Here is a 226,080-nt window from a genome sequence, read left to right as displayed (position 1 = left end):
AAGTTACATTTGATATGAAAAATATCTGCATTTTACTTTATATATATCAATCATATATAATGACATGATTTTACCCTCCTTCTTTGCTCCCCTAGAGACAGGAGTCATCTCAACTAAAGAATCCATCAGCACGTCCCTGACTCAACAAGTATTTGATATTGTCTGTAGCGGGACAGAGTTTTCTCTATGTGAGGAAAGGATCACTGAAAACGACCATGAAAAATAAACTTAATGACAGGTTCAGTCCAACGAAATATCATAAAACCCACAATGTACTGAAGATGATCCTTAAACACACAGAATCAGTAACACAACTCGGCTCTGTAAGGAACATTTGAAGAATCCACACTGAAACAGACCTTAAGGGTTAACCCATAAGGAGGTTTAATCTGTGATATTATTCATGAAACCAGAGGCGTCCAGTACATCATGTCATCTTGCTAATATAAGCATATAATCACTGCCTGGCTGATCATCCAGTCATTAAACTTTCTCATTTTCCAAACCCATGTGAATGTCCCGGCCTAGTGCTGCAAGAACAGTTGGTTTCTCTCACGCTGTAGTGCTCTGATATAAAGCAGACTTTTCATGAGATAATAACAACTGGAGTCTACATATATGCAAAGTGAATGTTTGTATTTCTACATGATATTTATCCTACAGTAGTTTATGTACTATGTTGTTTTGAAAAAAAGTAATTTAGTCATTCAATGCAGGTCTGGGAATTCAAACAGCAGGCCATGAATTATGTGACGCACGCGCACACACACCTGACACAACTGTTTCAAAATAAAGACCTAAATCATGAAAAAAGCAATAGATAGAGCTCCATAATATTATCTTGGGCTGAATTCATTCAGTCCATCAGACCCAAAACAATTAATTGCAATAGAGTCGTCTGATAGGCCTTGACATTTAAAATTTAATTGACATCTGACACACTTTGATTTTCTTGCCTTAGGTGCGTCACAGAGCAAAGAGGACTGAGATAACTGAGAAAAAAACGATGTAATGATTTTCATGGAGAAAAAAAGAAGATAATAACAGACAGCGGCCTATTACGCAGATGTGTCGTTCCTTGTGACATTTCTGTGATGAATGCCAAACAACTGTGGTCTCATCCTCCTCTTCAGGGGAAACCTCGTTACCAAATCGCCTGGTGATGCTATGCAGACCATGTAGAAAGAGTCATTAATGCTTTGGAAACACTGTGAAATGATTTAACTGGCCACAGGCTCTGGAAGCTGCATCCTCCAAACCACCAGGAAAAATCGAATTAGCTCACAAAATGCCTCTGGGTGTGCACGTGACCGGGCATTCGCATCCGAGCCCACATGTGACAAGGCTGGCTATAAACAAATTTGCATGATAATATCTCATTGACCAGTTTCGACAACTACTGCGACACTTGTGCTAAGATTTTACTCTTAAGGGTGGGGGTGGGGGTGAGGTGGGGGTGAGGTTTGGGAGCGATGGCTCCTGCCATCGCTCCCAAACTGATTGGCGGGTCTTTTCTTGCACAGATCATTTCAATATTTCGATATCAATGTTTGATGAAGTGTTGCTTCTTTTTATAACCACCTGAACAGGATCGCGAGTGCAGCCACACTGTGGAAGAAGGATTATGATAATGATTGTTACTGCGATTGTTGTTGTGGTCTTGGAGGCAGCTGATCATGGATTACTATTACAACTAGATTGCTTAGATATAAGGAGGTAGTTTTTCCTCTCTCATGTTGAGGGATGAGGGCAGAGGATGTTGCACCATGGGGAAACTTGTGATTTGTGACTATAGGCTTCGCCATTAAAATTTTATTGAGCGATTGATTAGTTGATTGATTATCCCAAATATGTAGGAATATGGTATTAATCTCATCCCGATATTTCTGATTGGACCTTTGAATTGTTTTCAAACTGTTATTAAAATGCTGCAGAGTAATGTTTTGAAGGATGTGAGTTATATTTGTGGCCATTTTACACAAAGAAATTGGAAATGTACCCTTTACCGGATGGCTGCATCAGGTCAACACACACTTAAGGTGCAACGTGCATATCTGGGGAGCGACGGGGCCCAGACTACAGAGTTATGGAGCCGACAGTGCATGTAAATGACACATGATCACTGTCCAGTAGATTACACAAGTTCTTTGAGCCAAACATAATATATTAAAAAAGAAATAATTACAAATATTGAGCCTTATTGCATTTCATAATACAGATTATGGTTTGAATACATCAGTTTTGATCCTGCCCACTTCCTCGTGAGCACTGCAGCACTTTGTGTGTATCCTACTTAAATTGCTGCACTGAATACATTCTGAGTTATGTGCACATGGTCATTTTCTCGGTTGAACATTCATTTTCACCGTCATTAGAAAGTATGAGCCAGTTTGACCACTGACTGCATTGAAATGTATTGATGAATATTTGCCTGTTTATCCACTTTTAAACTTGACTTGTTTTTAACCTCTCACGCTTTGTTGAGATATTAATGAGGTGAATATTTTCAGTCTCGTTCCTGTTGGAGCCCCCGCCTGCACGAAGATGTGACCCACCACCTGTTTTCCCCTTACTTAATCCCATTAGATGCTTGACGGTACAATGGCGCACTTGTGGATTATTATAAAGTGGATTATAAACCATTTCACTTTATTCAGCAGGAGGTGGGGATGAGCTAACACATGGTGTTAGCTCATCGACATCCTGACCTTACATGTGTACGACCTGTCTGCTCTAAAGAGGAAAAAGTGTCTATATTTTGTGTGTATTAGGAAACAAGTAAATATTAGACTTTGTATTGAAGATACATTTCAGTATATTGAGCATTTCATCAATTCCAATTGAAAGAAATGTGCCTCTCTATTGTCCTTTGTTTACATTTTATGGAAATCAGTGACCTCCATTTTTTAAGTCAACTTCTCTCGGGCAGTGTACTGTATATGCTCATACAAGTCAGTCAGGGGGTATGTGCCTTGAATCATCAAGAGAATATTCAAGTAAGACTTTACTATTACAAGAACCTGAAAACAACAGTCAAAGCTGATTAAAATCATATTTTTTCCAGTGGTAAGCCTGGAACAAGTTGTATTCATCTCAAAATGCCATCTGGGATCTTTCTCTCCTTATCGTCTGAAATGAAGAGTAGCAGAGACCTAGGCACTGGTCTGTAGCTATATAACACCAATTTTCCACGCTCAGATTTCAAGAGTTTAAAGTTTGAGGGGCTGACTTGAAAAGTCAAAGGCAGCAATATAAACATCTGTCTTATTCTATATCTTCTCCAGAGATTTCCAAAGCTGTAATCTTGGCAACGTACTCGAAGGCTTTTGAATCCTCGAGTTTCATCCATTACTGAAGCTTTTCTGTACCGCCATTCTTCACAGTCCAGCTAGATGAGCCACACATATCTCTGCCACCCTTTATAACTGTGTTTAAATAGACTATCACCTCCACCGAGGAGATTGTCTTCATCAGCATTTTGCTTGTTTGTCATTGAGCAGGATTACATAAAAACTACTTAACTGATTTCCATGAAAACTTGATGAAAGAATGTTGTCGGGGTCAGGATAGATCTAGAAAGAAATTCTTATTTATGTGGGTCAATTTTTATTCGGTTTCATAAATGAAAATGACTATCCAAAAATAAAAGCTACACACACAAACAGACACGTACACACACAAGAAGAAAAATAATTACATATCCAAACAATGCAGTGCAAGAAAAAATAATTGTATTAATAAAGATATGTTTTTCTAAAATGTATTCAAATCCATTCAATAAACATAACTATATGTATATATGCATATAAAATCATTCTGTATCTGGAATCTGGCTTTGATGGCTTTGATGACATTTATGCATGAACAGAGGTTGCGCGCTGACTTGACGGACGTCGTCATATGACTTCCTGCGCAGCTCAAAGCGGGACTCTGATTCAGACAGACACAATCGTAAAGTTGATTTCCAGTCGCTGATAGTCGATCCTCCAACATGACCTCTCGGGTGGACGCGGATCTCCCCCCGGACCTCGCGTGTCTCGATGTGAGTTCCCCGCTGATCTCTTAATGCACTTTGATTTGCTAACTTGCTAACGGCTACTAGCTACGAGCTACCAGCCAAATGGGCACGTTTACATCCACAATACTGAGCCTTTGTGATGCTAATGTTGTAGCTTCAACCCATCTGTGATCAGTGTTGCCGACGATACAACGTTAGCTAACGCGGTTCCATGTGATATTGATCATATCACGTGGTATCGTATTGGAAACTCCATCCAATCAGGTTATCGAAGGGTATCGAACAGACAGTGTTCGTTGTCCTGAACGATCTGAACTCCTGTGTTAAAGTGCTAAAGACGATCAGGGTAAACATATCATGTACTAATACTTCCAAGTTCTAATAAATGTTTCTACTACTGCATGATATGATACTGCATCGGGACAAAACCGAGTGAGATGTTGTGAAACAAGTCATGTACACACACGCCCACATGAGAGGAGATTGAGAGAGGAGCAACTTGTGGTTTCCTCACACTCACTGGTGTGAGGAAACCACACCAGTGAGTATCATGGGAAATCATCAAAAGTACCTCGGTCAAACGTTGTCACACTAAAATCAAATCCAAAACATAGATCTGTGCACAATTTTACAGATTTGTTTAAGCATCAACATATCCACACATTGTCTACACACACGCACAAATCTCATTCCACATTTACACGTGCAGATTCTTGTAAGCCTTTACAAATCTCAGTTTGCATTTCTTTTAACACATTTGATTATGCAAACACAGATTGAGTTACAGTTACAACTCTACTCACACACACACAGATAACACTGCTGCAGTATTGGCCCGATAAATATGTGGTTTTAAAAATGTAACCACTCTGTTCAGATTGTCTACATGATCTTAGGTTTACTGAAAAAGTATTAGTCACAGTTTGTGTTGTTAAATGTCTTGCTTCTAACCTCAGATGTGAGATTTATCATTTCAAGGCTGACATGAAATTGTGTGTTTTTTCTTGTCTCCTCCAGAATGTCGACAAACTGCTTCGGTGTCCCATATGCTTGGATTTCCTCCACATTTCAATGATGACTAAATGCTCTCACAACTGTAAGTGACAAGTCTTGCAACCTTAAATTCAAAGTCATGAATGTGTGAAGGAAGACCAACATATGATCTGTATCAACAAGCAAAATACAGTAAACAAATAAAAAGAATGCAGTCCCTTCAAAGTGATATATAGACATCTACAAGCTTCTGATAGTTTCCACTCATTTCCGAGAAGTCTTTTGTTTTGTTGCAGTGACAGATTTCAGCTCATCAAAAGTTTTTCAATAGGAAGTAGGTCACGTCTCCCTGCTGGTCATTGTATAACAGTCCATCTTGTTTATTGTGACGATCCCTTTGTGCTACTGGGTGTGTGCTTTGGATTGTTCGCCTCAAACCTGCTCTAGTTCTCTGCCAATAATCTTGATTGTACAAGTGGCAGTTTTAAAATTCACTTCAAAGCTGTAAGAGTATGTGTGTGTGTGTGCGCTTCTTGTGCAAGCATATGTTTATTATCTGTATGTTAGCTTTGGCATCATTAGCACTTTGAGCAAGAGACTGAGACAGACCCTCTGGCTACAAGTTCCTACTTTTCTCTCCGGTATAATAACTTTTGAATTCCCTGAAACCAGTAAACCTTATGTGAATCTGTCTTTGTTCGAATCTGTTTCTGTCTTAGTTTGCTTGCGTTTTAATCTCTCAATGTTTGCTCTGTCTTTGTGTTCCATTTTACAGTTTGCTCGTTGTGCATCAGAAAATACCTTTGCTTCAAGCCGCAGTGTCCGGTTTGTTATAAAGTAAGTATGGACTCGACTTGAATAGTTTTGTTCATGACTGGCATTTGCATACTTATTAGGATCATAACCTCCAATAGGGTTTCACATCATCTGCTAATTAACTGTATTTATCTCATTAAACGTGCACATTTTTTCTTTCACAGCAAGCGACAGAACAAGATTTACGCAACAACCGCATATTGGACGAACTGGTCGTAAATTTTCAGGCTGCAAGGTAACTGCTGTCATGATTGTTGGATACGTGTCAGACTTTCTCTGCAGATTGACCTGAGTGCAGACTGGAGGAGCAGTGGAACTGTCAGATCAGGAAATAAGACACAATCCATGTAAAAGCCCTTTAGATGCACTGCCTGAGCACCGGTCCACCGTTCAATGTCCTGTTTCTAAGAACTGAAGAGAGAAACGATGCTGCAGGGATATTTAAATGATCCCACTCTTATTGACGAGATTACACCGATGTCCGCGAGGGAACCAATTTCCGATTCCTTCCATTTACCAGCTTTGATGGAACACTTGTAATTGCCCTGCAGTAATCTGCCTCCGATTCTCTGTAAATTAAATAGGGATCTTTGGTTTTCGTCAGCCGAGGTCACTCAAGGTTCTTGCTCATATGTGAGCGTGGAGGAGACTTATGGCTGAGAGTTTTTCATTACTGCAGCATGTAGATAGCAGTTTCCGGAACTGGACAACATTTTATTTCTCGAGCTTTAAATTGAAGTTTTGTTTTTCCCTCACTGTTATTATTGCAACAAAGGAAAAACATTTCCTCAAATTGATTCTCCTGTCTTGAGCAGCTCTTGCCACATGTGTTGGACGCCTCACGCTTGCAGTCACTGGTCTTAATCATCCTGATAAATGTGTTTTGCCTTTCAAGCGATGATTGTTGTTTTAACGAAGTTTACATCGTCAGGCTGCTGTAGGTCACCCCAGCTCTCTGGATTATTTATCCCTGTTGTTTTAGGGGGAAGATATAAGATGAGATGAGAGAAACAGATTTTGTTCTTGGTGTTGTCCTTTCATTAGATTTCTCATCTTGTGCAGCAAAATCTGAAAGAGAAAAACTTTATAAATCCAGTTGCGAGCTGGCACCGTAACCTTCAGTTGGGCTTTTCTCACATTTATCTCAAAAGCTCGGCCTCAAGTTAAAAATCTTGTCATTTAAATGTCTATATTCAGTTTTAAATGAAAGTTTACAATCAGAATTGGCTTGAAGTCCCTCTCCAGTAGCTTATTACTCTGCCAGAACTCTCCTTTGTTCCTCAGAACTACATATTCAAAAAGTTTGTCATTAACAATATCCCCTCATGGGCTTAAAATAGCTGAAATCTACCCCTTACTTCCTCTTTTAGTGACTGGGATAAATGAACATGCTATAAAACAAGGGAGGCAGGTTCCTTTTCACAGTTTATTTTACCAAATGATTAAACTTCAACAAATTATTTCATAATACAAGTTAATCGGCAGAATGATTTATGCTCATTTGTGTCCGAAATTCTAAGTGTTTAAGGTTAAAAATTGACAAATTGCCCCATGTGATGTGACCTGATGTTAGTATTTAAAGATGTGAGAAGGTGTTCAGCCCAGCGGCACAGTCAGTACGTGACGTTCTCTGAGAATACAATTATCAACATTAATAGATAGAAATACACGCATGTGCCATACAAATTCTCCCAGGCTGCTTGGACCCAGACTATTGCCTCATGCGCTCATGATTAAATATTGCCTTGTTATTTCAGGAATAGATAATACTCAGTTAAACACAGGTTTATGAATCATATTTACGTTGCCTTTGGCCATTTTTAAGGAAAGATGAAAAACATCCTGCCTAATCGGCTAATTTTCTCTTCATCAGTAATTATTGTGCCTAAAAACTACCACGTCTTGGCTAACGGTTGTAATCGGCTTTTTTATGTTTCATCCTTCCATCAATCAACTCAAAGCTATCACTCTGAAAGGTCTATAAACTATGAGCCTTCAGATTATCATCACTGCTGTAAATGGGCAGTCTCTCTGTCCTCTGCCTTTTAATTTCCTGTTGTCCAAGCATAGAGTTTTTGAACAATAGGATTCATAAAGTGTTGTTATCTTGCAATAGACTTGAATTCAAACCAAAGTGTTTTTCTCTTGTAGACAAAGCAAGTGTATGCAGATTGATGGGGGTTTAATTTAGAGTGCGGCTTGGGCTGCAATTTCTTGTCCGAGCCTGATTGTGACCAGTTTTCTCTCTGCACCAGACCTGCAGCATTACATTACGTGTCGTGTATTAATCAGATAGTCCAGGCAATGCGACCGAAGTTGTGTCTGAACCTGGTCTGACCATTTGGGCACCGACACATCTGGGTCTGGTATCCACACTCTAATCCAAACTCAACACATAAACTCATTTGTTCATTACCTCGTGTATTACCTCCTTAAAAAGTGAACGTTAATGTGTTTCTGAAAGTCAGTCGATATTATTCCTAATTTGTCGAGCCTCATTTAATGATCAGCACAAGCAATCATGTATTTTTCCTTCTTAACTGTGAGTAAGACCCGGTGCATTATTTATGAATGGCCCGAGTCTGCTACCTGCTGCTGAATAATGAATTGTGGAATCGTCTCAGGTTGAACTTTGTGTTTAGGTCAGATCCTTTTCCCCCTGAAAATGTGTTCGCGCCCAAGCACAGCTGGAATTTTCCTTTTTTTAAAGGAGCTGCACAATATGTTTTATAGTACATGGTCAATTCTGGAGTAAGCTATAAATTGTAAAATGTTTGTATTGAGATTTCAATTAACTGCTCAGACTTAATGGACCGCATAGATAATGATCACCATTATTTACACAAGTGTGCCTTTTGTGTTAATTACTGGAGAGGCACTAAAACTTAAATTACATTGGGGATCACAAGAGTCCTGAAAGGTTGAGGTCTTGTCCCAGATGGCACGGTTGTGTTGGCAGAAGCCGTTCCAAATAATGAGGTGTTGTTACTTCTGGGGGATCCAGGTTGAGTAAGAGGACCATGAACTATTAGATATACTGTGTACATTTACGAAAGGAACAATATTAGATCAATATATGAAACCAGCAGCTTTATTTATTGTTTTTAAGATAACGGTGTTAAATAATGGAGTGACCAGTAATAGTCATACCTGGCTGTGTGTGGTGTTAGGTGCTAGGTAGGGCTCATTTGTCCAAGATCACTGGGGAGGAGGCGGAATATCTACATGACATTTGTGCAAAGTGGTTCTGACAACTGTGTGTGTGTGCGGGTGCATGTAAATGCTTGTGTAGCTGCTTTTGCTGTAATGGGGACAGTACGCAACAATAAGTTTTAAATATGGAAAAAAAGAACTCAGCACACCTCATTTGTTCCCTTTTATGACCCTGCCCTTTCCAAGATTGTAGCCAGAGTGTCGGCTTTTTCTCGCTCAGCAGAAACCAGAGATAACTGAGCAGGTGCATTTTAAAGCCAAAGAGCTCACTTTCCTGTCAACACTCTTTACTGGCACATGCTGCTCTCTCTCTTTTTAATGGGCTCAACATGGATACGTCTGTTAGGCTTCATGTGTATATATAATAACAGATTTGAGTCACTGATCAGAGTTTTTCTAGACGGATCACCATTTGAACAGGCTACTTTAAAATATGTTCCATTCTTTAAAAAAAGTGCATAGCTGTGTGCGTGTCTAAATCATATGCTGCACACATTTTCATTCACGTGCACTTTGCCTTTCTTCTTTTTTTCCAGGCAACAGTTGTCAAATCCAAGTCTTGACTCTCCTCCAATCACGCCAAAGACCCCGGCTTCAGCTGTCAAAGGCACGACAGCCAGGGAGAGGGGCCAGAAGTCCAGCAGTGGCACTCTTAGTCGATTTCTCCTAAAGTTGCCCAAAACATTGGCCGCAACAGAAGCCCAAGGAGATGCTTCCACCTCTCTGTGTGTCGAGCGGGGGAGGAGGAAGACCACCGGCCCATACACCAACCTACGTTCCGCTACTGCTCCAGATCCAGTGTCTGTGAAGGAAGAGCCGATGGACGTGGAGGAGGCGTCTGTCCACGTTCTGGTGTCGGTCAAACAGGAGGACACATTCTCGCACAGTGTCAGCACCGGGGTTGAGACGCCACATTCCTCGTCACCGTCAAACGATGCAAAGCCCGTAATTAAAGGTGAGGCTTTTCCTTCTGTATGTTAAGAACGTCGCCTCAACCCACATGACACATTCCATTTAAAATAATTGTTAACTTGCCCACAACATTAAGCTCGTTAAGGACTTTAATCTAAAAAAAAAAGCCGATGTGTTATCTTGTTTGGAAATATAACGGAATTCTAGTGTGTTGGTACATACAAGGTTTGAAATAATTAGCTTTTTAAACAAGTCTGAAGTGTGTGGAGCTTTAAAACTTAAAAGAGTAATAAGTGTCAATATTAGTAGTATTTAACATTTATATCCAAATTGGTACCAAAGAAAAAGAAAGACAATTGTGTTAATTTTGGATAACACAATTGTCTTTCTTTTTGATACGATTCAACTGATCAACATGATCAGTTGAATCGTATAATTTGAATAACGAAGGGACGGCCTTATTTTGTTATAATAGTAGTTTTCCCACTTTCTTGCTTTATCAAAATAACTCTGAGCCAAGGGAGTTTGGATACAACATACATTTTTAACCTACATCACCAGAAACCTGACTTGATCTTTTTTAATTAGCTGCCAACTATGTCCTCTTGTGTGTCCATTTGCAGTGGATTGCCCTGTTTGTTCGGTCGGCGTGTCCCAGCAGTTTATCAACAAGCATCTGGACACGTGCCTCAGCAGTGGAGAGAAGAAGGAAAGCTTGAGGAGGTAACAAACCATGTTGTTTGAAAATATTGGGCGATCAGGACGCCTCCATGATGGTATTTACATGGTGGTTAAGTATCTAAACATCTTAATTACCCCAAGCGTTTGTAGTCTATGTACACATCTTATTAATGTACGTCAAAGTGCCGCCCATATAGATGCACTGCGTGAGTGTGTGAGTGTGAATGGCTGAATGGCAATTACCTGTACTGTAAAGTGCTTTGAGTGGTCATCAAGGCTAGAAAAGCTCTATATAAATACAGACCATTTACCTTTCACTGCAGATCTTCACATTATCATCAGTTGATTTCATGGCTTTAATTTTTCTGCCATCTGTCCTTTCCCTTCTTTTCTCAGTAGAGTGTATTTATTTTTTGAACAAGGTGCATGGAGGACGACCGCTGAGGCTCAAAAATACCTGTTATTATACATTTGCAGTTATTACTAGATCGGTGCTCTTACCATCTGCCAGGCTACTTAACCAGCTTAAGTGGGGTCTCTGACATTATTTGCGGGACTGATTGCTGTGAGTGGCCTTTGAAACTTTGCACTTCAAGGTTAACTTTGACTCATGCATGAATTATGAGGTTTGTTTATGAATGGCTGTATTTGGGTTGCAGTGCAAAACACAATCTGGCTTAGACCTCAATGTCCCGATGATGTATTACAGAGGTTTTAATACTCTTTATGCTGCCAGGCTGCACACAGATAATTCCACTGGCACTTAACGCTAATAACTCACACTCATTTCTTATATTGAAGACAAATTACACAATTCATCTGGAAAACACATTTGCTGATATAACCACTACGTGATGTATTTAAGAGAGATGGCATTTACGTCCTTATTTTCTGCTTATGATGGTCAAGATGTCAGACCAAGAATGTACGCTCGGAAGTGTATTACTGCTCACCACATAAATGCCTCCATCAGACATCACCAAGTTATATGAAGTGATTACTGGAATAATCTTGCAGCTCTCCCGGCAATGTGAGGCGTCCAATGACCAAGCTGGTCTACAACCTCCTCTCCATGCACGAGCTGAAGAGGAGGCTGAAGGAGACATACCTCTCCGTGAAGGGTTCTCGAGACCAGCTGATCAAACGACACAAGGACTTCGTCCACATATACAACGCTGAGTGTGATTCCCTGAGCCCCAAATCAGGTGAGGACAAGTGGTCACCATGAGGGTGATACTGTAATTAACAAGATCATTTTATTAGTTTGTAGTTATGAGTTGGTGGGATGACCGATGGAACTCTCTACAATTATGTAGTAAAAACTGTGGAAAAGTGTTAACGTATCCATTCTAATTTATGAATACCCTGTTTTTACAATACAGGGATCTGGGTTTTGCAAATCCTTCTGAAAACGTCTTTACCTCAAAGCCAGTGCTCAGCAAAGAAGTCGTATTAATATATATACACCAACAGCTGTGAACACAAAGCCAAAGATGATTTTAGATAACCACCAATAATCATATGGCTGAATAACAGCTCTACCCGATTCTGCTGCTGTTTTATTTGCACTTTAATATTAAATTTACCGACACTTAAATCAGATCTGCAGTGAACACTCTTTAATTCGATTTAACCGACATATGGGGCGCTGCATCTTTTGTTTTTATAGTGATAGCGCCCACCACTGGGAAACACTATCTCTCTCGAATATGGTGAAATGACAATACATTTCATACCAGTAAACACCCAGCAAGGAAATTAATTTGAGATCAGATCATTTCTCAGAGATCTCATTCGAACACATTTCATCTTCCAGTTTCTCCCCCTTATTGGCATCTCCATGACTGCTTCAGTTTGACATCATGGGTCAAAAAGCTTTGTGTTTTTGATCGTTCAAATTATATTACAGGCGATATTTGCGATCTCTAGAATAATAAGGAGTTTTCTGTCAACAGCTGAAGATATTGCCAAAGAAGTGGAGGACAACGAGAAGATGAGGATCCAACTGAAGGGAAAAACCAAACCTGTGTGTACTAACTGCTTCATAGGGATATCTTGACCCTGAAGTGTATCATTATTTTTCTTTTTAAATGTTTTCTGTGGAGCTTATTTTCTTACCACTCATTGTTCTGCAGAACAATTTATTGATATTTGTTGATTTTGTGCCATAAAAGTTTGCAGCTAGGTAGAATTCCATAGACTTTCTAAATTTGTGTGAGGCCATAAGGTGATATTCACCATCTGGTCCTATATTCTAAAAAGATCATTTTATTACCTTTTGAGGACATGCTGTTCACAGTATTAAATGAGTCCCAAATTGCTGGTTTAATCCAAGTTTGTATGGAGAAACTGCACAGTAACTATACAGTATTGTCAAGTTCTTTTTCATTGATGGTAAAATGTACATCTTTTTGTCCATTATCCTGCAGGTCATGGTTTTCACAAAGAATCACACTGAGAAGGACATTGATGATATGCATTCAACTTACAGTAAGTGATTGTTTTTTTTGTTTTCGGCCGTCTTCACTGTCAGTGAGTTGACATTTTACGAGTCTGATTTACTAAGTAGGCAGCAAAATATGCATGAAACAAATGTCAGCTCATGAAACTGCTTTGCATAATCTGACATGTTCTGTTTAGGGATGCATTTAAAGGCACCCTCCTGTCCAGGTTATGTCCATTGTGGGAATACTGTGTGCTGCATGCTGTAGAAAAAAGGAGAACAAAATGTATGAGTTGCATGAAACCCCATCGATCAAAAGGAAAAACTAAATATTGTTTCCTCAGAGAGATGAACCGTTTCTCTCAAAACTAACGATTTATTTTTTAACACAGACAGATTTTGTGTTCAGTGAAATGGTTCGTAATGTTGCTTTCTCCTCTTTTTCATTGAAGGTAGAAAAGAAACTCATTTCGGGGAAAAATGAATAAACGTTGGTGTGACATTTCATTCTGCTAAGGTAGAAACTCGCTTGTGTAAGAGTTGAGAGCTTTTTAAAATGAAAAAAAAACAAACAGGTTAAAGCCTCTCAGTTCTTCTCCTCCTCCTCCTGATGATAGAGGAGACCATGTTTCCCAATGTCTGCTTTAAAATGCTGTAGAAAAGTTCCTCAGTTAAGCCATTAAATGGCCAAAGAAAAAAAAGCTACAGATCCATTCCCGATCCATGCTTGAACCACAAAGGTTTTAAAAGTCGGATGTCAGAATAGATGTCTCAAAATCCAAAGATTAGAAATACTTTGGGCTTCTTAACGACACCCTGTGGTCGTAATTTTCAAAATTAAACCGGGGTCTTTCAGGCCAATCAATGGCTTCTAATTCTGTTGGAAATTCCAGTTGTAGAGACCTGATTCTTGCAGGACAAGTAATTCATCACAGAAACTGCATGATGTTTTTTTCAACATTGAGTAACACGGCAGAGAAAAAAAGGACGCTCAGGAAACAGAATAGTCAATATTCTTATACATATGCATCTCTACCAACATCATTTGAATTATTGCATATTCACCAAACCATAATCTCACTCAGAAGCTGTTCATCTGGAGCCAGACTCTTAAACCTGCCACAAGTTATTAACACGGACAGAGACACACAAGGCTGCTGCATCTTCAGTGAGACGTTTAGCAGCAAGGAGTTGTTTTCATAAATAAATCTAATGAGAAAACAACAAGACTTAACTATTAAGACTTACAAGGGAAAGTTTGCTAATAAAGGGTCTACAGCTTTTTTGAAATTTGCATTTGATCATAGAGAAGTACAGCTGCTCAGGAATCTAGACCTGGTCTTGTGTTTTCATCCTCGAGTTGCAGTGGCTGAGTAAGAGCAGCAGCATTAAGGGAAAAACATCCGGAGGCATGTAGACATGGTCAAACAAGATGGAAACCCTGTTGGAAGCCACGCTGCATAGCTCACTCTAATTCAGTCAGGAACCCCTGTTTTACGTAACCATTTATTACACAAATGGCAATACGATTATGCTTTGCACGAATGGCTACATTTGTTCGAGATGAATACCATTTACCACCACCATGTTTGGACTCAGTGCCAAAAGGTGGAGGCCGGGGTGACGGAGGTGACGATTGCCGGCAGCAGGGCGTGAGTGGCAGTGTAGCGGCAGGGACCGCTTTGTTGAGAGAATGGGCTGTGATTGGTGGGTGACTGACGAGCACCCATAAACCTAGCTGACAGCTTACGGCAGCCGAGCACATGACTCCGTGTCCTGCACGAACCAACGCGATGCTTCATAAGTGGCTGGAAAATGCTTGTGAGTCACAGGAGGAGGCGTTCTATGAATAGCCACACCGCAGTGATAACCTCTTGATTTATCGGAGGAGGATGTGGATGACTCACTCCGCCGGTATGGGGGAATGGCGAAGGAGCAGACAGGAGGGTGAAAGCGACAAACACCTCCAGTCTCTTCTGAATGTGACAGCCTGTGCTGTTGGTGTCCTTTGATGGGTAGTTGGGCAGAAAACACGCCAGTAGCCCAGCGCCACTGCAAAGAAAAACCCTGGAAATCGTTCAAGCTCAGACAAGTGTGATCTGTCTCCTGTGTGTTCCCATTGAACACTGGGATGATGGGACTGGAGTGATGAGCACGTCCTCTCACCTGCTAATAGCCACTTTTCGAGTTTATCCCCTTGTGCAGCTGGGGCGCTAATTCAGCTCAACTCATTCAGTTCTAGTGAGTAACTCGTCTTAACGTTTGAGGATCATTCATTTGTATATTTTGTAAGTGTCTCAGCCTCTCACAGTCAACAGATATCACCTGGCGTCCCACGTCTCACTGGGGGGTTTCATCTCGGTCGGTCATGTTCGATGTTACGAACTCTCTCTTCTCACTCGCTTGCCTAATAAGCGGGTTCACCTGGACGTCATGTTTCCATCACTGCCGATCAGAGTGAATAACAACCTGTCCACTGCGAAGTCATTTGACCCGTGTGTTAATGCTGATCGTATTTATTCCCATTGCAGACAAGTTGCAGTTTGTGTATATTGGTTTTTTGATCAGTGGAAAAGGGGCTTTAGCGTTTGAGTCAGCCAGTGTCAGTTTTACGGTACATAATGTTGATATTACTAAATTTCTTTTTGAATGAAAAATGATTGATAAAATTATTAAAATGTTCCACTTTAGAATTTTAGAATTAGAAAAAAAAACTGACCTAAAGCTAATTACAAAGTGCTGCATGCTGTAGAAAAAAGGAGAACAAAATGTATGAGTTGCATGAAACCCCATCGATCAAATGGAAAAACTAAATATTGTCTCCTCAGAGAGATGAACCGTTTCTCTCAAAACTGATCGTATTTATTCCCATTGCAGACAAGTTGCAGTTTGTGTATATTGTTTTTTTGATCATGGAAAAGGGGCTTTAGAATTTGAGTCAGCCAGTGTCAGTTTTACGGTACATAATGTTGATATTACTAAATTTCTTTTTGAATGAAAAATGATTGATAAAATTATTAAAATGTTCCACTTTAGAATTTTAGAATTAGAAAAAAAAACTAACCTAAAGCTAATTACAAAGCTTTAACCCAGATATCAGACTAGTGCACATTTACAAAACCCCACTGTGAGGTGTCAATCGTAATATTAACAGTAAATCATACTGTAGAACTAATTAAAAATAGCAATTTAAATTAAAAAAAGGTTTATTTTCTCAGTTCTGTCTCCATCTTCGTCTGAAGGAACATCATAGAGTGGCTGATGCTCTGTATTCCTGTGTAATGGAATTAAAGCCTTTGTTTTTTATACATTTCTTCTACCCCACATCCATTCATAATGTCTTTTCAATGAGTGTTTGGCTTCCACCACAGACATGAACTGATTTTTTTCTGCCTCTGATCTCATCTTGGAGCTTGCGTCTGTGGTATTTCACTTCAAATACTGAGGCTCATGAATAAAACCTTGTATTTCTCCATAATCTCTTCAATCTTTTAGGTGAGAACATGTCATGTCTGAGTTAAGATATTAATGAGATTCAGGAGATGTATTAGATACTGTTGACTCTCAATGAAAAATGAGTGCATTGCACTATAAATATTAATACACGATACAAACATTGGCCTTGCAGTTATTGATTTAGTATTTCATTAAGCTGATTTAAAGTTGGCACATACCTCATACTGTAAGTAATACTCTTATGGAATCCAGGCCTCTTCAAACTCTTCTTTAACTGTTCCGCTATATGTTCTGTCTCCTCCACAGGGAAGCAGCACAGCACCGACTTTTCCCGCCTCATTGCCCAGGTTCGGGGTCACCTAGAAACCATGAGGCCGACTCACATCAAACAGGAAGTCATTGCGGATGCAGAGGATGAGGAAAACACACTCTCTCCAGGTACCTCAGCACTCGTTATCTTCCTCAGGAATAAAATATACTGTAGCCGCAGGAGATCTAGGTCTCTCCAGTGCCCGAAAGTAAAAGTGGCCTGCTCCCATGTTGCCGCCAGCTGTGGCAGGTTCACCTTGTGTCTGTACGGAACAACACATCCCGTTCTTAAACTATGACAAATGCAGTGCTGTGTGACCAATGGGTTCTTTCACTAAATGCACATGAAGCCATGCAATTGAGCTCCACTGAGCTGTTGTGACTCGCTGCAGGGTGTGTGTGTGTGTGTGGGGGGGTCTTGTTCAAGTTTGAGTCAGTAATATTTCTTTAAATCTTACACCGTTTGACAGGCAATTTCCCCTCACTGACTGATGTGTCTCACACTATTATACACATTGTTGCATCCTCCAGATCAAGATGCCGGATCAAGGAGCAGCTTAGTGGTGAAGGCAGAAGACGGAGACGGTGTCGAGGAGTCATCAGCAGGAGGGATTGAGTCGCCACCCAGCCCCACTGACAGTGATGTGTCCGTCAGCAGGTGAGTTGTAGAACACAGACACACACACACGCACACACACACACACACACCTATAGAGAATCAGGCAAGACTATTTCCATTCAGTTCAGATGACTTGTGATACAATGGAATCATTTTGCATTGATTACATTGTCCTTATAGGGTTATATATTGTGCATTTTAATAACCTATGATATTTAATTAGCATTTTCTTAAACCTCATGTTTAAATGCAAACACATTAGAAAAAAGAAGGCAAACTAATGTTGCTTTATGGTAAATACTGAGTCACAACACATGCTGAACCTGCACTTTGATCAAATATCATTATATGCAAGAGGTTCCACACAAATCCTGACGAATGTTAGCATCCATCATGTATCTGATAACCAGCAGATCCAGGTAGGAGTTACTGTTACTCCGATGCAGTGCAGTTACAACTCATCAAATCCTTTTGTAGATGAGAGCCAGTGCTCTTTAGTCATTGATGACTGCATGGCTTCACTTTGAGAGATGAAAAAGTCTAACATCATACCACCTGTATGTTGAGCTCTTTTTTAAAAAAAGCAGATTCACCAAGATTTACAACTTATAAAAGGACGATTTGATATTTTTAAGCCATTAGTTTGAAATCCTGCAGACGGGCAAAGCCAGGATCTCCTGCTCTTATACAGCTTTTGCAGCGAAAGTCTCTCATCTGGGCCCCAGAAACTAGAGGTGCTCTTTGAGTGCACCATTATTTTTGATGGGCTCTTGTCTGTGCTGTCAACAGAGCACTACAGAAATCACACGGCCTAGTTTGAAAATGTAGAATCAAGCCCTGCAGCTTTCATGTAGCCTGAGAGACTGTCCTCACTTGTCCTTAAATAAACTGAGAGTCGGTGAAGACACATTAGCTTTCTGCACTACTTCTAAGTCCAACTTAATTATGAATGTAAATGCCCTCGGACACAGTGAAACTATGGCAATGAAACTGATCTTGATCTTGATTGTGGCAACTGGATGTTACAGCAGCAGATGAAATTTCTACTACATCAGGATTTTTATTTGATCTGCACTAAATTGAACACACGCTAGAAAATGCTATAATGAAAAAAACGCTCTATCATGCAATGTTAATGAAAAGTAAAAAAAACTGAACATGCCCCCTAATCCACATTTGCATAAAATGTAATGGTTTCTTCAATGATGCATAGCACGTCCCCAATCGAAACGTCCAGGAAATCTTGCTTAAAAACAAATAAACACACATTTTTGATTCTAACGACTTCGAGCCGCACAGACACAAACGCTCATGATTGAGGTTGCTAGGTGACAGTAGCCTGTCAACCGGAGTAGGGAGGTGAGGGTAACAGAAGAATTCCGGCCATAAAGTGGCCTGCAGAACATCTCACTCGTCAGGCAACAACAGAATAGCAATTTTGTTATATAGTCTGGAAGCCTTTTATTTTGAACTCCAGCACAGCATGAATGCACGTGGGAAGTGAGAGCAGCTGTACAGTACATGCACCAGTTCAGCACAGCAAACTGTTCTGTGATGAACTGTTTGGAGTTTGGTGGTCAAAGGCCGAGGTCACAGGGGCCTCATAAAACTGGCCTCTTGCACATGATGTTTCAAGACAGCCTCTATGGAATTTCTTCAAATTTTCCCCAGTTGGAACTTGGGCTCAAGATGAACTGATCAGATGTCAGGGTTAGGGTTTTCTTAGTAAATATTATAGGCTTAGACAACAAAGATGGTCTGTAAAATGTGTGATGCAGTAAGAACAACAGTGAATGTGACCTTTCAAGTTTGTTTTTTTTAAAACTAGTGCAATAAGTTTGCTTGTTGAAACAGCAAATACTTACTATCAGTTCATCTCTGTGAATGACATCCTCTCCCTTTGTCTCTTTCCCTTTCCCCCCCCACAGTTCTATTTCTGACATCTTTGGCCCGGAGCCTGTCACAAACCATGAGTAAGTAATTCTTCTTTCACCATTGAGAAAAGGGATGTGGTTTTTGTTGTCTTCCAGTCTCTTTTATTAACTGCTATCCAGATCACAGGGAGCGCCTCATTATCCTACCACTAAAAAGCATCTGGGTCACTTGAAGCCCAAACGTTATATTTCAGGGAAAAAAGGGCTCATGGGTCATTATATGTGTTGACATCTTAAATATAAGAATGTTGTTGAATCAGTTCTTTTTTTACAACTGGGTATTGTTACACGTCTACTGCAGTATATCCTCTAAGGGTGTTGTTTACTGGCTGCTCCTCATCTTCAGCGACCAGCCACAGTCAACAAGTGGCACACTGCCAAAGCTTCTCAGGGCAAAACTATAATTTTGGAAATTTTTGTTTAACACTGTCATAAAGTTTAAATGGACTGTATAAGACTAATAATACTAATTATTTGCTTAATAGGCTGCACTGAACACAAGTAATTAACCGAGCTGAAAGTCATGTAATGAACAGTTTGGGGGATTCACTCGTACAGTCTGTGAGCTCCGAACTGGAAAACAAAAAGAAAGAATCGGCTTTGGACTTTGCTCTCGTTGTCCAGGGAAAAGTAAGGCTCTGCTTTGTGTCTGCAGTTAGAATCTGCTCCACAACTTAATCCCGCGAATGTCTATAGATGAGGATGAGCATGTCTGAGGTGCATTTCTAGAGCCTTTTTTTTTATTCCCCATCGATAAGTATCCTATTATAAAAAAATACTGTTTTAGCTCAAACTCATGTTCTTATAAGGTGACAGGAACATTTTTCATAAGTTTGTTATCTTGGTAATAATCCATTTTACTGTAAATGGTGGAGTTTCCTGTTTTTTCCTCAAGCAACTTCCAGATATCCACCTGTTTTCAGAGGCAGCAGGAAGTCAATGCAAACAAACTGTCACACGCAGCTTTTCAACCTGTACGCTTCTGAGGGAGAATTGCTCTGACTTCAGTTAGGTTTATTCCCTGTTGTTACAGCAGTTGTTTAAACCTACAATATGTAACTTCGGCTGCTAGGGATCTCAATCTCGGGTCTTTATTAGCTGCAAACAGAAATAAATGGTTATGACTCCTGATCCATTATATGTGAACAATTTAAATAGCAGAAGGAAAAAACAGTTACCAGTGTGTGACTCCTTTGTCATACGTTGTGTGCCCAAGAGGTGATAGCAGAGATGAGCAAAGCCACAGGTCAAGCGGATATGAAGAAATTCAAAAGCAACCAAATGACATGCTCTGTTGCCTCGAATAGAATTGGGAATTTCTCTGAGTTTGAACATTGTTGGAAATAATTTGGATAATGTTAGTACACAAGTCAACAAAATATACAACATAGGATTAGTAATTTTTTTGACATTTTCATGTATATACATCTAAATATATCTAAACAGCTGAGGAGAAAATAAAACAACAAAAGTGCAAATATGCAGATATGTCACGGAGAGGAGTTTAAAAGTCTTATGGCCTGGGGGATGAAACTGTCTCTGAGCCTGGTGGTGCAGGCCCGGATGCTGCGGTACTGTCGCCCAGATGGCAGCGGGCAAAAATGTTTATGGGTATTGGGAATTGTTACATTTTATGTCTCGATCAAGTTCTGATTGAGCCATTTAAGTAATTTACTTGCTTGTTTGAACAGTGCTGATAACAGGTCAGTGTGTTTTGGGGCGATTCATGAGATATTCCAGCCCTGTGCTATTGGCGGCCCCTCCAGGGTCAGGGTGAACTCCACCTCTCACCCAATGCCAGCTGGGATTTGCTCCAGCCCCCCCGTGATCCATAAAGACTGTGATCATGGATGGATGGATAGATGACCTATTACTGCCTTTGGTTATTATTATAGTAACCCAATACCCACACATAAAGCTTTACTGTCACGCTCTTCATAAAACAACAGCAGCACATATTCCTTAATTTGATTCCATTGTGTGTTTATTGTGGCGGATCTAATGAATCCTAACCCACAGCAGTTTACTCTATATAGTCATTGCAAACCAGAAGGTGGACTTCAGAGTACCTCATCCATTCAATTGGTGGGAGTGTGTCCTGAACAAGTGTTTGTCTGGCAAAGGCTTTATCTCCATCCTCCAGTGCTTTTGTCAGAGATGGCCATTTAAGTGATGATTGATTTGGTCCAGTTCCACACTTTGTGCAGAGGCCAACTCGGCGCTTAGCAGTCGTCCACCGTACCTCGTCATCTCCCCATCCTTCTACGACCCACATGAGGGCTCCTGACCCAAATTCCAGTGCTGGAATTTTGTTTTTCAACACATGGAGTCAAGATAAAGAGTCATGGCTCTTTGTCACTGGCTGCAGGGTGATATACATCTATGGTACGGAAAAATCTGAAGACAGCCCTACATGGAAGATGTAAGTGGTTCCACATGAAAGACCCCATGGTTTTAAGGCTCCCCTTTGGTTTCTCAGCCATTTTATCTGAACATGTCTGATGAAGGAGACTATGGTGTCCACCAGTTTGTGTCAGAGGTGCTTCAGTAACGAGGCTGTAACTTAACCCTGCATGCTGAGCTGTGGAAGTCCGCAGGGAGCGCATGGGAGCAAAGGATATTGGTGGGGACATAGATAATCTACAAGGGAAAACAGCTTATTAAGAGACATGGAGCTGTCAGTCCACATGTGTTCCTCTGACAGAAGTAAGGCTGTCTTCACAGTAAAACATTTTTTTTGTTTTTTTATTGGATTTAAAATAAGAAAATAGAGTTCAATTGCTTGTTAGGGTTAGGGAATTGAATTAAGTCCACAATCAGTAAATGTCAGTAAATGTAACGCTTTAACATACGTTAGTGTTTTAACGACTGTATTTTAAATCTTTGAGAAACATGTATTTGACTTGCACTTTTACTTTTTAGTTTGTCCCATGTCCCATCCACTAACACAGAAGAGGCAGGATTAATGAACTAAACTAAAGCCAGCCACCAGGTGGCAATCCAGGGGCTTTGGCTTCTCTTTTGGGGAACTATCATGGCGTCCATCTATATATAAAGGCTATGGTAGTTTCCAGAATGTGACTGTAGGATGATGGGATTGGATTTCTTAGTACTTGACATGTTCTTGTTGCTGCAGATTTGACTGAGACAGAAAAACCACAGAATTGACAAGTAAAATTGATGGTCACGCTTTCCAGACATCTGTGGCTCCCTCTGCTCTTCCACTCACACTTGTCTTGTTGGAATTAACTCTATTGGAATTGTCAATCGATGAAAATGGATCCGGGTTGTAGTGTTTACGTTCCACACGAGATCCCAATTGTGATGTGTTGATTGGTCCTGGTGAGTGAGGATAAGAGTACTCAGCATTTACCCAGTTAACTGAAAGTTGACTGTGCTTTTACAAAGAAGACTTAACTTAATGTTGTTGTAAGAAGTCTGTCTTATCAGCCACAGTCCAAACTTTGAAAACATTGTGTCTGTCATTCATCTGGATGGACAGGCACGACTTTAAGAGCTTTGTACTTGCATAATATTTCCTTTCTCCTTCTAACTCGACACATTTTATACCAAAGTGATTATTTTTCTGCCGTGAGTAATAGCTTAGTCCACTGTAATTTATTTAAAAGGTTGTCAAGAAGCTTTTCTTCAGATTAGTGTCAAAATGATATTTCTACCACTTCTAAAGACTTGATAATCAGGTGTGAATGTCTTCGGGCTATACACCCTCCCTTTCCCTTGAGTTAATTCCAGTCTCCAGGACGTTGTATCTCCTTGGCAGTAGTCAAAGTCAAAGGGCTTTTTGTGTTAACTAACTGTATGAACCTGTGGTTTGATGTAGGCAACTGTAGGCAGATGGTTAAAGGAAGCATTTTGACCGAAAATCACAGAGGAATAGAACTTTAAGATTTTCCCATCCTCAAAAATGTAGGGTCTCTCACGACATGCACACTGGTCTGTTGGTGTGTGGAACACGAGTAGAGAGAATGTTAAAGAAGACTCTGTTTTCATTTTCGGTGCAATAATACACATCATTTATGGCTTTGAGACATTCATCTGAGGCTCAGCGCTGATGCTCATTTCAACACTGATGCTCATTGGGTAATTTACTGCTGCAAGCTTTTGGTTGCGACATGTTTTGTGCAGGAGCCAAACACCTGGTGTACAGATTTGATTAGTACACAGCAGAGCAGCGAAAGAGGCTCGGCTCAAAATATGCTGTGTTGCACCTGCTAAAATGAGTTTTGTTTGAGAATATTGTATGTAAATATAAAAGCAAAGGTTCTCCACCGCTGCTTTACAGGCATTTACTTAAACCATATTGTTCACAACCTCATTGTTATACAAACTGTTTTATATTTCTGTCCATTATTTACAGGCCGCTAACTATATGAATATATGTTAATATTCTTTCACAGAGCTGCAGAGTGCACTTCACTCCAAAAGCGAAAGTCCAGCGCCACAGGAGACGATGCAGCTTCGTCGCCCATTCTGGGAAAACGGCGGCGGAAGAAGTGAGGAGGGATGAAGGAAGAAGTGGAGGAGAAACCTATCTAATCGTTATCACTACAAATATACCTTTGACTGACTGAATAATATCGCTAAATCTTTTTTTGTGGATTCCTCGTATGCATTTCTTTGTTTGGTGAATTGCACTTTTCACTTGTATTATGGGATGAATAAATGCAGTATTTTAATACATTCGCAGTCCAGTCATATGTGATGAGATGTGGCTCCTCAGGTGTGTGAGGTTCAGTTTATTCCATGATTTTCCACACTGGTAAGTGTGGTAAAGTTTTTTATTTCCATGTTTTAATATTGAGCAGCACCGACCTCAGTAAAGGCTCAACAGTCCCCTAATGAAACCACATTTAAATCGGCTGGATCTTAATTTTTATTTGGATCTATACCATAAATATTGGTTCCCTAAACTTGACCTATTTATGTTTCTCCTGGCTCCAGCCCTCTGTCCGGAACCAACCAAAAACATTTCTTGGCCTCTGTCCCATCCTTCCAACATGTTTCATGAAAATCCATTGGCATAAACATAACTTCCCTGGCGGATGTGAAAATAGAACATAATTTCAATTTGTATTCAATGTCCAGGTAAAAAAAATTGGGTTGAATCAGTTGGTTGTATCGTAACATGTTTAACACTCTGGAGTCTATAATCATATCAGCGTGATCAAATCACGGTTTTCATATTTGATTTTTAAAAAGTAATCTGGCGTTGTGTGCACGTTTGAGATATTGTAGGACCTTTATTAAATCTGACAGTTACCGACTAGCTCAATGCATTCTTTTTTATTTTTAACTGTTTAACTGTAGATGTTTTTGATATGTTTTTAGATCCAGTGTGTTAATAGATTGTCGAAGTAAAAAACAAAAACGAATTGTCTGATTATATAGACAATGGTACATAAAGGCAAACGCATTTAAAAAACGGCAACAATAGCCCATAGGACTCATAAGGGTCTCCTCATTTCCATTGGAAAAATGCAAATTAAACTGAAATAATCTTGTAGGGACATTCAGTATTTTCTAAGTAACATAATATGTTTATTTTCCAACAAAAGCTGCCCATGTCGTCATGAATGGATGAACACATGTAAACTGAAGGACTCTTCCCCCCCCCCCCTCCTGAAATCACTGGATGTCTGTCTGTTTGCTGACCTATCACCTCCATCTTCAAGGAATTCCCTTCATGTTTGGGTTATAGTGGGCCCACACAGATTAGGTGCTCTGACACATTGGATTCCTCTTGTCATTCGCAATTTCACAGCGTGCAACAAATCTGTAGCTTTCAAGTTGATTTGTTTTCATTGAAAAAAACGTAACCGGGGTCAGTTTAATTAAATCAACCCCGGGCATGTGGAAAAAAGCCCAGGTCATCACAAGTGAGAGTGTAAACACTTCAGGAGGGGAGGTGGTGTTTACGTGTGCTGAGCGGCGAGCAGCAAAGGCTTCTGGGAGCCGACCCTGACTGAAAACAGAGCTGGGCTGGAGACAGAGACGCTGCTTGTCTCTCCTCAGACAAAGCAGGGACACGCTGCACATTATACCACACACCTCTGGGCCACCCGCCTCGTCCCTGCCTTCCTCCGACCAGGAGGCTGTTTGTTTCTGGCTCAATTTCGCTCTTGCTTGAAACCACAGGAGAGGACTGAGTGGCTCCTGATCCCTGCCTCAATTAGGGAGACGGTGAAGCCGGCAGTGATATCACTGATTCCATATACACACTGTCTCCGGCACAGATCCGCACAGACGTTGCCCTTTGCAGTAGGAACCACACTCACCTTATTTGTCTGTGTCCCAGTCGCAATGAAGAGGGTATTTGTTGTCTGACAAAAAGTGAAACTGATTTAACCTTCCTAAATCTCTGCTCATTGTATAATGTCCCCGTTTCCATGTCCCCCCTCTACATTCACTCAGATTACAAATGTCCAGCTGAAATGTAGGACTTACCCAGAGGCAGGGTTGACAGGCTGCCCACAGGACGAGGGGAATTCCCGAATGCATTCAAGTCAGGTTTACCTCAGGGTTAACAGATTCCCATTTGCTTATGGACTTAAAAAAGGATTAGAGGACAACACCACAACCCTGATGAGGGACAAATGATTTTTGGTCTGATTGATTTTCTGTGTGGTTTAGTACTTTGTAACTATAAAAAACACAATAGAAGGATCAAATATATCTATATAGATATAGATAGCTACATAAAATAGTATAAATAAGGAAAATTACCAATAGGTCGATGATCACCAGTTACCAACAGACTATCTCAAAAAACTCTTAAAAGTCTCTCAAAAGATAACTTACAAAATAAGCTGTCATGTAGGAATGCAGGAGTCGACAAAACGAATCGTAAATCAATGGTGACTAAGAAATTAATTCAATCCATATTAACCCATTTGATTGCTTATCAGACTTGTATGTGCACTGGAAATTATGAAATGTTCTATATTTATTTTAACTTTATTCCAGCAATACTGATAAAACGTGTAATGTAAACGTATCCTTTTGACAGGATTGTTTGACTTCATAACAATGGATATATAACATAACAATGGATAATTAATATTTGAACACATTAAGCAAGAATTTACAGAAAATGGACCGACAGTTAGAAGCATGTTATTAAAGTTTATAGCTCTTGATTGAAATATTAATGGGCCTCACAACATTATGAGACCGTAAATGAAAACCATTCTACTCAAACATGGGGCCCTGAGTAGTGATAAAGAAAAACTTTCATCAAGAAATCCTGATGAATCAGAGGGGCTCCCTGTTTCGAGCACGATGCCTACGGGTGCAGAGTACAGGGATTCATGATTCACAAATTACAAAACAAGAATGTTGAAAGACTCCTTGTTGAACTTGTAATCAACAGTGTGTCTAAAAAATACTCAACATAAGGTCCAGTTACTGTGTGTTTCCACTCCCAATCATACCTTGTAGTTCTTCATCAGTTGACTTAACCCTAACTGAATCCATCTCCTTGGCGTGGCCCTGGTTTACTGAAGGCTCTTCTTATACTTACATGACACCTTTTAAGAAGTACTTGTATCTCTACAGTGAAACTCAATAGAAGGCCCAACCGTCCCCTTAAATGTATTCAACCTGCACCAAATCTGATGTATTTTTCACGGTTCCTTTCTTGCCAAATTTTTTGGGGAAATCATTCAGTGGTTTTCCTCCTGCTGACAGACCAACAAACAAACAGATGGACAGGGAGGAAAACCTAACCCCCCCCTGGTTGAGATAATAAGAAGCTATTCGGAACAAATGTCCTGCTGAGTGATAAAGAAAATCAACACGGAAAATGCATGATGTAGTATTTGTGTGTAGCAGTATATTTTGTTAAGATAGCCATGTCACAATTATTCAACCCCTATATAATATTGTTGTTTTTAAAGCTGTCTGACAGTTTTTTTTGTCCTAAAGTTGAGTTGAAACGTTATTAAGCCTTTGGGAACTCTATACTGATCCTTCATTTGCTTCAGCTGTGATGCATATATAAACCCCACCCATGAAGTGTCCCATCATGGGAAAGACAAAGGAGCTTACACAAAAGCTGAGAGAGGAGATTATTTCATCACACCTGAAAGGCCTTGGGTAGAAGAAGAATTCCCCAAAAAATGATATTCCAAGAGACACAATTGGGAACATTATAAGGAAGTTTACAACTGGTGGAGCAGCTTCAAACATGCCTGGCCGTGGAAGAAAGCCCAGCATTTCATCAAGGACCCTCAGCAACTTAGTCAGAACAACTCAGATAAACCCCTGTGTGACTGCAAGACACCTGCAGGATGACCTGATGAAGGCCGGTACAAGCGCTTCAGTGGCAACTATAAGACATGCACTGAATAATAAAGGACTTAATGGCCGGCTCCAAGATGCACTCAGCTCTTGACCACAGGCAACATCAAAAGTCGACTAGAATATGCCAGGAGGAATTTGGATAAGCCTACAGAGTTTTGGGTGACAGTTCTATGGACTGATGAAACCAAACTGGAACTGTTTGGACGTATGGACCAGCGGTATGTCTGGCGTGTGAAAGGACAGGCTTATGACCAGAAGAATACCATCCCCATAGTCCAGCATGGAGGTCGGTCAAAGATGATGTTGGGCTGTTTTTCTGCGGCAGGAACTAGTAATCTTGATCGTGTACATGGCATCATGGATTCACAGAAATACCAAGCCATTTTAAAGAGGAATGTGATTCCTTCTGTTGACAAATTGAACCTTGGTGATCATTGGACTTTCCAGCAAGACAATGATCCAAAGCAAAATCTCCAAGTCCACCAAAGCTTGGTTGAGAAAAAGATCCTGGAACGTCCTGGAGTTGCATTCACAGTCACCAGATTCAAATTTGATTGAAAATCTTTGGTGGGATTTAAAGAAGGCAGTTGCAGCATGGAAGCCATCAAACATCACTGATCTAGAGGCTTTTGCACGTGAAAAATGGGCAAAAATTCCAATCGAGAGGTGTAAGAAGCTTGTCCGCACTTACCGAAAACATTTTTTAGAAGTTATAAAAGCTAGAGGATGCGCCACAAAGTACTGAAGCTGGGGGGTTGAATAATACTGCACATGCACATGTGTTGAAAGAGTTACATTTTTCATTTGAACTTCAAAGTTAAGTCAACTTCTGTTGTCAAAATAACTAAAATATGCATCAATAAATATCTTTTGTTGTTTGATGAGGTTTTTTTGTCATTTATTGTCATTATCTGTCATCCACATCACTATAATGTCTATTGAGGTGAGGGGGTTGAATATTTCTGATTGCGACTGTATAATGGACTCAAAGACACAATGTGAGACAAAGATGAAGCAAAGAGAGACGGGCCGAACTCCGTAATTAGCGGAATTCCCTGTGACAGAATGGGTCCATAACAAACTCCAATAGCCTTGTGGTTGGAGAGAGTGAATTGATCTGTTTACATTCCTGCTTTCTTGGACATTTCATTATTGTCTTTTCGTCATCTTATTTTGGAAGAGTTCTGTTGACTTTGGCCGTTATCGAGTAATCTGACTGCTCCCAGTACATTTGAGGAGTTGTCAGCTGACAGATTACTTTACGGTATATTTATACCATTCTCTTGATATGTAGACCACTCTCAATATATCTGCTTTACGTATCACCATTAGTTACTGTCAATGACAAAATGAATAATGAAAGCTCCTTTTGGAGGATCTTTTGCCTTTTATCTTTTAAAATGTGAACAGTTTGATGGATGAAAATCCTCTTCAGTCCTCCTTTACTTGTCCAGAACAATGGCAGCTTCAAGTTTAGAATTTAACACAAGTTTGGAGACATAAAACAACAGAGTGACAGACTGAGGTCTACTAATTCACTGTGACTGTGTTTATCTGTACCATCAAGTAGGTTATTTTTTCATCTCTCTGTCTGTTAGTTAGCTGGATTACACAAATGTAAGTGATCAGATTACCATGAAACTTGAAGGAAGGATGTGGAATGGGTCAGGAAATGTCAAGGGGCGGATCTGAGAACTTTTTCTTTTCAATTCCTTTAACATTGTGAGATCGGGCATTTTTCTGCATTTTCATTAAATTCTTATAGAATAATCAATGGATGCTGATTAATAAATAGGCATATTTAGGGAACGACGACCTTTGAGTGTGTGTGATTTGGTGCGGACCCAAATGAAAATCTGCATCTGCTGAATTTAAATGTGGTTTTATTATGGGGTGGTTTGGATTTGGCAGAGATATGTCCTCTCTGAGTGCCATTCAAGTTTATAATGATTCTAAAAGAATTCTATTAAGAATGAATTTGTGTGCCAAAGCTTGATAAGGATTCTGCTCTTCGATTGATTTGATTCATCACTGAATTCTGAGGAATGTCAAACTTTAAAAGACTTCAAAACTGTGTGTGGATTTTAGTTGCGGCCTCTTGGAGAACCTGTTCATGTGTTTCCAAGTATCCTTATGATCTAACACTTCTTATGGATGAGAGTAAATTGTCTTGATTAGGCAACCTCACTGGAGATGCTGCATTTATGTCCATAATCTCACCAGCTGAATTTTTATCTTCACAGATGTCTTAGTGCATCACACAGCTTGAATCTATCTATACATTTCATTACCAGGTCAGATGGAAGCGAGCGATAACTGCCCCCCCATAGGTGAAGTGGAGAATATCAGAGGATTACAGGATTAAATATGGGATTTATACCAGATGTTGAATACATACACTGAGTCCAAGATAGGATAAACTCAGTCTGTTGTTAAAGGTTAAATATTAAATCTTAAATGTAAATTAAGGTTGTTCTACAGTCCCCATTTGCACATTATGACTTGATGTCTTTCTGACTTTACGTGGCTCAAACATATTATGACATGTATGCCTCATAATGTCTTTTTGAACAGATAATTAAAAAAAAGTCAGTTGCATGTTAACAGATTTGTAGCAGTTTTGCCAATAAAACAATTGTTGTATCACCAGATTTATTGAGTCTTTGCAGAGAAAATTTGCATAAGTAAGAGGATCCTTCAGACTTCTGTGTGATTATGCAGTTTCACTGCAGATAATAAATAATCCATTAATGACATAAGTCTGAGTTTAGCCTACACAGGGATTGTCTCTGTGGTTTTCATTTAGTATTTGCCGTGATGACATTTTGAACAAAGCTTCTTCATATTCAGTACAGGAATAAAGCACTGAAGGAATTTGTGTTCCCATATTACATCACCAAACAATATTAATGCTGTATAAATGGACACCATCAAAGTTTTTTTGCCCTCTTCACTACAAGATTTTATACAATCTTGTACATGTGCTTGTGTATTTTTCGAGGCAATGAAATCCTGCGTCTGCTGTCCAGTTTTGTGATTCTTGAGTCAGAATTTAATTGCCCCTCTGGAAGAGGTATCTTCGCTGAATTGAACCGTGGAAACATGTTGTTCTTAATAGTTTCTTTGAATTGGAGTGACGTGAGTGACTCATTCAGCAGCAGGTTGTGTAATGACTTGAGAGACTGTGTGTTTTTGTTTTGAAAAGTGAACACAAACATCTGACAGCAAAATACTGAAATTCCATCTGCACCAGTTCTGCTGTGCGGTTGCTGACTTGGTGCTTTGACCTCCCTGTGGAGACAAGAGAGCAAAAAGACGTTTCAGCGATCAATAGATTATAAACACAGATCCCCTCCCATTGGTCCAATCACATCTGGAGCATTGACGCAGTATGGTAGAATCCCACATTCATACACCACAGTTATTTATAACTTTAACCACCAATGCAATTTGAAAAGATCTCCAGCTACTAATATTTCTTACTTTGAATGTTTTTGTGCGGGTCGTTCCCCAGCTGCTCTCAGTCACTGCTGTAATATCAGGGAGGGGGAAGGAGAAGTAACTCCTGCTAAAATGTCTTACAAGAGGTTAATTCGAGGCGAAACACTCTATCATCTGGGGATTTTTTTTTTTCAAAATGCAATCGTCTTTCCCCACGTATGATTATGATTCATTTTGAAATGAGCTCTCATCAGAGCCTCTGGATACTCGGACATGAAAGTCTCGTTCCTGGTATCACGGGCAATGTGAAGTGTGTCAGATTTACATGAAGTGCAATCTAAGTTGTTCATTAACTAGATGTTGATGTTCTGTGAAAGCCATGTATCCCCTTATACCCATTTTGATTATCTGAGATTGCAGCCTGAATACAGATTTTACTAACGGTGTACTAGTTCAGTATGCATGAGTACTTATACGTGCAGGCTCTGGGAAGTTATGGAAAGAGGTTTAACTGAACTCTATCATTAAAGTGTGCATGTCCTGCTCCAGTAGGCATGCTTGATTTCTTTTCACCTAGATCTATGAATTATTCAGATAAATCAGGGAAAATGTTGAAAACTCTTCTAAATGTTAAAGAAAGTGTAAAAACCATCGTAGATCAGCCCCAGATGATCCGGATCCACCTTCCTCCCTGAACCGTACCACATGCATTCCTTTGGGTGCCTGCACAGAGCTGAACACGTGTCAGCTTGCACCTCATGGAGCTGTAATCCTGACGGATTGCTGGGAAGACAGCTTTAGCACCATACAAACTTGTCACCGTATGATTTACACTGAAACACAAGTGAGTGACATCCAGGGGGGGGGGTTAACTCTGTCAGTTGATGGTATAGAGTCACACGTCTTTGTGTGTGCTGGTGAATGATGGATGAGTATCCATGACAACACACTGGAGCCTGGATCTTTGTTTCGATGAAAGCGCAGAGATGTGTCCTGCAGTTACTATAATGGAGCATATGTTTATAGGTTATTAGGACATATGGAAATGAACTGACATCCGGATTACCACCCGGTAATAATAATAGAACAGGTTTTAATATTAAAATCTCATATTAAGTGAATTTGACCAATAGATTATTGACATGAGATCTGCTCTTTTTCAAATTCTCTATCTCATTAAATGAAACAACTGTTTAATTATTTAAGATAACCTCCATTCTGTTTTCATATTTTCAGTGTAAATTTATTTTCATAATGGAATCAAAGGTCTAAGCACGCTCTGGTCATCTGAGTCGGTTCTGGAGGTTAGTGTGAATATAACTTCTCACACACGTACACGCAGCCATAGAAGGCAGTGAAGTGAGTCGCTGGCACCTCCCGTGTTAAATTCTTGTAGCGTTATCTCACCGAGAGAGAACAAATCCACCGCGGAGGTTAACTGGAGGGAGGACTGTGTTTTCCAAAACATGCCAAGCCTGGGATCTACTCAAATTGATATGAATGAACAAACATCATTTAATTTACTCATATGGCTTCATAAAGCAAAACAATCTATCGTGTGCATATGTAAATATTTGTTGGCATAGTGCACAGACTCCTTGGCGGGGCTCTGTAAGTCTACACTAAAGTACACTGGTGATATAGCTGGATGCTTATATCGACTTACTCCCATGATGAGTCAGGGAGCAACAAACCCATTAGGAAAGATCTGGAAACCACTCATTTCTGTAGAAAATGTTATATCAATCCCATCCTACCTAAGTGGTGAACCGACCGACAGCGTCGTCCCTGGATGGCTGAAGACACTCCTGTATGTTTATGAACATCCACATCCATTAGAGAGCATTTCCCCCCAGAACCATATGTGCTCTTTAAAATGACACTTTTTCTCTCAATTTGACAAAACGTCACAGAAAAATCAACGCAGGTCAGAGGCGTATAAATCTGCTGAGGTGCTATGGCGAGAGCCTCGATTGAATAGTTAATAGATATATAGAACCCTGACTGTTCCAGCCATGTTCGTCTCCACGGACGCCGTTAAGTGGCTTAACCTTCATCAGCTTTATCTCTGATGTTCCCTGTGCTCCCTATGGAACACGTCACATCGTTGCAAATCACATCAGGCTGCTGTAACATCTGCCTGGATCGCCTCTCAGCTGCTCCACGGCAACTGGAATGAATTTCAAAAGACTGTCGAATTAGACAAATCCATTTCGACCCTCAGCCTCCCAGGTCTTTTCCTGGCAAGCGTGCATCTGTTTCTCAGCACTCACGTGGCCGCCAGCACTTCTCTCCTGTTGTATTTTTTTCCAGGTGTTATTTGTATGTCATCGCTTTTCCCTCCTGCTGTTACGTCACCACAGTTTGTCTCTTCGCTGGCTGTCCGAAGCCATCCTCAAAGTATTCGTCCCGGGATTATGCAAAGGTTAAGTAGAAATAGAGGTTAAAATAAAAATAAATATTGGGAATAGGAGCAGGAAATTGAAAAGGCCCGACCCAAACGTCCATGCCCTCTAGTGTTGAAGCCTCCATTCTTGGGTGAAGGTCATGAGATAATTGTTGTCCCATCCGTTTCACATTTGCGGTCATGCTTTCACCCAAAAGGGATTATATCCGTTTTATATGCTTCTGAAGTGAATTCAAAAGCATCCTTCTATAGGATTAACACTTAATATCTGCTATGGTTGTTACTGCAAATGTATCAGTGACAGGGCATCAGCCGGTTTAATATTGATATATAATTACGTAACACTCTCTGACGTAGGAGAATCCTTGAGATATTTTTCTAGTAACAGTGTTATTGGCAGTTTCTTCCCAGATCACGTTTCAAGTATTTTAGTATTCCACCTCTAAAGGACAGCTTCACCGTCAAAGAGTCTATTTATCTCTCGATGACCTTCTCTAGGTGACAGCCTCATCATTTGTCAGGCGTCCTGGATTCTGATCTTCATGATAACGTTGATATTTGGATTTATACTGTACATTAAGGTTAGAAACCATTTTAAACCTGTGTTGTTATCAATCATCATTGTGGCACTAAACCGACGACATTTACTGTTTGAAACATCGAGCAGCAGCGGTGACTCCTCTTTGAAGTGTATTTGTGCAATCATTTTATCATCTGAAGAGAAATAAATCTCAAATTAGAAAAACTTTGTCTGTGGCGTAGAACATGAAATCTCTTCAAAGGCGTTTCTCCTCTGGGATTTGTGACACTTTTGTTAAAGGTCAGGTGAAACTACTTCAAGGAGCGTTGGATCTCTGCTGGATGTCTTTTATGAGGTTCTCTCTCAGACCATGTCCTCTGAGTACTTCTTGTGTTTCTCACATACTCCAGCAGCGTAATCCTTGTCCAATACATTATTTGTGGGGGATGAAGACCAAAGGTGAGACGCGCTATGCTTTACAATGTGTACAGGCCTATAGCGCCAAGCCTTTCACAGCCGTCCTTCCAGAGGGCTAAAGCTCTCTTTTCATCTGCTGACACACTTAAAACCCTTGTATTAGCCGCTCCAGTCTGATGGCTGAGGCTCAGCAGGTTGAGGAGTGATCTCCACACTGCTGCGGAGGGACAATGTCGGACTAATGAAGCACTTAAACTCCACAGAGCAGTGAAGGTAGCCAATTTCAATAGGATTTCTATCAATGGGGATTTTATTTAATCACCAAAAATAATAAAATAAATGAAAATGTTCGACCAGCGTGACTAAGACTGTTTTTTGAGCTTGCTGTGGATTTGTCTGATTGAATCATATCTAAGTGTTTCTTCGTTCCAGCTGACATTTTGGGACTGAGTTGATTTTATTAGTAACTCGTGTCCGGCCATTTCCCCGAATATCCTTCTGCCTGCCACTGATGCGCCGCTGAATGGTGTCCATCAGCTCGTGAAATGGATTCAGAATGACATTTTTTTTTAATAGAGCTGGGATCACATCACATCAGCGCTGCATTTAATACGATAAGAAGATTGTGTGAGTAATCATTTGAACAGCTTGTAAATTAAACACTTCCTTGGAGACGGGACATTGTTCACGTTGTCAGGTGTTTTATCTGCTAGAGGCTTTGTCACGAGGGGCCAGATTCACACGCCTGTTAGGACACTGCAACTGTCCATGGTAACCTTGTGTGTTATCTACTGTGCTTCATCATATTTTAGAACCTAGATAGACACCTTTAGAGGGTATACAAGATTGTATACGTTGATATGACACCCAACAACAAGATATAGAAGAGTTGCAGTTTCCTGAGCAGAGAATGACTCCAGACTTCCTCCGCGTGCGATCCCACTGCCTCTCTGGTCTTTGTATAGGCGACCAGTAGAGTGCAGGTAAGCCCCCTGTGAAACCATTGGCCCTCCTCACATTTCAAAAGTGAGATCCAGCTCAGTTCGGCAATGTGACAATCTTTCAGGGCTCACAAAACCGTAAACACATTGTTTGCAGAACCTAATTCAATTGTGTTTCTGATTGTGTATTAAAGGGCATCTTCCACTGGGCCTATCTACAATAAGGCTGATAACCTTTGTCCGGAATCACTCTCTCATCGATATATACTGAGTTTGGCATTTTGTAGTGCAGTCAGAATGTTTAGTGTTTTTTAAAGTTTTTTATACCCTTTATAGCGCACTCATTGTTTCCCACAATGCATCTGAAAAGTAGAGTAAAACGATGGTTACTAACCATGGCAATATGTACCATCATGCATTGCGCTCGCGGCAGAGAGAAGCGAGTGCAGCAGAAACAGCCAGACGTGTCGTATAAATGTCAATGTGAGCACAAGATGTGGGAAACAAGTTTATTTTACATTAAAGATTGTCATTCAATATGTTTCTAACATTACAGTTTAAATACTAAGGGCAAAAATAAATATTGTATTTCAACAGGGCAAAAATAAATATCTAAAATTTGCAGTGGGAATTTGGAATCGGCCGACGTAGTGTCCGAAAACTTTTCTTCTCGTTTTCTTTTCTCATTGAGCTCACTACATAGTTCGTTATATCGTAAAGTAGGAAACAGCGTTAAAGGGAAAGTTCACCCAAAAATACAATTTAACCCATAATCTACTCACCATTATGCCAATAGAGGGGTGGGTGAAGTGTTGAGTCCACAAAACAGTTTTCAGGGGTAAACAGCAATAGCTGCAGTTACTGCAGCAGTAACAGGTGGTTGGAGGTGTGGGTGAAAAACCATTGTGTTAGTCTGAGATGCTGGTGCAGGTCGGACAGCTGGTGGCTAGACAACATTTATGTATGAAAATACCCTCTGATGCCTGCAGTGACAGATGTTTCAGGGTGAATGATGTAATTTAAACCTATAAACTCCCACTTATGCCTCCTGCTGCTCCCATAAACTGACTGAGACATTCTTTATATATTGCATGTACATTTATTTACCTTCACCTCATTAATTTCTCCGCTGCTTCAGCCTCAGCTTTACCATGGCAGTGTAGACGTTGTGATTGGTCATGAGGTGCACTTTCATTGCCTTCTGCTGCTCAGTGGACATCATTTGGTTTTGAACTTATTAAAATATATGAAAGACATCATCATTATCCAAGATCGAAATATAAATGTCACACTGAGGAACTTTCCATGTACTTTCAGAACCTGCATCAAGTTCACATTTATAGAAGTGCATGAAGTAAGAGTTTAGTGTAATTGAAGGCTTTTAAATACCTATATTTGCGCCTTTCAAAACAGCTGTCACAAAGAGCTTCATTAAGAGAACATATAAAAAACATCTTCAAAACATCTAAGACAAGAGGCAAATTGATACAAAATCAAAGACAGCAGATGATTAACACGATTTAAAAGTAATATGAGGAGAAAAAGAATATAAGTATGTTTTCTAGTATGTAAACCCACATAGGCTACCTAAAACACACTGAGCAAAATTGACTGAAGAGAATGTAAAACATCACATAAATATAATGTTCTCACCTAATTTCTGGGAAACATGGAAATAGTGGCTGTAACCTTTCAGTGAAGGTGGATTGTCGTGCTGTGGGATTTCTGGATAGACTAAAACACGAGAGCAATTTGTTCTCTGATTTCCTGCTCTGTGATGTGACTCTATCCCTGTCTGTTCCAAAGAGTCTCAGAGAGACCCGGTTTAAACAGAGAAGAGCTTCCGGGCACATACCACACCATTTCCATACAAAGCAGAAAACAAGTAGCTGAAATAAACACCACCATGAATAATTATTGGAGGGTAATGGTTTTGTGAAGCCAGAAAATCCAATCTGATCTCCTGGAGTCAAAGTCTTGCAATCTATTCTTCATAACTCTATTTGTGTTATTGTTTATGCAGCACTCTGTTTGTTCAACACTGTGCTCCAGCCTCAGACCTCAGGGCCCATCCTGTCACTCATTCTCCCTGCAGTAAATTTCACCCTTTGACACCAAGATATGTTCTCCATAACCATCTCCATCTGCCATCTGCAAAGCCAATAACATCAGTTTTTATTCACAGCGGCTACAATTCAATCTATCCATTCGTGCGTGTTAAAGCCAAAGAACGGAGCTCTGAGTCCTGGTGTTTGACAAATGCAGTAAGTTGCCTTCGTCTTGTTTGGTTCATGTGATATTTTGGAAAAATAAGGTTAGTTTCTAAGAAATTGAGGTTAAATATAATTCTCTATTTGGAGCCGCACCTTCGAAAAAACAATGTTTTTGAATCCCTGCTATCTGCTCTCCAGCTTCTAAACCTCACTGGAACTAATTAGAAACCCACATTACACTTGTCTGGAAGTATTTGTATTCCCATGTGGCGACTCTGAACCAGGTCTGCGAGTCAAATCTATACACAAACCAGTTTAGACAATCAGACAAGCGGACTGCACACATGCCCGCCCTGCCTCACACAGATCTTTGTTGAGTTTGTTCTGCGTTGGCTGTGGGGAAGTCTTATTTAGTATTTACTCCTTTTGTACACATATTACTCACCAGTTATTTTCCCTAAGGGAGAACATGATTTCCTCATGGACATGTGAGTCAGTTATTTGTTTACATGCTTATAGGGAGATACCAACCCTCTCTTACATAATCTAACTGGCTCACCACCGCTGAGACACAGTAATTGAGAAGCTTAGAAGTGAGCTCCCTGTCATCCATCACAGCAGGCTCCACTGGAAGTCGTGACCTTACCATCTCCAGCAAAATTAATAACAAGTTATGGCTTAAAGGTTCTTTTCATCCATATGAGGAGGCAATATATCTCTCTTTTTTTTTACTCTTGTCCTAAAGAGAACAACGTGCAGCGACTGCCTGAGTTATTTGGGCCATTGTTTGAAATGTTAGTGTTTTCCTTTTAATATTGTGTATGCATTGCAACATACAAAATGATTAAAGTACAGAATTTTGCACACAGCTTGATGTCAGGTTGTATTTTGTGATTTTGCAAATGGATGAAGAACATTTTTTATTAACTTTTCAATTTACTTAGTAGTATTGTGTGACTACTACATCCTTTGTGTGTTACATGAAATAAAATGCAAATAAATGCAAAACAATGATGAAATAATCCAAAGTCTTTGTCAAGAAATGTGTTACTTGCTGTGAGAAATTTAACAAAATACCGGAATAACAAACCGGCTCTTAAGGGATCAATACGTTCCACTTGTTATCTCAGCATCAGTCCTCTGTGTCTCTGTCATTATGGGGAATTTCTAAACTGTATCAAAAGCTGTTTATGTCAAATCATGACAAGTTCTGTGAGTTTAATACTCTCTATTGTTGTCTATCAATTCAGTTCTATCAACTGCACCATCATATGTATTTTCTGTCTTGTCAGGAGGCTTCATTTTTCCACATATAATTCATTTCACAGGCATTGATACAGTTTTCCTGGAATTAATGTTCACTATATTGAATCATGTATAATCCTATTTGATGTATAGTATAGTTCATCATTTTAGCAGTGACTTAATGTTGCTTTTATTCCACTTAACTGATTCAAGATGTTTATGACGAAGAAATCTACCTCCACAAGGCATCTGCACTAATAGTTAGTTGAAAAATACATGTGGATAGTGTCTGAGATCACAGTTCTGCATGAACCCAGACCAAAAAATACATAAAATGATGTCCCAGGTTGTGCCCATGTGACCACCTAATGATTATAAGTACAGCGGGTCACACTTTGACAAATGTTATCGATAGGAATCGCTCATGAACATTAATTTCCATCTGCGGCAATAATTTCAATCAGTCGAGTGCTGGATGTTTACTGTAGTTTTGTCTGTAGCCAATTTGTAACGATACTCATTCGATAAGACAGGAAGTTATCCAACAAATTAAATCAAGTCCAGCTACTGTGCTGTGTTTCATGGAGCTGGAAGGTACAAAACACGTCTTTCAGTCAGTCTGAAAAACCCAAGCTGAGCCGTTTGAAAGCTTGAAATAACAGAAACCTTAAGGAATACGGACACTGCATTGATGTAAACTGGTGCTGCACTTACATGTCCACTCACTGGTCTGTGACAAGCAGAAATATTTGGCACCACTTGACACTGCTTTGCACAACAAGTAAATCGTTCCTGGGTCACGAAACAGGATAAATTACAGCTTTCCTCCAGTAATGGAAGTAAAATAAGCTTTTAGAATTGCTATAATTCCCACAGATGCCTGACAGAAAGAGCGTATTTAATTTTGAATATCCATTCAATCCTTTAAATCATCTTTAATCAACATTTGTTGATCACTTACTTATACTTGATCTCTGTACTTCTGGAAAGACTGTTGGGACAAACTTACTGAACAAATTTGATATTCAATCGTAGAAATAACCTCACAAATGTGTTAAATTAGTCCAAAAAACCTAATTTAATCCATGTGGGCCGTTATAGTAACATGTATGTTGTTGCGGCAAACATTACTTATGCTGTAGATGTTACTTAAACCTGAACACATCTGTTATTAATACTTTTCTTTCGAACTTCTGGAACAATGTTAACTGGATTTCATTTGGCTTTTAATATGCTGTACAATGACATAAAATGTTTAATCTAATCAAATATTCAAGAGACTTTTACACGATTATCATTTAAATAATGTGTCTGCCGGTATCATCATATGTGGACATTGGTCTAATGTGTTGTTATATTGCTATTCAGTGCAAAATGGCCCCAGATCGCTGAAGTAGTGCAGAATGAAGAGCCTGGTAATTATATTTCTCAAGTAATGACATAATAGAAGATAAAGATGGTGGCGGCCTTTTCCTGTCAGTCATTTCAACTAAGCAAAGATTTTGCCGCTCCAATGTAAATGAATGTTACTGCAACAAGTGAGTGAGACCTTCAATCAGATTGTATTGTTATGCAATGACTCTAACAGCCAGAGACCTGGGAGATTAGTCTGCTCTCAGAGGTGGTTATGTTGTCGAGCGTACACTGTCAATATCTTTATCGACCCTTTAACAAATACCATTAAGCGTTATGGCATGATGAGTCACCTCAAGATATCCCATCACTGGTATTCGTGTTGTAATCTGCTTGATCCCCTTTGATGCTTCGCATTTTCTCATTAGCAATAGAAGATAATTAGGGGGAATGACGTGGACCTCATCACAGGCACAATGGACCCTCGGCTATAAATGGAAACCTTGACGCTGACACGGAGCGAACGTAATCCTCAGTCTTCCTCTTAATGGGGTGATCGAGGACTGACTAATAAGCTAAGTTTCACTTGCTAAGCGGATTATGTTTTGTTTCAACTAAATGGGATTTGTAACCGCTGATTCCACACTCTTTGGTGTTGGACAGGATCAGGAGCCAGAAGTTCACTGTATGATTGTCACCCGCTGTCGAACAATAACTTCATTATTTTCAGATGACTGCTGGAGCATAAAGCCACAAAGCTGGGTGAGTAGTGGGTGCAGTAATAAAATCCATGCCGGACAGTTACATAAGCATCAATGTCAATCTAATTCCCCTTATTTCCTCCTAAATCTAAAGTCAGCATAGACTGGATTTGTGGAGTTTTACGAGAGCATTTGTGAATATGGTTCATTTTACTGGGACTTATGTTTGAATTGCGTAATAATGTACAGTACATGTGCATGAACTGGACTATAACCCCTCCAGTCTTATCTGGCATGTATAAACAGTCTTGTGATTGCTCCTCCTTGATACACAACGACCGTTGTTGGATATTCATTTTAAAAATAATACCGGGGAAGTTATAATAATGGACAACCCCATTGTATCTACATATACACACTGTATGCACACAAACGTTTATATTTAAGTCTTCATGAATCAGAAAAATGTGATTAAGTGAAAAAGGTCTGTCATATGGAAACCACTGATTATTTTCTCTAGAGCTTCAGTCTTCTCTGTGATGCACATCAGCAGGGGCCAATACAGGAGACTACAGTTTGATGTCCGGCCCCTAGGTCCCTCCTGCCCGGGGCCCCTTAAGTCCCTTGAAACAACCCTGTATCTTAGTTTCTTTGAACTTGAACTCTTTTAACTTATAACTAGTTTGATTGAGGGCCCAAATGGAAAACTGGCAAAATTGCCAACTCAGTGACGAACATTTTGAAGTATATTTACTTGCAAAACAAACAATCTAAGTGGATGTTGACCAAACTCTAGAGCTGAAAGTCACAAACAATGTCACTTACCAGGTCATCAAAAACACAACTTCGGTTGAGTGCTAATGTTATTGTGTCTGTTGAATGTGTTATAATTAAAAGATGGTTATGTTAGTGTTGTGTTTATGGCTTATGACGCTGCCCACTAGTGGCCGAAAGGTTCAGCGAGCGACGCAGCTGAAATAGTAAAAATATCAAATCATTCGTAGTCAGAAGGAAAAATGTCTTCTGTGATATTTTTTTCTCTATCCGACATGGACATCTGAGCTGCTTAATATTTTTGTGCTGTGATGTTGTTGGAGGAGTCTGGTGTAAATTGTTATTCAGGATAGCAATGAGCCCGGATGTCTCAGATTTAACATTGTTGGAGACAGCAGCACAAACCCATAACTTAGAAGCGTTAAAATGCACAAGCACATTCTCCAGACATGAACATGACGCGTTTACTAATGGGGGCTTTCCAGGTGTTTTTTTTGGAATTCACCGTGACTTAGTGGCTGCTGGCACAATTAATTTGACATGAGTTATATTTAAGATAAGAGCCACGGGCAGAGCCGGTGATGCAGTTTTTCGGGTGTATGTAATAGTACCATAAACTCAGAACCTACAGCAGAGCTCACCTCCCACAGCATACACACACACACACATACACACGCACAAGCACACGCACACACACACACACACACACACACACACACACACACACACACACACAAACACAGGCATGCACACGCCCAGTGGATAACACACAGTCCAATGGCCAGCAGCTAACTGCTGTATTTAGAGGTAATGGTCCGAGAGACGGGGGCCAACAGCACTTCTAAGAGCCGTGATTATCCTGCCTCACGTACAGCTCTGTGACCAGCCTGCTTGTCTGGATAAAATGTAACATCCAATAACCGAGTATCTTCTATCATTAGAAGGCAGTGATAACTTTAAAAGCAACATTGACCTCAAGAGGTGCTCGCACAAGACGTCTTATTCAGATTTCAGGTATATGTCAGTGGTCAGTTTCAAAGGCTTTTTAATGGAGAAAACACTGACACTGTCATAACACTGTGTTCTTATTCTGAAAAGGTAATTGTTGTTTCGATCAGTTCAATTTAATAAAAATGGTTGTAAAATTATCAATAGAGTGGAGGTAAAGTTTATTTGAAATAGTCCCTTTGACAGAGCAAGTCAGAAAGTACTTCACAGGAGATGTTTGAAGTTTATAATGTATTAAATGGAATGATCTTACAATTGGATCCAAACAGTCAAAGTATCTTAAGTTATATTATATTCTCCTCTATCTATTTCAACTTGTTATTCAGTAAGAATGATTCCACACAGTCAGTGCTTGCTCTGTGCATGTTAACTGCCTCAGCACACAGTTTACACATGTGCTGCACATGCTGGGTTGGTTTTATCCCCACAGTGCACTGCAGTGTGAGCAGGGAAACCATATGTAAGGCACTGGTGGAGGGGCAGGTGGACGGGTAATGTCAGAGTGTGTGAGAGGCGTGAGTCGTCTCATCCTGCTCCGTGATCCATACGAGAGTCACATTGAGGCTCCGATGTATCGTCAATATGTCCACAGCTTTGCCACTGTTGTCCTTGGCAGCGGAAATGTCTCCCCAATTTTAATAATTCAAATTAATAGCTGTCTATATATCGCTCCACCATTATTTTCTCTGTTTACGCCCATCATGCCCACAAAATATTACCGGTTTGAAGGTCTCAGTGTTAAAACCAGATGACGGCTTATCACGATGGCTTATCGTGACATTTGTTGTGTTAAATTGATATTTCACCAAATACTTGGAAGAAGTGTAAAGTCTAAAATCAGTGATTAGTGTGAGGCTTGATTATCAGTTAATGTCACCCCCAACATTTTATGTTTGGTGTTAAATTGGATTAAAACAAGAATTAGTGCCGACAGTTGCAATTTCAGTCTACATACATTTTCTTCCAGACTCATATGAGGTCACCTTTAATCTTCTAATCAGGTCATCCTTGAGTCCAAGTGAATAGCACAAGTACATTTTCCTAAGATGTTGTGTTCACAAAGCCGTATTCATGCTTTGTAAGTTCACAGCGACCTTGACCTTTGACATTTTATCACCAAAATATTTTTCCTTAATGCCTGAGTTTAACCAAACATTTGCAACAAATCTGAAGAAAGTCCCTGTAGGCGTTCTTGAGTAATTGTGTTCATAAGAATGTACGTAGGTATTGACAGACAACCTGAAAACATGTTGCGTCAGACACTGGCTGCTGGCAGCATTGATGAATATAAAGTAACGCCTGCAGAATGCAAAGAAACAAAAAGAAGGAGAACAAAACGTGTAAATTGGTCAGCAGTGGACTTGTCACATTAATCTCTGAGCGCACTTTTCCTTTTTGCTTGGAGTCCAGAAGCGTCATATAGATAGATTGAATTGATTAAAAATCTCCTCGTGGTGACAGTTTTACATTTCTACCTGCTAAAAATTGAATCATTTTGTACACACATAAACACCAATGCCCTGAAGAAGAAACAACCAGACACTTCATCCTCAGTCCTGAGCAAAACTTGTGATTGTTTGATGGTAACAACATAGAAAGGGGTCAGGGAAGATAATAGATTTTATTCGTAGCGATGACAGCTCTGATTTATCACACCAATAAAAGTAACAGGAAGAGGAATATGGTTTACTGGACATAAAGTATAATAAGCCCAGTGTCAAACTCTGGCATTGTCAATGTGGAAATCCCAATAATGTTTTTTCTTACATCCCCATAAACTACAGAGCTCTATATATGAAAATTAAATCACAATAAACATGTCTCTCATTGCTATGTTCCTTCAGGTGGCCAATTTTCACCTTTTTGTGACATGAGTCATCTCGAGCCATCCATGAACTATTCTTTTTTTTCCATATTTATTTGTCACTGAACTGACTCGAACAATGTATGTTCTGTCCCACCAACATGAAACGGGCTTTCTGCTTCTGTTTGGGTATTGTTCAGTTGTTTGCTTTCAGGATCCACTGCCACTTCCTCTGAATGTCGGCAAGCAGCTTTTCCAGATGCACCACAGGAGGCCTCATCCTGTTTTTGTTTTGGAATCAGAAGTCTCAGATCCTGGCTTTAAAAAAAAAAAAAAAGAAAAAGAAGCCAAAGTTGAAACTCAGGAAGCTCCTGTAATGAAGCCGGGCATTTCCTCAGAAATGAGGCCCACGTGAAGCCAGCAATGCAATATTGTATAACTCGTTTACAAGTTACAACTCTATGCTTGACTGAGATATGTCTCGGGCTGGTGTGATGTATGACTTGGGTTCACTCGTTTACTCACTTAAATCTCTAAAGCTAAACAGCGGCCACTTGGGTAACAGGTCACAATCAAATAATAACTTGATAATAAATGGTTAATTTTCCAGTCAAAACTAACGTCAGTTATGCGGTATCCCCTTTGTAGAATTTGATGACATCAGCTAGCACTGACCATCATAAGCCACTCGTCATAAAAGTGAAACAATGTATACAGCAGATTCCAATATGCTTGTGTAATATCAGTTGATAGAATTACACAAATACTGAGCTGAAGTCGGACGCAACAAGATCGTTTGACGCCCTTTTTTTTCCAACATGTGTAGAGGTAGCTGTTGGAAAACCGTAGAACTATGAATCCTGGGATAAGTTGGGTCGGGAAGGAACCCCCATGTGTTGGCTGCATATGAAGGAGCCTCCAGAAATGGGAATGTCTTCTTGCACCGCAGTGACGCAATCCTTCTTCAAATGCATCCTCTGAAGGACGAAGCCGCAGCTTGTGTCCCCCTCTCCACCTCTCCTCTTCGCTTGTTCAAATTTCCCTAATTTAGCCTCTCTATTATGTTTTAAAGTTAAGTCACCAGCTTTACTTTTTAATATTTCTGGGGGCTCCACTTATGAAAAAAAAAATTGGCCGGGGTTTGGCTCGTTTTGTCAGAATAAATGTAGATCTCCGGCAAAGGCGATGTTCTGTCCCTTTCCATCAGATCACAGCACACACATGCAAGGTTACATAGGTGTTGCGAACGTGTGAAACGTTTGGCTTTAATCTCAGAGAACACCAGCGCTGCCTCCTCTGCGAAGCCACTCGCTCTTTCAGTGTCATTAGCATGCAGAGCAGATCATGTGCCCGGTGAGGCGGGAGCGACAGCATCCCTCTGCCTCCCACGGCATTGATCGACTTTTTTCATGCACCTCATGACACAACTTCACTCGGAGGAAAACGGTAAGCTGAGAACTTCATGTACTGCGCGATTATATAAGCAGCAGGGGCCAAAGGTATTAGCGTGCAGATCCTTTCTATCTTACTTCATCAGAGGCTTGGGCCTGAACCTTGTCTCTAATTAGATCTGTCAACTCAAAGCCCAATATCTGTGGGAACAGCACAGAGAACTGCTGAGCCACTGGAACCAGTCGGCTCCTGGTGGGTAACATATGATAGAAGGTCTCTGCGGATGGAGAAGTGAGGGCCACTTTGATTGGTCCTCGTAAAGCTGGATGTGATCCCTAGCAAAGCTAATCTATTGGTTTTGAGGGCAAGTGCTTTGCCAGTTTCCAGTGTCTACAACCATCAGTTGACTCACCATATGTGTTTTCCACAGTAGGTGTCCCAGTTCAAGTCAGCTGTGTGGGGGAAAAAATAAATACAGTTAATTACAGGAATTAGAAAAAATTGTTGAATTGGAAATAAAAGCAACACTTAGATTGAAATTAGATAGATTACACTGAAACATTTTGGACAACTTAAAAAATTACTTTATGTTGAAGTTTACCTTTGTTTTAAAACAATTGATAACTTAAATGCGAAAAAAAAACTTTCATTAGTTTGTAACCAATTAAGGTTTAATCTTAAATTAGACCAATAATTTACTTTAATCGGGGTCAACAGTCAACCATGCTGTAATTATGCAAATGAGTCAGGAAGTGCAACTCAGTCATGATGTTTGAACTCCTTGAGGTATTATCTGAAGTACATAATATAATTCGAATGTATCTAGTCTCATAAGTAAGATAGGTGGGACGCCCCGTTGCTCATGTTGCAGGTTGGTTTTTGACCTGCTGCCCTTTACCCCCCCGTCCTCCCCTGTCTCTCCTGCTTGTCAAATCTTACAAGGATATATGTGTGTTTGTAGTTTACAGCCAGAGACAGACAGGAGATGTGAATACTGAGCACAAGAATGACTTTTAACAAAGGTCTGCTGCAGGACTCGATTATACATCGTTGTATATACTATAGATATAATGAAATGATGTGACCACTTAGCACTGTTGTCAATTCAACAGCCACTGAGATTCATTTTAAATGACATGTGTGCTGGATTTATCTTCTCCCTCTTTTCTCTGAACTGGACTTCACCTGAGACAAACCCACTTTCTCCAGCAACGACATCAATATCGGCAAATCCAACAGCATCATTTTTTTTTTTTCCGTCTGTGATCTATTTCACTTTCACTCTATTTCCATGACGGTTCATGCTCACCGCAGGCAGCCTGGACTTCTGTCAGCCTTGTCATCCTCATTTTCTCTCTTCCACGCTCGTCTCCACTTGAGCATTCAAGTCGTCTCAGCTTGACTGCTCTCAACTGTTTACCTTTTCTCTTCACTTCCAGTACAGCGTGTACCAAACTGCAGTTACATCCATTAGGAACGCCCGTGTCGATTACTCTGCACTATTCCTTTGCTAAATCTCCCCTGGTTAAATACTGAGCCACTGTTGAATGCACTGTCCTAGCAGAGCTCTGACCACTATGCCTGTGTTGTAAATCAAGAACTGCAGCTTTCAAAGAGGCAGAATGTAAAAGTGCGTGTGTAAGAGGACCCGCACACCAAGAAGAACCTGCACTTCTTCCACAGATAAAAAGGTTTAGCCTCATTAACAGATGCGTAAGATCTGGTGTTGCGTTCAGGTGCCACCCGCCCATCATGCATCTGCACTGCATGTGTGTGACTTTTTGGCAGCTCCATGTGACATCAAATTGATGAAGCTGTTTTCTTAATTTGCACGTGTTTTTCTATATTTGCATGTGTATTCTTTCATTGCCGTGCATGGAGCTCTCTCAGCCACCGTAGGGATTGAATGAAAGAGAGATGGTGGAACCTGGTTTGTTTACACACTGCTGCTGCGTTTTTTGCCCAGATCATTATAGTGAGTGTGTATTCAGGAGGAACTGACGACAACCTGAGCGTGACTACCTGGGAATAGATATGAACCTGATGCTGCTGCTGGACTTGATGAGAAATGTCCTGATGCTGCACTAAACGCCTTAGCTCCAAAGATGGGACAAACTTTACCAACTTGTTATCACATATTTAGTCTAGAAATGCAGACTTCAGATGATCCAGCGGCTGAAATGGGACACACTTTATTTCTAGCAATAACTCTAACCAAAACCCAGATTTAGCTTTTCTTACTGTCTCTGCACGCTACTCTATGCAATTTGAGTGATGGGCAAACTTCAGAAGAAGCTTTACTGTCTCATCATAGTTCAAATATAGACGTCACCATTTGAGGCCATACAAGACTATGGCTGCAAGACAATTACCTCTGTTAATGAGGTTGTGTGTTCACCCCTGTCCAGTTGTTTGCTTGTTGTTTGTTTGTTTGTAAGCAATAGACGGATCAGAGACGATTCCATTTCATTTTGGTGTGGAGACAAGTTCTTTTTTCATTTTATTTAACATTGTGCAATAACATCAACATTTTCCCAATTTTCCGAGGGAATAATTCACGTATCTTGATAAAGAAACCCGGCACATTAAGGGAACTGATTTCTACGTGTGCATGACATTTGGTGCAGCTTGATTGAATTTCAGTGGACGGTTGGGCCTTGGCGAAGGTATGCACTCTGCTGAGTGTAATAAAGAAATAATCAGTCACAATTGAGTGCTCAAGATACACGACACAAATCTGCACATTACAGATCTGTCCAATAAAATAAAAGCAAGTCATGATGACAATCAGGTTGAGGTCAGAATCAGTGCAGAGCTGAGCCGCTTCTTTCAGAATTGAAGCAGCAACTCCTCACATCATCATCATCAGGCTTCCATTGATCTGTGGCAGCTACAGAGAAAGCTGATTGCCCCGATGCAGCTTCAGAAACACAACTATGCCACACACCTCCTTAAAATCCAGTGGTGACCATCACAATTGTTATTTCCTGTTTATTGTTGTTTTCAGACCCATCCACTTTCATTACTCTCATGGGCCTCATCTCATGAGTCTCACCTAAAATGGGCTCAGTGAGGACATTAAAGGAAGTTGCATCACTGGATTTATTGTACCATTATTTTGGTCTTTTTAATTTCCAGTCGCTGCTAAATCATCAGCAGTCTTCATGTTGCTGCTTTGGCATTCCAGTGGATCTACAGTTTTCCAAGCTCCAAACCACAAGAAGGGGGGGATGGCTCCCTGGCTCAGATAGGACCAGAGGCCTTCTCCCGACGGGTTTTTGCGATTGAGTGTTGCTGGAAATTTGAAGAGCTTCACAGTAGCTGACAAATTCCACTTGTCAGTACTCCCAACTACTCCAGCTCGCCCTGAATCTCCCAACATGAGTGTGTTTAGTCTTGAAGTTCTTACGAATGGTCAGAGTGTAGAAAGGGTTTGGTTTCACATATTTATGGTGTGCATTATTTCTGTGCTGCAGGGCTTGGAAACAGAATTTAAGCAGCCGACCTGACAGGCAGTTGTTTTTCACGGAGGTTAATAATCCACCCTCTATTGTGTTTTTGTCCCACTGCTCCGTGCTGGGAGCCCTTTAATCTGTCCACTTCCATCCCTTCCCTGAGAGGTTCTCAATTACGCTGTCCGCTTTCATGTATCACACTTTGCATGTTGTTAACAAACGTGTGTCATCAATTAAGCAGTAACACACATAGCTGCCAGTCGAGTCGCTGGGTTCCTTTGCAGCGTTGGCGCTTGGCAACACGAATGGGACGAGGGAAGAAATGTGTTTTCACAGGAATCACTGGAATGTAGCAGATGGACATCAACATGGGCATGGCACCCAGCTGGCAATAAAATGTCAGCCTCATATGGTTGTTGTTTTTTTCCCCCATCTGCAGGAGGTCGACAAATCATCATCATCAGGTACTATTACAATAATTTGATAAGCCTCATTTCAGTATAATATGCTGTACATGTTAATTTTCTATAGGAACAAAACCTCTGCTCTTGTGTCTCTCCTACGGAAATCTTGTGGCTCAGATCCTTCATGTGCCAACAAACACGTCCTCTTTTGTAATCACTCGATCAGCTTCAGTGGGCGTTGCCTTGATAACATCACACAGCATCGACTTTTAAATCCTGGTTTAGAAAAGAGCCGTTTCCTCTTATTTATCTGACCCGCAAATGGACTGACTATTTGTTGCTCCCCTGGAGTTGTAAAAGTGTCCATCCAGCTGAAGAGGAACTGTTTTATGTGTGTTTTTCAAGAAGTAAAGCCTTTATTTATATTAATAAATAAAGGCTTTATACTAATTTATTCTCTTCTTGTTTTCTGGTGGTTATGAACCTTTTTAACCCCAAGTTCAAAACCAGCTGAGGTTAGAGTCCCTCCACAGCATGTGTGAGCCTCCAGAAGAAAAGAAAAAAAATCTCATTTTCTCCACAGATTTTGACACCATGTGCTATTTGTCACAGGCTCCGCTATCATCTCCACCTGGCATCTCTGTGAACAGATTTGAATTTCCACAGCAATGTCAGAGTGCGACAACTGAGATCTTCTCTCACGACACTGACAGCTCCTCTAAATGAGACCCGTGATTCAGAGCGGATCTGGGGGATAAGGTTGAGAGGAGGGGTCGAGGCTCTGAGGCAGGAACACTTGAAGCTGATGCATGGCTCGAGTCGTCACCTAGTGGTTGGGAATGGTAATACTGTTTGCTGTTGCTCCTGAACTGGGGACAGGCGCAACCTACAACAGGCACTTGTGAGCTGTGGCGCTGGTCAGTCCGATTCTTACCCGAGAAGGTGATGAGGATGGGGGATTCAACCTCTGCGGATCTTTATTTTTATTTTCCTATTTTAACTTTAGAGTTTAAGATTGCATTTTGAAGTCAAACATACATTTTTTCTCGACTAAAATCCTGCAAATTATTTGGATTTACTCGGACCGTGATTTTGGAGATTTACCTTTGATGTGATGTGATCTCCTCGAGTAATTTAGACCCCAGCTTTGATGTGTTTTGGTTTTCTGAACCTTAAGTGCACTTTATTTTGGCTCCAACATTTGATCAAACGCTTCATGCAGTTTAGATAATTGGAAACATTTGCTCGTTTGATATGAGGACTCGTGGGTCTTTTCTTTCTGGAAAGCAGTGATGGCTAAGGTTCAACTAAACATCGCTTCCTTTCCTCTTTTTTATCACCTGAGAAACTTGTTGTGAGCCTCATCACATCTCTCTCTCCGTCTTTCCACCTGCCCAAGGAAGACTTCTACTTCCAAGACCCTGGCTCCAGGTGCCCGTCCAGCCCTGACGCACAGAGGACCACGCTGCGGCAATGGAAAGAATCTCGAACCAAAGTGACTTGTGGCCATTTAACGAGACGTGGACGAACTCGAGTCTCCCTAACGGCACCTCCGGGTTGAATCAGACGAATCCTCTGAAGCGCAATGAGGAGGTGGCGAAGGTGGAGGTGACCGTGCTCGCCCTGGTGCTGTTCATGGCGCTGGCGGGGAACCTGTGCGTCCTGCTGGCTATCCACACCACCAAGCACAGCCAGTCGCGCATGTACTACTTCATGAAGCACCTGAGCATCGCCGATCTAGTTGTGGCGATATTCCAAGTTCTGCCTCAACTTATCTGGGACATCACGTTTCGCTTCTACGGCCCGGACGCCTTGTGCAGATTGGTGAAATATGTACAGGTTGTCGGGATGTTCGCGTCCACGTACATGTTGGTGTTGATGTCTGTAGACAGGTGCCTGGCAATTTGCCAGCCTCTCCGTTCCCTGCACCGGAGGAAAGACCGCTTCTATGTCATCTCCTCCTGGATCCTGAGCCTGCTGTTCAGCGTCCCGCAGATGTTCATCTTCTCTCTGCGAGAGGTCGGCTCGGCCGGATCGGGAGTCTACGACTGCTGGGGGGATTTCGTGAAGCCGTGGGGAGCCAAGGCGTACATCACATGGATCAGCCTGACCATATACATCATCCCCGTGGCCATACTGAGCCTTTGCTACGGTTTGATAAGCTTCAAAATCTGGCAAAACTTCAGACTGAAAACCAGACGGGAGCAGTGCATAAGCCTGACGCCCAAATCCTCCAAAGGCAACACGCTGGCCCGAGTGAGCAGCGTGAAGCTCATCTCCAAGGCGAAGATAACCACGGTGAAAATGACTTTTGTAATCGTCCTGGCTTATATCGTCTGCTGGACCCCCTTCTTCTCTGTCCAGATGTGGTCTGCGTGGGACCCAGAGGCGCCTCGCGAGGGTAGGAACACAGTTTCATAAAGTGCGCACCAACGCGTAAAGGCTGGTGTGCTATTATCATAAGTCATATTTTGGACACTGGGTTATTCATCATCGTGTCCTTTGTTTTAGAATTGCAAACACATACTTTACGCCCAGTTTCACTGATAACATTGAGGGGTTGAAACGTTTGGAAAATGTATGTTTCATTCTTCTCCGTGTGCGCATTGGTTCTCTTTACGCACAAGGATGCGGACGCCTATCCACCAATCAGAGAAAACTGAGGTTATGAAAACAAGCTGAGCTGTGTTTATTGTGTCCTCCTAATTCACCTGGGGCAGGAGTTTCGCAGACGAGTCAGACATTTTTAATAAAGGCACAAAGGGTTCAATAAACCCCCGTGCGATGCGAAGGATACAGATTACACTGCAGGTATATGTATTTTCTGATATTCATAAATTTCAAATAAATACCCAACAACATTCATAAACATGAGTGACGTCTTCCTACACTAATTATCAAGTGTATTGATCAAATCTTTCGGTGCTTTTGTTGTTTACATAGATAAACATACGTAGCTGGGAGACATTATTGATATTATGTTTTTCATATACGTCAAATTTCTCATATACCTGCTCTATACGCTAAGAAAAACACATAATTTATTTAAAGTGCCTAAACTGCATTCATGATCCTATGTTCCGGACTTCCAAATACCCTCTGACCTTCCCTACGCTGCAGACACCGACTGATGGCTAATGATTATACAAATTAGTGTGCGCCACGGCACAGCGCTCGCCAAGCGGCTCCTACTTGGGCCTGTGGGGCACGTTGGAGTGTGTCGTTGACATTTAACCACAATAGGCCACGAAGCGGTCATCTATTTGTCCTCCCTATATTTATCGACCTGCGCTGCCATGGCCACACCCATTTAACGTGAGGAGACGTATGTACCAATTTGAATTCCCTGTGTGTTTGCACAGTTCACCTTGTGATTAGGACATATGTTTAATGTGAGAGATAAGATATAATTGACCTGTTTGTTGGGAGCCCTCACTGGAAAAGGTAATTCTGATAAGAGCTATTCATTTGAGGCAGAATAATGTGTCTGCCTCTCTTCTTGAATAAAACACTAACAGCGGTAGATGGTAGTTCATCAGACGGTAAAGTAAATACGTTGATTTTAAAAACTCTTTCAAATAAAGCCCGGATGCTAAAACAAGAAAATCAGGACTTTCTCTTTGAAAAGAGAATTAACAGACTTTTGTTCTTTTCTTCTGCCTCAGAGGGTTTTTGCCAAAGTTACCAGCTGACAGCATGTGCATAGTTCTCGGGTGCATTCTTCTCACCAGTCATTTCCACTTTGGAGGAAAAAGTACAATACACCGAGAGGTAATCCTTTAAGAATCAGCAGTCGACTCTGATGCTGCAACGTTCAATCTTCAAAGTCAGTGTAGTCAGAAAATAGCAGCAGAGGTTTTTCATTCTGTGAATGGGAAAGACGGTGATGAAACCAATTTGTGCTGCAGGGCCTGGATCGGTGCAGATGTCTGATGGCTTCCCTCCACGTGAACATGCTGCACTCAGAGAGGCCATGATTGGCAATGACACATGATGTGTTTGTGTCCAAAAGATAGTGTCCCCTGTGTATGTGCAGATAAAGTCACCATTATGAGACATTCTCCACCAAATCAGCCCAGACAACTTGAAACCGGAAGCTCTTGCTAAACGTTGCATTTTTTAATATCAATGAACCATAAACGCATGATCTTAGATTCTGTGACTGTAGTTGTTTGGATTTTTTCTGTCATTCTTCGTGTTTTTAGGGCTTGACTGAGATCAGATTGTGCCTTTAAAGCAGTTTGTACTGCAGTTACAGATGAGCAATCAATCAGGACCATATAGCTCAGTAAAACTAATTATTAATGTTTATTGCCCCTATACCTACAGACTTATACTTCCTGACTTCACTCTGAAATATATCCATAATATATTTCTTGAGACGAGACTTAAATAGCCCCAAACGTCTTAAGTGTCAGAGTACTAGAGTAATGAACATTGATTTCTCTCTCTACATTTTTTTCAATGGTGCAGAAAGTCGATTCTTTTCAGCCTGTGTCTGAGGGATTGGCCCCATCAGGGATATTCCTGCCAGGGTCTTCTTCGAGATGGAACCATTAGAATCGTATTCGCCACCATTTTCAGCATCAATCTAGCTACTTCAATTCGTGGCTGTCTCTAAAAGACCCCTCCAAGAAATGGCAGTGTATAAATGCACTAGTTTATTCTCTGATTCATTGCAGACACCTCCACTTTCTCCACTGGCTTATTACTTATGTTAAGTACAAATGTCACAAATGACCCAGCTCCTGAAACAGTCAGATGAATATTCAGGTTCATAGTTTGACACACTGCGAGATGTGCTTATTCCCTTTCTATTGAGCATTGATTGATTAAATTGCCAAAACTCAACAAACCATAATTTGAATCTACTGTGAAAGAGTCCAGACCTTTCAAAGACTGGAAGTTCACCCGCCCTTTAATCGTATCAATACGACTTTTGAAAACATTAGAGGCAGGTAGCTAAATAATCCATTCTTTAAGCTTTGTGAAGGCAAACGGTGAACAAACAGACAGATTTCATTATGTAAAGGACAAAAACACTCGAAGGTTAAACTCAAACAAATCTCCCAGAGATCTGTAAAAACAAACCTGTTCCCCTGCGGAGCCTGCGTGGGGCCCTCGGACACTGACGCACACTCAGCTCCATACAATTGATTTGCATTATGTCCTTGACGGAAACAAAGACCAGTGTTTAATCGCAAAGTGTTATTTCTCTAAAGGTCATTTTCTATGTGTCTTTAAAAGCCACAAGACAAACAAACTTGGAACATAAGGGAACGTCTTGTCAAAGTAGTTTAATTTACTTATATCACCGAAAGTCAAAGAATGTATTTGATTGCCGCCAATGCTTGTTCAGCTTGATGGCGACACGGATCAGCCTTTGGTGTTGTCATTAATGAATTTCTACAGTCTTTTTGCCTGACTTGTATGTTTCCACTCTGAGAGGAAGACAGATGCACCACCCGGAGGAGGATTAAATTCTGCCTCTCCATTCGCTGTGTGATTGATCGTTCCCTTTTGAAAGACATTGTGAGCGAATTCCGTAAAGAGACGCTTCACGATAGTTCCCCCCTGCTATTCAAATTGGGTCCAGGCCGAACCCTCATCCACCTTGATAAGAATGCTTGATAACCACCGGTTGGTCTTCTGCAGTGAGGTGTTTGATTCTCTCCATGTCAGTCGAACCTATTTACAGCTGGTTGATATGTGGCCGAAGCTTTGTGTCATTCACTCATTGTTTTAACCTGTACATGTCATGGGCGTTCTCTTGCTCAGATGTGAATATCGGGTCAGTATTTAACAAACCCTTCAATCAGGTCCAATTGCTCATCTGAAGCATTTCGATGTAGAACTCAAAAGCAGATTATCAAACCAATGAAACTGCCATTGAAGGGTAATTGAATGATTTACACTCAGTTAAGTTAATGTCTTTCTCCCATAAATCAAATCCTTCGTAGCCGGTGAAGAGTTCTTATTAATCATGTGTGTGACTTTAACGCCCTTCCAGAAATCATTTACGATGACAAATCTCCGTTAGACTTCAGGGAGCATCATTAGAGGCGTCCTGCGAACAGCAGCAGCACAGACAGACTCAGAGTGGCATTCAAAATCAGTAAGCAGAGGTTAAATACCAAAGTGGGCAGAGGTTAAATACAGGATATGAACCAATTGCACAAATCCATTACTCATTTGCCAAATTTCAGCTGGATGGAGGCGTTGACATGGCGTAAATGTCATCCAACGTGCCACTGATAGTAACACAGTGTGGGAGGAAGAATTCTGCTGGTCCTTTTCTTGTTTCAGAAGATCATTGGTTAATTGCTTGTTTCAACAGTTCACAATTTCTCCTTCCTCAAAGATCTCTAAAATGCATTGCAATCGGCTTTGAAAATTCCCAGTCAGATGAATATGGAAATTAGCATTTTATGAGATGAAAATGGGAGATTATCGTAGTTGCTAAAATGCATTTATGTTCCCTAAAAAAATGTGAGAGAAAAATGTGAATCTATTCAATATTTTGAGAAAATAATCTGATGGACTGACCGCTACCATACCTACAACCACTCAACTAAAAAGTATTGATTGAAATCAGGATGAATAAACCATCACAAGTACAACAAAATGTTTGTGAACGAAATTCATGACTTACTTTCATACATGTTGTCACTGTACTTGTTAAGAATGGAAGTAGATACACATTTACCCAGTAATATCATTATTTGTTGCATACTGTGTATAAAGATGGAGGACATGACTGCTGCCCGAAAGTGAAGCACAGGCGTCTCGATTGCCACCTGGTGGCTGGCGGCAGTATAGGTCATAAATTCTATTCGAATATCTTTTCAAAGATAGTTTCTGTCATTAGGTAGTTCTCGCTGCTGTGGCTTCATCCCCTGATCGTTTCTGTGCAGGCTCCAAATGCGCAAAATGGCAGTGTTCGTATCCAGGACATCCTGGTTTCCATTCTGGATAGTGGGAGGACGCAGAGCTGCATCGTCCATCTTTAATGCTTGCTGTCACATACTAGTAACTCTCCTCTCTCTCTGCAGCATTGCCCTTCATCATCTCCATGCTGCTCGCCAGCCTCAACAGCTGCTGTAACCCCTGGATCTACATGTGCTTCGCCGGACACCTGTTCCAGGATCTTCGGCAGAACTTTCTGTGCTGCTCCACTCGCTACCTCAAGTCATCCCAGTGCCGCTGCGAGCCCGACTTTGACTCCAGTCACAAGAGCAACTCCTCAACGTTTGTCATTAAGAGCACCAGTAGTCAGAGGAGCCTCACACAGACTTCTAGCACATAAGCATGGACCCTCCAGCCCCCACCCCCCACCCCCATCAAGCTGCCCTCCTGGCCTTTAACCACATGCTGTCGCCATTAAAAAAGAATCCAGCGGTTTGACTCCTGCAGATACCTCTTTCCCTGAAGGTGGCTGTTCAAAGCCCCGAAGGGGAGTGACAACAGTGCTCTTAAAATATTGTATTTACATTAATATACAGGACAAAGTAAAAATATAATTGTGAAATAAGGAAATGTTGGCAAAATCTACAAACTCTAAATAAGGGGCAATATTTTGTAAATAAAAGCTTTCAAGATGATCATGGATCAAGCTGAGCAATCCACTGAATCTGTAGTTTTTTGTTTATAAGTTTCTTTTTATAGATGTACAGTATATATTTACACATTTACTGGGCAGAGTGTGAAACAAAGAAAGAAAAAAGAAGATGAATTGCTAGTTGAAGCCCTGTCAGCCTAAAGCAACTACACCATTGATTCAATTGATATCAATAGCAAAGCTTACGGATTCTGTTTGTCTGTGTTATAATGAAATCGGTCACCTATATTAAATATTGTGTACAGTGTTGTTCACTTTGTTACATTTGCGTTGGGTTGCATGTGTAAGCATTTACTTCTGTTTGATGTGAGTTGTTTTAGCTGTCGCTGGTAACGATTTCTAAAAAGTTAAAAATAAAATCAATAAAGAATGAAGGCATCATTATTTGCACCGACCTGATGCAGAAGTCCTTCTGCCTCCGAGACAGACTGAACAAATCCTTGGCAATGTTCCTGGAAAGTTTCTAGAGGGATGTTTGTCTGAATTTAGGACGTCACCGAGTTCCTGGAGGGTTTTTTTGGCAGCACATTGAAACTTTGAACATGCCGTTCGGCCTCAGTCCCAAAACACACTACTGGGTCAAGATCTGGAGATTGTGCAGTCCACAGAGGTGACCTGCATGTTTCAGGAAGAAGTCTCAGGTCACAGCTGCTGCAAGACATGACGTATCCTCCTATCGACCATTGAACCATGAATTCACTCTATAGCGTTTCTCATGCCTGTTTTATAATTCGTTGTAAATGCAAAATGTTTCAAGAATATGACGAGGATGTGATCCACTTAGCACATCAGTAATCATTTACAACAATGAAAAGTGTCTGATTAAAACAAAAGCTGAACAATAAAATGCTGAACAATATGCTGTAATACAATTTTTTCATTGTGAAGTTCATAATGTTGTTCTACTTATTTCAACTGTCCTCTCCTAGAATAGATTTTAATACAGTAGGGTAGATAGTGCAGAATTATTCAATTGCATTATGTTGCAAAGATCTACATCTTATGACTTTGTGGATTACAAGATAGAGTAATGTAACTAGTTAATAATTGTTAAACACTATTTTAGTCTACTTTTATTTCTTTTTAGGATACATTTATTTATTTATAGCTGTAACACTGTGCTTCTTTCATTATGAGATGTCATATTGCAAGAAATTCTGTCACATAAATATTTGTAATCTAAGATTTTTTTAAATCAACGTAATTACCAAAATAACTGGTGGATTATTTGTTTGTTTGGACATCATATCTGTAATTGTACAAATTTAATTGATCATTTTGCAGGAGGGGAAAATTTTAAATAAATGTACAAACCTTTAGATCTGTGTGATTTTGTTCACACCAAATACTTTAATTATATAAATTTCACGTCTCTCTGTAGAAGTTTAAAAAGAAGGAATAAGAAATAACACAACCAGTAAATTGCTGTTGAACTTAACAGCTTATTTTTCAGGATTTAAACTAATTATTCCCATTTGAATGCTTTTCACCTTCCAAATATATCATATATATATATATATATATATATATATATATATATATATATGGTGCTGAAGGTTTGAGAAATGTACATGTAAAGAATTCTTTTTTTTAAATAAAATATGTGCTCTAAGAGCCAGATCTGGTGATCATTGTCCTTGTTCTGCTGAAATGAAATTGGCTGCAGTGCTTGTCCACATTAGCTGGCAAATGACAAATGAGTCACTCTTGTTCACATATTACAACCATCAGAGTGAAGCTGAATATCAATAATGCATCTCCCACTCAACAGAGAAGCACGTGAGAGACATACAAACACCACCTCTAGAACAGAGGTGTCAAACACGCGGGCCGCAGCTCTAATCCAGCCCATAGGACCACCGTGCAAAGTTTAAAAGAGATGTGATTAAAGATTAATTTTTCTAATAAAAAGCACTGTTGTTCCTGATTTGTCCACTGGGTGTCGCTTTGCCCTATTAGGAGCAGCAGGTGGAGTGCTAAAAAACATATAAAGTGAGACAGTCAAATGAGAGCTGATGTCTATGTGGACCTCGTGAGGAAATTAAATTTGATTTGATCTAAGTACCTTTCGTAGCTCAAGGAAAATAATACTCAACATAACTATGAGACTCATCGTGACGAACAATGCGACAACTTGGACGTGCGTGAAGCAGTTTGGAATGAAGTGTCACCAGTTTGTGCCCAGACAAGCGACAGGACTTTACCAACAAAATAAACTCTGTGGCTGACAAGGATCGCGGATCTTGCTGGAGAACTGGACGGCCACATTAACGACAAAGTTATGTCATGTGTGTCATTTTCAGGAGTAACAACTTAGACAAACACGGACATTGCTCAAATAGCCAGACACTTTTTTTGTGGTGTTGATGCTCAGGACTGTCATTGAGAAGTTGGTGCCAATGACAGACAGATACCACAAGAGTGAAACACAAATGATGGCAGACTGACTGAAAGTGGAAAAACATGCAGACATTTATGTTTAATATTGTTTTCTCAAGACATATTGTCGCACTTGTTAACGCTAAGATGTGACATGAAGTTGACCACTTCATGTAAAATGCTTCTTCAGAGACTGTCACTGATAAATTCTCTGGAAATAAACATGCAAATCGTTTGAAATTGTTCCTAATTCTGCTTGTTTGTTTTGCTCTGTGCTCTTTTAAAGGGAAACATTTTGTGGTGTTGTTATCTACAGGTTGTGATGTAATGGTTTTATTGCTCTAGCCCACTTTGGCGTATTAACTAAAATGGGTTTGACACCGCTGCTCTAATCGGTCCCAGTTCACAGGCCAGTGCCTCCAGGACGACCGCAGTAATATGTCGGTGAACATAAATAATATCTGTTGCAAGCTGCTTGAAAAGATTTGAGATGACAAACATATAATCGAACACTGAGGCCGTGGTGCAATATACTTATCATCAGGTCTAAGGGTCTAAGTTTCAGCCAATGCATATTTTTTACTTTATACACTGTAAGTGTACAATAGCAACAAAATGTATATACTCTACTTTCAAATGATCATATAAACAAACTGAAATATACATACATGTAGATTTAATACCACATCCATCACACTTTGATTAAAATGTCCCAGCTAGTTACTGTTGATTTGTCACAAATTAAGAGGGAAATATATCTGAACATATATATATATATATTTTAATACACGGAGAAATCAGACAATATTGAATAAGATTCAAGATTCAAGATTCAAAGACATTCAGAAAACATTTCTCCTCCTTTCATTCTGTTAGCGTTTTTAAAATAAGGTTAAGTGTACAGACATGAAAGTGTCAAATTCAACTCAGTCAATATAAAGTCAAACACGGTGGACACAGCAACACACAGCCTCCTTATAACTTTCAATATAGCCAAATGTGTCATGCATACAGGCAGCATCGTCCAGAGGAGCAGCAGAATCAGGGAGTTAATTACATTTGTTGTGAATGAAGTGGACTTAACAGGAGCTTTTTGTCATGTGAATAAGTGAGAGAGGACAGATCCTCCTGCAAAGGCCGACGGCCCTCTCCTCCCACAGTGAGGAGCACAGAGCCCTCCAGGTCTGCCAGAGCTGTCACAGAACCACGCTGCCTGCTGCAGCTGTCACAAGGCATCTGGTGGCAAAAGGCACAGCGGGCATGTCAGGACTCCGAGCCGAGGGCTAGGAGATGGGAGGGTGGAGAGCAGCGAGTTGATGTGCCTGCAGGAGGAGTATCAGGGAGTAAGCAAGACGACAGGATTTATCTCCTGGTGTATAAAAAGATACCGGACTGCATCCGATCGTACTGTAAACACCCCTGCGTAGAGTTCTTTAGACTTCTTTGCGCAGCACCACGCGCACACTGCTGAAGACCTTGCCCAGGGCCTCGAAGAAGGGGTCGCAGAAGGTCTGGATGCAGAGGGAGTAGATGCGGCTGATGCACTGGGACTCGATCAGGCAGCTCTTGATGCAGGGAACCACCGCCCAGATGTGGCAGAAGGAGATGCAGGCGAACAGGAAGCCCCAGAGCAGAGCCACGGGGATGCCGAAGATGGCGGACAAGATGCGGTAGCACCAGTATTTGGACACGGTGAAGGTTGTGTAGCTGAGCTTCCACACTCCGTCCAGGCTGTGTGTTCCATCGGGCTCTGCAATCACATCCTCAAACTCCACCTTTTAGGAAATTTAAAAGAGGCTTTCATTAGTGCACATCCTTTAAGTTTAAACACCTCCCTACACGAGACCTGGGTGGGCTCCACATGTCAAATGTGTCAAGTGTGTTTGTGCAGAGAATCATATGTATATGTTGTATTCTATGGATTTAAATCTATGGGCCCAAATCATTCTGACATGTTTTCACGTAAAATGCACAAGAGCAACTGCATAGTGGTACAATTTGTCTTCAGGTGTCAGTAATCTTGACAGGCAGACACCCTGCACACCTAAAACTGTAATTTCTTCCTGTCCAGATCCACTGGAGTAGGAACAACTCGCTGTGGGGTTCCTGTCGAGATACAGCAGCCTGAGATCATCCTCTGAATAAATGGCAGGACGTGTTTTTGTATGTTGTATATTTTTCTCTGTGAGGTCTGGGAGGATTTGTGGAGTTGAAAAAGAAAAGTTGGCGTTCAGTAGAAATACAGTAAGTTTTAAAGGATCGCTCATCTAATTAATGGGACTTGTTTAATCGATATTACCAACCTTTGTTCTGGGGGGTTGGCAAAGAAAAATAGATTGTGTAAATACCCCCAGATCCTTCATTGCTTACTGTGAACAAACCTTACAGATTAAATTTGATATATTAGCGTCTTAATGACTGAAAACCAATTCAGTAAATCATTCCAAATTCAGCTGTAAAAACTGAACATGTCCTCAACTCACGATTTCCTCTCACCTTAACTTTCATTCAAACACAATCTAATCTAAATGTTTATTCAGCCTTGTCTTTACAGAGACTGGTTTGTGATGGTATCATAGCAACAATCACAGCACAAACAGCTAAATAAACCACGGTGTCACCGAGTGTCAGTGTCATACCGTTCTACCTCTTTCCCAAAATAACCCTTAAGTCCTGCAAAGGCAACCGGAATAGCTCTCGGTCTATTTCAGGGCTTTACATTACAATATAATAACCTGCTCTCCTGTCTTTGTGTCTATGAACCGTTTATTGCATTTTCTCCACACATGCCACAGCAGGGGTCACGTTGTTAGTCCTCTCTAGGACAGGGTGGCGTCTGCATGCTGCACAAACCTTCACTACATCCTCATTGATCTGCTTGGGGTCTCTGTTGATGAGGTCGATCTCCTTGGTGTGGCTGTCCTTCACGATCTTCTCCTCGGTGGCGTTGTACTGGTACTGATCCGCCATGGTCGGGCTGCAGGTCCTGGACGGGCCGATGAGAGAGAGAGAGAGCGAGAGAGAGTGAGAGTGAACCTTCCTGGATCAAACTGCTCGCAGCCACCGTCTGAACTCCTGTATCACCAGCGGGACGCTCCCACTCACATACCAGTGGACAGCAGCTGCAGACGTCCTGGTAAAAACGGAGGCCTGAGCACCACCCAGCACGCACACAAAAAAATAGCATATACACTCACACGCCACAATGTAGTGCACACAGACAGGGAAGGCATGCCTTAAAGGACCCAGGCCTGTGTCACATTTCACAAGGGGCTGTGGGAAGAACTGGGCAGAGTTTGCACAGTGGCACGAACTTCCACCACAGGGAGCAGGACAGTCGAGCACCATCACACCCTTCTGCTCCGGCTCTTGTCCAAACACAGTGTTTTGTGATGATAATTCAAATGAGTTCACACTTGTTTGATTCTTCAAATCTAATTTGATGTGATGTTTCACTACAGTGTTTCAGCTAAATTGTATGAATTGTTCTTTTCCCTAGACTGGGCCGTTTATATACTTAAATACTATTTACATCAGGAGCGGGTTTTCTTTACGGAAGCCATCCTGCTTTTTTTACAGTAGCCCAAGCTGGACAAACTAAACACCTTTTGAGTTTTTATGAAAACTGAGGGTTACCACAGGTTCTGTGTGATGTTTGGAAGAGGAGGGTGAGGTGAGGAGTTTTCAGTTGCAACATCAACTTCACCACTAGATGTCACTAAATCCCACACACTGAACCTTTAATTTGGAGGCATAATGTAAGTCCTGAGCCTCCTCATAAACAGTGATTCTGATAGTAACGATGCATAAAATAGCAGGCCCCCCAAAAATAAAACTCTAATTGCAGTCTTCCCTGAGCTGTGCAGTTGTTTCTATCAGTCACAGCTTTTTATATCAGTGGGTTTCATGAACAAAAAATAGTTCTGCCAAAAACGTGGAGGGGGACGAGGTCCTGATGAAGGGCTCCTGCTGCAGGGCACCCAACTCTCTGCTGCTGTTTGTCCCGGTCAGAAGAGCACAGGAAGCCGGGTTTCAGAGCAGGGTCTGAAATTCCTTTCCCCAGATCCCTGGTGGCAGAGACAGACGCCGTGAGGGAGGGGCTGCAATGGGATCAGGGCACATGTGACCAGGAGCCAACTCAATTAGAGGAGTATTCTCGGCGAGGCGGGCCGGAGAGAGTGAAGGCCGGTTAGGCATGAAGGCAGAGGGACAGAAATAGCTCAGCAAAGAGTCATGGTGGACATACCTCGGCCCCCATGGGTGTCAATTCAAGCTGAGGGTGCAGCGGCTCTTATCGTCTGTTTAATGTAGACAGACGTACAGCACAGGGATCTCACCGCTATTTTTAGAGTCATGCAGTCGTTTTCAGTGGGTTAGTTTACAAGGTGGTGGTGGTGGTGGTGGTGAGGGGGGGTGTTGGCAATAAACAGTGCTGGTTGTTTTTAGTGACACAATTGCAAAATGCTGCTAATCATCTATTGTGTAATGTAATTTAACCTGAGCATGAAAAAGTATCAATTAAAAACACTTTCTAGATTCACCCATTCATCCATGTGCAGCAGCTTCTCTATCAAACATTCCTCACACACTGCCAGCAAAGCAAATGTGGGTTTTTGTTTAAGGACACTTGGTCATGCGGAATGGAGGACCTGGGAATTGAACTAATGGTTATTTTCCAGTTCGTGGTTGACCTGCTCCCTGAATATATCATCAAGTGTTATTCTCTCAGATTTGAAAAGACCATTTTAAAAAAGACGTTGCACATTTGTTTTCACAGGCTGAAACCTGTAAAATTGGTGGCATATACCTTTAAATCTCTCCCTTATTAAAGGCCTTATTCAACACAGGGCAAATTGTTTTGGTTTCATTTTCCACCATAACTCAGAGACAAAAATAGTTGAAATGAAACTACTCCCAAACAACATTGGTGTGTATTTGTGACTCACAGACTTGTAACTTTAACCGGTTTTGCAGTTTCATTTGAAGTGTGCAATAGGTCACCTAAAAATATGTTTGCATATAATTTCAAAATAATAGCAATCCTGCAATCCGTCGAGTGATGTTGATCCTTGCCTGCTAACTGCTCATTACGGTCCACGTTATCAATTGTACACAGTGAAAATTGTATGTAAATGGAATGATAGTTGTCAAGCAAAGCTTATTTCCTGTTGCCAGTAGGTGGCACTATCACTATTATTACCTACAGACTAATATATCTGTTAAAGTAAGGGCTCTGATGTAGCATGAGCAATTTTGTGTCAATTGGACAATGTCACAACAACTTATTTTTTACACTGATCTGTAGGTGGCGTTATGACCCTGAACTAATATTAATATATGGATGTGTTCAGGTCAGGATTGTGGTTATAGGTCAGTAGTTCGGAGCCGGTTGGATAACACAGAGTGGATTTACAAAGTGTTTCCTGTTTGATGGCAAATCAGGAAATATTAACGCATAGAGCTATTCAAGTTTGAACTCTAATCATGTGACAGAAGTTTGGTGGTGATAGGACAATGCGCATTGGAGTTATGACAACATCGTGTTCTTTGGCAAAGGATGATCCTTTTAATTGTTCGGTAAGCTGGCCCTAATAATAATCTTTACAATTTCAATAGGGTCTCATTGTCTCCCACTCTGTTCGGTTATTTTGACAACTGACAAATATTAAAAACTAATCATAAACCAATTATGATGCAGATCTTAATGGACCTTTAAGGAACTTGTACGCTGTCTGTATTGCTAAGGAAGTGGTTGACGGTCAGTATGCTGCCACACAGTCTTGACCCAGTGCATATTGCTGATGAGGATCTGTACACAGGTCATGATCACTGAGAACAGGGGGCTCTAATATGTGGCAGCGAAGTTTAATCATACATTTTTATGTACTATATTGTGCTTTACGATTATGTCCACTTGAGGTCAGTGTCGGGCCACACACTTACCAGTCCATCCAGTTTCGCATTGAGGAGAAAAACAAGAAAGATGAAGAACCAGCACCAGAAAACAGACACCATTTTATTTGTGAGCTGCCTTTACCCTCATCATTGTGAGTCCCCTTAATAAAAGTGAATACATGAAGGTAACCACAGATTTCTTCTTCAGCTCAGCCCCGACATAATTGTTGTTTAATAAAATGATGTGTTGCACCTCAGCCTGTGGCCTGTTATGATTTATGTGTGTTTTATGTTGGTTAAATCATCTTGACAGGTCACATGAGTTACTTTGTGTTGACTCAGACTTTCAGGATCCCTTTTGGGACTCCGAGGCCTTGGGTCTCTGTGTGGAATCCACATCTTTAGATTGTACATCCTCATCCATGAAGTCCTTCTGGTCTGTTATCCTTGGATCTTTTGGATCCTCGATTTTCAGGCTGTGTCTCTGCTCGTTCGACTGCTGTCGCTGGAAACATGGAGGAGGGTGCGGGATGTGGCAGGAGGATGGTGTACCACTCCAACCTCTGCCGGCTACTCATTGACACCCAGGTGGAACATAGTTGGCTGCTGACTGCCTGGCCTCTGCTTGAGGAATGCCTTTATTGGCTTTTACAGGCCCGTCTCCACTGGCACCCTGCAAGGAAAGTCTCATTTAGACTGACTTGTATGTGAGAAATGTCAGAGGGTAATTATACTAATAGCATAAAATCAGTGAGCATTCATAAAGTGATTCTAAGAATATGTATTAATTTGTAGGTTAGACTTATGGCTGTAATAGGAAAGAATATAGACATGTTATTAAGTATCGATGTAATAAAGGGTTAATAGCTTATTTACATTTATCCCCTGACCAAATCTGGCCATTAAATACTCCACAGACTCCAATAACTAATGAACCCTGAGATGTCGTTCTTATTTTGAAAAGAACCTCAGTAATCACTTAGCAGATGAAAGGTATTTCACTGTTTGTTGTACAATCCGTAGAACCCCTCCTGTCAGAGATATTCAAACAAACAGGGATAAGAAAAATCCTTCGGTGTATAGCGCTCTCTGCTGGCCATGGATTGACTATATTGTTTAGTTCTTTCTAATAAACCCTCATCATTTATCCCTGATGGGTAAATTAGCTAGAGTTTCCATTCACAAAGGCCCAAATAGTTCATTATGTTCAATCGCAACCTGTCTTCCCAGTTCCAGCAGAAATACTGCTGTTGAAGTGGTGTGGTGACAGGGTCTGATTGGCTGCTGGTTAGTGATGTTTGTTTGAGGAGTGTGTGTGCGTATGTGTGTGGAAACCATGGCAATGAAGAGCCCCACAGATTGTCTTGTGATTGTGTCTGTGGTCGATGATCCCCAGGTCGTTGATCCACAGCTTAAGATAAGCTAATTTACCCACATCTGGGAAATGTTTGTAAAACAATCATTTCAATTGAAAGTTACATCGAATGATGACACACTGTTCATTAAAGTTGAGCGAAACAAAAGGAAAAGGGGCAGACAGGTAACACAGAATTATTAAGCTAACACAAAAAGGATTTGATTAGATGCTGTCAGGGAATGTTGTCTGATGGGGTTTATTAAACCAACAGAACACAAATACAGGAGATCTATTACAGCAACAGCTGATCTACTGAAAACTGCTTGTAGTGTTGATTTGATAAATCTCTTGGTTCTTTTTACAGTGGTTTACATTAGCACATTACATCTTCTAGTTGGCTGCATAGAGCCTGAGCAGATTTGAAAGGATGCTGAGCTCTTACAGTCAAACCTGTTCATCCAGACCTATCTGAAATAATAGGCTCAAGCCTGTTATATGAATTCACGTTGAAACTTCTATAGAGACCTCTGGTGGTTGTGAAAATGTTTTTGAAGCAGATGTTATGTTGAGCTGAATGTTTCATAATTTTGTTCCACTATTCTTTACCTTTACACATACTGTATCTACATCTATCATGTTTTAAACCTTGTTCGTTTTTTTAGAATCAGAAATCAAAATCAGAAATACTGAATTCTATTTTTGAAATAAACAAACAAACAGGGTTTACAACATGATAGATCTGGATACAGTATGTGTTCATGAACCAGATTAATGAATGGTATACCACGGAACGTGCTTAGAGGATGTAATGCATAGATCTTATACATATATATATGTATATTATTGTGTGTAATTTGGTGGAGCTTGATTGGACTGGCCTTGGTGGAGGTACAGTATGTGTTCTACTGAGTGCCTTATGAGTTAGAAAAAATAACTAAATAAATAATGAATGCCTTTTGACTTGTGTTATATATGTTGTCATATTGTTCTCTCAATATTAGAAACAATGATGTAATGAATGGTTGATTAAAAGGTGAATTAATTGGAACATAATTGATTTTATTTTATGGGAGTGCCATTCTAGTTTGTTCATGAAATCAAAGCCAATGTTTTCATTATTTAATCGCTATGCATTTGTGAAGGCGTGCATTAAAGACAGAAACAGACTTACTTAACATTAGTATCAGGACATAGGTTCACACTGTTTGTGTTTGTACAGCATTTATATCCCCCTAATGCAGAAACCCCACACCAAGCATTTAACAGACACTATCACAGTTATGTAAGCGTGGTGTAGAATAACCCAATTAGTGACAGCAAAATGGTGTTTGCCGTCACTTGCAGTGACCACACTATTCCATCTTTCCCCCTTTTTGTGAAAGACTAATACAAATAGCAGGGACCATAAAATAGCACTTTGTCGCCACTTTTAGAGCTTTATCAATGCCCAGTAATGATTTCCATTGGAAATTCACTATCTCCGCCTCACAGTGACCATGTCGCTATCACAGCTGCCCATAATCACAGGGAGCCTTTTTCTACCTGGGCCACTAATGCATATGATAATGAGCCTCTATCTGAACCTATAGACCTTACATAATCAGTCTGCGTCTTGAAAGGAGGCGTGAGGCAGAATTGGTAGAGTCCAATCAGAATCCGAAGCTTAAGCATACATCCAGGCGAAGGGGTCCTTGTTGCTATGTGAGTCACAGGCTCACTCAATTTCCATGACGACAGGGACGGATGACATTCAGCGTCTAGCAGCGTATCTGTCTCACGCAGGAACTCGGAGGTATTGTCTCCACCGATTCATGAGAGCTCCTCACTCTGCAGAGCGCCGACGTGTCAGTGCTCTGCAGAGTGATACGTGGGAGTCACACTGTGCTGCTGTTTGTCAAGTTATTCCTCAGATGTAGACAACACTGCTGGGCAACACTGACATCAAATACAATGTACAACAGTGTCAGGCATCGGTGTAACACTGGGAAAAAGAGCACATTGTTAGTGGCATGAAATAAATGACACAGTAGAGCCAAAATATGTTATTCAAATACAATAAAGTGGAATGACCCGCAGTGGAGCACTACACCTCTGCCAACAGTCCCCTTGAGTTTTATTTAAGCTGCCCCAAATTTTCCCTCGATCTATTGATACATTTTTCTTTAAATCTCACAACGTAAAAGTAGGTAAAAAGAAAAAAGGACAAATTCCTGGATCAGCCCTGTGATCTGGATCCACACCAAAATAGTAATGGGTTCTTCCCTTAACATATAATCGGTCTGTCCACCAAATTTCGTGGAAACCTGTCGAATGGTTTTTGTGTAACCTTGCTCAGAAACACACTGACCAACCAGGGGAGAGGTAATGACCTTTAAGGCAGTTGGGGGCACTGTTTCTTGGTTGAGGCCACTTCCCGAAAGCAGAAGAAGACGAGAGCCAAAAAGCGCAGCGCCCAGACTAAACTGAGGTTTCCACAAAGTGTGTCATTTATTACTCACTCACACATCAGCCATAATGAACACAGCCTGACGGCTTCTATCCTATCAAGGCCAAACGTAACCCAAAGCATTACACTGGCAAAAGTAAGAGTGCTGCCCAATTGGGCAACAAGTCAATCAAAAACACTTTCTGATAACGCTGCACCCTTCGTCCACACAACATATCCCTAATGGACATTTACCAACTTCAATTGTTACACTTTTTGTTATTATAGTAAAACTCCATATTTACACATTTACAAACATATAAAACATTTTAACAAACAGCACAAAACCAGGCCAATGGTGACGTATGGTTAAATTACATAGAGGGGAACAATATCACATTTATTTAGATATTTCGAGGCCACATGGAGCCGTAGCTCCGTGACCTGTAATGAAAAAGCCTTCATGAATTAAACTGAGAAAGGCACTGGACATTTAACATTTATTTTAAGTGTGGGATCGTATCTTTTTCAGTATAATACTGACATGTACACGTGTACATTAAAGTATTACTTCCTCCTGTACATTTGATTGTTGGTTGGTTTGTGTGGATGAAGGCAGGATTTCAGCGGTCTGATCCAGTTTGTTGTTTCACTTAAACAGTGCAAGACATGGTGTTTTTCAAAATTTGTATTGATTTCTCAGAGAATAATTAATGGATCTTGACAACCTCACCCTTGTGACCTTGAAGAGGGACACTACCAGCAAAGTACAGTTCATATCTAGGGGTTCGGCCAAGGGAGAGGAATTGGGACAGAGCTCGGTCAGATGGTTCCTTTTGGCCATAATAGCCGCCATAGCATCTTTAAGCAATTTCATTGAATAAGGGATGGGTGACCAAATCCATACACGTCATTGTTGTCAGCCGAATAACATCCTTAATTTCAGCTGATAATTTAAACTGTTGCACAGAAAAATTACTATTGATTTTGTCGGCCATCACTTACAATGTGATTGCTTTCAAGAAGAGACCTCTTTGTAGCTTGTTGGGACAGATGCAGCAATAACAGGAACTAATGATCCTTTCAATTTAAATATGGGCCTGTCAGTATTGTATAGAGACTGTTGTCCATCGTTCAGGTTGGTTAATGTTCAGGCACGTTCCTCAGGTATTTGTCCAGGAATCTTTATCCCCTGGTTAATGGTGTTTCTGGGGCTGGAGTTGGCACAGCTGGACTGGGCCTCAGCTGTGCTGCTGGTTCTCTGGATGAACTGGAGGAAGTTCTCCTGCAGGGAGCCCTCGTGGCTGGACGCCCCAAAGTCCACAGGCTGGGTCAGGCAGCAGCGTCGAAACTTCACCAGCTCCTCTCTGATCTGTCTGTTCAACAGGCCGTAGAAGAACGGATTCACTGCAAAGGAGGAGTAGGCGAGCCAGGTGACCGCCTCCTCCAAGTCTCCGGGGCTCTGCATGGAGTCAGTCAGAGACATTTGCAGGTGAAAGATGAAGTACGGTAGCCAACAAACCAAGAACTGGCCCACGATGAACACCAGAGTAATAGCAGCCTTGCCACCGCTGAAGGCCCTCTCTGGAGACAGTCTCTGGGGCAGAGTGCGGCTGGTGGTAATCATGGTGGTCTGGCTGTTGATGGAGTCTGAGCGATCCTTAGCTGGGTTCACGTTTGCCCATGTTGGCACAGCGGGGACTTGCTGCAGGGCTGCGGAACGAGCGACCTTGTACACGGCACAGTAAACTGCGAAGATAACCACCGCTGGGACCAGGAAACAAATCACACTGAAGAGCACAGCAAACGCTCTCCTCAGACGACTGTGGCTCGCGTGCAGAGAGCAGTGAGCTGCAGCGATGGAGCTATGATGTCCATAAGCTGGCCAACCGAACAGCGTGAACAGAGCCAAGAGGGCCGACTTAGCCCAGATTAGGAGCATGACACCAACAGCAAGGTTGATTGTCATCTTGACTTCATAACGCATCGGGTGGATGATGTAGAAGTAACGCTCCACACTAATGGCTGTGATGGTGAGGATGGACAGACAGATGAGGAAAACATTGAGGAAGATGTAAACCTGACACTCCAGAACGGTGAAGACCACGGTGCCGAAGAACGGCGAGCTGGATATGATCCCCAGAGGCATGAGGAGGATGGCACACAGCAGGTCCACCGCACAGAGATGACACACAAACGCAAACCTCTTCAGGTGAGGTGCACGAGCAATGGCCACCATCACGCCGGTGTTGGCCAACAAGGCGATGAGGTTAAGGGTTACCATGCAGAACAGCCCGAACAGGTCCTTTATCTGGGACTGGGAGCTTGTGACGACGTTCACATCGGCAGGCACTGTGGCCTCCCATTGGTCTGTGGTGAGATTTGGGATTGATTGATCTGACGGAGAGGCTATCATGAAACCAGTCTTGTCGGCCATTATTCATGCACAACTTCCTCCATTTGTGTCTGAGATGTCTTCATGTCCTGTATCTCTCTGTAAAGTCTGTAAATGGAAGAAAAAAAAACGACCATTTTAAATCCGGACCTTTATAAAAACTAATAATAATAATAATAATAATAATAAACAATCACTATACTTATCCATAGAGAAATATATGACAAGTCTGTCTGTATGTATATAAATTGTAAAATGTATATATGTTTTTTTTTGTGTAAATATACTTGTGGTTAAATTAGAAAGTACCCAATTATCAGTGATAATAGTATGATTTGGGTCAGGGTCTCTCAGACTGCTTTCTGTCTTAGGTCCGACTGTTACTGAATATTTGATGTTTTGTTCATGTGTTTGACTCTTTGAGAATCAAAGAAAAATGGGAGAATAAAGGGATACATTTATAAAAAACCCACTAACACAAGTAAATGTGCAAAAGAGTGAGGTCTTTTTAGACAAATGTACAAAGATGAATCGTGATATCATGAAAAGATTATTTAAGCAGTTTCTAGATGAAGATTGATACTGCTTTCTTTATTATCTGTTTCAGGGGGAAAAAATACAAGTTAAAGGATTAAAGTTCTGCTCCAGAATGTCGACTAAAGAAAAAGGCAGAAAATCTGTTGCATTTTACAACAAAGTTGCACTGATAATAAACGTGACAAAACATACCAGTGCCTTAATTTCTCATTGTTTGGTAATTAAATGGTAAATAATAGCAATTACACTCTTTTTAGATTTACAATGCCAATGATAAATAAAAACAGATACAGCATAGACAACAACAATAAAGCTTATTAAACCTAAAAGCAACTTACCCATATCCTCATTTTGTTTGTTGCAATTCAGACCAAACAGGTGAATCAGACGTCTGACATGACGAAGCTTGGATTGCAATTCAACATGTTGTTTCTATCGAACCCAAACCAAAGGCAGTCCAGCTTTATAGTATTTTATCTAGTTTTTGTATCCAGAAAAGTGAAATAGTCAGTGTTTCAGGTTAAAATAAAATCCAGGTCATCAAAAGAAGTTTGATCCTTCGGTGCAGAAGCTGCAAAGGTCCAGACTCATCCGCCATTCACATGTCGAATGGAAGGAGTGCTGATATCTGAGTCCATGGTGATTTCAGAGATGCTGCTTCTTCTCTCATCAGCCGTCCACCAGAAACACTCTCATCCCTGTCCTGTGCTGTGTATGGCACTGACTGTCACACATTGTATTGTTTGTGACTGTATGTGTGTGTGTGTGTGTGTGTGTTATTCCTTCAAACAGACACACACTCCACTGTCCTCCATTCAGAGCCCAGTCTTCCCTGGGTCCTAATTCCCCCATCTTAAAGGGGAAATTCACCATTTTCCCGTTTGCTGTGTCTGTGCTCAAGAATGATTATTTACTGAAAACAGAGGGAACTGGAGAATGATTTTCTCCATGGGAAATAAATATCACAAAAATAAAAAGCTACAACAATACAGACAAATCATTGTTGTTGTCATAAAAGTCCTACATTTAGAATCCTAACTATAAAAGTAAAAGTACAGAAATGTATTTCCATTAAAATATAGTTTAAGTTTCAAAGATGTAAGTGGTTTGGGCAGAGAAATTACCCTCTCGTTACATTATATAGTTATTATATCAGAACATATTTATGTCTACTGTCCAAAATAAGGTCAGTTTACTCACAGTCAGTCGATTTGTGGTGAGTTTTATATAACATGCATCCTACTTCATAAACTGATTTGATTGCCTGTATGTGAAATCATAATCCGAAATAAAAAGCGAGCCCAGAGGTAGGTCTTTACCTGACTACATCTAACCACTGAGTATTGTATTAGTAAACTAGTCAGTGGAGGAATAAATGGTTCGATGAGTCATCCACCTTGAAAAGTCTTCATCAGAATAAATATAATTAGTTTGTTTATCTATCGTGACATTTTATTGCAGTTTCCTTGAGCTAATTACTGTTTCAATCTATAATATGGACTGACACTATGCGGCTTTCCCAAAATCTAATAATTTAAGATCGTTTTAAATCAAATTTGAAACTAAAGACAAGTCAAATGAATAACATTCCATATGTGGATTGAGTTGTCAAAGGGAAAGACATTTTTTTGCAAATGACTAGCTGAATGAATACTTAACTTGACTAACTTAAACCCAGGTATTGACCTGTCCTATCTTCTAAAAAAAGACTCTCTCTTGTTTCCATGTCGGTAATATAACACGATAAACTAGACACTGAAAACAGGATCATTTTTTTATTATATATTTGCAATTTGCTTCACGGGTTATAGATATACGATTCTCAGTATCAAGCAATCAAGCTATAATTACATTTCTTTTTTATCCACTGTAATCCAGCAGGATATTATATATAAATTTATAAAAACATAGTGATACACAACTGATAAGTTTTCCAGCTCTCAATTAAGAAAGAAAAGATGACAACAAGCTGCAGGGTCACTTTAGTTTATTAACTAATCATTGGTTCAAGTCATTTCTAAGGCAATTACATTCATAAAGGAGTTGCTCACTAGTGACACCACATGGTGACATGTGGTACAACCATCATGTACCTGGAAGACCTATTATGCAAGTTATACTATATAACATTTCAGAAACACTTTCAGTGATCAGTGTTAACATATTCTTAGATTGCCAGCAGTGCAATTAAGTTATCCACAAACATTATTCCAGCTGTAAACATTTCAGTGCATAGGATACCATATATAAATTATATATATATAATATTATATATTTATTATATATCTATTCTATAAAATAATAATATAATTTTAAACTTTTAGTGTTAGGGCAACAGCGTGTGGCAAATTCCTTCAAAATAACCAAGATATTGTCTTTGAGAACCAGGTTTATATTTAAATTTCCACTCTGATTAAATAATACAAAATGTAAGAGTTAAGCTACTCAAAGAACTCAAGTGAGATGCACAGATAAAACATCAGGTGCTTAATGAGATACAAAAGCAAAACAGCATTTAGAGAACTTTTAGATGTTTACAATAATGGTAAACAGACATCCTCTCTGTCATGGTAAAAGATGAAGTAAATGCAGTTTGTCAGAATGTGAAGCGTTACAGTTTATGATCAAGCCTGTCAACCTGTAAGTGTGTCAGTTTTACAGTGTGCAAAATATAAGGCACAGGAAGTAGTTGAGAAATACCCTCATGACTATTGACTACTGATGAATAGTAAAGACAATAACCATATTAGATCAGGAGACAGCACAGCCAAGTTTTTTCAGCAGGCCCCTTGTATGTAAAGGTTGAAGAGTAATTCTCTTTCGAAGGACCTGCCTCTTTCCTCCGGTTGTAGGTTGTTGGTACTACATCTTCAGCTCCAGCAGATACCGAAGGCGACACTGACTCTCTTTGTAGATGAGATACTCGCTGTTGCTGAAGTGGCTTCCTGAGAACTGGGGCTGAGGTATGGGCTTACCCTGAGGAACAGAAACCTTCTTGCCCTCCAGGGTGATGAAGACGTCCTCGGAGGGATCTTCAAAATAACACAGGAGAAAAAACAAAACTTGAGCAAACAAACCAATGCAGCGGGATCATCATCATGTAAAACAGCACATCTCCAATGCTCCCTTTTTCCAACACTGTGGGAAACTCGGCACAAGATTAGCAACAGTTGAATTTTCTTGAAATAACATGATCTCGTATATGTACTGCATGTTTCATGAGTTACTGTTATGCAAATTAAAACCACAACTCTGCGCGGAGAGCACCATTTTATAGGCTCGCAGATTCAGTGGCTTCTCCTTAATCACTTCTTTAAAAACTATTTCTATAGACTTGCTTTCATGTGAGGTTGTGTTGTTATTATGTTTATACCTTTTACCTTTTATGATACCTTTTACTTATTTTTATTACTGCTTTTACGTGTTCCAAGTTTTTATATACATTTCTTGCTTTGCTGTCAAAGCAAGAAATGTATATAAAAACTCTGTTTTAAAAAGTGCTATATAAATAAAGTTTATTGTTATTATAATTATTATTATATTATATTAATAAGTATTCAACAATATAGTAATTTAATGCAATGGTATGGGATCTGTATCAGGAAGAGGAAAATAGTATCGGAGCATATCTGCACAAACGAAATGCGACTCTCTCAGTTCACCTTGGCAGTGACCTTGAGAGGGAGATCGAATTCACAGAGTAAATAATACACAGGAAGTGTTGTACCTGGCTCCACTGATCCTCGAGCCACCACACTATCATAACCTGCAGGAGCCTTCTTCAGTGAACAGTCGTCTTTGGTGATGGTGTACTCTTTGCCGAGGGCTACCTCGCTCAGAAACATCACACCAGTGTTTTTAGAGGTGCGCACTGAGGACATAAAGCAGAAGATGACAATTTCAAACACCCCAGTATTAGTATGAAAGAAATGTACTTCTTTAATCTCCAGCCTCACCGTAACCTGCAGACTTGCAGTTTTCAGATGCAAAATAGATGCCACGACCAACGCGGCCTCCTGAATGAGGCATGATCCTCAGACCGCTCTTCAGGATCGCTGCCACCACCGCAATGTTTGTACCGTGCCACAGCAGGCGGCGGTTCTCTAGGCTATCATTTTCACTGAAGTGCTCTCCCTGTCATGTGAAACACATGTTTGCCATTACAGGACGATTACAGTCTTTTGACTTAGATGAAACTAGTTCGACTGCTGTTCTTACCTCCATCTGTCGATCAACTTCCCAAACGTCGATAATTTTTGGTGGTGCACCATAAGTACCTGCAGTCGCTTTCAGGTAAGTTTCTATGATCTTTAAAAGCAAACAAAAAAAAGTGAATTGTGGTGAACTAGAGGACAATGAATGGAAATGAACAAAACTCACTCATGACAGAACTAGAGCTTTCAATTGAAGTTTTAGGTTCCTTTTAAATGAACCTTAGTATGTGACGCAGTACCTTGAAAGTTTCCGTATCCTTCTCCATTAACTCGAGCTTGCATTTAAGAGAAGTGTAGTCTTGGTTGAGAGGGTGAGGAACTGTCTCTATCATCTCATCCTGAGCCTTCTCTGTCTCTGACTTCAGAGTCTGGGCAAGCTCGATGTCCGCCAGCACCTGGTTGTAAAAAGAGAGCGACTTCAGCACCGACAAAACATCACTCAGAAATTGTTTGTTTTTTTCAGCTTGAGAGCAGGACATTTCACTTCAGTCGAAATCCCCTAAGCACAAGCAGGGTTTATTTGAGTGCAAGCGCAGGGTTTTAAGTGAGAGCTTTACAAAGTCTGAACATGAAATCAAGGCACCCTGCTCTCACTGTGAAAGACCACTTTGGTTCCAACATGTAATCTGAAAGAAAAAGATCTAACCATGAGCATCTCTTTCTTCTGCTCCACTACGTCTTTGGTTGAGATGGTTGGTGGTCTGTTCCGGCCGAAGTTGTGTGGGATCGTGGTGAAGAACTTGGAGGAAAGTTCTTCCAGGCGGGCTGCGGGCGTCCTTTTTTTGCTCATGGCCGCCTCGATCTCCTCCAACACACCAAAGCCCTTTGCGATCTGCACCTTACTGAGCTTTCCAAGAGGCATTTTCTTGATGTCTGTAAAACAAACACACACACACACACACACTTATCAACCAGAACAGTCATTGTAGGTTATCTTTGAAAATTGATCTCATTTGGTGTGTTATTTTGCATTTTAATGTGTTTCTTCAAAAAGGTTAGAAAACACGTAACTCGAATGAAGAGTGAAGCGTGTATCTCCACCAAGGTCCAACAATCCACTTAAAGTCAATCAAGCTGCACCAAATTAAACAAACTCATAAATATCTGTCCCCTAACTATGCCTGATTTTTTTATTAAGATCCATGAATTATTCCCTTAGAAATCTCTGAAAATGTGAAATAAACACACTATCTCATAATGTTAAAGAAAGTGGAGGAAGAAGGTCCTCGACCCGTCCCTTTGTCCGTACACGGGCCATGTGCTATCCTTCAAATGTTTGTTGAAATCAGTTTTTGCATTATCCTGCTGGAAATGAATGGAAGGCTGCACTCATAGATATCAGTCATCTAAAAATGCCTGATTGTTTTTCTCAGAATCTCTGTATTATTCACTAACACAAACTATCTCGCAATGTTAAAAGGAGGTGAAAAGAAAATTTCTGGTTCTGCCAGTGATCTGAATCCCCAGCAAAATTCTTCCCTGACTCATAATGCCTCCTTCCACCAAGTATCATGGAAATCTATTTGGTAGTTTGTGATTAATCCTGCAGACAATCAAACCTATGGACAGGGGTGAAAACATAACCTCCAACAACTGGGTTAGCAAAGTCCAACCCACTGATCCGAAGTGTTTAAAATGCTGAGATAAAGAGACGCGTTGTGTAAATGGCGACTTCACCCTTTGACACCGTGGATCAATCATTCACTGCTTCACTCGGTATGCTCAGAGTATCTTCCTTTTCTGAGCGGCACTGAAAGTGACGACAGCCTCTTAAAAGGAACGTTACCCGACAAGTATACAGAACACACACAGTCTCGATGAGCCTGTTTGTATGGAGGGCAGGTTGAGAGAAACACACCCACCTAGGTTCATGCACTCCATGGCCTCCTTGAACATGTCATTACTGAAGATGAGCTGGATTAGGTCTTTTGTTGCTGTGTCAAGTGTGCAGGGGAGAACGTTTTTAGCGACTCTGACCGAGTTTCCATCCACGCTGTCCACCTGCAGTAGCAAAAACAACACACCCAGCGAGATGAAGACAACTTACCAGACCTGCAAAGCTTTAAAATATCTGTTTAATGTCCAAAGATTCACCCACCATCACCTCCGCGTCCTGCTCTCCATCCACCTCAATCAGAGTGTACTTCCCAGGGTGAGACACAAAATTCGTGTGATCGCTCCAGTTGTTCTTCGTCTTGTCCTTGAACTTTTTCTCAAAGTCTTTGATGGCGGTCTCAGGCTTGTCAAACGTGTTCAGTTTGGATTGTCCCCCCTCCCCCTGAATTTAGATTTGGACAGATGAGGCAATCAGAAGCAACTCATTCAGACATTAATAATGAAGCCCCACAGATATAAAGATTTTTGTGGAGGTTAATGACAATGCCGATATTGGGGAGAAAAGGATTTCGGATACTGATGTATCAGCCAATATATATTTATATATATATATATATATATATATATATATATATATATATATATATATATATAAATTGTAATAATAAAACCGATGATTGCATGCCACCTTAAAAGCCAAATAGATAAAGTAAATCAGGAAGGGACTTACCACTCGACCCCATCTGTTCCACGTATGGTATTTTTTGTTTGCTTTAATAACTTGAATGACATAAAACTTGTTATTGTTATGTCCAACGTTGGTCTGGTTCAGCATGCAGTCGTAGTCCTCGTGCACCTGGAGAGAAGAACAGAGCTCAGCAAGTTTGAATGGGGAGAATCAGTCATTAACCTAAGAGTGAGTGAATCCTTTGATATCAATATGCATCTTGACTTGCCTCTGCAGACCCGGACACTGAGCAGTGCTCGTCCACCCTGCGGCTACTCTTCACCTGTGGCCCTGCAGCCAGCAGGGCCTCTTTGGCTGAGGTGAAGGCATCTTTGGGCTTTGGACTCTCTGGCTCCTTCTTGAGCTTCTTGCCTCTCCCCCTGGCAGCAGCAGCAGCAGCCGGAGCAGCTCGTTTCTTCGGTGCCATGCTCCCTGATGACAGACACACTGGTCATGTTGGCCTGTGCACTGGGCCTGGACAAGCTCAGACATGCCCTCAGTTTGCCTGCAGCGCCCCCACCCGCACCTCTCCTTCCATCTCTAACACTGGAGCGAACCCTGCGTGCGTCTCCTAACTGAGTATTTACAGTTGATTAAAGAGTGACAGCAGCTCATCACTGTGCAACGTTCGTAGTTTTTAATGAGGTTTGGTAAAAGTCAACGTGTCCTGAAGCTTCCGCCTTCTCCTGATTCATCCCAGAGAGGAAATGAATGTAAATAAGCAGCTGGAAACTCACCTTTATGGCATCAAGTGCTGTGTAAAATTGCGTGTCCGTGTGTGTGAGTGATAAAGACACACACAGCGACTCCTCCTCGCAGCAGAAACACAGAGTCCAGCTGATGGGCTTGTCGGGAAGTTTACAGTCAGTTTACAGTGAGAGGAAGAGGAGGAGCTCAGCTCAGTCCTCTGCTCCTCCTCCTCCTCCTCCTCTTACCGTCTGTACAGCTGCACGGCAACAGCGCCTCCTGCGGTCCTACCTGTGGAGGTGCCGCTCCCCCTCCCTGTGTGTGTGTGTGTGTGTGCGTGTACACATTGCAGATTTGTCTTGCAGCTGTATGTCACTAACCCAGGTAACCAAAGTAACGCTTGCTGGACCTAGATTTTGCCCAAAGACATTCATGTATTTTCTCATCGTTTCTTTAACCTTCACAAACAACTTGATATTCCTGGTCTATCTATCTAACTATCACATCTACAACTTGTTGCAGTTAATGCTGGATCTTTTAAAATCCTAACATTTGATGAGCGCCTCTGGGGGAAGATCTGATTTAATAAGACTTCCTTGATGCGCGGTACTTCCAGCTCAGCTCAGGGCAGCATTCATGTTGCAGCGTGCAATATTAGATCAAAGAATGTGGACACAAGATGGCAGTGTTAAATCACAGACACTCTGTGGGTCGACATCATCTGCCTCATGCACTCTAGGGGCTGCTTGGTGTATTCCTCGAGCAGCCTCCGTGGATTTGATCCCAAATCAGCAGATGATGATATTTGTGCTGGTGATTTCCGTGTGGAGGCTGTTTGGTCTTGGCAGATGGAGCGGACTGAAGCTGATAAACCTTCAACAGCTGATGAAATATTGAACCGCACAGATTTTAAACCCAAACTGAATTCAAATTTGAATAATTTAATGTGATGGTATATTTTCAATTAAAAATTAATTCGACAATCCGGATTCAAAATATTTCCGCTGCTACCTTGAATTTACGATGCTTTCTTTTAGGCCTCAGGAGGTTGATGGGTCGATGTTGGAAGACATGGTTACTTAGAGCCACGTGTGGAACAGGACACTGGACCTTACAATAACCACCTTGAATGGCAGCTCTGTCACAGCTGCATGACAGAAGGAGAGCAAGGTACCAAACTGCTTGTCTCCATTGGCTGAAAAGTAAAGGTGGCTGAGAGAGCTCAACGCACTGCAAACTAAGAAAACATGCAAAAAGTAACAACACATGCAAATATAGAAACGCACTGCTAAAAGTCACATGTTAAATCGTCTGCGAAGTTTTTGCATTTGCATGTGTTTGCGCCATCAAGTTGTTTTCTGAATTGGCGGTGTGTTGAGTTCTCTTTCAGCCACCGTACAAAAGCTCTGGATATAACGTGTGTCATTAATGTGCAGCAGCAGGCAAAGGTGAAAAAAGTAGTTTTGCATATATCGTCTGCTGGAATATTCATATCATGATCATGTGGACAGAGGTAGTCGGACCCATCAGCTCATTATAGTATTAATAGAAAACACATTTTATTTACATAAATTACAAGAAAGCACAAACTCGTTCACCAAAATCTACATTAAAAACGTCTCGTATATATTACATTTAACAGATTTACTATAATTCACCTCATTGTTGCAAGTAGAATTGGTCCATAAGAAGAAGGGCTACACGCGACTTAATTGGCATCTCATTGAAAAATCGCTACGAGTCAAAGAACAGAATGAAATAATCGGGACATTGTACTCACAGCACTCTGAGGACAACTAAGTCAGGACAGTCGTCTGTGTGACCTCTTTAATATCTGAGACCCCTGATTCAGGACTAGTGATTAAATAACTCTGTTTACAATGCTTGGCACAGGACGTCCGTCTGTCTTCACAAGGACGACGTCGTGGAGTCCACCACCTCACGTCCGTTACACACTGTGGGGACAACATTGGAGGCTGATGCTGCAAAACACACATAGAAGGTTGTGTTCTTTTAGACTAACAGCACAGAGAATTGAATATATATCACTCGAATACCTTTCCCTCCGAGCTGCTGCACTCAGCTGCTGGCCCAGAGGACCACGTGCTCACAGATGAATTAGCAGTATGATAATCAAGGAATAAATTATGTAAAATAAAGGGGGGAAATCGGAAGCTTTGCAGTTAAGTGTGCATGTGGGAAACATCACATTTTCAATTAATTATCCAGACGCTATCGTGGCTGCGCGTTGTCCTTAAATAACACGTCTTCCTCCCTAATTTATAGAAATAACAGGGTCATTATTTCCTGTTGTGGAGAAATGAATGATCATGATTCTGAAAAAGAAGAGGAAATACAACAGCCAGTGTTAGTGGCTGACCGTGGGGGGGGGGGGGGGGGGGGGGGGGGGGGCTCGTCTACTGATACATCAGGTAGGATAATGTATATCATATTTCATGTGACTTGATGTTTTTTTCTGATTTGAGTTTTGTGTGGTACCTTGAGAGAAACTGGAGCCTGGGCCAGTGGTGACGCTGAAGCGGGTGGTGGCCACCCTGAGGGTGCTGACATTCTTCTGCGGCTGGAACAGGATGATGTGGACCTTGGGAGCGAAGAGGCAGCCCAGCACCACCGAGCCGCTCAGACTGACAGAGATGCACATGGTGGTGGTCTGCACCTGGAGGAGGAGGAGAGAGGTGATGAAGTCACTTTCAAGAAAGGTTGGTCTGAACATAGACTGGATCATAGACTGTCTATGAAGATGGACAACATCACAGCTGCCCAGAAGTGAGGCCTCAATCGCCCCCTGGTGGCTGGCTGCACTAGGTAATAACTCCACCGTGTTAGCGGATGGGAGACGGCCCAAACCAGAAAGTCAAATCTTTTATTCTCAAAGATGGTTTCTGTCATTTCAGGTAGCTCTTATCATACTAATGTATGATCACATGTTCATTTGGGGATTTTTTTTAATTTGGTTTTGATTATTTGATGCCTTGAAAAATGGGGTCAAATATCATGATTGAGTTTGAGACTTGCAATTGGTTGAGGGCCTGTATCGGTGGGACGTCTCTACCGCGGCTTCGTCTTCTGAAAGCATCAGACTCCAAATGACAGCGTTTCCATCCAGGATATTCCGATTTCTGGAGTCTAGAGGTCCTGCTAGCGTATTAGTACATCATTATATAAGACTGATACGTTATACTGAGTGATACTTAGTTGGGATACCTAACATGTAATAAAAAGTACCCTCACGTTTTTATATTGGCAGAAATGCTGAATTCTTACATCCCAGCAAAAAGCAATAGTTGTAATTTCACTTCAGTGCCAGTGTTAAATGATGTTGATACTTTAAGTGACATTATTGGTGTTAAAAATGATTTTTTTAATGTGCAACCATGGAGCTGATATGGCTCAGAGGGAAATTAAAAAAAAAGACGTCTACTGAGGAATCGCCTTATAAGCACTGACACGTTGCTGAGGTTCAGAATATTGTTCCAGAATATTCACTCTAATTAGAAGCACAGGGGCTCATGAGTCAGACAAGGAATGAGGACAATAAAGACGTCCTCTCAGATTCTGAATCACAACCAGGTGCAACAGAGGGGGAAGGAGGATGATATAGAACGGCGGCTGCTGAAGGGAGGTGTTAAGCGATCTGTTTATTTGCTTGTCAATCAAGCTCTCAGCCCTCCATTCCTCCTCCCCTCACCCGGCCCACATCTTGCTAGGTGTCATCCGTCTGCTCCATCATTTCCAGCCCTCTCACAGCCTTCTTTCTTTTTCTTTTTTTTTCCCGGGATAACAGGATACAGCTCGGCCTCGTCTGGTGTGTGGCAAGTGCGTTTCATTTTCACAAGGCACAGCAGGTCATCAACCCGAATGCTAATGCTAGTATTAAAAATGACGTGGGGACCAAATATCGCATAGCACGGAACCTGTTCTCCAGCAGAGATAAGGAGGTAATAGCAGATTAGCAGCAGCCATTATCCTCCCAATTTGATTAACTAAATAAGATTTAATCACCTTACACAAATGTTTTCTCATTGTCTTATTCTCTCATGGTATATTATTTACAATTATTGCAATAATCACATGATAAAAAATTATATTAAGATAGGGACTAATTGAGAAGATATCTCTGAATAATGTATATATGTGTATATATCACATAATCTATAGGATATTGTTTAAGGCACCATGTGTGAATTTCTGTCTATTGAGGTGTATGTTACTTTGCAGTGTATAAAGGATTCGACTCATGCCACCTCTGAAATGCAGTTCATACACATTAATGCCTATCACGTCCTGTTGGAGATATAAAATCACAAAATTTACAATTTTTCTTTGCTGTATTCCCTGAGTTACATATTTATATACTAAGTGTCAGGGTAGCTCACAGAGACAAAGAGACATTTTATTCATAATAATTTACATATTTATATACTAAGTGTCAGGGTAGCTCACAGAGACAAAGAGACATTTTATTCATAATAATTTGAGCAATATCAAAGAAGAAAAACCATCTGAACTGATTTAATTCAAGTCAAAGAGGCTTCACTGGTCCATTTTAAGACAGATATCCTTTTCTCAACAATAATCTTCAGTGACTTCATGGAGGTGCTGTGACTTTTGGCTGCACTCGCTGTTTAATCAGTTGTGTTTGCTGCTGAGATGGGATGACCGGCTCTGGCATATGTGGCAAACGCTCTCCCCCCGGGACGTGGAGGACATCCTCAATATTTCCTACCATAATCAAATGTGTTACCCACGGCTCAGTAGATAGTGTTTAATTTGCCTTAACGTTTCATGACGGACGACAAGACTTCAAATCTGGGTATTTCATTCAGCCCAACCCAAACGCTCACATTGTGTATCGTGTGTTTTTACACTTTTATTACGTAAGCACTTATCTTAACTAACCTAATTTATTATTTTCACCAATATATCTTTAAATTGTATTGGGAGAAACGAAAGTACTAAGAAAATCATCTCAGCTCCGCTCAATTATTTTGGGAGGAGAATAAAAAAACCAGGACATTGGATAAAAATCCATGCCTCTTCTCAGCGGTAGGAACTTCCATTTGTTTAGAATTTCCCCAACTTGAACTTGAACTGACCAGATTAGGCTGCTGTGTTTTTAACCCTACCTCTGGAGATTACATCAGGCTGTGACAACAAAAGGGGTACAAGACCGGGAGAAGACAAGTGACATGTTCCTGAGAATTAGAGCCAACGTGAGTGCTTAAGTACATATTTATCGGTCAAAGGGGGAGTTTTGTGTCTATCTGATGAACCCATTCTGGCTGTGAATTTCCCGCGCACCCTAGCGGGCCTGGATTGAGGGTTCCTCTGAGCCTCGCTGCAGTCCCAGGACAGAGGGCGCAGCTGGGAAACAGCCTCCCAGGCTTTCACAGTCCATTCCACACAGCTACACTCTGGGACACACAGGGACACACAGGGACGTGCGGTTCTCTTTCAGCGCTCGTGGTCTTCGCCTGTCTCCTCCATGTTTCTGCAGGAGCCAATGTGTCAGGGGATTCCTCTGTCTGCCTCTCCCTTCTGCCTCCGGCTCTCACCGCACACTGCCCGGACCCCAGAGGGGACAAACCCCCACGACTCAGGCCACGCTGAGTTTCTATCAATGCAGTGTGTGTTCTTGTGACTACAGATGACCATAGACATCCAATCAGAATGCAGCGTCATGTCTGTGTGTCTGTCTGAACAGATACAGCGGAGACGCTCCAGTAAAGATTTATTCCTTGTATGTACTCGAGGTGAAGTGGGGTGAGTGAATCACTGTCCACCGTGGATTTTCACTTTTAAATAGAGCCATTGTTTAAGATGGTGGAGATTCTGAGGTTGGAATAATATTATTAGTGAAAGTATTTTTCTTCACATATTATTTTGGAGGAATAGTGACAGAACTAAGGGATTAATACTGTGACGTCACAGCAACAGGAAGGTCCATGGTTCAATTCCCAGCTCTGCCTCGGTCTTTCTGTCTGGAGTTTGCATGTTGTCCCCATGTGGGTTTTCTGCAGGTTCTCTGGCTCAGTCCAAAGACATGAGGATTGGGGTGAGGTTAGTCTGAGTCTTGAAATTGTGCGTAGGTGTGAAAGTGAGCGTGATTGGTTTGTCTATGTGTGTTGGTTCTTTGGTTCGCTGGCTCCCACCTCTCGGGGACCCAGAGCGGGAAGACGACGGAGGGATTAAATCGATGTGAGGAAACTGCTCTGTCCTTTATACATTGTGTTTTGGTTTGTAGAAAACCTAGATTTGGATTAACCCACTGCTGTAGTTCTACCACTACAGGAAGTGGGAACCCACTTACGCTTTAGTTAGCTTTACACTGGCTTCACCATCCAAATTTTTATAATCGACACTTTACAGGTGAAATAAGTCGAAGTTGCACGGCACATGATAAGTACAGGTTCACTGATTGTGAAGAATTTAAGCTACTCCGTTATAACGAAAACATATGTTCCTAAGAGCCAAAGGGAAGACAGACACGGCTGACAGCTGAATCAATACCAGCTGACATTAGTTCATGATTTCATGCATATAAAATCCAAATCCACCGTACTCTGCTCAGACTACAGGAAACAAAAGCCATCTTCAAATCAGAAAAGAACGCGGTAACATTTCATCGACAGGCGAAACAAGGACAACCTTCCTTTAGGGACTGCATGCACAGGGCCATGACTTATAACCTCACTCAACTCACCCTGTAGTCGCTGGCAGTAACGTAGAAAATGGGCTGGAAGGCCAACCAGATGATGCAGGTGGTGTACATGGTGAACCCGATGAACTTGGCCTCGTTGAAGTTCTCGGGGCATTTGCGGGTCTTGAAGGCGTAGACCGTGCACAGGATGATGAGGATGCAGTTGTAGGTGAGGGACATGAGCATACTGGAGTCCTTGCTGTTACACTTGAGGGTGACCACGTCTCTCCTCTCCGGGCTCACTTCCTTCCTCACCCCCGGGGCCTCCAGCAACAGCCAGACCATCACCACAATCAGCTGGCAGGAGATCAGGGCACCACAGATGGCCACCTGGGAGGCCGGGCTGATGAATCGAGGACGCTGCGCTCCGTCCTTCACCCCGCTGAAGATCCGAGCGATGCGATTGGTCTTGGTCAAGAGGGCGGAGTAGCACACGGCGAAGGAGGTGCCCAAGCCCAGCCGGCGCAGCGTGCACACTGCTGTGGAGGGTTTGGCAATGTAGATGAAGGTCATGGTATAACACATCAGGACTCCCAGCAGCAGAATGTAGGAGAGCTCTCGTCCACTGGCCTTCACCACGGGCGTCTCATTGTGTTTGAGGAAGAGGCCGATGACGAAGAGCGTGCACATCATTCCTAGACAGGAAATGGTGACGGGTCCAATGGCCCAGGCATCTTCCCAGTGGATGTACTCCTCGGGCAGATTATAGCAGCCTGTCAGGTTGGCCAGCGGCCACTGTCCAAAGCTACAGTCGGCACAAGTGAACTCATCCTGCAAGTACTGGTATGGCTGACAGGGGATGCAGATCCAGCAGCACACATCTCCAGGCTGCATGCTCTTCACCTCGTTCTTCCTGCAGGGGTCACTACACTGGGAGGTGGGGGCAACCTGGTCGGCCCACGGAATCAGACTGGTGTTCAGGGTCAGGCTCTGGGCCCAGTAGCCGACCTTCTCGTAGACGTAGCGACCACCCTCTTTGTGATAGTGGAAGATGTTGTAACGGCCGAGGCTGTCCCCGAAGCCATCAAAGAGGACCAGGTTCTCTGTGTCGGGGGGTCGAAACGGTGCTGAAGGGGAAGAGGAGAAAGAGAGAGTGTTAGAAAATATAGTGTTGAAATTTCAAGCACAACAATGGTGTAAAAACCTAAAGTGAAAGCACAAAGACTGTGGACTTTACACCATGAACACATATCCCACAGAGCAGGTCTTTTTCTGGTTGGACAGTCTCACATTGAATTTATCTCTTTATTTATTTACGTCTCTCTGCTGACATTTCATTTGTCTCTCAGGCGACACTTAACAGTGACTGTGACAAGTCACTGCAGAAAATTGTCAATACAGCACAATGGCTCATTTTACTTTGATGAAAAGTTGAAGAGTTGAACACTGACGGGAATTACAGACAGACAGGATTTAATATAAAGTTAAATTCCCACACAAAAGACAAGGTTAAACTAAAGCACCAATTAAAAATGTTAAAAGTCATCTAAATGCAGCTAATAGTACTTTCATTACTCATATATCTCATGGTTATTTAATTTCAAAACAATAGAAATTTCCATATTAGTATTTCCCACAGTTCAGGGTGACATTATCAGACATGCTTGTATTATGATACACAGTCTATAAAGATAAAGACATATTGAATTTACTATGACACAGCAGAGAAAACAATATAAAATTATTAAATGAATCTATAGTCAAAATAGTTAGTTTAATTTTCTTATCAGTTGACAAAAAAATTATTTAACTCATCATTTCAGCTGTATTAATATTATCTCCAGGTTATGGAAAGCCATTTCTTGTTGGCTCTATGATGTGAGGATGTATCGATGCAAATGTTGTTGCACAAAACGAGCTCCAGCAGGAAACCTTCTTTGTGGAGCCTCTCACAGAGCAGAGTGGATGTGTTAATGTACTATCTGCAGTGTTCAAACAGAAACACCCTGTCTCTCTATTAATAAACATGAATGAGCCTCAGAGTGTGAGGGGGCAGAGACGGATTCATATCTGCAAATTGAATCATTACAGAGTTTATCTCGAGCTGCAGTGTATAAACACTTGTCACCACAATAATTTAACTCTAGAAAAAATTGGAAACGACGATAAAGTGATGTAAATGTTTTGGCAGCATTCAGCCCTCGCAGAGTGAAGAAGGGATATTTATATGGAGGAGGGAATAATGACAAAAAGAGCAACTAGACATCCTGAAAAAAAAATTCGAAACTTTTCAGCAGCCGTGCACATTATCAGGATTTTACTCACCTTCAAACTTGACCTTGAGAATGTAGTCCCTGTAAAACTTTCTGCCATTGCCAGGTTTGAGAGCTTCACACACCTTGGTGGAGTTGGGGCATAGAGCCTGCCTCATGTTATGTAAGGCAGTGGCCATTGCGTAGATGGCATTCACCACAAACATGATCTTGGATTCTGGCTGAAACGGAATCTCGCGGAGTGAGTGCTTCCCACAGCCCAGATCATGGAGGCTGCACTGGAACTGGTTTTCCCAGAACTCTCTGAACCAGGGATTCCGGGTGTTGTTGTACGGGTGCAGGCCAGTGAAGTAGTGGTTGAACTGGGGGATTGGATACGAGGCCAGCTCAATGGTGAAGGCCCCATCGGCCACCGCCTCACTCCCCCTCACCACGCTCTCCTGCGCGCCCCAGCCGTCACTCGCCACCCAGGTGAAGGACACGTTCATGCGGTTGGCCGCCACCAGCAGCTCGCGGGCGTCCTCGCTGCGCGTGAACAGGATGACCACCTTGGCGTTTGACTTCTGCTGCAGGGAGCGGATGACGTTCTCGTAACTCCAGCGGCTCATGGAGCGGCTGACCTTGGCCGAAGTGGCGATGCAGATCTGGTGGGCCCGAGCCTCCTGCTGGAAGGCGTCGATTCCAGTCTCACCGTAGTCCCCTTCTGATGCCACTGTAGATACGTAGGTCCAGTTGAAGTATCGCAGGATCTCCGCCATGGCCTTGGCCTGGTAGAAGTCCGGGGGAACGGTGCGGGCGAAGAAGTCGTAGCGGGACTTGTCACTGAGCTTGGCGCTGGTGGAGGCGTAGCTGATCTGAGGGATTTGGAAGAGTCGCAGCAGGTTGGCCACCTGGAACGGGAACGACATCAGAATACTTGTGTTTGTTATTGGAATCAGTCTGAATAAAATAACAGTAAACATTCATCAAGGGCAACACTGTATTTACACGAAGATGATGATTATTAGTAGAAATCCTGGTAATGAGCTCCTTACGGTTCACACAGAAACATACACCTGGCTACTGTGGGAATTGTTTTAACTGCCCATCATTAAATAAATGAATTATAATTTGCTTCCCTACATGTTTATTCCCCTGCAGATGCAATTAGTCTCATCCCATTATCATTCCTTCACTGATCCCTGCTGGCTCTTTAACAACATCACTCTCCAGCGAACTGAGCGCTGAGATCCTGCATTTTGCAAATGTGCAACTCCGTCGTCTTTTCTCATCTGTCAACGAAACCCCCCAAAAAGATGTGCAGCAGACGACTGAGTTGCTACAGGTGTCAGACTCCACGGTGAGAGACTTCACTGAACCCCGAAAAATGAGCAGCTTTTCATGAAGTTCTGGCTCAGCTTTGCAGAGGAGAGGGAAGTGGATAGAGACAGAGAGGTGGAGGACAGGGATCGGGGGAGTGAAAGGAAGAATGAGAACAAAAGATTCTCAAAACTTTGCATTTTCTGTTCGGTAGGTTTTGTCGGTGACACTGCGTGCAGCGTGTAGAAGCAGCAACTGACTCGCTTTTGCTTCAGGCACTTCTGTGGAAGCCTAAGGGGAGCCGCTCGGATCAGTCAAAAGAATGCCAACATAAATCCGGTTGACTTTAATGCCAGCTCTCAAACCGGCACACTGATGGCACAGCATCTAGAATGACAATGAGTCATTCCTTAGAAAGTCAGAGAGAAAAAATTCATATTCAAATGCATCCACTCCGAGTCCTGAATTTCCTATATTGTCATATTGTGACTAATCTGTTGCAGATTGGAAATAGTTCAGAACAATGCACTCTATCCAAAACTGTAGAGACATATGAGACAATTACATCTCAATCCTTTGTCAAATGACCTAAAACAAAGTCCCGCTGTTATCACCAAGGATTGGTTGGAAATATGCCGATGCTGTTGTTGCAGAGGACTGCCTGTCTAAAAATGTCTAACAGCCTCAAACCTTTCCAAGATAATATTATCAGGACGTTCGATGATTTAAACAACCAGAAATCCTGTCAATGGACCTGGCAGTTTTGGGATTCAGCATAGATTTGAAATACCGACATAAAAACAAAATTCAATAATTTTGTAATACATCAACAGTTTGGCAGAGGCTCTTTATTTTTTTCTGTGTATACAAGTTCTATACACGTACGTTTTCTTTGAGTGCACCGTCTTCCTCCCACAGTGCAAATTCATGCAGATAGGGGTGGACGGATGGACGGATGGATGGATGGATGGATGGATGGATGGATTGATGGATGGATTGATGAATGGATCACACAAATGGAATTACTAAAAGACAAGATGTAGGCGTAATTGCTACACTTTAAACTTCGCTTTAAAATAAAGCTATCCCATTGTATTGAATGGATAACAACTACAATGTATCTACATGAGCCAAATATTAAATATAGAGTAAATGGCCTGTATGGGGAAATTTAAAGGTTTCTTTACTGCAGCCATTTGAATACAGCTGATGTTTAGATCGGTCACTAAATTTACAGTCGACATATACAAACCCTAAACATCAGTCAAGATGAGGAAACACTTGATAGTTAATGATTAGAGTATCCTCACTGATAGACGAGTCACTACACTGAGACATTACTGTAAATCTAGTGCGATGTGCCTCGGTGGATTTTAATAATGGGATCCTTCTCATTTTTGCAGGATCAGAGGGATGCATATTAAATGAACTGATGTCAGTCGTCTCCGCACCGCTAGATTTATTGGAATTAATGAGACTGAGAACGTCTCCCACACAGAAAAAGTAGATGCAGCCTTCAATCAAGATCGACCGGACTCAACCGGGCGATGACACATGGAGGCTGGGTTGAACTCATTTAACGGTTCAACCTTACAGCTATTTCTGACTCATGAGCAGGATGGCAACTGAAAAAACTGGGATGGGAATCTGGATTGCTGGAACACATGGGTGAGCATTGCATATCGGTTCGGAGGTTGGTCTCTCCTGAGAGAGTCAGGTCAGCTGGAGAGGTCCTGCTCATGCACACAGGCTAAACCATCACATTTCTACATGGACTCGTCCCTCTCCTTAAGCCGCCCTGACAGCCCCCCTCAACATGTGGTGGAGCAGCTGGCAGCAGTGGGCTTGTTCTCGTAGGAAGGAGGATGATCTAAAGTGGCATGTGACACAAAAAACAACACTAACTGATGAATCTTTTTCACATCGCTGAGTTCTCATCGCGTAATTCCCTTACATGGATACTTTGCATAACAAAATATGAACGGTTTCTTTGATATCTGTGGACAGTTCTTCTCTTTCAACCCCCATGTAACAAAACAGTCAGCCGAATTTCCAGTCCAAAAGAAGACCTCAGCTGAATATGTTGCTGAACCAGTAATTCCCACCATATATGAAAAATAATCACATTATGACTACAGAAACTATGTAGGAGAATGCATGAGAATATTATCCAAAGTTGACTGACACTAAATGCATCATAAATGCTGTTTTAAATTTGTGAAAGGGTGAAAGGAGGGAAATCCCTGACAGTGTGGTAATAAATTCATAAGTGTTATCATTATATAACTAATATTATTATATAATAGCAAATTGGCAGAGTGCTACGCGAAAGTATCTCCAGTAAACATGTCTGATTAGAGCCATAAATAACTTTACATATTACATCAAAGACATTCAACCCTGATATGAAAATCAAAATCTGTGCAATAAACACAGATTCTGACACACTTGAGGAGGATCAGTGAGACAGATGTTGATTCCTCGATCATGATTTTTAAATTTAGTTAGTTGGAAGTTTATATCTACTTAAATAAAAAAAATGTTGTCATCTCAAGGATAGTGAAATTGGGACCCTGGTCTTATTAGACTAATAAGGCACTGAACACATGGAGGTGCATTGACACTAACAAATAAAAAACCTAGATGAACATTCCATCTTTCCTGCTCCATTGCAACAGGGCATTGAAAAGCAGGCAGTTTCAACAACAATTTCGTGAAGACATCTTTAAATTCTATGATCTGATCAGACTGCATTTACAGAAACCTTTGGACAAGCTCCCCTGTCACTACCCTTCTGCCAAAAGCTTCATAGTTTTAGGTTTGGTTGAAGACTAAAATGTCTAAATGTGGGTGGGTGATGGTGGTGGAAGTTTATTCTTAAACTTTACAACTCTCTGTAACAGGATGTGTTGATGTCATATTTTTCTACATGGGTACAAAAGTGAACAAAACAGCATCGACTACGTGGTTGCTCCATTCTGCTGAAAGTTGGCTCACAGAAGTGAATGAGTAGTTTCTCTGCAGGGCATCTGAAGAGCTCTGTGTCAGTTTGGTAATCCACTTACGTGTGGCTTATGGGAGGCTGTTGAGCACAGAACCAGACACGTCTCTGACTCAAAGGGCTCTTTGGAAATCATTATATAGATGTTCATATGGCTTATATGAAAAACCAGGTAATTGTTTCTTCCCAAGCCTGTGACTGACACACTGGGAGTGCAGGGAAGCACTAGTGGATTACTAGAGGGAGCAAGTGGACCATCTGGAGTCTGAGGGCAAGACAAGGACCCACCATGTTCTTTTCTTTTTGATCACTTCGGTTCATCCACAATGTATTTTTCACTTTGATAGACTCATTATCTGGAGTGCTGTCATGCACATTTAACCACAATGCTCTCTGCTACTGGCTCCACCAATATTGATTGATTCCCAGCCGTGACCGGTTCAAAGAGCGCAGGCGTATTCCAGATTAGATCGCACACGACATGAAGAGAAGACAAACGGAGCCTGAAGAATGAGCCACAACAAGAAAAGCAATTTTTCTCTTTATCGTGTGTTTAAGGGAGCCGCATGAAAGTGTTTTATCTGGAAGACATCATCATTTCAACGAATCCAATATCTATCCATACAATGCAGTATGTCAAACCTACATGTGCAGCATTGTCTCCACTGTTGTGTAGTAAATCAATGTGGTTGTGTGAGACAAACAAAATAACTTCCATTAGGTCATTCAATTATGAATGGAAAATGTGATATTTTTCAACACAAAAGATTCTATGATTATTTAATAAACTGTTCAAAACAGTTAATTAATTCAGTGAGATAAAATTCAATTTCTGTTACACCACACTGATGTACTTCTGAGAAATCATTTTAATAGTCAAAGTATTTGAAAGAAGTTTTTGATTTTAATGTTTACTTAAGTAAAATGGTGTTTTCTTTCTTTTCCGTTTTAGATCGTATTACTTACAGTGTATGTGTGATTGTAAAGGATTCTGAAACTGTAACAAACAGCAGGAGTTTACACGGAGACATGAAAACAATAAAAGAGAATCTGATGATGTTTTGAAAGAGCTAACTTTGAACCTGTATTAAATATGTCACATTATGTTCTGATTACCTGGGGTTTTAGCCGCACTCCATGGATTACAGTGTCACACTTTCAGTCGCAGTGATCATCCTGCATCTTATTTAATTAAGATAATTAATGAGTGGCCCAGTGAGGCTTTACACAGAAGATTAGAATGGTTCAGCTGAAATACACTGTTTCCACACAGATACCCCTGAGGCACCAGAAGACACCACAGGCTAGAATGTCTCACATCGAGCTGATTTATTAATGATACAGTCCACAAAGAGATGACCAACCTTTTGCTTTAGTCTGTAGAAAAATGCTGCTTTAACAACAGACGCTTTAAGTCCCGATTTTACCAGTTGATGACGTTTGTGTCTTAAAACAGAATCCTTTGATGCTCCGAGGTTGCGGCGAATTTCATGGATGTATTTTGATTCGCCCAACGTATCGTTGGATGGAGGAGACGCGGTGAGAAGAAAGACATGAGGAGAGAAGTGAGGAATGGGAAAAGTGGCACAGTGGGGGCAGTAGTCAAGTGACAGAGCTGTGGGAGACCCAGAGAGAAGAAACAGTGAGAGCGCCCTGGTCCAGGAAATATCAGGCCTACTTTGTAGAGATGTCATGATTTTTTTTTTCGACATGAAAAGCCCATCTGCTCCTCCCAGAGGACTGTCTCAGTGTGCCTGTACAGCGACAACACTGTATTCCCACAGCAGCAGTCCTTAGCTCCTCTCCCACATAGACAGCCCACTGCAGTGCCCGGCAACCCACATGCAAACACACTCATGAGGAGTGAACCTGCATTATAGCACAGATAGGACTACGCACTGGATCGTTATTAGTTTACTTCTAAGGATTTAGTTGCCCGGCAACAGCTTTAACGGGTTGGAGATGAGAAATGTTAAACCTAGAGCAAGGACGCTTTCTGATCAGGTCCCCCCCCTTCCCCCCCCCCGCTGGATAATATGAACCTCTTTCATGCGGCAGTAGTTTGTTCAAATCCCACAGAGTCGTGCAACAAAAAAAAACAAGTGATGGCTGAGCTCCCCACTGGTTTTCAATGTCAAATCAGCTTTGACGTGGACGTGCTTCCAACTCGTTCCATTTCCCTTCTCTGTGAATCCAGAGCATTAACATGTCTGTACGGTTTGTGCTCTGTCATACAGACATCACAGACCTGCTCAGTCCATCCCAGCCTGACAGCCACGTCTCCGAATCCAATACCCACGACCGACCGAATTGGGGTTCAGCTGACTTCTGCCATCCTGTCGCTCATGTCTGATGTCAGGAAACATTGACTTCACCCAGTGGACATGATCAGTATTGCAGCTGCACAAATACCGAGTTCTGCCAAAGCCACTGAATAATCCAATCACATGTGAATTATTTACGATTTCAGGAGCACGTTCTTTACTTTTACCCATGAATTATGCATTTTCATTGCATGGTTTTACTGATACGTTTCATCATTATTGTTCGTTCTGGCATGAATTCTGTCATATGTGTGTGTGTGTGTGTGTGTGTGTGTATCCATGTTAAGTCCCTTGTATGACTCATGCATGCTCCAGAGGTTGGCACCGTCTACCTGCAGATGAAGACAATTCTATAAATAGGGGTATTTGTGGATGAACAAAAAAACGAGATGCTCGAGCTCGCCAGAGGCTCATAAATTTCCCTCATTATTCCTCTCACACAGTTGGGTCTGCAAATATCAGGATGTTTAAATTCCACCCTGCATCCCAGTGAGTGTCTTCTTCCTCCTATCTCATTAATCTGTAAAGAAATTACCACATCTCAGTCAGAGTGCTCAAATATTCCAATTAAATCACGAAGGTGCCGTTTCGCGATGAGAGCTCCCATCACATCCAAACATCCCGGACGAAGTCAGATTCCTGAGATTTTTAATTTCTTTACGCTGCCTCTGAAATGTTATGTGGCTTATTTCCCGTTGTTTGCATAAATGTCTTCTATCTGTGTCTCGTGCATCAGAGTCATTCTTTAGCGAACCTTTGAGTTTTTGACATTCCAGAGGTGTCGTTCCTCTAATGCACCACAGTGAGGCTGATGTTTAGCCTGGGGGATGACGCTCTCTTACCACTGACTCATATTAAGCAGCACAGTCTCCTGTTGTGGTAACAAAAGTCCCGTCCATGTATTAGTCAGAAAGCAGCCTGGGGCGAGAAGTTCCTGGACTGTAATCGTACAATATAATACATCCCTGATTAACCCAAGCCTAAAGGGCTCTGAAGAGTCACATGACTAATGTTGCAGCTAAACGCAGAGTTAACTCCATGCAGTGGATGCAGGTTGAGAAGATCTTTTATGATTGAATCATTTTTGATTTCAGGAAGGGAAAGTGTTCCTGAACATTCTGTAGGCAATGGTCATTACTCATTCCCCTGCACGGACAGAGCACAGGGGGAAAAGTTCATGGCCGAACATTTGAATCACATAAATATTCCGACAAGTAGATTCGTCGAAACTGTCCAGATGGCATCACAGACTTCCCACTGACTGTTTAAGATGCAGGCGTAGATTATCAAGTGGTTTCGATGCCACACGATGTGACTCACTCCCATCTCTCACTCCCCTCTCTCACTCCCCTCTCTCACTCCCATCTCTCACTCTCTCACTCTCTCTCTCTCCCTCTCAGCGATCATATCTGCCCATCACTGTCTCTGGGTCTCTGCGAAACATGATCCCTCTTCATCCTCGGCCGCTGCCAAACCACCAGACAGCCCTGCTGCAACCACAGATGGAGATAACAGGACGCAGCCCGCGACAGCGTCATGAAACTTCGCCTCCACACTTGGCTCAGTCTGCGCCCGAACGCCAGCACGGCTACAGGCCTGCAGCAAGATCCCCCCCCCCCCCCCCCCCCCATATCCACGATTGTCACACAGCAACACCTGCCGCACGGCAACAGGCTTTCTTCATGGTGACAGGTTTACACGGCACTCAGCGTTCTCACCACCTGTCTGTTCGCCATGTTCCACCATATCGCCATGGTGATCAGGGGCCCTTTAAACTAATATAGTCGGTTGTCCAGTAGGTGCCGTGCCTTTGGGGTGAAATACACACAAGTGACTTAACTGTCTGCCAAGCTGGTTCCCTCATAGGTCTGAGGGGCGATAGATTAAAGCTCCAAAGGACAGAGACGCTGTGTGGACAAGTTTAATCAACAGAGCAACAACCAGCGGCCGCACATACATGCCACATGTCCAAAATACATATCTCTGACCTCGGCCCCTAAAAGAACAGGACGGTAGCCTGTGTAAAAAGGTGCACCCCTCGTTTTAAAAAAGGTATCTGTGTGTTTGTGTGTGTGTGTGTGTGTGTGTGTGTGTGTGTAGTCATCTGGCACACACCTCACAAGTGAACTGCATTACAATACAGAGTGTTCTTCATGGTGAGAGAGGGAACTGGGTCCTGTGGTGCACTCCTACCAATGGGGAAGATTCAGCGAGGAGCTGGGCCAGACCTCCGACCTCAGGCTCGTAATAGTACTTCCATAAATTACCACAAGACAAGGGCACTCCCCAAGGAGCCCCAGATGCAGGGTTCCACTAAGATTACAGCTCGTTTATCAAATGCCTTATTTCCAAACTGTCCTTTTCACCAGGAATCCCTTTTTATTGGTGCATCTGAATCCTCCTCATGCATCATTTCCCAGGGTCTCTCTGCCCGGATAATGTATCACTGCCCTGCGCTGTATGTTCGGCTTTGTGTTTTGTCAGCAGGGGGGACTGCGGCTATAAAATAAATAGAGATGTTCGGAGAGTTCAGTACGGTCGGGGAATATTAAACCTATACATTTTATTATACATGGTAAAATATTAAACCTAGCAGCATCTACCTAGATTAAGATTTGGAAGAAGATTTTCACATGGACACCTGAGAAAACATCTGTATGAAAGCTGATGCTGGTTTCGACTGGTTGATGGGTTGGCTACTTCCTGGATTGATCCATTACTTTATGTAGAAAGAGGGACAAGTGAAAACAATGTTGGACTCACCACACCTAATGATTTTCCTGTTCTCTGCGACTGCTGCCTGGCTTTTGATTAAGTCTGGTTTATTGACAATATTTTACAGCATCTATGTTGTGGATTTTTATAAACTTCATCTGTCTGTTTATATTACTAGTTTATGTTTGCATCCCCCTTAAATTATCTTTTTTTTTCTTTCAATTTCATTCTATAATAATTCATTGTCAACATTTGTATTCATTTTATCATATTCTTGGCTCAATCATTTCGATATGCTATATGTTTGGTCTAACAATTTGTTTGAAATCCTTTAATAAGCTGCAAATGTGAGTTTGAAATGTGTATTTAATTCGTTCTTCAGGCTAATAAGGCTAACGGGCAGAATGCACCCAGGTCGATCAATCACTTGCTTGAAGAGTAGGTACGACTCAGTCAACCGAGATTTTCTTTGCATGACTTCAGCTCTAGTTAGTTTATTGTTTGCATATCAGTGGTGACATACTGCTGACCACTACAAGTCCTGACCACAAAGAACAGAAGGATGCACGCTCCATGCAGCGGGGCTGTTTGAAGCAGCATCTACGCGTTATCAATTGTCTGAAGCCAATCATTGATTTCTGGATGGGCAGAGGGACATCCCCTTTCTTCAGATGAGCAGATAACTGGAACACGAGTCTGCGCCTGCGTCTCCAGTGAGGTGAACCATGCTCTCCATCCGAGGCAGCAGACGCAGTCCTCCAGCGGACTGGGGTCAGTTTGAATGAATGCTTTTAGTCACGTGCATTTGTGGATATTTACAAATCCTTGTCCACATGGCACACCGTCTCCTCTCACAACCATGTGAAGTAACACGGATGAGGCAGCCGTATAACAGCGGAAGATTTGAAGAACCAATTAGCAGAGCTTTCATCACATCAGATTTACTGAGCCGAAGGGAGCGCGGCTGCTGAGAGTAATCATGCCGCCACTAGTCATCCTGTCAGCCCCGTCCCGAGCACAACATCTGTAGCATGTCTGCCTCTGACAGGACCGCTGCCGAAGTGTGAATTACCGGGACAGAGAAAGAGATCTTCTAAATTAGATCAGCCGAGCATATGGACACACAGGTAAACAGATCCTCCGTGCGGAACCAATACTCATTAAGTCCCTGTGTTAACATCTTGCAAAGGGTAATTGTGCATGGTACTTAAGTCTAAATGGACGGGCATTTGACCATCCATCACGTTTGCTCTCATTCTCGTACTCGCTCTCGGAGCCAGCAGGAGCAGCTGATCGTTAGATACACCTTTTTATAATTGCACTTGTCTGAAGATGTTAATGTGGCGTCTGGCCGACTCATTTCACGGCACGAAACCGAGATGATCTCCACCAGGAAACAGGAAATGAATTATTGTGTTATAAGTAATGTGGCGAGCCCACTCATGCGGTGGACGTCTTTTCATAAGCTCTCACCTGAATGGAGACATCGCTGTAGGAGCCTCCTATCACCCCAGAGATGGCCAGAGGGACGTCGTCGTGGATGGCGTAGGAGCCGTCGGGGCACGTGTACTCACTGTCGTCCACTTTGGTGAGGGAGGCCCGGACGAACTCCAGCGACTGCTCCAGAGCGTAGGTGTCCTTTGAGCAAGTGTCCAGTATGTGAGCTCCCAGTCTGATCCCGGGCAGGATGCGCTCATCCTTGTTGATTTCATCCAGTGCCAGCAGCATGGCCTCCAGTCTCTGGATCCCTCTCTGAGCGTTTATCTTCCCACAGTCCTCTGCCCCCTCACCCTTCTGGTGCACGGGGAACAGGCCGCCAATCATCAAGTCTCCATCCAGTGTGATCTCCCTCTTAAAGTCAGCGTTGTAACCCACCACAGGCAAACCTTGGGGAGCCTGGGCAAAGAGTGACACGCACAAGCACAGCAGGCTGAGGCGGGACAGCTGGAGTGGACGGGGCACAGGGCGCACCCCCGACAGCGGGGATCTCCCCAATGACATATCCCTGAGCACAATAAGGTCGATGTCCTGCCTGTGGTTTCTGGTCGGCGTCCGGTCAGCTTTGGATGGTGGCTGCAGGAGAAGAAGAGGGAGGCGCAGTAGCACCAGATCTCAAAGCACCAGTGTTTTTATTCTGACAGAGGCCATTTACAGGATCAATGCCATCCTCGCCGTCCTTCTCTTCTTCAGAGAGTTTGTAGATTACAGCCTGCAGATCAAACAGAGAGAAATTCAGTCACAGCCTTTGAGCTGAAGCACAATGATCCCACTGTCTCAAAAACATTGTCTCTGCCAGGGACTGAATCGTCCCCAAAAATAATATTTGACATCATCTGCATAAGTGATCAGTTAGTGGTGGTTGATGAGGCTCGTGATGAGAGCATTAGCAGCCACCACACGTGGAATGATCAACAAGATGAATCCACCTCGACAACTCATTTCCTTTTGTTTTACACAAATTATAGGACAATTACCATTTGTCCTGTTGTTGTTATGCAGACAGAACATTAGAGGAAAAATATATTCTGGAGGAGTTCTATTGATGAAGCGTTGACTGAGGCTTGTAGACAGAGTTCACTGAGGACAACACAGGCGTCCTCCGAATTGTTTTCCTATGTTCTCATGCATCACATAGTCAATCCGTCATTGCGAGGCGCTTCATTGAGAGTGTGGGTGGTATTTTCTCCTCTCGTTTCACTGTGTATCACCTCATGCTCCTTCTCTATTAAGGCGGATGACAACTCTTTTATAATCACATGCGCACAAGCTCCTGAACACTGAACGTCTACAGAGACAAAACTAAATCATATATCATATATCCACATTTAGTCAAGTCACATTTACTACTCACACAACTCAGGGCACAGCACAAATACACACACAATTAAAAGGAATTTAACACAAATTAATGTTGTTGCCAGAAGACTGAATTAGTGTGATGTTATCAAGAACTATATTAACACATTCATTTATTCTGCAGTTTAATTAAGCTTAATTTTCAATACAAGGGAAGAAAGCAACTCCAAAATAATGTGAGCGGTTATATTTCCCAGTGTAAGATATAGGTTAGTAAGTCGATTGGGATTTTGACTCAGAGAAGAATTTGAGTTTCCAGTGTTGTTGGATTCAGTTTTGATTGAAGCTCCGTCCTCAGTTCTGATTTGTTTAACTTGGAAAGAGCCAGGTTATCTTTTTTACAGTCTTGTGCTAAGCTAGGCTAAGCTTTACTAACCATATGCTGGTTGTTTCTTTCAATGCAATCACATCAAAACGTTCTCAGATCCTTTCACCTGTCGCACATCCTACAGTGTTGATAATTTCAAATGGGCCAAACTTCAGTGTTTATCAAAAACTCACATGAAACATAAAAAAGTCAGAGACAATTCTAAAGTGGCTCATGCACAATTCTCTTAGTGCACTCGAGTGAACCAGCCAGAGCACAAACTCAAACCTCATAGAAGATCTGGGAAGAAACCTGAAGACGTCAGGTGACAGATGCTTCCCGTCCAATCGGAGGATCTGTCTGGAGGAACAGGATAAACTGCCCACATCCAGCTGAGCAAAGGTTGTAACTGCTGCCAGAGCAGTTTCTACAAAGTACAGTAACGGCTCTGAATACTTTTGGAAATAACAGCTTCAGTATGTGATTAAAAAATCAGTCTGCTACAATAATAATAATAATAATAATAATAATAATAATAATAAACTGATTCATATTGCACTTTTAGCAATGCTCAAATACAAAATGTACATTTAAAAAATGTATAATGCCAATCCATTAAAAAAATACATAATAAATATACATTTAAATTCAATTCAATTGAAAAAACACAATTTCTAAATAGATCATAGTACTGTAATCTATTGTAAAAAAAATATATTCGCACATTTCTATTGTATAATGATTTCCTCCGACCACATTAGAGATTCTTTGCCAGAAAAAGTTAATTATCTATCAGGATAATGGATAACAATGTCTTCTCCAGTTATAAAAATTTGTTGCAAATCAATACGCTGCTGACCACATCCTGATTTAATGTGACGCTTGGACATGAGGAGTTAAAGCTGAGCTGGTTCACGTCTGGATTGGAAAACAGAGGAGACGCAGGGTTTTCGTTCAGTCCTGGTGACAGTCCTCACAAATCCCAGAGGCTTAATTAAGCGGCGCTGTGGGTGGAAGAAGTTTATGAGAGTATGATGTTGAGCCAGTATGATCCGTCTCATCAACCAGTCAAATAGGACGACAAGCAGCAATTAACTGTATTGATGAGAGATTATTAAAACTGAGCGGATGTTAATCCTCATTTTTCTTCCTTGCTCCTTGAAAAACACTGAGTTTCCTCTTAAAACACAAAACACTCTCAGCAGGAGTCACAGTGCAGACCCCATTCTTTGGGATTTTCTTCTCTTGTCTTCCTCTCTCTCCATCCTCTCGGTCTCTCCCTCTTGTTTCCATGGAAACTTGCCAGTAGATGGAGAGGGCGCAAAGGAAGTGGAAGACAGACCAGAACAAGTGGGCCAGTCTGACCATGCATGCACGGTGCTAGGTCCTATGGGAGAACTGGGTAACATGCGCTGTGAACCGTCCAAACTGATCCGACTTCAGTCAGATCGTTTCCTCGCTTGGCTCTTCAATGACACCACAACCCAAAACTAAACAATAAATGAGTGACACAACCAATTATTTCAGATCATTATTATGCTTAGATGTTGCTCTAATATATCTTTGTTTCTTTGGTTGTTAAAGAGTTAGAGATGCTCCAGGTGAAAACACTGTGAAATAAGATGGGACATGTGGCATTAGATTTGATGAACTCCTTTTTCTTCCAGATCAAATCAGTGTGTGTATCTCTGACTTTCCATTTTCTCCCTCAGCCGCTTGTCAACAAGTGTTAATCCGCTGCAGCAGTCTGTGCATATGGGCCAAGTCACCACCACACCTCTCATACAAAGGCAACCGCAGACAATATAAAGAATACAGCTGTGTACAACATGAAGGTTTTAGTGTTTGGGGAGTGTGCTCTGGCCGTAGTGCAGTTAAACATTGCCCTCATAAATACACAAATGGCGAAGGGAGCTGCAAGTGTGTGATGTAAACTGATTATATGTGTTTATTTTGAATAGGATTCTGCAAGGGGGGGGGGGGGAGACAACACTGGTAAAGCACTTAGGCACAACCGCCTCAAGAGAGAAGAATGGTGACAAAAGGATTTCCGGCTGACACATTGTAAGTCTCCTCCTGCGGTCCCACAGGGGGCCTCCATCTCACCAGTGGGCCCTCCACCATCAACCGCCCCCCCGTCTTTGTTCTCTACACTGCCATATCCAGCCCATGAAAACAGACTTTCAAACAAGCGGTCGAAGCCACGAGCAGTGAGGCTGGTCTTTTCCGCACGTGAACATTTGATGACGAGCGAGCGCTCATATAACAAAAAAAAAAAAGAGTAGTTAATTGGTTGCTAACATTTGGTAATGTTGTGAGTATTTGGTTGTGTTGCAAGTATTTGATTGAGCTGTGAATATTTGGTTGTATTGTGAGTATTAAATTGTGTTTTGAGTATTTGATAGTCTTTTGAGTATGTCGTTGTGTTGTTAGTATTTAACTGTGTTGTGAGTATTTGGTAGTGGTGTGAGTCCCATAGCAAACATGGCGCTCTGTCCTCTGCTGCGATGTCCTGCTCATGAAGAACATGAAAGTGAACTGAGCAAAACAAATCCACCGGCTGTCAGATAACTTGTGTGCCCACGGCATTGTGTCCATGCCCCCCCCCCCCACTACACACACACTCACGCACCTTGTCATGTGTAAAGCACCGTCGAAAACACAGTGTAAACTTTTCCATGACTAACACAACTTTTCTAAGTGAAGCTATCGAAGCAAGCTGGCAGTGGAGCGCTGAGTAAGCAAGAGAAAGTTGTCCAATCTGTGATAGTATATATACTGCTGAGCAGGCACAGTGACTTAGGCCAGAGGGCCAATCACAGCCCATCACAGCCGAGCTCTGTGATGGGCTTGTTTGGTGTAAAGGACTTTATCTTAATTCAGTGGAGGCTGCCTGGAGTCAGCAAAGGCATTAGTACTAACCCGAGTTCGAAATGAAGTAAAACCAGCTGCTGTACTTTCAGCGGCTGTTTAACGAAGGTTTACACAAAGACTGTAACGGGGGAAATGTTTCACGCCTGAAATCGATTGTGATTTGCAACTCGTGCACGACGTGAGAGTGTCACAATTCTAAAACACTGTGTGTGTATAAACGACAGATGCCGAGAGCAATGTTTACTCTTTAGATGTGAAATCCCACCCAGGATTCTGTCTACACGTTCACTTCAAAGAAAAAACATGCCTCTCATTTTCCCTCTCTCCTCCTCTACAGCCATCTCTGTTTCCCTCTTCACCAGATGGCCTTCTTAATTCAAGAGTGTAAAGCCTGCCAGCCTCTCGCACACTTCAAACCAGACTGTGTGAAGGAATGGGAGGAGTAGCGCTGAAAAGATACCGATGCGTGAGGGCAGAAGTAAAAGGGAAAAAAAAGCGGTGTGCCGTGTGGGCAGCACAGACGGGGGATAAGGGTCGGGTTTGACAAAGATCTGTCCGGGCTGATTTTTTTTATGACACTCATTTGTCTCAGGAGTGGAGTGCAGCATTAATATGGTGATTTCCCCCCAGGCGATATAGCGAGTGTTGAAGGAGTGGTGGTCATTTGCAGCCCTGAGCCTGGAGGAGCAGGTTGGAGATCCCAGTGGAATGACTGAGAGCCTGGTTAAGAGGAAGCAAAGGTAATGGGAGTCAGGCCTCCCCTAAAATCACATTTCCAGCTGACAATGAGAATGTGGCTGGGTGGGTGGGGGGGGGGGCTGAAGATGGTCCGCTAATGGGTTGAAAAGGGTGTAGAGTGCACACACACACACACACACACACACACACACACTTCCAGGCGCAAACAATGCATGGAGCTCCAATCCGGGGACAAATGACACTCTGTAATTTAATATTTGATATTTGATTGAATTGCTTGACACTTGGCAATATTCCTAATTGACAACAAATTGAAAGATCAAAGTCATCGACCGCATTTATTTAAAAAGCTTTTATTAACACATTAAGGAGGCGCACTATTGCACTTGTTATCTCATTACCCCTGAACATGCACAGGGTCGATTCCACAAACAACGTCATGTAAATACTCATTAGACCAATATACATTAATATCAATCATCAGTGAAATTATCTTGCGAGTATTTCCCTCTTTACTTCTGTTTGAGCGACGTTTTCTCAGAAGGTGACCGGCTAGTTTAGAAATGCAGGCTTTCATAAATTAGATCTATATATTTGTTAAATCTTTATGTGGAGCTGGTTGAAGCTCAGAAATACAGATAAACAGATAAACAGATTCAGAGGAGGTATGTCTGAGGCGGAGAAAGACTATATATAGTTGAGAGTAAGAAATTACATAAGATGGCTCAAGCATTATCTTCTATAGTCTTAAAAGTGATTGATTATTTTCATTACACAAAACAGAGAAAGCAGATCTCAGAAGCTAGACACTTTTGTCTTTTTTGTTTACAAACATATATAGAGTAAATGCGCTTCTCTGGGCAGTGTACAGATAAAAGTTCAGCGAGCGGCAGGGGTTCACCCTGGACCGGCTGCCAGCATATCACAGGGCAAACATAGAGAGAAAACCATTCACCCCCCCATTCTGCATGTGTTTGGACTGTGGGTGGAAACCAGTGTATCCAGAGAAAACCGACCGGGACACGAGGAGAACATGCAATCTCCACAAAGAAGGGTCCCGGTTCGACGGGGACTCAAAACAAGAAGCTTCTAGCTGGGAGGCGACTGCATCCACTGCATCACCATACCGCCCTGATAAGAAACACATGACCTAATAAGATATTTACGGGAAATCCTCATTGGACGGTCTCTGAGCTCTATCGGAATTCAGTCCAATTAATCCAGGAAGATGGACTTGATCAATGACAACCCTGGACTTACACCGGGGAAACAATCAAATGTCTCCCCAAAACACAGCCGCTGACCTTTTTCTGATAAGGTCATTCATACAATCAGCAATTAGAGAGCGAGGAGGTCCTTGAAGTTTGAATTTCCAGGCAGTTTCTGAGGAGCAGCTCCTGCAATTAGGACGACATCAGTCAACTCCGAGGCTCGCTGCAGTGCTCCGACTATTTTCAATCACACAAGGGTGCTTCATTTAGGAGGGGAGGAAGAGGGACGCTCATATCCTCCTGATAATCAATCAGTCAACCTCATTACAGCATATATGCTTATCGGCCTATGTTTTACAAACAGCTTGCTCCATCTTCCCGACTCTGCTTCAGCTCCCCCTCCTCCACCTCCTCCTCTCTCTCCACCTGGAAAGCAGGGAATCCCTCGCATGAGTTAAACAGTCCCTTCTCCTCCCAGGAGCCCCATCGTGCCTTCCTCATCAAACATTCATCCATCCTCTCTTTGTCTCTCAGAGATCATTACTGCCAGGCCCTCCATTGGCTCGAAGGACGCGATGGACGTATGGTGCTTTTGTGTCTCATTGTAGAGCTGCATTATTCATCGTCACAGAATTTTACTGCTGGATGAGAGTGGCCTGCAACACCACGTTTTTTGTGTAGGTCATTAAAAGAGCGCTTTCCGGACGAATGACTGATATTAATGAGGGTATTTAAGTTGAACTCATTACCTCCGACCCTGTCCGGTTGTTTATACATTGGTTGGTTTGTAAGCAGTTTTCTTCACAATACTTGGGGTAAGGATGTGTTGTGGGTCAGGCAAGAATCCATGATCCAGATCCAGATCAGTGACAGATCCAGGAATTATTTTAAAAGATTTTTTTTTGTTTTTCAGTGATTTCTCAGGGAATACTTCATAGATCTAGAGGGGGAAATCTGACACATTTAGGAAACTGATATTTAAGAGTGTATGAACTTTAGTCAAGCTTTAAGGGGATTGATTGGCCTGGCTGGAAGAAAACGTTTGAGTGCAATTCTACTTTTAAATGCAGTGAAAAAAGAGTTAAAATTGTGTTAATAACGTCATTTACATAACTTAATATTGCAGTGCAATCAGGATTTTTTCATACAGCTGCTCCAGCCTCTCTATTTTACATTTTACCTCTGCATTTTGAAAGTTTCACTCAAAGTCTCAACAATTCATGCATCATGCTAATTATTCAAATCAACCGGTTTAAAGTTTTTCATTATTTCACTTGCTTTCAAGAATGGAATGATCTGCTTTATGTGTCAAACATCATAATCAGGTGAATTGTCAATAATAATTTGATACTTACAATTACACACTATGAGTCAAACTGATCTGTGGGAAATACAGTGCAAATACTTCACAGCTCTGATCATAAATCAGCAGAATGTTAATAAAGATGAGGACCCTCAGGTTCAGGTTTATTGCAGTGATTGGGTCAGGACATCTATGAGGGGTCACGAGATGAATCTAGTGGGTTACCAGATGATTGCCAAGACAGGAATTCATATAAAAATACCGATACACCAAATGAGGTTTCAATGCTTCTAGGTTATAAAAGTGGTTTTACTCTTTTCAAATTCTAGTCGACGCATGTCACAGTGCGTTAATGTGTGGAAACTGAATCTACAATTCATTAATATTGGGTCTCAAAACGTTCACAATCTAACTGTAGAACGATATAAATCCTGTAATCCAGTAGTTCCCAAACCATATGGGCCGGGACCCCTTGGTGGGTCGTGGGACACGGAGGAGGAATTAAGGATCAGGGAATGAATTGATCAAATACAAATAAATAAAGCATACTAAGCCAAACTCTCCAAATCCCTTTAATATCACTAGAGTCAGAACTTTCTTTAGGAAAAGCCGAAAGAAGAAGAAGAAGAAGAAGAAGAAGAAGAAGAAGAAGAAGAAGAAGAAGAAGAAGAAGAAGAAAGGATCAACAACAGTTCATCATCGCTCATCTCTCACATGTTACACAGGAATGAGCCATTTGCAGTCTGCCGGCAGTTAATTCCACTCTGAGAGTCATACACACATCATGCATTGATATGAAGTTTGCTTTCAGTGGAGTGAGAGTTTAGAAGTCCAGTGTTGATCAGAATGGGGGGCTGACTTTGCAGACTCACTGAATGTGTATATTTGAGCTCAGATCCAGTTTCCACACAGTAGAACTACTGCACCGCCTTGAAACACGGTGAGACAGTTTCTATACATTCTGACTTTGCCCCTGAAATTAAAGCCAGGAACCAGTTTCAAATCACTTATTATCTTCCATGCCTTTGACCTGTATACAAGAAACACACAATACTGAACACTGGCTCCAATCGGCTTACAGAATACAAATCAGCACATAAACACCTGCATCTGCATTAGTGCAGAGGGACATTAAATATTTCATTTAACAGATGTTATAGGCATCAGGTGTACGGTATAGATCTGACTATAGAAGACAGTGACATCCAACTCATGTACCTGTGTGTGTGTGTGTGTGTGCGTGTGTGTGTGTGTGTGTGTGTGTGTGTGTGTGTGTGTGTGTGTGTGTGTGTGTGTGTGTGTGTGTGTGTGTGTGTGTGTGTGTGTGTGTGCGTGCGTGCGTGTGCGTGTGTGTGTGTGAGGAAGACTAAGCTATTAAACTGTCCTTTTTGATGGGACTTCAGGGATTCATCATACAGCAATTTAATCGCTGGTATCTGGCAGCTGATACAGCCGGAGCATATTGTAAGAGGCCTGAGTGATGATGGAGCTCAAGCAGATGTCTCTTGACTTTAAGTTTAGTCATGCTCTGTAAAGTTTAATGATTTACTCGAAAGACAATTATTGGCCCTATTGGTTACTTAGGACGACTGCACAGGGGATGGTCTGTATTCAATACTTAATGACTTAAAACTACAGTTTTACACCCATTCATACACATACATACACAGTGCATTGTTTGCAACACTCTCTCCAGCACACATTGCTCGCACACTGCCAGCTCAGCCAGGAGGGGCAATTTGGTTGCCCAAGGAAACTTCGGCACACGGAATGGATGTTTAAACCACCGACCAACTGGTTACAGGACCAGCCTCTCTATCCGGGTTGATCTTTTCTGACCGTGTGTATGTTTGTTTAAGCAAGATTACACAACAGCTACTGGTCCACAGATCCAGGATTTTTTTTTTCATTGTGAGATTTTATTTAGATTATTGGGACATATTCCCTGATTTCCCAGGGAACGTCAGGAACATTTCAGGAAGCGATGAGTGAGTGAAATTAGGTGCAGCCTGACTGAATCTAAAGAGACTGTTGGGCCTTGTCGGAGGTATACGCACTCTACTAGTTCATCACTGTAGCAGCTCTATGAAAACTGATACCATTAAGCACAAGTTGCCTGTTCTATAAAGATCCCCGGCTTGAGCTTTTACAGGCGGTTGAGGGGGAGATTTTGCAGTTTCAGTCCCTCTTTGCAGATAATTAGTTATTTCTGCTTTGTTCCCAAACTCGAACTTGCTGCTGCGTAGCATCACACTCTCTGTAATTAACAGCGTTCCTTGTGTCCTCGTGTAACACTGTGTGTGTGTCCCCCTCAAATTAAAAGTAACCGGTGAGGATTTCTACATGCCGTACTGTGCAGTGCAGGAACCACAGCCTTACCTTCTGCTTCCATACTTTTTATCACTGGATTCTGACGGTGGCAATGGAGTATATGTTCTTTTCTTCAGTCGGCCATTGCCTGAATAATTTACAGAAATCAACATCTTCAGCTGTGAATGCTGATCTCACACGTCGTTCTGCATCCGCTACTGGAGGAGGCGTTCATTCTATTATATAAGAAATCCAAACATACTAGTGATCAATAAAACAGAAGTATTAATAATAAAATGTATATGTGTATTTAGCTCGTGAATCTCTGTGTCGACTGGAGGGGTTGCACTTGGAGCAGTGGTCTCCAGCCTTTGCGAAGCCCAAGATAATAATTCCAAACTTAAGCCGAAATCTACCATCACATTACATTTTATTTAGCTGACGCTTCTATCCAAAACGACTTAGAATAGGTGCATTCAACCAAGAGGGAACAAACCCAACAAGAATCAAAAAAGTAAAATGTCTTCATAAAAGCAAAACTACAAAGGGCTATAAGTGCCATTTAAGTCCTATTTAATTGTTAGTTAAAACTTTTATTCAAGGTATAGTCGGAAGAGTTGTGTTTTTAGTTTGCAGCGGAAGATGTGTAGACCACAATAATAACCCCCTTTATAAACAAGGGAATGGAATCCATCAACAGAAACGCTCTGGTTGGCGACCACTGACTTCGAGGGATTTCGATTGTTTTTATGTGCTGAACATGCAGCACAGATGCCCCTTGGACCAGAGGAAGCATCCACAGAACATTTTTTGCTTCCCTTAATGACTTTGTCCAATATTGGCGAAGCAGGCTCTAAATATTTTGCACCTCGGGGTGTTCATTCATATTCCTCCTGTGTTTAAAAATATATGTTGAACTCCTGATGATCTGATAATGGGAAAATAATACAGATTCCGCCACACCGAAGAGCCCATCTCACTGTTCTCACGCTGATTTACACCAGTGTGATGTTATTCTACACTATTATATATCTATTTAGATATAGTGGCAGGGATCAGAGATTTTCATGAGGTAGGCGAATAAAACTCTGAAGGAAAATGCCTTCTATGGAAAGAGAAACCACTTGCAAAAATGGACCGTGCATGTGCGTAACACATCTGCTCTCCAACACCCTGTGGCAGACAAACTAATTCTCGACTCTTTGAAATTTTAATCGACTTTTCTCTGCAGCGCTTCGCAATTTTTTCTCTTGCGCAAAGTGATTTTCCCAAACGAGGGATATAGGAGACACGGCGGTTGGGATGGTAGCCCGCTCAGCCGCGCCTGTTCAGTAGTTTTCTGCAGGCTCGCACATGTGGAAGCAAGTAGACATGGCTATAACCAGAGATATAGAGGTAAATACTAAGCAGGCAAAATGGGATCCCTTTGTGGTGAACAGATTCCGATATAAGGAAAAGAGGAATACATATTTGGCACAATTACGCACAAACTGGTTTGGGGTGTAAACAAAGAATTAGTCAACAAATCAAAAATAAAAAATAAGGTGAGGTCAGCTCAACAGATTCAACCATGCACAGACTGCTTCAGCTTCTCGCTAAGTTCACACCCAGGACCCTCAAGGCACAAATCAGTCGAGTCCAAAAAACAACAACACCACAGGATCCCTTACCTGTGCGGGGTGCGTTGGTTTCCAGCGCTGCCGTGCGATGAGGGGAAAGTATAAAGCCAGCGCAGCAGCAGCAGCAGCAGCATCCTTCGCACCAGTGTCGGTGGTGTATTTATTTAAGCCTTAAGCGCAGAGCGGCGCGCGGAGTGCACCGGGGCTGGATGAATGGAGGAGGCGAGTGTCGCTGATGCCTGAAGTTTGAACCATGCGTGCAGCGTGCGGGAGAGGAGCCGCGCGCCCGGAGCTGTCCGTGGTGCTGCGTAAAATAAATAAAAAAACACGAGCACGCGACTAGCCGCTGGGTGCTGGAGGTTTTCAAAAAGTCACAAAACCCCCCCAAAAACATGCAACGGGACGCCCTCTTCAATGTCCTATGGTGGAAAAGGACGATTTACTTTCTAGAGCACCAAGAGAAGACACTAGACGTTTTTACGACCAATTAATTAAGAAATGCCAGAATCTAGAAATGATTAGTAGGAAAAATGGGATTAGACACAATTCAAGATCTACCTGTTACTCGAGGTTTTGCTGAATCCTCATTGTTGCGACAGTATTCTCAAACCCACCAGCTGATTACAGCGCTGGCTGCGGATAGGCGCACCGACCAGGGAGAGCCGGAACTCTCCGAAGGTTTAGACACCTGGACAGAGGTGCAGCTGCTCCGCGCAAGTGGAGTCCAAGAGACACTGTCTGTACCAAATGAACATCGTGTAATTCAGCGCATATATAAGGGGGGAAGACCGTGTGGTGTCCGGTTGGAGGCTGTTGGGCTGGTTGCGGACATCAGAAGAGTCGCCCCCCTGTTTGCTGAAGCGGTTTGGGGGGGATGTTTAAGTAAGGAACCTTTGGAGACTGCTCTTCTGCAGGGGACGGTGGAAATGCTTTATTTGGGAGCCGCGGAACAAGTCGTGACACGGGGCGCGGGGAAGAGAGGTCAGTCCCAGATGGCACAGTGATGCGCACAGAGGGACGTGCGCTCCGAGAGGGACGCGACCCCTTCCTCTCTCTCTCTTTCCCCACCCCCCCTGCAAAAGCAGACACCCAACGGTCGGCATCTAATTTTGTATGGTGAGACCCCCCCCCCCCCCCCCCCCATCACTCTCTCCACGTGCAATGTAATGAGATTAATAATTAACGTCATGGGAAGGCAATAATCTCCCGCGCCCTCATAGCTGCATGTCACCCCCGTGGGTCTCACAATTCATTAAATCAGCGGCTGACCCAGTGTGTCATCGCAGTCTCTTCAAGACTGATCTCGTTTTTTTTTGTGCCTCTGGACAAAGGTCGGCGTGCCAAGATTAAAAGTGAACGTGCGACAGACATGTGGTGAGGGCATCTGTCCCTGCAGACTGATGACACCTCTGTGGGTAGTGTGGCTACTGATCTCATGAAGCCTAATCACAAAACAAACCGTCACCAGCGGCCCTTTCGGTGGAATATTCAAGAAGATTTACACGTAATGGGAAGTTTGTCATTTATCTTATGTCCCAATGTTCTGTGGCAGGCTCTTGTAGGTGGACATGATGGAGCTTCGTTTCTCTGTTGCATGTATGAAGAGACAAATCAATGTGCAGATAGGGAACAAACTGATGGAATAACCGACGTCCTAATAAGGCCACTAAGCGTCATGGTCCTTTGCAAAGATTCTACAAGTCTATTACTTTTTAGACGACGATCCCCAGTCTTTCAAAAATACATCGCCTCATTTGGAGCGAGAAGTACGTCAACAAATGATCCAAATTCTCCCCTAGAAAGAGATAGCCTCGAGCATTTCTCATAATTCACATCATTTCCTTAACCAATGCAGTGATCCCCTGTGTCCCGTGCGTTCCTTTCCTTTAATTCGTCACCCATTCACAGGATGCACGCTGCCATCATGGATCATGTTTTTTCATGCACATTGGAAGACTCCACAATTGCCAGAAAATGGTTTTGGTTCGGAGGAAGATACTGATGTTGTAGTAAGTAACATTACGTTAGTAAATATTCATTGTGGGAGACATGAATGCATTTTTGTATTAATACAATTAGTTTCTTATGGTCTGGTGTTGTTTTTTCATTGTTTTTGATATAATTCATCATTATGATTACAGTGTTCGGTGGGCAGCTCACCTGTGTGTGTGGGAGAGAGAGGGGGGGGGGGAGTGAGTCACCACATTTTGATTGATCTTTGTTTATCTATTTTTTCAACAGAAACATATTTTTTACCAAGTTCTGGATACCAGCAAATATTTGTGTTGGCTTGTTCAACAAACTAACTCATCCTGTAACCAACTCATCCCCCCAGCTGCTTTTCAGTTAATTCCCTGAAGTCTCCTCATTGGTGTTCACACATAAACACATTCTAATGAGAGAAGCTAACACTCATCATTGTGTCAACCTGCAGGAGCAAGAAGGATATCTTCTCTGGCTGACTGACGGTGTATTAACCAGTAAAATGACTGGGCCTTCGGTGGTGTCGGATTTGGAACAGAAACGTTATAGGTCATGGTGCTCATTATGGAACGCTGGCTAAAGAACACTTGTGTCCATCAAAATTCATTCATCTGTTGAAGCCTGTTCTTCCTCTTCTCCAAACACAGCAGGTTATGTAAATTGTGACAAAAATGCCAAACCGCTCAATCAAACGCTGGTCGGATCAACGCAACTCGTGATGAGTTGACATCATTTAGAAACAACAACATTTTCCTATTATATTTTAGGAGTGTGTGTGCTTGCCACACTTCAACCAAGCGTTTCACATGTACCAGGGGAAATGGCTCCTATAAGAAAATCTTAAAAAACAATAAGAAAATAGATTTTCTTTTTTGTCAGCATGTGAATTCCACGGCAGCACCTTTTCCAAATAGGCAGTGGCACAGGCAGTGTTAACAATGTGGAACCGTGCAAGTGGTTCAAATGTAAGAGATGGCCTAATGAGTTATTAGGCGCTTACTTCCTCATTAATATCTCCAGTACAAGAACGTTTCCCACTGCCACCCACACGTTCTTTCATGCTGCTGTTTCTGTACGGAGGCAGACAAACAAAAATGGATAAGAATGGTTCTGAGACTATGAGAGCAATGAAGCAGCTTTGTGTTTTAAGGTTGAAGAGACATGCTTGTGGAAAACATTGATGCACATCTGATTTGAAGTTTTTATTACAGACAGAAAGACACAACCATGGCCATGTGCTGTGCATTACTTCTAATGTCACACAGCACCAACTTTTTCAGTCAACAAACATATCACCGCTAGTCTCTGGAAGTGAGTGAATATTGGCTACGAACAGAACTGTGAGGTGGTTTCAACCGACCAACAACAGAAGGGAAAATTACCTTAAAAAAAGGAAAGCCATCATCAAAGCTCAGGGTGACAATAAAATGTTCTGTACAGTATTAAAGGGGAAAACACTTTTTAAATTTAATATAAACCCCGGTCGTGGAGTCTTCCGGAGGATTCGTTGGTTTTACTTTACTGGTGTTGGACAAAAGTTTTACTCCAGAATTCTCCCCGTGTTATTGACAGTTTCCAAACTTCCCACAAAAATAGAAGGATAAGAAAATCACACAACGAAATAGGTCCTTCAAGATTTCTACAGCATTAGCTCCTGCACATTTTCAACTAAGTCAATACAATTTATCAAGACAACGAAGTCAGGAAATGCATAAAAACACTGACATGAACTTCCTCAGCACGTGACCTTGACAGTTAGGGAAAATATCCATGTCACACACGCTGCATGGCGATCCAATGTATTTACTTTAATGTGTTAAAATATTGAAATTAAATATAGAATTAAACTAAAGCTGGCCCTCATATGCTGCACACCGTGTGCAGAGACAAGTAGTTTGACTCAAGGTATCGGCTGTTCAATTCTGACAAGATCAAAAGATTAGAAAAACAAACTGATTACAGTTGAACAAAACGTACAAGCTTCAAACAGACAATTAGAAGGCGTAGAAAGATGGCGTGTTGGTCATGGCATGAACAGCTTGAGCTCCACCAACAAGATTAAATGACAGATAAACTAGCCACAGGAACATCGGGGGAACTTCTCTGGCTTGCCAGTGTTACATGGCCTCCACCCTTATCGCTTCAGCATCCTCCCTACTGCTCTCCTTCCCCCAAGGGCTCCTTCTTTTCAGCCACCAGTTCAACTGCTTCTCGAGCTCCGTCTCCACTCTCAGGGAGCTCCCTCTCCTCCCCGTCTTCCTTCTCCTCCCTCTCTACTCCATCCTCCTCCTCTTCCTCCTGCTGCTGCGGCTGCTGCGGCTGCTGCTGCTGCTGCTGCTGCTCCTCCAGATCCATGTCGAGCTCTTCAAAGGACGAGCCGCTGCCTACAGACTCGTTCGAGTCTCTGTCGATGTGGTCCCTGTGCTTAATGTCTTCATTTGCATCCATTACGTCCCTCAGAGGCAAGGATGAGGCCAGGGAGGCGGCCGTGGAGGCAGCCAAGGATGTCTCTCTGCTGTCCCAGGGTACGCCGCCACTCACTGAGCTCACGTCACTGTGGGAATCCGCTCCTGGAGCAAAACAGGAAAAAGACACAGGTAAAATGAGCTCTATGACTAAAAATAAAAATATATCATGGGAGCTTGGTTTTCAATAAGATCATTTGTTGGGTGGGGAGTGTAGAGAAATCATGATTGGATTCATTAAAGAGATGGTATACAATGGTAAATGCAAACCCCTTTATGTTCATAGATCACTGCCTTGGACTTACTAGAAGAGAAACTATATCAAATTCAAGCCACGTTTGGACAAACTGAGATAGGTGCAGTGTTTCCACTTATGGATACTTGTGAAGCAGCCAGAGACCACAAGAAACATCTGAAGAGAAATTCAAGGAGAAACATGATATTTATTTTACACTGTGGAGAGATCTATCACCAAGTGTTTTCTGTGTGAAGGAATCCAAGGTAACTGGAGCCTACAGCCATGCTGGCAGCTCTGGGCTGGAGCCTACTTATGCCCAGCTCTGCTTTGAGATAAATGCTATCATCAGCATACTCACGATGAAGATACTAACAGGCTGATCTTAAATTCATCATCTTAATTAGCGTGCTAACATTTGACCTGGGCTGATGGGAATGTCATTAGTTTTGTAAGATATAAAGTATAAAACAGAGAATTGTGACATTTTGACCTGTGGGTTTTAGCGATCAGCAAACATATTATTATCATCCTCTGGGGACATCAACAGATTGATTTGCCTGACAAATTAAAAGATATTTGTCTTAAAACAGTATATGTGCAACCCATGTGGATATGATCATGAGGATCCATCATCTGGGAACCATGAATGTCTTGGACAAAATTCTGTACCAATCCATCGAGAAGGTATTTGATTAATTCTCAGGAAAGTGAAGAACTCTGGTGATGCTCGAGGAAAAGCCAGGGGATCAAACAGGTCATTAGGATTCGTCCTTTGACTGTCAATACAACCAAATGGTGGAGCCATTGACCGGCATTGCTCTCCCTTAAGTCACATAAACAAACAACATTAGGTAACATTTACATTATGCTCTGTCTCAAAGCTCATGAATGGTGGATGTGCAGATATGTGCGCATCAGTTACAGCCTTTCTTTCCTCGTTCAAAAATGAGAAACAAGATGTCGGTCCTATAAATCTTCTGTGTCACTTAAAACTCACTGGATCTGTTTTGAAAAATTTTGAATTAATACTTTATAAGAATGACCCTACACCACTTCCTTCAGCTTGAACCAAGTTATTAAAGCTTGTGTGCTACGGCTGAGCCAGATTAGAAAAGATTAAAGATCTTTTAAATGAAGTCACAGACGACGGATCAACATGTTGGTCACATCACTAGCACCTAATTATTTCCTGTATTGTGGCTCGGTGCAGCGTGACTATATTTTGAGGGGAGGGGAACGTTCACATAATACATATCTGAAATCATCACCAGAAACATCCATTAGCTTAATTGCTGGCGATCCCCACACCCACATCATCAGCTTGCTAATGCTTTCAGGCTGAACCTGATTCTAATTGGCCTTTGATCTGTGATTCTCTGTGACCCAGCAGCCTTTCATTATTCCCGGCTACTGATATTCTTAGGTGTTCGTTCGTGCTTCAGCCGTGCAGAAGATAACGTTGTAATCTGCACACATCTGATTAGGCACAGTAATTGCAGGGAAAGCCAAAAGTATGAAACATTTACAGGAAGGTGGAAATATGTTCAATAGTATCGCTCTTCAATGAAAAAATATCAATAATTACTGCAGTATCACTCTCATCACTAGCAGTATAACAAAAGTCCATCAAATATCATTGTAATATTTAATAATGCATTCTGTAAGCACAGTGAGGGAGTCGACCAATCGTTGATCTGCCTCAGATGTGGTAAATGTTTTGCTGTTTATCAAGTGTCATTCTCTAAACCACAACCTCCTCCTAAAAGGAAAAATAATGTGACATTTAGCATGGTAATTAATAATATAGACTGATATGATCATTTTATCTCGATATAAATTGTGGCCATATTGTCCAGAACTATTCAACAATCAAACAGACGGTTCACAAAATCAAAAGCAATGTGTGGCAAGTGGGTCGAAAGGTCTAAATCCACTTGAGTAGAAGAACAAAGAAAAGTAATCGTTTTAATTAAAGTGGAAAAAAAAGACGCACATCACACCTCCCACCTACGCAACTGAATTCTCAGAGAGCTTTTCACAGTTGAACTCAGAGGAGAATTAAGAGGAGGAAGAAAATAAGTTTTGTTTTTCAAAAGTGTATTTTAAAGCAGTGATCAGGTTGAAATAAATGATTCTGACAGAAACCAACACTCTTTAATTCTATAAAACTAAGTTAGTCCAAGTTAATACTGTTCTCATGTTAAACACTGAAGCTTTTCATTTTTTAGTATGGACATAAAAACATCTTATTTTGCTTAAAAAAACGAACGGCCTTGATAAAAAATATGTCTTCCACAAATAAAATCTGACTTGACTCGACTTGACTACCCCACAGGACACTGACACATTATTGTCCAATCCATTTTCCTGCTGCTTTCACACTCACAATAAATCTCATCCACACATCAAAGTGTGTTTGCACTAAATGTGTCATCCGGGACCCAAATACAATAAACACAGAGTCTCTGAGCTCAATACTAAGGTCAGGGTTTCTTTTCATTCATTCCAGGCTCAGGACAACTCAGCAATCTAATTATCACATCCAGCAGATATAATCCTGTTTGCTGCGTAGAATGTAATACATGGAAAGTCCATTAAGGTTATTTATATGATGTGTTTTCGGGCCTGTTGATTAGCAAACAGGTCCAAACAGAGCTGCTGGGAACAGTCCAGTGTGAATGTGTAAATGTACATAGATGAAGATTATCATTTATATTTCATTTGCATGTTGCGGGAAAAGGACCTTTCCACAGGGATTTATCTTATAAAACTGGGATTTTTGCAGGAAATAATGGGTCTATTTAGGGTAATTGGGTGGACAGCACCCCGGAGGATCAGCCTCAACACACTGGACAACTTTTAAACCCTCTCCAACTGCAATCCAGTCCTGAAATTGGTACCCTGGTTGAAGGCAGCTGTGTCTTTAAAAGTCCTTTAGATAACATTTGCCTAAATTAGCTGCTAAATTGGGCCCATTGGGATTATTAGCAGAGAATCAAGGTCTTGCTTTTCAAACTATTTAAAACAGAGAAGTGTTGTTTTTTTTTTTATAAAGAAGGTAATTAAACAGACAGGGCTGATGCACTGAGAGTTTGGAGAATCAGAGTGTGAGTGGATGGTGACAAAAGTGTGACAGGAAATGCATAGAACCAAAGCAATGTGAATGTATTTGAAAGAAAATGGGATATACAACCATCAGTTACTGTTAAATATACATTTTTAAGAATAATCCACATTGAGATTAAAAGGAAGCCCTAATGCTGCAGCTGACTGCTCAAGTAGAACAAGATGACTTAAATCATTTTAGGTGAATTAAAAGGAGCTCATGTCAAAACTCAATCAATCAAAAATAAAGTGCAAAAAGCGATAGAATTAGGGGATCTATGTTTGTTTCGTTGAGCATGAATGAGCCCTTAAGTGGACTTTTAAGTAAAGTACTTTATGATCCATGGCTTACTTGCTTCAACTGTTTATATAGCCCTTTTGTACTTAACATTTATTGAGGAACTTATTGAACTTTTCTACATGAGCCAAGTGTAAAACCTTCAATGTCTCATCTTAGTCACTTATGTTAGGACTTGAACTATTAAACATTGAAACAAAGCCAATTCTGCGAATGACTGACTGACCTTCTACTATTCTGTCACACTTTTATTAATCTTTGTTATATAACGCTGTGTAATTATACAGAGAAAAACAGAACAGTTGTGTAAAAGAAACATTACATTTGCTTATAAATGACCATGTTTTTTTAGGGTTGTCCTAAACCTTAGCTGACTCCAACCAGTCCCTGTGGCTTACAGTGATGAAGTGAGGACTTATCATTGGTATAAAAATGGCCTGCTTTATACTGAGGCTGGTTTGTGTCCTCAAAGGATTAACGAGCTTTTCCCAGCACATACAGTGGCTGCTGTGATCACCAGATTATCATAAAAGTGTTTTCAGTTTGTTTGAGTGTTTACCGCCTCGCTTGGCTGTGGTGGTGGAAGCGCTTCAGTTGTTGTGAATCGTGACTTAAAGATTTCATTGCCGGTGATTATAATTTCCGTGTTGGCCTCTCATGCTACTGGATTATCTGTTAATGTGGAACGTTCCGACCAAGACCAAAGGGATCTTAGATCGTCTGTGCATCAAGTTTGTGATCAGGTTTCATACAGAGACCGAGTGTAAAGATAGATTACATCACAGCTCTCCAAAGGTGAAGCCAATTCATCTTGACGGCAGTTAGGCAAATATGTAAGAGAGCATAGAAATAACAGAAGGATAAACCAACTTTAGGTCCCTCATGAGAAGCTGCCTTATTAATTATCACCAATCCAACATGGTGGAGACAGTACCTCCCCAATATCATGTCCAGAATTTCCCCCTCTCCCAAAGTACTTCTGAACTAATTAAGTCCTCAACCCTGTTGCCACTGGCCCTCCGCCTCCCATAGTCCCATTGAGGATGTTTTGAACTTTGTCTAAAATATCAGATCTGCTGTTCCACCTTGTGCACATATGATTCCTCTGTCCTCTCTCCTTGTTCTGCTGACCTCGGTAAATTTCAGCCTCTGTCCCTCACACATGTCTCACATACCTACGTATCCACTGGATATTATTGCTACCTACCGAAGGAAGTGTTTCGGTACGTAGCCTATCTAGGGGCTTAAGTGGCATTTCTAAGTTGCCATTTTATCAAAATTCATGGAAAAAAGTTGTTTACTCTCAGCTCTTGTCCTTCTTGGTGATCGCACTTCTCCATTTTTCAAAATGTCTGCCATAGACCACTATTTCAGATCCATTTTTAATATATACATCAAGATTGCTGTCATTTCTTTTTAAGATGAAGGACATGATTCGCATGACAATTTAAATTAAATTAAGTTGCGTACACTAGTCTGAAACAGATGATCTCGGCTGACAGATCATACATTATGAGGTTTTCCAGATTCTATCAAATCTGGAAAACCTCATCCCCTCCTCCCAAAGCACAATATCTCCTGTCGTTGTTATGCAGATGACTCCCAGCTATACCTTCCGTATCACCATGGGCATAATTCTAACAACTGACTTTGGTCTCTCTTTGACTGGGTCCAGGATAAGGAAATATTGGATATAATTTAACAGTCTTCAGATTAATGATAGCAACACCAATGTGGTCCTGTTTCAGTGATTCATTTAGGGCCCTGGCGTCTTGCCTCCATCCATCCGTCCAAAAATCTTGGCGTAATTTTGGACCCAGCATTGAAATATGATAAACATTTTACCACGGCTGTGAAATGTTGTTGGCTAAACTCAGACCCTTCCTCTCGTTTTAACGATCTGAAGATGTCTCAAATGCCTTAATTTCCTCATGGCTGGATGCCTGACATTTTGGGCATTAGCCAGTCCTCCCTGTCTCATTAGCAGCCAGTACAGCTGCTGCTGGACTGCTAACTGGCACTTCATTGTACCTCACTTTGGTCAACTCTGTTTTTTTTAAACTGCTTTATAAATAAACTCTACTTGACAAGTGGAAGGCAATCTCCCGGTGCTGCGGAGTGATTTCCACAGACATTTTTCTACTGTCAGACAAAACTTAGCTCCACTGATTGATCCATTGCTAATTAAGAGAGCTTGGCTTAAGACCATAGACACTTGTGGTTTTATAGAGTCTACTCCCTGCTAGTTGTTCCTGAGCACTGAAATCCATGTAAAAGATTAGCAATTATTCAAAAACAGTGATATACCTGCAATGACTAAGCAGCACGGCATACAAACATTTTTCCTTATCGTCTTATTGCTGTGCATATGTTAAACATTGTACACTTAAACAAGTTATATTCCTTCAGCTGAAACTAAATCTTATTCAGCAAAAAAGCATTGAACAAAACTTTGCAAACAACCTTGATAACTTTACACTAATAATTATGTCAAAGCCGAATAAACAGATGTCTGAACTCTGATGAAAGCAACACATGACAAAAAGAAATGCTTTCACTCTTGAAACTTCATTTGATTTTGAACCAATAAAGTTTCTTCTCAGCTCTTGTGAACAATAAAGTGACTCTGGGTGTAAAGTGTTTCAAATGCAGCATAAGCAGAATAAATGGCTCCTAAGACTTAAGTGCAGTGTTTTTGTAGCCAGTCGTCTGCCTTGTTGAGCGAAAGCAGTCTTCAGTATAATTTACTGAGGACACAAAACAACTATTTCATTTAATGTGATGGACTAAAATTCAATTTACACAATTATATAATAACATTTTGGATATTGCATTAAAGAATGAATTTTGGAAATACACTAATCTTATTACCTCTGCCAATGATGTTAGGTTTTCACTTTATCAGTTAGTGAGCAGGATGACACCAAAACTACTGGATGGATTACAATGAAACTTGGTGAAAGGATGCGCTATGCTTCAAGAAAGTAACCTATTGAACTTTGGTGTGGATCCAAATTAATGTTTGGATCCAGGAATTTTGTCTCACTTTCTCTTCAGAGTGACAGAGTTTGTCGCAGAAATCCTTAAATCTAAGGTGGCAGGGATGCACATGCACGAATGCTGCTCTCTCACACACACAACAGATTCCGAGTGACAGTTACACAGAATAAATAGTAAAAGACAAGTTCTCGTGTGAGAGAGAGAACTGCATTGCATGCCACTTGTGGTTATGCTACTCACAACTAAAGCTGAAACTATGGATGATAGTGGGAGCAAATGCTGCTATATAAAAACTAAACAATGTGGCAATAGAGCAAAACACCAAGCTAGAGATCTCGATGTTATTACATACAAATACAATACATTATTTTTTTGGTTCATTTTGAAACTATGGCCACCCACCACAGTGTAGAGGATTAATGGAAACGCTATTTTGACATGGCAAGATAGGGCATTAGCCCTGGTGAGGATATTCACTCTCAGACTGCCTGTCTAGTTGTCGAAATAAAGTGGAGACCTCAGGTAGCTCACTGTGCCAGGCTGCTGTTATAACACATAACATCCTTTAAAAGTGTATTCATACAGAACGCAAAGCGGATTTTCACACTGCATCTTTCACGCTTATTTGACTTATTTCAATTTGTTCCCTTCCGATGTACTGATCCACCTAAGATACAAGCGTTCTGCCAATGAATGCAACAAACCTTGTCTGTGTAAGTCTGTGTTTGTCTGTTTGTGTGGCAGCTCCTCTTTTTTTGTCTCCTTTGTCCTCTTGTGTCTTTATATTTATGAAGCAGATTCGTCAAACCTTGGGATCCCAACGAAACATTTTACTTCTCAGATGTAATTTTATGCCAGTATGCATTCCTCTAGGCAAATTGGCATTTAATTACATCTGTACATTGACTTCATAAACAGTCACCCTCTAAAATTCCCTTTGCATTCTGTCTGAACACGCAGTAAAACTACACCCTTACATTTGTATTATTTCGGTGTAAATAATTAATAAGAGAGATATAACATTATAATTATTAAGCATAGTGACTGGTCGATGTGTCTTTGAACATTGGAGACGACCAGACTAGCTCCTTTACCCTGCATCCAGTCTTCATGATAAGCTCAGCTAATTAGCTCTGTCTCTCTGTTGCGGCTCCAAAGACACAGGGATGTGTGCTGTACCGATCTCATCTCAACATCGAACCACTGATAACACAAGGTTTAAGGGACACATTTGCTTGAAATTCAACCTATGGATATTTTTAGAAGGTATTGAGTCAGAAATTGTGTTATTATTTGATTTTTTGGGAGGGCAGTGATGGTCTTTTAAAGAAAACAATGAAATCAACAAAGGATTTGGAGACATTTGTTAGAAGACATGGATGTGTGTGTGCGTGAGACAGAGAGAGAGAGAGAGAGAGAGAGAGAGAGAGAGAGAGAGAGAGAGAGAGAGAGAGAGAGAGAGAGAGAGAGAGTAAATGACAAGAAGATTTTAACTTCTTGTAATTATAAAACATGTACGATCAGATTAATTTTATCTGAATTACTCAATGTTTTTTGCAGTACTTAACTTCTGTGTTACTTACTTTCTCATTCGTTAGAAAGAAGAGCAATAATCTAAACTTTGTCTCGGTCTGCTGATGCTGACAATCTAATTTAAAGTTGCAAATAGCCTTGACTCTCAGTTCAGCAGAAAGCCAGAGGCTCTACATCAGACAATCGTGCCGCGTCTCTCTGGAGAATGGCCTCTACCTGTCATAGGTGGCACCACTCTGCTTGGATGGTGACTGCAATCTAAACATGCCAAAAGCTGTTAACAAGTACAGCTCAAGTCAGATCTCCTTCCTGATACGTCCTCCACATCTAAGCTGGGTTTACAAGAGATGCCATGTGATCTAAGCGCGAGGAAGACAGCATCTGATGTAAATCAACCCACCTGCACCCACTCTGTCCCAGCAACCCAGAGCCATTTACTTTCGCTGGTGATTTGTACAATGACAAAGTCAATATTGCCATGGGCCCCAACCTACAGGTGCAGCAAAGAGTAATTGCAGCAGGACGGCATTGCGCTTGAAGACACATACTTGCAGTGACAGAACAATTACAGAGTCTCGTATATCGTGTGTCCTCAGTGAACAGGGGTAGGAGGGGAGTCAGTGCGGCGGCTGACAAAATAAAACCTGCCACATATTTCCACTGACACAAGCTGGAGATTCAGCAAAGCCGAAAAACTGTCTCTATCACAATTAGATGACTAAATGAAATAGCACAAAAAACATATCTTAAATCTGTTCTATTTAAGCTTCAGTGTTCAGTGAAAAAATTATATTTATTTTTATCATCATCGTTCTTCATCTGAGTTTTATGGCAGATTATCCTATTTTTTTCTTCTTTATGGGCTCAACAGTAACAAAAGTGTTGGGTTGGATTGAACAAAACATTACCTGTTATGTCAGTTCCTCTGTCCTCGTCGGAGTCCTCTTCTTTCACATCTGTTTTGACTTCCTCCTTCATCTCTGGAACAAAGAAGTCTGTCTGGCGGGAGAGTGGAACCATGTAGTTGATGACATCTGACCCACAGATCTCGATAACTGGGAAGGCACACAGCTTCCTGTCCTGTGACAGAAAAGACAAAGGAAGAGAGAAAGGAAAGTTAAATATACAGGATAAAATAGTGAATCTTGCAACTGTTGTTCTGTGTGTGCTTCAGAGTATAGTTCACACAAAACCCTGAAAAGCTTTACATCTATCCAACCATTAGGCAACTTTTTCTTTGCAGTGTTAATCGCAGCTGACATTGGGTGAAAGGGGCTCACCTGGACACGGCCAACATACAGAGACAAACTATCGGTATCTCACATACAAACCTTAGGAAAATTAAGAGTCAGTTACAGTAACCTACTCAATCTGCATGTCCTAGTAACTAGAAGAAACCTGTGCTTCCACAGGGAGAATATGCAAACTCCACACAGAAAGACCCCAGCCAAACTGGGATTCAAACCAATAACCTGCAATGATTTTGTTCATTCAGTTATTGGAAGCCGACAGAAGCTTCTGGACCAGAACATATAGACATTGACCTTTTTTTTCTCATGCTTAGAACTGCAGCTAATGCTTGAAATGAAAATAAGGATAACTTGGATACACAGCGATGCTCTTAGATGGGCAGACTGCCTCAGACGAGCAGAAAATATCAGAGATATGTAGCCTTAAAATGTCTCCACTTTGCTGACATAACACTATGTCTCTGACATATTAATATGATTACCCATGTCAGTCCATTAAAGCTGCATTACCATGGACATCTATGTGTCTACATCTGCACTCTCCAGTGGTTTGTGTAGAAAGTGAAGAGTTTATAAATATTATACCATATTTTCTCTAAAGACGACATTAGCAATGCATAATTTTGCTTCATGCTTTCATACAGTTCTCAAGGGATTGCAGGGAAGTGAGCTCTCCAGTGGGGTCATCAAAGTACAGCTGCAGGAGGCCTGGGTGAGCTGCATGGGCCACTTTCATGAATGATTGGCTGCAGAGTGATAGATTAATGTTTTAGTGTAGGACACAATGATGGATATTTGAGTAAAATAGCTTTACAGTATAGTTTTAACTAAAATCAGTGCCAAAGCCCATTTCAATCAAACAACTCCTAAGACACTAATAGAGTTATATGAAATGTTTTTTTTTTGTTCTGCTTTCCTTTGTTGGCTATGATATCAGATGGATCACACACTTTATACAACACAGTATAATTGTAATCTTAATGCTAACACTGGCCGGCTCCTCGCTGTGTGAACATTCTCAGATTTCATATATCTCCAGTCCCTTAATTGTTGTCATGATGGCTGCACGACAAAAAGGCTATTTGCAGGAGCAATAAACATGTTGGATGGTCCGGCGGCAGTCACCAGACTCATTTTCCTGTGGGTCAGTGTGATCTGGGCTGACTGATTGGTTTTAATCTAATCCTCTTCAAAATAAGATGGTAGGAGGTGGCATGAATCACCTGGCTGCTACACACAGGGGTTCCAGCCCCGGGGCTACCTATTCAAATGAGCACCCATCTCTTTGAACCTGCTCCAATAATGAGCAAGGAAATCGAGACAAAGGCAGTTCACTATACCATAGTGAATTACACACACACGCAAGCATTCACACACACATCCCTGAGGGATACTGTCACCGCTCGGAGAAAGAAAAGCGCATGTGAGAAATGTGCGAGTGCGCACACAGTGCATGTGTGCATTTATGAAAGTTTCATCTGCCTTGTTAAAACACACAATGAGCCACAGAGGTGGAGCTCACAGTGAAATCTCCCTCATATTATCGCTGGTGGAAATGAAAACCTGAATGTTGCACAGAACTCCAGGACAGCATGAGGCCTCGCTCTATTATATATGTCGATTTTTTGCTTTGGGCACAGGAAATGACACTGGGCATTTTTCTACCGACTCAAACTGTGTTGTTGAAGCCTGAGGTAATTGGAGCTAGTTTGACATCGCTGCAGAGTGAGAAGCCGAGCTGGTTATCCCAGGGACAACATTTTGGGTGACTGTTTTATGCATCAGTCTGGTGCATGCTGTCAGAGATTCCAATCACATTATTCTCCAGTGATAAAAAATTTATTTAGTCTAGACTTGATACACATTAAATAAACTTGCAAAAAATGTAACGGCCTGAGGTAAGAAGAAATATTTAAGCCACATTGTTGATTACATGCTTATTAAACAGTTGTGCAGTTGTTATTTTTTGGTCGTACAGGTGTCTTATTGTTTATGGTATATTGACTGATGCATCAGGCAATTTTCCTATGAATAGTGGGAGTCGATATCACTTTCAATAAACCTTTCCCACTTGACACCCTTGTTAGGGACATATCTGTGCCATACACTTGAGAACGTCTCCACCTCCTCCCTCTATCCAGAAATTAAGTATGAATTCTGCCATCTTGCACATTTATTCAGATTTAAGTAACAATACAGCAGTAGAAATAAAACTACATTAACAAATGAAAAAGACCACCTTTGAGAAAACTCTTTCTTTTAACGTGTACTTTGACTTTTTAGTTTGGTCCATCCACTAACTTAGAGGAGGTGGGGTTCATGACCTATGCTGCAGCCAGCCACCAGGTAGCGATCAGAGACTGTAATAACAGTGAGAATGTATAAAACTAACAATTAGAAATACTCATAAACTGTGTAAAGATGGATGACAAGACAGCTCCATCAAAGTGAAGGCAGATCTTTAAGCATAATCCCATAATATGGGATCTCCACTGTCTTGTGATTCATGGAAGGAGCTGTAAACGTATTCCAAAGTGTCAAGTGGAGTTAAAAACAGTTTTGCACCTTCTAACCAGACTCTAAACTGAAACATGTATTAAATTGCTTCTCTCCACAGGTAGTTTCCTAATTCTTAATCTGACATTATATTCTTAATTTCAGTTCCACTCTCTTCTAAAACCAGACAATTTGGCTTTGATGTATTTTAAAGAACTCTGTGAGTCCACTTGTGAATATCAGGTTATTCCTTATCACTCCCTCTGTTGTTAACAGGAATTGCTTCAAACGAGATGCTGCATCCTTTTCCCCACCAAGGGCTTTAATATAAGAAAATGTATAGATTTCATGTGGAGGTACCTAGCATAGAATTATTATTTGAAAAAACTGTCGCAAAATAACAAATCAATTTATTATAATTCACCTCAGAGGAAAGGTGTACTTATGGTGGCACACTGAACATTAGAGGTGGCTATTTCCTTTATCTGGGGCCGCCAGTTATTTATGTGTTGAATAATTTATTTTAATAGACTGTTTCATTGACCAGTTTCCATATTTCCTCCCACCAGAGATATGAATAAAGAAATAGCAAAAAGATGAACTCTCCTGTCGTAATCAATACTCAATCCTGTCCTGAGTGTATTCATTGTATGACGAGCAAGATGTTCCATTTGCTCCCAGTCCCATTTACCGGTCTGTACCTCCTCAACTGCTCTCTGATTGGGTGCCATCAATTTCCCTACAGCCTATCACAGGATCAACATGCATCAACCTAACCTGCGTCCGTGTCTGGGAGCTGCTGGGAATGACCCGTGCTCTCCCGCAGGGTTTCAAGTTTCATACAATTTCATTCAAAGCACTTATTCTCTCTAAAGACCGATTCATCTTCCCGACCAAGGAACCAATAGCTGTTCCCATCACCACTAAACTGACAGATTCCACAGACCCTCACCTCGTCCTAACCTTTACACCAGTTCTACAAAATAGGTCACCATTAGTCCTAGCCTTTCTTTCTCCGTTATGCAACCTCACTCTTAATAATGAAGGACCTTGCAGCGCGGAACTTTTGTCCACTAAAAATTGTACATTCAGATTGTTGGAGAATAAGTGGTTGATGGTTCCTTTGCAAAATAACACTCATTTTAAATACTTTAGCAAATCTCATTGTGATTATTTTGAAGAGGATATTCCCACACCTGAGGTCCTGCACTCAGAGGACTGATGACTCAATACTGTAATAGCTTACAGGTTCTCAAGGAAGAGGGAGTGGTTTGTTACAGCACGACAGAGACAGGAAGTGAGAAATACCTGCTTAGCCCAAAATGCACACAAAAACAGTGCAGTTTCACCTGGTCCCTTTCAGCTTGCTGCTCCGCGGCCGCAGCTAGCCCCCACATGCAGATTGCAAGGGTCCGCACATGCTGCTTGCAGCCCTAGTTATTCTTATTTTTCCTGGTTGCATTTGGTCATTTGTGAGAATGTAGCCTTCCTCAAAGAACAAATCTGCTTTACCGGAACATTTGATTTAACAAGTCAATGAAATACCCTAAATATTCTCAGGTACTTCATTTGCTAATTAGCCATAAATTCAAATTCAAGGTTTCAGATTTGAAGCCCTACAGCCTTTCTTCAGATTAAAAAACTGAAATGACAAATATATTTTACAGAGCTGCACAAAGAAAACGCTGTGAATGTAGCCAGCTGTGACACTTTTAACTCAGATGGCAGAGGTTCAACCATCAGCTTCTGCTTAAGTGCCCTTGACCTAGACAATGCATCTCTTCTGTCCCCAAGGAGCTACTCTGCAAATGACCTTTTACCTCCTTTAGATAGGAAGATAGACACAAGCAGTAATTTCCTACTAATCAATAAAAGCATCACATCGCTCAAATATTATTGCTCTCAGAACTACCTCTTGGGAAAAGTATAACAATCAAGGTTCATAATCTTTATTTGTCTTCCCAGCAGGAGAGAGTCGAAGCCAGAAAGGCCTTTGATCGAACCAACTAAATAAAACCAGTCTTATATACTTTACTGAGAAAAGAAAAGCAATTCAAAGCCAAAAGCCAAAAAAGAAAACCAGCAGACAATCTTCTGCTCTCTTATCGTGTCCAATACCTTATAGGATTTTACTATCAATAATGAAATTAGGTAAGTGTCAAGTTCATTTGGTTTGATGTAAACAGAAGATGGTGTACATCAGGATTGATTAGGACAATTAGGACAAATAAAGCATGCCCTGTGAATGTCTGTTCGTGTGTTTGTGTGCTTGTGTGTGTAGGGATAGTTGAGGGATACAAAATCAGACAGATATAGGGGAGGAATCTCATGGGGCTTTATAGTGTCTTTTACCACTCTAGCAGCTGCACTGTGAGCATCCCTCATCCAATAGAAATACCAATAAGAGGAAAGTAAATATAGATAACAACACCCCTGGAGCTTGATTTACTCACTTAACTAACTCGAAAGTATAAACATAGGCACAGAGCAACTGGGTCATGACTACAGCAGAAGAGAGCGATGCTGACACTGTACATATTCTTACAGCCTTTCAAAAAAACAAGAGGTCTGATTGTCTTGAAAGACAAGACATCGTTCTTTTCATGTCTCATCTTTCGGTTCATTGTTGGTGCGTTGAGACAGGCGACGTTGGGGAATCTCATTCACAAGAGGACAACAGTTTCAAAGTAGAGGAGTAAAACCACACTAAATATCAAAGGATCTGATTTGAGATCGCCTCAGACACAGGGGACATTATAACTCTGTATTGGCATGGATAAAACGTTGCATTGTGTAAAATAAGGGTTGGGTGTGCTACTGGTAATGTACTCTGTATCCTTTATCCTTTTTACCATTTTCATTCCTTAGGTTTTCTTTATTAACTGTACCCATGCGATTACCTTCTATTTGAAAAAAATAGACTAAACTAAATTGTTCAGCAACCATACATGCAGTAAAAAATTGCACATAAATAATATTTAACTAAATATCTAACCAACGTCTTTAATGAAAACAAGTTAAAGATTGATTGCAATTCAAATAAATCAGCATTTTCTAGAGCTGCAAAAAATGTGAGTGGGGAAAGGCTGGTGATCAGTTCTTTCAACTAGAAACTCACTGTACTCCCTCTGTATTCATTACCCTTTCCACCAGCACATAAATCTCAGCTGGAAGCAGCAGGTCCTGTGGAGTTCTCCAGGAGATGTTGGAGAGTATTCTAATAAATTCAGAATATTGCTCACTTAAATAAGTAGGCAGACTAAGGAAAACTGTAATGCTTCTCCTTGCTTCTACATCTTTGTTATCACAGATTCATCGGTAACCTGAGCAACATATCTACCAAAAAAGGAAATTCCTGTAACACCTGCAAGAGAAAAGGAAAATTGCAATGCTACCAAGAAAACTGAACCACAGACAAATACAATGTAGAAAACATCAGTCACCAAATGGGATGATTTTCATTTGAATTAGACACAATGTTTACAATTATAATATAATATGATTAATCCAATTTCCATAGATTTATTTGGTAAAAACTTGGTGATAGCACCTTATTTAAAAAAACGGATACGGTCACATGTATCCTAACTTGGATTAGTTACATCATACGTAGTGTACTTGTTATAACTCAGATTTCATAAAAAAAGCAGGTAAAAAGCATTTACCAAACAAGTCAGAATAACCCTACAGGTCAGATAACACGTGCCCTTAAAGTTTTGGGGGAGCTGGTTTCTTGAAAACATATGAAAATAGTTTTGCAAAAGAACTCATGGAGTAGAGGATGTAAAGGCAGCTTGAGGGAGTGCGCACACACCTCAACCTAAACATCACAGGATGATATCACCTCAAACACTTTCATAGGGAGGATTTCTCCTCTTAACCTTCCATCATTTAAAGAAACTACGTATCCTCTGACCGAAAAAAGCTGTTGTCCTGCCAGCAGAGAGAATCAGTGACAGCACATCTCCCCTCCCCCTCAGGGAAGAGACATGAGATATGGCTGGGGAGCAGTGGTGAATAATGAAAGGCAGACACAACAATCATTCAGTCGCACATTTGCAGTGACAGCCTACAGCAAGCCTGGACCCTACAGCAAGATGAAGAAAGACCCAGGCCCGCCGCAGTCGATGTAAGCCACTTCATCACAATGGGTTATGTACAGATCCATATACACAAGAAAATACGGACACACACATGTATTTATAGGTGGATGATGTCTCACCCTAGTCCCAAGGCAGACAAAAGGAAAATTAATACAAAAGCTGGCCGACTCATGGTGAAAATTGGTGACAGTCCCCTGAGTTCTCTCTACCTCCCCTGGTCTATTTACTCCCATAGCACTATTACAGCCACACAGTCCATCCTCTGACACCCACCATAACAGCTTCTTCCCCTTCCTATCTGTGGAGACAGACAAAAAATTCAACTTCACACCTCAGCAGAGGTGTCCAATTCAGACTGTCCCTCACTGCCAAACACTTCCCCAGAACACAGTGTTTTTCAATAGGCTATTTTCTGCATCGGTCTCAGCAAGCCCGGGCCTCCTCACCCCATTCTTGCTTGGATGCCCTGGTGGAAGTGTTCGAACTTGGCTGCGGGAGGAGGCAGAGGATATCCGAGGACTGAAAATGGAGCCAGATACGCGGAAGGCAGGACAATGGGTTTGTTGCAGCCTCTCCATGCACCCGTACAATCAATAAGCACACACACTTGATGAGCTACATGTATAGTGACTCTGTCAGCAGCTGTTGTGGTCTCCAGAGGTCCTCCACAATTGATCTGGTTATCTGGCAAGAGGTGAGAGGAAATAATAGCAGCTAGTCTCCCAACTGTGGATTATAAACTCCCTCCACTTCCTTTACCATCTTCATCACCTGCTAATTAACTTGCAAGAAGATAAAAAAACAATAGATCAGGCAAATTGATACTGAAACTTTGATATTATGTTGCACAATATATGGGGCTGAGCAAGTAAGACCAACAACATTAATGTATACTCAAATACAATTTTTGCACCAGAAATCAGGTTAAGGTTGGAAATGAAAAACTAGTAATCAGATTTGTACTCTACTCCTGACCACATTTCAGCCATGCTATGGCACTGAGGCTCTACTTTCAGCAATGAGGGTCTAACCTCTGTTGGTTCCCCACTTTGATTCACATTGAATCAATTACCATGAAATGTTATACAGACGTTTGTGTTTCTCTAAGAATGAATCCTATTGACTTGGTGAGCAACTGGCTCCTTTAGCATCACCATGAGTTTGGTATTCTAGTCTTTTAGGATGATGGATAGCCTTGAACATTTAAACATTTTAATAGTTATTAAAATAATTATTTCTTGAAACTATACCGAGATGTGAAATCTGTCCGTTTTAAAGATTCTGTGAGTAATGAACTTTCACCACATTGTCAACACTTCCCTTGACATGAAAACTGTTTTCTCGAATATTTTAAAAGGTCTGTATATAAAAAGCAGTTTTCTTGACTAGCAACACTTTTTCCATTACTGGCTGTGTTAACAACATTTCTCTTAATCCTTCACTGAATTTAAAAAACTTAAATTATCCTTTTCACGATGCTTATGAAATCATGTTACTGTAGAGTAACAACAATTACCAGTTTATGTGAGTGCATGGAAACCTAAGTAGAGCTCACCCAAAATTTATATTTAGCCTTTAAACTGCAGAAACGTTTATGTTCTTAAAGTAAACACTCACTAACAAATGAAACAGTAACTCACAGTAGCTGTGAGATAATCCTCTGCAAACTGATTCAACAGAAAGCACACAAGGACATTAAAGAGAGCATTGGATTGGTTTGCAGTCAATTAGTCCTGGCTATTAAAGCCTCAAAATTCAGGGAACCACTGCATGACAAGCAGGATATGGAAATACAAGAATATAAATGGTGATTAATTTTAAACAGGCAGACAGATTCCCACATCTAATTGAGATTATAATCTGAGAGTCTAATGTTAGGGATATTCACATCTCTATTCTAATGAGATACAATTATGAGCAGGGGATGTGGACATTGGCAGTGTGATGGAGAGAGACATAGACTATCTATTACTTTCTCCTGCAGGCCTCCCGTGTTCAGAGCACCTTCAATATGCCAAATAATAAGTCTCTGCACACCGCCTCACTTTCTTTGCACTAGTAAACCCGGAGGCATTAATCAGGGCTGACATTATGGGCAAATCATTTCTGACAAAAGATGTTCCCATTCCATCTTCCCTGACCGCCACCTATTACCATACCTGGACTTTGTGTATAAACTGATAGCAAGTGCTGATCTGAAACCTATAAAAAAAAAAATCTCATACTCATATAATGTATTTTAACAGCTGAATGCTACTAATCCTGTATATAAGCAGTTATTGCTATTACTATTGCAAGGCCTATAGCTAGTACTGTAATTTGAAGTAGTAGCGCCCCCCTCAAAACTGGAGTCTTCCATGCTGTACACATCACTGTTTTACTTTCCAGTGTGAAATATTGCCAAGTTACCGACAGTTTAGCTAGCTCTATCTAACGCTACACTACCAGAAATCACTTCTTGTTCAAAGCTCTAAAAACAACTAAGCACTTGCAATCCAACGCAATTGCTGTTTTATAAGAAAATTGCAGGTGTATCTAAGTGACACTTAACTAATCTAAAGACGTGGTATCTGATCGGTTAATAGATTTGTGTACTCGCCAATGCCTAACCGAACATATTTTGCAGTATTAGAGGCACTTCCGATGCTGTGTCCATATCAGATCATCTCTGTTTCTGACCTGTCAACTGAATGGGCCTTAATTCTATGGGAGTGGAATTTTGGTAGGTTTCAGAGGTGAAATGCAGCTCCGACCAAAACAAAAACAACCACGGCATAATTGATATGCACACTCATTCAATTGTTATATCAGCCTCTTCCACAATTAAAAACAATGGAAGGCAGTGACAGAAAAAATATTGTGTCCAACAATTGAAAAAAGCGTAGAAGTTCTATGAGTTCTATGTTTTATGAGTTCTACGAATTTGCAAGAATTGGCTCGGGGAAAAAATGACAAATCATGTTAAAACAAATAACTGTTTCTTAAAGAAAAAAACTCCACAGAACTGAAAAGAAGTAATGAGTGGTGACAAACCTTCATCCCACACATATACATTCATTATCAATGAGCAGATACAGACTTGTGTTAATCAGGCTTCGCTTCATCTATTATCCTCACCAAGTCCCTGTCAGTTTGACCTCCTCAGAGCTCGAGAAATCAGCCAACCTCTATAAATAAACCAAGGGTACCTTTCCTTGGGATTCACACAGGAAGAGGGAAAACACCAGCCTATGACACAGATGTGGCCTCAGTGCGCACACCAAATTAAATGCAACTGACAGGAATACTCTAGAAAAGCCTTAAAAACTCCTTAAACCCAATTTTTTAAAGAAATGAAATACAAAAACTGCTTGTTTCAATATGTTATTGATGCCAGATTCAGTTTCACAATTACATAGAATAGCATGAAATGTTTTGTATCTTTGGTAACCCCGGCTCCTTGACCATAAACAATTGTGGGTTTCATTTTGTTTTCCTGATCCCTGCCCTTCATACCCTTGTGTAGGCACGTGGATGATTGACAAGCCCTAAGAACAGAACACTAAGATCTCAAAATCCTCTCCATGTCTGAGAACTCATCATGGCATTTCAACTCAACTAAACAGTCTATAGAGCTGAATTAAGAAACTGAAAAGAGAACCGAAGCTAATACATTTCACAAGTGCTGCCAAGTTATGTGGATCATCAAACGGATCAACACAGCCTTGGAAATGTACAAAGAGAGTCAAGACAGAGGAGCCTCACGATAAGTCTGATTCACAGTTAGTGCTTGAAAACAAGATTCTTGTCCCGTAACCCTAAAATGACCAAAAAATAAATCTCCAGTGTGAAGATCAGAGTTGGGGAACTGGACAGAATATTTAAATCCCTCGCCACCATATCTACCAAATAAGAAGCTCATGTTAAAGCAACACTTTGCAACTTTTTTGCCTTAAAGGCTGTAATAGGGAGAATGTTGCTGCTCTCATTCCCATTCCTCAACCTGAAAGCCTGTTCTCGCACCATAACTCCGGTGAGTACGTGCTATCTCCTCTGAGAATAGTTTAACTGACCGACAGTCGCAGCTTAGATTTCCAGAATCAGGCCCAGTAAGTTCAAGGATAATGTCAAACTGTTAATCAACTAAAAAGACTTTTAAGTCATTAAACAGCGTTTATCTCTGAATACTCGGTGAAGAAAGTGGGACTATGCAGTGAGAGATTGATAGAGTTTGTATTTTTTCGACATGAAAACCTCTAAATCCCTCAGACAAAGAGCCCTAGAGCATTAATCACCATGTGTTGCTGCAGAGGGCGCTGTTGCTCAGTAAAATCTTGCTTAATGTTGGACTCACATAAGTGTGTTGTGATAACGCTCGACAGTGTGTGTGCCCGACGCTGGGTGCTGGTGCGATCAATCACAACAAACAAATTGAAATGCTAGGACAATGCCATTATAGCCACAGTATCCACCATATATATATATATATATATATATAAAAAGGCTAGATGTCTCATCCGCGTTTCCGGTCAACAGAGTCGAATGTCCGCACATGGCGGCCATCTTGCCACAGGCAGCTCGCCCACCCATAACATTGTTTTGGTGATGGTACATGTACTTTTTAAATAAAAATAAAATCTTGTACCTATATACAACATTATTCTATTGTAACAAACTGAACCATTTAAAAATCGGTTGAGATTTTAGCAAGCTATGGTTATTTAAAAAGTATGTACCACTACAACACAATGTTATGGGTGGGCGAGCTGCCTGTGGCAAGATGGCCGGCATGTGCGGACGTTCCCCTCTGTTGGGCGAGACATCTAGACTTTATATATATCTATGGTATCCACAACCAGATCAACACACACCAGGTTCACCAGCTGCCTCTCTAAACTCTTTCTCATTAACGTTAATGGATTCACTTACGCTTGAATATTTGTTAAAAAACTGGTGCCTACACTACGGCACGCAGCGCTAACAAAGCAACGCAAAGACAATGCAGTTCGGCAATGCATGATGTCACCCCATTCAAAGTGAATGAGCAGTGTTTCCTTGAAGGCTCCACTGCATACAAATATATTGTCAACAAAATGACTATTGTGAGTAATGCATGTCTCCGGGTTATATTAATAACCTAAATCTGATCCAAAGGAGACAAACGTTGGGTTGGAACACAAAGCTGAAAACTGAAAGCCATGCCTCAAAATTATGATGATAATTTCAAGCTGCTCACACCACAATCTCAATTCAGACTATGAGCTAATGTGACACCCATCATAATACATAGTCTTCAAAGCAATAGACCCAGTGGCTAATAGCAGTTTAATTGTGTTGGAGTCTTTTAATTAACCCCCTTAAACTGCACATACAGCAAAAAAGAGCGCTGATGTAGAAAGCAGAATAAATTCCACTTCCACAATCAATGCAAGATGAACACAGACACAAGAACAGGAAACTGGAATTGTTCATCCGACTAATGGCATGGGTTTAAGAGGTACCAAAGACAACAATTTGTTTTAGCTTCACGCCCTCATCCCCAAAGACCAGTGGGGGAAAAAACCACAGGGATGGACGATCCGGTGTCAGCTACAAAACAGAAGCTGTTGGGTCCGGGCTAAAGTCGCTACGGTCCTGCTGCTGTCCACGCAGCAAGAGCCATGTTTAAAACCACAGGCCACCCTCCATTAAAGCTCTGTCAGCATGGCACGACGGCAGCCTAATGGTTACAATTAACAACCCCTTCTGCTGACAGAGCTCCTGTCTGAATGTCCCCACTGTGCTCCTCTCAGCCTGATCACGCTCTAATGACTGTGTTTTATGGTTACAGCAAAAAACGAAGCCCGGACTCAAAGACAAAGCAGGACTGAAGAATACAGGATGCACACTTTTATAAGAGGACAAAAGGGGAAAAGGGAAAGAGAAAGTGAGACGCAAGTTAAAGTGAGTGGATAAACAAGGGGTCTGATATGATTTGCACGTTTACGTTATTTGAAAACTCTGAGAGGAAACACTTCAGCCAATTCAGTTTTATGGGTTTGATAAACTCAAGCAATATCTTAAACCAAGACTGCAGGATGAAGGTACTTCTAACAACAACTTGAACAAAAGCCAGGTTTTATTATGTTTGCCGAGCTTTGAGGAAGTAAATCCCAGAGAACAGGGACACCCATGAGAGCTGAGAATAAGGGCAGTAAACACTGGCTTTATGTTGTTTGTTTCATTTCTTCTTCAGGCAGGTTTTTAGAGGTTATTTTAAAATCTTCTGAAAATACAACACTGTTCCTTTGTAATACGTTTTCATTTTAATATGTTGCCATCGAGAACGATGAAGAAAAATGTTTGGCTTTTGATCCTACAGCTTTAGTGATTAAGTTATTCTGAATAACACTACTATGGATATTGGCAATCAGAAGCAGACAGACCATCTGGAGGAGTGGGAGTTTTCCTGGTGGGCCGGTCGGCCAGTGGGCTGCTGATGAGTCGAGCAACACCGATATAAATGAGGGGAAAGAAAATGTATCCTTTTGTTTGACTCTACTTAGGTTTTACCGGCTGGCTCCATACAGATGTGAGTCTGGCACTGATTAAACACACATCTCTGGAATGCAACCTCTTTCTTCTGCCAACTTCAGTGGATGCATTTTGCATCTAGAAACATCCAGCTGACAAGGAAAGACTGGTGTGATCAGCGTACAGATGGGTTCGGACTGCTTAGTACTATACTAATGTTAATGATTTCATATTTTGCCATTTATACACCATTACCAAAAATGTTACAGTAAAAGCTTGTTCTCTTTTCAAAGGATAGGGATTTGTATCTGTTTATGCATATAAATATTGAACCAAAATAGCAGGAGCAGCTTGCAGGATTGCTTTTCGTCTTCACCTCTCTGATGTTTGAAAGCGGGGAAGTTCATATTGATGGGAGTAATACCCGATGATATCACACTTCTAAATTGCAAAGTGAACCTGTTCATTAATTTTCTCTATTCAAATGGAAAGACTATTTTCTTTCTGCACACCTTTTTCGAAAGAGTTTGTGAATACAAAAGCTGAGTTGACAACACGCCGACGTCAGATGCACCGGACCTAACTACCCATTAATTAGCTTCACTTTATCTGCAGCTGTCAGGGAGTTTAGATAATTACATTACTTGAAATGTCTGAATCATCATGTTTTTCATATATATTTGTATCATCATCATGTTTAATATATAAAAGAATAAAAAATATTTTTCATATGTACACTCATAATCATTAATGAAAAGCAGACTGTATACAAACAAAGACATCGTTTTGATATTTAAACAGTGACATCTGAAATTTATCTCAGGTGCCTCACATTTCTCTTGATCAGCTTTGAAATGGAATGTCATCTGGCACTGTCATCCCTGCACACAAAGCAATCTCCGTCCAGACTGGTCTCATTTGTGGTTCCCCAATGGTAGAGTGAGCTACCAAATGCTATCGGAGCAGCGCAGGGGCGTCCGTCTCTGTCTTTTACAGTCTCTTAAGACATATCTCCTCCTAGAGCACCTCCGGTAACATCCTGCAACATGTTACCAGTGCCTTAATCATTAATATTAAAGCTATTCTTTTGTCATTACTCTACTTTACTTAAACTCTTTCCTTGAAATGACATTTCACTCTGCTCCATGGGATACATAAGTCAGAGCCGGTCCTTCCTTCTACAGCCCATTCAATTCAGCCACACCTCACTGAGTCTGAATTACTATTCAAATAACTAACAAAATATCATCAGAAAAGGCCTGTGTTAAAGCAGAACCCCTCTGTTAGCCTGTATATTTCATTGCTTTCCACCATTATTTCTGTCCGTCAATCCAAAGTGTCTCTAAAATTACTGTCACCACTGTCCACCTCTGATACCTACTATTATGGGCTGTGTTTGAAGGTAAAATGTAAACCTCTAATACTATCTGTCACTCTTAAACTTCCCTGAGTTTAGGTCCTGTAAATACCATCCAGACACTAAATCCAATTGGCACTTTGGTATTACAATAAATTATTCTCCTCCCTGATCTCCAAAATAGTGTTGACAACTTCCTCAGGATCCGTTTCTGAGGAAAAGTACAAACATTCCTACCGGCATCTTGTTACTGCAGCTTTTCTACAACATTGACCAAACTACTGGACCTGCCACGGGCACACAAATTGTCTGTTGCCTCTTTAAAATAGGTTAAAATGATATAATTGATGATGCTGCATCATATATTCAATAACAAAAGTAGTTAGCTTTTCCTGTCCAAAAACTGTTTGCTATCACTTACTACTAGCCTGGAGACACAGTGACACTGACAAGATGGCTATTTGTCCATTAAGTGCAGTGCTGTTGCATTTGATATGGCTGACATTTTCAGTTCGGACCTTTACCTTGCAGGTCTTTCCGTGTTTCACTTTCCCAACCTGTCAACAAATCACTAATTGGACTGTGGAATCCCCCAAGAAAGCTAGACAGGTCTATGTCAGCAGCAAAAGTTGCTTTCAGTCAAGACCAAACACCAGAGCCACATGAGTCAGCTCAGGTAAAAACTACAGGGACTGTCAGACCCCATGAATTTCATATTCATTATTTAGCCTTCAAGTTTTAAGATGCTGCTCAAAACAAGACTGAATTAATAAATGCATTTCTACCTGGCAGAGTTATTGATCTGCAAAGTGCATGAAGGTCGGACTTGGGCCTTTCATAGGAAGCAAGGCCAAAGAACATTCGTTAGTTTTACTCCGTCGCATCAGAATGACAGATGGGACTACAGATAAACCTGAGGATGCGAAGGACAACTCGGAGATTGTCAGGTATAGTTTTTATGATATTCTACCAGAGCTGACAACAACATAGTTGATGGAAATTTCAACACGAAGAGCTTCATACAATGAAACACTTGTGACAGACTTCAGCCGGACAGCCCTTCTTAAAAAAAACACAGTGATGTGACAAATACTGAAGTTCTCGCTATCTCAGCGCAACGACAACGCCACACAGTATTGATTGAATGGTATGGCTCGGAAGCACACATTGACATAATGCAAAAGTGGACATGCACAACACAAGACAACCTTCTTCTAAAGTATGTCTGCCTGCAGATGTCAAAACTTCTAGTGTATATTACCAGTAGAAAGAAATACTTTAAAATATTTGCAGCACTACATATTGTCTCTGGTGTAGTCGCAGGTCAGAAAACGGAGGGCGGTAAAAGGGGGAGAAAGTTAAAGAGCAGCAAATAATTGGGAACTTCTCAAATCCTCTCAATTCAGACACACTTCAGAGACAGTCAGTTTATCCAAGCTGCTGAGGTACAAAGATCTCTGCTCTTAAACTACAGCATTTTCCTCACAAGCCTGAGCCCAGTCGGCTCACTGCGCCCGAGACAGGTGGGCACTCCATCCTGTCAATTCTCTGCCAACTCCCAGTTTCGTGGTTTAGTCGGTCGTGTTTTACCTCTGCTCCGGGCAGCTGACTATACTGAGCTTGTTGCCAGGGCAACTGCCTCAGCCACAGATCCCTTCTCTCAGTTTTCCATGGAGACCGGATACTTTGATAATCTGAGGGATTGCAGAAGACGTGGGGGGAGTGTGGAGTGCCTGCCAAATGTCTTTTGAAGCACAGGAGTTCTTTCAAAAGAGCTAAATGAGAAAATAGGAAGAAATGCCACCAGTGATAGACTGTGTGTTATGGAGACGTCTGTTGTTTATTTGTAAGTTGTCTCATTTGTATTTTTCTTTCTGTAAACAAATTTGTGCTTTTATTGATTTATCAGGAGCCTGCAATATTATGCATTAACGCCAACAGTCTTGTAGAGCGTCAGACAGGATATAATAGAATTGAAGCGAAATGAAAATTAAGACAATATACAACAAATGGAAGTAGTTTTCAAGCTTTCTCGTTGCTACCTACAGTCATGGGCAGTGACAGCTTGTCCGAGTATTATATCAAATTCATAAATAAAGTATTTTCAAAGAGGAATCACATTTTTAACAAAATGACCCAAAGTCTGACCATCTCTCAAACTGAAGATTAAGATTAAGATTAAGATGCATGTATTACTCCCAAACACATGCACAGACATGCACAGGCACACTCATGCAGGTAGGGAAATTTAACCTCTGCTTTTGACCCATCTGGTGCAGGACACACAGAGCAGTGAGCGACCATGTTCGGCGCCCGGGGGAGCAGATGTTGGGGGAGTAAGGTGCCTTGCTCAGGGGCACTAGACAGGGTAGGGAGAATCCTCTTAGATTTTTGGGCAGATCAATCCAGGTTGTTGTCTCTTCGTGGAGTCGAACCAGAGACGACCCAGAGACCTTTTCTGCCCATAGTCCAAGTTTCTGCTACTAGACCACCGCCTGTCCAGCATAGAGCATAGAAGTTGGAACGTGTCCAACTTCTATGCTAATGGTCCTTTTTGAATTTTGGACCATCAACATTAAAATAATCGTGTACACTGTAGGAATGACCCTTCTCCACATAGGGACCTGTTACTAACCTTAACCTTTCTTGTTTAAATAAGGAAGTTATTTCTTTCTCAAGTTTCCTTTTTCCTGCTAAAATGCAAAAGAAGGACAGATTACAGAAGGTTGACCCCTAGTGGTCCTTATCTATTGAGATTTTCTCAGGTGGAGAAGAGTAACTTTCTACATCTGTCGGATATTCAAAGACTTTAGTGAAGAGAAGATCCCTGGATGTTTGGTATTTAAAAAAAAAAAAGTGAATTTGGAATAGATTTCGTTTCAGGTTATCTACACACACAAGAATATGAGTCTTGGTTTTCATCATCAATCTTTCAAAAAGGGTTTGCCCCTAAATCAGCTTCATCGTATTTACAGGATTTGTGACTGAGATGAAAATTATGTTTAAGATGCCAGTGAGCTGATGAAACAGTTTAAGGATGATTCACAAGCCTGGTGGGCTGTCGCCGGAAAATGAGAAGATAAAAAAAAAAGAAAACAAAAGGAAAGCCCTGTACAAAAAAGAATTATGGGAAATTTATTGGCTTACTGGCAGACTCTCTTATGAAATGAAATCAAACCTCCTAGCTCCCTTCCAAAATTGGGTGTAACATTTCTATTACTAAACGAGCGCCACATGGACAGGGAGGTCGGCACAGCGTCGGCAATAATGTGGATTTTGTGGTGTAGACCAGGCTGAGCCACAAAACAAAGCCTTTGATTTACTGGTCGACCCATGTTCCAATCTTCAGCTACAGTCACAAGCTCTTGGTAGTGTCCAAAAGAACGAGATTGTGAATACAAGAGGCCAAAATTAGTTTCCCTCACTGGGTGGCTGGGCTCAGCCTTAGTGATATACAGGGTCATGAGTTCAGACGTCCGTAGGGAGCTGGGAGTAGAAAGCTGCTCTTTCACGGCCAAAGGTGACAGTTGAAGTGATTTGGGCATCGACTCAAGACATCTCCTGGGCACCTTCGAGTGGAGGTTTACCAGGTATGCTGAATTGGTGGGAGACCCCAGGGTAGACCCAGAACTCGCTGGAGGGACTGCATATCCCATCTGGCCTAGGGAAACCTTGGGAAAGTGTGGAATTCTCTACTTGGCTGGCAACCTCCACGACCGGAATTCGCCTTTGAACGTTTTATTCTATACTATAGAATTATTCGCATTTTTACGTGGATGCTAAATCAGCATGTGGCTTATATTTTTATAAGCCACTTGAGGGTATTGTATGAGTGTTCATTTGAATCTCTACCTTGCACTGGAACCACTAAAGTAAACAGAAAACATACAGTTGTTCATGAGCACAGACACAGAGAATGAGAATTTATTCAAATGAATCAGGAACAGAAGAAAATGGGAATTTGTCCCCTACCCTCAGAGAAACAATTTATCTTCATTTCCAGGCGCTATTTAAAAAAGTTCCCCCGACATGAAAATGAACAATAAGCTGCCAACGAGTCTCAGGGGACACTGGAACCATATGAAAGTATTGCTCATAGCTGAGGCTGCGCTGGTGACAGTGGGGAGATGAATGAAGGCTCAGTAGATTGTTCTGCACTCAACAGTGGCAGAGTGATGGCGTAATGTCACATTATTAATGTACAGCAAACAGGGAGCATCCTGGATTGCCGATCATCGCCTGATTAAAAGTGTCAGATGAGGTGATGGGAGATACAATGCAAATGCCTGTGCGCACAAACACACACAGAGAGAGGGAACATGTCTGAAACAGATTTGACTTCCCACTCAATGTGTTATGGTTCCAAGAAAAACACTATTTATAGCACTTTCTCTCCAATTAGAGATGTGCAAATGCAAAGCAACCCACCCACACACACATACACAAATACAGTAAATTCACGTGTCTGATAATATCTGTATCTAGATCATTAAATAAGGATGCATACAAGGAAAATTGGCAGACATATTGAATATTATATACTTAGAATACAGTGTTTGATTGCTGACCATGTTTAATCAACATGACAACATGGAAGTGGAGGAACAGTTAAATGAACAGCTACTCAAGTCTGTTTTACTTCACATAGAGAGTAAGAGAGATTTACATTTTCAACTCTTGTTTCCTGTAATTATTCCTCCTTTCACATTTAATGATACCTTCCCAGTCTAAGAAAGTCCGTCTGCTTTTTGTGTAAAAGTGCACGGTGAAGTTCAGCTTGTCAAGCTACTATGAGGCTTTGTTATTCTGAATTATCCAAAACCAGGCAGTGCGTTCCCGATTCTAACTTTGTGGAACAAAATAACGTTACACTTTTAAGTTTGAAACTGGAGCCGACTCAAATTGAATGGAGCTTCAAATCAAGTTTGGCAGAACTTTAAACCTCAGATGCCTCTAACATGCTGTCAACAAACATGCCGACAAAACCATGTTGGCATGGAAATGCACACGCAACTTATAGTGATCAGAAATTGCTTCGATTGGACAGACTATATCTAGAGGATCTGTGAACTGGTCTCACAGTGCAGTAACGCAGTGTCACAATCTGAACAATTTGTTCCCAACTGGGAAAACTTGAAAAATGTCTGTGAACTAGTCTGAAATAACAACTTGGAAAGTTGGCAATTATTTTGTGCGCGAGTTGCCGACTTCTTCACCTAAAACCAAATTGACATAATTTTACAATTGGCTCAACATAGTAGTTTTGAATTTGAACTTTTCCCTTGTTTCACGTGGGAAAGTGAGAAAGTGTAAACCTATCCCTTAGTCATAACTATTACTTACCAATTTAACCAGAGCAACATATATCAGGACTGTATGTTATCCACTTCATTCCAGATCTACTTTCTCTGGCTCATCTGCAGTACAGCTCACTGACGTCCTGCTGCAAAGTGTGTCTGCTCCGTCGGGCTTGATCTCAGTAGGTGATCTACATGCCATAAGCCACATCTATAAAAAGCTCTAAATATACACACCGGAGAGTGGAGAGGAGCAGTGGTCTAGTGGTCTGCATGGCAATAGTCGCGCTTCCCTCTTATGCCTGCGTTGTACACTCTTCATTGCACTCGGGTGCATCCCATCACCTCCTGCCATCCTGCTCAGCAAACCGCTCAGTGCCATGAAGATGTTTATGGTATTTCACACCCGGCCCTGCTCTGCCTCCTTCCTCTGAGCGACAGCTTCCCGAATGGCATTAATAAATTGAGCCGCCCTGTTAGCTGTCTTCACTTCAGTTCACCGAGGAACAAGCACTCAGTCTGCATTTATGAAGGACCTCAGTTCAGGAGGGTAGGTTCGTCTTCAGCATGTTATCAGCTATAAAGTAGCAACTGTGTGGTGCAAACACTTACACTACATTCATTTCTCATTTAATTACTATAGAAAAATACCATATTGTCAGATTTGTAGGACACTAGTCTTTTTCTATCAGTTGTTAACAATGGTAGGATGTGGGTTGTATTACAACTGCATGGTGTAAGTTGCGAACATGATCCTCTGTAGTATTTCTTTTAGAGAAGCTGCAGTTTATTTTCATCTGCATCATCTGTGTTCCACTAAGCCTTAAATGCTGCATCTGGCCCCGAGCTACCGGAAGCTCGTTGAAGTTCACTCAGTCTTTATCTCACAGCATCTTTTCCATCTTCCAAGTGCCTAAAGGCCGACTGCGGACATTCTTGAGTGTTCGTTAGTGTCCGCTTGCTCATCTTGCTTTGTAAAGTGGTGGACCAAATGTGAAGACATCAATTCTAACCATTTGTCTCTCAGGGGGGTATAGCATGGGTGTTTGGTTCAGTATCACAATTGCCCTTTCAAATCTTCTCTGAGAAACATTAACCTTTCATACAGCTCCTAATGTTGCACAGCCCCTGTGGACAAACACGAAGTGGGCATGAGGACACATACAATGGTTGCGAGGGAGGATCTATCAGGAAAGTGAAGGGTAGTGGGTGTGGAGAGGAATGTGCCTTAGACTGCTGATCCATAACCTGTGGCATATTGAATGTTAAAATACCACATCTGCCCCTCAGATGAAAAGCCCTTCCCTCTCCCACTCTCTTCCCACGGCTAAATGATTTAACATCGTGCCAGGGCCAAGTCCCTCTAAATGGAACAGACAAGTGTGGATCTTTTTTCTGGAACAAATCTTTACATATTAATTGGATGCTATTCCTGAGGTAATGCCTGGTGTGCTGCTTCCTTGGTATATTTTGAGGCACCAATTGAGTCGCATTAGCTGTAAAACCAAACGGTTTTAAAGCTATAGTCAGAATGGAGAAAATAAAATAACCTAAATTTTGGTCATTTTGTGCAACCAGAAAACATGTTTTTGAGCGCCATAATATTAAACAGTATGGAGATAGAAAAAATACCAGATAAGAAACAGTACAGCATGTGCTTTTAATGAGCGAGTTTGCTATATTATCTGAATACTAGTTACAGTAGCAGACAATATGTGTCAGATTTAATGTCGTGCAGTGGTAAGCCCTGTCTCCTCACAGCAAGAAGGTTCTTGGTTCAATGAGCAGTTGTTTGTGGTCTGTCAACCCTTAAAATGTGATGCTTGTCTATTTAAGGAGTTATAGTACAGGTGCTTTATTTCTTTTTAGATGCACCAAACAAGTATCGTAACACTTGACCAGGTTTGCTTCATTGTCACCAACCGTTGTCACTAAATTCCGTTTCAGTTGTGTAGTTTTGTTTCCATTGTGTGGCTTTCGTAGTTGGGTTTGTGGCTTTCGCAGTCAGGTTTTCTGTTAATGCACTTTGTGTGAGTGACGTCTCAGCCACCGTACTTACCTGCAGGTGTGAATGTGAGTGTGAACAGTTGTTTGTCTCTACATGTCAGCCCGGTAATAGACCTGTCGAGGGTGTGCCCCACATCCCGCTGTATGTCAGCTGGGACTGGCCTCAGTCCCCCAATCCTCAAAGAATAAACAGCATCACTGATGGATGAAGGAAAATAATCCTTTGTTTGTTTTCCAGGCTGCAGGACTATGGTACAATATGGAGTGACAAGCCTTTACTGTAAAAGACTGAAGAAGGACACAACACTACAATTTGTGGCCTAAAAAAACACTGACTTGAATGAACACTCCTGAAAATGTCCACAAAAACCAGCTGTGAACAGTGTCAACAATTGATATTTACTCGAGCTGCTGTACAATGTGTTTGATAATTTAATGCTAATTTTGTGTCATTCAACATATGTACAATTAAAACGGCATCACTCAAAATGTAATAATGAAATTAGTTTGAGCTCTGCCCGATTTGATTACTTGATTTATCATTGAATGGGTAAAACGAGAGTTGGCAAACATTTATTTAATTCTGGTGTCACAATACTACCGAGCACTTTGAATCCTGTAGCCCATTTTCCAAGACATTCCATCACTAATGCTTCGGTCACATTAAATTATTTTCCACTTTGATGTCATTTGGCTGACGCTTTTGTCCAAAGCGACTTACAATTAGTACACTCAACATTAATGAGGGGTCACAACAACTGCAAAACTCCAAATCAAAAGACAGGAAGCCATACAGTGTGAACAGCACAGTGATTAATTTGAATGTCATGTAGTGTGTTGAGATAAGACAAAATTGTCCAAATCTTAAAGGACTGTGTCCACTGAGCAATGTCTGGAATGTTCAGGCGAAAACAGGGAAAGCAAGTGACCATTTCCACATCCACCTTTAGTTGTAAAGTCTGCACAGAAAAACACAGAGCTACATGCTAACACAGTGCTACTCACCAGAATATAGTCCTTTTCAGACATGACCTGCAGGTAAAATCTGGGAAATTTTGCTACAGAGTTTACACAGTCTGCTTTTCACACAACGCTTCAGGGGTTCTCTGCTAGACGCGTTCACAACAGCAACAAATCACCCGCATTTTTCAGACAAGAGGGGAGGGGGGTACTATTAAGTCTGCTGTGTAGATCATGTGATTTTGTTTACAGTACAACAACACCATCCTCAGCACTTATCATCACAAACTCTCTTGACATCTTCGTTGGTGTCTTCTACTACTGTGTCACCGCTTTTTCATCAGGAGATGTTTCTTTGGACTAGGAGGCAAGGTGGATAAGGTCTTTAGAAACTGCGGAGCTTTTCACTCGAAAACATTTGCGTTTAAACATGCACCTCCTCGGGAGAAAATACAGGGGATCTGCGAAATCCAGTGCTTGTTTGAAAGCAGCTTCTTGGTAATATGCTTGTCTAAGAAACACAATGGCTGTTTTTAAACAACCTTTTTGAATTAAAGGTGTGGGAAGATGGGAAAAGTATCATACAGTTTTATGGAGCCTCTAAAATCCCTCATGGCCAAGGCCCGTTCCCCAGCTGGTGGACACACTGCTGACCACAGCACGCTTTGATAGTGTAGCTGCAGCAGTGAAAGGTAAATGATGAGCCACAGCAGGAACAAAAGCCCCTCTTCGCCGCCGGTTGTGAAGCATTACGATTTTACTCAGCTTCAGACCTGACGCACACAGGCAAGAAGATATCAGTTCTATTGACACTTACTTAAAATTTCCTGTAGCTGTTTTTCAGTCGTGTTGAGCCGGCTATATGAAACAGAACCAGGGTTCTTACTTTAAACAGACCACTCTTACTCTGCACACATTTTCGACTGTATGCCATTTACCGCCTGTCTGAATAAAGATCCTTGAAGAGTGAAAACATGCATAAACCATGATGGAAGCTGCTGCTGTGTCTGAATGGCAGATCTATTGGCTGTGCAGGTATGGAAGCTGTCAGTGTGATGCCACTGTGGCAGTGGATCTCAGGCATGCTAATGTGGCATTTGGGATCAGAAGTGAATGTGACAGGACATAATGGGACTGGACAGCAGACACGCAGAGCCCTTATTATCACTCTGATAACCAGCTCATCCTTTCTCTCCCTCATTTCATACAAGGTGAATTTGAATTCAGCCACAGAACAGAGTTCAATCAATACACACACGCCAATCTTACTCAACGAAGGAATCAGCCTCAGATACAGAACTGATCGATGGAGGAAAAACAGCCTGAAATTGTACAGCTGCGGGTTTAGACTTTTCAAAAGGTACCCAGTGGTGTTTTTGCAGAGCAGTGTTTTTATAAGAGGTTTCCTGTGTTTTTATTGTCTTTCTAGTGTGTGCACAAAGACCAAAAAGGATACAAGCCAAGTTTGCAACAGATGTGGTGAGGTATATTCTGTATGTATCGCAATGGGGCAGTTGGTGGTAACTTATGCAATGTGAGAAGCAAAGAAGCACTAGTTTGAGAAGGTTTAATATGCTTTTTTAGTATTTCCCTTTTTCTAGAAGGTTATAGTTATAACTTTTTCATACATGTAAAAGTTCTACCTAAAGTCAGCAGTAAATGGAGTTCTTCTCGCCAACAGGAAAAACTGCTCCCGAAGCTCTTGAAACACAAATAGTCCATCTGATTTATGTTTTACTGACCTGTCCAGGGTGTAACCCGCCTCTCAGCTAATTTCAGCTGCCATGACCCTCTAAGAATAAAAGGTTTAGATAATGGATGGATGCGTTTTACCACTATTTTGATTTTCTTGCAAGGAAAGAGATTGTTGATTTAATTGCATTTCAGTGAAGACCAGGTGCAAATTAATGCATTTTGGTCTTTTTTTCTGACTTAACCCAAGCCGTTCAATCATTTCTGAGAATATAAAGACTAGTCAGCCACAGGGGATAAATTTGTGCCCAATCTTTTCTGTTGCTTCTATTGATCATGGTGCGGTTTGTGAGCGCGCAGCCTCTTCCCTTCCTCTCCATTCCTGCTCGGCCTATTGGCACATTAATCCCAATCTGCAATAGCTGCCGTAGCGCAGATTACATTAGCTGTTGACCAATCGAATTAGGCGCCAACACGTTCATCCGCCTCCACAATCAGTGGCACTTTCCAATGGACACAACTACTACATGCTTACAATCAATTTGCTTCCCTAATTTAATCGAGTAGCTCAGGCAGCTGTGTGTCCCGTTTTATTTATTTCACTCCTCGTGACATGAATAACACGAGCTGTGCAACCAAACACATAAGAACACATGACGGCAAACACACACACCAACATCTAAGCATGCATGCATGCACACACATAAACCCCTATTCCAACATTCATATCCACTCATGTCCTCATGGACATGCCTTGCTACATCCAGATAAACAAATTTGCCTCCTGCCTCTCCCAGGAGCTCGCTGCCTTCTTATTAGGAGTTAGTTAAGCTGTAGAGCAGCGAGCAGAGAGCAGGCAGGAGATGATGCTGAAGCTGTCTCTTAATCAACACCATTCCTCTCCCAAGCATGACTTTAGCAGCTTCACAAAGAGGTGAGACGCGAGAAGAGCTCCACAGTCGGACTCTCAGTTATTGCTAAAAATAAAAATAAAAAAGTTAACTGAATAGCAAGAATTTTTTTTAATGAGCGCCTGATGTCATTGATGAATTAACAGAACCACAGTGCAACTGAAATATTTAGTTTGAGCATCAGTAAATGAATAGATAGATGTACTTTATTGATTGGAAATTGGGAAATTATTGGAGAATGCTAAAGGATTGTTACTTCCATGACATGTTTTTACATAAAACATGGTCTGAGGAATGGTTGTTGTGGGAGTAATTTTGTTAGTACAATAAACAATGAAAGCAGTTTGAGCTAAACCTAGTATTCTGAAATATATATGAATTTACTGTTGTATTCAACATGAACACAGATATATTCTAATACGCTTTCATAAAAAATGTAAATAATGACCTCTATGACGACTGTTGACATTATCATGTAAAGTGAAACATGGGACCACATGTACCTACAGGATTCATCCCACAGGGAAAATAATGGAACAGAATCAATATTTGCACCCGTGAAGCGCATCTCCAAGCTCCGCACAACAAACCTCTGCTTTTTCATCTCTAATGAGGGAAGGCACACCAGGCATCTTTAACAACTAGATTGTTCCCACTGCAGCTGCAGGCTGTTGCTAGTTAAAATTGTGACTTACTCTAAGTGTGCAGAGCACACAGGAATGAAAACATTACACTGCAGTACATTCATGCACACATAGAGCTAGTTTAACATAGTAAAAGTGCAAGAAAGAAGAAGATGGATTTTGACGTGACACCATTATGCATCATTAACAATTTTGACCATGGTTCATGTCATATGAGGGAAAACAAAACTATTGTCTCTCAATTCATTTCCTCTCAACATTATCGATTCAAATGAGATTTTGTCACTTTTCATTCTGAACAAAAAAAACATTATGAAGATACATTAACTATCAACAACATTTGTGTGTATATATATATGTACATTGTGCTGGAATATTGAGCCCGCTGAGTAATAGCTGCAGAACCAATGATGTTTAAAATGAGAGGAAGCGCATAAAGTATGGGAGCAGTAGCACACATACCGACTCCTGATGGGTAATTTTGCTGGCAAGTTCAGCTGAAAACAGGCTTTCCATGCAGGCAAACATGGAAATGAGGCAGATGTGGTTAACATAAGCCCGTCCTTTCACAGTCGCAGTAAATTAAATATATTTTGCAAATAGTTTCTTGAGAAGTTGGAGGTGTGTATGCATCACTTCATCAGGAAAACCCCCAAACTGAAAGATTTTTTTTGTTTTGTCCATGTATCGTTCACCAACATGCAGGGAGTGGGGATTATGACCTTCACTGCCATCAGGTGGCGTTCCAGAGGCTTTGGCTTCACATCAGAGAACAGTAATGCCGTCCATCTTTATGAACACAAAGATGACATAATGGTGCATCTAGTGTCGGGTTTACAGCTCACTCTGACTTAATGAGGATGTGAGTTCCTGCTCGACGATAATTGTTAAGTAAAAATAAATCCCCCCCCTTTGGGATCTAATTGCAAACAGGAAGGAACACACGGGCAGCAGAGCCGATCAGACAAACAAACACATATAGAGGGAGTATAACAGAGTCCTAAGTAAACATCTGCTAATTAAAAGGTAGCGTATTGAACAAACTGCACTCTGAAGCATTCACTTCTCATCACTTAGTTCATTAAATGCTGAAATTACCAATGCACAATGGATTGCCTGCACTAGAACCATCATTCAAGAATCAATGTGATTAAGGTAGATGTATTTCTCAGGTCAAGTTATGTTGCAGCAGGGCCATGGGTTTAGAAAACTATCTTTCATCATCTATCATAGATGGGACACAATCCAAAGACACAAATTGGGTCACAGAGTTCAACACACCTATATAAATCAAGGCAAAAATCCAAAATCCTGGTACCGCAACAGTTGACATGTGTTCCGTTCACGTTTACAATACATGCAACTAGGTGTATTCACTATATATTGTAAAGATCTTTAGTTTTACAGATTTGGAAACATTCAATTTTCAGTTTATTTTCTTATCTCTCTTAATAATCTATTTCCTCAAGGACCTCTGTTAATCCTATTAAAGGCATTATGACATTTTCTTTCTCATGGAGAACAACAGAGTGGACCACAGGTTAGGAAGTAAAATGGATTGAGAAGTCACCTGGGACAAAAGAGCAGGAGTACACAGTGTGAGAAAAAGGTATTTGACAAGTACTTTCACACGAGAGAACACCAAATCTGATGAGGACGTTTCCCCGTTGAAGATTCTATATCTTTCCAAAGATGTCAGGGCAGCAAGTGGGCAGTGATGTTGACCCCCGTGTCTGCCATTCTATCATTGACCCCTTTTCATCCAGCAAAAAGTATTATATAACAGCACCCATTAGAGATTTAGTCTCTATTTCATCATCTGCAATTTGATTGAGGTAAAGCACAGACAGAATCTAAAATAAAGGAGACGAGAATCAAAGCATCATCGCAGAGCAAGTAGCATTTACAGAGCATCCTGCAGTACTAGCAGAATATTTCCACTTTCGCAACATAAACACAGCGTGCCCTGTTTCCCACCATAACATTGCTGCTTTCCTATGCTGTTTGTTTCGGAAGTGCCTAAAGGCCAGTACATGTCTGTTTGGCTACTTAACATATGCCCTGCATCCACTGGATAACAAAGTCACAAACACACAGAAAAATAGGTCTGCGGCATAACAACAGACGTCAAACCGGAATTGCCACTGCATGGCCGTATGTCGAGTTACATCCAAGTCTGTCCGTAACTCATAACTGTACTGAAGAAATATAATGAAAGGTATTAAGTGTATTTAGTCATTACCAATGCAGGATTTCTTGAGTTTTGGCCAAATATTCACTGTTTAGTCCAAATTAACCTTTGTACCAAATCTGAAGAAATTCCCTCATGGTGTTGTTGAGAGAGAGACAGACGGATGGACAACCTGAAAACATAACCCTCCGGCTACAGCTGTCGCCGGCGTGGATATATAATCAAGTGACAGAGAAGCTAAACTTGTAATGCATTTTAGGAAATGTCAACAGCTGATCTCTTTTGACACCTCTGCTCCTGTGTCTCAGCAGCCAGAGGGCTGGGGATTAGCTGCCGTATGTTCCACCCAGAGAGGTCTCTCTCAGTAATCTGGCATCTATTTAATATTTGCTCACCTGCAGTGGTGAGGCAAGTGTACGGCCTTTCCACTGCCAAACAGCCAGAGAGGCAGAATGACTCTGTCTGAGAAGAGACTCGATTCATGTGGTCCATAGGAAAATACGCTTTGTACCTGGAGGTCAGGAATACGTGTGAGATGGAGATCAAGGTTTGACCATCAGCTGGGGGCAAATACAAAGACCTTTGATTGAAGTGAAAAACTACTTGACTGACTAGAGAGTTTTTAATTTAGTAAAGTCAGATTTCAGACACAGTAAAGACAGAATATCTATGATCTTTTAAAATATCTACTCTTGCAATTTATCTTGCTGGTTTTGTAAAAGTCCCCTCAACAATAATCTGATGCCACAGACAGCAAATACTTAACAATGTGCATATGTCAGTTTTGGATTTTGCTTGCAAGGGACATGAGTTACTGAACTGTCAAGGCTCTTTAGTAGTTTAGACACACAGTATGTTGCTGCTGGGTCAATGTGTTACATTATGACTAATGGTCCAAAAATAATTTGTACTGCCTATAGTTTTACTCTATACTCTGCCAGTGCAAATAAACGTTTGAACTGAAGGATGTATTTGGCATCCGATGCCATTGATTTCTGGCAGAAATCAGATAACAGTTTAGAAAATAAAAAAGTAGATCTTGGATTCTTATTGTGGCCATTATTAAATACCACATTTTTTCTTTACATAAGTGAGCTCCTAATGAAGAGGCTCTCATGCCAAAATTTGCATAATTAACAGATAAATAATAGAATAGATTTTGTGTCTATTGGAGAAACAAAAAGACAATTGTGGTTCATTTAAACATGAGAACCGGCCTCTTCAGAGTCAGCTGGAGTTAGTAACAGTGATGTTCATTTTATGTTGCTCTTTACTTGTCTCCTCACTCTGCTTTGTTCCCATATTTAAGCTGAGTATTGCACGGTGCACCGTCTGTGATGATAATGATGATGCAAAGATGTGCCCGATCTTGCACAGTCTGCTTCTTTACAAAAGACAGAATTAGACTGAGCCCAAAGTTCCTACAGAGAATTGCTTCTTAAAGGCCATGAACTTTAGTTTAAAGGCCAAGATGTCCTTGCGGCCTTCGCTGGATGTAATAAGATGAAATCAAGTCAATAAGCCGCACTGAGCTATCTGATGAGCAGGCTACTTGACACACAAACAGGATTTTGTGAGAACATTTTGAGGGCATTTTCTCCTTCTTTAGGTATTTTTCTCATCTTATTGGGTCCTCAGGACTTTCTAGTATTAGGCAGAGGCTGTGTGCACAGATCACCCACATAAAATGTCTTTCACCCTAAAAAATAATTCACCATCTGTTTTAAGAGGAGAGATGTTATTGATAAAGTAAATAACTATAACAAAGTGCCTATCTGTGTTTCATAGTCTATCTTATTGGGATAGAGGTAAACAGGATCTACAGGGCAGGTCTTGCGAGGATAATTGAATTTAAATACACACTGCAAAGGACAGTTTTTAGAACGTGGAGGCATTACACAATGTTAACTTAAATAGTTTCTATTTCTTCTCTTCAATACATTGAGCATAAATAAACTTCTGAGTCTCCTGGACCTTCTTGTAGCAGTTCACTAGATTCTCAATCACAAAGAGGATTCCAAGAGAAAATTACTCTGTGGGTGCAAATTATATTTTTTTGTTTGCTTTTACCTCATCATCTCTTTATTTGATGATGGGATCATAGATCATAAAGAGACACATTTTCTGCTATTTGAATATGAATATCATGTTTAATAAAAATGTATAAAATTAAAGTGAATAGAAAAATAGATGGGGAAATTCAGTGGGCTTGAATATGGCTTGACTCAAAATAGTATTATTAGGTATAGCAATTAGGTGTGTTAAGTCAAAGGTCAGCGACAGTGGTGGGTTATTAAATTTGAGAAAAGGGTATGTTTAAGCCCAACAGAACTAATGCGAGAATCGTTGTTTCCAGGGCAACGTTCGGTGGTACACGATGCAGAATTGGACTCTACGCCCTCAGAGAAACATGCTGAGGTTTTTTACTCTGCAGTAAACAAGACCAATGGTGAGTTTTAAGTCTTTCGAGAGACAACAGCTGAGTTGAATGTTCAAATCCTTGTAAAAGTCTTGCATGAAAAGAAAAAACCTTTCATAAGTAAACATACATGAGTATTATGAGCAATTCTGTCGGATAAAGAGAGCAAAAGTTACTTTTAAGGTATCATTAAATTTTCAAAATAAAATGTAGTGTCACATTGAAATATAGTAGAAAAGTACGTCACATTTTTACTTACTTGAGTTCCCAGTTACTTTCTACTTTTGAAGAACGGCAACGTTTCCACTGGAAAATGGACACAAGAAATTTGAACTTTGAACCAATGGAGTAAAGAGAGAAACTCAGACAGTCTCCTCATCAGCAGCATGAAGAGTCTTTCACTGTCACTGTACATTTAATCCTTCAGATGAATTCAAAGAAATGGCCGATACATTTTCAAACACACAGGAGTGACTGAAGATTGTTTGTGGCTCCACGGGGGGGGAAGGATTTACCAATTCAGTTAGTCTGATACAGAGAGCAAATTTGTCAAGGTCAGTGACTCACATCCACATGTTACAATGGCGGTGACACCTGGTCATGAATCAAAACATGTGGGTAGAAATGTTGACAAGAGGCCAATCATTAGGAGAAGCCGCAGCAGCCTCTTCCTCACACACACAGCCGATAACAAGCCGAGGTTGACGACCTTTACATCTAAATGAACAGAACTTTCACTGCCACAAGGTGAATTGTGCAGAAACAGATGACTCCTTCAGTGCAACATGAAATCTTTCTGTTTCTTTCCAGACATTTAAGAGCTAAAAAAACAAGTCAAGTGGCACTTAAAGTTTTTCTGTGCCTTAGTGTTTCCTTTCCAAGCTGATGCTAAGCTCCCGACAAATTAAATAATATCACTTGCATAAACCAGGAAACAGCTGGACTTGAAGGTGTGATTCAACCTCTCTAGGTGGAGGTGTGTTGGTTGGGTCTACCTGTCCATGTAACACTTGTATTTTGTCAGTTCGATTGGTGATTAGTGATGAGATGTTCGAGCCATTGATAAACACTGTACCACCCACGACTCCAATTAGGCATCATTTTTATTGGACTTGAGTCCCGTGTGCAAAAGAGTTATTGATATTCAGATATCGATAACAGAGAGTCGCCATCTGCTTGGATTTATTGGGAAGGCAAATTACTGCAATTGTCAGGGTTAATGATTATGATGCTGTTGACTGCTGTGCATGCAGCCACAGTGCGATCTGCTCCTCCGACTGTATGATGGGAAGAGGATGTGTACAAAGACTTTCATGATCCAAAGCACACACACTCATTGATTATCGTCAGCCATTTCCTCTGCTTGTACATGAGAAAGATGGATACGCTATGGGGCAGGAAGATTGGTCACATTGCTGACTTGCTATATGCCGTCGCCTGGACTTTTTCCCGACGCTGAACGGATTACTGTCTTGTGCTTCAGGACTTGTCCATCTCTCTAACACAGCATATGACAGGAGCCCTTGTCACTCAGGCTTCGGTCATTCTTTTAGATCCCCATTTGTCTTTGAATTCTCTAAAATTCAATCATTGTTTTGGGATAAATGATCAACTTAATAAGAAGCTTATTAAATGTTATTACATTACATAATTACACTATTATTTTTAAAATATATTAGTTTGGATGTAGCCTTCCTCACATCTCTGCCATGTAAGATGACCTCAAGGGCTGAGAAAGGCGGCAATAAATAAATAAATATGATTATAATAATTATTATTATTTATATTATTACAAAAGGCAAGCACTTCTCAGAAAGTACTCTGAGTCTGACTGTGAACAGCATGAGAGTGTATGGTCACTACAACCCCCAGGATTATGGAATTTGAGTAAATATCAGTAAAAACCCTGATTGTAAACTGCAGGATGTTATCCTAACCAAGAGAAATAATTTTATATTTAGTGACTATATCTAGGACAGTTCCCATCACATAGAACTGTTTGTCTTTAGATAGGGTTTAACAACTTAAACCTAAAGTACCAAGAGCAAATGCTTCCGCTGAAATAATGATTCATTATGTGTTTGAGCAATTCTCAAGCAATTGTTGACTATGCCAAATACAATGCATTTTCTAATCCGATTTGCTAAAGCTGCTTATCGGAATGGAATAAGTGGAATGATCCCACTTTTAACATTGAAGGAGCTGCTGATTGTTTCAGCCCACCAACCAGTCCTTGCAATTTTAGATACTGTATATTAAGAAAACAATCAATAAGAACCAACATAACTTCATAATATTGCATACTAATTGGTACAAATGTATGTTAAAGTTGGCTTAGTTTATAGAAATGAAGTAACATCGTCGCAAACTGATTTTTTAAAATTCTTTGGATGAGACTAAGGACAAGTTGCTGAATAAGAAGTGAATATTAAGGCTACTGAAACCTGGAACAGCAGGACGGCAAAATCCCAGTGTGTGCCGAGCACATTATAGACTTGGTGACTTAATATAGTTTAGCAGACGATCGCACGAGTGTTTCCTCCTCAGACAGTCAGTAAAAAACGGCAGACTGACGGGATAACAAAGCATATTAATTGTAAACAGAAGAGATGAAGCATTGTGGGTCAGAGACCTGCCTCCAGCCCTGGACTGTTGTGTTAAGATTATTATTTTTGAGAGCTTCAAGTAACAAGAAGCTTGTTTTAACCAATAAAAATTTGATGGAAGGAACAATGGTGTGGAATGACAACATTAATAATGAAAGAGACTTATCTTGCTCTCACCACAGCCTGCATTTTAAAGCACACACACATACATACACACACACAGAGAGCACAGAGGCATCTACCTCCTCCGACTCAAATTCTCACCGAACTCCCGAGCAATCAGTCACAGAGACACATGCTCGCTCGCAGACTCACACATCACTTATCGACTCTCACTTTGCTTTCTGCGCTTTGATGGCGTTGCAGCCACAACCCCTGCCATTCTGCGCCTTCCCACGCAGAAACGGCTGAACAGAAAGCAGTTACGGTGTCGGCGCCCTGGGCCTAGAGAAGGTATTGAAGATGTAGTGTGGCTGGAGAGGATCAAAGCAGGTGCGATTCTGCCACGCCCTCCCCCAATTTCCCCTTCGGGCTGGTTTAAAGGTTTAACCACGTGACAAAAGCAGTTGGGAGGGTCCATGTAGAAGCGTGGAGAGCCTCTTCATGGCTGTTGATGCTGCAGATAACAAGATGCTAATAGCGTGGACCAACAATGCTGCTTTTGGCTCTGTAGTCTTCTGGATAAAAGAGTGCCTCATGGGTATTAACATGGTAATCAGATAGCATCACGTTGTTCTATTTTTCCCAAAGTAAAGTAAACTCATGGATTCTTTTCTTATTTTTCTTTCTCAGCCTGAAGGCACCATATTGTAAACAATTTCTTTTTATTCCACAGATTTCCATAACGTGAGCTCAGGTAAGCTTCAGAGTGCTCGTGGGGATGTAACAAAGCATCTGTTGGTTAGTCTCAGTCAGGCGGAGGAGGAAATATGTTGCAGAAAAAAACGAATTATATATATTTTGTAGCTTTCTAAGCTCCTTCCTGGCAGCCCCCCTTGTGAAACCTCTAGATACTGCTAGAATGAACCCATCTGAAATTACAGCAGAAATCCAAAGGATTCTCTGCGAGTGAGTGGGGGCATTGATGATGTCTTTAACACACTACGGGCGCAAAACAACAACATACAAAATTAAAGTATCTTGTGCATGAGAAAAGAGATGCCATACACGTAGAAGACACCAATGAAGATGACAACTGGAAATGACGACAAGGTTCATTCTTAGTTTTTGGTGATAAGGGCCTACACCAGTGTAGATGCACTGCAAACCTCAGAGAGCCATGGACAGAAGTGCAGTCGAATATGTGTGTAAACTGAGCACATCAACAAAATAACAGTATTTACAGCATTGATTAGAAGGAACAGTTTGTAAAATAATGGAAAAACGTGTGTCAATATTTACAGTAACTATAGAAAAGAGAATGTCTGATAGAGATGAAGGGAGCAGCAATGAAAACTTAATTGAGGAGTTATTATTAATCAGTAATGGTAGAGTATGTGAGTAGGCGTATTGTATATCTGGCAGTCTTGTTGTAATCATAGTCCATGATCAGCTGCCGCCACCACAACATTCAGAGACAGTCTAGACCTGAACATGTCCAAACATCATCGTATCATATGTGCATGAGCAGTTAGGGAAGATTGGACAAAAGTGGAAAAAGAGAATCTCTGAACAATTCCTCAAAATAATTCTGAGATGATAACGGGAATCTATATCAGGACGAGTCAATATGCTACTGAATGAAGGAAAAAAACAATTCCACCCTCAAAGCGTTACCTGCACTCAGATCTGTCAGCTCGGTCACAGAAGATGTGAAGCGTGATATTCAGAGTGAGTGGGAGGATTCCTGTACCTGTCGTTGTCAGGAAAGTAATTTGATGTATCACCACCATCATGATTATGGGTTATCAATAATAAATGGGTCTGTGTGTATGGGTTTTTTATTAGAGACGCAGGCAGAATGAGCGGTGGTGGCAGAGTCGTTCTACAGGTGTTCTAATTCTTCATTTAGTAAAAGGCTGGTTGACTTGACAAGCAGCAAATAGTTTCAGACACAAACACTAACATACAGACAAGATGCAATATGCTAAGAATAGAGTATTTGAGAATATTCTTATTTGTTGAGAGCAAACCTCAATGACAGTAACAGCGAATACAAACAATCCAGCTCCATAGTTCACAATCCATTCTGGTATATGTTCAGTCCCAAAACAGCGACTGTCACATTTATATTCACCCACAGAGGCGTCTGAGCAGAGCGAAGGGCATCTTGGCTGTTGTTTACTCGGCGGATACACAGGGAGGGAATAAGCGCAGTTCCACTGGCTAACCCCTAATCAGGCTATTGCATGAAATATAAATGCTGTGGACAAGCCAAACAAATTTTCTATATTTAATTCAACAAATAATAACATCAAAGAAGATGGGGAAGAGTGGCTGGTGAATAAACCATGAGCATGATGGAGGTGAGGAAACTGAACTCCACTGTAGAAGAGTGTGAAGGGACCAGTAACTCAAAACAGGTGAAAATAGACACATTTAGTTGCCACCATTTGGACTGCAGTGGTTGATAAATGGCAGCCATAAATATATATGTATATATTACCTTATTTATTTCTGTCCTGTGAAAATGAAGCTTTTAAAAGAATGTCCAACAAGGAGATGGAGCCACGTTATCGAGGTTCGGCCCATACATGCAGTCGATCAATGAGTATCAGGTGTCAAACATTAACTTCCTACTAATTCTTAATTTTTATAAAAATGTGTTTTATTTCATAAGCTTCTTCGATTTTTTGTTTGGTTCATGTCCCATAAACTAAGATGGATGACTGAGGGCTTACAACACCGACACAGCAGCCAGCCACCAGGGGGCGTTTGAGACACTTTGGCTTCACTTTGGGGGGATGCCATGACCCCCTTCTTTAAATACAGTCTATGGTTCAAACAGGATCATTTTATCACAGACTGAGACCAATGAAGATGAAAAAGTTTTTCTAACATGATCACGAGAAAAGCGTCACAGCAGATGAGAAATCTTAAATCCTGCTTCGTCCCCATGAGGTGCTGAGTAGAGAATGATGCAGGGAAAATAACTGCAACATCAACAAAATGCACTTGAATATTTAAAATGGTGCTAGTCCAGTCACACTAACAAAACTTTGGTGAAACAAAAATTAAATGATTAATTGTGCTTTCATGCTGCGTTAAGCCTGATTCTGATAAACAGATAACAAATGGGCAGGAGCTATCGGTTTTTCATCTTGTTTCTGCTCACTGGGACTATTGGGATTGTCTGAGCCGGCCACCAAATTAAAACTCAGATGATTGTTTGCTTTTATTCTTTAGGTCCTGAAAAGGTTTCACAAAGCTCCCACAGAGCATAGCCAAGCAATTTAAAACAGTGCAGCAGCTATTTCTTTATCTATTAATTGTTGTCCTCTTTCATCACCTGCCTTTTTAACCGAGAGACAATACAACCCCAAGCACCCTGTGGTCATAGCCGCTCACTCTGTGCTTTTCAGTTAGTAAATGTGAATACACAGCTGCTGAACACAGATTACTAAAATCGCAGATATTCCATTGATACCACAAATCCATCCAAAGGGAAACCACACTGCTAGCCAGTTAGCAGTACGCTGTTCGTGGGTTTGGACTTTTCAGGGCCGATTTGTGCATAATGTGAATACTATTACCTCATCCGTAAACATGATTGCACCAGAGTCGAGTCAGGTATTTTCTTTGGCAGTGGCGGTGAAGACAACAACTCCCATGATCCACCGCTGCCTCACAACGATGTCAAACTAGCACTTTTGATATAGTTTTGATTGAGAGACTCCTAGCGGACAATGTTACAAGTTGTGTGTTTAAAGGATCATGTTTAAGTTAGAGTTAGGGTAGTAAGAGTACAGGGTAGTGTGTGTGGTTTTGTGAGTATGTGATGTACGTGGTGGAGATGAGGCAAGGGAAGCAGGTTGTGGAGACGGTGGAGCTGAACGGGAGACAAAGGCGTTCAGGTGAAAAGGGGCAGTAATGAATTGGACTTGCTCTGTGGTAAATGAAGCACTATAGGAAGCCAGGAGGAGGATCAGAGTCCCTGAGAAAACACTTGAATAGACATGGAACCTGGTCTAACCTGGTCAACCTCCGTAGATTCATGGGCAGCCCTAGTTTACATAGCTTGACTGAGAATTTCAAACTTTAAAGAAGCACCAATCAATATTTCACAACTGTGTCTGGTGGTAGTTTTGGTTAACTTCTAGCTGCTGCTCTGGTTTTACGGCCCCTCAATTTGCTTCTGTCTCATTGTTCTCGTCACCTTGGTTCAGCTGCGGCAGTGAAATAGCCCAGATAAAGCCACGGCAGATACAGTAGAGCGCAAGGCTACGTCACACAAGTGTCTCCCTCCTTTCCAAGTCCCAAAGACTACAAACCTACTCTATTAATAATACCTACATTAAATACGCACACATTCACATACCATCCTCTGAACCAAGCCACAATCCATTATTCATTAGCCTCGCTGGAGCGGGTACGCATAGTGCACTCGCCACTCCCTAACTCAAACTGGATGTTGGTGTGTTATCAGCATATCTGCTTAACAAGAGCACCTCCTTAACGAACGGTCGCAGCACTCAGGTCAACTGATGGACTGCAACAAGCCGTTCTGCCTCGAGACAAGTGTGAGCGAGTGAGATGTGTTCTTTGTGGGGACATCAGCTTGCTTGCCAGATAGACAGCCCTGTATGCTCACAAAAGATGCACACTGACACTAGCCACGATTATGTAACTTCATGAGAGCCTATACAAGGGAATACCACTACATTTGAACATGGAGAGATGCTATTCCCTGTGCCTTCAGACCGTTTAGTCTGTGTCAGTGAACATGTTAGAGAGTTTGTCCTGCCCTCTGATGAGGGGTTTTGCAATATGAAGACTACCGCAGAAAGAAAACTGTAAAAAAGATGAGGATACTGGTAAACGATGATAAACGGCGCACACAGTGGTTCTTATAGGACTGGAATTTGTAGATCACAACTAATAAAGCTACTGCAACATAAAGCTACTGCAACATAAAGCTACTGCAACGTAAATAAGTAAAAACACAAAAAGGATGCAGGGTAAAACTATAAGGTCTTTCTTACTGAAGCAGCTCCTAACTCTACAATGGTAAACGTCACACTAGCATTGCTTTTGTCTTTTAGTTTTATCAATTGTCAATGGTGATGTCCACCCCCCCCCCCCTTTATAGCATCAAATAACAAATTAAAACCAAGCATGTTGGAAAAATTCACCATCCGTGTGAGCAGAACAGCCTAAAATAACAGAAATAGTCTTTGAAAAAAATATATATGACATGCACTGTGGCTTTTTGATTAAGTCCATGTCCCATCTGCTAACATGGAGGAGGTGGGATTTACATATGACCTATACTGCAGTCAACCACCAGAGTGCAGTTGAGGGTCTTTGGCTTCACTTTTGGGGAAAAGTCATTTCTGCATATACAGTCTACGTTTGGTGGAGAAGCAACCTGAGTGTAAACGTGCAAGGGTTTGATTCCTGAGCAGGTGAAAAGAAACAGTCGGTGGTGAACAGAGGGGACGATCACGATCAGGAGCTCAATTCAAATAATGTATTATCGAGCTTCTGCCCTTTTTTCCTAAAAAATCCTAACTTGGTCAGTGCCAAGAGCAGAAGCTGGCAAATAATAATCCTGTGACTGGGCTGGGGTGACAATCAACAAGAAAACCAGCTGAGACCTTTTTCACAAATGGTCAAATCATGGCTTTAATATGCTGACATAGCTGGATACAGCCAATTAAAAAGGCCATTGGCTGGGTCCTAGCCCCCCCCTTTACTTCTCTGCTCGACACTACACAACAACAGATGGAGGATTCAACTGAGTGAAGCATTACACCTAAGGCGTAATAACACCATTCCCACTACATGGTGATCACTCATTGGGTTTTTTGGAGGCAACTCAAAAACACAGAATTACAGAGGAATACCAATGAATGTCAGCACTCAAATGTGACCCCTCTTGCCACCGGACAGGTTTGTGCGAACTCCCCATCCTCGACTGTCCTAAATATAAGAGCAAAGTTCCACCTTCGGGAGGTGCATGTGAGAACATCTCGCATATTTTCTAGACATAATGGTACATTTTCTGAATAGGAAGTGGGTCCTTTTAACCTCCTGTGAAAAGAAAGATGCTTAAATCAACAGATGGACAGACATGCATGTCGAGCATTATTCATGCGGTGGGATGTCCCTAGATGAATCCCAGTGTGTAAATGTCATCAGTAAATGTCAATAGCTTTTTGAGGCCTGTCCTGAGGACATGCAGCCCAGCATATGGGCAGCGGGACTCAGACGTACCTTCATTTCCCACCATGTCATCTATTCTTAATCTACTTTAAAGAACTCATCTGTTCATGTGATGAATTAAACAACACATGAGCGAGGGTCTTTTGACAAGTGGGAACCAGAAAAGGAGGACAGATATGATCACGAGGGGAAAAGCTATCCACTTCAGTAAAAGGACATAAGAAAGAAAAGAGGAACTCCTCTCTTACTTTTATATATGAGGACATACGCTTGTCAAGGAGAGGAGCATGAAACAGTTGTTATGGAACTTTTTACTCAGAAGTTAACACTGGAAAAACACTGGAGATATGCTCGCTGTTCAAATCCTTCTTACCTGTGCTTCTCAAGGATACTTTTTCAGTAAAGGGACAAATCCTTGCTCCGTATTTCCACAGATGCTATGTGCCTTAAAAGAGCCTCAGAATGACTGATGTATTCACACAGTGCTCGTACGTACCTCAATGTAAGCAGCAACCCTCGGGTAGACCCTGTAAGGTGCCAGCAGGTGGGACAGAGGTGTGGTGCAGGGGAAGCTGGTGGTCACCGCGTGGCTCACTTCTGGAAGCGAAAACACCTTGAAGCCAAATGTCTCGTACAGCTTCTGCAGCTCTTCATCCGGCTTCTCTTCACCCTCGCACAGGACACTGCCCACCACGTAGCGACACTTCTCCGACGGCCTCTGAAGGGAGAGAAAGGGGGTATGCATGGAAAAATCATCAAATGAAAAGTACAAAAAATACTAAACCCTTCAATGGGTCACTTCATACCAGTGGATTCAGTTGTACTGTATTTTTGTACTTCAGCATGTTTCTGTTGGATTTAAATCAACATTTCTTGTGCATAAGGAAATGTAACAAGTTGATATAGCCACATTAAAAAGAATTCATAAACTCCGAGAGCACCCAGACAGTGCATACCGCCTCCAAAGCTGATTGCCAATTTTATCGCCATATTGCATTGCCTGTGCATGTACACGTCCAGATCATTATCTAGATTGGCATCCAATTTCACCTGTTCATATTAGCACTCTACATTTTCCTAATGGATTTCATGAAGATCTCTGCATTATTTCTTATATCCACCCCATTAATGTAATCAACTCCAAACGTGGATGTGTTCTTCATTGGCCCATGCTCCACCCTTCTACTAAGTTTTGAGAAATTCTATTCAGTACTTTTTGCATAACCCTGCTAAAGGACAAGCAAACAGACAAATGGCAATGAAGACATAACCACCTTAACAAAGATACAGTAGCAATATGGTTTTGAGGATACAGCACCAAATTTTTCACCACACATCATATCCCAGATAAATAGATGCAGCTAGTTTGTGTAATTATTTTATTATTCATTATTATTATAATGAACAATGGGCCCTTAAATGAAAAACAGATGTCCAGAGATAGACGGTGCATTAGAGGATACAGCCGAAGTTAGTGTTGTGTCAGCACATATGTAGGATGTAAGAATAGAAGCCATTTGATTTAAACTTGCGGAGACGTTGCACCTTCACGTAGTCTGAAGTGTCTCCGGACAGAGGGCTGTCGGCTCTGGTGAACATCCCGTTCCAGATATCCAACAGCCAGGTCTCATATGCCGTAGTTAAAATTGCATCCGTGCTGGAGAGCAGGAATGCAACTTGAGGAAAGGCTAATGGTTTTAGATTTTGGATTTCATCAAAGTCACTTAGGTTTTACACGAAATGGCCTATGGGTGTTTGTAATGCGTCAATTTGTGTTCATTTGTGTCTCAATAACAGATCGAGTTTTCAGTAAGAAGAGGATCTGACAGAGATTATCCCACTCAGATCTGTTTGCTTACACTTTGTCTGAAAAGCTTCAGATGGAGAGTGGGAGATGCTGTTAAAGGACCAAGCCAGCAAAGTTTTTTTTTATGTTTTTGTTAACATTTATGCTTTTCAAAACCCTACTACAGTATTTTAGCTGTCTAAATAAAATGTTTCCAACTTACAGGCGGCAAAGGGTCAAATATATTACTATCATTAATTTACATATAACTGAACTCATACTTTGGATGTAATGATTTAATGCATAATGTAAAAATGATACTAATGAGTGATATTCTACTGACACAAAAGTAAATCTAATGTGTTGGGAATTGTAATGTGCCTGGGGACTTGGTTAATGAACTTAAAAATATATCTAATATCTATATGATTTTTAGAAAATAGGTTCAAACAGGTAAAAAAAAAAAATGCTGTCATCTTCCTTTAAATCCTGCTGCTGGTTTCTGGTCTCAATGACACTGTCCTTCTGTGGAGGGCTGGCACTGAAGGGGCACAGATGGGAGCCAGCCACACTCATCCTCGTGTCCCTAGCACCCTCTCATAATTATCACATCTAAACGCCAAAACCCCTCTTCTTTTCTTTCTCGTTTCTAATATCCACAATGATTATTTGGCTTTTACTACACTGTACCGTTCCCACGGTCCTACTTTGTTCGTGCAGCAGCTTTTGTGCCATAACTCAGCATCGTTGGCTGATTGTGAGGCTCCAAGCCTGAGATAAATCTATTTGATCATCCCACCCCTGACCCTCAGTGTCTCTTAATGTCTGCATCGTGTGGGTAATAATAATGACTGACAATGCCGGTTCAGCATGAGCAGATAATCTCTACTGTCACCTGACAGAGATGCTACCGTGTTCAGCAGTGAGTCAGGCGACCCAGATCAACCCTCGGACAGACACAATTACTGATGCACTGTGACATGTCAGCATCTTCAATCAAGTGACATAATGTAGATTTACATTTTCTGTGTGTAATTTAGTACATATAAGTGAAAAAAAAAAAGTTGATTTACATTTTTAACTATTCTTGAGATTGCATACCTCAGCAAGATTTTTATTTTGATCCGCACCAAATTGCAAACACTCATAAGGATCAGTCCCCTAAACATACCCGATTTGATTCCTCTAGATACATGAATTGTTCCCTGGGAAATGAAGGAAAATGTAAAAAAATGTCTGTTAAAGAAAGCGGGGAAAAATATCCTGGATCTGCCTCGACTCGGATCCGCGCCAACTTTAATTTTTTCTTAGGTCAGGCCCCACCACTCCACAACATTTCATGTAGATCGGTTGAAAAGTTATTATGGCATCCTTTTTACTACCAAACAAACACACAACAATCGCAGACGTAAACTTATCCTCCTTGGAAGAGGTAAAAAACATTACAGTGGAGTCAGCCCTTTAAGAAGATTCATTAGGCGGTGGTCTAGTGGCAGAAACTTGGACTATGGGCAGAGAAGGTCTCTGGTTCGTCTCTGGTTCGACTCCACGGAGAGACAACAAAAGACAAACCTGGATTGATCTGTCCAAAAATCCAAGAGTCTCCCTACCCTGTCTAGTGCCCCTGAGCAAGGCACCTTACTCCCCCAACATCTGCTCCCCGAGCGCCGTACATGGTCGCTCACTGCTCTGTGTGTCCTGCACCAGATGGGTCAAAAGCAGAGGTTAAATTTCCCTACCTGCATGAGTGTGCCTTTGCATGTCTGTGCATGTGTTTGGGATGAATAAATGGATCTTAATCTTAATCTTTATTGATATGATGGCAAAGATATCTTAGCAATGCCTTCAATCCTCGTGCTGACAGTCTTTGCTAATAACCAAGACATATGTTAGAGATCTACAAGTGATGGACTCCTAAAGCATCTATTATAAAAGAATAAATGCTATAGAGGGAGATATTGGGAGGTTTAATGGAACCTGCAGATGAGACATTAAGGCTTTATGAGATTTAAAATGTAACCGAGGCAAGTACATGTCTGATGGAACTATTAAGAAAAGTATATAATTCAGGTGCTGGTATAAAATCATTTCATATATATACGTAAGCATCAAACCTATTAAATAAGACAGAAGAAAGAAGGAGGGATAATTATATGTGAGGAAAAATGTAAGTTTACAAGCTCATAGCAAACAAAGAAGTTTGGATAGAAAAACTTAATGAGGTTTTTTATTACACCCTTTCAGAAATCCCACTATGACGGTAACTTACCTGACCACAGCACAAACTGTGGAAAACAAAATGCAAACAACCACTGCATTTTTGTGAGACTGTCACATTATATTGCCCCATATAGAAGACTTATTGGAGAGGGATACACAATGCACTAAATGTATAATGCATGTAAAATGAAAATTAACCTACAGCTGGGAACAAACAACAAAACCTTTACCAGGAAGATAGCACACTTTTAGATGCATTAATTGACATTAAAATGACAATTTACAAAAGGAAGAAAAAAGCAATTTTCAATCATAAATTGGAACAATTTGCTTCACACTGTGGAAACTGGGTTAAATATGCAACACCCTATGGGCATTGTCTTCTTTTCATAAATAAATGATGTTTTAATGTACATACTTTTTCCCCTTCTTTCTTTTGTCTTACATGTGCATACCTTCAGTAATACTATATAGTGAATATATGATATAAAGATACATCTAATGGAGATATTCATTTAAATTATATCAAAAATATATTGTGGAAACCGGATATAGCGATATATGGTTCAAAAAGTTTGGCACAGAATGGTTCCTATACAAATTTGGTTGAATAATTTGCTTATAGTGATCGAGTAGTCTGCTTACAGTGTTAATTTTTGGTCTTTTCAGAAATGTTTGGACCTTTAAAAAGTTTTTACAGATTTTACCAGCTCTGCCAGTAATTTACTGCTCCTCTCTGTGTCTCTATCATTTGCGCTGCACGCTGCCAACCAAATCGGGTCAAACCAAGTGTGCCCCGACATCTCCTCCGGCTCTCCATACATTGACTAAGTTTACAAATTCTGTTGTTTACCAGTCTGGGCTTACACATTGTCCCACGACAGTGAGTGTTAGTGCATGTGTGTGTGTGTGTGTGGGTGTGTGTGTGTGTACGCACCTATCAACGCGCACAAGAGAGAAGGAAAGCAAGCAGAGTCAGTAGGAGCTGAATTATCAATGACTGCGCAGCTATGAAGAAAGATTTAACTCATTTCAGAAAGTATTAATCATTATGTAGAATTGATCTGATTGGCCATTTAAAAATAATCTACGTTTAAACTGAAGCGGGTCAGAGACGTGTGACGGAGAGAGAGAGGAAAAAGAGAGCAGCGGAGTCCCTGTGTCTGTGAGCAATGTGATATTGTCCTTATCTTAAAAACTGCTGTTTTCCCTCAAGGCCTGGGACTCTCATAGAGAAGATACGCAATTCAGTTATAGTAGTCGACCATCAATTTGGCCACGGACAAACGTGATCACTATAAGCGTTTCCAGTGTATGACAAAAGCCATCTTTACAGTAATAGGCTATTGTCATTATCATTGTTGATTTTAGCATTTAGCTCAAAGCATTGCTGTGCCTAGCATGACAACATTATAACTTAAAAATAGTTTTTAATTGATGTTTTAATATTTATTAAAAATTATTTAACAATTTATTTTCACTACAATTAATTTCAATATCTCAACGGCTTAATCTTCATTCATAAAAACAATTTATAAAATAAAATTTATAAAATTAATTAAAATATCCAGTTAGCTTGGAGTCAACAAAATACAACCTTGATATTACACAATTATATTATCGTCACTATATTAATTGCCTTATATGCCATATCAACATGACTTCTTAGCGCCTTTACTTTTTTGCCTTTGTTTGGAATCTGAACTGTTTTTATATTTTTTCAGGGTTTTGTCTGCATCGCCCTTTTCCCTGCATGAACAATCAAATGTGTGGGGCTGTCAACAAGGCTTCTCTACGTAGCTGCTCCCTGTCAACACTGGTGGTCTTTGATAAGACACAACAAAAACCATTCCAACACAAAGGGGATAACAACTGTCCTCCCACAGACTTGCTCCAGTATCTCCCCATCTCGCTACATCTCTCATGCTCTCTGCACTGATAGACTAGAGTGTGTTAGCTAACCAGTAGTTCACTAATGATATCATTCAGGGCTCCAGCTATCATTCACATCCCACACAGTGGTAAGAACAAACAGCCGCCCTGACTGCATCTCATCTCTGTTTCCCCCCAGATAACACACCCCGGAGACATACAGGCAATTAGGAAAGAGAGGAACACCACTCCATGTACTTGACTTGTCTTGTCTTTCCCCACCGCGGTTGTTTTGTTTGCGTCTGAAATTCGAACAGAACCAAGAGGTAGAAATTCTCCGATGCTGCAAGCCCGGGCAGCGGCTCTCGAGAAGTCAGCCACTGCTGCCAGAGCGGCTCATTGAAGGACAGCGTGTGAACCGAGGAAAGCCGACTGTGTCTTTAGATCGGCTCAGGTGAGAGTCAGAGTCAGACAATGGGGAAGACTGTGAAACCCTTACCTCTATAACTCCAAACTGATGCATTTGGTTTCTATACCAAGCTGGAGAAACCCAAATCAAGTTAACACTGACTTGCAACTGAACGCAACTACCTGCATGATTTGAATAAAAATAAACCACCCGAATACGCCTCTGCTGATTATATGAGCGACAACTGTTTATTTCCTATATCTCTCTAAACAGGCTCATTAAATCAGAGAAAAAAAAGGTGCACACGGTCAACTCTGGTAGAGCTCCTGGCCCGTGGGACTCTGGGATGGCTTTTACCGTTCACACATGGAACCATACCCATCTCTACCCGATTCCCCTACTCCAGGTCTCCAGGGACCTGTAAGGAAAAAAGGTAATTTTAAAAAAGCAATTCTTTGCTGGAGGCTACAGGGGCCATTTTCTGATGGATGCGCTCTCAAGCAATAAAAAAAAAGGTAAAGCTGACAGAGGTAATTCTTTATTAGGAGACACGTAATGAGGATTAACTCTCTTCATTCACTGTCTGTTAAGATACACCCCTATATATTTTCCTTCTCCTCACGCTCTCTATCTTCCCTAAGTCCTCCTGTGCTTCCTGTTGTGTGTTGTTTGTCCCTATTCGTCTGTCACTCCTGTCTGTGTGTGTGTATGACTTGCTGGGCGTGGCTTTGGGATACCTGCTCCCAGCATCTCTCCAGCACACCTCAGACTTGCTTCACACGTAACCTTGGTACACGAGTTGGCTTGTCAAATAACACCATTTTTTAATGAGCAGCTATAAATAGTAACTTTTAATGGGAATTTGTGAGATGTTTCACTTCTGACTCTCATCTCTCACGAGCAGCTAACACAAGACGTTTTTGCACAGGTTTTAAATTATCTATATACCTGTCACACGTGTTGGAAGAGGAGTCAAGGTGTTGTTTAAACGCCATGTTTTTTTACACATTCTGACTTCAAAGCACAGGAACACACCAAAGAACAAGGACTTCCCAACTCAGGTACAGTACTGGGACTTTCCATGGAGCATCTGAATGCACAGTTAATACCTCTGTCGAGAAGGTTATGTTTTGTTTGTTTGTTTGTTTGTTTGTTTGTAGGATTACGCAAAAAGAGGGACTACCACACAACATGGTGGAAAGATGCGCTATAGGACAGGAAAGAACCCATTACATTGGATCAGGTGCGGGGCATATTTAGGGGAGTGTGTGAAATTTTGTGCAGTTCTAATTTAAAATATAGTGAATTTAAATGTGGTTTCATGAGGAGACCGTTTGGCCATTCTAGTTCAGACAAATTAATTATGTTGTAGTGAACCTCCCTTTGTTTGTTCTTTCTATTTTTATCTCTAGTCCAGCCTATTAAAAATCCTAAGCATTTTTCCACTCTTGGGCCTGCACCTCTTTCCTGACTGTCAGCACTTGGGGGAAATTGTTTGAATGCTATCCTCATTTACACCGGTTCATTTCATATGACAAGTGTTAGATGGGCACAAGGACAAACAAGTCGGGCGCACAGCCTTTCTGCAGCTTGATGACATGTGTTAATGAATGTACCATACTCTGACTGACGGAGTATCAACACCATCCTCCTTCAAACACATCTAACAGGCGAACAATCACCGAAATGTGAAGCTAAATAATAAGAGCCGGAGCGATTAAGACTGAAACAGGATAACATCTGTTCTCTCTGTGAATGAACTATATAAAACATGTTACGGAAACATAGCATAGCTGTAAACATAGCATAGTTGGATTTTAAAAGGACACCTTTCGCATATATTTGCCATTAAACAACTAGAAACTAGAGAAAAAGATGAAAAAGACCCAGCATCCATCAAAATGTTAAAATAGTGTGTCAGTCATTGTGAAGTGGTCCAGTGAAGCGGGGGTTTTTTTTCACGCGTGCCCCTCATGTGCTTTCTGGCAAAGTGTGATTTCCATTACGCCAGAGCAGCATTACGAAGCTTTGATTGTACGAGGGTCATTCGCTGTGCCGCAGTCAACAGATCTGCACATTTGGAATCTCTCCAGACGTCAACACCATCTTCACATCAACGTCAGCGGTGAGGCACGATAAGCAGCAAATGCAGCATTCATAAAAAAAACAAAGTTTGTGAAGAACAGATAACAGGCTCCAAATGTTTTTTTTTCGTCAACAGTTCAATTGCACTGGATGAATAAGCTCCACAAACAATACACATCACTGCCTCAGCTGGAGAGTGTTCTCGCCCTCTCTCGGTCTCTGCTCAGTGGCTCACAGTATCGTCCTCGCTCTGCAGCTGGAACACTGAGACAGATGGTGTTTAGGGCATTTCCACGAACAAGCACAAAGACCTGACACATGTGGAGCAAGAAGAAGGGAAGACTACAGGATAAGCAATCTCTCAACAAGAGCTGTCTCTTGCCTCAGTATGTCAGGGCGATAACCTGTCGCAGCTGATTGAAAGCCACCCACCTCACCACCAGCCTCGCACTCCTCTCCCCAAAGGCAGGCAGGCAGACGAGGCAGCAGAGACAAAGTCACTAGGAAGGAAAAATTGAAACTAATAGGGCTGCACAGCACTGGCACCACAGGTATGCTGTCACGGGCTGTAGCATTTACGGCAGGGCAAGAATGCCTAGCCAAACAATTGAGCTGAAATGATTTCTTTTTTAACTTGGTTCCAAAGTGAAGTCAGCCGTCAGCTTGACGGATTTAACATCCAACCACTTAAATACATCATTGCTGGAAATAACTGTGAAAATAAACTTAAGATTCATTCAAACCACCAATTGAAAATGTGTCCAGTTTTGCAAGGGGGGGGGGCTCAAGCGTCCAAATCAGATTACACATTGCAGTGATGAGGCGTGGGCCCCCACGGCCCCTTGAGGCAGGAGCCAGTGGAGATCTTCGTTTTGTTTCCTGTCTCTTTTTCACCAAGTGCAGCCCGATCCCTCTAGGCTGTGCTCAGACTTAGCTGGTAATTACACATGGCATCCTGGGAGTTCTAGCATGTATAATTACTGGCGAGGATAAGCAGCCTGCTGGAGGCAGGACACAGTTTTCCTTTGCCACAGTCGTGCTGCTGGTTCACCGCTCCTCGGGCCAGCTGGACACAGTGTGGCACTCCTCCAGCCAGATGTCACAGAGCGGGGAGATATTCTCTTCTAATAGGAGATATGAATGAATCCCTCCCTTCTCTGCCTAGGCTTCCTTCCTTCTCTACAAAATGTTCCAACTCTTCCTCCACCTCCTTGCTGCGCTGATAAATATTTGGCTCTGTAATCCAATATCCTGCGCATCATAACACCGGCTAAAGAGCCAATGCATGTCACAGGATTGATGGTGCGATAGATTTAAAGATATTCTTCACCATCTTGTTTCACTGACAAACGCAGCATGTCACCTTGTTGAGTAATGTCTTTTTTTCTTCCCGACACAGTTGGTGAAAACGAAAAATCAAGAGGGCATCCTAAAAGTAAACTGAAACGGTTGTGTTCAGGATAAAAAAAGATTTTAGAGATTCTGTCTGGAATGCTTCTGCTTTATTTTTGCAGCGATCCACTCAGTGTGGAGATGTTCATAAACGTTAATGGGGCGCCTTACATCGGGGAGAGCCAGCGTGTCCACAATCTCACATAATATTGACTTGACGACCTGCGGGACCAGATTTCAGAGTATCAATGTATTTATTTCTCATTTTGTAAGCAGCAGCTCCTTGCCAGAAGCCTCCCTCTCATGTTGTTGCCGTCGACAGGCAGACAAGCGGCAGTAAAATGCTAATAAATTTGACTGGGAGTGTGGCGATGCTCCGCGCTCTGATCTGAAATTCCGATTGATGAATTGGAGAACTGCGAGCCTCTCAAGGTGAGTCAGACTCCTTCCAATTTATCCCCCTCTCGGAAGGCGGCTGCACACCTCGCCTCATCTCTCACTGCCACTCCCATCTACGTCTACACATGACATTTCATTTTCTCCTGCTTGTCATAGGGAGCTATGAGCGGGGTTTGCTCCAGGAGCTAAAACAAAGTGGGGAATTCACTTGATCAGAGGAGGAACCAAACAGCAGCTCGGGGTTTAGCCCCGATACAGACATAACATAATATCAGTGTCAGAGGCAGCTGCTGTTGCTGCGTATGATTCCATGGAGTGTGGACAGACTTTGATCATATCCACTACAGGCAGCGTTACAGTTAAGGGAATGCTCTGTGTTTACTGACAATTAGATCCACTGAATTGACTGAATCTTTACATTTCCTCACTCACGGATAGCTTATTGTTCCATCCCACACTGGCCAGTGGGCATTCACTGCTGTTAATAATGCATTTAGCTGGGGAGATTCCTTGCAGACGAACCGCCCTGCTGTGCTTTATTGTTTTTGTTCAATATTTGTGTCAAATCCCCATTACAGCTGAGCCTGAGGCAGCTCTGCCTCCAATGGTTTGCTGAGTTTAAGGTTTAACCTCCAATCTGTTGCGGGTCACTGCCCAGTTGACTGATGCCTATGAGGAAAAAAAGCTGCTAAACTGTCCAATCCCTGAGGAGGCGTGGGTGATAATTACTATTGTGAGCGTACGTGCAAACACACACATGCGTGAATCGACATAAACAAACAGACAATAGGTGGCACACAAAGGCCAGCACACCTCTACCTTCTCCATCTATCCAGAATTAAGCTAAAATATTCTGCTTATGAACAGTGCTATTTTGGGCATTTGCAGCCTGCACAGTAGCGATCAGGGGATGGAGACCTGGTAGCAAAGTTCCATCGATACACGCACATTACCAATCAGGACTCAGTCTCTGCTGTCAACCATGATGTTTCAGTCCGTTTTTTTTGTATTATGCGAAACACCAAAAATGACAGAAACAATCTTTGAGGTTTATTTGACGTGTACTTTTTAGTTTGGTCCATGTCCCATCCACTAACACGGAGGAGGTGGGATTCATGACTATATTGCAGCCAGCCACCAGCTGGCAATCGAGGCGCTGTGGCAATACTTATAGGGAGCAGTCCCCTCATCCATCTTTACACACAGTGCAGACCCCAATACACTAATAACCAGACCAATAACAGGTCACAGCTGTCTGACTGATAGAAATACAACAGAGTTAGCTGCTATAACACAAGTCTACTCTTTGATCAGTTGGTGTAAGTTTGGAATCTTGATGCTCGGGACACAGAGCTGTGCTGGCTTTTATCACAGTCATTAAACAGGGACTACGTTACAACTCAAATGCTTGTTGAATGCAAATGACTTCAGAGGCAGGAGCGCGAAACACAGGACTGACAGTGACCAATTAATACACAGCCAGTCGTGCAGGTTTGGAATCCAGATTTGCTTTATTCCGATGAAACTACTTTTTGCTACTGTCAAAATGATGTGAGGCTGAGTCACACTGCTTAAATGATTTTCTTTTCTTTAAAGATCGATGAGGTTTCAAGGAGGCTTCTGTCTCCCACACAAACTCAGCTTCAATGCTAATACTGCCATCTAGTGGCCATCAGTGTATCTCTTACAAAGGACATTAGTAGTTATCAGAGAATAAAGTATATTTATTACAATATTTTCAGATTAAATACACATGCAGTCAACTAAAATAAAGTCTCAAAACACTCCTCTGGAGTAGTCCGATTAAATCATCATTAAATGGCTTTCACTTGAACAGGCTTTTTCTTTTGTTTAATACTATAACCTCTTTATCCATGTATAGGTTTAAATCATATCAATGTATTAAATAGGTTTTTGTCTTTCAGTCATTTTCTTTGGCGACTCTCCGCTCAGACAAAGGAAAAAGGAAAAGGCACACCCTCACAACATCCAAGTTTACTTGATAAGGTGAACTCAACTTCCTGATAATATTGCTGTTTGACACAACGATTACACTAAATAAACTCCAGCAATACAAGGCATTTATTGGTCTCCTGAACCACCTCTTTAACAAAAATGTAGCATATTATTTATCTCCTTTGGTTATTAATGTAATATACCTCTCAGACAGGTTAGGAAATGTGTTTTCTTTGTGTCAAGACGGTGTGTTTCTGCATGAGTTAGACAAGTTATAGTGGTTTTGTTTTATTGGATTTATCATTTGTCACCCCCGCAGCCCTTCATTTGTTCTTTGTCTAACCTGACCCCTCGTGTTTGTTTTGATTATTTTTATCCATTGACCAGTAAACGGCTTATTTTGACTTCCCCCAACACTGGCAGTTGTTGCTTCCCTCATTTCCCTTATTCCTAGACCCATGCAGGGTTGTAACCACTAGTGAAACTTGTGTTTTAACCTGAGCTGCTGAAGACTTGTTTGTGTCACTGTTACATGTCTAACTTTTTGACAACTTAACACATTGAAAATAGCTAGCTACTGGATATACCATACAGACTTCTTTTAAGTTCTGAGGTCAAGTCTTGACACAGCGAGTTGCAAACTCCACTGTAAAGAATGGCAAGTTGAAAAAAAGTAAGCATCCTAACCCCATTAAAAACCCTCTCAGGGGGAACAATGTGAACAACAACTTTTACTCCACTTTATTCAAAGAGAAATACAGACAAGCATCACTTTTAACTTAGAATTCTATTCAAAGTTCTCTCAGACTGGTTTACTTTGAAGGCTGCTGGTGAGTAATCAGACTCCTGGCCTTAGTAAACTAAAGAAGGTAGACACATTATATTGTCACAAAGCAAACACTGAAAAACAGCTGCTTCAGATATAAAGAGCCAGAAACAATTTTAAGAAGTACTAAATAGACATTTGCTCTTGTTTGATGTTACTTCTACAAACATTTGATTCAATCAGTGGCCAACGTTTTTTCTTTAGGTCCAAGGTTAATTCAGCATTTGCTGTATTAGCTCCTGAACTTTAAATCTGTTGAGTTAATCATTCTACTTTTTGCTTAATCCTTTTCTGTGATTTCCAATGGATCTTCACAAGGAAGTCGGAGGTCCATACATCTTCAGAGTATATCTAAATAGAGACACAGATCCCAGGAGAGGCATCGAGTCTATATAAAAACCTCTTTGGACTGGTGGTTACAGAGACATCTGGACATCCTGTAGTGGCTCATTATGATCAAGACTCTCCACAAACTCTGACACAAGCAGAAAAAGTTTATAAAAAGCTCCTCAATAGACGCCAGCTGCAACTTTCCACTGGTAGAGCTCACAGTCAAGGTTTCCACTAAAAGCCTGGACTAAAAAAATGACTGTGTGCTAAAAGAAAGCAGCAGACGTAAGCAGAAAGATTAAGTGCTGTCTGTGTGCAACAATCTTTATTCCACAGAAGATAATAAAGTTATATTTTGGCCTGACAGAATGACAGTGATCTTGTTGACCTGGTTACTGTTTTTTTTTTGGTTGACTTCCCAAAAGCCTCTATTTGGCCACTTTGTTAGTCAGATGGTTTTAAGTCACCCAACCAGAAAAACTCAGAACTCAAACGTCAGCAGTTGTGACACAATGTAAGCCAAGCTAAGAACACAAAGGGAAGTACAGGTAGTTTAGATGTCGAGTCACGGAACATGATGTGAATACATAATGTGACGCTCTTGTATAACTGTATCACATTGTGCATCAGTGTTCTCTTAATCTGTATCAGCTGGAAACTCGCTTGAAACTCGATAAACATTCCCGTCTAACAAGCAACATGCAGACGTCTCTTATTGACTGAAAACACAACTCGTGATGAGCAGTAAAGCAGGAGACAACCGCAGAGCTCTGCCGAGGAATGACCTAGTTTGGTTTCAGGTTAGGATCAGAACGACACAGAGAGGTCATAGTGTCAAGAGCTTGTATTTTCAACTCGACCAGAAACCTGTCATTCTCATACATTTGTCAGCTTTTCTCAGATACCTGAGAAGAAGCACGTGTTTGCCCTTCTGGTTTGGAGTCTGGTTGCCATGTCGGAGTCAGAAACGGGCTGAGGCTTTCTGGAGCCGCAGATGAGAAGGAAAACAAAATATCAACAGTGCAACGTGGCACGGAACAGCTGACTGGTTCCATCGTTCAGGCTTAGCTCCTTTTAAAAAGGAAGCTTGTCTGTCTAACCCCTTGAGGCAAATCCCGACTCAGTTATATCTCGTTGTACATGACATTACAGTCCCTTATCTCACGGCCCTTCTCGGACAGAGCTGTTATTATGTAGACATAAGATAAGAAATCATTACATGACTGAAACTTTAAATATACAATATTTGTTGCTACTCAAACTATTTGTCAGTGGTAAATGGTCAGATAATTAACAAGCAACAATGTTGATGATCAATCGGCATTTTGTTATGCAAATGTGCCAAAAAATCCACTGTTTCTTATTCGGCTGGGCAGTAAAACCAAAAATAATCACTGCAATAGCAACATAACAAATCTCCACCATGTTCATTGATATGTTACTGTGCATTTTGCATTCTCTAGTCATAAAGAAGAGTTTAAAAGAACAGCCATCACTCAAAACAGAGTGTTTAAACATGGAGGTCATAATAACTTGACTTTTTTTATCAAGACAATCTTAGATATCTGCTGACCTGAATTTTTTCCCTATCTTTTTTCTTGTTACGTAAATGGGATCCCTTGTTGGTTTCCTTGACCGTGTAGTGCTGAACATGAGAAATATCTCCACGAGCTGATCTGTGTGCAGAGGTTCTCCACAGTTGGTCGTTAAAGTGGGACGAGCATTCTTCACTTATTGAGAGGCTCAATGATACAGAGCTGATTCATTCGGAGCCGTGCACAGTTTCAGGCTGAGTGACCTCTCAGACTCTGTGCGGGTCAAACTTGACATATCGGACCAACTGTAAAAAGCTTATCAGGACACAAAGTACAAGGGAGGGGGGGTGTGGTTACGTCACGGGGTCAACACAGACTCAGGGGTCAGACTCGTGTGCTGGGATGGGATGGGATGGGATGGGGGGGGTCCTCACCTGTTTGGGGTCATCGTAGAAGACACCGATGGAGGTGAGCCTCGGTCCGATGCTGCAGCTCTCCGTGTAGGCAGCACCGCAATCTTTGTACGACCCCTCCCTGAACTTGTAGGCGATGGTCACGTTCCTGATGGGAGGGGGCCCGGTCTTGATGTCCACGTCTGACAGGAGCCCCGAGTAGACCAGGGAGCCCCCCACCGTCACCAGCAGGCACACGAGGAGCCCGACCATCAGCAGCAGCAAGATCAGGTCGGACATGTCGGCTCCTCTGCGGCTGCACTCAATGGAGGAGGGAAAAAAACTGAGGAAAAGGGAGAATAAGCAGCCGAAGCTACACGTCCTCCGCCGGGTTACACGCAGCGACAGACACCGTAGCTCCCGTAGCGTCGCACCACAGCACGGAAACGACGTCGCTCAACCTCCTAATGCGCGATTCTTTGAGCACAGTCGCGACACTGTAGAGAAAAAGAGGAAACACGCGCTCGGGATGACAGAAAAACTGACAGTTTGTTTACGGTATTTTCCCAAACACTAGGACATGCTTCCTGGTTGGACCATTCCCGTGTACAGGGGAGGGGGGTCGGAATAGAAGTTTTATAAACCACTACATAAAATATTTTAATCTCAGAGTGATCACATAAACACACATATTATGGAGTAATAAATACACACCACTCATTTGTATGCATGTAAACTGTAGCTGGTGGTCTTTACATGCGCATCTTCGGCGCAGCGACCCCTGCGTCTCATTGCTATGGTTCAACCCAGGTGGCTGGGCAGGACAAATAAACTGAGCGCTAAATGAAATCCGACTGTGTGTGTTCATGATATTTCCTGTTCTGTCTGTGACTCCCGTGATCAGAGTGCGAGGTCTGCGCAACAGACTGTCGGTGGTGTCTCAGTGTTTCCTGTCACGACGACACAAGGGTCCTGCTGACGTCAAGCTCATCAACCTACGGAAATGAACCAAGCACAAACGAAGCAGCCCAGCTTCCTCACAACTTCAAGTTTTCCATGTGGCTATATGGGCTGTATTAACACTATCAAACTTATAAACACAAAAAAAAAATGTATAAATAAGACTGTCAACGTGTCCACTGGTATCTATACAGAGGAATGTGAGGAGAGATTTATTTCATTCTCATAATCCTTTATGAGGCAAATCAACGCATTTCAAATAATTAATCCTGCATAGAAGTGAACTGCGCAGGATTCATTATTTGATTTTAATTAATTTATATTTAATTTCTTTAATATTTTTTTATTATATTCTTTTTTTAAATAAAAACCAAGTTAAGTTTATAATTTTTCTTCTTTGATCCATTTTCAGTCACTGTTCAATTTTTCCAAACATGTGAACACATCTTTTAATACCTGCTGTTCTCCTCGTTCTTTTCTCAATGACTTGTTCAGTGTGAGAAGTGGTGGTTTAGTTTATTAAACTGCAGTTTTAGGGTGGATTTTTCTGTAACCAAGTAAGTCATAGTCAAGGTTGTATAAAGTCTTTCCATCATCACATGCAAGTACATGAGTCATTGAGAGGAAAGATGCAGCTCAGTGGTCATCCTGGCTGGATTTGAAATGTAGGCTTTATTGAGGAGTCTAAGTAGAATTATCTTCTTTATCTTCTTGTTAAAACAATTTTTATTGATAAGATTTACAGATTCTTTCTTATTACCTGCCTTGCATTGTTTTAACTAGGACCAGCATGAACAAACGCAAAAGAACGCGTTCATTTAACACGTTCAATTTTATGAGAACGATGAACTGAACGCAACTCAGTGACACATAATGAATTTGAATGGTGAACACGTCCAACCCTTGATACGCCAACTCATCAGCCATCCCAGAAAACCCTACAGCCATTGGCCTAGAACTGTCACGTGCCCCACCCCTATCTGTTCACTGACCTTCAGGACATTTCAATACTTTCTCCTCAGGAGAGACGCTGTCTAAATCGAATGCTTTCACCATGTTGTTGCTCACACGATCATTTGTCCATATTCTGTATGTGCTTAGATCCAGAAGAAAATTATCAGGAGATGTGGCCAAGTCAGTAAGGTGTTCGGTCTTCAACAAGAAGGTTCTGGGTTTAAATCCCACTCTTTCCAATTTTCAAGGTAAACTCTTAAAATTGGCAGGATTTCTCGTATTAATTGCAAAATATATTACACTATGTAAATTTAAATTAATTAAATATAAAAACAGGAAAAAATTAAATTAAATTAAAAAAAAAAAAAACTGCGCGCAACTCCTGCGCAGTAGGCTTCTGCGCAGGATGTGCGCAATGGGCTTCTGACCTACGCAAAGCCTGTAGCCGCCACCCCACAGGAGATGATGTGCTTGTGTGTGTCTGTGGCCGCGGCGCTTCCCGTTTCTTCCCGGCACTACGCTGCCTCTGCCAGCGGCCCAAGTATTTAACATGGGCGAGGAAAGGAGGATGTGCGCAATGGGCTTCGATTTCGCAGCGCTTCTACATCCGGTGCGTCCCCGGGGTTAGAGGATGATGGAGTGACGTTAATGTATTGTTTTACATTGCATGTGTCACCGATGTCGCCTGTACCAGAGGCCCCTGTCACTGGTTATCTTGGCTCGCTGTCTGGCTGGTAACTAGCCGTCCGGACCACTCCGTGAATAAGGAGGAGGAGATGTTTCTTTACTTGGAATGCGGCCACTCTATTTCTCGGATATACAGCAGGAGCAACACTTGCATCACCTCTATATGGTCCGTCACTTCTCGTTACACACACCCTTTCGCCACAAATACCCAGGTGCACTACGTCACACACTACAAACTTTCCTTAAAGGGGCAGGCCATACCTGCAACACGACAGCTCTCGGTCTCATATACAGATGGCAAGAGAAAGCAGAGAGGGATTTTTACACACTGTCTGATAAAGATTCCGACAGTAAAGGAAAGGGGTAGTGATGGATAAGGTTTTCTTTAACAAGTTAAGTCTTTCCTTCTCACTTTCCACCTTAAAACTATGAAATGAACTGAACTATGAACTAGTTCAGAATTTAAAAGGTGAAATATGAACGTGAACTATTCATGTTTACTTGTATGAACTGAAATTTGAACTTGTTCATGAGAGGTGTGAACTTGCACAACACTGACTAGGACGCTGAAAATGTATGTTATATATGAGCTTTCCTTGTTAAACGAAAGTCAAATAAATAAGATGATCCTGTTATTTATAGGAATGTGTTAAAATAAAAATGTTTAAAACACAAAAAGTGACTCACTGAGCCTGTGAAGGATGTGTGTGTGAACACACACACATCCTTCACAGGTCACAGTGCTCTTGAAAGCACCAGACCATGGTGCTTTTAATGCCATAATGCATAATCAATAAAGACCCTCTTACAACAAAGCAATAATCTCTCCAATCCTTTAACACCCAAGGAATTGTCACGGACAACTGAGATGAACTGAGACCTTTAACACTTGTTTAAAACTACAAACTGTGGTTTCAAAGAGTTTGTCTCAAACAACAAACACAAGACTCAGATGTTCCTTTTGTTTTTTGTTACAGGACTGTTTAATATCAATGCCATGCAAACCTCGCTGCTTTTACACAGTTTAGATTTTACAGATGTGATTCATAGAAGAATGTTTACTCTGCCATAAAACTTTCTTCTATAAATCCTGAGTTTTGTGTAGGGGTGAATCATCTTCCAAGTTCTGCTCCGACATGTTTACAAATGAGCCCCGAGGACCTCAGAGTATCAAAGAGGCTGTTTTCCTTCATTTGGAGCTTACACTAATCGCTGCTGTCCCTCTTTATGGGATTTGCCGGGAACAAAGGTCTCAGTGTTGAGTCCTGGTGCTGTGCTCTTTTTTCAGTTGCTACATTTTGCCCTGTTTTGAAAACAAAAGGGCACCTGTAATTAAACACCTTATATCACACATCTGGAATATTATTTATGTCATAACACAATGAGAAAAGGGCCGGTCTACCCTGTTGAAAGAAATCTAAACATGAGATAAATAATGACATCAACATTTAAATACAACAAAAATATTATTTTTCTGTTTCTAAGCAGATGTTTAACTGTTAACTATTTTCTCAAACGTGTGTCTTATCTGCACGTCTTGTGTATTAATAGTTTAAACTTAATTTGTGTGAAATATGTTTAGTTCCAGAATTGCAACTCCAACCAAAGCTCTCTCAACATATTTATTTCATCCACCAACAGGAAACATTATAAAGCACACTTTATCCTCACCAGAAAAGGAAACATGTGGAGGTACATTTATTGTGTCTACAGAAAGAAAACAGAAACTTCCGTTATTCTGCGTCTGTCCAATGAGCAGCAGTATTCAATATATTCATGTAAGAAGTCAATAAAACAAACAAACACTCAAAACGTCAAAAGCTGATCCATAAATAGGACTCAAAGGCAAAAGTGTCAAATTGAAGTCAACAGTTATTTACACTTTGCGTTTAGTGTTACTCAGAGTCATCTGTGATATCTTCTTCAGCCACATTTCCCTCTCCATTTATCACCATGGGTTCCTCCGAGTTGCTCTCTTGGCCCTGCAGGAAAGCACATGAGAAGCATTTGGCAAACAGGCAGATTTGAAGTTGCTTCAGAGCTTGAATAAAGCAGAATCTCAGATCGTACAAGACACAGTGCCACAGGACTCACGCCATATCAAATTGTTTCTCTGCTAACCGTGTCAGCCTCTAATCATTAGCTATTTATAGAGCTCTACAAACGATCCTATCAGTCCTCCTACACTTTCCACTGACCGACATGTTTGCTTTACACTTTACAAAGTACTGACCGACCCACCAGCAGGGCAAGGAGCCTGTTTACATGTGTTATGCAATCAATTGAATTATTACTTCCACGCTCCTGCAAAACCTTTCAGCCACTAACCACACACATCAGGATTACTTGCATCTGTTAGAACTTCCACCACAGAGGTTATGTTTTCACCCCCTACACATTTTGGTGCAGATAAGATTGGGTGTATATTTTTTTTTTTATATCAACAATTTCCCAGAGAATAATTCATGGATCAGTTTATGAAACGGGTTTTATTTACTTTGCTATACTTCCTCCTTCTTTTTTATTGTCTATTAGTCCAGTTTAGTTTAGATAAATACATTTTTTTTTAAATGTCATCAAAGTCTCGATTAAACCCTTGTATGTGATAAACCCAAAAGGCCTGCAACAGAATCCAGCTATTTTCCATGACAATATCCAACCAGTATCAGTGACATATTCTAATCTATGATCTTGTATCATATTTGAAATCTGATCTGAAAAAATGAACAGTCCACTGCAAGTTTGTCTGGTTTGACTATTTATAGGTATGTGTTAAAATAAAATGTTGAAAACACTTTGCTGCTGTTCTTTCCTTGTTACTTTGCTACTGGCAACATTTCTACAACATTCCAAATTCACTGAAATGACACTGGAATAAAATGACTGCAAGTAGAAATGAAGACTCAAGACTAATCTTGAGTGGCTTCTTTTTTATTCCCCTAACTGTGTAATACCACTTTGAAATTGGTGTAATGGCAGGTACCTCATCCTCTGACATTTCCTGAGGAAGCACTGAACGCTCCTCCTCTTCATCATCATCACTTCCTTGTGACCTCTGAGAAAGAATCTCTTCACCCTGCAGGAAACAACGTATAATCAATGGAAATCTACAATGCAAAATGCACAAAGGCATATTAATACACATCCAATAGTGTTATACCTTCAGGTTGCGGTTCTTCAGGTTGCCAATCCAAAAAGCCTCCTGGCAGTTGTTGAGCGTGAGCGTGGCCTTCACTCTGTACACAAACAGCTCCAGGCTCTTCTTCAAGGCCGGCACGTGGTTGGTCAGGCTGGTATCCTGGTGAATCTGAGCACCAACACATCAGGACAAGACGGTAAGTGACTGAGCACCCGAGGATTCGATTGTGAACCGCTTCAGACTCCATCTCACACAGATATTTCGAACAGACATCTCCAACTAATAAACAAATAGAGTGGAAATGAGTCTGAAACAGTGCGATCTGTGGTCACCTTAGAGTATCCACACATGTGATGGAGCTGCCTGGTGCTGAGCTGGAACGTCTTCAGCAGACTCTGGACGTCCTCCTGAAACACCGTGCATCACACACACACATCAGCTTCTGGTTTTTACACAACACAGATCGTTTTTTTATCTGGACTTATCAAAGCTTTAGTGTGAAACCATGCCTGTGTGATAGAGGGTAGAGATTACTGTGCTGTATAAATGAGAGCACTGTCAATTACTTTACAATAAATGTATATTTGTCTAATCAATCAGAGGGATATGAATGGTCTGTTCATTGGGCCTATTACCCTGCAGTTGTAGCTTGGTTCCAAAAGTAACATCATCAGGTCCTTCAGCTTTTAAAGAACATTTTTCATTCTAAAAATAAATTCACAATGAAATATTTAACGGCTGGGGGGGAAAACTTCTCGTGTACCTTGTGCCTTTTGAAACTGTGGTCCAGCAGCGGCATTCCCAACTTCAGGAAGGACTCCAAGAAAAGGCGGCCATACTGTCAACAATATTATCATCAGTTAGTCGCAGCAGCTACAGCTACACATGGATGTGAAGTTTCAGTTCCGAGCCACCTCACCTTCAGGCACACGTTCAGCACTGGCCTTGAATCAAAGACCTGTAAGAGACGAGATTAGAGGTCAGACATTTGAGAAGATGGACTTCAAGTGTGTAAACTACATCCCTTACATTTGGCTGAAGTGCAGGAGGAAGGGCTCAGACATGCATGAATGTGGTTGACCAGAACATATTTACATTTTAAAACTATTTCACCTGTGTACAGATCAGTCAGGAGCAAAATTGTATAACAATACCTGGGTTTCAACCAGTGAGTAGAGGGTGCTAGTCACTATGCATATTTACCACACAAAGTGCAGAATTCACACTTACTCTTGAAGATGAGATTCATGAATTTGTAAATCTGACAAATGAAGTTGAGGTGAAACTGATAAAATGGCTCTTTGACTTTAGCTCTCAGTATGAATTATAAAAACAAATCAAAATAATCTTATCAGAAATAACTGACCAGTGGCTGGTTGACTGTTGGACACAGGAAATGGTTAGGATACATTTAAAGCCATATAATTACAGTAACGATGACGTACTTTAACTAGGTTGACCAGGACGTGAAAGTCTCTGACAGCCAGGTTCCATGTCAGCAGCTTCTCGCTCTGAGCCTAAGAGAAGAACATGGGTTACAGTCTAACATGAAGTATTTGGAAACAAACTTTTATGTCAAGTTACAACGTTTAATAGTAAGACTGTTTTAGTGGAGTTGTGCACAGTAGTAATGTTCTGTCAATCTGAAAACATATTGTATAATGCTGACCTCGGTGTCGTCACTGATTTTGCTCGCAGGAATCTTCCTCGCAGCTTTTTCTAGTTCTCCCATCATCACTTTGTAGAAAACTAGGAATGTTTGCCTGAGGAGGAAAAATAAGTGAAAAAGTTTGAGCATTGGAGCTGTGAGTCCGTGGTGAGGAAGGCAAATGATGGCCGACAGGAGCATATGGAGCAACAGAACTTTAATCTTAGTTACTTCCAAGTCTCTCAAAGAGAACTGAACACAAAGGAGTGATGGAGGTGAGGACCTACCTGTTGAGAGTCGGCCATGTCGGAGAGCTTTCATTCTTCGATGCATTGAGGAGCTCAGGGATTCTTTCCCCTGCTATCTCCTCCACTGCCTTCAGAACATCATCAACATTATCCAGGTAGATTCTGCAAAGACGAGAAAAGACCGTCACAAATTTGACTTTTACCCCCACAATTATAAACATATAATATCAAGCTTGACGGTAAAATAGTTTTTACTATAAATCTCCTCCATAAAGGAGAAGGAGTGGGGTTAAGGCCGGGACCATTTTGAGAGCTGAAGAGGACTGCTGAAGAATCATCCATCTAGAGAGTCACTAGAAAGTCCCTGGTCTACTTGTGTGTACCGACAGCACAGACACTTGTGGGTTGGCTTGTGCTGCTCTGCCAGATTCATGAACATTTATGAACAAACATGTTTGATATTATTGGGACAGCCCTGACGAGTCAACGAGTAGTTCAGGAGGATAATACTGGATCTATAAACTTCAAATTACCAGAGAATCTGGTAACATCTGCCGAACTTCGGACTATGGTCCAAGACCAGATTTCTCTTGCAATTGTTGGGAGGAGTTGACTCCTATAGTCTGAGCTCGGCTTTCTGAAACTACTGCCGTCATACTGTTTATACAATTTACTGAAAGTAAGACAAGCTAAACCTCCAGTGCCAATGTGTCATTCAAGCTTTAACAAAACAAATGCTTTCTATTGTTTCTGCATGACACTCTTTGTTCACTGCAAGATGATGATTTATGAAATGCAAACAGACCTTAGGAGAGTGTGAAGTGCTTCATTGAATTTGGTCCCACGCTCTTTCTCTCCGCTGGCTGTCACCCAGTCTTGGCTCAGGAAACGTTTTGCTAGGGAAGCTGGGAAGAAAGAAAGAAACAGCCAATTATCTCCACAATCCAATGGATAGATGATATGTTTTATAAAAATGAGTTAACATGCCAGACCGACCAGTTTGCTCTCTGTAGGCCGAAGGGTTCCCTCCCTTCTGAGACACAGTGGACAGAAGCTGGGAGAGACACAGAGCTGTGCTGAGACTTGGCATCGTGCTGCCGAAGTTCAGCAGGTATTCAAAGCTGTGTCTAAGCAACAGAAAAAGAGGAGGCAAAGATACATGTAATCACAGAAAAAAAACAAAGGAAACTATTGTTCTCAATATCATCGAGCAGTTTGTAACTCACTTAACAAGCTGCTCCAGGGTCAGCTCAGAACGTCCCTTGAGTCGTTCGGCCAAAACTCCCAGAGCTTTCTTCAGTAAACCTCGCTGGCCTGGCAAACTGAATCCAGACCTGACAAATATACACATGCAAGCAAATCAAATGACGGAGCATCATTTAATTACTACTTACTACATTTGCACTACTGCATATGTCATTATCATTGTAGATAATCCAAGACCCATTTCCTAATCATATCATAAGATACCCTGGTGTATATTGCTATTGCTGAAAGTAACATTCCTCTTTACATACGTGGTAATTTTTGACTTGCTGCTACTATGAGATGGTTTAACACCACTAGTTCCAGCACATCACAAATGCATAAACAACTATACTTTTCTTTCCTATTTCAAATTGTTCTCATCTAGATCTATTCTCTTTTATTCTTTCTTTGTTAACTATTTCCCATAACTGACTTTCCCATAATAAAGTATTATATGTACATACTGACACTTTAAAAAGCAAACTGCTCTAAGATGGAAGTGACAGTCCTGCTCACCAGCTGAAGGTGGTGTTCAGGACCTGCAGGAGCAGCTGGTAACACGATGACATCAGCTGCTGCTCCTGCACATCTGTGGCAGGTCCATCCACAACACCGTTGTTCTCAGAAAGCAGTGTCTGTGAAAACACAAAAATAAAAAAAATTCAGAATTGGAAGAGATGCAGCCTCTTCTCATAACTCCAGAGTTTGTGATTTCGTACCTGAAAATGGTTGTGACAGTTCTCTAAGTGTGAGCAGAGGGCCGGCAACAGCTCGACACAGCAGGCGGCGATATCTTTAGCGCTCCTCTGCTGCAGATGGGAGAAGCCCACACTTTTATCCGTCCGTGTCTAAAAGAAAACATTTTAATAGGTTTTGGGTCATTAGGTCTGTAATTAAATGCTACCGACACTGTGAGGATAGATTCAGATGGTTTAGTTGCATTTGTCTACAGCAAAGAAAACAGTATTAAATATTATTGTATGTCACTGAGTAATGACCACAAAATGTTGTATTGCAAAAGAGCAACAGGTTTTCACGATGCGGTACAAATGCCAAAGCTTCCAAACATCTGCACTATGTTGTATTACATATTTTTTGTCTTCATATATAAATACAAATTATATACTATATATACTGTATTATTTTTTATATACTGTCGAACAATAACATTACCATCATATCATCAGTACTTACCATCATCTGCCACTGCACCTTATCTACCCATTTATCTTGTGTTTCTGTTTTTATTCTTTCTACCGCAATATTTTATATTTTATATTTTATATTTTATACTTTATATTTTATATTTTATTTTTTATATTTTATATTTTATTCTATTGTATTCAAATGTACCGGCTGCTATGACGACTTAATTTCCCTTTGGGGATGAATAAAGTAATCTACCTATCTATCTATCTATCTTTATGCTCAATGTGTTTGTTGAATCACTTTTTCCCATACCTTGAAGAAAGGCATTCTCTTCACAGGGGCAGAGGTAAGACTGAACTCCACTTTGCGAAGCATATCCTCCAGCAGGAAGACCAGCTCTGCAGGACCCAGCAGGACCTCCTCTTGCACCTTAAAAACAGTACATTTAAAACTAGCAGTCACTGCCATAAAAAAACATACATTTCCCTTCAGTCCAGATTAATCGTTGTTCCTTTAAGTGATCACAGTGGATGGTTATATAGTAATTTTCCAATAATCTTATTTCTAGAAATAAACTATAAAAAGTATATAAGTGAAACTATACTCCTCTAAATAAGATGATATCTCTTTACTTACTTTGGTTTGGAGCTCAGAGTCCAACAGTGAGCGAGACAACAGGCCACACTGCAGCACACTGAGCACCTCCATGTCCAGCTCCCTGAAAAACTGTCTGTAGGACACCAGACTGACTCCTTGCCAGGTTTCCTTCTCCTTCTCCTTTTCCTTTTCCTTCTCCTTCTCTGGCTGCTCCTTTAGAACAAGCACAATCGCCTTGTTAGCTCGATAACATAACAAAGACATTACTGTGAGAACTGAAAGTCATCATTATTACCTGCTGAGTTTCATTTGCTTCAGTCGGCTCCTCGAGCAGTGAGCTGTTTTCTGAGGAACTCTTACTAGGAGCCTTCCTCTTCTTCTTTCCTGTACCATCTAAATGGCATATGAATTACACAGTGATATGAGTAACAATTATCTATTTAGAATATTTGATTCCATCAACACAAAACAGAATAAAACATCTTCTGTTTTTTACCTTTCTTTGCCTTATTACCAGGAGCAGCAGTGGGAGTAAATGTTGCTGCATCTGAGGTTTCTCCATCAAAGTTAGCAACAGGTGGAACATAGCCAGATGTTCCTGAAACACAAATCAAGAAGATATTACTTTTAAATCTTTAACACCACACGATTTTAAAGTCTCCGTGTATTAATACATCAAAAACTCACCGGCCAAAGCCCTCTCCAAAAGTGTCTGAAGGTAAGTGATATTCTGCAGACGAGTCATCACTTTCATCTTCATCTCAGTTTCTTTTAGTCTACAAAACGCATTTATGACCTGAAGCAGGGGAAAGGCATGACTTCAATCACATATCTCTTAAGTTTGAGAAGAAATAAAAAAATCACGATTGGCAAAAACATGCAGTTACCTCTCTAAACCAGTTGATGGTGAAAAAGAGTAAATTACAGAGGAACTCCCTCTCAGCCTTAGACAGGCTGTTGATTTTCTCGACTACATCCAAGCCTGTTATGACCAGAGGGCAGCCTGTGAGGCAGCAAATGTCAACACACACAAACACACGCATTATTTTACAGCCACAGGGAAGCAAAACAAACTGGTTTCTATGGGAGAAGTTTTTCTATCTGTTCCTCACCAAGCAGAGCATCAATCTCCTCTAGGTCTCCGTTATGCTGTTTCTCCTCACACAGTCTCAGGAGGCGAAAAAAAGGAGACAGACAGAGAGGAGACACTCGCCTGCACAAAATATAACAATAAATTATTACCGCTATTATTATATTGGTATAATTACCTTCATATATAAACATATATTATATACTATATATACTGTACTATTTTTATATACTGTCTAACAACAACATTATCATATCATATTATCATATCATCAGTACTTACCATCATCTGCCACTGCACCTTATCTACCCATTTATCTTGTGTTTCTGTTTTTATTGTTTCTACCGCAATATTTTATATTTTATTTTATTTTATTTTATTTTATTTTATTTTATTCTATTGTATTGTATTTTATTGTATTCAAATGTACCGGCTGCTATGACGACTTAATTTCCCTTCGGGGATGAATAAAGTAATCTATCTATCTATCTATAAACAAATCAAACATCCCATTGATAAAGGTTGAGGTTACATATTACACTATAAACTAAAATGTGTAATTGCAACTGAAGTACATCATTGATTAAATAGTTTGAGGTCACTCGGTAGAAGTGGTTGTAAATAGTGGAAGTGGGACGACTGACTTGTTTGCCCTCTTGGTTTGACTCAGCTGCTCACGGTTGTTGTGAATGTCTTTGGCCAGTAGAGGGAGCAGGTTGATTGCGATGCCTTCCTGACTCTCCTCCTCCTCCAGGTTGTACATCAGACGAGCCGGGAAAGGGAAGGAACTGAGGGAACGGAGGGATTAATGATGCAAAGGATAAATATGTACGCATGTTAATGTTGAATGCGTCAGTCCATCACTAACCCTGTTATTTCCTTCCCCAGATCCACCACAAAGTCATCCTGAAAGTCATCAAGAACACTCTTTGCGATGTTCTCCTGTTAGCAGAAAGAATATTACAGGGCCTTAGCCTTTTAACAAGCTGGATGCGGGTCAATAATTCAATTACTAAAAATTAAAAGGTGTGGAAAATGATTGTTTCGAGACCCACCTGAACCTGAGGGTCCAGGGTAGAGCTCAGGATGAGATTGGCCAGTTCATCGTAGTACAGTGCTGCAGCCTCAGGTGAGCTATCACTGCTCGACCTCACCAGCTCCAACAGGGCTGTCACCTGCACCAAATAGAACATGCATATCATTACAGACCAGGAAGCTCCAGTTATTGTCAGTCACTGGTGTGTGGGCAGATGTAACAAGATACAGGTAATGCTCCTCAAACATGGCACATGTTCATCTCATAAACAGCAGGTCCACAATGACTAAGAAAAGGATGGTTCCCTCATTACTATACTGTAAAGACTGGACTGAGGAAGTCTGAATCCACAACAAAATGTGTGTGTACTTCCTTGGTCATGTCCGTGCCTGCCACAAAGTTTCATGGAAATAGGTTTAAAGGTTTTGTGTTAAACTGCTAAAAAACAAGCAAACACACAGACAATATGGAGGCAACAAAAAACCATCAAACCAACTAATAGATCCCAAAATAAATGTTAAATATTATCTATTTGAATCAACACAGAAAAACTAAAAACTGTTTCATAAGATCTCCCTGATAAAACAAGAAACCTGGAGCCTAAGTACATCAAATATAAAGCGTTTACTGTTGACTACATGTACGAAATTGCAGCTATTACTTCATGTCTAAAATGTACCTGTCTGAATGTCTCCTGAGGTAACGGCTGATCCTTCACTTCCTTCCCTTTAGGCCTGGACATGGGCAGACAGAACAAGACACAGGGAGATAAAGTTGGAGAACGAACATAAAAACTCTGCTTTTGTCAGTAACGATGTGAGTTCTCACTTTAAGGCCCCCATGCTGCCTACGATCATGACCGCCCCGATGATGCCAATACGCTTGTACTTGGGCACCGTGCTGGAGAGCTGTTTACGGATCACGATGTGCATGTCATCCTGAGAGGGGGAGAGAAACACATGAGGGGTTCGGTCAATGGAGGAAAGTTAGAAACCCTGTTGAATTATAAGACTGAGCTGTATCTTCAGCCCATGAATGTGCGTCTGTGCACCTGGATGTGAGATCCTTGCTGCTGCTGCCCAAAAGCCAGTCTGCTCAAGAGGTGGAAGAGTCTGCGGATCTGCTGGGGTGTGAGGTTGTCCATGTAGTCCAAAATCCCCTGTGTCAAATACAAAGATCAGTTAAAGACGAAACCAAGCTCAAAGGCTAAGATACTGAGCCTCAGTGTAGCTGCTCTCAGAGACCCACTGAACTCTGGATAATCTACTGAAATTATCTTGAGGCGTTGTATGCGGAAACCCAAATGCACAGGGTAACAGCTGAGGACATTCTACGGCCCTTTCTCCGGCCAGCCCCCCCTAGTAGAAATTGAAGTGAGCAGCTTTAGTACCAGATTGTTGGATCCCCTCCTTACCTTAACAAAGACAGCATACAGAGCCATTTCCGAGGGTTTCTCTGTGACCAGACCACAGAGTAGCTCCAGAGCCATGTCCACCTCCCCACCCACACCACTGCAGACATGGGTCACTAGAGAGCCCACCACCTCCTATAAAACATGATCAGGGATACAGCAGATTCATTTACATCCAAAAACTGAGGGTTATGCTGATGCACATCGTTTAAAAAATCGAAACCAACCTGTTGGCAGTAAGAGTCAAACTCTGTGAAAGAGAGCTGGTACATGTGTCCCCCAAAAGGCACCACACACGGGTCAGGAGAGCGTAACAGACACTGAGTCAGAGCCAGGATTGAGGGGAAATACCCTCGCATGACCTAAAGTGTCATCGGTAATGAATACACATGACATTAATCATTTAATTAAAAATCATGCAACCGAAATGTTTCATATTTTGCTGTACTTCCTTGCTTTTAATGTTAATACCCGAGGAAACGGCAGTAAAAGCTCTCTGAATAGTCCTCTTGTTTGTCTGAAGACTGACCCACCTGAGAATGGTCCCTGAAGGTCTTCTGCAGCAGAGCCTCCTGGATCAGTCCGGTCCTCACTTTAGACTTCAGCACCCTTTCCGCCCCCCGTCGGCTCTGGTTGGCGTTGGTGGAGTGGAGGATGAACAGCACCAGCAGATCAATTACCTGAAAAGGAGGAGCAGGAATATTGTAGAATGATATATGCAGTCACAATCACAAACGGAGAAACACATATTAATTGATGCAAGGAAACTGAGATGATGGTCACCTTATGATTCTCTGATTCATCCACAGAATCTATTGCCTGATGAAAAGCAACACAGCAAAAAGTTAAGTGACTGAGGTGGAGATAAAAATCAGAATCATGTTTATTGCAAAGTAGATTTTCAAATACAAAGAATTTGCATTGGTGTGGGCATATAAACATTGTAAGTAGAAAAGAATAGGGAAAGATTGAGCAAATAAACAAGAATGCACTGAAAGTAAAAGGAGAAAGATAAAGGCAGGATATTAAAGTTCAATTTTAATTTGTAAAATATAAACAACTGTTCAACAAATGCCTGCTATCCTTAGAAACAGAAAAACTTCAAAACCAGAGGACTTAAAAACTAATTTCCCACCTTGAGCCAAGCCTCAGAAATAGTTTTCTGGAATCTCACTGCGGACTTAATGCCGTCCAATATCAGCGCAACACTGCTCCCAGCAGTTGAAGCCACCCTGTCACAAATACCAGACTCATTAGATAACATCATCACTAACCTACTGGTCTACTTCGACATAAGTTCAAGACAACCGGCACCGATGTCAAATCACGAATGAGCTGTCATCTGTGTTTTCTTACGCTGCTGCTCCGTCGCTCCTCGTGCGGCTCTGAGACAACTGCAGCACAGGAGGGAGAACGCACTGCTCCAGCTCCAGCTTCTTACGAAGATGATTCACTACCTACACAGCGGTGCAAACCAAATTAAAAGCATTGAAATAACAAGGTAATAGCAGTAGTCAAATTCCTACTTTGTGTTTGATATTTGACGCAATTCAGAGATCTAACCTCACATGCATCCGATACGGAGACAGAGTGCAGGATGAACTTGACGACCACAGGTAGGTCTTCCAGTTGCACGGCGGCCAGGGTGGTCATGACTGCTCCACGAACCTGAGGCAACACAAAGTAACATCCACCCGTCACTTATTAATTCACGAGAACTGAGTGTCACGGTATGAGTTAGTCTCGTACCTCAGTCAGCAGCGAGGAACTGAGGTTAAGACTAGAGAGAGCATCCAGGATGGGGACAGTCAGCTGAGTGTTCGTCTGGAGTAAGGAGCTGCACAGAGCAGTGATCAGAGCAGTTTAATCACCAGAACCCCAGAAACAGTGCAAGGAAAAAAGGCCCTGTTCAGACCTGGTATCAGGATCGGTCCTGAGACATCCAACCAAAGGGACAGCATTGAGTAGATGCATTTGAACCTGACATAAAAATGCATCCTGAATGTGTCTCCTGTTACAAGTTGTGATCGGATCTCACTTCCGTGCTTTAAATGCAAATAATCACATTCATCATTTGTGTTCGCAAAGACCAGTTTATGTGCTTTTTAGAGCTGTGTCCAATGTCACTGTGTTTGTGTGTGTGTGAGAGACACAAAGAGGAGTCAGTAGGGGCTCCATGAATATCATGCAGTTGTGCTGTGAGGAAAGGGCTTTCCAGTTTAACCTAAGTATCAATCATTAAGTGGTGATAACACAAGAATCAACGTATGGTCACAGAGAAAATTTTGTAGAAGTTTGCTTCACTGTGAGACTGCAGCCGGACAGAGGACGTCAGCCCATTAGAAAGTGTTGTTTGTTTTCACATCTCAGGACGAGTGATTGGACAACTCGTGATAGATCTTAATATCAGGTCTGAACAGTGTAACAGGTCGGTGGAGGAGCTTTACTGAACATACTTGAGCTCCCTGGCTATGTCATTGTGCTGGGAATCTTCAAGTATCTCTGGCAGGCTGGTGATGATGTCTCGTTGAACGTCCACCGGTGCAACTGACACCAGCTCCATGAGCTTAGCTGCCAACTCCTGCAAAATACAGTGACAGGACATAAAGACGGCAGAAGCAAACAAGCACCTCCCCACCTGGACATTAGTGATGACCGATATGAAGAAGAAATATATGATAACAGAATGAAAAGAAAAGATCAGCAAAAATACAAACGCCTTTAAAACCTGAATGGTTATGACAACTGAACATACAATATGACCTATCATCACAGGGATGACTACCTTGCTGTCAACGACTCTGTCGAGCCATTTGAGCTGGTTAATAATGATGCGTGGAACACTGACTCCTGCGTCTCCAGTGCTGCGAGGAACAGAACAAGATAACATTAGAAAATAAGACATTGGAGAAAAATTTGTCAAAATGGTGCAAATGCTGTTAAAGGAACTCATATCAAATACTGACCCATCCAACATAAATTCAGGGAGTTTCTCAAGCAAGGTGTTAATGGTGGAAGTCTGCATGAGAGACAAGTGTAGATTGAGAAGTTGTGTGCAAGAATCATTAAATCAAGACATTATGTTTTACGGTGTGATCCTTTGTCTTTTATCCTTTCTGGATAAGTGATCCAGTTTTTGGCACATTCCATGAAAAATATTGTACCTGCAGAATGTCAATCCCCAACACCATGCGTAGGAGACTTTCCTGGAATGAGCTGACTGAACTACAACACAGGGGGAGAACATGTCAGACGGTTACACCATAAAAACTCCTGATATAAGCGTAGTCTAGGCTGTAGCCTGAAGTATCATTGAGCTTCTGTGGAATGGTTACCTGCCATCTCCATCTGACAACTGTGGAACACATGGAAGGAGGCAATTCCTGAAATTGTCAGGGTCCTCAATGTGAGACTCTAATCCTGTGATGAATTCCTGTATGATCTGAGAAGAAACATAATAGTCTCAGATTAAATGCCCACATTATCTGCGTGTATCGGGATGATGTGGATACTTACTCCGGGGTAATTAGGATTCTTCCTTAGTTGCTGTTCAATCCTTTTTTGGAAAACTACTTGGTCGACAGCTAGAGATTAAAGAGATAAGATCAGAGAAAAATCATTTGGCGAAAACCTGATTCATTTTGAATGGGCTTCTCTGTTTTGAAAGCGTGTTTACCAATCTCGTTGGATGTGGCACCGCGCTTCACGGTGACACCCGCCTCTCTCAAAAATTTGGTAAATACGCTTTGATTTGTATCGACTGGAACAGATTCTTTAGGAGGGCGACCAGTGGTTCGACTCTTCTTTGCCTCTACAGAGAGAAAAGATTAGACAGACAGACAGACAGACAGACAGACAGACAGACATACAGAAAGTTGTAGTTTAATGTGCTTTAATGATCATAAAATGATTGTTAAAAAATGTAATACGAGTTAAAAGACTAAATATACAAAAAAACAGCTTACTATATGTAATAGAATAGATCAATAACAAAATTAAGTAAAAAAATAAACACAACTAATAATAGATATAACAAACCCTTGAGAAAAAGAGGAAGGCTTCTCATAAAGTGAATGTATAATCTCTCTCTCTCTCTCTCTCTCTCTCTCTCTCTCTCTCTCTCTCTCTCTCTCTCTCTCTCTCTCTCTCTCTCTCTCTCTCTCTCTTTCTATTTACAGCTGGATACAGTGAGATGTACTTCTGATGCTTCGAACTTCAACAGAGACGTTATTGTCTGTTATGATGGAACTAGCAGTAACTTACTAGTAATACTATTAGTAGTAGTATTGGCTCCTTCCACCACTTTATCCACGGAGGAGCGTCGTTTTTTCCGCATCATCTGGAAATTAAAACGTAATAAACTTGCTTGCTATAACAAATATGCTAATGATTTGTAATTAGCTTAACTTGATCGTTTCTCCCACTACGTCACCACAATAAACACATTAAAGTGAAGGTGTAAAGCGGTGACACGACATATTCCATACCTCACGTTATTGTTACGTTATCCAGATATAATGTTGTCAGCTGTCACATTCATTCAGAATGATTCAAAGTGTCACGTACTGTTCAGAAGTTTCCTCCACAGAGACACCAGTTACAAAACAAACTTCCGCGCCAATGAGCTGAAAACGTCATCAACGTGCGACGGGGTCCTCTCCCGGTGACGTTGCAAACGAAGAAAAAATCATCCTCTACGTTATTGAATAAGCCAGCACGAAATAATGTACATACTTATTTAAAAGTGAATGTCATAAATATGTCTGTGATATTAAGAATGTGACGCTTATTTGACCTGAACGCGATGACAGTATGTTTCAGACGGTCTGACATTTTGTATCCTGTTTTCTATCACCAATTTGACCTTCGCCGGGCGGGGTTGAGACTCTCCTGTTTATAGAATACGGTGGGTCTCTTCGGGCTACGCCTTGTAACGAAACAGGCGCATCCACAGAGCGCAGTACCTGCGCAACCACATCGAAGAGTATAAAGTCGATCAAGCTTTTCACTGCCACCTGCATCCTTCGTTACATGGATAGAGTGTATTTAATAACAATAATAATAATATGATGATGATGATGAGAATGATAATACTAGTAATAGTAAAAGACAACAAAATTATTATAACATAAAGGAAAATATTGAAATAGATAGATGCTACCCATTGGTCGTAACTCAAAAATGATTTTAAATTATGATTAGTGTAAATCAAATTCTAAAAAATGTGGATATTATGAAGGAAAACATTGAAGTAGATAGATAGATAGATTTGTAAATACAATAAAATGTGACTAATATTCAACAACCAGTAGAGTTTTTATTATTGTTGTTTTTGTTGCTTTTGCAGTTATTATTATTAGTAGTAGTAGGAGTAGTAGGAGTAGTATTAGTAGTAGTAGAAGTAGTAGTAATAGTAGTAGTAGTATCGTCTCCCCCGCTCTTGCAGGGTGTGAACTATCTCGAACACGAACTCTTGGAGCAGATAATTCAGAGCTTCTCCCCAGAAGCATCAGACTCTGTTTGACACATCGAGGCGAACACTTAAACCAAAGAGGGACCAGGCAGCTCCAGAATGGCTGCGAAGTTTCACGAGATCAAGGCCGAGCTGCTGACCGGGGAAGTCTTGCATTTCTCCTCCCTGCAGGGCAAAGTTGTACTCATTGAGAATGTGGCGTCTCTCTGAGGAACAACCACCAGGGATTACACCCAGATGAACGAGCTCCACCAGCGCTACGCCGGCCAGGGGCTCGTTATCCTGGGAGTGCCCTGCAACCAGTTCGGCCACCAGGTGAGGACAAGTACATCTTAAATATATACTCTGTTATTGTTATTAACTTAATTCTCATTAATAAAAGGTTACCTTGATATCAAGTCAATTTATCGTATAAGATTAAAAATGTCCCGGAAGTAGCCCCATGCTTTCCTTCCTCCTCCCAGGTGGAGTTACTCAGGTTACCAAGGACCTTACAATAGAGAAGGTTTAAAGTGTTTTTTTCAGACCTAATCCATGTATAATAACAGTAATTAAAGTATAGGAATAATAAGAAAACTATTGATAAAAAAAAAACCTTTAATAAAAATATGTTACTGGTGATTAGCCAAGTAGCTTGTGCCAGAGCAAGTAGCCCCCTGAAAGTCACCAGCAATAATTTTAGCAACAAGTTATTCATCAACTTTGTCATAATGGCTCGACAAGTAATCCATTAATAGATACTGATGAATGAAGTCATTAGCTGCAGGCTTAAACAAGGACGTCTGACTGTCTACATATCGAGCCGCTTCTTCCTGTGGCACAAAAAAGCCAAATAAAGAGAAGAAGCTAACTGAGCTGTGTCCAACAAGTTTGATCCTGAAGTTCAACTGTTGGCTCACAATCACCTGACACAATAAGTCAATTGTGCACTTTAATGATCAGATGAGTCATCTGTGCTGCGGGCACAGATAATGTTGCGACATATGAATCAAGGAATCAGATTCATATGTCGCAACATTATCAAATGATTTGACTTGGTTTGTTGTCTCAGTGTATCTAACATGATCTTATGATCTGCCTCTGCAGGAGAACTGCAACAATGATGAAATCCTGCAGTCTCTGAAGTATATCCGCCCTGGAAACGGTTTCGAGCCCAAGTTTCAGCTCCTGCAGAAGGTGGATGTGAACGGGAAGGACGCTCATCCTCTGTTCGTGTTCCTGAAGGAGAAGCTCCCCTTCCCCACCGACGAGCCCACCGCCCTGTTAAACGACCCCAGACTCATCCTCTGGAGCCCGGTCTGCAGGAACGACGTGGCCTGGAACTTCGAGAAGTTCCTGATCGGGCCCGATGGGGTGCCGTTCAAGCGCTACAGCCGGAGGTTCCTCACCATCGACATCGAGGGGGACATCAAGAAGCTCCTCAGCCAGGCACACTAAAGAACCATCCTCCGACATATTGTTGAGCCACCCTGCAGCTTCTGTTTGCACCAGGCTTTCAGCACTTAGCAAGCACGTGTGATCACATCCGGAGAAACGTCTTTTTTCCCTCCATAGCTTCAGTAGATGGTTTGACACTTTTCTGCGTGACCACCTGTGCTCTCGTGTACCGATGTCTGTGTTCTGTTCTTTTACTTTATGAAGACATCCCCTGAAACCGCCTCGTTGTGAGGGGGGTGTCTGATGCAATGTAACAGGCTGAATGTCTCAGCTTCATTGAGTACGTGTAAAGCACGGATGTGGTTGTAAGTATTAAGAGAAGCAATAAATGTCCTTTTCTTAAATCCTCTCCCTGTCTTCAAATTACTTTGAGTAATATTATTATTAGATCTTTTAACTCAAACATGAATTTTGACATTAGTAAAAGCGACAATTTAAGTTTTTTAAATTCAAACTTAAGCAGCATCCTGGTATTGAAGTTGCTTTTATCTTATACGTTACTGAGCAAATGAAAAAAGTTGTGGGTGAAACATACAACCATGAGAGATATAGTAAATTATAGTTTTGCACACAGTGTGATTACTACCTGTGCTTTTCTCCTGACTCCACTTGACCACAGCTCTGCAGACAGTCAGCATAAATGCCACCTCATAATTAAAGCTGCACCAAAAAGATTTTGTCAGAGGCTTTTCATGACTAGCACTGAAATCAAGTCAGCTGTTATTTTACTTCCACCAAGGACATAAAGTTTTGTTAGTGTTTGCGAGTAGAATTATGCAAAAACTGCTCTCAACCTATAACCATGACATTTTGAGGGGCAGGGCCTGACCACAGGAAGAACCAGCAATGTTTGTACTTTCTATAGCAATGACCATGACCAACCAAACATAATCAGTAGGTGAATCTTTGTGCCAAATTTGAAATAATTCTCTTGAGCCGTTCCAAAAATAATATGTTCAACTGGCAAACACATTTTGTACTGTCATAATAGCCTCGACCTTTGTTCTGCAAATTCTTATCAGTTCATCTGCCACGCTGCAGCTTCTGTTTGCACCAGGCTCTCTGCACTTGGCAAGCATGTGTGATCAGATCCGGAGAAACACCCTTGTGCCGTCTTTTTTCCCCTCCATAGCTTCTGTAGATGGTTTGACACTTTTCTACGTGACCACCTGTGCTCTCTTGTATCGATGTCTGTGTTCTGTTCTTTTACTACATGAAGATATCCCCTGAAATGTCCGGCCACTAGCTGTCGGAGGCAGAGAGGTATGAAGCCATCCGAGATGTTTGGGGGAATGATATTTATGAGTGTGTGCAATTTGGTGCAAATACAAATAAAAACGAGGATTCGAAGTTTGAGCCTTGGCAGAAGTATGAGCTGAGTGTCATTCTAGTTTGTGTAAGTAAATATTACAAACAAAGCACCCTGTAGAGGCTTCCAGTCTTTATTGTACTTTGAATTCAAATAGCTCTGTTTAAAAACAAATACTGTAGATATCGGCAATAAGATAAATATGACGACAAGAATTTATACACCTATTTAAAAGTGTGATTATTTACATCTCTTCAGTTGTTTTTGAGTTTGAATTGCTGTCGCAATTTAAAAAAAAAAAGAAAGGACTAGCTGAACTTCTGTATACAACTAAGTATTTCGTCATATTACAGATAGGATGTAAAGCTTTATGGTCACAGGCATAAATGATTATCTTTACTTAGTCATCTGTGAACAATAGGACGATTGGCAAAGACCAACCAGCAAAGAGGGACTTTAAGAGGCCCTGTTATGCAACCAAGTCCAGATTTTCTGCCACACCACAAAAAATAGATCCAGAATAATTGGCCGAGTGAAAGTTGTTTCTATTATATACTCAGTTGACACAATCAAGACATTGGTGATGACTGTGCTGAGGGTGATCGGGACAAATTTGTTTTTAAAAAGACTAAAGATAAAACAAAGGGAGTGATTTTCTTATTACTTAAAAACAGCTGAGTATTGTGCTAAGATCAAGGAAGGACAAGAATTGGCTCATAAATGGTGGAAGGTACTGCCCCCATCGGATGACACGTGTGGACTGATCCTCCTGACCAGGAGCAAGTTCAAGTTTCATGAATTAAGCACCACTTTTATTCTAGTTTATTTCGCTTCACTCAGTGTGCTTTGAAAATATCAAACATAGCCATTTCAATACAGAGCTGCATTAATGTACAAGACTAATAAGGACAAGCCGTTGCAAGTGAGCTAGGGGTCCGATCAGGCAGCAATTCAACTTAAAATTTGCTTAAAAAGACACATTAAAATCATCTGGTAGTGTATGACAGACCATAACGCTTTGCTAAGGCCAAACCATACAATTCTGTCATCATGTCTAGTTACACCAGAAGCAGGTAGATAAAGTACTCATGGAGAATTCAAAGTGCCTCCTATTAAGTCAGGTTGCAGGAATCAAAAGGCCGCGTTTGCATTGTGATTACAAAAAGGAAATAAAAATTGTTAGCAGGGTAAAATTCCTCTCACAAGTTTAGGGTCCAAGAGACAGCAGGGCCCCATGCTGTGCGTCAAGAAAACGAAAAAAGGAAAAAATACAAAGATGGCCGATCAAGAAGCTCCTGCCACAAGACCCAGATCTTGAAAACCTTGAAATGAGACATCCCCTCTGTGGCTTTTTTTGATTGCAACACAGACCCAGCACACTGAGAGCACAACTACCGCAGCTAGTCTGCAGCTAGCAGGGTCCCCCTCAGTACTCCACACAGGTGCCGCAAGCTCACAGGAATTCTTTCAACAAGCACGCCTGATAATATTGTCCTGTGTGCACATCACACTTTTAGAGCTTGTGTTAACCTCAGCATAGTGAGATCGTCATATAATTCCAGGCACACTGCCAGTTATCCTGCTATTGTCTTAGAAGTTGGTACATTTTTATCATAAATAACTTGGAACACTTTGGTTGAAACAAGATGAGCATTTGGCTTTTCTTTTTTTTATATATTTCTGACTGTTGTAGAGGGCGACAGAAAAATTTGTTTATCTATGCATTTGAGGGAACTTCTAACATTCTGTTCATCCAGTGAGAAAATTCTATATCCATTTATAATCCTCTTAGTTCCAGACTAGTAAACTATGTTCAGAAATCAGCAGGCCACCCGCTGTGAGGAGGAAGTCTCTCGAGTCAATCGTCTTACAAGGCTGTTGGCTCTAGTTTGACAACATACAGGACAAAAATCAAATACAGGGAAGGTGGGGTTAATAACGTTAAGTCTGTGGAGTCCTCTGTCACTAAAGTAGCGTTGTGTGTCTGAGTCCAAGTGTCTGTATGCGTTTCAGTGCGTGTCCCTGTGAGTCAGGGCTCATCAATTTGTGTCCATGTGGTCTTCCGCGGCTTCGGGGGCTCCACCCAGCGAGGCCGAAGGTTGAGGTTTGGAAGTGGGTTCCTCGTCTCTGCGCTGATAGAAGAGCACGTAGGCTGCTTTTGTCTGCAAAAGTAGAACAAGGATAGGGTTACCTACAAAAACAGACACTCGACACCTCGGACAGAAAGCAAGGAAGGCCGATGACTTCGCTATCAAACATCAGTCATTGGATAAAACCTAAAAATTACTGTATCTCTCTGAGGGTATACAACTATAGGGCGCAGAGACAACACCCACCACAATCTGGTCCTCCGTGGCAGACGAGACGCTGCTGTCATCAAAGTAGTACCACTTTCCATCCACTTTATTCTTGCCGTATGCCGTGTCTGTCAGACAGAAGGAAGTCAGTGTTAACAAACAGCTATTCAAGCTATTGATTTTCCCAGGGAGGAAACAAACCTTATCAGACAAGTTCCTATGAATGGATTCAAGTCTGCATGCAACAATCAGGCACTTCATGTCTGAGAATTTAACAATGTTAGTTCATTCAGCGCCCATCTGTTGACATATTGTGTGTGTGTGTGTGTGTGTGTGTGTGTGTGTTTGGGACTGAACAAACCACAGTGGTACAAGAACTAGCATGTGCGATGGGAACCGTATTTTGGTGAAGAGTTAAATTGTTTTCACAAGTCAAAGTGTTATTGAATCATTCAAAAAATGACAAGAGATTTTAAGAAATCCACAGTGACTTACAGTGACCCCCTCCCATTCCTCCATAGTGGTTTGACACAGCAATGAGGTCATATATGTAAGGTCCGGCCTTAGGGTCACACACAAACTCTGACATGTTCAGATCCCTGACAAAGAAGGAAAAAAAACATTAATAACATTACAAAAAAATCTTAATCTCAGTATATTAAAAAAAACGGCAGATTAATAGATTCCTGATGAGCGAAACCTAAATGCAGGAAACAGGACTTGGCATTCCTTAGTCAGCATGAGTCGGCTTTTTTAAAACAAGTGTTGAATTACATTTTCTCTGCTTCCTGGTTTGTATTGGATCAAGTTCCTCAATGTTAGTCAATATGTGCCTGACGAAGAGCCACGAGTAACACACGTAGCTGTTAGCTGCCACATAATCCTAAAGCAACTTCTCCATTTTTGAAACAAAGAGGAATTTGTTCTGTCCGAACTGAAAATAAAACAGGTTAATGACTCAGAGTTTAAAAAGGTGTATTAGTTACACAACAGCAACAGATAAGGACGGCGAGAACACGGCTCAAATTGTTCTTTGGTGTGTGGTGTAACATCTGAGCCCGGAGTCCATTTAAAAAGGACAATAGTTCATAACCCATTGCTTTGGTTTAGTTTTTACGACTATAGCGCCCTCTTGTGTAAAAGTCAAACTGATACAATAGCGATTTTCAATTCCTTTCGAACTCATTGTCAAAACAAAATGTTAATTTGTTGGGAAAGTTTTTAAATCACACAAACAGCATTTATATATTTTCCTGTTCCACCATTACACCAGACTGTTTAATTGGTGCTATAAGGCAGAATTTCATGAGGATTTCTTTTTCACTTTCCTTGACTATGATTTTTTTATATAATTGTCAAATTTGTTATGAAGTAGAATATTTGTAATTGTCTTTTGTAAAAAACCCTGGCTGCCAATAAGATGCAGAATGAAAAGTAAATAATTTAGGTCATCATAGCACTTAGAAAAGTCATGAGTAGGATTGTTGAGTCTTGTTCTACAAAACTTATGACGCTAGGTGAAATATCAATTATGTAAATATCGAAACATATTCGCACAAACACACATATATATAACCATTCGATCATTTGTTTCTGATTGTTTCTGAAGCTGGTGATTGGATTGCAAGAGTTGCGTAGTGTCAATGCCACATGTTTCAAGTCCCTCGATTACATGGTAAATAAGAAATCCTGTTGTCATACCTAATGGGGAAGTCCACCACTGTGTCCAGCTTATCCCGCCAACACCGGTTGTAGGAGAAACGCTTTAGGTGAACAACCAGAATCTGAGGCAGCGACCACAGGTCAAACTTTTTTGTGGCCTGCTGATGCTTCTTACATGTGGGACAATACCTGCATGAGAAAGGGTGATTTTAAATATGCTGGCAATGCTGGTTAGAATAATCCCGGGTTGAACCTGAATATAAAGTAGTGTTAGTTGTGAATCATTACCATGGATCATGTTCTCCGAGTGTCTCCATGGTTGTGAAGAGCTCGATGCACTCCCTCAGAGCCACGGTGGCTTTCTTTTTCTGGGGCTGAAGCATGCTCTCGTGCTTCTCGTAGGCCTGCACACAATATTTACACAAACGTAAATAGACTGCGTGTTCTCTCACATGACTGAGTGATGAATTTCAACCAACTGACCTCTGCTTCCTGTTCATCGTAACACAGTTTCTTTGACTCTGTGTCCCAGTCGATCGCCACCGTGGAATGTGCTGCAGAGAGAGGAGGGAGGAGCTGTGTCAACACAAAGTGGCTTGAAATTAACATTTTAAATGCAATAAATCAAATGATTTAACACTCACGATTGAGTTTGAGGACATTGCCATCGCAAGGCAGCGGGCTGATGTTGGCGGTTCCGTAAGAGTTGACTATGCTGAAAGTGAAGAGCTTGGCTGGTGAAGTGCACAGCTTGGCTGCATCTCCTTTAGACCCGTTTTCCAGGTCAGAGGTCTCCTCTTCCTCCTCTTCAGACTGGCCATTCTCCGGCTCTGGGCTCACCTGGTGGTCCATGGCCTCCTCCTCAGCTAGACAGACAAACATGAAATCTCATCATCTGCAAAACTCTTTTCAAGGCAGACTTTTTCAGTATTCTTGGTTAAAATCAATAGCAACTTTTTTAAGTAGAATGGCTAACATCAATATTTGGAATAATCTGGTAACAGATAACGTTAGCTGCTTACCATCATACAGCCCATTAGTCTCGTTGCAGTTCCCTGAGTGGTTGCTGCCGTTGCTAGAGCTGGCACTGCAAGAGGCTCCGTCCGACAGGGGGCTGCCACACCCGCCCAGGCCGGCATTGAGACCAGACGATGTAGAACATTCCGCAGCCTGACTGCTGCTGGAGCAGGTGGCTGAGGCGGAGGCCCTGCTTTCAGTACTGGGGCTCTGGGACCGTTTTACATAGCGCCTGCAGGGTTGGAGGAACCAGTGAAGATAAATTACAGGACAGCAGTCTTAAGCAAATATGGGGAAAAACTTGCTTGCCATGTATCTGTGAGAAAGTTCCTTTGGTGCTCTTGTCATGTCAATTTCAGCTTTGAATTGTTTTTTTTTCCTGTGATTACATCACCGCATTTATCTGAATATGGCTACAAAAACGACCAAAAAAATGACTATACTGATTATATCTGCCTTTGCTCTGATCCCTGCCATTTCGTTTCAAACTCATCTCACCACACTGGCTCTACACAGACTGTCACTGCACTGTAATGTAGTTTAATTCCTTATTATCTTCAAACTTGGTTCTTACCCAATTCTCTCTAGGATCTTGTCATATAGCACATCTGCTATGAGGTTGTGTCTGGGCACGGTGATGAGTAAAGGCTGGCCAAACAGCATGGTGCTTGTGGAGCTTCCAGCATGCTTAGTGTGGTGCTCCCTGAAATATACAGGCAGGTTCATCCTCTCACTGTTCTCCTCCTGTACCTCATACCTGCAGAGAACATAAACATGTACATTACACACACACATAGAACAGTGACTTCAGACTACTCATGTTTTCATTGACAGCAGGACTTACACAAAGATGTCATCCTTTTCCATGATCTGGTTGAGGCCATCATCCCGTCGATAGATTTTATGGAACCTGTGATTGTAAACATCCGCCACCACCATCTAAAAAGAAAAGTGAATTGTAAAGTTTTCAAGCCAAATAAATAAAGCTGAAAGTATAAAGACCATTTGACTTTTTTTCTGGTGGTACAAAACAATAAACTTCTCACATTTTCTGAAGGGATGCCGCAAAGTTTGGACAAGGCGCTGCACAGGTCTGTCACTGTACCCAGTTTGGGCACCACCACTCGATACTGTTAAACAAAAACAACAACATTTTCTTAGTCATAAAGGCTTGAATTTTTAGTCATCCAAGAACTAGAAGTTACAAATTCTGTTCTTAGTTGGTATTAATTACTAATCAAGTCTGTTTGACTCACCTGCGTGGGTTGAGACTGAGGATCTGATCGCACCAGGAAAACCTCCATGGTGCGGTCCTTCTTCATCGGCAGAGGCAGTGTGAGGTAGCAGAATGGGTCGAAGGTGACGGACACCTTGGAGCACTCTGGGCACACCAAAGTAGATTTGAAGAGGCCATGGAAAATATCAACAATGATGGAGTCATTGCGTAAACGGTGGTTTGTCCAGGCTTCCTTGGCAACGATCTGTAATTATACAGCCAGAGGAGAAAAGATTTCAACACACGCTTTTCACAAACAGAATACAAGATGAGTAAAGCATTCAACTGGATAATGTAAAATAGCCATTTACTTTTTAGTTTTTCTGTTATGATAAACATTGTTTGTCTCCATAATGTGGAATTTCAAAAGACATTTTTTTATGGCAGGTCTAGCTGTCAGAAGCTGGCAGTCCATTTTTTTAATTTATAACTCCAAACACAGCAAAACCAGGTGTGCTGTGCATATTGATATTTGCATGGTATCATATTCCATCTTCGGAGTGGTTTTTAGACAGAATGCCCCTGAAAAAGTATACCCTATGTACTGTACCTCATCTTGACGGCCCTCTGCATCCTTCACGGCCAGATAAGGCTTCTTTTTGACACGGTTCAGATCTTCGTGGAGCCCGTCTAACAGGAAGGCCAACAGCTCCTGTGAGTCCTGCTGCTGGTAGCCTGAAAACTGGGGGGCGAAGCGACCGACCTGGGTCTGGAAATAAAAAAAAGTTGGTTTTGTCACCTGTCTGCATCTTCCAGATTTTTACTTGATAATGTTAAATTTACATCCACTTAAAAAAAGGTTTATGTCACATCACTTACTTTGAAGGTACGTGGGGCCACGTAGCTGCTGCGACTCATCCACATCTGCTTTACTAGATCAGCGTAGGCCTCAGCTATCTCGCCCCTCATTCCCAGAGGATTCTCTCGGTTAATCTCTGCCTCATACTGGTCGTTGAGGAAGTACTCCGTGAGTGGGGATGCGTTGCTCAGGCACTGCAGGAATAGGAGAAAAAATATTTACATATAAGCTTAATACTATGAAATATTACTGTCTATCTCAGAATGGAGTTTATGACTGAAGCATTTTTTTTACCTGGAGGGCAGAGTTCATGAAGCATGTGTTGCCCAAATTACTGAGACCACACAGTCCGGGCTGTGACTGGGACTCTCTGTAGTTGTAGGAGGAGCTGTAGGAATTGTAGCTGCCCAATCTGTTGGAGGAGCAGAACGGTTAGAGTCAGTGATGTGATGAAGCACTGATTACAGGCAGTCAAATCTGGTATATATCAGATTAAATCATACATATGGAGTTTCCCCAGTGTTTCACATTCATACCCTCGCCTATGGCAGACTACGACAGCCATGATAAGGTTTTTGCCACTAAAGTTTTACACGTCTCAGAACTATTTTTAAGTTAATATTTTGTCCTGTTGCTTCATTCTTGACAGTTTTACTTATTACCTAACCAAAAGAGGTCTCTATAAAATAATTCCATCATATTTATCATCTTTTTATTTTCTATGTAATATCAAACTGTCTATAGCATGCACAAATACACACACACAAAAAACTTGTGAAATTCATTTTCCTTAGACTGCAGTTCAAATTGGATGGTTAAAAGGATATTTGAAGCGAGGTGGCTGGATTGAAACTTTAAAGCCTGTCATTTCAAAATGTCAACATTTGCTTCAATTCCTTAAGTCACTTGTGCAATTAAATCTTATTTCCCAACAGAATTGTATGTCTTGTATCTGGATACACTATTAACGTGGCAAACCTTATGCTAACAAATCTTTACCTGTACAGAGTTTACAGACTACGACGCCTGAGAAGTAGAATAAAGTGTGGTATTGGATGAAGATATGACAAAATAAATGTGAACTCTTAATACACCCTTCTCAGATTCAATAACGTAACAGTCTATTAATTCGTCCACAACCCCACTTAAGCTCGGAGTAGAACTTCACCAAGCACAAATGCCAGCACCTTTAGTGCTTTTCAGTCTTATCCTATAAAGGGCCTATGCTGCTACAATTCAGTAACAATGTGTTCTTTCAGTACATGTTCCTCACTGTGCAATAAGATTAAAACTATGCTGATACAGCACCAATTGTATCACATACCAGTCTGCTTTCAAACGGTTGCACACATGCACTTGTTTTCTAGGCAACACAAAATGTGACAGCAAACAAAACAAGCACTAAACTAAATGAATTTGCTACAGAAAGCTGATAATGATAAAACTACAAACAAACAAAAAGAGTAACTAATGAGATAAAGACAAATTATATTATGAATAGTTTCAGCAAAGATTACATTATACAATGAAAGTCTGTTGGGGCTCAACCAGGCTGAATGTTTAAACTCCACACAACTGCATGAGACAATACACGAGGACAAACAAACGTTGACATGAGGGAATACAACTCTTGCCTGTTGCCAGATGAGGTGCTGTTATTGAGCGTATATTCAGGGCTACAGCTGCTGTCTCCATTGGCTACTGTTGACGAGATACTGGCCGATGAGTTCGAGGAGAGTTTTGGGGAGGTAGTAAAGTTCCTAGATGGGGTTGTACTGGATCTGGTGAGGAGAAGTACGTTTCACAACAGAACTTCTCAACACATTTTAAACAGTGTAAATGTGAATGTAATGTACAGCATCTCTTTAACTGAATGAAAAGACAAAAATTACAAGGTAAGGGCTTACTTGGGATGGGAGGCTTGTCTGGGCCACGTGCCATCTTCATTCTTACGCTCAATCACAAGCACCTGTGGGAACACAACTTAGTAAGAGCCAAGCTGGCACAACTGACCTTCAAATGCAACTGCATACCAGGCTTGAAATGAATACTGTGCCAGTAAACTTCGGTTCCTGGCTTCATTACTAGAACAAAGGTATTGCTTAAACAGGAACATGAATGTACTCCGATTCAATAATAGTCAACAGTAGTAGTTATTAGCTTCCTTTTGTGTGGCCTCTTTACTCTACCTATTCTTCTCTATTTATAAACTAAGACCTTACAGGAAGTGAGCAGGTATGATTTAGGAACTACTCTGTTACACACAAAGCAGGACATATCTGTCACCAAGCCCGCCCCTAATTTATGTAAGGGGTTTAACACAACATTTACAGCACTATACACTATTCCATTATTCTTCAAATACACCACCTTAAACTTCGGTCACAAGAATTACCATTCACTTGAAACATAATCTATCCACTTGTATATGCATTTCATCACATGAGTCTAATGCACTGTAATGCATTAGACTCCTGTTATTTTGTACTATGTCTGCATATGAATTATGTATGCACATCGAGTACCCGTATGCTACTGGGCTGTGGTGCTCTTTCAAAGAAATGAGGCAGAAAGAAAGTCTATCAGGGATCTGATGTTGATTTGAATAATAGAGCTCTACAGTACCTGCCCCTGGAAGAGACCAGCGTCCTGTACAGTGCTGTCTGGCTTGTTCAGCTGCTCATAGGTGTTGCTCATGTATTTGTTCCAGAGTCGTGTCTCCTTCTCTGAGGGGATATGGAACAGCATCCTCATCTCCTTCTCTATAGTATCTGAGAAGAGGGGATTTGGAAGACTCTGCTTATTATCTTACCTTCACAACTTTGAAACAAACAATGTTAATGACTGAAAGTGTAACGGATCTCCAGCGTGTCGGCAGCCATCTTTTTGGTTATATTTAAAAGCAAAATCATGTAGACGCTCACCTATAGTATCAGCTTTACTGAAATGGCGTGTGACCAGATTGTCCATGTTGTCATTCTCACACAGATTCAGCTCCAACAGATAGACCTCCACCTTACAGTGCTTGACAAACATGCCATGCTCAACCACCTTGAAAATAAAAAAGGACATTTAGGAGCACCATCCATAAGTGATTGCTGAAATAAAACCATCTTCAGTAGCCTTACCTTCCTGGCGATGGGTCTCTGACACTCAAGGCAGGCGTACCAGCCAACAAGCTTATTCCATGCCTCAGTGGGTACAAGGACATAGTCCAGCTCATCTATAAGGTGCTCTTTCAGGGCCTGAGTCTCCTGGTCTTTAAGGGAAAAAGATACACAATGATGACAACCGACTGAACAAACAGTTCTTTTAATCTCTTGGTGTGATTTGAAGTTAAAAAAATTAACTTCAAAGATTCTTTAAAATTGACAGTTTTACCTGAAAACAGCCCAGAGTTATCAATTGGTCCTGGATAGAGGCTTCGCTCGCCAACATTGTACATGTCCCAGCTGTCAAATCCCACATACTTCTTCCATTGTTTGAACCACCGGCTGTCTATGAGATACCTAAAACAATCAAGCAGGTAACCATGAATGAGAGACATATCACACTTTGATAATTTACCTTGACTATTTGGTCATCTGGTAATTGTAGGATATATATAGCAGGGACAAAAAAAGGTCAAAGGAGGATAAAAATGCAGGAGGCTTGGAGAGACTGCACTCAGGCTTGTACCAACCCGGGACATTATGCAACAGCAAATTGCCTTGGCATTTGCAGATATAGTAACTGCGAGCTAGTTTGACTTAATCTCATCACAAGGGCGAATCTCCTTTAGTTAATAGGCTTGCTAGCAAGTATTTACATAGTGAGATGTTGTGTCAGAATGTATGTAACATCCACAAATGAGACATGTCTCAGTCACAGTAATGATCTTCACCATTTGACCTGAGGTTGATTCATCCAAGCTATCCAACAGTGTCAGTGGTGCCAGCATGAATACCAGAGGCTGGCATTTCATTTAATTTAACACCATCTATAAACAGTATTCACTAAATTCTCTATAAATTTAAACATGTTAGCTGGATAGATTTTAGCCTTGTTGACAGATCCAACCGCTTTGGCCGCGTCTTCCTCTGATGCCTGCTTTTATCAACAAAGCCAAGTGAAATGTTAATTATTAATCATACTTTTCTCTCATGTAATATAGATTTGCTGAGATGAAGTCTCTGGGATATGTCTGGCTGCATTGTGTCCGGGCCTACATGTTTTTTTTAAACTTAATTCATATTGGCTAACATGTCGAAATACTTCAACTATCATATCACTGCAGGCAAATTAAGCCGTGCCATAATATCCCTGTCATCCAGCTCAGTTTCTGCTAACTAACCTAGCTACGAGACGGTCTGACCAGCAGGAGAGTCCACCACCTGGATCCAGGGCCTATCTTACCAGCCGACTTGCCCCACATCAACTCACGTCAGCTAACTTGTCACAAAACAGGAATTAACGTTAAGTAGATGAGCTAGTTAGTTAGCCTTGTTAGTTTGGTTGTTAGAGACCGATGCTAATAGCCGCTACCACAGGCACCGGTCTTAGCAGATAAATTACAAAGCCGGATTAGAACTGGTGAAGTTAGCAACTAGCATGCTAACTTGTTAAACATTAGCTGCCCAAAATATCACCATCCCAGCAGCTTCCGTTGTCAGAATTAAGTGTCGTTAGCCTACCAGCTTTAGCATGCTAGCATTTCCTGTTCATCCCCGGGCTAACGTGAGCTAGCTGACGCCGCCTGAAAACACCCAGGAAACGTCTTCTGGTGCGGGTTCTTACCACTCGTCGCCCTTTCGGAGAGTCGTTTTCAGTAGGGAGCCAATGGTCTGTTTCTGGCTTTCTGTTGACGGGGTTGGCATTTGAGCGGCTACCGGCTCCGAGTCCGAGTCTGCCGCGCCGCCCGACTCGGGTCCGCCTCCCTCGGCCATCATGCAGCGAATGTGCCGGTATCGTGAGCGCGCGCAGGCAGAGAAGCAGTCGGGCGAGCTTCAAAGCGGCGCTGTTCACGGGAAGCGTCCTTCTTCTACGGTCAATACACGGTCGACCAGAGCCCCTAATGCACTCCAGTGACAGCGCTCCGTCATCGGTCACTACAGGCCAGTCACCACCAGTCCCAATCATTTACTACCAAATTTATTTAAAACCAATACTAAAAAATCCCTCTCGCCAAGAATTTGTGAATGTTTGCCTAGTGCTTGATGCCGGCTCGAGAGAGACCAAAAAGCTGCAAGATCCAGATCCAAGCCCTTGGGAGCCAATCAAAGCTTGAATACATCAGAGGAATCGTTCCTGGCTAAACACAGGAAAAAAGACTTTGCCAAACGCATGGATATCTCTGTACATTTGATTTAGGAACAGGGACCGTGGGAGCGAGTTAGAAAAGTTTGACTGATTTGCCGCCCCCCAATCAGAAGTAAAAACAACAAAAAAATGGATACAGCCAAAAGTTGAGTTCTGGGTTTCATAGTGACAGTTATGCGAAGCTGACAAGTTTGCCTACGTTTTGATAAAAAAATCGTGTATAGCAACCTCCATTTGTGGTTTGAGATCAGTTAAGTCACATAAAAAGTAGCTGAGAATCAGTCCTGCTACACTCTCGCTCTAAATAGGCGAGACCCCCCCCCTACCACCACCACCTGTGTGTCTGTGTGCACAGGCACACATAAGAAATAACAGTTGCATGTGTATATGTGTGTGCACGTACATGTACATATGGTGTGTATTGCAGCTAACTAATGGGCATTAAGTCAACAAAAACGGTATACTTTACAAACACAGTGAGGTTTACTTTACAAAATAAGCAATCTACATAGTTTCAAAAACAATATTCCAATCACACAAGCATATTCGCTGGCAAAACCTAATCAATTCTGTGTCTCCTTTGAATGTTAGGGAGGCTGACACAGAACAGCTCTATCTAGGATCAAACAAAAGTAGTTTTTTTCAAGATTGTTTATAACTAAACATCACACACCTTAAATGTCATTGTATCCTACTGTTTTAAAACATGACCAAACATATGAATATGGAGTCAGCTTATCTGGCTTCGCATGATATAAGAAAAAATTGAAGCACTGGGTAGTTCACATTCTATTACCTAATGGCACTATGATGGCATACAGTAAGGGGCTAAAAGTAATGCATTTTAATTAGCGAAAGCAACAGTTTCTCCCAAATGTTTCTCCTTAGAAGAGAAAAACTAAGCAATGCTTTCAATATGCATGAGACAGCAGAAGAACCAGTGTATTTTAAGTCATTTTAAATATTTCATGGACAGTAATGAAAAGGTAACACATGTGAAAAGACAAGGACCACACATACGTGAATGTAAACTTTGCATAACATGAAGGGATTTGTCCCCCTTCTCCCTCTTTAGCCAAACAGCAAATTCCTGCAATGATCAAAATTGAAATTGAAGGCTCAGAGTAGAGTTGACCAGGACATCAGAAGATCCCGCTTGGCAGCTCCTTGCTAAAGATGCCATCAAAGTCCAGCTCCCTGCTCATCAGATCCTCTTCCACACTCTCCAGCGCCCACTGATGGTCAGTCAGTTCCAGAGCCTCCCATTCAGCCTGAAATCAAGACGAGCATCACATGAACTTAGCAAACCACACGCTCAGTTACTAATGATGCAGGCTCAACTATATACTGTACCTTAAAGGCTTTATTTGTATCTGCAGGCATGGCCATGGCTGCTCCACTCATCTGCTCCTGCATGATCCTCGACTGATCTGCACCTTGAGGAATTGCAACGTTCATAAAAAAACAATCAGTGTCTGGAGATGAAAAGTTATAATCAGAATGAAAACCTCATTCACCAAATATGGGGATAACATTTTTTGAAAAAAATCATTGTGTAAACTGGGTTTAAATAAGCCGTTGTTCTAATGCTCAAATTCCTTAACACAGTATAATAATTATGAAAATGGTTAGAGTGTCCATGAACAATATTATTGACTGTGAGTGAATCAAATAAGTAATTTTAGTATAACACAGTTCGTATTACATGCGGAACCCTTTGAGAAGTAGTAGGGTAGATACATTATAATGTCATCATCCACCTTAAACATCTGATCTAAATATAAAATACATCAAATGAATCTGGAAAATAGCCCAAATTACCATTATCTTGGCCTAAAATTAACGAGTACATGCTTCGTAGTCCAAACACGTTCAGGAAGTACCACGATGCTGAGCTCACCCTGGATGACAGATGCACACAGAAGAAATCACATCAAATGACAAGGTCCCACACCAATATTCAGAGATTAATATATCACAATAAAACATTATAATATATATTTTTAGTAGATATTTTTTATTAGTTTACCAGGATGCATCCAGTGAGAGCAGCTCTATTCCTTGCTGCAGCATGGGCTTGAAGCGCAGGGTGAGAGGGAAGGGGACCTTAGCTGCGTGAAGGAGAGAAAAGAAAGATCTCAATGTAGAAGTTACACAAATCATATATCATATGCTAGCGTTGTTACCCCATTTTGCACGATGAGATATAAGATCTGAGGTGGAGAAAGGTCATTACTTGTTACAAATCCTGAAAAGGTCCAGTTGATCCAGCCTCCAATGAGGATCATGGGAAGCACATTGGTGACATTGCCCTTCATCATGTCGGTCAGCATGCTGGGATCTGTGAACAGATGCAACAAATTTAGATGTTTTGTACATAATTATTACAATTCAAATATGGGAACAAAAGAATTACAGGAATAAGAAGGTGATGTAGGTCAAATAAAATACTTTTTCTTCTTAAGTAGCCATGAAATTCCGTTACTCTCTTCTTTTTACAGGCTGCCAAAGAGGAACCTTTCAGTCTTACTTAGAATACCACCATTATTATTACACGTTTTAATATACACATGTAAATTCAACATGAGCTCCTGTATGAAATATCACTCTGGGTTACAGTACTGAAGAATATATCCAGTACTTTACTGAGAATATTTACCTGTCATTGGAGAGGGTGGAACAACCTTTCTTTTGGTCTTCTTGAAAAATCCATCTTCTTGATTGTTGAAGTAGAACTTCCTCATCAAAAAGGACTAAAAGAAAGAGAGATCTTCAGTAACACTGTTCCTGGATTTGTGAAGAATAAATGCGAAGGCCAGGTGTTTTACATTGTGTGTATTTTGTATATTTTAAATGGTAGTTTATAAATAAGCTGGAGACTGTGAAGAGAAGAAGTAATTCGATAGAGAACAAAACGTATAGGTCATTCTGTGTCAAATCATCACACTTTTGGGCCACATCGTCATAGATGAAGATGATGAAATTCAGCATATTGATCTGGTCATATGAGAAACCTAGGGAACAACATGTCTCAGATCATAATTAAGGGAGATATGGGCTAACAAATTGTGAACTTTTTTTTGGGGGGGGGACTCTGTAACTTTTACTGGTCTCCCTTAACTGTGATCCAAGAAAGACGTTCAGTTCCATATATTTCTCATATGACCAAATGAGCATGCAGGGTTTCGTTAAGATCGGTGAAGGTGCGGCTTAAAAGTGTGTGGATTTGTATTGTGCCACGACTGTTATGTTGTGGTTTTCCTCTGCGTTTATTTGTCTGTCCGTCTGTTAGATGACAGGAGTAGACAAAAAGTCTCGACAGATTACCACAGAATTTTGAGCCCATTAAATCTTTGGTGGATATCTGGGGGGCAGATCCAGGACTTTTTCCCCCACTTTCTTTAGCGTTTTTTAACATTTGCCTTGATTTGCCAGAGAATAATTCATGTTTAAGGGACTGAAATTTATTAGTGTGCATGATTCGGTTCAGATCCAAATAAAAGTCCAGCGCTACTGATTTTAAATCTGGATTTCATGAGGAGCTGTTACCAGAATTTTGACATGGAAACAACATAAATAAATTTAGATCCCTACCTGTTTGGGAATGTATTTTCCATTTTCTCGGAGGATTCTGCTCCGTATAAGAACCTGACTGGAGAGATTTGGGGGGGGGGGGGGGGGGGGGGGACACACACACACACTTTTAAATGAGTTTGCTCGAACTGGATCCCCCTCACAATGAAACATGACGTACCTGTCAGAAACCTGCTCTAATGTCAGCTTCTTGTCGCTCTGAAGGAGGATGGACACGTAGTGCCGAATCACCCCGACCAGGAAGGTGATGAAGACAATGGGCAACACCACCCACAGTCGGATGTTGGAGTCCAACAGAAGCTCCGGCTCCGCCATTCAGCCTGGCAGCAAAACTGAGGAGGACACAGACCCACACTTTCATCAAGTTTAACCCGGCCTCAACATTACTTCCGGTTCAGATTAACGTCAGGCATTGACATGGTGGGTGACGGTTTAATAAAGTATGAAGAAGCATTAGCTACGATTGAGCCTCCTCGGAGCTGCACCTTGCTGTCAGTCCGCTTAGCTAGCTAGCTAACAGCGTCATAACGGCACCGCTAAGTGTCAAGCTAACGAACACGAGCTCCATCTGACAAAAAGTGACTACCTGTTATTTAAAAATATAAACCCACAATCAATGGAGGTATGGAACTACACAAAGGCGTGAACTCGCCAAATTGAACGTTAGCTAGTTAGTTAGCTAGCCGGCTGGCTGACTGGCTACCTTCCTCCTGATGCCCGGGTCACACAGTTCGGCTGGTGGGAGCTGGCGGTGTCCTCACAGCGCAGTGACCGCCACTTGCAGCGTTTCTTCCCCCGCGACGAGAGACGTCAACCATGCGCAACGCGAGCTGGTCAGATCCACCGAACAGGCTCATTCACCGGTCCCGTCCTCTGCCGCTCCGCTGTTGTCTCCGGGGATGAGACCGGATTTCTGCTTCTACTGCTCATTCCTCATCGCTGACGCTGGGACTGCAGCGCCGCCCCGCGGTGATGGAGGAGGCATCCCTGGGAGCAGCGGTGGTCGGAGCAGGGGAGCAGGAGATCGGTGATACTTGAGTCTGGGGCCGAACACCGCACAGCTCGTGTCGGTATTGGGACAATGACGCGAACGGATTTACAAAAATGTTAAATGCAAAAATTAAGAATATATCTATTGCAATTGTTCAAACATTAAAAATGTTATTTTTTTCATCTAGATGAATGGGCCATGGCCTTAAAAATAAGTCATGTGGTGATTTATCTTTTATATTAATTATTTTTTCTCAGTAATATAAAGTCTTTTGAAACAAAGTATTTGCATTTCTTTTGAGTTTTGGTAAATAATAATCTCTTATTTTTGTTCTATAATGTTTTTGTAATTTGCTGTAATTTGCAGTGCCCTTCCTAAATGTAGCCCCCAGACTTATTTTTACTGTAAAGCACATTACAGTTTTTCTCCATTGCTTTGGCTCAGTTCACGAAACAGAAATGACATTCTCAGAGCTCTAAGTGCAATTGGCAAAATAGCCCATATGGTTCAGCACAACTACATAGATCACCTTCAAAAGGTCATATCTCACCCAAAACAGTTAACTAAGTTTCCAAACCAAATCATTTTCTCATATAAATAGTCAGCGCCCCCAAAATGAAAATGTCCTTCTCGATTGCTGTGGCTCATCTCTCAAAATAACATAGATGGTTCAGCAAAACTCCATAGCACACCTGCAAAAGGTCATATCTCTCCCAGAACAGACAACTCATCAGTCAAAACTAAATCCTTTTCTCATACAAATAGTCAGTGCCCCCAAATTGAAAAGTCCCTTTGGCATTGTTTAAACACTACAGGTCAAAATGTTTAGATGTTTTGTCAGGATGGCAGTGGACCATAGAAATATCCCTCATGTGCACATTTCAATCTTGGCTCAGATCTTGAATGGTCACTGAATGGTTACATTAGATGTTTTCTCCACTGTCAAAATCGTACAGGCACATAATACCATGAAAAACATCATGGTATATCCTGTAATAAGGATATCTTTGATCATCGGCTTAATTTTCAGGTGCAACTAGAACTTTAGTAATCAAGGTTGAGTTTCACACATCTGATCACCAATCACACAGTAAGTTTACAGTTTTTCTCCATTGCTTTGGCTCATTTCACGAAACAGAAATGACATTCTCAGAGCTCTAAGTGCAATTGGCAAAATAGCTCATTTGGTTCAGCACAACTACATAGATCACCTTCAAAAGGTCATATCTCACTATACCAAATTTTAGTTTTGATGTGCTTATTGTTTGACAGTATATTGTGCTGTACACATTTTCTGTTACTGTAAGCACGATGTATGGCAATTACTGTAACAATTTCCATGGCAGTATGAGTTCAATAAACATATTTTATATGAAACCTTGAATAAATCTTTTTTCTGTTTGATACACATAATATTCTGGAAAGAAAACATCTACTGTAACCATTCAGTGACCATTCAAGGACTGAGCCAAGATTGAAATGTGCACATGAGGGATATTTCTATGGTCCACTGCCATCCTGACAAAACATCTAAACATTTTGACCTGTAGTGTTTAAACAATGCCAAAGGGACTTTTCATTTTGGGGGCACTGACTATTTGTATGAGAAAAGGATTTAGTTTTGACTGATGAGTTGTCTGTTCTGGGAGAGATATGACCTTTTGCAGGTGTGCTATGGAGTTTTGCTGAACCATCTATGTTATTTTGAGAGATGAGCCACAGCAATCGAGAAGGAAATTTTCATTTTGGGGGCACTGACTATTTATATGAGAATATGATTTGGTTTTGAAACTTGAGTTAACTGTTTTGGGTGAGATATGACCTTTTGAAGGTGATCTATGTAGTTGTGCTGAACCATATGGGCTATTTTGCCAATTGCACTTAGAGCTCTGAGAATGTCATTTCTGTTTCGTGAAATGAGCCAAAGCAATGGAGAAAAACTGTAAGACAGAATTCTGAAAAAGAAAGAGGATGGCCTGCAAATGTCCATTGCTTAAAAGGAAAAACAAAGCAAAAATAAAATAAATATATCTATATGTTCTGCTTGTCATATCAAATGGAAGTGTAGATTAATGGGGGACCAGGTGTTTATGAATGTCTCTGTTTTCAGTTGTAATAGAGAAGTCAAATTTTCCATCCTGTACATATCTTGAATTATATCCCTCCATGGGTTATTGTGGGGGGCTATAGCTTCAGCCAGGACGCTGTTATTACTTTATTTGCTATTAAAAGAAGGGCTCTCAGAAGTTTTGTTTGGCTATTTTCTTCAAGGTTATCAGGCAATATCCCTAATATAAAGTGTGATGGTTCTAACGGTATGTCTATAAATAAAGACGTTTTTATTTCCCTTTGTATTTTTTGCCAGTATTCTGATAACTTTTGACAGTCCCAAAATATATATGTGTGGTCTCCCACCTTGCTATAACCCCTCCAACATTGTGTTGAGTTATTGCTCCATTTAGATGTTTTAAGTATCTCATTTTAATCTTCCATCCAAATTCCCTCCAGTTAGGACTACTGGTTGCTCTGTGTCCCTGCTTGCATGAGTTTTCCCATTGTTCATCAGAGATTATTGTGTTCATCTCTAGTTCCCATTTTCTTTAATATCCAAATTATTCTCCTTGAGTTCTTCCTGCAATATCCTGTATAAATGTGATATCAGAATCAGAAGTATTTTATTGCCAAGTAGGTTTACACCTACAAGGAATTTGCTCTGGTTATTGGTGCTTACAATGAACATAGAAACATAAAACGCAATAAATACAACATACATAGGAAAAGCAATAAAAAATAGAAAACCAGTATATATTTACTCACTGTTTACTTCTTATTTACTAAATTTTTTCCAATATTTATACAAAGTAGCATTTATTTTGACATAGACATTTCTGAATAAGAATATATGAAAGATAAAAGATATAAAAAGTGAAGTAAAAAGTGAAATGCAAAATGCAAAACAGTAAACAGTGTCCGATTGCAAAAAATATGAAACATATGAACCTTGCTTTCACTATTCCTTCAATTGTCGATATAAAGAAGTGTTCTATTTTGGATCGTAGTGAGCAGATCTTTTCCCATTCTTGATGTGTATGTAATTAGTGTCTTATTTGTAAAATCTGTAAAAGTCTTGGTTTGGTAACTCATATTTCTCTTTAAAGCGGTTCAAATGACTTCAATACACCTCCTTCGAACAGCTGGTCCAGTACTACTATACCCATCTCCCTCCATCCCTCAAAACACCTGTCCAGTCTAGCATGAAGAAATTCTGAATTGCTTGCTATTCTTATAGCTCTGAATATAGTCATGGGGAGTTTTATTTTTTTCCTCACAACTGATCATATTAGTATTACAACTGAGAATTTGAACCCATATCTTGGTAATCTTATTCTTCCCACAGTGGTCTAAATTCAGGAATGGGAATGAGTCCAGTGGTGTATCTGGGCATTCACTATGTTCCATTCCTTCCCATACAGTGTCTGTTTCTTGGGATACCCAAGCAACCATTGCTTGTAATTGGGCTGCCCACTAATATTTTTTCAGGTCAGGCAAGTTCAGGCCTCCGGTATCTTTTGGACATAGAAGTCTTTTAAGTTTAAGTCTGGTAGGTTTCACTTTTAAATATTTTAATATCATTTATTGTCTGCTTATAATAATATCCCTGCACGTTTGTCCTTGTGATTTTGTATGAATGACTTTTGTTGTTGCAGAGTCTAGACATGGGTGTTGAAACATGTTAACAAATATCCTATTTATAGTTTCGCAATGGATAGCACATCCTGTCATCTTAGACAGAGGAAATCCTTTAAAGTGACTTGTCTTTAAAGCTTCGGCTTTGATGATGAAGCTGCAAAGGTGATATTTATATAGGCACATCCATAAAGGTGGACTAAAGGAAAAGGGTGAAGAAACCGGTTCATGGATAAAGTATTCAAATTTAGTTAAATCTACAGCAGTAGGTAAGTACTGCCACAGGACTGATCTCCCTAACTTCAAAGGTTTATATTTATTTTTGAATGGCAAATAAAAAGATTACAGACTTACCTAGATGTTTTTGCCCAAATGTCACAAGGGGACACCGTTAACAGCCATTATATTATTATAATTATTATAATGTGTATGTAATAATAATAATAAATCATCAACATGTAAGCTGTGGTTAAAACTGAGGTGAAACCAATAGCATTTTGAGGATAGTTATGTCTTTGACAGTGCATCATATCTTAGAAGCTACTCATATTTTAGATAAGCTACAAATACATTTTCTTTGTTAATTAATCTTAGTTGTCAGGTAAATGAAGTGAAGTCCAATAGATATATTGTATTTCGCTCTGAGATGTGGTAGTAGCTTACACTTGGTACTTTTATCCCTGATAATATTTCCTACAAGTGTCTAAAAACCTGTTTCTCATCAGTGTCACAGGAACCAATTTGGAAAACAAGATCGTCCTGGGATTGGACCCTGAGAAATGAGTTGAACGCACTATGCAGGATCCAGATGCAAGCATTGAAAATATACCAGAATACAATGAGATACAGAGCTTTTTGAAGGAATACTACACATCGCCACCTTCACTAAATGCTTTGGACACCGCCATGGAAGCACCTCCTGGTCCTCCACCTCCCCCCTTTGTTCCAGCTCTGCCAGTTTTTAACGTCTGCCCTAAGAGAGTGGGAAATATGAAAAATGCAGATGATATGTACATGGAAGCAGCTCCTCAACCTAAACCTCCACCCGTTGTCCCAACTCAGCCAGTGTTTAACATCTGGCCTCAGCCAGTGGGACATCTGAACACTGCAAATGCTATGTACATGGAAGCAGGTCCTGCTCCTCGAATGAGATTGATGCCTCCTCCTTCAGTTTACAGTCAAGCTGCTCCGTACAGTCAATCTTTTCCCTCAGTTTACGGTCAGGCGGCTGCTTCAGTTTACAGTCAAGCAGCTCCAGTTTTTCAACAATCATATGGACAAAATACCATGCAGCCAGGTGGACAAATGTACAACCAGGCTGTTGTACAAAGCCAGGGACAAGTAAGTGACAATAACCTAGAGACAGATGAATATGAAAGATGTATCAAAAAGTGATGCTAATCGATGCTGCATGCTTTTGGTCGACGGGATGGCAAAAGCCTTATTTAAATCTTAAACCTATCTCTTATATGTGTTCCTGTCATACTCATTGTGATCTTTATAGGACAGTCGACTCAATCACAAATCCAGAGTTGTTGAAAATATGTTCTGTGTTGTTTAACAGTAAAGATGGTGTGTTGACCTACATGCAAGATGACAATATTTACCTTCCTTCTCTCTTCACAGTACCTGCCATATCAGCAACAAATCTTCAACAACCAAATGGCACCATTGGGCTGTGGTCCTCACAAGGTCAGACCCAACAAACCACACATATACTGAAGCATTTCATGGTGAGCTTTAGTACACCCTGTAATTAAACAGAAATGCAAGTGAATCGTCTCATTAATGATTAAACCAACAAAACGCGAATGAGATCAATATGAGTAGATGTGAAACCTGTTTCACATTATGACACAGGCATTCTCACAACGATAACACCACTAAAGTTTAGAAGGGTTAGGGATGGTTAGTGCAGAAGGTCTGAGTTCCCATAACCAGTAATAGTAGAGAAATCGAACTGTTCATAGGATTTAATTACATAAAATAGGTAGTTTTACTGGAAGTTGGTTTAAATCATGCTGGGTGTCATGATATGCCGTATAAACAAGGAATTTCTCTTGTGGTCTGGTCCTGACATGAATACTTACTCCTGACCTCTATGACCTAGAGCACAGAAACTCTCACACTGTTGTATAGTAGTCATTTACGGCTCATTCAAGCATTGACAAGATAGGGTACACTGACACCTAGTGGACACATGACACAGAGGACGTGGCTTTTCTCATCTCTGTGTTTTGTGTTTGTATCCCCAGTATATGCAAATGCCGATGCAAGCCCAGGGCATGAATATGCCTGTTGTCGGAGTACTGTAAGTATGTGACCCCTTGTGTAGGCACACTTTTACTGTCAACTAATGTGTGTCTACTGTTCATATGTATGTGTATTTTATTTCTATAGGAATGGAGAGGTGGTGTATGGATTGACACCAGGAGCAAACTTAACGTCTTTAGCTCGTGCTCCTGCTCCTATAAAGAAGAAAAAACAACGGTAAGTCAACCAGATCGCACATGGCCTTTGGCAGTGGTCTCCAACAGGAAGAATATAACAAAGCCAGACTAATGATCGTCATCACAGTCACCTTGTGTTTCATTTCTTGGAGTAGATTTGGATTGGTGTGTCTTTTATTTCTCTGTCACGATCCCAGTGAACTTCACTGTGGTAACAAATGCTCTTATTCTGTTTTTCCCATAGAAAGCACGATGATAATGTACCATATATAAGAAGGCCGCCTAACGCCTTCATGCTGTTTCTGAAGGAGCAGAGACCAAACGCAATAGCTGTAGAGAAATCACGCTCATGCAGCACAGTCAACAGTGCCACAATAAATGCTCTCCTTGGAAGAGAAGTATGTATCTTTGCTTTGTAGATACTAGTCACTAGTAACTAGCCTGTGGTTGTTGTTTTAAGTTGCTGTGTGCCCTGCTACAGTGTGTTGTTGTGTGTCCTCAGTGGAAGTCTATGACGAAGATGGAGCAGGACAAGTACTATCATGAAGCAAACAGAGAAAGAGAGTTCCACTGTCTACTACATCCAGGGTGGTCACCCGGACAAAACTACGTATGTACACATGATACTCATATGGATGGATGGACGGACAGACGGACGGACGGACGGACGGAGGGACAACAGACAGACAGACAGACAGACAGACAGACAGACAGAGACAGACAGAGACAGATAGATA

General features: G+C 41.2%; 11 protein-coding genes across 16 annotated transcripts; 3 read left to right on the top strand and 8 right to left on the bottom strand.

The window, feature by feature from the left end:
• The first annotated feature begins 3,900 nt into the window (after positions 1–3,900).
• Positions 3,901–24,095, top strand: rad18 (RAD18 E3 ubiquitin protein ligase). Its single transcript, XM_062401134.1, has 13 exons — positions 3,901–4,042; positions 5,036–5,114; positions 5,787–5,848; positions 5,992–6,062; positions 9,577–9,995; positions 10,576–10,675; positions 11,651–11,838; positions 12,589–12,659; positions 13,063–13,123; positions 16,839–16,970; positions 17,373–17,499; positions 19,389–19,433; positions 23,813–24,095. The coding sequence occupies exons 1-13, from the start codon at positions 3,992–3,994 to the stop codon at positions 23,910–23,912; spliced, it is 1,506 nt and encodes a 501-aa protein (XP_062257118.1). The 5' UTR covers positions 3,901–3,991; the 3' UTR covers positions 23,913–24,095.
• A 26,640-nt stretch (positions 24,096–50,735) lies between these two features.
• oxtra (oxytocin receptor a) lies at positions 50,736–58,460 on the top strand. The gene is made up of 2 exons (XM_062401123.1): positions 50,736–52,192; positions 56,844–58,460. Exons 1-2 carry the CDS (start codon positions 51,265–51,267, stop codon positions 57,095–57,097), a joined length of 1,182 nt encoding a protein of 393 aa, XP_062257107.1. The 5' UTR covers positions 50,736–51,264; the 3' UTR covers positions 57,098–58,460.
• Positions 58,461–59,863: 1,403 nt separating this feature from the next.
• cav3 (caveolin 3) lies at positions 59,864–63,053 on the bottom strand. 3 transcript variants are annotated; one of them, XM_062401104.1, is made up of 3 exons: positions 62,898–63,053; positions 62,642–62,774; positions 59,864–61,563 (listed from the first exon to the last, which is right to left on the bottom strand). In XM_062401104.1, exons 2-3 carry the CDS (start codon positions 62,756–62,758, stop codon positions 61,222–61,224), a joined length of 459 nt encoding a protein of 152 aa, XP_062257088.1. In that variant the 5' UTR covers positions 62,759–62,774; positions 62,898–63,053; the 3' UTR covers positions 59,864–61,221. The 3 variants fall into 3 exon arrangements, with proteins under 3 accessions (XP_062257088.1, XP_062257095.1, XP_062257080.1); XM_062401111.1 differs by lacking the exon at positions 62,898–63,053 and having other exon boundaries at positions 59,864–61,110; positions 61,197–61,563; positions 62,642–62,887; XM_062401096.1 differs by lacking the exon at positions 62,898–63,053 and having other exon boundaries at positions 62,642–62,887.
• Positions 63,054–68,168: 5,115 nt separating this feature from the next.
• Positions 68,169–73,045, bottom strand: gpr61l (G protein-coupled receptor 61-like). The gene is made up of 2 exons (XM_062401083.1): positions 72,736–73,045; positions 68,169–71,968 (listed from the first exon to the last, which is right to left on the bottom strand). The coding sequence occupies exon 2, from the start codon at positions 71,900–71,902 to the stop codon at positions 70,616–70,618; it is 1,287 nt and encodes a 428-aa protein (XP_062257067.1). The 5' UTR covers positions 71,903–71,968; positions 72,736–73,045; the 3' UTR covers positions 68,169–70,615.
• Positions 73,046–74,367: 1,322 nt separating this feature from the next.
• Positions 74,368–80,056, bottom strand: parp3 (poly (ADP-ribose) polymerase family, member 3). The gene is made up of 11 exons (XM_062401071.1): positions 79,912–80,056; positions 79,404–79,606; positions 79,178–79,303; positions 78,710–78,889; positions 78,474–78,612; positions 77,258–77,484; positions 76,851–77,006; positions 76,616–76,705; positions 76,354–76,531; positions 76,125–76,268; positions 74,368–75,429 (listed from the first exon to the last, which is right to left on the bottom strand). The coding sequence occupies exons 2-11, from the start codon at positions 79,599–79,601 to the stop codon at positions 75,260–75,262; spliced, it is 1,608 nt and encodes a 535-aa protein (XP_062257055.1). The 5' UTR covers positions 79,602–79,606; positions 79,912–80,056; the 3' UTR covers positions 74,368–75,259.
• A 1,367-nt stretch (positions 80,057–81,423) lies between these two features.
• On the bottom strand, positions 81,424–111,697 carry grm2a (glutamate receptor, metabotropic 2a). The gene is made up of 6 exons (XM_062401056.1): positions 111,365–111,697; positions 99,608–100,343; positions 88,848–89,685; positions 86,586–87,649; positions 82,361–82,538; positions 81,424–81,843 (listed from the first exon to the last, which is right to left on the bottom strand). Exons 2-6 carry the CDS (start codon positions 100,133–100,135, stop codon positions 81,770–81,772), a joined length of 2,682 nt encoding a protein of 893 aa, XP_062257040.1. The 5' UTR covers positions 100,136–100,343; positions 111,365–111,697; the 3' UTR covers positions 81,424–81,769.
• Positions 111,698–114,485: 2,788 nt separating this feature from the next.
• Positions 114,486–180,462, bottom strand: tex264a (testis expressed 264, ER-phagy receptor a). Its single transcript, XM_062401043.1, has 4 exons — positions 179,929–180,462; positions 165,181–165,402; positions 124,844–125,015; positions 114,486–115,866 (listed from the first exon to the last, which is right to left on the bottom strand). The coding sequence occupies exons 1-4, from the start codon at positions 180,184–180,186 to the stop codon at positions 115,451–115,453; spliced, it is 1,068 nt and encodes a 355-aa protein (XP_062257027.1). The 5' UTR covers positions 180,187–180,462; the 3' UTR covers positions 114,486–115,450.
• Positions 180,463–183,466: 3,004 nt separating this feature from the next.
• Positions 183,467–198,663, bottom strand: fancd2 (FA complementation group D2). 4 transcript variants are annotated; one of them, XR_009923929.1, is made up of 46 exons: positions 198,541–198,652; positions 198,317–198,392; positions 197,730–197,864; positions 197,570–197,637; positions 197,389–197,495; positions 197,218–197,278; positions 197,020–197,072; positions 196,839–196,917; positions 196,510–196,634; positions 195,803–195,890; positions 195,617–195,721; positions 195,410–195,510; positions 195,189–195,285; positions 194,837–194,872; positions 194,587–194,733; positions 194,281–194,415; positions 194,057–194,188; positions 193,694–193,801; positions 193,471–193,580; positions 193,322–193,376; positions 192,662–192,781; positions 192,475–192,548; positions 192,251–192,394; positions 191,629–191,729; positions 191,404–191,519; positions 191,204–191,312; positions 191,013–191,114; positions 190,812–190,909; positions 190,556–190,729; positions 190,232–190,348; positions 189,490–189,618; positions 189,287–189,405; positions 188,749–188,856; positions 188,519–188,649; positions 188,328–188,427; positions 187,562–187,684; positions 187,296–187,389; positions 187,072–187,143; positions 186,546–186,584; positions 186,390–186,464; positions 185,959–186,033; positions 185,648–185,794; positions 185,471–185,563; positions 184,368–184,469; positions 184,159–184,194; positions 183,467–183,790 (listed from the first exon to the last, which is right to left on the bottom strand). XR_009923929.1 is itself a non-coding variant. In XM_062401031.1 (45 exons), the coding sequence occupies exons 2-44, from the start codon at positions 198,390–198,392 to the stop codon at positions 184,383–184,385; spliced, it is 4,365 nt and encodes a 1,454-aa protein (XP_062257015.1). In that variant the 5' UTR covers positions 198,541–198,652; the 3' UTR covers positions 183,467–183,790; positions 184,368–184,382. The 4 variants fall into 4 exon arrangements, 3 of the variants coding, with proteins under 3 accessions (XP_062257015.1, XP_062257004.1, XP_062256995.1); XM_062401031.1 differs by lacking the exon at positions 184,159–184,194; XM_062401020.1 differs by lacking the exon at positions 183,467–183,790 and having other exon boundaries at positions 184,096–184,194.
• Positions 198,664–199,550: 887 nt separating this feature from the next.
• On the top strand, positions 199,551–201,312 carry LOC133966195 (glutathione peroxidase 1-like). The gene is made up of 2 exons (XM_062401000.1): positions 199,551–199,841; positions 200,613–201,312. Exons 1-2 carry the CDS (start codon positions 199,626–199,628, stop codon positions 200,961–200,963), a joined length of 567 nt encoding a protein of 188 aa, XP_062256984.1. The 5' UTR covers positions 199,551–199,625; the 3' UTR covers positions 200,964–201,312.
• A 1,077-nt stretch (positions 201,313–202,389) lies between these two features.
• Positions 202,390–214,317, bottom strand: usp4 (ubiquitin specific peptidase 4 (proto-oncogene)). The gene is made up of 22 exons (XM_062400988.1): positions 214,100–214,317; positions 212,705–212,832; positions 212,452–212,582; positions 212,248–212,374; positions 211,949–212,094; positions 211,231–211,292; positions 210,958–211,104; positions 209,618–209,735; positions 209,344–209,517; positions 209,075–209,233; positions 208,505–208,729; positions 208,295–208,378; positions 208,093–208,187; positions 207,823–208,005; positions 207,254–207,480; positions 206,876–207,097; positions 206,715–206,785; positions 206,520–206,635; positions 206,271–206,420; positions 205,065–205,168; positions 204,609–204,697; positions 202,390–204,434 (listed from the first exon to the last, which is right to left on the bottom strand). The coding sequence occupies exons 1-22, from the start codon at positions 214,249–214,251 to the stop codon at positions 204,312–204,314; spliced, it is 3,033 nt and encodes a 1,010-aa protein (XP_062256972.1). The 5' UTR covers positions 214,252–214,317; the 3' UTR covers positions 202,390–204,311.
• Positions 214,318–215,082: 765 nt separating this feature from the next.
• On the bottom strand, positions 215,083–219,146 carry emc3 (ER membrane protein complex subunit 3). The gene is made up of 9 exons (XM_062400976.1): positions 218,919–219,146; positions 218,376–218,547; positions 218,216–218,273; positions 217,281–217,374; positions 216,858–216,962; positions 216,651–216,732; positions 216,443–216,522; positions 215,975–216,057; positions 215,083–215,892 (listed from the first exon to the last, which is right to left on the bottom strand). Exons 2-9 carry the CDS (start codon positions 218,528–218,530, stop codon positions 215,764–215,766), a joined length of 786 nt encoding a protein of 261 aa, XP_062256960.1. The 5' UTR covers positions 218,531–218,547; positions 218,919–219,146; the 3' UTR covers positions 215,083–215,763.
• Between the last annotated feature and the right edge of the window lie 6,934 nt (positions 219,147–226,080).

This window comes from Platichthys flesus, chromosome 2 (genome assembly GCF_949316205.1).
Source record: "Platichthys flesus chromosome 2, fPlaFle2.1, whole genome shotgun sequence".
NCBI lineage: Eukaryota > Metazoa > Chordata > Actinopteri > Pleuronectiformes > Pleuronectidae > Platichthys > Platichthys flesus.
This window is presented reverse-complemented; position numbering and strand designations above follow the sequence as displayed.

Bases quoted from the DNA above. Each gene is read 5' to 3' on its own strand.
- rad18 (XM_062401134.1), top strand. From the start codon at position 3,992: ATGACCTCTCGGGTGGACGCGGATCTCCCCCCGGACCTCGCGTGTCTC. The intron at 5,849-5,991 runs GTAAGTATGGAC...TTTCTTTCACAG, and splicing joins AGTGTCCGGTTTGTTATAAA to CAAGCGACAGAACAAGATTT. The intron at 10,676-11,650 runs GTAACAAACCAT...ATAATCTTGCAG, and splicing joins AAGAAGGAAAGCTTGAGGAG to CTCTCCCGGCAATGTGAGGC.
- oxtra (XM_062401123.1), top strand. From the start codon at position 51,265: ATGGAAAGAATCTCGAACCAAAGTGACTTGTGGCCATTTAACGAGACG. The intron at 52,193-56,843 runs GTAGGAACACAG...CTCTCTCTGCAG, and splicing joins CCCAGAGGCGCCTCGCGAGG to CATTGCCCTTCATCATCTCC.
- cav3 (XM_062401104.1), bottom strand. From the start codon at position 62,758: ATGGCGGATCAGTACCAGTACAACGCCACCGAGGAGAAGATCGTGAAG. The intron at 61,564-62,641 runs GTTTGTGCAGCA...ATTTCCTAAAAG, and splicing joins TCAATGAGGATGTAGTGAAG to GTGGAGTTTGAGGATGTGAT.
- gpr61l (XM_062401083.1), bottom strand. From the start codon at position 71,902: ATGGCCGACAAGACTGGTTTCATGATAGCCTCTCCGTCAGATCAATCA.
- parp3 (XM_062401071.1), bottom strand. From the start codon at position 79,601: ATGGCACCGAAGAAACGAGCTGCTCCGGCTGCTGCTGCTGCTGCCAGG. The intron at 77,485-78,473 runs GTGGGTGTGTTT...TTTGTTTTACAG, and splicing joins CATGGAGTGCATGAACCTAG to ACATCAAGAAAATGCCTCTT. The intron at 76,706-76,850 runs GTACTGCGTCAC...TTGCTTTTAAAG, and splicing joins AGGATACGGAAACTTTCAAG to ATCATAGAAACTTACCTGAA.
- grm2a (XM_062401056.1), bottom strand. From the start codon at position 100,135: ATGTCATTGGGGAGATCCCCGCTGTCGGGGGTGCGCCCTGTGCCCCGT. The intron at 89,686-99,607 runs GTGAGAGCTTAT...TTCCCGTTCCAG, and splicing joins ACAGCGATGTCTCCATTCAG to GTGGCCAACCTGCTGCGACT. The intron at 82,539-86,585 runs GTGAGTTGAGTG...CTCCTCCTCCAG, and splicing joins TTACTGCCAGCGACTACAGG to GTGCAGACCACCACCATGTG.
- tex264a (XM_062401043.1), bottom strand. From the start codon at position 180,186: ATGTCCGACCTGATCTTGCTGCTGCTGATGGTCGGGCTCCTCGTGTGC. The intron at 165,403-179,928 runs GTGAGGACCCCC...CTCTCCCTTCAG, and splicing joins TCTACGATGACCCCAAACAG to AGGCCGTCGGAGAAGTGTCG. The intron at 125,016-165,180 runs GTACGTACGAGC...TTTCTGTCACAG, and splicing joins GGGTTGCTGCTTACATTGAG to GACAGGAAGCTGTGTGCCTT.
- fancd2 (XM_062401011.1), bottom strand. From the start codon at position 198,392: ATGATGCGGAAAAAACGACGCTCCTCCGTGGATAAAGTGGTGGAAGGA. The intron at 197,496-197,569 runs GTAAGTATCCAC...GTTTCTTCTCAG, and splicing joins AGAATCCTAATTACCCCGGA to ATCATACAGGAATTCATCAC. The intron at 195,286-195,409 runs GTAAGAAAACAC...TATTTGTGACAG, and splicing joins AGGAGCGACGGAGCAGCAGC to GGTGGCTTCAACTGCTGGGA.
- usp4 (XM_062400988.1), bottom strand. From the start codon at position 214,251: ATGATGGCCGAGGGAGGCGGACCCGAGTCGGGCGGCGCGGCAGACTCG. The intron at 208,730-209,074 runs GTACAGTACATA...GTATAATTACAG, and splicing joins CAGAGGGCCGTCAAGATGAG to ATCGTTGCCAAGGAAGCCTG. The intron at 206,786-206,875 runs GTGAGTGTTAAA...CTCTCTCTGCAG, and splicing joins CAATGTCCTCAAACTCAATC to CACATTCCACGGTGGCGATC.
- emc3 (XM_062400976.1), bottom strand. From the start codon at position 218,530: ATGGCGGAGCCGGAGCTTCTGTTGGACTCCAACATCCGACTGTGGGTG. The intron at 216,058-216,442 runs GTAATTTGGGCT...CAATTCCTCAAG, and splicing joins AATTTTAGGCCAAGATAATG to GTGCAGATCAGTCGAGGATC. The intron at 215,893-215,974 runs GTACAGTATATA...TCTTGATTTCAG, and splicing joins ATACAAATAAAGCCTTTAAG to GCTGAATGGGAGGCTCTGGA.